The following is a 210826-nucleotide window of genomic DNA, read 5'->3' on the forward strand; positions in this document are numbered from 1 at the left end:
ACAGAAAAACCAGTTGTTACCTAGTAAGTCATAGGACAACATTTTTGAAAACCTGAATGCAAGATAACGTTCCAAATTTCTCTCCTCGGTTTCTCATTGAGCATTTGAAAGACCACTATCTCTCCATCCCTGTATGGAGACCCACTAGCCCTGAAAGCACTCTCTCAAATTCAGGTATTTAAATGTGGCATCATGTTTATCTAGCTCCAAGTCTTGTTTCCCCTTTACATCATACATGTACCTCTATCCTTAAGTTTAGTCTACTATCGAGAAAACCACTCACAATCAGACTTTCGCCTACAGGTCCACCTTGAGGTATGCTATAGGTTTACTCCATAAGGATAAGAAAATCCTTTCCTCTTATGCACGAGAAATTGACCTTGGGTTATGTATAGTCTATATCAAATCCTATGCTATTAAAAAAAAAAAAAAAAAAGCAGGCCAGGCATGGTGGCTCACGCCTGTAATCCCAGCACTTTGAGAGGCCGAGGCAGGCAGATCACCTGAGGTCAGGAGTTCGAGACCAGTCTGGCCAACATGGTGAAACCCCATCTCTACTAAAAATACATAAAAAAAAAAAAAAAAAACAAAAAACATTAGCAGGGCGCGGTGTAATCCCAGCTACCCAGAAGGCTGAGGCAGGAGAATTGCTGGAACCCAAGAGGCAGAGGCTGCAGTGAGCCGAGATCGCAGCACTCCAGCCTGAGCAACAGAGCAAGACTCCATCTCAAAAAAAAAAAAAAAAAAAAAAGGTAGAAGAAACAGAGGCAGCAAGAGCATGTCTCCCTTTCTGCCAACAATTAGGACTTCAAACAAATCTGGTTCTTGAGGCTTTTCCTGTCTCTCCCTTTGAAAGGCGTGGCATACCAGGCAGAGGACAGTCCATGCGAGCAAGTCAACCTTCTCCAAGCATGGGACACTTTACATGTTGAAAGACCCCTGTGGTAGATTAGGTCATCATCCTCTAGGTCGCCACAAGTCATGTGCTGAAGGAGATGTATTCTAAGTAAATATGAAAACAGATTTGGTTAGCTAACTGAATTTTCCTCTGAATAAATCATCACCTTTATTCAAAAACCAATTATCCATAGGTGTCTCCCAAATACTTCTGTCTTCCTGATTTTTAGTACAGTATATGTCCTTTGCCTTCTTGGCCAATTCAGGCTTTTCCCCTCTTTCCAAACTCAGTTCAAAACTTTATTTCTGGCCTGGCACAGTGGCTCACTCTTATAATCTCAGCACTTGGAGAGGCTGAGCTGAGAGGATCACTTGAGACCAGCAGTTCAAGACCAGCCTGGACAACAAAGCAAGACCCAGTCTCTACACAAAATAAAAAATAACTAGCCAGGCATGGAGGTGTACACCTGTAGTTCCAGCTACTCAGGAGGCTGAAGTTGGGGGATCATTTGAACCCAGGAGTTCCAACAATGCAGTGAGCCATGATCATGCTACTACACTCCAACCTGGGCAACAGAGCCAGACCTTGTCTCCAAAACAACAAAAAACCTTCTGAGAAATTTCTGATTTTAAACCCCTGCTTTTGTGGATCTCTCCTTTACTCTGCATTCTTACTCGAATGACAAGTCAACATTACACTCGTCGTACTCGAGTATGCTGTCATTTCACTTTTCACCGGATCCTAAGCTGTCCTCCACACCGCACACAGAAGGGTCCCCAGGGAGAAGGTGCGGCATGGCTGACGGAAAAAGCTGCGGAACTCACCCAGAGACACAGGAGACCCAGCTTTGTCATCCTCGCTTCTCAACCCTGCTCAAAGTCCCTCCTCATTCTCATCAAAAACGCCACTGTCTGGGCCCCTAAAAATCAGAAACCTCCCCCAAGTCCTGATGCCTCTGTAGGAGTCTCCACAGACACTGCCTAAAAGACCCATGAAAACGAAGGATGCCTCCAATTCTCAAAGGAGGGAATAAACATTTCCTGCTTCCTGAGGCCCTTAGCAGATGTAGCCGGGAACACGTCAATCTCTTATCTGCCCCTTCTGAAGACCATGGCCAACTGTGGCTTTTCTGCCATAAACACATTTCTGATCATTTCCGACATTCTATGTTACTTACTGTTTAGAAACAAAAGGTTTTATCAAGTTTGGGGATGGAGAGGACATTCTATGCTCTACCAAGTCAATAAAAGTAATGCTGCTTTTTCTCATTAGTGTGACCTACATAATTTCTTTAAAAAATAATCCTCCCACACATATCTGCATTGTACAACATACATGTCTTGTAAGTGTATAGTTTGTTCTGACATATTTACATGAGTGTGAAAGTTGTTAGAAAAAGTATCTTTCAGAATGTAAGGGACAGCTGCTTTGAGGTTTTTATAAACAGGTTTAATATTGCACTCTTCAGAGGTGTGGCATGCTATAATCCATACCACTTTCTTATGAGTTAAGAATAGAAACAATGCATTTGTTTCTAATTTTTTTTTTTTTTTTTTTTTTTTTTTTGAGACAGAGTCTCGCTCTGTCACCCAGGCTGGAGTGCAGTGGTGAGATCTCGGCTCACTGCAACCTCTGCCTCCCGGGTTCAAGCGATTCTCGTGCCTCAGTCTCTTGAGTAACTGGGACTACAGGTGCCCGCCACCATGCCCAGCTAATTTTTGTATTCTAAACTGTTTCTTGGTAAGTGCTAGACAGTTCTCCGAGTTACAGTTATACATTATGATACTTTCATGTAAGAAAACTAGCACAGCTGGATTCATGCGGTCTTTATTGATCTGACAAATACAGAAAATCTGCAATCAGCTATCAAAATTATATCTTACCAAGAATTTGAAAGGTATTTATAAAAAAGGTGTATTCACAGTCTGTCTGAATTAAGTGCAAAGCAGTGTCCAGAGAAGCAGAAGCCAGACAACATGTGAGAGCAAATGATCCCGCTGAAACCCTCATCCCAGCACCTCCAAGGGCACCATGAACAAGACAATCCTGTACGTGCTACTATATGCAGTTGATTTTGAAACTGCCTCGTTTCAACAATTACGTATTTCAAAAGGAAAACTGCTTTCTGGGAAATCGTCCCTGCTACGCAGACCAGCTGGAAATGCTGCCACCACATGTCGGGGCCCAGGGTGGATCCAGCATCCACTAAGAGGCACCCTGCTGCCCAAGGCTGTGGGAGACAGCTTTGATGTTCAAGAAAGGGGTTCATTTCAGCACCAGGGTGCTTTTTTATATGCAAATCTGAGGTGTTTCCCGTTAGAGGAGAGGACTGTGGAGATGATCACATGCAGATGACTCTGAGCTCTGAGCCCAATGACAGCCTTGTTGGTACACTCTGGCCAGCAATTTCAGAAAGCACTATGAAGAGCTGAAACCTCTGGTTTTAATCTGCTGTGTTGTGGGAATTTAAAGAGGTGAGAGGATCACAAGGATCACTTCTAGGCTCAAACTAATGATTATATGATAGTTTCCATCCCAAGGGCAAAACCAAATGTACAATTTGCAGGTCTCTTTCCAAATTCAATGTTCAGAATACCCTTGGAGGTGAGGAGAAGGGCAGGTCAAATCGTTCCTTATGTCTAACAGCAAATTTAGAGAAAAATGAGTACTTTACTGAATGGATTGGCTTCTGAATCAAGTCACTTTCATAACATCAATGTATAAGCCCTCAGTAAAGGTAACTGTTAAAAGTGGTTATTGACAAATATCCAATATTTTAGAGAAGTTAAAGAAAGATGGCACATACCAGAAAACAAGAGATTATTAACTACATTCTGAGAATTTATCTGATTCATCTTTACATTCTTAGACTCCAGAACCTGGTAATCACAGAAAACACTGAACAAATCTTTTCATAGTGGTTTCTGAGCTCTTTTTCTTTCAGGGTTAGATCACAAATGATCAAATATACAAAGCCTTGGGGGTTGGGATTAAAGGCTTCCTGCCGTACTCTAACCCTGGGAGACCTTATTTGGTAGTTAAACTTACATTTCACATTCTACAAATTATATCAAGAATACCTACACTGTTTGAGGCCAAAGAAGAAGTAATAAACATCATCTGGTTGGGCATCTATTGCAAAAGGAGGGTTTTTAAAAGTAGAGAGACTACAATATGGGAATCCTGGAGCCGAAAAGTAAAAACATTGCCTCTTCAGTTGTTGCTTCTGTAGTAAAATCAACAAATTGCTTACTTATGACTGTTTTCTTCCAAGTTGCTTAGAAAGCTTCTATTTTTTCTGATTGAGAAATTTAGTCATTTGGAGTCAGAGCTGTGATTCTAGGAACACACACTAACCTAGTGAGAATCAAAAACAGGAAAGTGAGCCTTTCCTCTCTGAAGAAAAATCTGCAAATCTTCCAAATATGACTGGTATTCCCATAGGCATGTAATGACATTCGGTACATAAATACCCTTTATTCGGTAGCCCAGTCAGACTCAGACTCTTAGTGGCTACCTTACTGTCTTCCTTCTTTTTATTAGGCAGATTGGCTTGGCTGGTCATACTCTATTGCTGGTTTTGCCCGACTCCATAACCACCGCCTGTCCCGTGTGAGTGAAGGCACATCCTTATGGAAATTGCTACTGTTCTTTCCAGTGACAATCTATTTTTCATGGTGGAAGACTAGCATTTGGATGTTTTAGGAACGATTGAACTAATTCTAAAAAGAATGTTTGACGGAAAAGTTCTCTGCCTAAGATGAATGATTTAAAGAAATAAGATGGGCTGTAGTCTCAGCTACTCAGAAGGCTGAGGTAGATTACTTGAGCCCAGGAGTTCAAGTCTAGCCTGGGCAACACAGCAAAATCCTGTCCTTAAAAAACAAAAAAAAAAGGAAAGATAGGTTCTCTGTACACTGGCTTATCATGTGGCTGAGAAGTGGCTCAAACTTGGAGAAAGAGACAGAATAACTGCCATCTTTCTACAAAGACAATCAGTAATACACACGAATGGATTTAAATACACACACCCCACGTACCCTCTTCAGAGAAGAAACTTATCATGAAAGGTGCAACACATTTGGGATCCTTACACAAGTAAACTACTCTAGATGAGGGATCCCTCAAGAATGCTTCCAATCACAAATTGCTATTCGGGTGGCTTTGCTGTAGCTGTGCTTTCTCAACGATAATACCCATGCTGGCACATGTCTGAGAGAAGGAATGAATCTTGGAAGAAGGGGGTTTCATGGAAAAAAATGAATTGAGATGACAGAACCTACTACTTTAAATCCCCTTTTCTTTGCATAGCTCTTATTTTTCCTGTCTTTGACTGCCTAATATAAGCCAATTTTAATTTAAACTCAGATCAGTACTCGCACACTACTCTTGAAGTTAGGTTCTTATAAGAAATATCCTGGGACAGAAAACAAATATTCTAAACGCCAAAGAGAACCCCAAACCAGGTCACATCAAATCATAGATTGGGAGGGAGAACAGCAGGCAAAAGAGGAAAAAGCTGGCCCCTCCTCAGCCACAGGAGGAAACTAAGTTTCTCATAAACGCTTATGGTCTGATCAGCATGGCTACGGGCCCTCTGTGGTGAAGAAGGTTTTGCCCCACAAAGCTTGGTCCAGAGGTGCCCTGGGCCCACAGGCTGATGGCTGTTTGTGTGTTTTGCCTGACTGAGCTGCCCAGAGCCTGAACTCCATGGTAAGTGCAGCAGGCACCTCCACTGCCCAGTTCACACAAAGGTACATTGAGAGGAAAGGTAACACGGGCAGAGATCACAAAGTACCCATTGTGGAGCTGATGAGAATAACCTGACACTCCCCCTTGACATCATTAGCTCACTGTATCCCCTTCACTGCTGGAGGCCCCTTCTCTTTCCCCTCGGCAGTTGGTTCTCCTTCTGCCACCAGGTTCTCCCACAGTTCACCAAATTAAATATGGCTTTCCCCAAACTCTTGCTTTCTGTTGATACAACTAGTTCATAATTCATCAACCACCAGCTTTTGGCTATTAGTTCGAATTCTGACCTACTGTGTAGCAAAAACAAAAACAAAAAACCAGGACAGAAAGTGCTTCAACAGCCATTTTACTCTTCTTTAATTCTACTGTCTTTGGGCATACATCTCATTTGCTGTGGAAGAAGGTCTGACAGCAGGGCTGACAGCACCAATTCATAACACATTCTTTTCATCATACAAAGAGTAAAACCCTAGAATAATGGGACCATCTGCTACCACGACAGAGCTGCCTTACTGACTGTAGAAAAGGACGGCTTGTGTGGGGGTGAGAGAAGAATGAGGACAGAGGAGGCATCTGGGGCAAGTGAGCCTACAAGTATGTCTACAAATTCAGAATTTGGTGGAAAATCCAAATTTGACTTCAAGATGATAGAGAATTGATGAGAAATAGTTGTATTATTTCCAAAATTTACTGAATTTGGAACCTGAGGTTAAAAGTTTTAGGATAAAGCAACCTCACGTTCAGACTGGCCTTGGGAAGAAATGACAATCACAGATGGTAATGAGTGTCAGTGCTTGAGAAGAACTGCCAAAGTCAATCTACACATTTGACCTGACTCAAAGACGGGGGAAAACAAGTCTCATTTAAAAAGGATGAGTCTGCAGCAAAAAATCAAAGGGAAGCTGGAGCCCCTGCCCACCTCTCCATTCTGCTGCTGGTGCCTGCTCTTCCTCACAGTACCTCCTGAAAAGTTCAGAATCAGTTAATACAGAATTATTGGGATGATTTTCAACGTGTAGTTTAAGATGAGGAGTTCCGTTTGGTTTAAACCACTTCACCTAACCTCTTGGTAACGGTAGTCCTGAGAGTCCGCAGTGTCGGCGAAATCATCCTGTGACCAAGCATCAAGCTGCTGACGGGGCACAGCAACTTCCGGGCCCATCATGTCTCCTTGACCTCGTCCCTCAAATCTGGTAGTTTCTGCACCGAGGGACATAGTCCACTGCGATGAAGTATGTTCAAAATCGTTTTCTATAGGCACCTCCTTCCAAAGTCCAATAGTGCAGGTGGTCAGGAAGACTTGGAAGGAAGCTGTAGAAGTCCAGCCAGGAATCTTGACTTTGTTAGATGTGGACACAGGAAAATCACCTTTGTCCTCCCCAGATTTTGTTATAGTCAAAGGAGAAACATCCATGGGATTCTAACGGCAAATATGCTAGATATAAAATTGATGGAATGCTAACTGGTCCATAAAAGGCTGTACAAGATAATCTGTGGCAAAGTAGAAAACAAGCCCAAAGGTGATGGAGATTGGAAGAGCTGGCAATGCTTTCTTGAAAATGGCGAGGAGTAATAATGTAAGGCACAAACCCTGTGGAGAAGATGGGAAAGACACACATTCACACATAATTATGAAACCATTTTCAGGCAAAACTCAATCACAAGTCTTGGTTTTTAACATAGTTAACTGAATATTTTCCTTTGGGGTTAAATTTTAGAACAGATGTTTCATTCAATCTGGAAGAAGAGCTATGAAAAAACCTAGCTTTTGTTTGTTTCATAGGGTTCACTATGCACACATTGTTATTTTATCCCCTAATTCTAGGAAAGAAATAGAATCTGAAAATAAGTAAAACTATTTTGAAAAAAAGTTAAGGCCGGGCGTGGTGGCTCAAGCCTGTAATCCCAGCACTTTGGGAGGCGAGACGGGCGGATCACGAGGTCAGGAGATCAAGACCATCCTGGCTAACAGAGTGAAACCCCGTCTCTACTAAAAAATACAAAAAAAACCAACAAAAAACTAGCCGGGCGAGGTGGCGGGGGCCTGTAGTCCCAGCTACTCGGGAGGCTGAGGCAGAAGAATGGCGTAAACCCGGGAGGCAGAGCTTGCAGTGAGCTGAGATCCGGCCACTGCACTTCAGCCTGGGCGACAGAGTGAGACTCTGTCTCAAAAAAAAAAAAAAAAAGTTAAAAGACACAGAAATTTCTATCTTAAATACTGTGTTGGCCTCTGTGATTTTAATTTGGCTAGTTAAAAACCCAGAGGTGAAGAGCATTCTTTATGCTGAGCGGGAGCATTCTTCCCACGCAGGCCCCTCCATGAAGCATGTCGAGGCTGCAGTGTTTAAAAAATAAAATAAACTAAAAGTTTATTTATGAAGAGTATACTGCTTTCGTGTAAACACAGAGCAGCCATGTAATAGAGTTCATTTTTTACCCTAGTTACAGAAACACTAGAAAGTCTTCACCCGGCCAAGATATCTTTAGTAAAAATCTTTAGTAAAAATAGCAGTAAGAAATATTTTATGGGTTGTTTACTTAAATCATAGTTTTTAGGTTGCACACAGTGGCTCATGCCTGCAATCCCAGCACTTTAGGCGGCTGAGGCAGGCAAATCACTTGAGGTCAGAAGTTTGAGACCAGTCTGGGCAACGTGGCAAAACCCCATCTCTACTTAAAAATACAAAAATTAGGCCAGGCGTGGTGGCTCACGCCTGTAATCCCAGCACTTTGGGAGGCCGAGACTGGTGGATCACGAGGTCGGGAGATCGAGACCACCCTGGCTAACACGGCGAAACCCCGTCTCTACTAAAAATACAAAAATTAGCCAGGCGCAGTGGCGGGCACCTGTAGTCCCAGCTACTCGGGAGGCTGAGGCAGGAGAATGGCGTGAACCCGGGAGGCAGAGCTTGCAGTGAGTAGAGATCGCGCCACTGCACTCCAGCCTGGGCAACAGAGCGAGACTCCGTCTCAAAAAATAAAAAAAAAAAATACAAAAGTTAGCCAGGCATAGTGGTGCATTTATGTTATTCCAGCTACTTGGGAGGCTGAGACAGGAGGATTGCTTGAACCTAGGAAGCAGAGGTTGCAGTGAGCTAATGTCACCGCACTGTAGTTTGGGCGACAGAGCAAGACTCTGTCTCAAAAAAAAAAAAAAAAAAAAAAAAAAAAAAAGGCCAGGTGCAGTGGTTCACGCCTGTAATCCCAGCGCTTTGGGAGGCCGAGGCAGGCACATCACTTGAGGTCAGGAGTTCAAGACCAGCCTGGCCAACACGGTAAAACACTGTCTCTACTAAAAATACAAAAATTAGCCAGGCATGGTGGTAGCCGCCTGTAATCCCAGCTACTCGGGAGGCTGAGGCAGAGAATTAAGGCTAGGAGGCGGAGGTTGCAGTGAGTCGAGATTGCACCACTCAACTCCAGCCTGAGCAACAGAGACTCCGTCTCAAAAAAAAAAAAAAAAAAAATCATAGTTTTGAAAGCTTCAGGGTTCATGCTGTAGCACTATCAGCAAGATCTATGTGGGATCATGCATGGCACTAGCTCCTCTCACTAGATGCTTGATGTCTTAAGTAACACTGTATGCTACAGGCTGTGTCATTAAATGCAAAACCACCACCAAACTCTCAGTGACTAAGTCTGGGGACTAAGGGACGATCTGTTTATCCCTGTAAGACCGACCTTACAGAGCTAATTTGCTACATATCTGTGCTGCTAGGCTTGAGGCAGCGGTTCCCAAACAGAAATACCAGAATTTCCTGGGAAACTTTTAAAAACTACACAATTAAATTAAATAAGAATATCTCAGGGCAGAGCTTACAGTTTTAAGAGCTCCCAAGTGATTCTAATATGACCAGGGTAGAGAACTACTAAGGTGAGGTCCAATGATCAAAAAGCTCCTCAGATAGCTGGAATATTTAACCCACCTGGGGTTAAAACAGAACTGCCTTAAAGGGACTGTGTAATCAAAGTTTTGACATTAAGAGTTCTGACACATTCTTATTAGTGTATACTTACAATTAATATGGCTACAAAACAGGCTATGGTTGTGTTCCAGTCTCCACTGGCTGTTGCTGAGGCTTTACCAACCAGAACACTGTAGAAAATGAAATCTCCCAATCCAAGTTTTACTCCCCCTAAAAAGGAAAGATTACAAGTATAAAAAAGTTGGTCACTCTTTGCTATGATTTCACAATTCAAAAATATCACTGCCCTACTCAACCCCACAATGAATGAGAGAAGTCAGTAAATGATATACAAAATTAGGCTTCAGCTGTGTCTTTCTTTTTTTGTTTTCTACAATAGGAGTTCCAGATTCTATGTGACTGACTCTGGAGTCTTAACTGTAGATGCTGCTGTTATTTATCAATAACAATAATAAGTAATAATCGTCATCTATTGAATATATAGTTTATACCCAGCACTTGTACTAAGAAGTCCTTATAAGAATTCTCAGATAGGCATCATTTTATCATCTTATTAATTAATTAGCATATATATATATTTTGAGATGGAGTCTTGCTCTCTGGCCCAGGCTGGAGTGCAGTGGCATGATCTCGGCTCACTGCAAACTCTGCCTCCCAGGTTCAAGTGACTTTCCTGTCTTAGCCTCCTGAGTAGCTGGGATTACAGGCGCATGCCACCATGCCTGGCTAATTTTTGTATTTTTGATAGAGACGGGGTTTCACCATGTTGGTCAGGCTGGTCTCAAACTCCTGACTTCGTGATCCACCCACCTTGGCCTCCCAAAGTGCTGGGATTGCAGACGTGAGCCACCGCGCCCAGCCTATCATCTTATTTTTAAAAACAGCTTCATTAGGCTATGATTTATCTCATACAATACACGCCTGGCCTATTTTACTTAATATAATGTTTCTGAGGTTTAACCATGATACTGCATGTGTCTACAGTTTCTTGGAAGTTATTGGAAGCTGAATGGTTTTCCATTATATGGTTTGCTTATCCATTTACCAGTTGATGGACATCTGCATTGTTTTCAATTTGGGGCTATTCTGAACAATGCTGCTATGAACATTTATGTCCATGTCTCTGTGGGGACAGATTGTTTTCATTTCCGTTGGGCAGACTCCTGGGAGTGCAATTGCTGGGCCATGTAAGTTTAGGTTTTTAGCTTTTTAATAAACTGCCAAATCACATTCCACACTGGCTGTTCCAGTCTGCATTTCCACCAACAACAATTGAGAGTTCCAGAATGGCGTGAACCCGGGAGGCGGAGCTTGCAGTGAGCCGAGATCGTGCCACTGCACTCCAGCCTGGGCGACAGAGCGAGACTCCATCTCAAAAAAAAAAAAAAAAAAAAAAAAAAGAGAGTTCCAGTTTCCTCACATCTTCACCAGCACTTGGTATTGTTAGCCTTTCTGATTCTAGTTACTCTGATTAATGATGCTGAGCATCTTTTCATGTGCTTATTAGCCATTATGTATCTCTTTTGGTAAAATGTCTAATCAAAGCATTTCCCGGCCGGGCGCGGTGGCTCAAGCCTGTAATCCCAGCACTTTGGGAGGCCGAGACGGGTGGATCACGAGGTCAGGAGATCGAGACCATCCTGGCTAACATGGTGAAACCCCGTCTCTACTAAAAAAAAAAATACAAAAAAACTAGCCGGGCGATGTGGCAGACGCCTGTAGTCCCAGCTACTCGGGAGGCTGAGGCAGGAGAATGGCGTGAACCCGGGAGGCGAAGCTTGCAGTGAGCTGAGATCCAGCCACTGCACTCCAGCCTGGGCGACAGAGTGAGACTCCGTCTCAAAAAAAAAAAAAAAAAAAAAAAAAGCATTTCCCTATCTTAAATTTGGGCTATCGTCTTATTAAGTTGTAAGCATCTTTTATTTATCCTAAAAACAAGTCCTTTAATGGGACTTCAATATGATTTGCATATATTTTCTCTCAGCTGGTAGCTTATTTTCCTTTTTTTTTTTTTTTTTTTTTTTTTAAGTGATCTCGGCTCACTGCAACCTCCACCTCCCGGTTTCAAGCAATTCTCCTGCCTCGGCCTCTTGAGTAGCTGGGATTACAGGCATGCACCATCACGCCCGGCTAATTTTGTATTTTTAGTAGATATGGGGTTTCACCATGTTGGCCAGGCTGGTCTCAAACTCCAAACCTCAGGTGATCCACCAACCTCGGCCTCCCAAAGTGCTGGGATTACAGGCGTGAGCCACCACACCTGGTCTTATTTTCCACTTCTTAATGGTATTTAAAAAAATTTTTTTTGGCCGGGCACAGTGGCTCACGCCTGTAATCCCAGCACTTTGGGAGGCCAAGGCGGGCAGATCACCATGTCAGGAGTTCAAGACCAGCCTGGCCAAGATGGTGAAACCCCATCTCTACTAAAAATACAAAAATTATCCGGGCATGGTGGCGCACGCCTATAGTCCCAGCTACTCGGGGAGGCTGAGGCAGGAGAATTGCTTGAACCCAGGAGGTGGAGCTTGCAGTGAGCCAAGATCGCACCACTGCACTCCAACCTGGCGACAGAGAGAGACTGTTTCAAAAAAAAAAAAAAAAAAAAAAAAAGCACTATTAATGATATTTCCAAATAAAAGTTACATGTGACACAGAATTAGACTGTAACACTCTGAATTCATTTTATTCTCAAAAAGGTTGATAATGTAGCCGCCTAAAGGAATCCATGACTTTGCAACATAGAGGAATGTACATACTTTCTTCTGGATCTTCACCAGCAAGGATGCTGCTGGAAAGTTCCTGGACAGCAGCTCGTGACTCAGGTGTAGAGCGATGAGGCCCTAGATGACTGTCCCTCTGGGCTTCCCATTCCTCACTGAAGCCACCATCATCATTCTCTGCAACCGTGTCTTGTGACTCCCTTTCTGTGCCTTCAAGAGAAAGTGAAAGTTACAGCTCTAATATTTAGAAAAATTTAATACCTTTACGAAAATTACATGGAACCAGTAACTAGCTAACTGTCATTGTAACTAGCTGGCCCTTAAACCACAAAGCATGGGCTGTAGCAGTGCCTGCTGGTAGTTTATCCAATAGCTATTTTCTCCCTTATTTCCTGAGGGCAGAATCCTGAATTGTTTGGGTTCCCATCCCTCTCCCACATGACTCTGGTGGTAAATCCTGATCAATCCAAGCCAAGCATGGTAATCCCACCAAGCCTCTTCCTAACAAAAGCTCTAAGGCTGTGGGGTTATAACTTGGTATGAACCTATGAGTGGTGAAGCAAAGTCCGCTGGGATTCCTGGGGAAATTTTTCTCACTCTTTAAGAGACTAAAGGAAAAAATAAACAGTCCCTTCTATGCCTGAATATTGCCTTATCTAGATATGATGCCTAGAACTACAGCTGTCATGACCACCAGGAGCAGTGGGCTGAAGACCAAGCTTATACACTAGTGATGGTAGAGTAGGAAGTTGGGCTACTTGAAAACATTCCTGAGCCACCAAATTAACCAACCTTACAAATTTCAAATGCCTACACCTCAGGCCTTCCTGTCATGTGAAGAATACATTTCTTCTTTGCTTAAGGCAACTGAGTTGGGCTTTTTATCTTTGCAACTGAAAGCTTCCTAACTGTTGGCACTAATCCCTGGATTTGGTGACAAAGTTATAAAAGTGGCTTCATTCTGGAGGGTGGATTGGGAAAGGAGGGGGAGTGAATGTCTTTATGGGCCAGTCATTTCATTATAATGACTATCAATCTCATTGAAAATGGTGAGCAGTCTTAAAAACAGTCTTAAAAAAAACAGTCTTAAAAACAGTCTTAAAAACAGTCTTAAAAAATACTTCCATACATTAAAAATAATTAAAATATTTAAGTGAAGTTCAAAGTACTTTTATTCTTCCTTCATTTTTTATAAAAGTAATACACGTTCAGAACAGAAGTAGATTTGCCATGAATAAGTACAGCTTGTGAGCTTCAGGGCCCTTCCTTGCATGGCTTCCTCTGGGAGAGCCCTCACAATTTTGTATTGGTAGTTTTGTATTCTTTTTATTATCCAGGTCTCCAAAACACCTGAGTCTTCTCTGGTTTGGAGTTGATGAAATAATGTAAGAATAAGATTTATAGGCCGGGCGCGGTGGCTCAAGCCTGTAATCCCAGCACTTTGGGAGGCCGAGACGGGCGGATCACAAGGTCAGGAGATCGAGACCATCCTCGCTAACACGGTGAAACCCCGTCTCTACTAAAAAATGCAAAAAAACTAGCCGGGCGGGTTGGCGGGCGCCTGTAGTCCCAGCTACTCGGGAGGCTGAGGTAGGAGAATGGCGTAAACCTGGGAGGCGGAGCTTGCAGTGAGCTGAGATCCGGCCACTGCACCCCAGCCTGGGCGACAGAGCAAGACTCCGTCTCAAAAAAAAAAAAAAAATAAGATTTATAAATGAAAACAGCAGTCCCTTTTCTGCCCCCTCCCTCCTCACTTCTGATCTCATTCCTACTTTAAACTCTTTTAGCCATTCCTTTTGGTATTTACCTCCATAATTAATTATAAGTAGTATGCTCATTGTGCCATAACTTGATGTTTTAATTTGGGGTACTTATTCGCCTCCTATAGAGAAGATAAAGCATTAGGTCTCATCCTCTTCTGCACGTAAATGTAACTCTTCCCGTCTTCCCAGTGCCATAACCTTATATTAAATTCAGTTTTATATTCTCACTATGCAAATAATATTCACAACTAAACTACTTTGCTACAGCCAGAATATACTATAATTACATTTGCTTTTTTGAACAAGTTTTTGTTTTCCTTGGAAAACTGCCTCATTTTTTTCCATTGATGAATTTTATATTATTATCTAATTTATCCTGAAATGCTCTGACAGAGTTCAACCACATCAGATAATCTCTCAGTTCGTTTTTTTGTTTGTTTTTTCCTTGCACAGATATCCCTCTCGGAGCCCTATGCCCTTTTGTTCCAATGTAACTTCTAGTTCCGTTAACACAGTGATTTAACTAGGGATAGCACCTGCCTTCTGGGGAGTGTTTGGAAATAACTAGGATGGAGGAGTTTTTGATTACCGCAAAGCCTCAAAGCCATTATTGGCATTTAGTGGGTGAGCGGCCAGGGATGTTAAATATCTTGCAATGTGAGGGGAAGTCCCACACAATGAAGAACTGTGCCCCCCAAAATATCAGCAGCACTCTCACTGAGGAAGCCTGCAGTTCATCCAGCCTTCCCATTTCAAAGCCCTTGCTCATGCTGTCCCTCTCTTGGAAAGCTCTTCCTCCATCCTTCAGCAAGCCATCACCTATTATCACTTCCTCAGGGAAGCACCCCTTGACTTTCCAGGATACGTAAAATTCCACTATTATAAACTTTCACAGCAACTTATACGTCTTCTTTGCAGTACCTATCACAACTGTATGAATTATTTATGTAATAATTTGTTGACCATCTATCCCCCCAAATAGACTATAAGCTCCACAAGGGCAGGGGAAATCTTGTTTAGTGCTATATCCCGAGGGCCTAGCACATAGTCAGGTGCTCAGTCAACATCTGTAAAAGGAATGAAATTCTGTTGTATCACTCACTCACTCATACATACATATATACCTACATGCTCACAACCATTAGATTTTCTTTAGCTTAACACAGGTTAACTCTGTAGATTTCCTGGCTTTATAAAACATAAACTCTCCCTTTCCCGACAAACAGCACCTCAATTAAGGCCTTTTTTCCCCTCACCAATATTTATTTTGCCTGTGGTTTTCAGATTCCTCATAAAAGTTAGCCCTTTTTTGTTTTTCTTTCAAAAAGTAAGCTTTTTTTTTTTAACTGTTTATATTGTGCTATTATTCCTCAATCCTTTTTTATCCTTTTTTTTTTTTTTTTTTTTTTTAGTGTGTGGGAAGGTAGCCTCCATTCCAGAAAATTGAATTAAAGCTCCCCCTCAACTCCATCTAATAACAACTTCTAACTTGTGTTCTCCTTAATATGTTCTGTAGTATCCTTAAAGGACTTTTCACTCTCATCCTAAGTCATTATTATTATTCATTATTATTATTTTTTTTGAGGCAACATCTCACTAAGTTGCCCAGGGTAATCTGGAACTCCTTGGCTCAAGTGATCCTCTTGCCTTGGCCATGTAGCTGGGACTACAGGCTTACATAACAGGACCCAGCTCATCCCAAGTCATTCTCATCCTCTTCTAAAAAGTCATATCCACCTAGAATATTTGATCTTCTCAGTATAAACATTAGCACATCTCAAATCGTATTTCAGTTACTCTGGCCATGTTAGACAAGAAGTTCCTATTGTTATGTTGTTTATATTTTGCTTTTTTTTGTTTACTTATATTTCCTTTATTGTCTGTATCTTTTAGGAGGTTCTTACTTTTACATGTTTGGAGAGAGTTTTTTTTCTTTTTAAAATCATGACTTCTAAAAAACAAACAAAAAACAAAAACAAAATCATAACCTCAACCTGAACCTTTCCATGCTGGTATTCTGTATTTAATGGGAGGTGTCTTAACCTAGGGGTGCCTTGACTGTATTGTTGGGTTATGAGTATATGAACTCCTTAAATATTTATCTGTGTATTTACTGGGCATTACTATAGTTTTCAAGAGATTCTCAAAGGAGTCTATGATCAAAGAAAGATAATGAAAACATTGCTATACTGTTAGCTTATAAGATAACAGTGACCCTGAAAAACCAAGATATTATCTAATAAAAGTTACCTACTTTCTGCATTATACTTGGAATTTTTGGATACTCTCCTTTGAGCTTCCGGGTCTCCTTCTGCCATATTCACCAACCACACCATTGTTGCTGTTGAGAAAGACAAAATTCCAGGTAAACACTGGATACACAAAGTATGCACAGACAACACACAGGCCATCATTTCTCCACACAAATCGCCAATCTTCCTAATGCTGCCTTAAGACTGTTCAACAATCAGAAGTAAAAATAATAAAAGGTTCTCTTTGGTTTTGGCAGATAAGAGAAAAAGTTCTGAAACTGAATGTTTACTGTAGTGCTCAAACTGCACCTGCTATCACAAAACTCTTCATCATCATTTTTAGTCCGTGAAAAGTAACCAGAAGGAAAACTGTTCAGGCCAGCAAGATTCCACTGAAACAATAGCTGGACTAGTTGAATGTTCTAAATTCCAGGACAAAAAGCCTCAGATGGTGATTATAATTCAAAAGATGCACAGAGTAAATTTCCTTCATAATATGTCTCACTTTTAGAACGTTCAATGATGCTAAACCATGTTTTAAACTTGAAGTGAGAAAAAACGTTAAAAGCAATAAACATAATAGGGATAGTCAAGTGGCCTCCTCTGTGACCCCTCTACAAAAACACATGTATATCAATATATCAATCTAGATCTAGATATACACATGTGCATCTCTACCACATATTAGCTCAGAGACAACGTGAAAACTTTAAAATGGTGCTTCTCTATTTCAGGCAGGAATGAAAAATAGTATAATCCCCATTGGTGGGAAATTTGGTAACATCTAATAAAACTACATGTCCATTAACCCTTTAACCCAGCAATATTACATTTTGGAACTTATCCTGAAGATACATCAACAATAACACTAAAGTACATATAAACAAACACACGACATATGGGGCTATGGCGGGAACCAAATGCCAGCAGCAAGCTGAGTCCAATCTGGTCACAGTAATTTTAAACAAGATACCTAGCATTTATGTCTCTCTGGCTTTTTATCACTATAATTTTATCCATGTTTCTAATACTTAGGCTTCTTGAAGAACTTATGAAAGAAATACACAAAGAAGCTGAACGACCGCCTTGTTATTTCTGAGGTCAACCGAGTTTCATTACAGGATAACACAACCAAATGATCAAAAGTTAACAGAAACCAGGCAGGCAATACACTGTTTAACTAAATCCAGATCTAAAGAAGAAAAACTGAAGGGCAACCACCAAGTATGAGGTTTATGGATTAGTTTTTATTTTCATTTTTTCTAAAAACAGGGTCTCACTGTGTTGCCCAGGCTGGACTCAAACTCCTGGGCTCAAGCAATCCTCCCGCCTCAGCCTCCCAAAGTGCTAGGATTACAGGCATGAGCCACTGCACCCAGCCTGTTTATGGATTTCTATAGCCTTTTGGAAATGAAGGCACCAGCAATTTATTAGGTTTTCATTCTTTATGTAAGTATGAAAAAATATAGCTACAAGCCCCTTTGTTTTAAGAGTTAATAGTATCATGAAAATCAATGGCCAGCTAACTTTTTCTGTAAATGGCCAGGGAGTAAACATTTCAGGTTTTGTGCATCACATATTCTTCCTTTTTCATTTTTTTTTAAATGTAAAAAGCATTTTTAGCTTATAAGCTGTACAGAAAACAGGCAATGGGCCACATTTGGCTTCAAGCAATAGTTTGCTAACCCCATGTTAATTATCATAAATAGTACATTTGTTAAATAGTCCTAAAATAATATTTTTTAAAAATCACTTTTCCTTTCACCTTAATACCAAACACCTTAGATCAATAGGAAAATAAGCAGATTTCTTGTTTAAATTAAAAAAAAAAAAAAAAAAAAAAAAAAAAAAAAGGCCTGGCACGGTGGCTCATACTTGTAATTCCAGCACTTTGGGAGTCTGAGGTGGGTGGATCACCTGAGGTCAGGAGTTCAAGACCAGCCTGACCAACATGGAGAAACCCTGTCTTTACTAAAAATACAAAATGAGCCCGGTGTGGTGGTGCATGTCTGTAATCCCAGCAATTTGGGAGGCTGAGACAGGAGAATTGCTTGAATCCGGGAGGCGGAGGCTGTGGTGAGCCGAGATCGCGCCATTGCACTCCAGCCTGGGCAATGAGAGCAAAACACTCTGTCTCAAAAAAAAAAAAAAAAAAAAAAAAAAAAAGAAAAAGAAAAGAAAAGAAAAGAAAAGAAAAGAAAAAAAAATTTTTTAATGTAGCCTAGGCTGGTCTTGAACTCCTGGGCTCAAGCAATCCTCCTGCCTCTACCTCCCAAAGTCCTGGGATTACAGTCACGCCCAGCTGGAAAATATGCAGATTTAAAAATTAACATAATATATCCTCCTCCAACTGATATGAAATCAAAAAGCTTTAGGTAAAATGATCTACCTCAAGGAATTGTTAAGTTTCCCTTCTAGTTAAGCTCTCAGAGTGAACCACTTCTACTAATGACCACTAGGTAAGAATAAATTAGCTCAAAAAGTAGGTGTATAATTTTTCTGTCAAAAGACAGAAGTAAAAAACAAAAATGCTCATACATTTCCTGTCAGTAAGAGCATTTTGCAAACTGAATACCCTAAACTGGGAGACAGTATTAAAATGCATAAAAGAATTATATTCATTGATTTTTAGAGAACAAATAGCCAGGATGACTGATTTAAAACTTTTTATATTCATGCTTATATTCACTTCAGGGAAAAAGTACTCATTGGCATTGCTGCTTTTTACAGTTAAAAAACAGAATGTAAGAAAAAAATGTAAGAAAAATGTAAGAAAAAATTCTTACATTCTGTTAAAAAAACAAAATTAAGGCCGGTGCGGTGGCTCATGCCTGTAATCCCAGCACTTTGGGAGGCTGAGGCAGGTGGATAACCTGAGGTCCTGAGTTTGAGACCAGCCTGGTCAACATGGTGAAACCCCATCTCTACTAAAAATACAAAAAATTAGCCGGGCTTGGTGGCAGGCGTCTGTAATCCCAGATACTCAGGAGGCTGAGGCAGGAGAATCTCTTGAACCCAGGAGGCGGAGGTTGCAGTGAGCCGAGATTGCGCCATTGCACTTCAGCCTGGGCAACAAGAGCGAAACTCCATCTCAAAAACAAAAAAAACAAAACCTCTCAAACTCAATGATTTATAAAATCCTCAAATCTTCACCAGACATTTATTATTGCAAAAGAACAGATGCAATCTTCAACCTACCTGATCTACACAGGAGGTAAGGGTTTATACTCCTATTTTCCCACGTATGTTGAACTGTTTCTAAAATATTTCAGAATGTCTTATGTTCTGTGGTCATTAAATAGACTTGAGAGCTTTTTAAGAAACACATGCTAATCATCTCTGTATCATTCCAATTTTAGTATTATGTGCTGCTAAAGCGAGCACAGATGTGAGTTTTAAAATTATATATGATAGATATTTTAAAACACAGTAAATACTTCTGAGTATTAAATTAACATACATGTTTAATGTTATGGCAGACTGAAAGTCTGGTAATAATTCCTCACCCATCCCTGTACTCATACTCTTGACATGGACTCACTTTTAGTAGAATGTATTTTCCCTTCTCCCAACCTGTGGCTCAACTAAAAATATGGAAAAAAAATTAGCCAGGCATAGTGGCACATGCTCGTAATCTCAACTACTCGGGAGGCTGAGGCAGGAGAATTGCCTGAACCCAGGAGACGGAGGTTACAGTGAGCCGAGACTGCGCCACTGCACTCCGGCCTGGGCGACAGAGCAAGACTCACCTCAAAAATAAAATAAAACAGGTTGGGTGCAGTGGCTCACGTCTGTAATCCCAGCACTTTGGGAGGCCGAGGCGGGTGGATCACTTGAGGTGGGGAGTTCCAGGCCAGCCCGGCCAATCTGGCGAAACCTCATCTCTACTAAAAATACAAACATTAGACGGATATGGAGGTGGGTGCTTATAACCCCAGCTACTCGGGAGGCTGAGACAGGACAATTGCTTGAACCCAGGAGGCGGGGGTTGCAGTGAGCCAAGATCACGCCACTGCACTCCAGCCCGAGCAACAGAGCAAAAGACTCTGTTTCCAAAAAACAAAAAAAAACAGGCCAGGTGCAGTGGCTCATGCCTGTAATCCCAGTACTTTGGAAGGCCGAGGAGGGTGGATCATGAGATCAGGAGATCGAGACCATCCTGACTAACACGGTGAAACCCCATCTCTACTAAAAGTACAAAAAATTAGCCGGGCACGGTGGCGGGCGCCTGTAGTCCCAGCTACATGGGAGGCTGAGGCAGGAGAATGGTGTGAACCGGGGAGGCAGAGCTTGCAGTGAGCCGAGACTGGGCCACTATACTCCAGCCTGGGCGACAGAGCGAGACTCCGTCTCAAAAAAAAAAAAAAAAAAAAAAAAAATAGAATCTTCCCTCTCCTTGAAACACCTTTCCTGAAACCTGTTCTCCTATCAGGTCACCACCTGCTCTGCCTACGAGACAGGAATCTTTGATGTAGTGCATGACATTTACTATACCTCTCCTTCTTCACCACCCATTCTCTGCCCTACACTATCACTTCCACTGCCAGCACTGGCAAACCCCTGATACATGCATGCACACATATGCACCTTCCCTTTGGAGTATTGCTTCTGGTTCTATCACTCTACTGAAACTGCTCTCTTCAATGTCACTAATGACATCTTAGGGAGCAAATACTGTATGGTTTACAGTCCTCATTACCTTTGACTTCTTTATAACATTTGATATTCTCTTTTTTTGGGGGGGGGTTGAAGCCTTGCTCTGTCACCCAGGCTGGAGTGCAGTGGCACAATCATGGCTCACTGTAACCTCCGCCTCCTGGGTTCAAGTGATCTTCCCACCTCAGCCTCCCAAGTAACTGGGATTACAAGCGTGCACCACTATACCCAGCTGATTTTTATATTTTTAGCAAAGACAGGGTTTCACCATGTTGGCCAGGCTGGTCTCGAATTCCTGATCTCAAGTGATCCGCCCACCTAGACCTCCCAAAGTGCTGGGATTACAGACGTGAGCCACCACGCCCAGCCTCTCTCCTTGAAATTGTTTTTCCAGTTACTCAACAGAAAAATTGGCAAAAAACATCTACAAGGATATACATCAAACTGATAACAGGGGTAAGTACTTGATAAGGCATTAAGATTAGAGATGACAGTTACTGTGAAATTTATTTTTATCTGTAATTTTTATCCTTTTTCAAGGATAATGTATTACTTGTATAATTAAGATTAATTTTACAGGGCTGGGAGCAGTGGCTCACGCCTGTAATCCTAATGCTTTGGGAGGCCGAGGCAGTTGGATCGCTTGAGACCAGGCTGGCCAACATCTCTACTAAAAATACAAAAATTTGCCAGGCATGGTGGCGTGTGCCTGTAATTCCAGCTACTTGAGAGGCTGAGGGAGGAGAACTGCTTGAACCTGGGAGACAGGCTGCAGTGAGTTGAGATGGCGCCACTGTACTCCAGCCTGGGTGACAGGGAGAGACTGTCTCACAGAAAAAAAAAAAAAAAAAAAAAAAGATTAATTTCACAAATATGAAAAAGATTATACCAAGCCCGTTACAAAATAAATTCAGATCTGTAGCTAAGAAACACATGAAAAAAAAGTTCAAATAATCACCCAAGCATTAGACAAACAATAAAAAATAAAACAAGATGTTATTTTTTTGCCTGTTAGATCTCTCTCTCAGACATACATATGTGCATGTATGCACAGACACAGGCAAGGATTAACAAAGGGGTGGCCAGGCATGGTGGCTCACACCTGTAATCCTAGCATTTTGGGAGGCCTAGACGGGCGGATCACCTCAAGTCAGGAGTTTGAGACCCAGCCTGGTCAACATGGTGAAACCGTGTTTCTACTAAAAATACAAAAAATTAGCTGGGCATGGTGGCACACGCCCGTAATCCCAGCCACTCCGGAGGCTGAGGCAGGACAACTGCTTGAACCCGAGAGGCGGAGGTTGCAATGAGCCGAGATCACGCCACTGCACTCCAGCCTGCGTGACATAGCGAGACTCAGTCTCCAAAACAAAACACCAAAGGTGTAAGGAAACTGGTACTTTCGTTTACTGAAGGGAATGTAAACTGGCATAGCTTTTTTATGAGGTAATATGGCAAACTATCAAAATTTAAATACACACATCCTTTGACTTAGCAACTCTAAGAATACATCTTATAATAATATTTGTAAGTTCATCGATGCCCTCTGTAAGTGCTGCCTGTGATAGAAAATAAATTGAAATGATCTAAACGTCCATCAATGAGGATACCCACCACTGAATATCTACATAAGAGAACACTATGCAGCCATTTCATGTGCTGACATCAAAAAACAGTCATGATACTGTAAAGTGAAAAATACTGGCTTGCCCAATTTTCCAATATTTTCTTCTACTTCCTGTAGTATCCTCTCGTTTCATTCTCTAAACATAGTAGTTGACAAAGTTTGACCCTTGTCTTCCTCTTCTCTTCTGCTTTTATTTGAATGGCTCGACAGTTCACAGAGCTTAACTACCACCTCTCTGCTAATGTTCTTCAAGTCTCTATCTCGAATATCAACTTTTTCCCAAGCTCTAGTACTTCATTTCTAAACTTCTGCTAGCAATGTCTACCTCAGTGACCCACAGGTACTGTCAACTAAATTAGATATGAGCCACAGAAAGATCTAAAACTAAACAGATTCCTCACACAAGAAAACATGGCCAGGCATGGTGGCTCATACTTGTAACCCAAGCACTTCGGGAGGTCAAGGCAGGAGGATCGCTTAAGCCCAGGAGTTCAAGACCAGCCTGGGCAACATGGCAAAACCCTGTCTCTACATAAAATACAAAAAAATTAGCCAGGCGTGGTAGTGTGTGCCTGTAGTCACAGCTACTTGGGAGCCTGAGGTGGGTGGATCACCTGAGCCTGGGAGGTCAAGGCTGCAGTGAGCCGTGATCACACCACTGTACTCCAGCCTGGGTGGGAGTGAGACCCTGTCTCAACAACAGCAACAAGAAAACACAGGAAAGCATTTTTTCTTCATCACCTTTCCTTCAAGCTTACAACTTCTCTCCTCAGTTGCTAGAACTATTGATTCTACCTCTGAATCCTCTCAACTCTTTCCCTTGATTGCTACTGCCACTACCATAATTCAAACCCCATTAATTTCCACCTAGATCATGGCAACATCATCTTAATTATGTCTAGTATGCTTCTCATGATCTCAGTGTCCACCCAACAATTCATCTCACACAGTGCTGCCAGCTTACGAAGGCACAGCTCTGCTCACATTACCCTTCCGCTCAACAATCTCCGTTCCCTGAATAGCAGACAGACATCTAAACCAGTCACTCAAAGGAAACCTTGAGCTTGCCCTAATCAATAACTCCTAACAGGTTTTAAAATGGGAATGCTGGTTCCCCAACATCTAAATATTTCCTTTCTTTCTATTCATATTGCAAACTCTCTTGAATCAACATCAGGTAGAAGACAATCATCTGCAAGGAAACAAAGAGATCTGCAGGAGTTTCAGGAATGCTGTGCATTTAAGATGAGAACAAGTACCATGAAAACAACCACAGTTACATGTGCTTCAGTTCCAATAAATTCTACGCTGATTACTACTTCAATATCATTCTCAAATACTTACAGGAGTAAATGAGAGCTGGAAAAAGTGTTTCATTTCTCTCCTGAGCTGTCTCAACCAGCATACGAAGTGGACCTTTCGGACACAAAACAGCCACTAAATCTAGAAAAAGAAAAACAGAAAAGACATCTGATAAAATGTATGGGCTAAACTTGTAAATCGGTGTTAGGGAGGAATTAACGAAGGGAAAAGGTTTAATGTTTTTTGTCTCTTTTTACACAAAAAGATGTTGAATGAATATGAAATAAATAGCAGGTGAACGGTGGGGATGGGGGGACAACCTAAACAATATAAAACCACGCAGAACATCTGTAAAAATTTCATTTGGGTTTGACTGCTATTTGCTTAGTGTACAGTGTATCGTTACTGGGGTATAGGAATAAGTCTTCCCAGTTTAAAGGAAAGCTGCAGAGATGATGATGAGATAGACTATTTTAAGCAGTTGTCAACCTACAGTGATCAGAATCAGGGAGAAGTCACTTCTAAACTAATCACAGATATGAACTATAAATAAAAAGATTACTCCGAGATGAATTTAATACAGGGGATTTGACTGAACTTTTCAAAATATGAAGAGCAGAGTAGAAGAAATTCATCTCTTCTCCTTTTTAAAAGCAGTATTATGTACTACTGAGAAATACCTGAAATAAGAGGGCAGTAAATTTAAAACAAAATGGTAACTCTCTGCAAGATAAAGTTTATTACTTCTTTACTCTTAGGTCACATTAAATATTCAGGTCTCAGAACATATGTGGTGCTGAAAAGTAGCTTATTTTACAAAAATAATAAATCAGAGGAAACAATATGCCTAAGTTATTCCTGTTTATACCACCATTTCTTTCCATCAACTGCAATTTTTCTTTCATTTTCTGTCATGAAAATTCAGAATATAGGCTGGGCACAGTGGCTCACGCCTGTAATCCCAACACTTTGGGAGGCCGAGGTGGGTGGATCATGAGGTCAGGAGATCGAGACCAACCTGGCTAACACAGTGAAACCCCGTCTCTACTAAAAATACAAAAAATTAGCCGGGCGTGGTGGCGGGCGCCTGTAGTCCCAGCTACTCGGGAGGCTGAGGCAGGAGAATAGTGTGAACCCAGGAGGCGGAGCTTGCAGTGAGCCAAGATCATGCCACTGCACTCCAGCCTGGGCAATACAGCAAGATTCCACCTCAAAAAAAAAAAAAAAAAAAATCTCAGAATATAAAAATATAGAAATAATTTTAAACACTTAAAAATATAAAACAGGTATAGCTAAACTTTGTAAAGGAAGAATTGACAGCTTGTGTTGACATTATTGTCACTTAGATGCATTTAAATTTAAAAATTTCATGTCTTGCCGGGCACAGTGGCTTATGCTTGTAATTCCAGCACTTTGGGGAGGCTGAGGCAGCAGATTACTTGTGCTCAGGAGTTTGAGATCAGCCTGGCCAAGATGGAAAAACCCCATCTCTACCAAAAATACAAAAAAATAGCAGCTCACGGTGGCAGGTGCCTACAGTCTCAGCTACTCAGGAAGCTGAGGTGGGAGGGTTGCCTGAGCCCTGGAGGTGGAGGTTGCAGTTAGCCAAGGTGGCGCCACTGCACTCCAGCCTAGGTGACAGAGTAAGACCCTGTCTCAAAAAAAAAAAAAAAAATTCATGCCTCGAAGTGGTCATGTCTCTTTGTATAATAATATATATATGTACAATATAATATAGTATACAGAGGACCATAAGATAGTACAGTAATAAAACACACACACAGAAATCTCTACTCTCACCACTTCTACTTCAATTTGTTTGCATGAGAAGTCTGCCCTGCTCTAAAGTAATGAGATTTTCAACTTGTTTGACTCTGCCACATTCCGCAACTATTTCAGTTTTATTCTTTACTCTCCCTTAAAGAATTGCTAAATGATAAATCTGTTTATTTTTGTTTTGTTTTGAGACAGAGTTTCACTCTTGTTCCCCAGGCTGGAGTGCAGTGGCATGCTCTCCGCTCACCGCAACCTCCACCTCCTGGGTTCAAGCGATTCTCCTGCCTCAGCCTCCCGAGTAGCTGGGATTACAGGCATGAGCCACCAAGCCCGGCTAATTTTGTATTTTTAGTAGAGACGGGGTTTCTCCATGTTGGTCAGGCTGGTCTCGAACTCCTAACCTCAGGTGATCTGCCCTCCTTGGCCTCCCAAAGTGCTGGGATTACAGGCCTGAGCCACCGCGCCCGGCCAAATCTGCTTATTTTTTAGAGTAATTAAATTAAAATTGCTTTTGCTTTGAAAATTTCAGAACTTTTGTGACAAATTAAATCTTGAAACATTGTAAAAATGGAGCCGAGAATCACTACTCTAAACATTGGGTACAAAAATCTCTTTTGTTTAAAAGGAATTCAAAGCTCTGTAGAGATACTCATTTGTATGATGTGCAGACAGAATGGAGGGCTGATGGTAAAAATATTGTAATACAGTGAAAAGAATATTGGACTTGGGATTCAGATTCGAGATCAGAGTTTAAGCTTGGGCAAATAATTTACCTCTGTAAACTCTAAGTTTCTTAGCAGTAAAACAGGGATAATAACTACCTTGATATTTCATAGGATTATATAAAAATGTAACACTGGGTTGGGTACAGTGGCTCACGCCTCAGCACTTTGGGAGGCTGCTTGAGGCCAGGAGGTCAACACCAACCTGTGCCTGTAGTCTTATCTACTCGGGAGGCTGAGACAGGAGGACTGCTTGAGCCCAGGCTTCTGAAGCTACAGTGAGCTATAATCGTGCCACTTCACTCCAGCCTGGGAGACACAGTGAGATCCTGTTTCTTAAAACAGAAAAAATTTACTGATAGACACTGTTCTAAGTGTATTATTGTATTAAATAGATCATTTAATTTAATCTTCATAACTGACTTAGGAGTTGAGTAACTTGTGTGGTCAAATAGCTAGCAAGTGATGAGTAGCCCAGGCGCAGTGGTTACATCTGTAATCCCAGCACTTTGGGAGGCTGAGGCGGGCAGATCATTTGAGGTCAGGAGTTTGAGACCAGCCTGGCCAACATGGCAAAACCCCGTCTCTACTAAAAATACAAAAATTAGCTGGGCGTGGTGGTGCACACTTGTAGTCCCAGCTACTCGGGAGGCCGCGGCAGGAGAATCACTTGACCCTGGGAGGCAGAGGTTGTAGTGAGCTGAGATCACACCACTGCACTCCAACCTGGGTGATAAGTGAGACTCCATCTCAAAAAAAAAGTGATGAACCAAGACATTCTGTCTCCAGACCCGGCATTCTTACTCACAGCTAAGCAAGAACAGATGGTTACTTTGCAAACCATCAAGTACTATACAACATTAGGTAATTATGAAAGTCAGAGAGAGTATACGACTTCTATAGTTCCACAACTGATTACTCAAATACAAGAACAGAACCAGTTCAATCCTATTTCCACAGACTTCTTCGTCAATCAAACGAGGATGATGTTTCCTATTACAGGCCACCAAACATTTTAGTAAGTATGTAAATAGTGATAAAAGTGTATGGCCAGGCCAGGCACGGTGGCTCACGCCTGTAATCCCAACACTTTGGGAGGCCGAGGCAGGTGAATCATGAGGTCAGGAAATCGAGACCCATTCTGGCTAACATAGTGAAACCCTGTCTCCACTAAAAATACAAAAAAGTTAGCCAAGCGTGGTTGCAGGCGCCTGTAGTCCCAGCTACTTGGAAGGCTGAGGCAGAAGAATGGCATGAACCTGGGAGGCGGAGCTTGCAGTGAGCCGAGTTTGCGCCACTGCACTCCAGCCTGGGCGCGACAGAGCCAGACTCCGTCTCCAAAAAAAAAAAAAATGTATGGCCAGGTATGGTGGCTCATGCTTGTAATCCCAAAACTTTGGAAGGCCGAGATGGGAGGATCCCTTGAGGCCAGGAGTTCCAGACAAGCCTGGGAAACACAGTAAGATCTCATCTTCGGAAAAAAAAAATTTTTTTTTTTTTTTAATTAGGCATGGTAGTGCATGCCTGTAGTTCTATCTACTTTGGAGGCTGAGGTGGGAGGATTGTTTGAGCCCAGGACAGGAGTTTGAGGCTGCAGTAAGCCATGATCATGCCACTGTACTCTAGCGTGGATAACAGAGAGGGATCCTATCTCTAGAAGAAAAAAACAAAAAGAAAAAAAAGAGTATGGCCATGGCCTTATAAGATAGAAGGGGTCACATATTAATCTCTGAAAATGCATCTCTTTTTGGCTTTCAAACAGGGCAATAGCCCCAGAGTACGTACCTGAAAGCTGCCTGGGTTAAAGGTTAAAGTATGTTCTAACTGTTCAGGACCCATGTCACACTGGCGGTAGAATGTGTATCTCACACTGTCCAAATTGGTTTTATTTTTAAAAGAATAATTCCATACATTACCTTATAAAAGTAGGTAACCTAATTTTGATTTTAAGTGAATTGAGGCCAGATGCAATGGCTCACTCCTATAATCCCAATACCTTGAGAAGCCAAAGCAGGAGGATTGCTTGAGCCCAAGAGTTCAAGACCAGCCTAGGCAATATAGTGAGACCTTCTCTCTACAAAAAATAAAAAAGTTAGTCAGGCATGGTCCTAGCTACTTGAGAGGCTGAAGTGGGAGGATTGCAAGAGCCCAGGAGTTCAAGGTTGCAGTGAGCTATGATTGCACCACTGCACCCCAGCCTAGGTGACACAGCAAGACTTTGTCTCAAAAAAAAAAAAAAAGAGAGAAAAAAGCTTATGCAGTATCATATAAAGGAAAAAAACATTTAAAAAATGAATTGAGCGTTTTGTGTGTCTACCACTCTGTGTTTTTTGGTTTGTTTTTTTTTTTTGCTTTTTTTTTTGAGACAGTCTTGCTCTGTCACCTAGGCTAGAGTGCAGTGGCACCATATCGGCTCACTGCAACCTCCTCCTCCTGGGTTCAAGCAATTTTCCTGCCTCCGCCTCTCAAGTTGCTGGGATTACAGGGGAACGCCACCACACCCAGCTAATTTTTGTATTTTTAGTAGAGACAGGGTTTCACCATATTGGCCAGCTTGTCAAAACCTCAAAATCTTTAAAAAAAACAAAAATTTTTTTGAGACAAGGTCTTGTTCTGTCACTCAGGCTGGAATGCAGCGATGCAATCATGGCTCACTGCAGCCTAGACCTCCTGGGCTCAATCGATCCTCCCACCTCAGCCTCCTAAGTAGCTGGGACTACAGGTGTGCACCACCAAGCATGGCTAATTTTTGTATTTTCTGTAGATACGAGGTTTTGCCATGTTGCCCAGGCTGGTCTTGAACTCTGGGCTTAGGTGATCTGCCCGCCTCGGCCTCCCAAAGTACTGAGATTACAGGCGTAAGCTACCATGCCCAGCTGAAATCTTCAAATGAAAAAGTTATTATAGCGAATTAATGATTTACTGAAGAGCTATGGGATGTACATTTTACCATTTTCTCTAAATCAAGATGAAGAGACGAGGAAAGAAAACACTCCAGTGGGGCATTCCTGTGACAAACAAATTATCAGTCTTGGGCTTTACCATATACTGAAATCACAGCCAAGATGAGCCACGCAGTCCATTCAGGGAGGTACTTGATAAACACCAGGGCCATGAGGGCACTAATCATAATGAGATATGCCTGCTGGAGTCGAAGTGGACCTTTCCAGTGAATGGAAATCATTCCCACCACACCAAAATTCCAGATCAGGAGTGCAACAGTAATGTAGTCCACAGCAACGTTATAGGTTTTAAACACTTCCCTGAAAAAAAATTAAACAGATTTTAAAAGATTTATGTACAATTATTTTCATCAAAACATTATTTAGGCCGGGCGCGGTGGCTCAAGCCTATAATCCCAGCACTTTGGGAGGCCGAGACCGGCAGATCACGAGGTCAGGAGATCGAGACCAACCTGGCTAACCCGGTGAAACCCCGTCTCTACTAAAAAGTACAAAAAACTAGCCGGGCGTGGTGGCGGGCGCCTCTAGTCCCAGCAACTCGGGAGGCTGAGGCAGGAGAATGGTGTGAACCCCAGAGGCGGAGCTTGCAGTGAGCTGCGATCCGGCCACTGCACTCCAGCCTGGGCGACAGAGCGAGACTCCGTCTCAAAAAAAAAAAAAAAAAACACATTATTTAGAATAATGTGATGGCTCCCAAACATTAGATATTCATATCCCACCTTTATAATTTTACCATAACCTATATCAACTGTGCTATTATTTATTTAATACTTTCCTTTAAATTAATTTACTCTTTTTTGGTTGGGTTTTTTTTTTTTTGAGCCAGGGTCTCATTTTGTTGCCCAGGCTGGAGTAAAGTGGTGCAATCACGGCTCACTGCAGTCTTGACCTCTGGAGATCAGGTGGTCCTCCCAGCTCAGCCTCCTAAGTAGCTGGGACAATAGGTGTGTGCCACCATGCCCAACTAATTTTTCTAATGTTTTTTGTAGAGATAGGGTTTCACCATGTTTGCCTAGGTTGATCTAAAACTCCTGGGTTCAAGCAATCCACCTGCCTCAGCTTCCCAAAGTGCTGGGATTACAAGCATGAGCCATGGTGCCTGGCCAATTAATTCACTTTTTTCCCTCAAGTTGAACAATTCACTTTTTTTCCCAAGCTGAACTTTTTCTTAACAGGAAGCTCTGTATCATTCATATAAATGGGAAATCAGCTGCACAGGCCATAACTATAAAAATAATTACAAAAAGGAAAAAAGATCATATAATACCTAAAATACCACACTATACTTTGGGAAATATTAGTTTAAAACATCTGAAATTAGAAAAAATTAAACATGTGCTAAAAAATTTTATAGCTAGGACATACATTTTCATACAATGAGATTTAGCAGTCATTAAAAATAGATATATGCAGGATAGGCAAAGTGGCTTACGCTCTAATCCCAGCACTTTGAGAGGCTAAGGTAGGAGGAACTTGAGGCCAAGAATTCCAGACCAGCCTGGGCAACACAGTGAGACCCTACCACTACAAAAACATTTTAAAATTAGCTAAAGGTGATGGCACATGCCTGCAGTTCCAGCTACTCAGGAGGCTGGGGCAGGAAGATAGCTTGAGCCTGGGAGTTGGAGGCCGCGTGAGCTATGATGACACTACTGCACTCCAGCCTGGGCAACAGAACAAGACTCTAACTCTAAAAAAGAAAAGAAAAAAAATATATATATATACACATATATATATATATATGTATGTATTTTGGAATTTCAAAGTAGGAGATAAATCATCTTTCCGGATAGTATCTGAAACCCAAAGTTTATGCTTAAAGGTGTGCTTTCTTTCTCCTTCAAAGCGGGAGAAGAATCATCATACACACACACAAACACACACACACTTTTATATATACACAATATAGGATCCCATTTATGATCCCATTTGTGCAAAATAGTGTGAGAGAAGAGTAGATGAGAAATTGATATATTAATTCCTGAAAGCATGACAGGACTTATCTTTAGGTGGTGGGAATCTGGTCATTTTTCTTCTTTATCATCTTACATAATGTCTTTTTTAAAAAAGTGACTATTCAGTATTTCTATAATGAACAAAACGCTATTTTAATTTTGGGGAGGAAAAATCCACCATCTAATAACAAAGAGATTGCAACTATAGAAGATGCCTGAGGTAACTGAGGAGAAAGCAAGCACACCTTTAGGCATAAACTTTGAGTTTCAGGTACTGTCCAGAAAGATGATTCCTCTCCCACTTTGAAATTCCAAAATAGAGTAAACATTGAAATTTCTGGACAATGTAGATATTTATATTAAGCATTTCCGGTATCCTCGAACTAAAACAAAAACAAACAAAAAAACCTATTTATTACTCTTTGCCTAGGTAATACATGAATAAGATATAAAATTCACAACAGACACTGAAAAGTAGGTTTTCTCCCCATTGTGTCCCACGGTTCCCCTCTCTAGAGGAAAGCACTATTTTTTCTTGAGATGGGGTCTTGCTATGTTGCCCAGGCTGGCTATGAACTCCTAGGCTCAAGCAATCCCCGTCTCCACCTCCAAAAATGTTGAGATTACAGGTGTGAGCCACCGTGCCTGGCTGGAAAGCACTATTACTAATTTCACGTACATCCTTCCAGAAAATCTATACATATCATACATATACTTTTCTACTTGACACAAATGATAGCATATTTTAATTTTTTTAATAGAGACAAAGTCTGTCACCCTGGATAGAGGGCACAATCATAGTTCACTGCAGCCCCAAAGTCCTTGGCTCAAGTCATCCTCCTGCCTCAGCCTCCCAAGCAGCTGGGACTATAGGCATGCACCACCACGCCTGGCTAAGTTTTGTATGTTTTGTAGAGATGGAGTTTCACCATGTTGCCCAGGCTGGTCTAGAACCCCTGGGCTCAAAGGATCCTCCCACCTCGGCCTCCCAAATAGGTGGGATTACAAGTGTGAGCCACCACACCCAGCCTTAAAATTTCTCAATAATAGATCTTGCATATTATCTTTTTTTTCACTCCTCTAAGCTGTCACTTTATTCACTTAAAATATCTATTTCTTCAGAAGCAGGAACAGGGACTGCTGGCCCTCAGTTTTATTCACTTAAAATATCTATTTCTTCAGAAGCAGGAACAGGGACTGCTGGCCCTCAGTGCCCCTGCCTTCCTCTGCACAGCCTGAGTACAATGTATGTAAGGAGGGGTAACCTGAGCTGGAGAGGGCCTGGAGCCACATCAGACCGATCCACCCAGTTGTTGGCCTACAACTGGCTGTGGATCCAAAGGAAGGTAGAGGTCAGCTCAGTCTACACATGCTACTGCTCAGTGCCTACCTGGTCACGGGAGACCAACACATGGTAAAGGTCAAGGGCTTCTTGGAAGGCAGTCAGCAGCCTGTGCAAGATGTTCTCCACACTGCTCAGCTTAAGGGGAGCTGGGGGCAGGACCTCAGCTGGCACCTCTGCTTCACCAGTGTCCAGGGCTTGCACAATTCTTGTTTACTTATAGGTATTTCATCTTTTTTGCTGCTATCATAAATGGGACCTGTCCTTTTATTATGTTTTCTAACTAGTTGTTTATGTGAAGGTTATTGATTTATGTTTTCATTTTATTTTACTTTTTTGAGACGGAGTTTCGCTCTCGTTGCCCAGGATGGAGTGCAATGGTGCAATCTCGGCTCACTGCAACCTCCACGCCATTCTCCTGCCTCAGCCTCCTAAGCAGCTGGGATTACAGGCACCCACCACCACGCCTGGCTAATTTTTTGTATTTTTAGTAGAGGTGGGGTTTCACTATGTTGGCCAGGCTGGTCTCCAACTCCTGACCTCAGGTAATCCACCCACCTCAGCCTCCCAAAGTGCTGGGATTACAGGCATGAGCCACGGCACACAGCCAGGGTATTTTTGTTTAATTTTGTAATCAATTGCCTTACCAAACTTACTGAATAATTTGAATTGGTTTTCGGTTAGTTCTAAAACAAAGTAAACAATCATTTTATCTCCAAATATTGGTAATTTAACCTTCTTTTCCAAATTACATAGTTCTTATTGCTTTCTCTTATTTGTGTTTGATAGTCCCTCCAGAGCAATGCTAGATAATTGGTGATAAAGAAAACTTTCATTTCAGCCAGGCACAGTGGCTCACACCTGTAATCCCAGCATTTTGGGAGGCACAGGAAGGCGGATCACCTGAGGTCAGGAGTTCAAGACAGGCCTGGCCAACATGGTGAAACCTCTGCTCCACTAAAAATACAAAAATTAGTCAGGCATGGTGGCAGGCGCCTGTAATCCCAGCTACTTGGGAGGCCTTGAGGCAGGAGAATTGCTTGAACCCGGGAGGCGGAGGTTCCTGTGAGCTGAGACCACACCATTGCACTCCAGCCTGGATGACAGAATAAGATTCTGTCTCAGAAAAAAACAAAAAAAGAAGAGAAGAGAAGAGGAGAAAAGAAAACCTCCATCTCATTCCTGACCTTAGTAGGCAAGCTTCTAGTTTCCCTATGAGGATGACATTGGCCTTTAGAATGAGATGCATACATTTTATAATGTTAGAGATTTATTTATTTACTTATTTTTAGAGACTGGAGTGCAGTGGTGCAATCATAGCTCACTACAGGCTTGAATTCCTGGGCTCAAGCCATCCTCCCACCTTAGTCTCCCGTGCAGCTAGAACTACAGGCACACACCACAATTAGCTAATTTATTTTTTGTAGAGGCAACGTCTTGTTACGTTGCACATGTTGGTATCCAACTCTCAACCTCAAGCTATCTTCCTACCTTAGCCTCCCAGAGTATTGAGATTATAAGCATGAGCCACCACACCTGACCCCATCTATTTGTTTTATTAAGGAATTTGATCAAGAACACGTGTGGAATCATCCAATGCCTTTTAGCAAGTACAGAGATGGTGATCTAGTGATACGGCAACTTATAATGAAGCAGTCTTCCATTCTGCAAACCAACTCCACTTGGTCAAATGTATTATTATGGCAGGGTGCGGTGGCTCACACCTGTAATTCCAGCACTTTGGGAGGCCAAGGTGGGCGGATCACGAGGTCAGCAGATCAAGACTATCCTTGCCAACATGGTGAAACCCTGTCCCTACTAAAAATACAAAAATTAGCTGGGTGTGGTGGTGCGCACCTGTAGTCCCAGCTACTTGGGGGATTGAGGCAGGAGAATCGCTTGAATCCAGGAGGTGGGGATGGCAGTGAGCTGAGATCATGCCACTACACTCCAACCTGGGCGACAGAGACTGACTCAAAAAAAAGTAGTATTCTTTTTATCTATTGCTGAATTCTCTTAATATTCTGTTATTCTTGGCCGGGCACGGTGGCTCAAGCCTGTAATCCCAGCACTTTGGGAGGCCGAGACGGGCGGATCACGAGGTCAGGAGATCGAGACCATCCTGGCTAACCCGGTGAAACCCCGTCTCTACTAAAAAGTACAAAAAACCAGCCGGGTGAGGTGGCGGACGCCTGTAGTCCCAGCTACTCGGGAGGCTGAGGCAGGAGAATGGCGTAAACCCGGGAGGCGGAGCTTGTAGTGAGCTGAGATCCGGCCACTGCACTCCAGCCTGGGCGACAGAGCGAGACTCCGTCTCAAAAAAAAAAAAAAAAAAAAAAAAATTCTGTTATTCTTTTGAGATCAATAAATATAACTGACCAATAGTTTTCTTTTACTTGGTAACTTGCAAGGCTTTAGTTATCAATGTTATGCTGGCTTCTTTAATTAATTAATTAATTAAAATTAATCTGGAACCTTTTTTCTTTTTATATGTTCTGGAACACCTAGTATTAGAGTTACCATTCCTTAAATAAATATTCAACAGAATTTCCCCATGAATCCACTGGGGCCCGGTACTATTGTCATTTGTGCAGGTGGGGTGGAAACTTCTTTGTAACTTTCTGTATTTCTTCTTTGCTCTGTTTAAATTTTCTCTCTCTTCAGGGGTCAGTTTTGATAATTTTTTTTCTAGAATATCATCCATTTCACATAGATTCTAATATTTGCTTCTTTTGTCTGTAGTTATTTCCTTTAACCCTCTACCAAAGAAATAACTCTCCAATTTATTTATTAGTTTTACTGCCTCTTTGAATTTAAGAGCTAGTGCAATTGTTTACAAACTGTATTCTGCCACTTGAGCTGAGAAAAAGGCCAGGCTGGCACATCTCTGAGCTTCACTATTCTCTTTGACAGACCAGATCCACTTTTTTCTGTATTATATATGAAAATTTCATATAAGATTTCGTTTGAAAGAAAAAAGAGTCACCGAAAAAAAATACAGAAGTATGAAAATCAATTACTCTGGTTTTTATACATTCTTAAAACCCTTTCTTAACATTTTGATTCAGACTTCTACTAGAAGAATATATAATCTTCAAAAAGGCTTAGAATTAACTGCAGTCTTCTTTCAGTTCTACTTATTATAAGCAAGGAGCAACAGAAGAATGTCTCAATTAGTAATACTGACTTGTCTTTTATATACCAAGTATGACCTAAATGTGGAAACAATTAAAACTTCAGAGTAATTCTTCAACAAAGTACATGGCTTTAAGTGATGGCTACAGAGCACAAAGGTAGTTAATTCTGAAAGAAAGACCAAAAATTGCACGACTTACCCCAAGTAAATGAATGAAAAAAAGAACAGCAACAATAGAGATGATATAATAAGCCAGGCATGGATGACCTAGAAAAGAAAGCATTTCAATATAATTAATAGGTCCCACAACCCTTAAAAAGTACAAATTTTTTTTTTCTGAGACGGGGTCTCACTTTGTCGCCCAGACTGGAGTGCAGTGGCATGATCTCAGCTCACTGCAACCTCTGCCTCCTGGGTTCAAACAATTCTTGTGCTTAAGCCTCCCGAGTAGGTGGAACCACACATGTGTGACACCACGCTAGGCTAATTTTTGTATTTTTAGTAGAGATGGGGTTTTGCCATATTGCCCAGGCTGGTCTCAAACGCCTGACCTCAAGTGATCCGCCCGCTTCAGGCTCCCAAAGTGCTGAGATTACAGATGTGCACCACCATGCCCGGCCCACATCTCTCTTTAAAACAACTTTATAAAATAGTACAACTTGGGAAAGGCCAACAGAATGGCTTTACCTAGATACTGGTACTTCGTGGACAGTTGAATATTCTTTTTTTTTTTTTTTTTTTTTTTTTGAGACGGAGTTTCACTCTTGTTGCCCAGGATGGAGTGCAATGGCGTGATCTTGGCTCACCACAACCTCTGCCTCCTGGATTCAAGCAATTCTCCCACCTCAGCCTCCCAAGTAGCTGGGATTACAGACATGCACCACCACGCCTGGCTAATTTTGTATTTTTAGTAGAGACAGGGTTTCTCCATGTTGGTCAGGCTGGTCTTGAACTCCCAACCTGAGGTGATCTGCTTGCCTTGGCCTCCCAAAGTGCTGGGATTACAGGCACGAGCCACCGTGCCTGGCCAACATTTGAATATTCTAAATTAAGTTGACTATCCAATACAACAAAGTTGTTTCTGGTGTTCTTCCACAAAACTTTTCCAACGTTTTGTTACAAAAATGTTCAAACACACAGCAAAATTTAACAAATTTTACAGTATATACTCATATATCACCCAGAGTCTACCATTCATATTTTGTAGTACTTGGTTTATAAAATTTCTTTCTAGCTCCTCATCCATTAGTCTTTGTTATTATTAATACATATCAAAGTAAACTGAGAAGTCAGGCATGGTGACACACGCCTGTAATTCCAGCACTTTGGGACGCCAAGGTGGGCAGATCATGAGGTCAGGAGTTCAAGACCAGCCTGGCCAATATGGTGAAACCCCGTATCTACTAAAAATACAAAAATTAGCCGGGCGTGGTGACACACGCCTGCAGTTCCAGCTATTCAGGAGGATGAGGCAGGAGAATCACTTCAACCTGGAGGCAGAGGTTGTAGAGAGCTGAGATCGCGCCACTGCACTCCAGCCTGAGAAATAGAGCGAGACTCCATCTCAAAAAAACAAAAAAAGTAAGCTGAGAACACTTGTATATTTCCCTCCAAATACTTCAACTTTAGCCTAAATTTTATCTCACTCTTTAAAACTTGTCTGTCTTGGCCAAGACAGACATTAACAGTGGGAGATGTACGCTGGGATTCCATATTAAGCTTTAAATTAAGGACCAGAATAAATATTAAATAATTGAAATTCTCATCTTTCTTGAGAGATGTTTTTCACCTTGGTTTTTGGCAAGGGAAGAAGGAGATGTTCCTATTTCTTTTTTTTATTTTATTTATTTATTTTTGGGAGATGAAGCCTCACTCTGTTGCCCAGGCTGGAGTGCAGTGGCATGGTCTCAGCTCACCACAACCTCCACCTCCCAGATTCAAGCAATTCTCCTGCCTTAGCCTCCCGAATAGCTGGGATTACAGGCACCCACCACCACGCCCAGCTAATTTTTGTATTTTTATTAGAGACGAGGTTTCACCATGTTGGCCAGGCTGGTCTTGAACTCTTGATCTCAAGTGATCCACCCTCCTTAGCCTCCCACAGTGCTGGGATTACAGGCGTGTGCCACCGTGCCCGGCCTAATTTTAATTTTTTTTAACTGTACCTTATATGAGCCCCCAAATTTTTATTTATTATTTTTTGAGATAGGGTCTCACTGTGTTCGCCCAGGCTGGGGTACAGTGGCATGATCATAGCTCACTGCAATCTCAAACCACTGGGCTCAAGCCATACTCTCACCTCAGACTCCCTAGTACCTAGGACTATAGGTGTGGGTACGCCACCATGCCTGGCTTTTTAAATTTTTTTTTTTTTGTAGAGGTGGGGGGTCTCACTGTGTTGCCCAAACTGGTTTTGAACTCCTGGCTTCAAGTGATCCTCTGGTCTCAGATAGATTGGTGAAAGTCACCATGCCCAGTCTTGTTTATTTTAAAAATAGCATTTTTCTGAATCAAAAGTAACATATGCTTATAACATTTAAGAAACACAGAAACACTAAAAGAAGAAAACTATTCTAATGGGCAGTGACAACCAAAATTAATACCAACATTTCCCTTTCAGGCCAGGCACAGTGGCTCACGCTTGTTATCCCAGCAGTGTGAGAGGCTGAAGCAGGTGGATTACTTGAGGTCAGGAGTTTGAGACCAGCCTGACCAACATGCCAAAACCCCATCTCTACTAAAAATACGAAAATTACCCAGGCGTGGTGGCGGGCTCCTGTAGCCCCAGCTACCAGGGAGGTTGAGGTGGGAGGATTGCTTGAACCCAGGAGGTGGAGGTTGCAGTGAGCCGAGATAGCACCACTACATTCCAGCCTCGGTGACAAAGTGAGACTCTGTCTCAGAAAAACAGTATGAAACAAAACAAAACCATTTCCCTTTCAGACATGTTTTCTATCTGCATGTATAGGCGTGTGTAAAGACCCTTTAACAGTGAGAATCAACTAGTGTACTGTTTACATTCTGCTTTCACAAACGTAATGTTTTATTACAAACATATTCTCATGCCACCAAATATTATTTGAAAATATGATTTTTTTTAAGAGACCGGGGTCTCACTATGTTTCCCAGGCTAGACTGGAAAACCTGGGCTCAAGCAATCATCTTGTCTCAGGGTCCCAAGTAACTGGGTCTACAGGTGCGTGCCACTGCACCTGGCTTGAAACTTTTATTTATTTATTTATTTATTTATTTATTTAGAGATGGAGTTTTGCTCTTGTTGCCCAGGCTGGAGTGCAACGGCACAATCTCACCGCAACCTCTGCCTCCCAGATTCAAGCGATTCTCCTGCCTCAGCCTCCCGAGTAGTTGGGATTACAGGCGCTTGCCACCATGCCCGGCTAATTTTTTTGTATTTTTAGTAGAGATGGGATTGCTCCATGTTGGTCAGGCTGGTCTCGAACTTCCGATCTCAGGTGATCTGCCCACCTCAGCCTCCCAAAGTGCTGGGATTACAGGCATGAGCCACTGCACCCAGCTTAAACTATGATTTTTAAATGACAAAATAATAGTCTACTCACATGGATAAACCCACAATTGAACTTTTGCCTTATGCATGGAATCTGTATTGTTTTCCCTTTCTTTCCCCAATTTTAATTTACGCTAAAATGAACATCCTACTTCACAAATATTTTTCTGCATTTCCAATTCCTTCTTTAGAATATATCATAAAAGCAAGATTACTAAATCAGTGTACAAACTTTTTGTAATTACTGATTTAATTTGGCTTAGTTACTTGATAAAAAAGACTAATCTTGACAAAGGCAATATGCCAAATATGTTAATTTGTTATTTTCACATGCATTTCTTTTATTACTATGTTATACACACACGTTAAAACAGGGCTTTCTCATCTTGCAAAAATCCCTAGTTCTGCTTTCCTGTGCTAAAGGATATGAAAGAAAACAGCCCTGCTTCAGTACACAACAGTGTCTTCTCTAAACCCTAAACCGTCAAGGCCAGAAATCATCTGGCTTTACTAAGTTATAGTTCCTTTTATAACAAATTATGTATAATAATTAACTGCCTTTTCTGTTTCTAACATTTTAAGGTTTGGTCTTTTAGCTTCTAGGGCTTGCCATAGACATTGCATAACCAACCACTGATAGGAGAAATCCTCAGGGTTTATTTCCAAACAGGCTCTGGCAAGTTACTGATCTCTGACTCAAAAGCTCCTTTTACTAATATTGGGAGTCAAAGTAAACAACTTGTTTCTATATAATTGTTTGTGCGTGCTAAGACTTGAACATTAAAAAACATCACAACACAAATGAACAAGTCAATGTGGAAATCTGGCTGAATACAAACCTCTTAAACTGTCTAAAATGAAGGATAGGGCTGGGCGTGGTGGCTCAGGCCTGTAGTCCCAGCAGTTTGGGAGGCTGAGGCCAGTGGATCACCGGAGGTCAGAAGTTCGAGACCAGCCTGGGCAACATGGCAAAACCTCGTCTCTACTAAAAAGGCAAAAATTAGCCAGGCATGGTGGCGGGTACTGGTAATCCCAACAACTTGGGAGCTGAGGCAGGAGAATTGCCTGAACCCAGAAGGCAGAGGTTGCAGTGAGCCAAGATCACACCACTACACTCCAGCCTGGGCAAGAGACTGAGACTCTTGTCTCAAAAAATAAAATAAAACAAAATGAAGGATGGATAAAAGATGCACAAATGTGACAAAAAATATATTAAGAAAGATTCCAGATAAGATGGAGTAAAGCACATTCCACTCTCTCTGTCCCACTGAACAGAGTTACAAAACCTGGGCAGAAAGCAGGCAGCAGCTGGTTGCAAAAGTAACTAGAGGTAGGTGGGCTGGGGAATTAGAAGCACTAGCAGTGAGCCTACCATTTTTTTTTTTCCTCCATCTGTACTCAATACAACCTGAGTGGGCATTAGCAAGACAATGGGAGCTCCACAAGACCTCTAGTTCTGGCTTGAGGATCAGGAAAGAGCTCTCCTAACACCCAGAGAGTGTAAAAATCCAGTTTTTCTTCCTTTTTTTTTAGAGACAGAGTCTCGCTCTGTCACTCAGGCTGAAGTGCAGTGGCACAATCTCAGCTCACTGCAACCTCCACCTCCCGGGTTCAAGCAATACTTCTGCCTCAGCCTCCTGAGTAGCTTGAACTACAGGTGCCCGCCACCGCGCCCGGCTAATTTTTTGCATTTTAGTGAGACAGGTTTTCACCGCGTTGCCCAGGCTGGTCATGAACTCCTGAGCTCAGGCAATCCGCCCACCTCAGCTTCCCAAAGTGCTAGGATTACAGGCATGAGCCACAGCGCTCGGCCTTCTTTTCCCCTTTTCTCCATTCTTGTATGCCCAGTCCTCACACAATCCTCAGAGGGAGGGAATCCTTTTTCTCTGACTGGAGGAATGGCAGTTCCAAGAGAGTGGGGCAAATAGCCCTTGCTTTATTTCTCTCTCTCCTCCCACATTTTGGCCCTGACTTCAGGAAGATAAAGCCCACTTTGAGCTGCAGGAATGGAAAAGGGAAGCCCAAGAAACCACAGGGAGATCACAGAAAGAGAGAAACTCATTAAAGCAATCTCTTAAAGCTGTTTATAAACTTGTGGGTCCATTCCCAAGGTGAGCGGGTATGGATGTGATCCTCAACAGCACACACCAACCCTGACGACCGAATTACAAATAGAACACCACTATACCAGTCCCAGACTGGTGACTGGGTGGCATATACATGGGGCAGATCTGAGCAACACTGCAAAGGCTTTGAAAAATGAACTGATAATGTAACCACAGTTCACACAAGGCTGGCTGGACCTAACCCAGTCAGATCAACTGGCCAATAAAACAAAAATATCAACATCCTCGGAGCATAAAAATGCTCCAAGAAGTAAGGGCAAACCCTCTTAAAATGAAAGGAAAGTTTTAAGTTTCAGAATAAAAAAATGTAAAGAAGGGCTAAATAGGAATTTTAGAACTAAAAATAAAATAACCAAAAACATTTCACTGAATAGGTTTAGTAACAAAATGCAAATGTCAGGAAACTTGAAGACAGATCAAGAGAAATTATCTAACCACAACAATAGTGAAAAAAATTGGAAAATAAACAGAGCCTCAGAGACCTGTGGAATAAAAAGTCATTTGTGTCGTCACCCCCAGAAGAGGGTAAAGAGCCAGGCGTGGTGGCTCACATCTGTAATCCCAGCACTTCAGGAGGCTGAGGGAGACGGATCACTTAAGGCCAGGGGTTTGAGACCAGCCTGGCTAACATGGTGAAACCCCACCTCTAATAAAAACACAAAAATTAGCTGGCCATGGTGGCACATCTTTGTAATCCCAGCTACTTGGGAGGCTGAGGCTGCAGTGAGCTGAGATCACATTATTGCACTCCAGCCTGGGTGACAAAGCAAGACTCAGCCTCAAAAAAAAAAAAAAAAAAGGGGGGGGGGGCCGGGTGTGGTGGCTCACACCTGTAACCCAGCACTTTGGGAGGCCCAGGCAGGCAGAATACTTAAGGTCAGGAGTTCAAGACCAGCCTGGTCAATGTGGTAAAACCCCGTCTCTACTAAAAATTAACAATATTAGCCAAGCATGGTAACAGGCACCCATAATCCCAGCACTCTGGGAGGCTGAGGCAGGAGAATAGCTTGAATCAGGGAGGCAGAGGTTGCAGTGAGCCAAGATTGCACCACCACACTCCAGCCTGGCTGACAAAGCAAGACTCAGTCTCAAAATCAAAAAAAAAAGAAGAAAAAAAAAAGGCGAGTGTGGTGGCTCACACCTGTAACCCAGCACTTTGGGAGGCCCAAGCAGGCAAAATACTTAAGGCCAGGAGTTCAAGACCAGCCTGGTCAATGTGGTAAAACCCTGTCTCTACTAAAAATTAACAAAATTAGCCAGGCATGGTAACAGGCACCCATAATCCCAGCACTTTGAGAGGCTGAGGCAGGAGAATCACTTGAACCAGGGAGGCAGAGGTTGCAATGAACCAAGATCGCAACACTGCACTCCGGCCTGGGTGACAGAGTGAGACTCCAACTCAAAAAAAAAAAAAAAAAGAAGAGAGTAAAGAATGTGGTACAGAAAAATTTTGAAGAAATAATGGTTGAAAATTTTCCAAATTTGGTAAAGACATAAACCTAGAGATTCAAAAAGCTCAGTGAACTCCGAACAGAATGAACAAAGAAATCCTCCCACAGTTCCATAACTGCTGAAAAGAAAAAGAAAATTTTGAAAGTGACCAGAACAAAACAATGTATTACTTATAGAAGAACAGTGATTCAAATGACTGATTTTTATCAGAAACCAGGGAAGCTAAGAGAAAGTAGAATAGCATTTTTTAAATGCTGAAAAAGGGAAACATCAAGACAATTTTCTGCCCAGTAACATATATCCTTCAGTAATAAAGGTAAAATTAAAACATCCTAAGGTGAAGAAAACTTGAAACAAATTGAGGTCAGCTGACTTGCTCTAAAAGAATTACTAAAGGAAGATGTTCAGACAGAGGGCAAATAATACTAGAAGAAAACAGCTGTCCTGGCATAGCGGCTCACGCCTGTAATCCTAACACTCTAGCTTAGGTGACAAAGCAAGACTTCACCACACACACACACACACACACACACACACACACACACACACACACACACACACACCCCAGCAAAGCAGTCCTACTGATGATAATGAAATGGTATAAAGGATAAGTCGTTCGATTTACATGCTACCAGGTATCTGAGTAGAAGAGATACGCAAAGCAGAAAACAAACCAACCACGGGCCCTTCTGGGCTAAAAATACTCCATTAAAAGTTATGTTTAAGGATGAAAATTTAAACCATGAGATTAAAATATAATTTCCCAAGCAGTAATGGGAGAGACGAAAAAGTCCATCATCTGAGAATCATGGCTGGTTAGCTTTAGGAAACTGCAAAGAGGACCAAAGTAGGAAGAAAAGCAAAAGCCAGAATCAATGTGAAGCGGGAGGCAATAAATAAGTCAAATGGCAATAAGGTCCAGAAAAATCAGGTTCAAAAACATCAGCAGATACGACCAAAGGAAAAACTGGTAACCACATGATACGCAGTTTCCATGGAGGCATGAAAAGAGAACCCACACTTCAGGGAGCTGAGGACTGAATGTGAGAGGAATCTTAAGTAATAGCTGTGTGTGTCAATCCAGGCCAAACTCTGTACTCAAATATCCATTCTGACCCATTAGGTTCTGACCCACACTAGCTGTGTGACCCCTGCCTCAGTGCCTCATCCATAAAACTGGGATAATAGTAGGGGTTACCTCAAAGAGTTCGTATTTAAATTAAACAAGGCGGATGTAAAGCGATACTTGTCCTGTACATGTCACTGCCCAAGACTGGGAAAACCCATACATGCTTAAAACAGAGAAAAGAAGAGGTAGTTTAGAGATGGTGCTTTCTCTTTTATGTGTGAAAATATGAAAATACAGAAAAACTAAATAATTTCCTAAGATTACTAGGAGAAAGAACTCTGAGTCCAGAGCTCCACCTATCCAATTACAAAGGTATTTTGTAAGGGAAAGGCAGGAAATCTGTATGTAAATTCTAAATTATAAGAAAGAAAAAGTAGAATTCCACCCTCCAATAAAATCTGAGAAATAAACAGAAGAACAAAAGTATAATGGGATCCTGGTAAAAGTCACAAGATCAGTCTACTAAAGCAAGGAAACCAAAGGCAAGTAAACACATGCAGACAAAATATATATGGTGAAAAAGGGATAAAGAAAGGAATTAAGAAACTAGCATTTTTAAAGTGGGGGAGGCAAATGCTTCCCAGCATGGGTTTATATCACTTGCTTTTTGGCCTTCTGAGTGTTGGTAACAACCTGTCATCATCACGCATACCTGTCATCTTTAATGGTATCCATACATTACTAACAGATTATACAGACGGCTATCACTTAACACTTCCACTCACTCAAATGTTCAACAAGCAAGGTTAAACTCTGTATAACTTTAAAGTTTACAAGCATTGAAAGGTATTGATATTACTAGTAACCAACTAAATGCAAATTAAGACATTTTCTTTACCCATAAAAACCAGCACATAGTTTTAAAAAAGAAATTCAGCACTGGTGAGGTATGAGAGATACTCTCATTCACTACCGGTGTTAAGTACAAACTGATATAAGCTTTTTGAAAATGGGATTTTGTATCCCAAGAGAGTTACAAATACGTAGATAATTTGCCCCAGAAATTCTACTTCTAGGATTTTACCCGAAGGAAATAATTTGAAAAACTGAAAAAGCTCTAGGCATAAAGACAGACATTACTGTTTTTTAAAATAGTGAAACACTAGAAACAAATGTGCAACATCAGGGACATTTGAGAAGTAAATTATAAGGTACTTGAGTCAAATATCTCATAGCCATAGAAATATTTTCTAAGAATTTATAATAGAAAAAATGCTCACACCAAAGTAAAAGGACACATACTGATTATACATTTTAACCATGTTAGAAAAGTATACAGAAATAAATACTAGAAAGAAACAGAGTAGATTCCAACATTTGGAAAGGTAATTTTTTTTTTTTTTTGGTAGAGACAGATCTCACTATGCTGCTCAGGCTGGTCTCAAACCCCTGACCTCGGCCGGGCACAGTGGCTCACACCTATAATCCAAGCACTTGCAAGGCCGAGGCGGGTGGATCACCTGAGATCAGCGGTTCTAGACCAACCATGGCCAACATGATAAAAACCAGTCTCTACCAAAAATACAAAAATTAGTCGGGCGTGGTGGCAGGTGCCTGTAATCCCAGCTACTCAGGGGGCTGAGGCAGCAGAATGGCTTGAACCCGGGAGGCAGAACTTGCAGTGAGCCAAGATCGAACCATCGCACTCCAGCCTGTGGGACAAGAGCGAGACTTTGTCTCGGGAGGAAAACAACAACAACAAAAAAACTCCTGACCTCAAGCAATCCTCCTGCCTTGGCCTCCCAAAGTGCTGGGATTACAGGCATGAGCCACCATGTCTGGCTGAACATTTATAATTTCTATTATTTGAAAATGATCTTAAAAGGTGCATGACTTGTGATAATGTGTAACTTTTTCTAAGGTATGAGTCTGAAACGTGCTAGTTGGCTGAAACTCAGCAGTAGGCCACTTGGCAAAAGAGCGAGCTAGGGGAGGAGAGGCTGAGAAGGGTGTGTCTGTGTCTTTCCTGTACAACCTCCCAGCGCCCCACTTTCCGAGGAATGAAGTAATACGGTAGAGATGGTGAGGGGGTGCATGATGGCTACCAGTTTAGGCAAGGTGTGACCAGTCACCAGTGAGTTTAATACCAGCATCTGAACATGGCTTTATTGTTCTGTACTCTAACATGAAAATCTGATTTTAGTTATACCGTATTTTATAGGGACCATTATATCCTATAGTGTTATTTGTGAATGAGGAGATTCACAAAGGTCTTAGAGTGTATTTCTTCAGTATACTGTCAATCAAAATATTAAAACCACTTAGGGCCAGGCGCAGTGGCTCATACCTGTAATCCCAGCACTTTGGGAGACCAAGGCGGGAAGTTCACTTGAGGCCAGGAGTTTGAGACCAGCCTGGCCAACATGGTGAAACCCCGTCTCTACTAAAAATACAAAAATTAGCTGAGTGTGGTGGTGGGCGCCTGTAATTCCAGCTAATGGGGAGGCAGAGGCAGGAGAATCGCTCGAAACTGGTGGGTTGAGGCTGCAGTGAGCCGAAATCGCGCCACTGCACTTCACTCCAGGCTGGGTGACAGGGCAAAGCCCTGTTTCAACAAACAAACAAAAACCCACTTAGATTGTGCTATTATATGAAAATGTTTATTTTTCAGTTATACCTTTTTTGTTTTCTGGTTTTATTGTTTGAGACAATGGCCTAAAAAGGCATTGAAATCCAAAATAATATGAATTATCACTAACTCTTGATAATTAATCATAATATATATATTTTACACTACTTTTTTCATGACATATAGATTCCATGCATATAAAATACTTCCAATATTTGTTTTTTGTTTTCTTTAATACAGACAGGATCTTGCTATGTTGCCCAAGCTGATTGTGAATTCCTGGGCCCAAGCGATCCTCCTGCCTCAGCCTCTGAGCCTGGCATTACACATGCACCTGACTTCCTTTTTGTATTTTTTGAATGTTCCACAGTGAAGAGGAACAAAACTAAAAACTAACTTAGCTCTAGAAGACAAAACATTTTTTCTTTCCTAGATCAGTTAAGTTACTGTGACAGGAATACCCAACCATAAGAACAGGGTGGAAAGCAAAGATCTGTGTCTCATGCTCACCTTATAGCACCTGTATTTATACAGAACCACCAGGAGGATAGTCATGACAACAATGACACTGATCATGATGGCCGCATTCAGAATTGAGTGCAGGGCTCTCTGGCCCACAGTCTCGGTATCTTCTGTGAATGGGGTATAGATTCTACAATAAAACAAACACAAAAGCCCTAGGTAAGTGTTAATGGAGATCCCCAACCACATTACCACCTCCAATACAGAATTTTCTTTTTCTCGATTCAATTCATATCTTATAAGTCACTCTTCCCCAACTCACCAATCTAGCTAAGAATTTTTCACCTGAGAAAAACAGCTACACTCTAAAATAATTGCTTCAAAGAAAATATCTAATATATGGAAAGGACTTACATATGAACCAGACACTGGCTCCATCTAGTGGGTGCTTTATATTGAAATAATTATAATACCTCATCAAATGTTTTTTGGCTACAGCTTATTAGGAACTTGTTATAGAACCAGATTCTGCCACAGAAACCATGTGGGCTGACAAGTGGTTGTCAGAAGAAAGGTAATATGGCTTATAATTAATGCCTCTCATCTGTAGAGTAATTGCAACTGGAGTTGTCTTAAGATAATGTCACATATCTATCTTCCCCTTGTTTCTCATTCACAGAAAAACATTTTTATTCCAGGTGCCAATATTCCCAGCCAAAAAGACTTTACTTCTGACTCCCTTGTATTTATGAATAGCTATGAGAACAAGTAATGGCAATGACTTTTAGGGAGATGTGTTGTGTATGGAACTTCTAAGAAAGGAGTGAATTCTGCTGACATGTCCTATGTTCTTTTCTCCCCTACTCCTTCCTACTGTCAGAATGAAGGCTAGCGCTCCAGCGTGGACCCTGAAGTAACCTAGAGGTTAGAAGCTAAAGAAGAAAGAAGGAGATTGAGTCCTTGATGAACGTGAAGCCACTGTACTAATCTGGACTGCCTACCTCTGCACTACTCTACGAGAGAGAAAGTATGTGCATTATTTAAACCAGTTGTTTTGATTTTCTATCAACAAAGTCAGAAACATTTCTATAAAAAGTCAGATAGTGAATATTTTAAGCTCTGTGGACCATATGGTCTCCAGGGCAACCACTCAGCTGTGCTACTGTAGTGTGAAAGCAGCCACAGACAATGTATAAACCAAGGAGCATGGTCACGTTCCAAAGAAAGTTTATTCACAAGTTTGTGAATAACTTTGTTATTACACCTTTGTGGAAAGCTAGCAGGCAGATCTGGCCTGTGGCTGTAGCTTGCCAATGTTTGTTCTATAATATGTTGCCAAACCTAACCCTAACCTATACGGATAATATTGTTCAATCCCTCTAGTTCTAACCCCTGCCCTTCATCTGCTGTTTCAGATGCTCTACCAAAAGGCTAAAAGTTTGGTTTTCAGAACACCATGTAGTTTTTCAGACACTTCACAACTTCAAATTCTAAAACTCAATTACAACTCTTCTTTGGGCCCCATGAGAGTCCTAGAGATGGAACTAGATGACATTTGAATCAAGCATTTTTCTTGGAGGCCAAGGGCTGACATCAGCAGCACTGGGGAATCCACATGACAGCTCCCCAAGAGTCTAGAGAGTGCTGGCTTGAATTAGTTATCCATCCTTCCAATTAACGATTTGTTTGGCCATTTATTATACACCTCACCCCGGAGACACAGTACCCTCACAGGCCTTGCAATAAAGAAGGAAATCAGGCATTAAATAAATAATGTAAATAAATATATATTTGCAAATTGTGACAAGTGAGAAAGAACAAGTTGCTATGAGAAAATATACCAAGAAGGACCTAATCGTGTTAGGAGAAACAGGAATGTTATCTTTGAGGATTTAACATTTAAGTCAATGTTAGATGTGAGTTCTAAATTTCAAACAATATGTATGTTCAATTATTTGCCTTCTACTTTTAAACTTAACTTCCTTGTAAAGCAACCTTTTTTGATTACCTCCTCCACCTTTATTCTGATCACCTGCTCCATCCTCATTCCAATTACCTGCTACCTGCCCTGCCCTGACTCCTGCCAAAGCACTCACCCCATCATTCTCTTTAAATTAGCCAATTGGAATTAGTTTAGCCTGTGCGGTCTAACCCTAGCCAATAGGGGAACGACATAGCAGCAGGGACCACGTGTGTCAGGGTAAGAACCCCTTCCCCTCCCTTGTCCAAATGTGCGCTTGCCATTGTTCCATCTGTAAGGGCGCACCCTTCTATAGAGAAGTAACTTGCCTTGCTGAGAATTAAAAGGAAAATTTTATATTCTAGTGCTATTTCTTTTGCGGCACCGAAACTTTATACATAACACCAAGAGGAGAGGGATGACAGGAATTTAACCCACCAAAGTCAGAAAAGGAAAGAATACTCTAGGCAGAAAAGTAATGGGCGCCCAATGGCCCTGAGGTGGAAAAAAATTTATGTGTTCAATTCAGCCTAACTTCAGTCCTATCCAGTAATACCATACAGGAAACATACTTCTGCGGTGTTCCTTTTCTCCACTTAAAACATCAAGTAATAACCCCTTGCTCTCAACTGCTCCTGACCATCACAGAGGATGGACTCTCTAGCTAAGTCCTGCCCCTCCAATGCAGAGGCCTTCAAGGTGATGATGATATGCTGTAAAGAAAAGCCACACTGGCTTTGAGAATAATAAAACAAAACTTATACGTACAGCTGCCCATCCTTCCGGGTATAAAAGCTGACTGACTTGATGGTAGCCACGACCACCACCATGCAGAGAGTCACGGGGACAAAGAGCATGATCACATGTTTGGCGCCATATTTCAATGTCAGCTCCTCATCTTCTTCTTCATCTTGCTCCACCACCTGCCGAGAGTTACCCTGGGGTCGTCCATTAGATAATGGCTCAGGGTGGCCAAGGCTCCGCCTGTCGTTGTGCTCCTGCCGTTCTCTATTGTCATTCTATAAGTACAAGAAAAACGTTTTCAGTAAATCAGATTCTCAGCAGAATCAAGGTAACGGTTAGACCTGGGATTAACAACAGACCCGTCACTACATGAGTTCTAAAAACCTGAAGCAAGAAAAAACAATTTACAGGAAGTATGCAGTTTAAAAGTCTAGATTATCTATCACTGTTCACTGAAGGCACTCAGGTCCTCTCTTTTACCTGGGTCTTGGCTTGCTCCATTCTCTCTTTTCATCCCAACAAAATACAATTGTACTTATCCTTTGAGATGTAGCTTAAAGACTGACACCTGCATTAAACCTTGTTTATTGGCTGCAGCTTCAAGCACCTTTTTCAAATTCAGCTTTCTGTGATTCAGACCACTTACGCAAGGAACTCTCTTACCCTAATTAATAAGACTTTAAAATCCTTGTGTCAGAGGCATTTGGACCAGAGCAACTCTATCTTGAATAGGGGCTGGGTAAAATAAGGCCGAGACCTACTGGACTGCATTCGCAGGAGGTTAGGTACTCTTAGTTACGGGACGAGATTGGAAGTCAGCACAAGATACAGCCCATAAAGACCTTGCTGATAAAACAGGTTGCAATAAAGAAGCTGACCCAAAACCCACCAAAACCAAGATGGTGAGCAGAGTGACCTCTGGTCATCCTCACTGCTCACTATACGCTAATTATAATACATTAGCATGCTAAAAGACACTCCCTGCCGGCACCATGACAGTTTACAGATGCCATGGCAAAGTCCAGAAGTTACCTTGTATGGTCTAAAAAGGGGAGGGATCCTTAGTTCCGGGAATTGTCCACCTCTTTCCCAGAAAACTCATGAGTAATCCATCCCTTGTTTAGCATATAATCAAGAAGTAACAGGCCGGGCGCCTGAAATCCCAGCACTTTGGGAGGCCAAGGTGGGCGCATCACTTGAGGTCAGGAGTTTGACACCAGCCTGGCCAACATGGTGAAACCCCGTCTCTACTAAAAATATAAAAATTAGTCGGGCATGGTGGCACATGCCTGTAATCTCAGCTACTCATGAGGCTAAGGTAGGAGAATCACCTGAACCTGGGAGGTGGAGGCTGCAGTTAGCAGAGATTGTGCCACTACATTCCAGCCTGGGTGACAAAGCAAGGCTCACACACACAAAAAAAGTGGTAAGGTTAAAGAAGTGACATAATCAGCTGTTTCATTTTTAGCAAACTTGACTGAGTGGCAATGAATGAGATTTCCAGCATAAGGAACTAGCATTGGTAGAGATATGGAACACAGTAAGATAAGCAGACTGGAAGACAGAAGTACTTTAGTTAGAGACATAACCAGGCAGTCAAGTCCAATGGCAGTTACCAATAGGACTTTCAAGCTCAGAAGGGTCAGAGGAAGTCAATGGTCTCTATAGCCTCAGAAATGGATGAAATAGCTGTGGAGAGAAAAATACAGTAAAAAGATGACCAAGGAGAGAAGTGTAAATAACCCCTAAGCTTAACCAGCAGGTGATGGGAGAAAACCAGAAAATGAGATTAAGAGAATAGAGGAGAGGGAAGAAAACTCAGGAATCAATATAACACAGAAGCCAAAAGTGGAGCACAAATCAAAGAGGTGTCATCAACAGTATGGCAGGATGAGAGCTAAAAAGACCCTGAACTGGCAATGGGAAGTTCATCAAGGGTTTTACAAAAGTAAAACAGTGAAGAGGGAAGTCGGGTTGAGATGAGACGGGATAACTCCCTTGACCCCCTCATGGCTCAGAGCGTGGCTCGTTTACTCGGCCACCACACACTCAAACCCCTTGCAAGAGGAAGTGTGCAAGCGAGTGAGTGAGTGTGGGAACCAGAGCAAACGAATGCAGGAACCAGCCGGTTGCTCCTCTCTGGCAGGAGCAGGCTCTGTGCAGGCCCGCAGCAGCATCCAAGTGTGTTACAATCAATGCTCCTTCAACTCTGCCATTCAGGGATGGCCAAGGGCCAGCCAGCTCAGTGGAGGGTCAGGGTGGCAGCCCCTGCTCTCTCCTCTTGGCACCCAGGTTCTCTTCCAGTGTCCAGGAATAATCAGGTCACATGAACAGATCGAAGGGTAGTGTATGCAGAAGATTTTACTGCGCGATGGAAGTGGTTCTCAGTAGGATAGAGAGTTGAAAAGGGGATGGCATGGGAAGAAGGTGATCTTTCCTGAAGCCAGGCCATCTCTGGCTGGGCCTATTCTCCAAAGCTGCACCACCTGAAGTTAGCCACATCCATCCATAGTCTCCAACGCTCAGCTGCTTTTCTGCTCACTGCTCAGCCGCTTATATCACCAACGCTCAGTTGCTTGTATTTCTGACAATCAGTCACTTGTATTTCCAACACTCAGCCATTTATATCCCTGACGTCAGCTGCTTGTATTGTTCTGCCAGCTGCTGAAATCTTTTGGTTTTTTGTTTGTTTTTTTTTTTTTTTTTTTTTTTGAGACAGAGTCTCGCTCTGTTGCCCAGGCTGGAGTGCATCGGCACAATCTGGGCTCACTATAAGCTCCGCTGCCTGGGTTCAAGCAATTCTCCTGCCTCATCCTCCCAAGTAGCTGGGATTATGGTGCCCAGCACCACGCCCAACTAATTTTTGTATTTTTAGTAGAGATAGGGTTTTGCCATGTTGGCCAGGCTGGTCTTCAACTCCTGACCTCAGCTGATCCACCTGCCTCAGTCTCCCAAAGTGCTGGGATTATAGGAGTGAGCCACTGTGCCCAGCCCAGCTGAAATATTTTTATGGGCACAGGATAGGGGCATGGCAGGCCAAAGAGGCAACATTTGGGTGGGGAAAAATGGGGTCAGCTGTTTTCACTTAGGGCTGCAGTTCCAGGTTCAAGGGTGGAATTTAGCCGGGAGCCCAGCCCTTCTGTATCAATGTCCTAAATCACAATGGGCTGGAAAATGATTGAGAATTGAGAAGGTAAAAGCAATCATTCTTCGAAGCAAAAAAAAAAAAAAAAAAAAAAAAAGGTGGAAGAGGCTTGCAATAGAGAGCGATGTAACTTGAAAAAGTTATTTTATCCAACCCCACTGGAAAGGAAGACAAAACCAGAAAAGGTTATTTTAGAGCTCTTAGAAACTTGAGCATACTTACCACGTCAAAGCGTAGACTGAAGACTAGAGGAAGAGACAAAGTGGGTATTAAAACTAATGGAATAGGATAAGGGATAAAGGAGGGTGCTATAGTTTGAATGTTCCCCTGGAAAGTTCATGTACTGGAAACTTGGTTGCCATTGTGGTGGTATCAAGAGGTGAGGCCTTTAGGAAGCGACTGGGTCATGAGGACTCTGCCTTCATGAATGGATTACAGGTTCAGTATCCTTTATCTGAAATGTTTGGGACCAGAAGTGTTTCAGATTTTGCATTTTTGAATATTTCCATTATACTTACAGGTTTAACATACCAAATCTAAAAATCCAAAATCTAAAACGCTCCAATAAGCATTGCCTTTGAGCATCACACTGGTACTCAGAAAGGTTCGGATTTGGGAGCACTTTGAATTTCAGACTTTCAAATCAGGGATACTGAACCTGTTATGTCGCTATCGCAGGAGTAGGTTAGTTATCGTGGGAGTGACTTTGTTACAAAAGCAAGCTCTCTCTTGCCCTTCTGCCTATCCACCAAGGGATAATCCTCCTCAGGTGCTGGTACCATATACTCTTGGACTTTCCAGCCTCAAGAACCATGAGTTGAATAAATTTCTTTTCTTTATAAATCACCCAGTCTCAAAAAGATAAAAAATAAATAAATAAAAGATACAAAAAAGAAGAAAACAAACAACAAATAAATAAATAAATAAATAAATAAATCACCCAGTCTGCGGTATTCTGTTATAGCAATACAAAATGAACTAAGACAGAGGGGAACAAAAAAAAGACAGAGGCTGGCGATATAAAGGCATGGTGCCCTCTCCTTCAGTCTGGAAGTCAGGATTTCTCTTCAAACAGTTATGAAGACCCAAACCCTACGAGAAATGGAAAGGAAACTATTCTAAAGCATAAAAGGTAGAAATATCTATACCACCCATCAAGAAAGATTATTTTTGCTGAACACAAGTCACCAGAGTGGCTAAAGCCCAGTAGAATGGAAATGGTTATACAGAAGGTGAGGCCAAAGGGACCAGAACATAGTGTGATAGACAGCAAGAAGCAGGAGAATTGAGAATTCATACTTTTATTCTTCCACAGAAGGAGGTGACTAAGTCATCTGCCAAGAAAGTTATATCTGCAATTGATGTTCAGCAGTACAAGTCTGAACAACTTGATTGGCTGATTAATGTTCACAATAAACATACAAGTAATAATAGCTATCTCTATATAGTATTTGATATTTACAAGGCACTGTCACATTATCTTACTTATTCTTTTTGTCTGGAGAAGTTCTGGTAAATGAACACAAAAGCAACTGATCCAAAATCTCACAACCAGAAAACAGCAGAGGTAGGAATCAAACTAAAGTCTCTTGCTCAAAACTTGTTTTCTTTCTATGGCACCACAGCCATCAGTTTAGGTCATATGAACAGTTTAATTAGCTAAGTCTAGCATGAAAGGGGCAATCATATGCTCATTCACGGTCCCCAACCGGATGATCTGGTTTATAATGAACATTAGCCAACTCAACCCTGCCCTGCCCTGCCCTGCCCTGCCCAAGGCTGATAATGAGATGGATACTAGAACACTGTTTAACTTAACAGTAATATACACATTCACAAACCCTTCCTCTTTGTAGTATGTTGGACACTACTTTTATTATTATTTATTATTATTATTATTTTGGAGACAGAGTCTCATTCAGTCGCCTAGTAGTGGCACAATCTTGGCTCACTGAAACCTCTGCCTCCCAGGTTCAAGCGATTCTCGTGCCTCAGCCTCCCGAGGAGCTGGGATTACAGGTGTGTGCCACAACACCCGGCTAATTTTTGTATTTTTAGTAGAGACAGAGTTTCACCATGTTGGTCAGGCTGGTCTCAAACTCCTGGCCTCAAGTGATTCACCCACCTCTACCTCCTGAAGTGCTAAGATTACATGCGTGAGCCACTGTGCCTAGCCATGGACACTTTTTTTTTTTTTCCTTCCGAGACAGAGTCTTGCTCTGTCACCCAGGCTAGAGTGCAGTGGCACAATCTCGGTTCACTGCAACCTCTGCCTCCCAGGTTCAAGCGATTCTCCTGCCTCAGCCTCCCGAGTAGCTGGGATTACAGGCATCCGCCACTGCGCCGGCTAATTTTTGTATTTTAGTAGAGACAGGGTTTCACCATGTTGGCCAGGCTGGTCTCGAACTCCTGACCTCATGATCCACCCACCTCGGCCTCACAAAATGCTGGGATTACAGGCATGAGCCAGTGCGCCTGGTCAGATACCACCTTTTTTTTTTTTTTTTTAATGGAGTTTTGCTCTTGTTGCCCAGACTGGAGTGCAATGGCGCGATCTCGGCTCACCACAACCTCTGCTTCCTGGGTTCAAGCAATTCTCCTGCCTCAGCCTCCTGAGTAGCTAGGATATACAGGCATGCACCACCACGCCTGGCTAATTTTTTGTATTTTTAGTAGAGACGGGGTCTTATCCATGTTGGTCAGGCTGGTCTTGAACTCCTGACCTCAGGTGATCTGCTCGCCTCAGCCTCCCAAAGTGCTGGGATTAAAGGTGTGAGCCACCATGCCCAGCCCAGATACTACTTTCAAAACTGATTTTGTTTTCAGGAATGGTGGCACACACCTATAGTCAAGTGCAGCCCAGGGAATGTAGTGAGACACCATCTTTAAGGAAAAAGATACTGTTTTAATTTCTTTATTTAAAAAAAGTACAATTTGGGCTGGGCGTGGTGGCTCATGCCTGTAACCCCAGCACTCTGGGAGGCTGAGGCAGGCGGATCACCTGAAGTCAGGAATTCAAGACCAGCCTGGCCAACATGGTGAAACCTTGTCTCTATTAAAAATATAAAAATTAGCCAGCGTGGTGGTGGGCACCTGTAATCCCAGCTACTTGGGAGGCTGAGGCAGGCGAATCGCTTGAACCCAGGAGGCAGAGGTTGCAGTAAGCCAAGATTGTGCCACTGCACTCCACCCTGGGTGACAGAATGAGATTCCGTCTCAAAAAAAAAAAAAAAAAAAAAAAAAGTACAATTTGGTGACAGAAGTGTTGGTTACAGACAAAAATGGCAGATTCATTGGCTGTCCAGATTTAATTTACGAATGAACATATATATATGCAAATAAAAGAAGCAAGTTCCTAAAGTATTTTATAGGGTACTCCAATTAATCAGAAGACTATGGCTGAATCACTATATTTTATGGGTGAAATCATAGTGTGTGAAATTTGGAATTTAAAAGTCTCTAACTTACGTTATCATATCTTGGGTTTACCCCAGTGACACTGTATTATATAGTGGTAATTAGCCCAAGTTCTGGGGTCAGACTACCAGGATTTGGATTTCTCTTCTATATAGTGTGATTTGGGACAAGTTATTTAACCTCTTTGAACTTCAATGTCTTCATCTGTAAAATGGTGAGAAAAAAGTATCTCCTGATAGAGTTGTAAATTCTACTGGGATAGTACTTGAAAGACATATCTCATGGTGTCTGGCACATATTAAGCATTCAGTAGTTTTACCATTTATTCTACATATAAACATTCCTATGGCTACTAGCAGGTGCCAAGGTATAACTGATCTCCTCTTAGGGTACAGTCCAGATGAAACTGCATATAAAATTCCAGACATTTTTAGTCTATCAACAGAAAATCATAGGCACTATGGAATTAGAAAAATCTGTTTCCCAAATGTTGATCTCCATCTCTGACCTCTCCCAGAACTCTATTCTAAGCTTCTCCTCTGTCTTCTCCATTTATCTCAGTAAACAGCAGTACCATTCTCCCAGTTTCTAGGAAGTCCCCAATCTACGAATTATTCTTTCTTTCTTTCTCTTCCTTAGTACCTCTGTCTAGTCAGCCCGCAAATTCTGCCAGAATACCTCCAAAACACCTCCTGGACCTATCTACTTCTTTCTATGTCCACAATCTTTGTGGTTCAAACCACTATTACCTGTCATTTGGATTACTGTTAATAGGCTTCTAATTTGGTCTTTCTGCTTTTATGCTCCCCTAGTCCATTCTCCACACTATAGCCAGGATGATTTTTTTTTTTTTTAAACAAAATGAGATCATGTCATTCCTTTAAAACTCGATTACATGGCTTCTTGTCATGCTCATAACAGAATCAAAACTTCTTAGGCTCGTGAAGTCTAAAACGGTTTGTTCCTTGCTCTGACCACAGACTGTTCCTCCTCTCTCCATTCCTTTTCTCAAACTGGCCTTCTAGTTCCCCACTCAGGGCTGGTTCATCTGGAATGTCCTTCTCCCACCTGACTGTTCCTTGTCACTCAGTTCCCTCCTGGTAGAGAGAGAATTTCCTGACTATCGAATGTAAGGAACCCTTTCTCTACATTGATCTGCTGGTTTTAATTCTCTGAATCGTACTTGTGATCATTTGATGTAGCTCCTGTTTGTTACTTGATTATTCATCTTTATCTCCTTCGAATATAAATTTTCTCCAAGGACAGCACAAGTTCTTGATCTTTGCTGGATCTCTAGTGTCTCCTGTACTCAATAAATATTTGTTGAGTTAATTAATGAATGATTCCTAAAAGACTGTTTGTGAAGCCTGGCTAATTTTTTGTAGAGACAAAGCTTCACCATGTTGCCCAAGCTGGTCTTGAACTTCTGGGCTCAAGAAATCCTCCCAAAGTGCTGGGATTACAGGCATGAGCCATCGAGTCCAGCCGTCTTGTACTTTTAGATTGGAGTTTTGGGTTTCAGAGATTTGTAGTTCACTGAAAATGAAGCACCATGTAGGTGTGCCTGGGAGGGAGTGTGCTAAGAATTCTTACTAAATAAAGTTCAATCAATCAAATGTTATTGTACTTCAAAAATTCTCCAGGGAAATAAATTGTCAGCTTCCATTTAAAGACTGTATTCTGTTTAAATGTGCTATTAAAGTAAAATGTGACATAAGAATCTACAGATAATAATCGAAAGGAAAAACAGGGCTCTTCAAAAAAAGTACAATTTACTTGTTAAAAGCAGGTAAAGCAAAAATTAAAAATAAAATAAATAAATACACAGGTGAAACATTTACGTGGTTTCAAAGAAAGTATTAAAAGGTATAGAGTATAAAATCTCCCTCTTAATATATACCTAGTTTCCTAATCCCCCTGCTTACTACTGTTATTGTTCTCCCGTGAATCCTTTCCAAGTTTCTTTCTACATATGCAAGCGAATACAAACACACACTCTTACTCCCCCTTTTCACACAAATGGTAGTACAGTAAATGTACCATGCAGCATTTTGTTTTCTCCACTTAACTATGTATCTTGAGATTTTTCTACACATCAGTACATAAAGAATATCCTCATTCTTCTTATTTTTGAGATAGATTCTCTGTCACTAGGCTGGAGTGCAGTGGCATAGTGACAGCTTACCACAGTCTTGACCTCCCAAGCTCAAGCAATCCTCCCACCTCAGCCTCCTGAGCAGCTGGGATTGCAGGTATGAGAAAGAGAAAGAGAGAGAGCAAGCGAGAGAGAGAGAGAGAGAGAGAGAGAAAGAGAGAGAGCACGAGAGAGAGAGAGCATGCCAAATTGCCCTCCCTATGGATTACACCAATTTAGAGACTCAGCAATGCAAGAGATTGCCTACTTCACCACACTGTTGCTAACACCTTATGTTAGCAAGTGCTTAGATTTTTACCAATCTGATGGGAGAAATATGGAATCTCGGCATAATTTTAATATCTATTTCTCTTATTATCAGGACAGTTGAGTGCTTTTTCATCTATGTCCTTTTTCTATTTGACTTTAACTTTTTTTTTTTTTGAGATGGAGTTTTGCTCTTGTTGCCCAGGCTGGAGTGCAGTGGTGCGATCTCGGCTCACTGCAACCTCGGCCTCCCAGGTTCAAGTGATTCTCCTGCCTCAGTCTCCCAAGTAGCTGGGATTACAGGCGCGTATCACCACACCTGGTTAATTTTTGTTTTTGTTTTTTTTTTGTTTTTTTTAAGTAGAAACGGGGTTTCACCATGTTAGCCAAACTCCTGACCTCAGGTAATCCGCCCACCTCTGACCTCCCAAAGTGCTGGGATTACAGGCGTGAACCACTCTGCCCGGTCTTAATTTCTAATCACTAATTATTAATTAATTTTAAAAATAAGTGTTACAGCTCTTTTAAAATTTGTCTAGCGATTTTTCTAGTTTTCACTGGGAACTGTCCCCCCTAAAAAAGGTAAGTGCCAGCTATGTGCCAGACACTGTGCTAGGTGCAGTGCCAGGGATACAACAGGGAGCAAACAGATAAGGTTCCTGGCTCTCATGAACTGCTTTCAAGCAGAGGGAGACAGACAATAAACAGGATAATTACACAGTGGGATAGTACTATAAAAGGAATAAACAGGCTGCTCTCAGTGTACTGCCTATGGGCTAGCCCAGCTCCACAAGGAAGTTAAAAAAAAAAAAAAAAAAAAAAAGGAATAAACAAGGTGATGTGATAAAAAAAACACCTGGTATGGGACTACTTTTAAATAATATGGCCAGAAAATACCTGGCTGAGGAAGTACCACAACATGACCTGAAACCTGAAGGATGAAAAGATGTACAAGGCCTGCTATACAGTAAAGGGAGTAACTCAGCACATCAAGGTTGTTCAAACTCTGCACAGGCCAAAAAAGGATTCTTTCCCTTCCCAGCTCCTGGAAGACAACCTCTAAACCCTTAGAATATCCGGCCTGTTAAGACTTCCTGGGTGGGTGCAGTGGCTCATCCCTGTAATTCCAGCACTTTGGGAGGCTGAGGCGAGTGGACCACTTGAGGTCAGGAGTTTAAGACCAGCCTGACCAACACGGTGAAACCCCAGCTCTACTAAAAATACAAAAATTAGCCGGGTGTGGTGGTGCATGCCTTAATTCCAGCAACTGGGGAGACTGAGGCATGAGAATCGCTTGAACCTGGGAGGCAAAGTTTGCTGTGAGCTCAGATCACACCACTCAGATCACACCACTGTGACAGAGTGAGATTCCATCTTAAAAAAAAAAAATTAAATTAATTAAAAAGAAAAACAGTTTCCCTTGTTTACATGAGGCACTGGGTCATGCCAACAAGTTTCTGCTAACAATGTGATCTATGGTGAGGGCCTTGAGTCACACGGTATCAGCTTGGCCTCTGAAGAAGCCAGAGAACTGAGGTCAGCCACGTGTGACCCGGACACCACGGCTCAGCGAGCTTCCCAGGTTGCCAATATTCCACGTGTGTTGTCATACACTGTTGCTGGAAAAATTAAGCACTGTGTGCACAACTCCACTGGGAGAGGACTATTGACTGCTTGTGCCTGGTGGTGTCTCCTGGACCCTGCCCTATGTGTCTTTTTCTGTTGCTAATCTGTATCATTTCAATGTATTAAACTACAATTTGAGTATAAAACCTTTCTGAGTTGAGTCTTTCTAGCAAATTACTGAACCTGGGGGTAGTCTTACAGATCCCCAAATATCCGGTACAATGAAATTTACAGGCCGGGCGCGGTGGCTCAAGCCTGTAATCCCAGCACTTTGGGAGGCCGAGACGGGCGGATCACGAGGTCAGGAGATCGAGACCATCCTGGCTAAAACGGTGAAACCCCGTCTCTACTAAAAAATACAAAAAACTAGCCGGGTGAGGCGGCGGGCGCCTGTAGTCCCAGCTAATCGGGAGGCTGAGGCAGGAGAATGGCCTGAACCCGAGAGGCGGAGCTTGCAGTGAGCTGAGATCTGGCCACTGCACTCCAGCCTGGGCAACAGAGCAAGACTCCGTCTCAAAAAAAAAAAAAAAAAAAAAAGAAATTTACAAAATATTGTACAAAATTTACAAAATATTGCTAAGAGAAATTAAAGAACAAAAACAAAAATAGACAAATGGGTCTACACCAAGTTTTAAAACTTCTACACACCACAGGAAGCAGTCATCAGAGTGAAAAGGCAACCTACAGAACTGGAGAAAATATCTGCAAATCAGGCTGGGTGTGGTGGCTCAGGTCTACAATCCCAGCACTTCGGGAGGCTAAGGCAGGTGGATTGCTTGAGCCCGGGAGTTCAAGGCCAGTCTGGGCAACATGGTGAAACTCCGTCTCTACAAAAAATACAAAAATTAGCTGTGTGTGGTGGTGTGTGCCTATAGTCCCAGCTACTCAGGAGGCTGAGGTGGGAGTATCACTTGAGCCTGGGAGGCGGAAGTTGCAGTGAGCCCAGATTGCATCACTTTACTCCAGCCTGGGTGACAGAGTAAAACCTTGTATCAAAACAAACAAACAAACAAAAAATTGCAAATCATGTATCTGGTAAGAGATTAATATCCAGAATACATTAAAAAGTCCTACAATAGCATAAACCTGGGAGGCAGAGCTTGCAGTAAGCCAAGATCGCGCCACTGCACTCCAGCATGGGTGACAGAGCAAGACTCCATCTCAAAAAAAAAAAAAAAAAAGTCCTACAATTAAACAACTCGAAAAAAACAAATAATCAGATTTTTTAAATGGGCAAAGGACTTGAACAGATATTTCTTCAAAGAAGATATACAAATAGTCAAGAAGCATATGAAAAGAAGCTCTACATCTGTGTAATATGGGGGGAAAAAAAGATGCTCAACATCACTAATCATTAGAAAAATGCAAAAAAATACTACAACTGTTAGGATGGCCACTACCAAAAAACAGAAAGTAACAAGTGGTGGTAAAGTTGTGAAGAAATTGGGACCACTATGCACTGCTGGTGGGAATGTAAAATGGTATAGCCACCATGGAAAACAATATGGAGGTTCCTCGAAAAATTAAAAACTACCATATGACCCAGCAATCCCATGTGTATATATATATACCAATGAGTATACATAAAAAAGAATTGAATTACAAACAAGACCTCAAACAGGTATGTGCATAGCCACTTTCACCACAGCATTATTCAGTATAGCCAAGAAGTGGAAGTAACCCAAATGTCTACTCATAGATATGTGGTATATACATAACACAGAATATTACTCACCCCTTAAAAAGGAAATCTTGTCACATGCCACAATATAGATGAACCTTGAGGACCTTACGCTAAGCAAAATAAGCAAGTCACAAAAAGAGAAATAATGTCTGATTCCACTTATATGAACTGTCTAGCCAGCTGGGCATGATGGCTCACACCCATAATCTCAGTATTTTGGGAGGCCGAAGTGGGAGGATTACTTGAGCCCAGGAGTTTGAGATCAGCCTGGCCAATATGGTGAGAACTCGTCTCTACAAAAAAATTTAAAAATTAGTGACGCATGATGGTGTGCGCCTGTAGTTCCAGTTACTCAGGAGACTGAGGTGGGAAGACCGCTTGAGCCCAGGAGGTGAAGGCTACCATGAGCCAAGATCATGCCACTGTACTCTAGCCTGGGTGACAAGAGCGAGATCTTGTCTTTAAAAACAAAAAAACAAACAAACAAAAAAACAAACAACAAAAAACAAAAAAACCCACAAAACTCAAGTAGTCAATGTTATAGAAAAAGAAAGTATACTGCCACGGGCTGAGAGAAATGGAAAATAGGGAGTTGTTCAATGGGTATAAAGTTGTTCAATGAGTATAGTTTCAGTTTTTCAAATCCAGAAGCCTCCCCATGAGACCCATGACTGATGGAACAGATTGACACACATATGGACAACTGATTTTCGCAAAGGTACAAAGGCACTTCGGTGGAGAAAATAGTTTTTTTAAAACAAACAGTGCTGAAACAACTGAATATCCATATGCAGAAAAATGAACTTTGATCCATACCTTGGACCATGTATATAATCAACTTGAAAAGGATCACAGACCTAATGTAAAACACGAAACTATAAAGCTTCCAGAAGAAAATGTAGGAAAAAACTCCTGAGAACTTGAGGTAGGCCAAAGTTTCTTAAGATGTGACACCAAAAACGCAATCAATGAAATACAAACTGAATTAGCTGGGTGCAGTGGCACACATCTGTAGTCCCAGCTATTTGGAAGAATGAGGCAGAAGAATTCTTTGAGCTCAGGAGTTTGAGGCTGCAGTGAGCTATAATCACACCACCAAACTCAAGCCTGGGTGACAGCGCAAGACCCTGTCTCTTTAAAAAAAAAAAAAAAAAATCTGCCCTTCAAAAACCACTGTTAATAAAAAGAAAAGCCGCAGTCTGGGAGAAAACATTTGCAAATTATATATATTACAGAGGACTTGTATCCAGACTATGTAAATAATTCTCAAAATCCAATGAGAAAGCAATTTTTAAATGGGCAAGAGATTTCAGCAGACAAGTCACCAAAGAAGGTATCAGGATGACAAGTACATGAAAACATACTCAACATCATTACTCAATAGAGAAATGTAAATTAAAACCAAAATGAGATATAACTATATATCTTTTATAAGAGCTAAAAAATTTAAAAGACTGACAGTATCAAGTACTGATAGGATGTGGAGGAACTGGAACTTGAACTGCTGGTAGAAACGTAAAATTATACAACCAGTTTGGAGAGTTGTTTGGTAGTACCTTAAAAAGGTTAAATATAAGGCTGGGCATAGAGGCTCATGCCTGTAATCCCAGCACTTTGGTAAGCCAAGGCAGGAGGATCACTTGAGGCCTAGAGTTCAAGACCAGCCTATGAAACATAGAGAGACTCCATCTTCTATAAAAAATATAAATAAAAACTGGCCAGGTGTGGTGGCTCACACCTGTAATTCCAGCACTTCGGGAGGCTGAGACAGGCAGATCACTTGAGATCAGAAGTTCAAGACCAGCCTGGCCAACATGGAGAAACCCAGTCTCTACTGAAAATACAAAAATTAGCTAGGCGTGGTGGCAGGCACCTGTAATCCCAGCTACTGAGGAGGCTGAGGCAGGAGAATCACCAGGAGGCAGAGGTTGCAGAGAGCCAAGACTTCGCCACTGCACTCCAGCCTGGGCGACAAGAGCGAAACTCCATCTCAAAAATAGATAAGACAGATAGACAGAAAAAAAAAAGCTAAATATACACCTAACCGTACTGGATCATATTTTACTCCTAGGTATTTGCCCAAGATAAATTAAAGCATATGCCCATACAAAGACCTGTACATAAGTATCCATAGCAGCCACTATCTGTAATGCTTCAGAACTGAAAATCCAAATATCTACCAAAAAATAAGTAGATGAAAAACTGTGGTATACGACTCAGCAATAAAAAGGAACCACATAACATTGACGAATTTCAAAATAATTATGCTGAAAGAAAGAAGCCAGACAAGAATCTGTAAGTTGTTTTGTTTTTTTGTTTTTTTTCAGACAGAGACTCACTCTGTTGCTTAGGTTGGAGTGCAGTGGCACGATCTCAGCTCACTGCAACCTCTGCCTCCTGGGTTCAAGCAATCCTGTCTCAGCCTCCGGAGGAGCTGAGATTACAGGTGTACGCTACCACCCCTGGCTAATTTTTGTAGTTTTAGTAGTGAAGGGGTTTCACATTGGCCAGGCTGGTCTTGAACTTGTGGCCTCAGGTGATCACCCACCTCGACCTCCCAAAGTGCTGGGATTACAGGCGTGAGCCACCGTGCCAGGCCTGTATGATACTATTTATATAAAATTACAGTAAATGGCTGGGCGCAGTGACAAAACATGGTTGCCTGGGGATGGGGAGGAATCGGAGGAGAAAGAGAGATTACAACAAAACATGAAGAAACTTCTGGAGGTAATGGACATGTTCATTATCTTAACTGTTGTGGTGGTTTCAAGAGTATACATATGGGGGGAGGGGGGAGGGATAGCATTAGGAGATATACCTAATGTAAATGAGGAGTTAATGGGTGCAGCACACCAACATGGCACATGTATACATATGTAACAAACATGCACTGTTGTGCACATGTACCCTAGAACTTAAAAGTACAATAAAAAAGAAAAAGAGTATACATATATATCAAAACTTACCACACTGTATATTTTAAACATGTACATTTTACATCAATTATACCACAATAAAACTGTTTTCAAAAATGTATCTTTCTTGGGCTGGGGGTGGTGGCTCATGCCTGTAATCCCAGCACCTTGGGAGGTTGAGGCGGGCGGATCATCTGAGGTCAGGAGTTTGAGACCAGCCTGGCCAACATGGTAAAACCCCACCTCTCCAAAAAAAAAAAAAAAAAAAAAAAAAAAAAAAAAAATTAGCCAGGTGTGGTGGCATGTGCCTGAATCCCAGCTACTCAGGAGGCTAAGGCAGGAGAATAGCTTGAATCCAGGAGGCAGAGGTTGCAGAGAGCCAAGATCGTGCTACTGCACTCCAGCCTGGGCAACAAGAGTGAAATTCTATCCAAAAAAAAAAAAAAAATACATCTTTCTCAAAGGAGTGCGTAGGTGCTTTGAAAAGTGTCAAATGAGAGGAAAGTGGTACTAGAATACCAAGGGATTTCCAAAAGGAAAAATCTTGGTAGCTAAATATGAGAATGATGACTTAAGCATGGTATTATCTGTAAAGCTATTTTAAAGAAAGGCCGGGCGCAGTGGCTCAGGCCTGTAATCCCAGCACTTTGGGAGGCTGAGGCGGGCAGACCACGAGGTCAGAAGATCGAGACCATCCTGGCTAACACGGTGAAACTCCATCTGTAGTAAAAATACAAAAAATGAGCCCGGCATGGTGGCGGGCGCCTAAGTAGTCCCAGCTACTCAGGAGGCTGAGGCAGGAGAATGGTGTGAACCCACGAGTCGCAGCATGCAGTGAGTTGAGATCGTGCCACTGTACTCCAGCCTGGGCGACAGAGGGAGACTCCATCTCAAAAAAATAAAAATAAAAACCTTTTTATCATGGAAAAAATTCAAACAAACATTGTTAGAAATGTACAATGAAGCCCATGTGCAATTTATTCAACTTCAATAATTATGAACTCATGCTAATCTTGTTTCATCTACTCTCCCCCTCACTTTGCCACTCCAGTATTATTTTGAGGCAAATCTTAGATACATAATTTCCTTCATAAATATTTTAGTATTTCTAAAAGATGGGAACTTGAAGCCTTTTGCATTTGTGGCTTGATAGCTCATTTCTTTCAAAATATTCTTATTTTTATTTATATTATTTATTTTATTATTATTATTTTTTGAGACGGAGTCTGGCTCTGTTGTCCAGGCTGGAGTGCAGTGGCATGATCAATGCTCGCTGCAACCCCCACTTCCCAGGCTCAAGTCATCCTCCCACCTCAGCCTTCCAAGTACCTGGGACTATAGGCACATGCCACCATGCCCAGCTAATTATTATGATTATTATTATTATTATTTTTTTTTTCGTAAAGATGGGGTTTCACCATGTTGCCCAGGCTGGTCCCAAACTCCTGAGCTCAAGTGATCCATCCGCCTCAGCCTTCCAAAGTGGTAGGATTATAAGTATGAGCCACCATGCCATAAAATATTTTTAAATGGAGTCTTAGATCCACAGCAAAATTGAGCAGAAAGTACAGAGAGTTCTCACATACCCTCTCCAACAGGCACAGCCTCTCTCTGTCAACATCCTGCACCACTGTGGTAAACTGTTACAACAGATGAACCTACACTGACAGTCCAGTTTACCTTAGGGTTCACTTTTGGTATTATACAGTCTATGGGTTTGTATAAACAGACAATGACAGGTTTCCATGATTACAATATCATACAGAATAGTTTCACTGCCCTAAAAAATCTGTATGCTTCAGGAGGCCAAGAAGGGAGAATTGCTTGGGCCCAGGAGTTCAAGACTGGCCTTGGCAACATAGCGAGACCCCAGCTCTACAAAAAAAGGAAAACTAACAACAAAAAATATTAGCCAGGCATGGTGGCACACACCTGTACTCCCAGCTATTCACAAGGCTGAGATGGAAGAATCACTTGAGCCCAGGACTTAGAGACTGCAGTGAGCTATGATCACACCACTATACTCTAGGCTGGGTGATAGAAGGAGACCCTGTCTCAAAAAAAAAAAATAATGATAAAATATATTTGATTCTATGCTGGACATATAAATATACCTCATTCTTAAATATGGCAATTTTGATAAGAAATGTTAATATTTATTGAACAAGTATGTGCTAAGTAGTGTACTAATTCAGGTTATCTCATTTAATTTAAATAAAACTCTAAGTTAATTGCTATAAACTTCATTTAACAGATAAAGAAACTGAAGTTTAGTGAGGCCAGATAATTTGCCAAATATCATAGTGCTAAGAAGTTCTAGAACAGAGATTCAAAGTCCAACTGTTTAGTCAAGAGACCCTACTGTTAACCACTACCTTTACACTACTAACTGGGTAAACCATAAGCAATTAATAAAGATTGAGATTATTGCCACATTCTCACTGTTATAAATAAAACTTCAATAAAAATTCTTGGCAATCCTCTGGTAATATTTTTATAGGATAAACCTCTAGAAGTAAAATGCTAGGTCAGATTAGATTAGGTTAGATTTAATTGCTAAATTATTTCCAAAAGGCATGTGTATCTGTAGATTCAATTAACAGCTTGCCTCCAAATAAATACTAACTCCAAAGAACACAGCATACAAGAAAGCCTATTTCCCTACAACCTCGGTAGCAGTGTATCAATTTTAACTCACTGATAGGTAAGAAGTGAAGTTTTAATTTTTATCTCTATTAGTAAGGCTGATCAACTAGGCTTTTCATATATTTATTGCCATTTCTATTTCTTACTCCATAAATATTGCTTGTAACCTTTGCTACTGAGTTAGTTGTTCATGTTCCTTTTTAATTTCATAAGAATTCTATGTATATTGGGATATATCCGTCATGTATTTCAAGCCGTTGTCCTAGTTTGTTTTGGACTTTGTTCACGGCAGTTTTTGCCACGCATTTTTTTCTTTTTTTGAGGCAGGGTCTCACTCTGTTGCCCAGGTTGAAGTGCAGTGGCATGATTACAGCTCACTGCAGCCTCGACCTCCTAGTCTCAAACAATCCTCCTGCCTCGGCTTCCCAAGTAGGTGGGACCATAGAAGCACATTACCACACCCCACTAATTTTCACATTTTTTTTTTGTAGAGACAAGATCGTGCTATGTTACCCAGTCTAGTCTCAAACTCCTGGTCTGAAGGGATCCTCCTGCCTCAGCCTCCCAAAGTACTAGGAATACAGACATGAGACACCACACCTTGCTCTACAATTAAGTTTATAATTGTGTGTTCTTGAATATGAACTTAGGTAATTTTATAAAGAAAACAGTAACTGATTTTTATAACACCCCAAATCCTAATGTTTTTCAATATATACACACATATACATAGTTATAAGTGTTTACAAATATTGTATTCTACCCTTTTCCCTTAATATTTTATGCACACATGTAAGCAGTTAACATGCCTACGTGGTTATAATGTATTCAATTATGTTGATATATTTATAGTGTGAATATTTACTTAAAATACATGTTTTCAATAATTAATATTTATAAGAAAATGTATTGGCAGGCATGGTGGCTCATGCCTGTAATCCCAACACTTTGAGAGGCCTAGGTGGGCAGATCACTTGAGGTCAGGAGTTTGAGACCAACCTGACCAACATGGTGAAACCCCATCTCTATCTAAAATGTTAAAATTAGCCAGGTGTGATGGCACACCCCTCTAATCCCAACTACTCAGGAGGCTAAGGCAGGAGAATCGCCTGAACCTAGGAGGCGGAGGCTGCAGTGAGCTGAGATTGTGCAACTGAACACCAGCCTGGGCGACAGAGGGAGCCTCAATTTCAAAAAAAAAAAAAAAAAAGAAAAGGAAAGAAAATGTATTAATCCTTTAAGACTTAATGGGGGAAAAAAAAAGACTTAATGGATATTGTTTGAATTTCTACAATGAGAAATGTGGGGCTCTAAGCCTGCTCTATAGGACAGAACTAGAAGAGTGGCTTAACCAAAGAACTGGCAAGTTAAGTGGAAAACTTGAAAACATTTATTAATCATAGGGAACATGTCTCCAACAACACACATAATTCCATTCAGCATCTGACCAAGCTTTGTGATTCCCTGGAGTCAGAGGTTTAACCATTCCTCTAATGCCAAGAAAGGCGTCATTTCCACAAACAGTTGACATAACCGGTTAGAAATAATACTGAACATTTATGGGGCTGTTATGTTAGGCTTAAGCCTAAAGTTTCTTAATATGTATTAAGATTTGTGCCTAAGAGATTTTACTCATGCAAAAGCCAGCATGTTTCTCTGGAGGTCACTGAGATTTTAAGTTCTTTTTTGCCTTACTCCACTTTAAGACAACTGAGAAAACAAATTCATAACTATAAACGATACAATAACACTGTCAAAGGCTAACTGGAGCTGCAGATTCTATATAAATTTAGATCACCCCTTTCATTTATTTTTTATCTCCTCAAGGTCCTTTAAAAAGCTTCTAGGTTTGCTTTTTGCTTATTTTTATGTATTTATTTGAGACAGGGTCTCACTTTGTCACCTAGGCTGGAGTGCAATGGTGTGATCTCGGCTAAATGCAGCTTTGACCTCCCCAGGTGAACCCTGAAAGCGATCCTCGTGCCTCAGTCTCCCAAGCAGCTGGGATGACAAGGGCACACCACCATGCCTGGCTAATTTTTGTATTTTTAATAGAGACGAGTTTCACCATGCTGGCCAGGCTGGTCTGGAACTCCTGGCCTCAAGTAATCTGCCCACCTTAGCCTCCCGAAGTGCTGGGATTATAGGTGTGAGCCACTAAGCCCAGTGAACATTTTTTTCAAATGGAGACTAAGAAACATAACTGAAGCTTTTATTGATGACAAGGGCACAATATAAACTGCAATGACCAATAAGAATATAAGAATGCTCTCAAAGATCTCATGCTAACCAGCTTTTTGGTTCTTTTTTTTTTTTTTCCAGTAGTACGATCTCAGCTCACTGCAACCTCTGAATCCTGGGTTCAAGCAATTCTCGTGCTTCAGCCTCCTGAGTAACTGGGACTACAGGTGCATGCCACCACATCCATTGACTTTTTTTTTTTTTTTTTTTAAGTAGAAATGCGGTTTCACCATGTTGGCCAGGCTGGTCTCAAACTCCTGACCTCAAGTGATCTGCCCGCCTCGGCCTCCCAAAGTGCTGGGATTACATGTGTGAGCCACCATGCCCAGCCCTTTCTTGGTTTCTTTTGTATCAGCTGTTCTAACTGCATGACTTTAGTCAGTCATCACAGAAAACCTTGAATGCTTGATCCCTTTCCACAGATATTCCACAGGTAGCATACTATTCTTTTGTGACCTTTCTTCACATTAAAAAATATAAAAAATATTTTAGGTTGGGCACAGTGGCTCACCCCTGTAATCCCATCACTTTGGGAAGCCAAGACAGGCGGACCACTTGAGCTCATAAGTTCGGGACCAGACTGCGCAACATGGTGAAACCTTGTTTCTGCCAAAAATACAAAAAAGTAGCCGGGTATAGTGTCATGAGCCTGTGGTCCCAGCTACCTGGGAGGCTGAGGTGGTAGGATCACTTAAGCCTGGGAGGTCAAGGTTGCGGTGAGTTGAGATAGCACCACTGCACTCCAGCTTGGGTGACAGAGTGAGATTACTTTTTCCAAAACAGCTTTTTAAATTATTAAAACATTTAATATTATATTTAGTATTATAGAACATTTAGTATTACATTTAGTATTATAGAATATTTAGAAAATGAAAGGGGGAAATCACCAAGATCACCCTTGCTTTTCTTCTCTTATTTTTCCAAGATAGGTAATACAGCCGTGAACCTGGCCTGCAATATACTCTTGATGCATAACCACTTTGGAAGAATCCTAGCAATCTCTAAAATAGTTCTAAGATCCAAATATCCAATCACAGCAACTATCTTTGAGAAACTCACACAAGTGCACACAGACTAATGAATTAGTATGTCACTGCAGTACTGTCAGTTATTGTGAAAAACTGGAACCCACCAAATGTCTGTAAACAGCACAATTTTTATATATTCACAAGAGAAAACGAATGCTAGAGCTACATGCATCTACGTATACATGAATGCCTAAAATTCTACATAGGAATGTCTCTTTTGCAACATATACTAACATATATGTGGAAATTCTCTTCAACTTTCAGACACAAACTATATAAAGTTTTTTGTGTTTTGTTTTTTGAGATGGAGTCTCACTCTGTCGCCAGGCTGGAGTGCAGTGGCGTGATCTCTGCTCATTGCAACCTCTGCCTCCCGGGTTCAAGTGATTCTCCTGCCTCAGCCTCCTGAGCAGCTGGAACTACGGGTGTGCATGCGCTACCACATCCAGCTAATTTTTGTATTTTTTAGTAGAGATGGGGTTTCACCATGTTGACCAGGATGGTCTCAGTCTCTTGACCCTGTGATCCGCCCTCCTCAGCCTCCCAAAGTGCTGGGATTACTTTGGAAGTGAGCCACTGCACCTGGCTGACAGAGTCTCACTCTGTCACCCAGGCTAGAGTGCAGTGGTGAGATCTTGGCTCACTACAACCTCCACCTCCCGAGTTCAAGCAATTCTCTGCCTCAGACTTTGGAGTAGCTGGGATTACAAGCGCCTGCCATCACGCCCGGCTACATTTTGTATTGTTTTTTTAGTAGAGACAGGATTTCACCATGTTGGCCAGGCTGGTCTTGAGCTCCTGACCTCGTGATCCACCAGCCTCGGCCTCCCAAAGTGCTGGGATTACAGGTGTGAGCCACTACACCCGGCCTAAAGTTTTAAAACATGCCAAGTGTATTCCATAATGTGACTGATTTATGTACATAAACATTACAGTAAGCCTAATACCCAATTTTATTAAACATGATAAACACCCAATTCAGGACAGTAACTATCCTGAGAAAAGAGGAAAAGGAATGGGGGAGGGGCACTTCAATTTTATCTGCAATTTTTTTGTCATATAACTAGTCTCTTTTCAAATTAAATGCAAAATCTTGTTTTGTTTAGTTAGGATTTCATTTAGCGTAGGATCAATAAGCAATAGAAGCAAAAAAAGCTTACCAAAAAACCAGCAAATAAGATGTTAAAGTTTAATAAAGTTGGGTGATAGGTACATGGGTGCCTGTTACACTATGTGCCATACTTTCTGTATGTCCTTGAAACATTTCACAACAAAAACTTGAGAAATAATATTTGGGCTAAAAAAAACAAACACAACTTCAGTTCTCTGACTATTCTGTCATCAAACTTCAAATCCCTTTACTATGAATGAGATTATGCACAGCAGCCCACAAAAAGAAAACTATTTTCTAGGCTATAGCAGCTCGTCACAGTATGTGCTTAGAGTTGAAGAAATGAAGCTAAAGGCAACATTTAACCTTTGGAACAAGAAATGCTTTAGAGGTTATATTCTATTTGAACTCTAACAATATAGAACTGTAATAGTACTCGAAGTTAAACAAGGAAGTCAACTAAGTGAATAAGACTTGGTTAGTCAGATCCAAAATTGTTTCAATTTGATTACACACTTCTGGTAGATAACTTGATCCTATTGCTTGATTTGATCCTATTGCTCAGGACTGTCCCAATTTTAAAACTGAAAGTCCTGTGTTCCAAAACCTCTAGTTTTAGACAAACTGGGACAACTGGCCATCCTAGCTTCTAGGCACATCAAAACTCTCCAGCTGGGAAAGAATTTTCAAATTATCTAGTAAATTATCTAATTTTACTGATGAGAAAAGTGAAGAATCCTAAATCTTCAGAGTGTAAAAGGAAGTTCCAGGCCATCCAGTGCTCTAGTTCAATTGCTGAATTCACAGACTAGTCCTCTACAGATTTTGCTAGAGTGGCCTTTCAGCCTTTTGTGATTGTTTGTAGTGAAAAGTACACACAAGCCTACAAGGCAGCCCAGATGTATAACTGTGGGAAAATTAAAAAAATAAAAAATACAGAGCCTCTCTCTGTTGCCCATGCTGGACTCAAACGCCTAGACTCAAGCAATCCTTGTACCTCAGCCTCCTGAGTAGCTGGGACTACAGGCATCCACCACCAAGCCAGGCTATGAGAAAGTTCTTTTTATTGATCCAGACCTTACTGCCTGGTAACTTCCACCACTGTTCCTAGCTCTGCTCTCTGGTCCTAACAGAGGAAAATCTGACCCCACACCTAGTGCAACTGGATAGGTTACAGTTGGCCTTGTGTTTTCCTCTATTCTGGTTCCGCCTCTAAAAATCCTACAGATACTCCAACTGCCTCACAGAACATCCATGAAGTCTGCGCTCCTTTTCTTTCTTTCCTTTTCTTTCTCTATTTATTTATTTATTTTGGTTTTTTTTTTTTTTTTTTTTTTTTTTTTGAGACAGAGTTTCGCTGTTGTCGCCCAGGCTGGAGTGCAATGGTGTGATCTCAGCTCACTGCAACCTCCACCTCCTGGGTTCCAGCGATTCTCCTGGCTCAGCCTCCCAAATAGCTGGGATTACAGGCACCCACCACCAAGCCCAGCTAATTTTTGTATTGTCAGTAGAGACAGGGTTTCTCCATGTTGACCAAGCTGGTCTTGAACTCCTGACCTTGGGTGATCTGCCCGCCTTGGCCTCCCAAAGTGCTGGGATTATAGGCATGAGCCACTGCGCCCCAGCCTCTGCTCTCACTTTATAATGATTAGCTAGCAGAGTTGTAGTCAGATTTGACGTCTGTGTATGTAGCTGGTGAGGAGTCTCTTTGTCCCACAGCACAGATTACATTCCTTTCCTGAATCCCTCTTTGAACTCTTAGAATTTCTACACTTATTCTTGCATTGTACAATCATAATGAATATTTACTGAGCACTAACAGGAACTGTTAGGTACTGAATACAGTAAATAAAATAAACTCAGCCACAGAAGAAGAAGAGCAAGATAGGTAAAATAATAAACAACATGAACTCTGAGGTGCTGCACACCTTGGGAAGCTGGAGAAGGCTTCACCTGAGGTGGTGATATGTAAGTTAGGTAGGAACTGTATCAACAACTGTGTGTTAAACAGCCCTGTGTCCCCCAACAATCAGCTGACGTTCAACAAATATATTGTAAATTTGGTAAAGTAGAGAAAGCCCGCTCAGCCCCCTAAGCATTTCTTAGAGGTAAGAGAAGATGATAAGTGAATCCAGCCTGGCAAAGGCAGTTTCAGAGACTGACACTGTACCTGGCTACGTACAGTATTGCTCAAGTGGTTGTCCTCGGACATCTGTGCATTCTGGAAGTAGGACAACGGTGCAGGTAACTCTGTCATTGGAGCAACTGTATAGAAATACTGTTTCACAGAAAACAAAGCCTCTTGAGGTTCTGAAAAGGGAAAGAAAAACAGAACTTTGTACATTACAATTATACTATTTTAAAAAACACTTTCATAGATTACATTAAGCAGAAACAAACCTTTCTTTCATGTGTTCTCCTCCAGGCCAAGCTGTCTAAGGACCTCAAAGGCTGTTGTCACTTGCAGGCTCCCAGATTAGGTCTGAAATAGGATTTCACCAGGTCATCCATTGTTAGTTAAATCCTAGTAAATTCATTTAAACCAATCAAATACTTATAAGACCAATTTGTAAACCAGGAATGTATTAATTTATCACCACCTTCAACTAACTGACAAATTTACTATGAGCTCAAGGTAGACCTCTTTAGCAATAAGTAGAACCACCTGAGACACCAAACATTTTTCAACCACAAAGATACTTAATGACTTCCAATTTCTAGCCAAGGAAGCTGAGTAATCTTAAGGAATGTTCTCCTCAACATTCCTTTTTCTATGAAGACCAATTCAACCTAATCTTTATATTTTCATAAAATCGTTTGTCTAGCACTTTTAATTTTGTAAAATTCTACAATCTCATCTTATCCTTATCACAATGCCCAAGGCAGGATGAAAAGATAACATGCTTATTTTACAAAAGGAGAAGGGAATCCAGAGAAGTTCAGTGACTTGCTTAAGATGACACAACTGGGTAGAGTTGGCAAGAATCGCAGACTTGGCCAGGTGCAGTGGCTCATGCCTGTAATCCCACCATTGTAGGAGGCCAAGGCGGGTGGATCATGAGGTCAGGAGTTCGAGACCAGCCTGACCAACATGGTGAAACCCCACCTCTACTAAAAATACAAGTATTAGCCAGGCGTGGTGGCATGCACCTGTAACCCCAGCTACTCAGGAGGCTGAGGCAGGAGAATCACTTGAACCCAGGAGGTGGAGGCTGCAGTGAGCTGAGATGGCGCCATCACACTCCAGTCTGGGCGACAGAGCGAGACTCCATCTCAAAAAAAAAAAAAAAAAAAAGAATGGCAGACTCCTGACTCCCAGTCTCAGGCCTCTCCTTTGATCTTGGGACAGCCTTATTTACAGGAATGACTGTGTCTCTCAGAGTTCACCCACCCTCCTGGGGGGCCACATTTCCATTTGCCTGTCTACCTTAATTTCCATCAGCCAATTCTTTATGATTTCAACTTCTCCTTTTCACAGGTCTTCAGAAATACAGGAAAAATCCATGTACATATCTAACGCTAATTAATACATTACCATATACATATTTACATTTAAAAAATTTTCTCAATGTCCTATTTTATTTTCACTTTTAACATCAGGATACTCTTTCCTCTAAATATTCCATTTTTTTTCTTCTAATGATTTTTCATAAAAAATGCATATAGTAACTTTTCCTCTAGCAAAGGTATCAAGTTCAAAATAACTCTTAACTACTTGTATTTGTATCATTCAAATCATTACACATTTTTAACCAAGGTGACGTTCTACTTTATCATACATGCTTTTATATACCATGTCCATCTTTCTCCTCCCTTCACCTTCAGCCCATTGTCAGCTAGCATGAGATCAGTGAAATGCAAATTCATATTAACTGAAAACATGGTGCAAATTTGCTTAAAAAATAAAGTGGTTAAGGCCAGGAGTTGCAGATCAGTCTCCAGCCTGGGCAACATAGCAAGACACTATCTCTAAAAAACACGAATTAGCTGGGTGCAGGCGGGATGCATACGTAGTAGTTCCAACTGCTCAGGAGGCTGAGGGGGGAGGATTGCTTGAGTCCAGGAATTAGAGGCTGCAGTGAGCCAAGATCTCGTCACTGTACTCAGCCTGGGCAACAGAGTGAGACTCTGTTTCAAAAAAAAAAAAATTTTTTTTAAATGAGATTTTTGTGGAAATTTAACCTATATTTAGAGTTACTGATACTTTTGTTCCTGTCTTTATTTTGAGACACAGTCTTGCTCTGTCACCCAGGCTGGTGTGTAGTGGCACGATCTTGCTCACTGGAACCGCTACCTCCTGGGTTCAAGCAATTCTCGTGTCTCAGCTCCCCGAATAGCTGGGATTACAGGTGTGCACCATCATGTTCAGCTAATTTTTGTACCTTTAGTAGAGACTGGGTTTCACCATGTTGGCCAGGCTGGTCTCAAACTCCTGACCACAAGTGATCCACCCACACCAGCCTCCCAAAGTGCTAGGATTACAGGTGTGAGCCACCACGACCAGCCCTGTTCCTGTCTTTTAATAAGGACAAAATTAAGATTTCACAATACAGACAGTCCCTGATGACAGTTCAATGTAAAACTGTTCAGCTTTAGTATGATGCAAAAACAGTATGTATTCAGTAGAAACTGCACTTTTTGAGTATCTATACAAGTTCACTTCAGTGAAGTAAGTAGTCAATAAATTGCATGAGGCCGGGTCGGTGGTTCATGCCTGTAAACCCAGCACTGTGGGAGGCTGAGACGGGTGGATTACTTGAGGCCAGGAGTTCATGACTAGCCTGGCCAACATGGTGAAACCCCGTTTCTACTAAAAATACAAAAAAAAAACCAAACTGGTTGGGTGTGGGTGGTGGGTGCCTGTGGTTCTAGCTACTTAGGAGGCTGAGGTGGAAGGATCGCTGGAGCCAAGAAAGTTGAGGCTGCAGTGAGCAGTGACTGCATCACTACACTCCAGCCTGAGTGACAGAGTGAGACCCTGTCTCAAAAAAAAAAAATAATAAAATAATAAAAGTACACTCCATGATGGAAAAACCCATAGAAATCTCATATAATCCCTCAGAAACAAAGCAAGTAAACAAGACAATCTTAGCCAAATGAAACAAGGCAAAGAAAGGGTAATGCAAGCAAAAACAAAAGGTAAGTAGGCTGGATGCGGTGGCTCACGCCTATAATCCCAGTACTATGGGAGGCCGAGGCAGACAGATCACTTGAGGCCAGGAGTTCAAGACCAGCCTGGCCAACATGGTGAAACCCTGTCTGTACTAAAAACACAAAAATTAGCTGGGTGTGGTGGCTCGTGCCTGTAATCCCAGCTACTAAGGAGGCTGAGGCAGGAGAATCGCTTGAACCTGGGAGGCATAGGTTGCAGTGAACCAAGATTGCGCCACTGCACCCCAGCCTGGGTGACAGAGCAAGACTCCGTCTCAAAAAATAAAATAAATAAATGGTATATAAATAAACTATATTACACTTACAGGTTAAATATGAGAAGTGATTACCATGCACTAAACAAGATTAGTATAATCTTATACCATAACTTTAGTAGAAATACTATTAACCAATAAGACTGATTATTCACTAAACAAGAAAGACACTGTCTACTTATATGTAAAACTTAAGAGACAGACACTATTAAACTAAGGCTTAATAAACTAATGTATTATATTCACTTTATCCTTTTACAGAGGAAAACAACGTGGCACACAGAAGTTAACTTGCTTAAGGTCACATCTGGCAAGCAAGGAGTTGGAATTCACAGAGTACACTATACAGCCTCTTTATAAAACTCCACGCCTGCCCCGTAGGAGTTTACAGCAATGAGGATTATGGTATTTTGAAGCGATTTTGATTACTAGTAAAACTATTACTTGGAAGTAAATGAGATCTTAAACTTCAAAAACTGCTCTAAGTATAAATTAAAAACTGAAGCACCAAAAGCATTTTTAATAATCTCAATATCCTAGTATTTATGTTTTTTTAAAAAAGGATAAGCTGGCCAAGCGCAGTGGCTCACACTTGTAATCCCAGCAATTTGGGAGGCCGAGGCGGGCAGATCACAAGGTCAGGAGTTCCAGACCAGTCTGGCCAATATGGTGAAACTCCGTCTCTACTAAAAAATACAAAAATTAGCCAGGTGTGGTGACGTGCACCTGTAGTCCCAGCTACTCAGGAGGCTGAGGCAGGAGAATCGCTTGAACCCAGGAGGCGGAGGTTGCAGTGAGCCAAGATTACGCCACTGCATTCCTGCCTGGGCGACGGAGTGAGACTTCATCTCAAAAAAAAAAAAGGATAAGCTATAATGCAATTTTTTTCTTTTTTTTCTTTAAGAGATAAGGTCTCACTCAGTTACCCAGGCTGGAGCACAGTGGCAATCATAGCTCACTGCAGCCTTGAACTCCTGGCCTCAGTCGATCCTCTCACCTCAGCCTCCCAAGCATGTGGGACTACATGGCTGGCTAGTTTTTTATTTAAAGAAAGGGTCTTGCTATATTGCCCAGGCTGGTCTTGAACTCCTGGCCTCAAGCAACCCTACCACCTCAGTCTCCCAAGTAGTTAGGATTATAGACCTGAGCCCCTGCAGCCACTGATCATTTTGAAAGAAGTAGTTTCCATTTTTACCCTATGCTAATAGGATCTGTTCAGTTATTACAAGAAACCATACAAGCTGGTACAAACTGGTCATACTGCAGCTTTCTCAGACAAATTCTGTAAAAATCATCAATAATAAAGTAGTCACTTTAGCATTTTCCAATACTATCCTCAAAGTTCTTTTCACATCTATTCTTCCATTTGAGTCTTAAAGAAACCTCATGAGGGGCCGGGTGCAGTGGCTCACGCCTGTAATCCCAGCACTCTGGGAGGCCAAGGCAGGCAGATCACAAGGTCAGGAGATAGAGACCATCCTGGCTAACATGGTGAAACCCCGTCTCTACTAAAAATACAAAAAAATTAGCCGGGCATGGTGGTGGGCGCTGGTAGTGCCAGCTACTTGGGAGGCTGAGGCAGGAGAATGGCATGAACCCGGGAGGTTGAGCTTGCTGTAAGCCAAGATCACGCCACTGCACTCCAGCCCAGGCAACAGAGCAAGACTCCGCCTCAAAAAAAAAAAAAAAAAGAAACCTCATGAGGAAAGGAATCTGAACTGACATGTAAAAAAAACTCAGAAAAGGTAAAAGATTTTGCCTGCACAGAGTTACAGAGCGAGTGTACACCAATGCTGGTTCTAGAACCCAAGTCTTCTGATGCCCAGTCCAGGTCTTTTCCAGTTCACCCAGAGAAATCTTGTGCCTCCCTTGATGCTTCCAAAGATCACAATGCTACAAGGTGAGCCTCCCTGGGAGAGCTGCTCTTTACAGGGGGCTCAGTAGGAAGCACAGGCAGGCAACAGGGCTAGGTCTTCAGTGAGGCCTGGTGAACAAACAAGCGCTACTGGGACAAAGAAAAGGGCAGGCAAAGCTAGATTTGATTTTGGTCCAGTAACAGCTGAAAACAATTGAGGACTGCAAGGAGGTCAATGACCCCACTGTTCAGGCTGCATGGCAAAAGACACCAGGAGACTTTTTAACATTCTTAGCTGTGAACATTCTTAGCCCTGTAAACAACAACAACAACAAACAGTTACTGGGATCTGAGGCTCTTTCATGGGACCTGAATTGAGGAGTAGGTGGGAGTAGGGACAGAATCTACTTGGGTGTTTTTGCTCTCTGGTCACCTGCTGCAAACTGACAGAGCACAACACTTGAATTCACTGACATCCATTTCCTTAATCTCAAGACACTTGCTAAATCAGACAAAAGGAAAACGAAATCCTTCTCTGACGGGAAACTAGAATTTATCTGTTATATACAAAGAGATTAAAAAAGCCCCAGGAGAACTACAAATAATCTCGAAGCTCAGATGTGCTGAACACAGAAGTCTGTCTAACCAGAAAACCTTCTATCCATTAGCACTGCAGAAATTATCACAGGAGCAATGTCCAGAATCTCAAAATAAGTTTATTAAAAATCTCATTCAAGAAAGTACCAACAGAAAAGTATTAATACGTCTTTTTCTCTCACTGTATCCCAATGTAACAACAAAACCTCCAACTCCTACAGAACATAGTTACTTATTGATACATTTTCTTTTTTCACCCTCAGACATAAATATAAACAAAATCTGTACTGTGGAAAAACATCCTCAGGAGACTTTTAACCATGATCTCTAGCACAAAGGGCTTGTGGCTTGTTTTAATGTCTCTAAGCTACTAGACTAGTTTCTCTTTCACTGAGAAAACTGCTACAAGTATTTTCTGCTGCATCTGCACTGCAATGCTAAGTTTTCAAGTGTCAATGAGCTTGTGATTTATTCTTTATTTTACAAAAGTATTTAATCACCCTTAGTGTTACTTTGAAAGCTTCTCCCTGGACAGGCAGCCCAAGTTCTGATGTTATGAATGGGCTGGAAAAGCCTCTACTTGAGTTTTTAAAGGTTCACATCCAATAGTAAATGTAACCGAACTCTAAATTCCAACCTATAATTGAAACTATTACTATTATGGAGACATAGTTTCGCTCTTGTCGCCCAGGCTGGAATGCAATGCCGAGATCATGGCTCACTGCAACCTCTACCTCCTGGGTTCAAGCGATTCTCCTGCCTCAGCCTCCTGAGTAGCTGGGATTACAGACGCCCACCACCACGCCCAGCTAATTTTTGTATTTTTAGTAGAGATGGAGGTGTCAACCATGTTGGCCTGGCTGGTCTTGAACTCCTGACCTCAGGTGATCCACCACCTTAGCTGGGATTACAGGCATGAGCCACTGTGCCCAAACTATACTTGAACAATTTTTTAAAACAATTTTTTAAAACTAATTTTAAAACTTTAGGAATACATCCTCAAAAGACTCCTCTGGTTTTCAAGAGACTAGGAGCAAATCATTTCTCCAGCCCTATAAAAGGCTTTGTGAAAGCAGTAGACGCTAAAAAGAGCAAGGGTAGTGATACATCCCATTTGGTGATTTTTTTTCCTCCTCCTCCCATCCCACGCCACCTGTTAACCATCTGTGGTAGATTAGATTATTATTCAGCCAATATTCACTCCCTCCCCCAGCCTGGCCAAGGGAGGAATACACCTCTCTCCAGTGATGTTCTAGACTCTGTAGTTTGCTTGGCTGCATGGTGATTGCAGTCTACTACCCACTCCTAAGTCTTTGGGCATGATCATATGACTTGCTTTGGTCAATGCAATCTTAGCAGATGTGGCATAAGTAGACACTTGAACTATGCTTGTGCAGTTGGGCTTGACTTCTGGTACTTCTGCTGGTACCTTGAGAAAAGCTTACCATGGATAGCCACTGCCCCTTCAGCCTGGGCCCCAGAATAAGGCATACAAATAAGAACTGCCCCCACTGATCCACAGACCTACCTACATTGAAGCAGAGCCTTGAGTGAGAATACATGCTCTGAACCACTGAGTTTGGGGGAGGTCTGTAATCCAGAGTTACTATAGCAACTTGTTTTTAAATAATGGTTATGTTGGCTCAGAAAATGCAATAAAAACGAACAAAGACTTAGAACTGCAAGTCCAGAATCCCTTATCTGTAACCCTTAGGACTAAATGTGTTTAGAATTCAGATTTTTTTGGATTTTGTAAAGGTACTATGCAAATATCAGATGTTATATAATGTCCCTACAGGGTCTTAGAAGCAGAAAAGCAAACACATTATTAAGCTATAGTGAAACAAATGAATAGTTTTGAATCACATTAAAAAAAGAAAATAGAGACTATAACTAAGCCAGATTTTGCTGTCAAATTAGTTATGAAAAACCTTGGCCAGGTGCGATGGCTCACACCTGTAATCCCAGCACTTTGGGAGGCTGAGGCAGGTGGATCACAAGGTCAGGAGTTCGAGACCAGCCTGGTCAATATGGTGACACCCCCCCCCCCCCCCCGTCTCTACTAAAAATACAAAAATTAGCCCAGTGTGGTGGCACACGCCTGTAGTTCCAGCTTCTTGGGAGGCTGAGACAGAAGAATTGCTTGAACCTGAGAGGCGGAGGTTGCAGTGAGCTGAGATTGTGCCACGGCACTCCAGCCTGGCTGACAGAGCGACACTCCGTCTCAAAAAAAAAAAAAAAAAAAAAAAGAAAGAAAAGAAAAGAAAAAAGAAAAACCTTTTAGTTTCTGGATTTCAGAACTGTGGATATGAGACTACTGTCCTACATACCTTTGTATAATTATAAAGAATCTTTCCCAATAAGTTATTTAATTTCAATAACTGTAAAGGAGGTATGATTATTCAAAATCATTGTCTAAAATTCTCTGTGGAAATGGACAGAATACAACTAATTTTTAATGAAAAACTGATTATGTCTAATTAATTTGTAAATCACTGGTTATATTTAGCATTGTCTGCAAACTTTCTTTTGTTTTGATCAACCTAAAACAAGAAAACATACAAGGCGTTGTGAAAAGCCAACACTAATACCTTTTTCCTCACTCTGTTACCCAAGCAGGAGTATTAATGCCTTTCAATCAACAAACACTGGGTTTCTTCTTTATAACTACACACTATGATGACGGTTGGGAATTCTAATGTATCAGGTATTACTTCTGTTTACTTAAGGAGCTTACTATCTAAAGAGCAAAACAAGTACTACTGGTTAGAAATAAAAGTATGTTAGGTATATTATGTTAAAATAAATTATTCACATTGGTTTCATCTGTTTCTTCTTACCTTTTTTTTTTCTGATGGAGTCTCCCTCTGTAGCTCAGTCTGGAGTGCAGTGGTGCGATCTCGGCTCACTGCAACCTCCCCCTCCTGGGTTCAAGCGATTCTCCTGCCTCACCTCCCGAGTAGCTGGGACTACAGGCACCCGCCACCACGTCCGGCTAATTTTTTGTATTTTTAGTAGAGACGTGGTTTCACCGTGTTAGCCAGGATGGTCTCGATCCCCTGACCTCGTGATCCGCCAGCCTCGGCCTCCCAAAGTGCTGGGATTACAGGCGTGAGTCACCGCGCGTGGCCACCCAGCCTTTTTATTTATTTACTTTTTTTGAGACGGAGTCTCGCTTTGTCGCCCAGGCTGGAGTGTAGTGACGAGATCTGGGCCTGTAGCTGGGACTACAGGCGCCCGCCACCACGCCCGGCCTTTTTTTTTTTTTTTTTTTTTTTTTTTTTTTTTGTATTTTTTAGTATAGACAGGGTTTCATCGTCTTAGCCAGGATGGTCTCGATCTCCTGACCTCGTGATCCGCCCGCCTTGGGCTCCCAAAGTGCTATGATTACATGCGTGAGCCACCGCGCCCAGCCTCTTTTTACCTTTAAAAATGTGTTTATGGGCCGGGCGCGGTGGCTCACGCTTGTAATCCCTGCACTTTGGGAGGCTGAGGCGGGCGGATAACGAGTTCAGGAGATCCAGACCATCCTGGCTAACACGGTGAAACCCCGACTCTACTAAAAATACAAAAAATAATTAGCCGGGCGAGGTGGCGGGCGCCTGTAGTCCCAGCTGCTGGGCAGGCTGACGCAGGAGAATGGCGTGAACCTGGGAGGCAGAGGTTGCAGTGAGCCAAGATTGCACCACTGCACTCCAGACTGGGCGACAGAGCGAGACTCCGTCTCAAAAAAGAAAATAAAATAAATAAATAAATAATAGTATGTTTATTAGAAAATTTAAAATAGGGATAATCACCATGTGGTTCTCCCAATGTGCATGCTAATAAATTTGTATGCCTTTTCTCCAAAAGAAAAACAAAAAAGGTTTTTTTTTTTTTTTGAGACAATCTCACTCTTTTGCCCAGGCTGCAGTGCAGTGGCATAATCTTGGCTCACTGCAACCTCCTCCTCCCGGGTTCCAGCGATTCTCCTGCCTCAGCCTCGCTCGGGAGCAGCTGGGACTACAGGCGCGCGCCACCACGCCCAGCTAATTTTTTGTAGAGACGGGTGTTTCGCCATGTTGTCCCAGCTGGTCTCGAACTCCTGAGCTCAAGTATCCGTCCCGCGGCCTCCCAAAGTGTTGGGATTACAGGCGTGAGCCACCGCGCAGGGCCTCACATTGTATTTCTATTGGCCAGTGCTGCTCTAAATCTTCTGTTCCTTCTGCTACACCAGGCCTAACAAATCCCTGCCAACCTTTTCCTTCCTGAAGCCTCTCTCCCTTTCTCAGCTCTGGCGATCCTGCACTGTGGTGGTTCCCCAACCACACTCATTCTCCTCAACTGGCTCCTTGCTCTTCTTCCAGCCCCTCGTTAGAAGTGTTTCTAAGAGTTTGCCTTGGCCTCCTCTTCCCCTTTCTTAGCTTAGACTTCTCCACTGCTCCAACATCAACTGGAAATCTATGGAATTGACTCCTGTTTTCAGCTCTAGTCCTGTTGATAGGACATTTTCACCTGCTGGCACTCGCAAAGTGACACTTCCAAACCACTTCCTCGCCCTCCTCTCTAAACCAGTTCTTTCTTCCTATTTCTGAGAATGTCTCTGCCATGTTCTAAACTGAAAACTTCCTAGTCAACTTCACACTTTATTCCCTGGTCCTCAATTGGTTACCATGTCCCGTTCGTGTTTCTTCTAAAGCCTCTGCCACCACCGCAAATCGAACTCTAATCACATCTCACCTGAATTATGGAAAAGTCACCTCAATTCTCTCACCCATTCCAGCCTCCACTATAGATTAATGTGCCTAAAGCAGAGCTGACCACAACGGTGAGAAGAATCTGAGAGGGAAGTAGCAGCAAACACAAGAGGCACTGGACCTGCATGCCTCGAGACAGCCCCAACCAAGGAGAAAGCATCAGACCCCGTTTTCCACCTCGAACGAGAGGCGTGCGGACTTCGCCCAGAGTGCCCGTCGCCCCTGGACAAGGACACACCCGGGGCGTGAGGCGCGGAGTTTCACCAGTTGCTCAAGCAGACCCAGCCCAAAACGCTTCCTCTTTCTCCTGCTCCACTCCAGTCCAGACGGCTACTAATCCCGGCCCAAAGCACCTGCGCCCTGAGATATCTTTGAGCAAACAGCATTTCCGGACCAAGGCTCCGCGGAATCTCTCTCCACCCGGCCGCGCCCGAAGCCCAAGAAACGGGCCGCCCCTCCCGGTTTCCCACACGGGGTTCCCTGGCCCCAACCCGGCCACGTCCCGCCCCTCATCTTTCAGGACACCGGCTCCGCGGCCCAGGCGGCGACAAAGGGCCGGGCCCTGCCCGCGGCCGCCCTTGTCCGCGGTGCCTTACTGTCTTCCCCGGACTCCCCATCATGCACATACGCTCAGCCGCCGCCGCCGTTGCTGCCGCCGCTCGCAGTTCAGGTTCCTTTCAGACCAGCCGCTGTTTTGTTTCCGATGTGAAACCGCGGACCCCGGAGCTGCCTGTCCCAGGCCCCGCCCGAGAACCCTCACCGGTGTCGTCATTTCCGGCTCTGGCGTCGTTGGCTGCCGGCCCACGGGGGAGGGGAGGAGCCAGGAGGAAGGGGGCGGGGCCTCCGGCCTGGAGCAACGATTGCGGGAAGAACCCAGAGCTCCACCTTGGCGGTCCCCACCTGACGGAATCCGCCCAGAGTGTTGGCGTGGGTTGTCGGGGTTCTGAGGCTGCTCTTGAGCTGAGGACGAAAGCCCCTATATAAATTGGGCCCAGCGTGTGCTTCTCCCGGCATACAAGCGATGGCCATCCTAAATTTAACACCTGCCATTTCTGTAGGGTACCTATTTGCGAATCAGCTGCATCACAATCAAGAGAATGCTGTTAAAATTGAAAATATCTCTGCCCTCTCCGACCACCCAATGAATCAAAACTTCTGGTGGGTGGTGAGACCTGAGAAACTGCATCTTAAACATCCTCCGCGACTCCTGCACTCCAACTTTGACAACCAGATTCTCTAGGTGGCAAGCTAACTGAGAGCAGAAAATATGTCTGGTTTGCTGGGTCACTTGATTTTTGCAGCTGCCAGTTCTTTGTCCAGTTTTGGTAAAGACAGTACCAACATCTAATTCATTAGGCAGCATACCACATTTACACATATATCCGAAAGCTAAAACTAAAAAAGGAATACTACCTTATTTAACCAAGGTGAATGGAGAAATGTCAAACACGGGTATTAAAAAAACCAAAAATGAAATTAAACGGTACATGGTATCTGGGCAAGTTACATTCTTTTGAAGTTTCTTTTAACATCCACCCCCAAGCGGCTGGGCGCAGTGGCTCACGCCTGCAATTCCAGCACTTTGAGAGGCCGAGGCGGGCGGATCATGAGGTCAAGAATTCGAGACCAGCCTGACAAACATGGTGAAACGCCGTCTCTACTAAAAAGACAAAAAAATTAGCTGGGCGTGGTGGTGCACTCCTGTAATCCCAGATACTCGGGAGGATGCAGCAGGAGAATCACTTGAACCCATGAGCTGAGGTCGCACCACTGCACTCCAGCCTGGGCGACAGAGCAAGACTCTGTCTCAAAAAATAAAAATAAAAATAAAAAATCCACCCTAAGCTATCCCTTCACATTCCTATCACATCAATCTCCAATCCCTCCCTCCCCACCCACTGCCAACCCTGCTTACAAACATCAGATTCTAATACTTTTTACACACAAAAGCTTCATATTTAAGAACAAAGGTAGTATTTTCCATTAGCAGAACGAAAGATAAGTTGTGGGAGAAGGTTGAACAAAAAAAGATATTTTAAAAATTCTTGGCCGGGCACGGTGGCTCACACCTGTAATACCTGCACTTTGGGAGGCCGAGGTGGGGGATCACTAGGTCAGCAGATCGAGACCATCCTGGCTAACACGGTAAAACCGGTCTCTACTAAAACTACAAAAAACAAATTAGCCAGATGTGGTGGCAGGCGCCTGTAGTCCCAGCTACTCGGGACGCTGAGGCAGGAGAATGGCGTGAACCTGGGAGGCAGAGCTTGCAGTGAGTCAAGATCGCGCCACTGCGCTCCAGCCTGGGCGACAGAGCGAGACTCCGTCTCAAAAATAACATAACATAACATAACATAACATAACATAACATAACAAAAAAATAAAATAAAATAAAATAAAATAAAATAAAATAAAATTCTCCACCTCCCCTACTTTAACAAGAGTAGGGATTTTAGTTTGTTCATTTACAAGTGCTCGTGCTTGTCGGCAGCACATACACATTTTACAAGTGCTGAGAACAGTGCCTGATACATAACAGTGCCTGATACATACAATAATTCAGTATCGAACAAATATAGGCTAAAACCCATCTATTTGTGAACTACTTCAATCAGATTGCAGTCTGCTAATATTAGTAGGATGTCTTAAAATGCTGATGAACTACTCTTAGAAACAATCTACAAAATTTTGTGCAAAGATATTCATGGAATATTATATAGCAAAAAATTGGGAAACTAAATATGGTACAATAGGCCGGGCGTGGTAGCTGATGCCTGTAATCCCAGCACTTTGGGAGGCCATGGTGGGCAGATCACCTGAGGTCAGGAGTTCGAGACCAGCCTGACCAACATGGAGAAACCCTGTCTCTACTAAAAATACAAAATAAATTAGCCAGGCGTGGTGGCGCATGCCTGTAATCCCAGCTACCCAGGAAGCTGAGGCAGGAGAATTGCTTGAGCCTGGGAGGCGGAGGTTGCAGTGAACCCAGATCACGCCATTGGACTCCAGCCTGGGCAACAAGAGTGAAACTCCGTCTCAAAAAATAAAAAAATAAAAATAAATAAATAAGGTACAATAAATTATGGTCCACCCACCTCACAGAATGTCATGAAAATTGTTCATGAATGGCTGGGCACGGTGGCTCATGCCTATAATCCCAGCACTTTGGGAGGCCAAGGCAGGAGGATCACTTAAGGTTGGGAGTACAAGACCAGCCTGGACAACATGGCGAAACCTCATCTCTATTAAAAACACAAAAATTACCCCAGCATGGTGGTGCAAGCCTGTAATCCCAGCTACTCGGGTGGCTGAGGCTTGAACCTGGGAAGCAAAGGTTGCAGTGAGATGAGTTGGCACCACTGCACTCCAGCCTGGGAGACACAGTGAGATTCTGTTTCAGCAAAAAAAAAATCCTGCAAGAAAAAGGCATGAAGATTTTTTAAAAGAGCAAACCCTAACTTTGAATAACCAGCCTTCGGATAATTTTCTTCTCATTTTCTTTATGTCCTACTGTTAGGCCTCTGAGCCCAAGCCTGCATGTATACATCCGGCAACTGAAGAACCACAAAAGAAGTGAAAGTGGCCGGTTCCTGCCTTAACTGATGACATTACCTTGTGACATTCCTTCTCCTGGATAATAAGTCTCTGGAGCTCCCGACCAAACACCTTGTGACCCCCGCCCCTGCCAGCAAGAGCACAACCCCCTTTAACTGTAATTTTCCACTACCTACCCAAACCCTATAAAACTGCCCCACCCCTATCTCCCTTTGCTGACTCTTTTCAGACTCAACCCATTTGCACCCAAATGAAATAAACAGCCTTGTTGCTCACACAAAGCCTGTTGGTGGACTCTCTTCACACGGACGTGCATGACATTTGGTGCTGAAGAGCCAGGACAGGAGGACTCCTTCGGGAAACTGGTCCCCTGTCCTCACCCTCACTCCATGAGGAGATCCATCTACGACCTCGTGTCCTCAGACCAACCAGCCCAAGGAACATCTCACCAATTTCAAATTGGGTAAGCAGTCTTTTCATTCTCTTCTCCAGCCTTCTCGCTACCCTTCAATCTCCCTGTCCTTCCAATTCCAGTTCTTTTTCTTTTCTAGTAGAGACAAAGGAGACACATTTTATCGGTGGACCCAAAACTCCGGCGCTGGTCACGGACTTGGGAAGAGTCTTCCCTTGGTGTCTAATCACAGCAGGGACGCGTGCCTGATTATTCCCTCACATTTCAGAGGTGTCTGATCACTGCAGGGATGCCTGCTTTGATCCCTTACCTTGGTGGCAAGTACCACCACCACCCCCACAACTCCAAGTCTCTACCCTCTCCTTTCTCTGGGCTTGCCTCCTTCACTATGGGCAATCTTCCACCCTCCATTCCCCCTTCTCCCTTAGCCTGTGTTCTCAAGAACTTAAAACCTCTTCAACTTACACTTGACCTAAAACCTAAACACCTTATTTTCTTCTACAACACCACTTGGCCCCAATACAAACTCGACAATTGTTCCAAATAGCCAGAAAACGGCACTTTCGATTTCTCCATCCTACAAGATCTAGATAATTTTTGTCAAAAAATGGGCAAATGGTCTGAGGTGCCTGATATCCAGGCATTCTTTTACACATTGGTCCCTCCCTAGTCTCTGCTCCCAGTGCAATTCATCCCAAATCTTTCTTCTTTCTCTCCTGTGTGTTCCTTCAGTCTCCACCCCAAGCTCTGAGTCCTTTAAATCCTCCTTTTCTACGGACTCATCTGACCTCTCCCCTTCTCCCCAGGCTGCTCCTCACCAGGCCAAGCCAGGTCCCAATTCTTCCTCAGCCTCCGCTCCCCCACCCTATAATCCTATCATCTCCCCTCCTCACACCCAGTCTGGCTTACAGTTTCATTCCACCACTAGCCCTGCCCCACCTGCCTAACAATTTCCTCTTAAAGAGGTGGCTGGAGCTGAAGGCACAGTCAAGGTTAATGCTCCTTTTTCTTTATCTGACCTCTCCCAAATCAGTGAGCACGTTTACGCTCTTTTTCATCAAATATAAAAACCTAGCCCAGTTCATGGCCCGTTTGGCAACAACCCTTAGACGCTTTACCACCCTAGACCCAGAAGGGCCAGAAGGCTGTCTTACTCTTTTTTATTTATTTATTTTTTTTGAGATGGAGTTTCACTCTTTTTGCCCAGACTGGAGTGCAATGGCCCAATCTCGGCTCACCGCAACCTCCACCTCCCGGGTTCAAGCGATTCTCCTGCCTCAGCCTCCTGAGTAGCTAGGATTACAGGCATGCGCCACCACGCCTGGCTAATTTTGTATTTTTAGTAGAGACAGGGTTTCTCCATGTTGGTTAGGCTGGTCTTGAACTCCCGACCTGAGGTGATCTGCCTGTCTTGGCCTCCCAAAGTGCTGGGATTACAGGTGTGAGCCACCGCGTCCAGCCCTAAGGCCGTCTTATTCTCAATATGCATTTTATCTGCTCCCAACATTAAAGAAAACCTCCAAAAATTAGATTCCAACCCTCAAACCCCACAACAGGACTTAATTAACCTCGCCTTCAAGTTGTACAATAATAGAGAGGAGGCAGCCAAGTGACAAAGCATCTCTGAGTTACAGCTACTTGCCTCTGCTGTAAGACAACCTACAACCGCGTCTCCAACATACAAAAACTTCAGAACATCCAAGCCACAGCTCCTCGTGGACCTTGCTTCAAATGCCAAAAGCCTGGCCACTGGGCCTCGTAATGCCTGCAGCCTGGGATTGCTCCTAAGCCGTGCCCTGTCTGTGCGGGCCCCCAATGGAGGTCAGACTGTCGGACTCACGTCGCCACTGCTCCTAAAGCTCCTGGAGCTCAAACCCAATGTTCCTTGGCCAACTCCTTCCCAGATCCCCTCAGCTTAGTGACTGAAGACTGATGCTGCCCCATCACCTCAGAAGCCTCCTGGACCATCACAGATGTTTTAGGTAACTCTTACAGTGGAGGTAAGTCCATCACCCTCTTAAACAATACGGAGGCTACCCACTCCACATTATTTTCTTTTCAAGGGCCTGTTTCCCTTGCCTCCATAACTGTTATGGGTATTGATGGCCTGGCTGCTAGACCCTTAAAGCTCCCCAACTCTGATGCCAACTTGGACATTCTTTTTCGCACTCCTTTTTAGTTATCCCCACCTGCCCAGCTCCCTTATTAGGTTGAGACATTTTAACTAAATTATCTGCTTCCCTGACTATTCCTGGGCTACAGCAACACCTCATTGCCGCCCTTTTCCCCAGTTCAAAGCCTCCTTCACATCCTCCCCTTGTGTCTCCCTACCTTAATCCACAAGTATGGGATACCTCTGCTCCCTCCTCAGTGACCGGTCATGCACCCCTTACCATCCCATTAAAACCTAATCACCCTTACCCTGCTCAATGCCAATATGCCATCCCACAGCACGCTTTAACAAAGTTAAAGCCTGTTATCACTTGCCTGTTACAACATGGCCTCTTAAAGCCTACAAACTCTCCTTACAACTCTATCTTACCTGTCCAAACACTGGACAAGTCTTACAGGCCAGTCCAAGATCTTCACCTTATCGACCAAATTGTCTTGCCTATCTACCCAATGGTGTCAAGCCCATATACTCTCCTATGCTCAATACCTCCCTCCACAACCCATTATTCTGTTCTGGATCTCAAACATGCTTCCTTTTCTATTCCTTTACACCCTTCATCCCAGCCTCTTCTCGCTTTCACTTGGGTTGACCTTACACCCATTAGCCTCAGCAACTTATCTAGGCTGTACTACCACAAGGCTTCAAGGACAGCCCCCATTACTTCAGTCAAGCCCTTTCTCATGATTTACTTTCTTTCCGTCCATCTGCTTCTCACCTTATTCGATCCTTTGGCGACCTTCTACTTTATAGCCCCTCCTACAAATCTTCCCCATAGGACATCCTCCTGCTCCTCCAACATCTATTCTCAAAGGGATATCGTGTGTCCCCCTCCAAAGCCCAAATTTCTTCTTCATCCATTACCTACCTCGGCTTAATTCTTCATAAAAACACACGTGCTCTCCCTGCGAATTGTGTCCGGCTAATCTCCCAAACCCCAATCCCTTCTACAAAGCAACAACTCCTTTCCTTCCTAGGCATGGTTAGGTACTTTCGCCTTTGGATACCTGGTTTTGCCATCCTGACTAAACCATTATATAAACTCACAAAAGGAAACCTAGCTGACCCCATAGATCCTAAATCCTTTCCCCACTCCTCTTTCCATTCTTTTAAAACAGCCCTAGAAGCTGCTCCCACACTATATCTCCCTAACTCATCTCAACCCTTTTCATTACACATAGCTGAAGTACAGGGCTGTGTGGTCGGAATTCTTACACGAGAGCCAGGACAGCGCCCTGTAGCCTTTTTTGTCCAAACAACTTGACCTCACAATTCTGGGGTGGCCCTCATGTTTGTGCACAGTGGCAGCCGCCACTTTAATACCTCTGGAAGCCCTCAAAATCACAAGCTATGCTCCACTTACCCTCAACAGTTCTCACAACCTTCAAGCATTAATATCCTCCTCACACCTTTCACACTTACTGTCTGCCCCTTGACTCCTCCAGCTCTATTCACTCTTTATTGAAACTCCAACAGTAACTATTGACCATGGGCCTGATTTCAACCCAGCTTCTCACTTAGCACCCAACACAAGTCCTGAACCACATCTTATACCCAGCCCGGTAAATAACAGTGAAAGATTGCTCATAGACACTCAGCGCTTTCTCATACACCATGAAAACCAAACCTCCCCCACTACGCATTTACACCATCAATCCCCATTACAACCTCTGATGGCTGCCACCCTAGCTGGATCCCTAGGACTCTGGGTACAAGACACCTCTTTTAGTACTCTTTCTCATCTTTTCACTTTGCATTTTCAGTTTTGCCTTGCACAAGGTCTCTTATTCCTCTGTGGCTCCTCTACCTCCATGTTAGTCTACCTGCTAATTGGACAGACACATGCACACTAGTTTTCCTTACTCCCAAAATTCAATTTGCAAACGGGACCAAACAGCTTCCTGTTCTCCTCATGACACCAACACTTCACTATTTTGTTTTTTCTTATTATTAATATAAAAAGACAGGAATAGGCCTCGACTTACTCATCGCTGAAAAAGGAAGACTGCATATTTCTAAATGAAGAATGTTGTTTTTACCTAAATCAATTTGGCCTGGTATGTGACAACATAAAAAACTCAAGGATAGAGCCCAAAAACTCGCCAACCAAGCAAGTAATTACACTGAACCCCCTTGGACATTCTCTAACTGAATGTCCTAGGTCCTCTCAATTCTTAGTCCTTTAATACCTTTTTTCTCCTGCTCTTATTTGGACCTTGTGTCTTTCGTTTAGTTTCTCAGTTCGTACAAAACCGCATCCAGGTCATCACCATTCTATACGACAAATGCTCCTTCTAACAACCCCACAGTATCACCCCTTACCCCAAAATCTTTCTTCAGTTTAATCTCTCCCACTCTAGGTTCCCACACCACCCCAATCCCTCTCGAACCAGCCCTGAGAAACATTGCCCATTATCTCTCCATACCACTCCCCAAAATTTTTGCTGCCCCAACACTTCACCACTATTTTGTTTTGATTTTCTTATTAATATAAGACAGGAATGTCAGGCCTCTGAGCCCAAGCCGAACCCAAGCCTGCGTGTATACATCCAGATGGCCTGAGGCAACTGAAGAACCACAAAAGAAGTGAAAATGGCTGGTTCCTGCCTTAACTGATGACATTACCTTGTAGCATTCCTTCTCCTGGATAGTAAGTCTCTGGGGCTCCCCACCAAGCACCTTGTGACCCCTGCCCCTGCCCGCAAAAGAACAACCCCCTTTAACTATAACTTTCCACTACCTACCCAAATCCTATAAAACTGCTCCACCCCCATCTCCCTTTGTTGACTCTTTTCCAACTCAGCCCACTTGCACCCAAGTGAAATAAACAGCCTTGTTGCTCACACAAAGCCTGTTGGTGGACTCTCTTCACATGGATGCGTGTGAAACCTACATCTTTAAAAATATTTTGTTACTCTTTTTAGAGACAAGATCTCACTGTCGCCCAGTCTGGAGGATGGTGGCACAATCAAAGCTCACTGCAGCAGCTTTGAGTTCCTTGCCTCCAGCGATCCTCCCACCTCAGCCTTCCAAGTAGCTAGGACTACAGGCACATGCCACCTTGCCTGGCTTTTTTTTTTTTTTTTTTTTTTTGTAGACACAAGGTCCTGCTATGTTGCCCTGTTTACCTTCATCTTTTTATAAATATGAACACCCAGGGAAAAGCCAGCAAGACACTGGGAAAAACAGACTACAGGAACAAGGAAAAGTAATATCCTAGACACCAAGTAAGAGTCCCAAGAAGACAGGAAATGTACATGGTGCTAAAAGACAAACTAAGGCATTGCCTCTATGAATCCTGAAAATTAGAGACAGGTCTCAGTTAATTTAGAAAGTTTATTTTGCCAAGGTTGAGGACACCTGCCCATGACACAGCCTCAGGAAGTCCTGATATGTGCCCAAGGTGGTCGGGGCACAGCTTAGTTTTATACATTCTAGGGAGACATGAGACATCAATCAACATATGTAAGAAGTACATTGGTTCAGTCTGGAAAAGTGGGACAACTTGAAGCGAAGGCAGGAAGACTCTAAGCTGGGAGGGGGCTTCCAGGTCACAGGTAGGTGAGAGATGAATGTTGCATTCTGTTGAGTTTCTGATTAGCCTTTTAAAGGGAGGCAATCAGATATGCATCCATGTCAGTGAGCAGAGGGGTGACTCTGAATAGAATGGGAGGCAGGTTGGCCATAAGCAGTTCCCACCTAGACTTTTCCCTTTAGCTTAGTGATTTGGGGTCCCCAAGATTCAGTTTCCTTTTACACCTCTTACATGCCCAGTTTCTCACACAGGCTCTCACCAGCCATCAGAGGAATGGTGAAGTACAAACTGGAATAGGTTGAGTGAAATTCAAGAAATTTGGAGGGCATATATAAAATACTATTTCTGAATCTTGATACTATAATGAAAGGAGATAGGATCTAAGATAAATTTTTTGTGTTGTTCCTCCATGTTACAGACCAGGGGAGAAATCAGATAAAAGAAATACCTGAGCAACACTCAAGAAATTGTAGAATGTAGTTAGAAAACAGTGCCATGGGGGAGAGGGTCTTCTAAATTGGGATGCATGGCGTAGTACATTCACTTACGAAAACAGGGGTAAGGTGGATTCTGTCATAAACTGGAGAGAAGGTGCCTAATAATTGTTAAAAAAAAAAAAAAAAAAAAAAAAAAAAGAAAGAGAAAAGAAAGGATTATTTGCCGGGTGCGGTGGCTCACACCTGTAATCCCAGCACTTTGGGTGGCTGAGGCGGGCAGATCACGAAGTCAGGAGTTCGAGACCAGCCTAACATGGTAAAACCCTGCCTCTACTAAAAATACAAAAATTAGCCGGGCATAGTGGCGTGTGCCTGTAATCCCAGCTACTCAGGAGGCTGAGACAGGAGAATCGTTTGAACCCAGGAAGCGGAGGGTGCAGTGAGCTGAGATCTCATCATTGCACTCCAGCCATGGTGACAGAACGAGACTGTCTCAAAAAATACATCTATATATATATAAAAAAAAAAATTAGCTGGGCATGGTGGCATGCACCTGTAATCGCAGATACTTGGGAGGCTGAGACAGAATAATCACTTGAACCCGGGAGGCGGAGGTTGCAGTGAGCTGAGATCACGCCACTGCACTCCAGCCTGGGCGACAAAAGCAAAATTCCATCTAAAAAATACATAAATAAATAAAAGAAAGAAAGAAAAGGATTATTTACCAGGTGAGGGGAAAATCAAATCACTTCTGATCATTCAGCATTTTTTCAATACCTACATAGGAATGAAGGTTGAAAAGAGCAAAAGCTGCAGTGTGTGAAAAGTAAATGATCAAATAACATTAAAGGTCCTAGACTCTGCAGTGATGCATTTCCATTTGCTTCAGAAGCGTTTGTAACTTAGGAAGAGGGACAGATAAGTGAATGATGAAATAAATGGTGGTAAAACCCAATAGTAAGTGGTAAAAGATGAAGCTGAAGGGCAGGGCATGAAAGAATTACTTGGGGAAGAGGGTTGTTAGACTAGAAAAGCTAGATCAGTCACTACTAAAGTCAGGACCTAGGCAATGGGAAAACAAAAACCAGCTCTTCACACTAATGATTCCAAAGGAATCTACCTCATTAACATTTTCACTTGAAAACAGTTTGCCTTAATTTATGCACAATGTCGCTGCCATGCTTCTTATACAGGAGGACAGAGGAATTGTTATGGGATTAAATATTGCCGTCAGGGCTTGGTGCATAGCCACATTTTATCTTATTAACTCTCACGTCATTTGAATTCTTTGCAAGTATGGGTTTCCTTAGATTGGAATCTGCTTAAAATCAGGGGCTGCCGTATCTTCCTCATCTTATTCTAGCCTTAAGTTCTGAATATGTGTTGGGATTCAATCAGGCTGGTGGGAAAAACATTAAAGATAGTTACAGACACAATTCTCGGAAGGCGGAGAAGTTTGCATAGCTTCCATAATAGATATGGTTGAAGGCAACCTGATCTTTCATTTGAAAACAAATTAAAGTAGTAATAAAGGAAGGCAGTTTACCTAGTTTGTTTACTCATATGATCCTAAAACTAATCTTAGATGTACCTCTGGTGCTTAAGTGCTTTTCACTTGGGAAGTCCTTCTAATGGTGTTGACTCAAGCCTTTGTTAATTAGTCTTATTGAATAAATACAAGTCTCACTAGCTGACTGAGGCCTAGTTGCAACTGTTTACCCAACTCTCCAGGGAGTCTGTAAGCGGTGGGACACCCTCAGCTGGACTGGCAAAACAGAGTATCTGTGTGTCAGTGTATTTTATTCATCTGTCGTTGCAGGGTCAGGGTCTGTGGGCAGACCCCTACAGCTGGTGCCCCCTCTGAGGCACACTGCCGGAAATGTTTGTCACTGTTTTGTTAATTCTAAGTTCCTTCTTAACGAAGAACCTGGGCCTTCTCATTTAGAAACTTGCCTCAACAGTATATTGAACAAAATAAAACTTTGTTTTGGTACTTTTCTATCTACAGTAACAGTCAGATAAGTCTCTTCACCTGGGTACATTTACAAAACGGTAAATTGACAGGAAAAAAATTAACTTTCATGGTTTTGGATTCTACAATGTGAAATGCTCACTAGTTTTTCCTTTATCAAAAAAGCTTATGCCTGTAATCTCAGCAGTTTAGGAGGCTAAGGCTGAAGGATCACTTGAGGTTTGAAGTTGAGACCAGCCTAGACAACACACTTCATCTCCACACACACACACACACACACACACAATAGGCATGGTGGCATGCACCTGTAGTCCTAGCTACTCAGGTGGCTGGGACAGGAAGACCACTGAGCCCAGGAATTTGAGGCTGCAGTGAGAGCCATGATTGTGCCCCTACACTCCAGTTTTACAGGGAATCCTTGTCTCTAAACAAAAAGTTTATTTAAAAAATGTAATTACAATGGGCAAAATAGACTACGTGACCTCTAAGGCCCCTTCCACATTACTACTTCTACTGAGAATCTTCCTATTTCCCATTTCCTCTCAGTTAGCTCATCACATTTGATAATTCATACAGTATTTTGTATTTATGTCAATTGATGTTCCTGAACTCCTTGTGTAATTTTTTTTGCCACCATGAGATGACCAGCTACCAGAAATATATATATATTTTGAGATGGAGTTTCGCTCTTGCTGCTCATGCTGGAGTGCAGTGGCACAATCTTGGCTCTCTGCAACCTCCACCTCCTGGGTTCAAGATGCTGTCTCAAAAAAAAAAAAAAAAAAAAAAAAAAAAAAGACAGACTCAGGAGTGTCACATTTAATTCAAACATGGCTTGAAAAGAATTTTTATTTTTGTTTCTAGAAATTATTTTTCCTGGGTATTTTAGACTGCCTTTCTTTAATTTGGCCTTCATGACTCAAGTAATGAAATGCAAAGATTCTGTCAATTAAAAATGTAAGCATTCAAATGCAAATAAATTAACATAAATATTTCAGTATTTTACTATAATCACATTATAAAAAATCTATCAGTTTCTCAAAAAGTGTGAGTTCACTTCGGTCTGTAGTATGATTGTTACATTAGTAGCTCCTGGGTTTGGTATTATCTCCCTGTTTTCTTCTTGACAGCTAGACTGTTTCTTTGCCTGCTTGGGATTCCTTCTCATACCCTTTAATCTCCAGTGACAGTCATAAATGAATTCACCATCTTTTGTTGAGCAAAACTATTTCTCAATTTCATACTTAACAGAAGACTGAAATACAACCCAGAGAAGTTTGTAATCAATTTGACATAAAACCTCTCTGCAGTCTTTTGGGTATAAATTGGGGCCATCATAAAACTTGTTAAAGAGTTGGGAAAATAAGCCTCATCTAAACATTGTATACCTGCTTATACTTATTTGCATTAAATTGATTCCATAAAAAAGGAGAAAAAAATGATAGTGTCTAGTTCAAATTGGCTCTCAAGCTAAATGTCTATCAGGTATTCATGCCAGATTAAAACCTGAAACAGCACTCTTCACAAAATAATCATTAGCTTACACTTACATAGTTCACAGGGAAGTGCTATAATAAGATTCAGAATAAATAACAACATAAAGTTATCTACAGGAAAAATTTTCAGGGCTGCCTAGAAAAAAAGCCTAGAATATTAGGGTTTTCTCAGGCATAATTATGGAAGATTATGTTCATGAATATAATTATGTATATTTGCCTCAAAAAATGTTTTCCTCTTTAAAATCTACCTAAAGGAAAATTCAGCTGCATTTATGTAGTGTGTTAGGATAAAATAATATTGAATAGACACCTTAAAGTGCTAATCAAAATGTGGTCCTTGGATCAGCAGGCAATGACATTAGCTGGGAGCTGTCCAGGAATGCAAAGCCTGCGGCGCCACCCCACCTCTGCTACTTCAGTGTCTCTATTTCTACAAGCACTCCTCAGATGATTTGGGGTCACATTAAAGTTTAAGAAAAACAACTTCAAACTTACCTTTCTTCCTTGTAAACAGATGTACATACTTTATTTTGCTTTTAGGGACAAAGAAAAGTAGTATTCTAACTGCCAGATCAAGACTGGTTCTTAACATGTTCATGCTTTGGCCAGGCAAGGTAGCTCATGCCTGTAATCCCAGCACTTTGGGAGGCTGAGGTGGGTGGATCACCTGAGGTCAGGAGTTCGAGACCAGCCTGGCCGACAAGGTGAAATCCTGTCTCTACTAAAAATACAAAAAATTAGCTGGGCGTGGTGTTGGGCGCCTGTAATCCCAGCTACTCAGAAAACTGAAGCAGAGAATCTCCAGAACCCAGGAGGCGGAGGCTGCAGTGGGCCGAGCTCGTGCCATTGTACTCCATCCTGGGCGACAAAAGCACAACTCCCATATCACCAAAACAAAAAAAAAACACACACAAAAAAAACAAAAAACAAAAAAAACACCCTCCCTCCAACCAAAAAGAAAAAAACACCAAAAAAAGATTTTCATGCTCTTTATATAACAATTTGAAAGGGCAAAACGAATTCATACTGTATAAGGTTTTCAAACTAAAATTAATTCATGGGTTTATGGTAAAATTAACCCACAAAGTTCAAGCAACTTAATAGAAATTTCTGATGTGTATTTCCAGACACTAGAATATGCCTGTTTAATGGCTAATTCTTTATATATACAATTCTAAAAAACAAGCAACTCTGACAATCTAAAGGCTTTTACTGAAGCTTGGTTACAAAACATGATTTAAACTGGCATTAAGCGATTAACAGTTTCTACCACATTTATTATAACAATTTTCACTCTGCTGCCGAAACTTTAATATACGAACTTGCACAAATTCATTTATTTAGTTGAGGTCCTGCCGCAAACCTCACTGGAGATGTTATGCAGTACACAGTACATCTCCCCAAAGGTTTCAGATTAAGAGATCTCCCTTGTTTTTAGAGTGGCCCTTTAAGATAAGTATAGTTGACAGAGCAGGAGAAGAAACCAAGCAAAGAAAATCAAATCTACCTGAATAAACCTTCATGTTAATAGTGGCTAAATAAAAACAACATAATATGATGCCTTAGAAACAGCAACTGTGCAGTACGTTAAGAAAAGACAGACATGGCCAGGTGTGGTGGCTCAAGCCTGTAATCCCAGCACTTTGGGAGGCCGAGACGGGCAGATCACGAGGTCAGGAGATCGAGACCATCCTGGCTAACACAGTGAAACCCCGTCTCTACTAAAAAAATACAAAAAACTAGCCGGGCAAGGTGGTGGGCGCCTGTAGTCCCAGCTACATGGGAGGCTGAGGCAGGAGAATGGCGTAAACCCGGGAGGCGGAGCTTGCAGTGAGCTGAGATCTAGCCACTGCACTCCAGCCTGGGCGACAGAGCGAGACTCCGTCTCAACAACAACAAAAAAGAAAAACAAAAAGAAAAGACAGACACAATAAACTGCTGGAACAAGGTCTTAGGCTGGGGGTGTGTCTGAGAAAAGACTGAAAAATAAACGAAAATGGCAAAGGGCATCTTTTCTGAAATTTTCCGTCGAGAAACCAGAATTTAAAATAAAAAAGAGGCATTTCCATAGATGTATAGCAGATTCATCCAAAATAATGTAAATGGCTTCCTTGACCTTTAGATACCAATAGTCATAAAAATCAAGTCCATAAAAAATTCAGCCCATATTTTTAAGTTTTCTAGTATGCACCACACAATTACAACATGATGCCATTTATTTACATGATTCTGAAAGAACATGAGTCCCCAGGATCAAATATATACATTTTTAATATTTGAAATATTTACATAATGGAACCACATCAGGGTTCGAGGGTAAGAACAGTGTTTTCAAATGTCCTCTCGAGGTGTGTTTAAAAAAAAAAAAAAAAAAAATCCAGTAATCCAAAGCTCACATTATGCTTTTCTAACAGGCCAATCTTTACCTTTCTTTTAAATAAGTATTCAGACATGGGAACAGCTGCATCTAATTTGTGTGAAAAGCTGTTTAAAACTTGTTACATTTTCAGGTAATTTTACTCCCTGGTGAAATTCTGATCTACAACAAAGAAAGCCCCAGGAATTTATCTCAGCACATCATCAGTATAGTTTTAAACACTAATGAGCCAAGGTAAAACAAGATACAAACCTTCTACAAGACAAAAATGAAAACAAAAAGTTAGTGGTTGGTAACTGCCTTGAATGATTTACCTTTATCCTTAAATAAGATGTAAACTTACAAATTGCCGAGCAGAATACCTATCATGTTTGTAAAACTCTCATTGTCTGTCAATTTGCCTAATTTTACTTCATTTTTTTGTTTTGTTTTAAAGGGGGTTTTCACTTATACTTTTGGTGTGATGAATTTTTTGTTAAATAAAGGGATATAATAGATTTCAACTAAGGACCAATTAGTGCAAAAATCCATTTAATACAACTCTCCAGTATTTTAGGATATGCCTCATTTCTGAGCAATAAAATTAAAGGGAAAAATCACTATGATCCACATTCCTTTAAAAGAGAAGCTGATGCAGCCAGCTTATTAAAAAGAAAACCCCATCCAGTTAGCAGACTATTGCTCACGATACGAGAATACCATGCTCTGGGAAACTAATAACCTAATTATAACAGACATTTTAGGCTGGAACAATATCATTTTTCCTTTACAATTCTATTCTTTAGTTAGGAAATGTTTTAAGGACCCCACCAAAGCAAATTAGGGAAAAGAAAGACTTTTACACATACATTCACAAACACATTCATACAGAAATACAGTAGGAATGGATTGTCTGCTAATTTTTGCATTCCAATTTTAAACTCCATGCCTTCACAAGGGCTTGCCATTTCTGATCAAAAGAGAGTGGGAGTGGTTAATAGTTTATGACTGGTGTTTTCAATTAAAATTGTTCATGTTGGTTCCTATACAGTACATTTCAATATTAAGTGCAATTCTGCAAAATAATTGGGGAGTCGTTTTAATATTTACAAGAAACAAATCAGCAGAACAAGATTATTATTAGATAGGCTGTGTACAGTAGCTGCGGCTTATAAAACATACCAGTAATTTGTACCTGGAGAGTATAAAGAGAACCAAGGATTCAGATGACTTTACAACCAAGGGAGTACACAGGGCAACAACAAATTAGAGGACCAAAAAATTCACATTTTCTACAATAAAAAAAAATTACAAATCTCACAATGTCTTCAAAGACAAAGAAAAATTCAAAGTCCTTAAAAGGGTGGCGAAGAAGAAACCTGAAATGGAACTCTTAATATAAAAAGTTTTACTTCACAAGACCAATTTTCTTGGCTTCTGTTTCATATATCAATAATCTCCACATTTTGACTATAAAAACTTCTGCTTCTTCATCAAGTACCTAAAGAGGAAACAAAACAGCAACACATGTAAGAGAAGCAATCATCAACATCTGCCAACAACAGTGACCAGTATAAAGTTTTTTATCCACTGACAATAAGCACTTATTACTTAAATGCTAGTTAAGATTGGTTTAGTGGTGGGGCACGGTGGCTCACACCTGTAATCCCAGCACTTTGGGACACTGAGGCGGGCAGATAACAAGGTCAGGAGATTGAGACCATCCTGGCTAACACAGTGAAACCCCATCTCTACTAAAAATATAAAAACTTAGCCAGGCGTGGCAGCCTGTGCCTGTATTCCCAGCTGCTGGGGAGGCTGAGTCAGGAGAATGGCGTGAACCCGGGAGGTGGAGCTTGCAGTGAGCCAAGATCACGCCACTGCACTCCAGCCTAGGCGACAGAGCAAGACTCCATCTCAAAAAAAAAAAAAAAAGTTTTAAGGTTGTTTTGAGGGGATAAATGAGATTCTGTATTGTTATTACATAGTTGTATATTTCGTTCTTCTTAAATTACTACGTTCTTTATAACACGTATTTGTTTTCCTTAGAAAGTAGTTTTACTTTCAGTAAAATGACTTAAAGAAAATTTGTCCAGTGTGAGAAATGTATTATTAATAAATAGTAAATGGGCCGGGCACAGTGGCTCACACCTGTAATCCCAGTACTTTGGGAGGCTGAGGCAGGCGGATCACCTGAGGTCAAGAGTTCAAGACCAGCCTGGCCAACATGGCAAAACCCCATCTCTCCTAAAAATACAAAAATTAGCTGGGTATGGTGGCAGGAACCTGTAATCCCAGCTACTTGGGAGGCTGAGGTAGGAGAATCGCTTGAACCTAGAAGGCGGAGGTTGCAGTGAGCCAAGATCATGTCATTGCACTCCAGCCTGGGCAACAAGAGCGAAACTCCTCGTCTCTAAATAAATAAATAGTAAATGTAAATTACCAACAACAAAAAAAATCATTCAAAATTCCATGGCTTACTAAACACAAACAGTACAATATTTTTGTGATCCCCCTTTTATTCTTTTATTTTACCTTTACAGATACTGCATTTATACACGTCTGACAAAACTACTTCCCAAGGAAACCACATGCTTTTCATAAAGAACATAGTAATTTAAAAAGAACTAAACAAATACACAATTACATAATAACAATACAGAATTTCATTTATCCCCCAAAACACAACCTCACAAACTTTTTTTTTTTCCCTGGAGACAGGATCTCTCTTGTCACCCAGCCTGGAGTACAGTGGCGTGATCATGGTGCACTGCAGCCTTGACCTCCCAGCCTAAAGTGATCCTCCCACCTCAGTCTCACCAGTAGCTGGGACTAGAGGTGTGCACCACTACTCCTGGCTACATTTTTGTGCTTTTTAAATAGAGACAGGGTCTCCCTGTGTTGCCCAGGCTGGTCTCAAACTCCTGGGCTCAAGCAATCTGCCCACCGTGGTCTTCCAAAGTGCTGGGATTACAGGTTTGAGCTGCTGTGCACAGCCCAACCGTGCCATCTTAACTAGCATTTATTGTGTACTCGACACTAAAGTGAACATTAAATGAGGATATAAGTAGTACAGTGTTCAGAATACAGTAAACAGAATAAGCAAACACAATCATCATCATGGGGCACACATGACTACTAAGTAACAAGTCTTCCAGTGGTGGACAAGGAAATTGTCTTCCTCTCTACTTGTGAATTAGGGTCCTTGTGTCCCCATCACTATTCCTGCCATCATCCCATACACACATCTGGCCCTCTACATTATGGCTGCTGTGAGGTGAAATGGACTACTCTGCTCCCTTCTAAAGGGGGCAGCTATGACTGTGCTCCAGAAGTGTGGCCTAGAGTTGCCAGGTCTTCATAGAGGAGGCTTGTGGTAGGAATTTAGAGTACTCAATCTCTAGTCAGACTACATAGGTTCAAATTCTCTAGTCAGACTACATAGGTTCAAACTGCAGTGCTGCCTCTTACTCAGCGATAGGTCCTTGGTTGGGTTACTTAACCTGAGCCTCAGTTTCCTCATCTCTAAAGCGGAGGGGATGTAGCTACATACCATAGCAGTAGGTACTAAGTGGGAATTAAAAGAGATGGTATGTAGTTAAGTGCTCTGAAAAGTGTCTGGTATGTAACAAGTACTTAATAAATACCTAGGAGAAGGCTGGGCACAGTGCCTCACGCCTCTAATCCCAGCACTTTGGGAGGCCTAGGTGGGCAGATCACCTGAGGTCAGGAGTTTGAGACCAGCCGGGCCAACATGGTGAAACCCATCTCTACAAAAATTACAAAATTTAGCCAGGCGTGGCTAAATTTTAGTCTCTACAAAAATACAAAAATTAGCCAGGCGTGGAGGTGGGCACCTGTAATCCCAACTACTTGGGAGGCTGAGGCAGGAGAACTGCTTGAACCCAAGAAGTGGAGGTTACAGTGAGCCAAGATCATGCCACTGCCACTCCATACAGCCTGAAAAACAGAGCAAGACTCTGTCTCAAACAAACAAAAGAAATTAAAAAAAAAAAAGAAATTTGTCGCTTTCTCAATGATGGCAATTAATTAAAGAACTTTTGATCAGATTTCTATGAGCCAGATTTGACCTTCGTTTAAGAACTCTGTTGTAACACTAATCCACATCTGAGTCACACTTCAGGGAGATGTAGGCACAAAATGCAACCAAACTTCATTTAATTTACATAAAATGAAAAAGATACAATAGAAAGAAGTCAGACTTTTGTTCAGAGTAAAACAGTACTCAGGCTAAAAATTCAGTCTCCTCATTTATTCAAGAAATATTTACAAGGCCCCTGAGCTTTTTAGCGGAGCTGTTTGACAACACTAGCTCAACTGGTTTCCTCTCATTCTAACCAACAATGAGCCACAAAATCATAAACAGTGGTCTAAATACACTCCAAATATCAATGTATTACAACAGATCAAAAAATCTAAAATTAACACTGACATGTAATCTTTACTGTGATAGGAACTCTGCTGAGGCCAAACACTGGAACACTGTTTCATTTAAAACATGTCTTCACTCAGGCCTAACTAGGACACCCTCTATTCCAAGAAAAACAGGGCTGGAAGCTTCAGGAAAGTTCAGAATCCAGCCCTAAGGACTGAAATCTATTCACATTTCTCCTTTCCTCTGAGGCAATGAAGTTTTCACAAATGTTTTATCAGGTGTTCTAAACGACAGCTGCATCAAGCTAGCTAGGCAGCAGAATAACATTCTAAAACCAGAATGTTATCTGGCTTTAGACACCATAAAATGCCTGGCCACAAAGCAGCTTGAACTCACAATTCTTCTTTTTGACTATAAACCCCACTATGTCCCTCCCTGACATCTTTGGTGGCAGTTCCAACTGCAAGTACTGCCAGTCATCTACCATTTCATATCATGTTTGATGATCCTTACTTACTCATCTTCCCATTGCTGCCTTCTCGCTCTGCCCTTTGGACTCCTGTTCTATTTTATACTACACACCAACAACTAAATTAGGGTTTTCCTCTTAACAGAAAACCTCCTCTGTCTCCTAAAGCCCTGGCACTTCTCGGGCAGTCTCTCACTCTCAATGTCAGTCTCCACAGGAATGACTGGTGGGTCTTCGCTGTTTCTTTCTTGGCAAAAAAAATAACAACTCCATGGACGTTCATGAGCTCTCACCACCTTATCCATTGCAAGAGCAGCTATCTGGCAAGTATCTTATCTTCCCCCCACTTAAATGAGTGCTCTGGCAACTATTTCCAGTATTTCTCTCCAATCTGACTCCCAATACCCAGGAATTTCCCACAGTCATACTGTGCACCTTGCCATCGTCTGGACTGACCTACCACAGACTTGAACTTTCTACACTCTTGACCATAACCTCTTCTTTCAGTTGTTTTATTACAATTCACCTTCAACAACTTCACTGGAATCACTAGTCCTTAATTCATTCAAACCACCAGCTCCATTCAGGTATTATTTTCTTCTCTTCCTAACTTGGAGATCATAGTTCATTCAATCTCTTGCTCAACCTTTACCATCAATTATCTTCTCCTTTCCTTGTTTCACAAAATCAGTGTTAACTACATGCTACCACTGACTGTAATCCCAAATTAAATGCAACGAGGATTTGACATTCACTGTCAGTACAACAAGTGTTTGGATACCTGTCCAAAAACCAGCATATATATACAACCTTGTGGCCAAAAAGAAGGAAATAGTGTCCTTTACAGGGTCATGGATGGAACTGGAGGCCACTATCCTTAGCAAACTAACACAGGAACAGAAAACCAAATACAGCATGTTCTCACTTATAAGTGGGAGCTAAATGATGAGAAAACATGAACCAAGAGAGGGGAACAACACACAAGGTGGCCTATCGTAGGGTGGAGGGTGGCAGGAGGGAGAGGATCAGGAAAAATAACTAATGACTACTAGGCTTAATACCTGGGCGATGAAATAATCTGTTCAACAAACCCCCAGGCACAAGTTTACCTACGTAACAAAACTGCACATGTATCCAACTTAAAAAACACACACACATACACACACACAACTACATGTCTCAGTTTCTGTGGTAATCCCTGTGATGCTTAACCTAACTGCTATCAATGCCATCAGATGTTCTATCTCCTCTACCTCCATTATCGTTTCTACATATCTAATTCAAACAAGTACATCAAGGTTTCAGTATCTGTATATCTGTCTCTCTGCTACTACAGGTCATTTGTTCTACATTATGCTTCTAGCACATTGTGCTGGGCATAGGGAAAACATGAATGGAACTGGTGGAAAAGAATAAAGCCCTATTTATTTATTTAGAGATGGGGTCTCACTCTGTCACCAGGCTGGAGTGCAGTGGTGCAATCTCGGCTCACTGCAACCTCCACCTCACAGGTACAAGTGATTCTCCTGCCTCAGCCTCCCCGAGTAGCTGGGAATACAGGCGCACGCCACCATGCACAGCTAATTTTTGTATTTTTCATAGAGACAGGGTTTCACCATGTTGGTCAGGATGGTCTCGATCTTTTGACCTTGTGATTCACCCACCTCAGTATCCCAAAGTACTGGGATCACAGGCATGAGCCACTGCACTCAGCCCCTCAAGTTTTAATTCAGGCCTAAAAAAGATTCTGGAACAAAGGCAGGAAGTGAATCAAATTCAAAAGTGAGTTTATATAGATGTTAATTAAAATATTAATAATAGTGCATTTCTGGCCAGGTGTAGTGGCTCATGTCTGTAATCTCAACACTCTGTGAGGCTGAGGCAGAAGGATCACTTGAGCCTAGGAATTCAAGACTACCCTGGGCAACATAGTGAGACCCCATCTATATTTTAAGACAAAAAAAAATTTTTTTTTTTTTTAATTAAAAGAAATAAAAATAGTGAATTTCTAACTTACCATAGCAACATCATCTAAAATGCTCTGGGGTGAACTATGAGCCATAACCTAAAAGAGAAAAATAATTGTCACATTAAAAATAAATAAAAATTAACAATATAGTCAAGAAATTTTAAGGTATGAATCCTCAAATTCAGACAGGAGTTTCTTGTGACTAAGGAACCATTCTATAAATGTTTTAATTTTCAGAATATCATTCTTCAATGAAAGAGGCACCAAAACCTGGAATCTTAATCTCTATAGCTGTCTGTAGTCTAATTTTAAGTCAAATCTGACACAAGTTTTTTTTTTTTTTTTTTTTGAGACGGAATCCTGCTCTGTCACCCAGGCGCAGTGATGCTATCTCAGCTCACTGCAAGCTCCGCCTTCTGGGTTTACGCCATTCTCCTGCCTCAGCCTCCCAAGTAGCTGGGACTACAAGTGCCTGCCACCAAGCCCGGCTAATTTTTTGTATTTTTAGTAGAGATGGGGTTTCACCGTGTTAGCCAAGATGTTAGCCAGGATGGTCTCAATCTCCTGACCTCGTGATCTGCCCGCCTCAGCCTCCCGAAGTACTGGGATTACAGGCATGAGCCACCGCGCCCGGCCTTGACACAAGTTTTAATGCCACAATAATTACAAGTTAGAGAAGGCAGAGTAAATTTACTGTTCATATCAAAAGAGCACTGCTAGCAGAAAAATACCTTAGCTATACCTTTATAGAAATACGGTGTTTCTACTATGTTAACTGTTCTATTAAAGTTAAGACTATGTTTTCAGGAGACAATGGGAAGATATACCTTAGTGGTTAAGAGCATGGGTTTCAGAGGCTAGACTCAGTATACAACATAGCCAAGACACAACTTCTCCTTAAACCTCAATTTCTTCATGTATAAAATGGGTATAACATTCATGACAGACACATTCTAACAGTGTTATGTTAAAAGAAGTTTTTTTTTTTTTTTTTTTGAGACAGAGCTTTACTCTTATCGCACAGGCTGGAGTGCAATGGCGTGATCACAGCTCACTTCAACCTCCACCTCCCGGGTTCAAGTGATTCTCCTGCCTCAGCCTCCAGAGTAGCTGGGAATACAGGGGCCCACCATCATGCTCACCCTATTTTTGACTTTTTAGTAAAGACGGGGTTTTACCATGTCGGCCAGGCTGGTCTCGAACTTGTGACCACAAGTGTTCTGCCCCGTTGGCCTCCCAAAGTGCAGGAATTACAAGGCTTGGGCCACCACTTTGCTAACATTTTATAGAACTTTATCTTCAGCTAGCGTGATGGCTCACGCCTTGTAATCCCTGCACTTTGGGAGGCCAACGCGGGCAGATCACTTGAGGTCAGGAGTTCGAGACCAGCCTGGCCAATGTGGTGAAACCCCGTCTCTACTAAAAATATAAAAAATTAGCCTGGTGTAAACCAAACACTGCATGTTCTCACTCACAAGTGGGAGCTGAACAATGAAAACACATGGACACAGGGAAGGGAACATCACACAGCTGGGCCTGTGGCGGAGTTGGGGGCTAAGGGAGGGAGAACATTAGGAGAAATACCTAATGTAAATGATGGGTTGATGGGTGTAGCAAACCACCATGTTACACCTATGTAACAAACCTGCACATTCTGCATATGTACCCCAGAATTTAAAGTATAATTTTAAAAAAAAGAAAGAAAGAAAGAAAAAAAAAAAAATTAGCAGGGTGTGGTGGCATGTGCCTATAGTTCCGGCTTCTCAGGATCCTAAGGCAGGAGGATCACTTTAGGCTGGGCATTCAAAGCTGCAGTGAGCCATGATTGCGCCACTGCACTCCAGCGTGGGGGACAAAGCAAAACTCCGACTCAAAACAAAAAACAGCAACAACAACAAAAAACAAACAAAACACAATATCTGCCGAGAACACAGCCTGTCAGTCAATAAACACTGATCGTTACTATGATACGAAACGAACTATTTTCATCCTATCCAAAGGATGGGTGACTGACAAAGGAGTTGATAGCAAAAGCTACTGGCTATGTACATAAAATCTCAACATAATTATTCTAACCAAGACAAGAAGAAGATGGCATAGCATTCTCAGGGGCAGAAAGAGAGCACACAATTGGCAGTAACCAGCAATTCCACCCTCCTTAACCCACAGAAAGAAGAACACGTGGTGTGCAGAGTCTGAAGTTAGATGGAAGGGTTCATTAAAACAGACATAAATCTGCATCCACTGCAGTGAATAATGAAACACACCAAAAATAAAAATAACTTCTAAAAAGCAGATATAAATCACTTAATTGAACCTAAACCATCATGCAACTTGACTCTGTAAAATTTCTGCTCTTTTAAAAAGTGTCTAATATTTTAATATATAAAATAAAAGCTGGCATGGAAGAGAATAGAAGACTAACCTTAGAACAAACAAAATCAACTAATGTAGCTTCCTCTTCACCTATATATTCTATGATTTTCTTATTAATCCATGGTCTAATTCGACGTTCCATCAGTATCTACAAAACAAAGCATGGTTACTGAATTAAAGAATTGTAACTTGCAATCACAGTTATTAAAGCTTCATGATTTTTCCTGAGACTAAAATATGTTAATTCACAAGTTGAACTAAGACAGATATGTATCAAGATACAATCATCTGCTTTTAATAAGTCTTCAAGTACCACCAAAAAATTTTCCATTATTACTAATTTCTTGACCATGGCATTGAGTTGGTGTCAAGATGATCATCCCTACTTATTTGACATTAATAGAATCAAACGAGGTTTTTTTTCCTTCAAATGAATTTTTATGGCATATTCCAACTGTTCCCAATAACATGATGAAATATAATTTCCTACTCACAGAATCCACAATAGACCAATCCAGGGGATAAGCGAAGAGTTCAGGTTTGGCTGTAGGGATTTTCTCAATGAGACTCTTAATGTGTTTACGCTTTTCTTCAGTGTTTACAGTGCCTTTGGCTGCATTTTTATCATCTTCACCATAATCCAAGGGAACCAGTTTCCTTTTTCGGGGTACGTCATCACTGTCTTCATCCTCAAATTTGTTAAAGACACTATCTACAGGCAGTTTCTTTCTCTTCACAGAATTAGGCTGACCAGGACTATTGGAAGCACCTACAGTAAAAACACTCTCTTAGCATGATGACTTAATTTCCAAATGTTTCATTTTACAACCCACCATCCCTCAAAAGCAATGCAAAATATACTTCCACAAATCTTAGAGAAAGATCCCAACTGTAAAAAATAACTCACTACTCACAAGTGCTAGAAAATTAAACTTTTCACTTCTTCTCAGAACTCGAGGCAGCTGCAGATATAGGAGCACTAGTAAAACTATGAAAACAATCGTGAGCTAGAAAGGCATTTTTTAGTAATCTTCTATCTACCTAACCAAGCAAAAATATATATTTTTTTCCTTAAAGCACAATACAGGTATTTGCAGGGGTGAAGGGAAGAAAATAAAGAAGGAAGGAAATGCTAACGTACCCAGTTTAAGACTTAGTCCTATTTTTGGCCTATGCTCCTCAGGTTGCTGTTGATCTGGTGAGTTTTCATGAGGAATAATAATACCACAGGGAGACTCATCTCCAGGAGTGTTAGGTGTTGCATTGCCACTGGCAGAGGAAACAGACGGAGCAGAGCTGATGGGCCTCAGAGTAGGTTTCAGACAAGGCTTTTGCTCTGGCTCCTCTTCCTCTTCCATGGGTTCTTCTCGTTTTTCTTCTTTTTCTTGCTTTTCTTCTTCCTCCTCTTCTGATTCTGGCTCTTGCTTTATTTGTGGCTGCCTGCGCCTCTCAGCCTCTTGTTCCATCTAAAACCAAAACAATAATCTGATTAACTACAACTCTACACCATTCAACTTGATTTTTGTTTTACATTATCTCTTGTAAAATGTCTTTATGAAAAGAGAAAAAGCCAGGCGTGGTGGCTCACGCCTGTAATCCCAGCACTTTGGGAGGCCGCGGCAGGCAGATCACCTGAGGTCAGGAGTTTGAGACCAGCTTGGCCAACATGGTGAAACCCTGTCTCTACTGAAAATACAAAAATTAGCCAAGTGTGGTGGTGTGAGACTGTAATCCTAGCTACTCAGGAAGCTGAGGCAGGAGAATCGCTTGAACCTGGGAGGTGGAGGTTGCAGTGAGCCTCGCAGAATTGCACTACAGCCTGGGCAACAGAGCAAGACTCCATCTCAAAAAAAAAGAAAAAGAAAAAGAAAAAAAAAAGGACATGGGCAGTGGCTCAAACCTGGGTAAAACAGGAAAACCCCATCTCTACAAAAAAGTATAAAGAAGTTAGGCACTCTGCTCATACTTGTAAGTGTCCCAGACACTCAGGAGGTAGAGGCCTGAGGACCACTTGAGCCCAGGAGGCAGAGGGTGCAGTGAACCAAGATTCCACCACTGCACTCTAGCCTAGGCAACAAAGCCAGACTCTGTCTCAGGAAAAAAAAAAGGCCGGGCACGGTGGTTCGCGCCTGTAATCCCAGGACTCTGGCAGGCCAAGATGGGCGGATCACTTGGGGTCAGGAGTTCAAGACTAGCCTGATCAACATGGTAAAACCCCGTTGCCACTAAAAATACAAAAATTAGTCAGGAGTGGTGGCGCATGCCTGTAATCCCAGCTACTCGGGAGGCTGAGGCAAGAGAATTCCTGGAGCCTGGGAAGCGGAGTTTGCAGTGAGCCAAGATGACACCACTGTACTCCAGCCTGGGCGACAGAACGAGACCCCGTCTCAAAAAAATAAATAAATAAAAATAAAAATACAGGCCGGGCGCGGTGGCTCAAGCCTGTAATCCCAGCACTTTGGGAGGCCGAGACGGGCAGATCACGAGGTTAGGAGATCGAGACCATCCTGGCTAACACGGTGAAACCCCGTCTCTACTAAAAGATACAAAAAATTAGCCGGGCAAGGTGGCGGGCGCCTGTAGTCCCAGCTACATGGGAGGCTGAGGCAGGAGAATGGCGTGAACCCAGGAGGCGGAGCTTGCAGTGAGCTGAGATCCGGCCACTGCACTCCAGCCTGAGCGACACAGCGAGACTCCGTCTCAAAAAAAATAAAAATAAAAATACAAATACAAATACAAAAATTAGCCAGGCAAGGTGGCATGCACCTGTAATCCCTAATACTAACCAGCTACTTGGGTACCTGAGGCAGAAGAATTCCTTGAACCCAGGAGTCAGGGGCTGCAGTGAGCAGAGATCACACTATTGCACTCCAGTGTGGGCAAGAGAGCGAGACTCCATCTCAAAAACAAAAAAAAAAAAAAACAAAAAACAAAAAAGGAAACAGCTTTATTTTAAAAACAAAATACTGGCCGGGTGCGGTGGCTCACGCCAGTAATGCCAGCAGCACTTTGGGAGGCCGAGGCGGGTGGATCACCTGAGGTCAGGAGTTCGAGACCAGCCTGGACAACATGGTGAACCCCTGTCTCTACTAAGAAAACATAAAAAATTAGACAATCCCAGCTACTCCAGAGGCTGAGGCAGGAGAATCGCTTGAACCCGGGAGGCAGAGATTGTAGTGAGCCGAGATCACACCCATTGCACTCCAGGCTGGGTAACAAGAGTGAAACTCCATCTCAAAATAAATAAATAAAAACAAAATACTTTGAATGGCAATAGAGAAGGAATTTAAATCACAGAAAGTAAGTGTCAGAGCAAATTATAGGAAGAACAGGTTCAACTATAGAAATAACAGATTCTAGCAAAGTGGCATTAGAAGACATACAATAGGCCGGGCGCAGTGGCTCAAGCCTGTAATCCCAGCACTTTGGGAGGCCGAGGCGGGCAGATCACGAGGTCAGGAGATCGAGACCATCCTGGCTAACATGGTGAAACCCCGTCTCTACTAAAAAAATACAAAAAAAATAGCCGAGCGAGGTGGCGGGCACCTGTAGTCCCAGCTACTCGGGAGGCTGAGGCAGGAGAATGGCGTAAACTGGGGAGGTGGAGCTTGCAGTGAGCTGAGATCCAGCCACTGCACTCCAGCCTGGGCGACAGAGTGAGACTCCGTCTCAAAAAAAAAAAAAAAAAAAAAAAGACATACAATAGAATGGCCAGGTGCAGTGGCTCATGCCTGTAATCCCAGTACTTTGGGAGGCCGAGGCCAGTGATCACTTGAGGTAGACCAGCCTGGCCAACATGGTGAAACCCTGTCTCCAACTAACAATACAAAAATTAGCTGGGCGTGGTGGCGGGCACCTGTAATCCCAACTATTTGGGTAGTTGAGCCAGGAGAATAACTTGAACCCAGGAGGCAGAGGTTGCAGTGAGCTGAGATCGCACCACTGCACTCCTGCCTGGGAAGACAGAGCCAGACTCCATTAAAAAAAAAAAAAGACATACATAGAAAACAAATGAATAAGACATCCGCAGGATGTTTAGAATGAAGTTGTAAATCAACTAATACTGACAACTTGTGTAATTAAAGTACTAATAACGTTCCACAAAATAGCACGTTACATGGAGCATAAAATGCATTTCCCTTAACTATAAATTAAACTGCATCATAGTTGGCTTTAAGATGACATGATAACCTTAAAACAAAATCATGTGGATGGTGTATAGTATCTTACCCTCTGGAGCTCTGCATCTGGATCTGGATGCCCTTCTGCCAGAAGGCGCTGCCTGATTTCCTCAAGCTCCTCCTTCTCTCTCTTCCTATCTCGTTCATCTGCTTCCATTTCCTTTTCTCTATCACGCAATCTTTTCTGAAGAGCACTTCCTCTGTAAAAGTGAATGATAAAAGGCTTCATTTAATACTCAGATCATTGAGCAGTACACATGACATCTCCAACAGCACCTCTTTTCAATACTACAACCTGCATGCTAAGAGGTTAAAGAATGTCTTAATGTTCCATATTTATAGAACACACCAGAGTGTGTTCTCTACCTGTAAATGTATAACAAATAAGCATTATCTTGTCATTTACCACTACGTTCCCTTCATCCTTAAAGTCATTCTAATAAATGTTTAAAGAAGTAAAATAGGCCGGGCGCGGTGGCTCAAGCCTGTAATCCCAGCACTTTGGGAGGCCGAGGCGGGTGGATCACGAGGTCAGGAGATCGAGACTATCCTGGCTAACATGGTGAAACCCTGTCTCTACTAAGAATACAAAAAACTAGCCGGGCGTGGTGGCGGGCGCCTGTAGTCCCAGCTACTCGGGAGGCTGAGGCGGGAGAATGGCGTGAACCCGGGAGGCGGAGCTTGCAGTGAGCCGAGATCACGCCACTGCACTCCAGCCTGGGAGACACAGCGAGACTCCGTCTCAAAAAAAAAAAAAAAAAAAAAAAAAAGAAGTAAAATAGTCGCTTTCAGAAAGGCAGCTCACATTTTGTGCCTATTTCACAAGGAATACCCAACAAATAATTTTCATTTTCCTAGATACCAACCTAAAAAAATATATAAAGTAGCATTAGTAGCACTGAGAGTTCTGTATCCTCAATTTATTCACTTGTAAAAAATATCTCAGAAAGTAGTGCAGAATCAACAGAAAGCAGAGGTTCTCTCCTATCTAGCAGTTCATTACTTCTCAGAATGTTGACGTTATACATTGCCACTTTATGCTTCTAGCCTTCAATAATTTTACTGATTTCATGGCATTTTCTACAAAGCCAAATCCCTGGCACTCTTTAAATTTAAGCAACTAATTACAATGTTTTAATTATTTTGGCTATATTGTATTAAACTATATTAAATATCTTCACTATGATTGTATCATGTCAGACAAATTAGATAAAATACTACAGATAAAACAGAACTATAGATAAAATAGTATCAAGACACTGTCTATATCCCCAGGGAACTTACAGTTTGGATGGAAGGAAGAGCAAAACAAGCAATTTTGCCATAATGTCATAAATACTAGAATGAGAGTAGTTTGAAAATGCCATGGGAACAAAGAATGAGAGAAGGCAGTTGTCACACTCTTACTTCACAATAATGTATCAATTTGGAGATGGGGTGACAGACAGAGGTTAAATTGCTAGGAGACCAAAATTTCTAGACAAATCCAGATAGTTACAGAGATTAGTTGTAACTCGCTATAAAAATTGGACCTAGGAGACAGGTGTGGTAGCTCACACCTATAGTCCAACCTACTCAAGAGACTGCGAAGGGAGGATTGCTTGAGCCAAAGAATTCAAGGTTACAATGAACTATGATCATGCCACTGCATTCCAGCCAAGGTAAGACCCTGTCTCTAAAAAACATCAAGAAAAATTTTTAAAAATCAGACCTATTTACAACACACAAAGATAAAAATAGTATTATTTGATATAATACTATCATGGGCTCCCCTACTGCACAAAAGATGTATAGAAACGTTGATACTTTTCTGATAGGTCTTTTCTCCCAAGAAAACAGTATATTCGCTATAGAAGTAATTATTACACGGAATGTGAAAGTTTCTTGTTTTCTTATTCCACTTAGTGAACCTGCATCATCAACTGTGCGTATGGGAAAATACAGCTAATAAAAAACCAAGTAGGAGTCCATAGAACAAGCCTTCTTTACCTGTAATATTTGGGGTCATCTCTATCATCATCATAGTCTTCTAAAAATTCTTTTAGTCGTTTAGCTTCTTTGGCCTTTGAGGAAATAAGGACAATGTATAAAAATAACATAAAAGCAATAAAGATTACCCTTCCCTTTTCCGTGTAAACAGAATTAAATTATCCATGAACAGAGAAGCGTGTGCATTTCAATTATTAAGTTACTTGTAGTCAGCAGTGAAGATATAATCTGACTTTATACCTGAAAAATCACTTACTTTGGCCTAGAATCTTACCATTTCTCTTCTTCTTTCTTCTTCTCTTTCAGCTTCTTTCTCATATTCCCGGGTTTTCTTTCGTTCTCTGATTTCCCAATTCTTAAGGCGCTAAAAAAATTAAAATTTTGAAAGCTTTAAAAGTTTAGACATAGCGTTCTATAAATTTTGGTTAACCTATTAAGGGATATCAAGATAAGAATAAAAGCATTTGTTCAACTTACCTCTTGATAAGCAGCTTCTTTCTCTCGGAGTTTTCTTTCAAGTTTTCTTCGTTCATATGCATCTTCTTCATCTTCTTCTCGGTCCCGTTTTTTGTCTTTTTCTCTTTCTCGCTCCCGTTCCCTCTCTCGCTCTCTCTCTCGCTCCCGTTCTCGTTCTCGCTCTCGTTCTCTCTCTCTCTCTCTTTCCCGCTCTCGTTCCCTTTCACGATCTCTGCTTTTTTCTCTAATGTAAACAAAATATTTTACAAACCTGTCAGTCTACTTTCTGTTTTCAAGACCAAAGTAAAGGAGGACAACATACATTATGAAATAATATAAAATCTCACAGGCCAGAATCTAGCACTTGATTTCCAGAGAACTATATAACCTCTTCTACACTCACGAGAAAGACATAAATTGCAGTCACAAATCCTAAAATGCATTCTAATATCAATGTTAATGCTTAATGGTATGTCAGAAAACAAATACAATCTAAATATAAAATAGTTACAAATCATTAAAATGAATGATTAGTTAATGCCCATCATATACTGGAGTAACAGTCAATCCCCTGATGGTGTAAAACAGAAAAAAGGAAAACTGTTAATTCCCAAAAGAAATATGAAGGACTAATGAATATGTTAAGAGATAGTAAAATAATCTTTTGTTTAAAAAAAAAAAAAAAGAGATAGTTTAGCTTACTAGTAATCAAGGAGTAAGTGCTGGCAAACGTGGAAAACAGAGAATTTTGACATGTTGCATGGATTAAGTTAGAACTTTCATAAGTATCAGCACTGAAAGTCCTCAAATATTTAATTAGAATGATAAAATCTAATTCCAGCATTTTAAGAAGCTGAGGCAGGAGGCTTGCTTGAGGCCAAGAGGCATGGTGGCACGTGCCTGTAGTCCTGGCTACTCCAGAGGCTGATGTGGGAAGATCCTATGAAACCAGGACTTCGAGTTTACGGTGACCTATGATTACATCACCGCACTCCAATCAAGGTGACGGAGCACGCCTGTCTCCAAAAAAAAAAAAAAAAAAAAAAAAAAGGTAGTAAAACCAAACTGCAGATTATATATAGTATGGTGCCAAGGATCTAATCAAATAACTGCATGTATGTGTATTTAATAGGTATATATGAAATATACTCTTCATGGATACACTTATGCCATAAATATGAGAGATGGATTTTATACATACCAACCTCTCAATGACTGTATCAGGGATGGACAGAATGAAATAATTTTAATGCCTACTAAAGGTTGAGTTTCCAGTTCTAGTTCTAGCAATTAGGTGAAATGACCTAAAGTGGAACTCCCTCCAGCCATAATCAAGAAAGAAACTGCAACACAGTAATGTATATTTTAAAACTAGCTTGAAGAAAAAGGAGCTTTTTCTCTCTTCCTTGCTGCTTTCTCCTCTTCCTTTGTTCATGTTTGCTATACCTCATTGCTCAACAATGAGATGACTCATCAAAATAATTCAATATAAGGCCGGCCGTGGTGGCTCACACCTGTAATCCCAGCACTTTGGGAGGCTGAGGCGGGCAGATTACCTGAGCTCAGGAGTTCGAGACCAGCTGGGCAACATAGTAAAACCTGGTCTCTAAAAAAAAAAAAAATTCAAAAATTAGTCCGGGACAGTGGTATGTGCCTGTAGTCCCAGCTACTCGGGAGGCTGAAGCAGGAGAATTGCTTAAGCCTGGGAGGCAAAGGTTGCAATGAGCCAAGACTGCACCACTGCACTCCAACTTGGGTGACAGAACAAGACCATGCCTCAAAAAAAAAAAAAAAAAAAAAAAAAACCAATATAATTTAAAAATTTTAAATAAAAAATAAAACCTTCCAAAGAGCAAAATTACTAGGAGCCAGAGGTAGAGGTAGATAGTAAATTTATAGACAGAAAGATTAAGCTGTGGCAGTGCAGTGGGCTAAAAAATCAAATAAAAATGCTAGGGGCTAAAAAGATGTGGTGCTAGAGTTGATGTCTCAGTATACAGAACTTCAACGAAAATAACAACTTAAAAAATACCCACGGACCCAGGGAGACAGCAGGGAGTCATGTCTGCCCAGAACACTGAGTGGCCACTGTGTTTCTATAAAAAGTGGCTTCAGACAGAAATTAACCAGAGTTGAAAATTATTACTTTCACCCACAGTGAGTGAGAGTGTGCGTGTGTGTGTGTGAGAGAGAGAGAGAGAGAGAGCGCGAGAGAGACAAAGAAAGAGAGAGAGAGACAAAGACCATGTTGTCTCTAAAAAAAATTCTCAGGCCGGGCGCAGTGACTCACGCCTCTAGTCCTAGCACTTTGGGAGGCTGAGGCAGGTGGATCACTTGGGGCCAGGAGTTCAAAAACCAGGCTGATTAACATGGCAAAACCCCATCTCTACCAAAAATACAAAAAATTAGCTGGGCATGGTGGTATGAACCTGTAATCCCAGCAACTTGGGAGGGTGAGGAACGAGAATCACTTGAACCCAGGAGGTGGAGATTGCAGTGAGCCATGCTCAGCCACTGCAGTCCAGCCTGAGTGACAGAGTGAGAATGTCTCACACACACACAAAAAATCCTCTCATTCCATGAATGCAAATGGTACTCTGAAGGACTACCTGGTAGTTCTATAAAAGCTATTAGGAAACAGTAACTTCTGTAAAGACTTACCTTGATCGACTCCGATCCTTATTACGATCTGAGCTCCTTTCTCTATCCCGGTCACGATCTCTCTCTCGATCCCGATCTCGGTCTCTCTCTTTCGTCCGGTCACGGTCCCTATCCCGTTCTCGTTCCCGCTCCCGTTCTTTCTCCTTTTCTCGTTCACGTTCTCTTTCCCTTTCTCGTTCCCGTTCTCGCCTTTCTCGTTCCCTTTCACGCTCCCTCTCTCTTTCTCTCCGTTCTTTCTCAATTTCCTGTCTTTCTTTTTCCTTTTTGCCTTTCTCTTCTTCCAGTTTCTAGAAACCAATAAAAGCACTTTTAGAGTTAACTCTGTAGCTCCAGTATTCAGATTTTTCCCGGCGCAATGCCCAATATTGGGAACAAAAACACCAAACCACTGATACACTAATATTAAATACTTGTGGTTTTATGTGACAAATTAAACTGAAGCAATCACAAGACTAGAAAGATTTCGTGCAAAACCATATACTCTACACAGACCAGGAATCTCCAATCTTGGATGCTGGGAGATTGTGTCAGGTGTGGCTGGCCACTCAATGACTATGTACTAACTAAAATGACCATGAAGAATGTGGTGGTTCGAAATATTTTCTATAAATACTATCATTGGTTAAAACTCAACTCTGTCCATTATGGATTTCCGTAAATCCACAAGATGATTAATACTAATTAAAACCCCAGACTGCGCATTACCTCAAGTTGAGGGTTTCAAAGGGCAAGTGGTACAGAAGAATACCTATAATGCAACTAAATAATCTCTGCCCTCTGATTTGCCCACCCTCCAAAAGAAACACAAGCTGAATTCAGCCAAGAACTGCTTTATTATCTATGGAAACATTTACTCCCACCATTACAAGATGGACAGCCCACCAAATACAAAAAGTTTGAAAATCACTCACTTCAAGCAAAATATATGTAACTGTAATAGTTTCATTTAAAATATTTAAAAGCAATACACTTATGCCCATTATGCCTGTAAGACAATGAAAATATATTTACAATGATAAATCCATCCTTGGAAGGAATGATTGTGCATTAACTTACAGATGCTGTGCTAGGACATGGATCGCCAACACTGGATTAACCTTGCCTACAAGCTATGTTTCTGGGAGGAAGAGCAAGTACATGGTTCACAAATAAACCAAATAACAAAGTCAGACCCAGTTTGTACCCTGAAAAGATTACCAGTGTACCACACGGTTTCTACACAAACTCAGAAAAAAATATCCCAAACAGGTAAAACAATACAAAACACATTTATCCCTTTTGTTTCACGTTTAGTTTCACCAAAATGAAATTTTAAACTGCAACAATAAAATGTGCATTTTTCTTTTCTCAGTCATGTAATGCATTTAAAACAACTTTAAAAAGCAATCTTACCTGTCAGATACTCTCTTTCTCTTCCTCATGGATCAGAGAACTGATAGCAGGTTATGAAAGAAAAGCTAATGTATGAGCAACATATTCAGTTGCTGTGCCAGTCTGTATCGAAGTAGAATGCAGGCAAAGCCAAAACTGAATACATTGAAATTACAAAGGGATGAAATGAGATGACAGAAAGAGGACAGAAACTGACAGCTATTAAACGGGGAAAAAATCTCATTTCTGAAACAGTTCTAATGAATATAAAAATTTATATTGTAAAATGAGGCTAGACTATATAAAACTTACCTCAGTGGCATACACTTATAAAGAAATTTGTTTATTTCTGAAATAGATACTTACAGAATATTTTAGCTGTTCCAATACTAATTTTCCTGTAGAATTCCTCAATTTTTAATTCTTGCTTATTTCACTGTGCTCTTTATATTCAGTAATAAAAATAACCATTTGTTTCAGAACTCATTTCAAAAGTTTGATTCTAAGTAAATGAAAAAGTGAGTGAATCTAGTCCATACTAAATGTTTCCTAAAGTTTATATATGAGAGAGAGAGATATATACACATGTATATAAGTATATGTATACATGTAAACATATACATGTATTTTTTTAAATAAAGACTGGAGAAGGGAAATGAGGCGAGTCTAAAATCACGTAAGAAAGTAATGAAGAGGAAAGGACAGATTTTTAAAAAATCATAAATCTTACCTCATTCTCTCTTCAGACTCATCCGTGCTGTAAATGGACGCCCCCTGCCACGCTGATACCCTGACAGTCTGTGGTTATTTAATAAACTCATACCAAAACATGCAAAGGTTCACTGAGCTCATTTTTTGTTACTGAAGTTTCAAACAACCCTTTTAGCCAAACCACCCAATAAAAAAAAACTGTTTTGGTTTTTCATTTTGATCTCTTTTTATTTTGAAAAGACATTCTGAAAATTCAAAACATTCCCTCCAGTGAAATAATACTAAGGCAGTAAAATGCCTGACAGATTCCCAAACTTTAAAGCAAATATATTTTCAAATTTTTCTTAAAACATGATTTCCTCATAATTTACCAATAACATGACAGGGTTTAACAAATAAATAAAAAGAAAAAGGGGGTAAACCACACACACAACCATATACCATTTTTAAGCTTACTCGGTCCTGAATTTGAGTATTATACCTAACCAAAATTATTCATCTAAAATGATTTCCCATAGACCACCTTTTCAACTCTCAAAATTAATTTTGGGAGAATTATGTTTGTGCTCTTAAGACACATTTAATTCTTGAAAAAGCACTGTGTATATGAGCAAGGGCTGGGCATCTGGATAGTAAGTGTTCAGCAGCACTGATTCATTGGCATTATTTGTGAACTACAGATTTTGAAAGCAATGGGAAAAAGTAAGAATAAAAGAGAAAATGAACATTTAACATTTCACTGAGTTAAAGATCTCTCAGTCTATCAGTAAGAACCAGCAACACCTTATTATCTCTACCATCAAAATACATGTCATGCAGTGTTTGCATTGTACCGTCCAAAAGCATCATTTTCAACACCAGCGAACATTCACAGATGCACTGTCATTGAGAGAAGCTTCAAATAGGCAAAACTCGTGAGTGGGATTTACTATGCATAAATACCCATTTCCAAGCCAGTTACCCCTTTGCATATTTTTCTGAGGGGGCATCCATAAATATAATAAAAAACAGAAGCTCATACTTACATCCTATTCCTTGTTACTTTCCAAGCTGAGAGTTTCATCTTGCATTAGTCACCATATGATCTCTATCATAATGGTGGGGGTCAATGAATAGATTAGCTTTATGGGAATTTACAGTTCTTCCATGCATCTAAAATTTGGTAAGTCTGGTAACCACTGACCTACTTTTTAAAATCTCCCCCACTCAACTTAAATCTATACAAATATAAAATGTAAATTTTAATCTCAGCTCTCTAAAGAAAGGTAATCCTAAGATCAAGTTAAATAACTGCCCCCAGAAATACACTACAGTGTATGTTATCCTGCTGCCCCCTGAATCTAAGTCTGACCTTGATGTTTATGTTGAAATCTAAAAATAAAATTAGCTTCTATTCATATTAAAGTGAGATGACTGCAGAATAGTCAGTAACTGAAAAAACTAAGCACAATATGTCAAGGACTACTTTAATATGGTATTGGTCTTCTGTTTCTTTTTTCTATCTAAATATCAATTAAACCTATAAAAAGCATTTAAAATTATATTCTAATTTAAGGTTGTTTTTTTGTCTCTTTGCTTTGGATTCTGTAAAAAGTCTAGATTGGTATCAAGTGAAAAGACAAGAATACTACCTTATGTGTGTCTCTGAATTTGCTGATCTCTCGAGATATCAGGTCTCTTTTGTCTTCTTCCATTTCTATAGCATTTATATCCTCCTAAAAGAAAACGAGCAGAGGAGCTAATGAATAAAGAACAACCTACTTCAATATAAACAGCTAAAGGTTAGATATTCTGTATAAGTCTCAAAGAGTAAATAAGTAAATAGAACATCCACAATAACAAATCTAACAATCTAAAGTTAAATAGTGAAAAATCACAAAGACAAGAATGACAAATCAACAATCAGCAGTAAACACAGGTATTGTCAAAGCCTACAATTTAAACGAACCTTAGTGATGAGCGGATAAGGGATCAGTGGGGCCACTGGAAATCTGCGGAAAATCTGCGAAAAAATCCACCAAGAATCTTTTTTAAAAAAGAAAAACAGAGCTCATACTACTCTGCAAGGCAATGGCCTATACATTTACGACATGAACAATACAGTACACTTTTGTGATAATTTCTTGATTTCAAATTACTTGCGAATAAAAGTGATTTCACTCTCTTCACAATAACTGATCACACACCACCTCCTCTCTGGATACTCGAACACCCCCAAAAAATGGAAATATAGAAGGTGATCTCATAGTAGCAGGGCTTTCTAATCATACCAACAATATTTATCCATAACTCCTGCCACAGAGGAAGATTTTATTATCTCCTCCCAATCCATATCAAACAAATGTTATTTTTCTCCTTTCCCACTAATGAAGAAAGAGAAAGAATGAACTCTACAGGCCTCAATTACCCTGTACCTTACTGACCCTACCAATTACCATTCCTAATAGAATACACCTCATTAGAAAAGTTATGGGTCGGGCACGGTGGCTCACGCGGATCACGAGATCAGATCGACAACATCCTGGCTAACACAGTGAAACCCCATCTCTATTAAAAATACAAAAAAGCAGCCAGGCATGGTGGCTGAGGCAGGAGAGTTGCTTGAACCCGGGAGACAGAGCTTGCAGTGAGCCAAGATCGCAGCCACTGCACTCCAACCTGGGCAACCGAGTGAGACTCCATCTCAGTGGGGGGGAGGTGGGGGGAAGAACAAAAAAAGAAAGTTCTATGGCCAAATAAGTAAATACATACCAAATAATAAAAATGTATCTGGCCACAAAGAAAACTGAAGATGGCCTAAAAAGGCATTCAAATTTAAAATAATGTAAAATGTAACCATCCATTCATAACTAATCATAATATATATACAAGGTAGTACTTTTTTATTATATAATGGATGCATATAAAACACTGGCTATGAGTGGGTCACGCTTGTAGTCCCAGCACTTTGGAAGGCTAAGGCAGGCAGGTCATTTAAGCTCAGGAGTTCAACACCAGCTTGGGCAACATGGTGAAACCCCGTCTCTACAAAAAACATAAAAATAGCTGGGTATGGTGGCACATGCCTATAGTCTCAGCTTCTCAGGAGGGTAACGCAGGAGAATCACTTTAGGATGGGTATTCAAGGCTGCAGTGAGCCGTAATTGCGCCACCATCCTCCAGTCTGGGTGACAGAGCAAGATACTGTCTCAAAAACATAAATAAATAAAACAAAAGACTTCCAATATTTGTGGGATTTTTTTTCTTACTTTACAGACAGGGTCTCGCTCTGTGGCCCAGGCTAGACTCAAGGCTCATGGGCTCAAGTAAACCTCCCCTCAGCCTCCCCAGCTGCTGGGACTACATGTATCAGCCACCACTCCTGGTTTCTTCCATTATTTTTAAAAGAACATTTCCTATAATTTATCTAAGTTTATCCAAAGGAAATAAGTAAACCTTTTCTTTCAACCTGGACTGCCCACTGTTCAATTAGCTTAGGGCGACAAAGAGGTAGCAATCAATTCACTGAGGAGGAATGTTTCAAGTTGTACTGTTCTTTCAGAATCCTCCAGTTTGATTATTCAATACCACTATTGTTCAGGGAGGGGAATGCGACATAGTTTCTAAAGAAAGGCAGCTAAAAATTAAGAGTGGGTGGAAATCTTCAGTGAATCAGATCTGGTTTCCTGCTTAGAACAGAGACAGAACCACCATAGGCAAACAAAGTAAAATAAGGGTCAGGTGCAGTGGCTCACGACTGTAATCCTGGCACTTTAGGAAGCTGAGACAGGAGGATAACCTGAACCCAGGAGTTGGAGACCAGTCTAGAAAACATAATGAAACCCTGTCTCTGTAAAAAAGTTTAAAATGTATTTTTAATCCATTTTTAAAAATAATTTTAAAAAAATTTTAAGGCTGGGAGTGGTGGCTCACGCCTGTATCCCAGCACTTTGGGAGAATGAGGCAAGTGGATCCCTTGAGGGATATATGGCATATAACCCATGTGCATTCTCCCATATACTTTAAAACTTCTCTAGATTACATACAATGCCCCACAGAACCCCAGAGGCGGAGGTTATAGTGAGCTGAGACTGCGCCACTGCATTCCAGTCTAGGAGACAAAGTGAGCCTCCATCTCAAAAAAAAAAGAAAGAAAAGAAAGAAAAAAGAAAACTGACATGTAATCAAAGCATAAGAGTGATATCATAAAAAACAAATGGTAGAAATTATATGTTGTTGTCAGAACACATACGTCCTCCTTCTTTTCCTTCTTCTTCTTCCTGGGGTGAGAATCAGATTCCTGTGAGGGGGCATTTAGCTCACTGGAGTATTCACGAATTAAAACTTCAATAGCCCCTTTAATCATCTGATCTCTCCTCTTTGTTTCTTCATCCAAGGCTTCTTCATCGTCATTAGTGACAGTTTCTGGCCTTGCATTCTTAAAGAAAACAGAAAATTCAGGGGAAAGAAAAATCAAGCAAGAAAATCAAAATCACTCTACAACAACAGTTAACAAACATACATGTTTTCTCAAAAACATCTCTGTAGTCCTATTAAACACAGAGTTGGTTTTGTTCTTAACATCATAAAAGCTTCATTTTTTTAAAATTTCACTATTCCTGAGATATTAGCTCGTTTTCATTTTCTTTTTTGTAATAGCTAAAAAATTCTGGCCCCTAAATTTCAGGACTAGCACACTCTATAACACATCTGCAAACCATTCACAAGTTTTCAGACTGTTTTGCTCAATAGGTGCACAAATAGTAACAACTGTATGTAATAGTTCATTCTTTTTTTTTGTTTGTTTGTTTTTTGTTTTTTGTTTTTTTTTGAGACGGAGTCTCGCTCTGTCGCCCAGGCTGGAGTGCAGTGGCCTGATCTCAGCTCACTGCAAGCTCCGCCTCCCGGGTTCACGCCATTCTCCTGCCTCAGCCTCCCGAGTAGCTGGGACCACAGGCGCCCGCCAGCTCGCCCGGCTAGTTTTTTGTATTTTTTAGTAGAGACGGGGTTTCACTGTGTTAGCCAGGATGGTCTCGATCTCCTGACCTTGTGATCCACCCGTCTCGGCCTCCCAAAGTGCTGGGATTACAGGCTTGAGCCACCGCGCCCGGCCCAGTTCATTCTTTTAAACAGATACTAAATGGCTGAAAATTCAGTTATGCAGTAAAGGCAAAATACAATTTTAAGTTAATTGTGAAAGCTACCGCACAGAATAAACAAAATTGTATGTAGATTAAACAAACAAAAACATCAGATTGCTAAATACACCAAAATGCCAGAATCAGGAGTTTAGGGGCTGAAATGATGGCTTATTTCCTATTTGGTTTCTACGAGTTCTTACAATGCAAGAATACCACTTATAGAAACCATACACTAAGAAGGAATCAAAGTAACTATTTGTAGGTCTTTATCAGTAATTTTCTGGCCAGGCGTGATGGGGCTCACTCCTGTAATCCAGCACTATGGGAGGCCGAGGGGGGCTGGATCATGAGGTCAGGAGTTCAATCAAGACCAGCCTGGCCAACATGCTGAAACCCCATCTCTACTAAAAATACAAAAATTAGCTGAGTGCGGTGGTGCATGCCTATAATCCCAGCTACTCGAGAGGCTGAGGCAGGAGAATCGCTTAAAATCGGAAGGCAGTGGTTGCAGTGAGCAGAGATTACGCCACTGCAATCCAGCCTGGGCAAAAGAGTGAAACTCCATCTCAATAATAATAATAATTATTTTCTAAGAAGTCTAGATTATTCCCTCTATGTGGGGGAAATTGTTGGCTTCTAATGTGCTACAATAGTGGTACATGCCCCAAAGTTTTTAAAGACTTACTTGGTAAACATATACTGTGCACATTTTCAGATACATACAAGAACCATGCTCATGTGCATACATGCCTGGCTCTTGGTCATAATTCCTGCAACTCTATTCAAGGTGAGTTTCATGCCTTGTGGCTCCTTAACAACGTAACTTAGCACTAACTTTATAAGTTGACCACCAGCATTCTGAAAGCTGTCTCCAATGGATATATATTCAACAAACATTTTCTTTCTTCTTTTTTTTTTTTTTTTTTTTTGAGACGGAGTCTCGCTCTGTCGTTCAAGCTGGAGTGCAGTGGCTGGATCTCAGCTCACTGCAAGCTCCGCCTACTGGGTTTCCGCCATTCTCCTGCCTCAGCCTCCAGTGTAGCTGGGCTGACTACAGGCGTCCGCCACCTCGCCTGGCTAGTTTTTTGTATTTTTTAGTAGAGACGGGGTTTCACTGGGTTAGCCAGGATGGTCTGGATCTCCTGACCTCATGATCCGCCCGTCTCGGCCTCCCAAAGTGCTGGGATTACAGGCTTGAGCCACCGCGCTCGGCCAACATTTTATTTCTTACTCAATTTTTTTTTTTTTTTTTTTTTTTTTTTTTTTTTTTGAGACGGAGTCTTGCTCTGTAGCCCGGGCTGGAGTGCAGTGGCCGGATCTCAGCTCACTGCAAGCTCCGCCTCCCAGGTTTAGGCCATTCTCCTGCCTCAGCCTCCGGAGTAGCTGGGACTACAGGCGCCCCCCTCGCCCCCGGCTAGTTTTTTGTATTTTTAGTAGAGACGGGGTTTCACGGTGTTAGCCAGGATGGTCTCGATCTCCTGACCTCGTGATCCGCCCGTCTCGGCCTCCTAAAGTGCTGGGATTACAGGCTTGAGCCACCGCGCCCGGCCTTTTTTTTTTTTTTTTTTCTTGCTCTGTTGCCCAGGCTGGAGTGCAGTGGCACCATATCACCTCACTGCAAGCTCCGCCTCCCGGTTTCACGCCATTCTCCTGCCTCAGCCTCCGGAGTAGCTGGGACTACAGGTGCCCGCTACCACGCCCAGCTAATTTTTTTGTGTTTTTAGTAGAGACGGGGTTTTACTGTGTTAGGATGGTCTCGATCTCCTGACATCATGTTCCGCCCACCTCGGCCTCTGAAAGTGCTGGGATTACAGGCGTGAGCCACCGCACCCAGCAACGAATTCTTAAGATCGTACGGTGAGAAAAATGCTGCACTTAGACGGAGTAAAATTCAAATTGAAAAACGCGCTCTTTTCCTCAAGCTATACCAATACACAGTAACAGATGGGTTATGACACAGATAACTTAAATATAAGGCATTACGTGTTATTATAAAACTAACCACTTGGCAGGGCACGGTGGCTCACGCCTGCAATCCCAGCACTTTGGGAGGCCAAGGCGGGCGGATCACGAGGTTAAGAGTTCCAGACCCGCCTGGCCAGCATGGTGAAACCCCATCTCTACCAAAGTTACAAAAAATTAGCTGGGCATGGTGACACGTGCCTGTAATCTCAGCTATTCGGGAGGCTGAGGCAGGAGAACTGCTTGAACCCAGGAGGTGGAGACTGCAGTGAGCCGAGATCACTCCGCTCCCTTCCAGGCTGGGAGACACAGCAAGACTGTCTCCCGGCCGCACACAAAAAAAAAAACTCGCTCCTGTAATCCCAGCATTTTGGGAGGCTGAGGTGGGCAGATCACAAGGTCAGGAGTTTGAGACCAGCCTGACCAACGTTGTGAAACTCCGTCTCTACTAAAAAAACACAAAAATTCCCCAGCCGGGTGCAGTGGCTCACAAGGTCAGGAGATGGAGACCATCCTGGCTAACACAGTGAAACCCCGTCTCTACTAAAAACACAAAAAAATAGCCAGGCATGGTCCCAGCTACTTGGGAGGCTGAGGCAGGAGAATCACTTGAACCCGGGAGGCAGAGACTACAGTGAGCCAAGATCGCACCACTGCACTCCAGCCTGGGCAACACAGCGAGACTCCTTTAAAAAAAAAAAAAAATCCGTATAAACCCTAAATTGAGTTTATATTGTTTCCACTGTAAACCAAAATTTAAATATCAATATGGCTATTTTACCTGAATTAGAGATAAAAGCATTTGGAATTAACTAACTCACATTTTTAGAAGAAAAGTTTATTAACCCAAAAATCTTAACTGATTGCTAATATTTAAAAAAAAAAAACTGATTATGGTAGATGATCAGGTTAGAAAGACACTCCACAGACTGGCAAGTTTCATCTAAAGCTCTATCTCTGGAATATCAACCATACACAATTTTCTGATTTTCCGTTTTTTTCTTATACTTCAGAAACCAGATGGCCGGGCGCGGTGGCTCACACCTGTAATCCCAACACTTTGGGAGGCCTAGGTGGGTGGACCACCTGAGGTCAGGAGTTCAAGACTAGCCTAGCCAACATGGAGAAACCCATCTCTACTAAAAATACAAAAAATTAGCCAGGAGTGGTGGCGGGTGCCTGTACTCCCAGTTCCTCAAGAGGTTGAGGCAGGAGAATTGCCTGAATCCAGGAGGTGGAGGTTGCACTCCAGCCTGGGAGACAAGAGTGAGACTTTGGAGGGTGAAGCGGGAGAAACCAGAAAGCATATTCAGTAATACTGGGAAACAAAAGGTCAAGGATTCAGCCATATAGGAAGCTGATAGATTGTCTGTAATGTTTACATGGCCCACCTAGTTGGTTCTTTTCAGAGAAATTAAAATTTCAATAGTAAAGCTAGTGGCTGTGAAGTTAAACAGCTCTGCTGGGCTCATTCTTTGACAATGAGTTCTAGAATGCAAAGTACGAACCTTTTAAAAAACTTAAGGAAATGCAGAGTTCTTTCTTTTGAGAAAATGTAGACTCAACTAGGCTAATTTCCAGACAAAGATGTTCACCTGCAGCAGCTGTCCTCTATTAACAGGTTCTTTCCAGAGAATAACTGTGTTTCCAGCACTTGTCAGTGTTCATTCTTGAATATATGGTTAATTAACTGTGACTTGTGACATACAAGCAGATATACTGTCTCCTATGCTATTTTTGCTGGACAGCCAGAAAGCAATAGGACATGAACTAAATTAGCATGGCCACTTCACACAGAATACTTTTACTACTAAAGGTCAGTAAGAAATGAAAGAAAAAAATTTACTCCTGTAAATTCTGCAAAATCTACATTAAACTGTTCAGTCAAGTTGTTTGACAAGATATCTTATACATGCCCAAAATTCTTCTTAAAATTCTGAATATGGCTGGGCACAGTGGCTCATGCCTGTAAACCCAGCACCTTGGAAGGCCGAGGCAGGAGAACTGCTTGAGCCCAGGAGGTAGACACCAGCCTGGGCAACACAGCGAGACTCCATCTCATTAAAAAAAGAAAGAAAATTCTGGATCATAGGCCGGGCGCAGTGGCTCAAGCCTGTAATCCCAGCACTTTGGGAGGCCGAGACGGGCGGATCACGAGGTCAGGAGATCGAGACCATCCTGGCTAACATGGTGAAACGCCGTCTCTACTAAAACATACAAAAAACTAGCCGGGTGAGGTGGCGGGCGCCTGTAGTCCCAGCTACACGGGAGGCTGAGCCAGGAGAATGGCGTGAACCTGGGAGGCGGAGCTTGCAGTGAGCTGAGATCCGGCCACCGCACTCTAGCCTGGGTGACAAAGCAAGACTCCGTCTCAAAAAAAAAAAAAAAAGAAAATTCTGGATCATGAAAAATATATTGCTCTCCTAGACAAACTCATGTTTCCTTTTTAATCAATGAGAAATACGGAATTGTTTTCTCTTCCGCCTCAGAGGAAAATGCCTAATAAAGCAACACAAAGGGTTCTCAATGTCTTGTTCTCCTATCCTCTACTTAACTAACAGCCTTCTAAATTTCTCCAACTAATCAACGATCAAGAATAAAAAACAATCACCATGTCATATTTTTATGCTGAAAAATCATGGCGGCAGTGGCCATCTATCTCGCACCCACCATCTTCCCCCCTCCCCCTGCTCCCTCCCTCCAATCTTTCCTCTCCGGCTTTCCTACCTCCCTCCACCCAAAACCACCCTTAAAAAAAAAAATCATGGCAAATCTCTAATCTACTCCACTATATAGTAATATTTGCTTACATTATTGAAAAAAATTTTTTACATCAGATAGAATGCTTTTTTAACCTATATTGTTGAGTAAAATTAACACTAGGAAAATATGCCATGTTTATCCTATGACTTCAAGTACCACTGGGCAAGAAGCCAAAGGGCATTCAGAAATACACATATACAGTTGGAACAATAAATCATATAACTGATGTCTGTCAACTGTTTTAATTTCATTTTATTAAAAATAATTTTTCTGTGTGATTTTATTGCATGTAACTTCGCTTTTTCATGAGACAGAGTCTCACTCTATCACCCAAGCTGGACTGCAGTGGCGCAATCACAGCTAACTGCAACCTCTGCCTCCCAGGTTTAAGTGATTTTCCTGCCTCACCCTCCCAAGTAGCTAGGATTACAGGTGTGCGCCACCACATCCGGCTAATTTTTGTATTTCTTTCTCAGTAAAGACAGGGTTTCACCATGTTGGCCAGGCTGGTTTCAAACTCCTGACCTCAGGTGATCCTCCAACCTCGGACTCCCAAAGTGCTGGGATTACAGGTGTGAGCCACCACATCCAGACACATATTGCTTTTCCTGAAGACCAACAAACAGATCTGAAGTGTGGTTACTCTGGCTAATGTTGATTATACAAGAAATCAACGTTTCTTGGGCACAGTGGCTCCTGCCTGTAATCCTAGCACTTTGGAAGGCTGAGGTAGGTGGATCACTTAAGTCCAGGAGTTCAAGGCCAGCCTGGACAACACAGTGAAACCCCATCTCAACAAAAAATATAAAACTTAGGCAGGTATGGTAGTACATACCTGTAGTCCCAGCTGAGGCAGAAGGATCACTGGAGCCTGGGAATAGGAGGTTGCAGTGAGCAGAGATCACACCACCCCACACTCGAGCCTGGGTGACAGAGCAACACTCTGTCCTCACGCCAAAAAAAGCAAGCAAGCAAGCAAGAAATGCCAAGTCACCTTTCCTAATTTATAAAAATACGTAGTATAGTGATTTATTTCATTTTCAGAGTTTTTCAGTATAACATTTACAAATGCTACAAATTAAATGACCTCACAAACCGAAGATTAAACACAAGAAAACAGTGAGTCCTAGGCAAATCAGAACACTTTGAAGGTACTGAATCCATACCTTTAACTAGTTAGTATACAGTCATCACAACAAGGCAAACCTGAAAATTCTTATTTCAAACATTTCTGTTTTTTTGAGGTTTTAGTGATGTGACAGGCAGTATTACTGATTTGAAATAAAATATAAATATAATTTCCTTATGAAGCAGGGTAAGGATAGTAAGACTGACAGATAAGCAACTGTTAACAAATGTTAATTCCATCCTTGCTTTAGGCAAGACACTGTCCTAGGTGCTGCTGAGGTACAAGATTAAAGAGACACAGCCCACAAACTTATCACCCTTTCTATTTGTAATCAGAGATGGGGGTTGAAAGAGGATATGGGAATGAGATGGGTAACAAAGGGCTGTGAAAGAGAGAGACATATAAACAATATTTACTAAAACAGCTACAAAGATCTGCTTTATACGGGAACAGAGGACTTAATTCTGTCTGAGAGAAACTGAGGGTAGACTGATAAAGTCTATATTAATCAAGGGACATGTTAATTATAAGTATGGATAGAATTTCAACAGGGAGCTTGGATAGGGAACAAAGACATGAGATGCCAGCAAAGCAAAAAGGAAGATTGTGGAGGTACATGCAGTAGTATATGCAGAGGAGGAAAGAAGGAAGTTAGAAAGGTGGGCTGGAGCGAGCCTTGAATGTCATCCTAAAAATATGGGCTTTATGCCGGGCACCATGGCTCACGCCTGTAATCCCAGCACTTTGGGAGGCCAAGGCAGGTGGATCACCTGAGGTCAGGAGTTCAAGACCAGCCTGGAAAACATGGAGAAATCCCACCTCTACTAAAAATATAAAAATGAGCCAGGGGTGGTGGCGGGTGCCTATAAACTCAGCTACTCGGTAGGCCAAAGCAGGAGAATCACCTGAACCCAGGAGGTGGAGGTTGCAGTGAGCCAAGATTTTGCCACTGCACTCCAGCCTGGGCGACAGGGCAAGACGGAGTCAGAAAAAAAAAAAAAAAGGCGGGGGGGGGGGTCTTTTTTCTGTAAGAAATCTAAAATCATTAAGGATGGGTCTCATATAATAAGCAAGAGTGTGATAAAATTATACTTGTTTTAGAAATACAGGCAATGCTGGCCGGGCAGAGTGGCTTGCACGTAATCCCAGCACTTTAGAGAGGCCGAGGCAGGCGGATCGCCTAAGGTTCAAGACCAGCCTCACCTACATAGTGAAAACAGAAAAAGTAGCTGAGCCGAGCCTGGTGGCAGGCACCTGTAATCCCAGCTATTTGGGAGGCTGTGGAGGGAGAATCACTTGAATCTGGGAGGTGGAGGTTGCAGTGAGCTGAGGTCACGCCACTGCACTCCAGCCTGGGCAAGAGAGTGAGACTCCATCTCAAAAAAAAACCACCAAAAAACAACCAAAAATCTACATTTGGCCAGGCATGGTGGCTCACACCTGTAATCCCAGCACTTTGGGAGGCCAAGGAGAGCAGATTACTTGAAGTCAGGAGTTCCAGACCAGCCTGGCCAACATGGTGAAACCCCATCTCTACTAAAAATACAAAAATTTGCTGAATGTGGTGGTGGATGCCTGTAACCCCAGCTACTCAGGAGGCTGAGGCAGGAGAATCATCTGAACACGGGAGGCAGAGGTTGCAGTAAGCCAAGATTACACCACTGCACTCTAGCCTGAACGACAGAGACACTCTGTGTCAAAAAAGAAAAAAACTACATTCATACACAGAAAAATGTCCAGAAGAACATACATCCAAACTATCTAGTGTTACTTATGATGATGGGATTATAGGTGGCATTTAATTGCTTATTTATACTTTGCTTCATTTTGTGGGCTTTTTGGGTTTGGTGTTTTGTTTTGTTTTGTTTTTTTTAAACAAAGGACTTGGAGGGGACATGAAAGGTATTTCTTTTTTCTTTTTTGGCAGCAGGGAGACAGAGTTTCGCTCTAGTTGCCCAGGCTGGAATACAATGGCTCGATCTCAACTCACTGCACCTCCACCTCTCCAGTTCAAGCGATTCTCCTGCCTCAGCCTCCGGGTTGCTGTGATTACAGGCAACCGCCACAATGCTAGGCTAATTTTTTGTATTTTTAGTAGAGACAGGGTTTTGCCACGTTCGCCAGGCTGGTCTCGAACTCCTGACCTCAGGTGATCCGCCTGCCTCTGCCTCCCAAAGTGCTGGGATTACAGGCATGAGCCACCACGTCCAGCAGAAAGTGACTTCTTTCTCTTTTTTTTTTTTTTTTGAGACAGTCTCGCTCTGTCACCCAGGCTGGAGTGCAGTGACCCAGGCTGGAGCGCAGTGGCGTGATCTTGGCTCACTGCGAGCTCCGCCTCCCGGGTACACGCCATTCTCTTGCCTCAGCCTCCCAAGTAGCTGGGACTACAGGCGCCCGCCACCATGCCCGGCTCATTTTTTCTATTTTTAGTAGAGACCGGCTTTCACTATGTTAGCCAGGATGGTCTTGATCTCCTGATCTCGTGATCCGCCGGTGTCGGCCTCCCAAAATGCTGGGACTACAGGCATGAGCCACCGCGCCAGGCCCAGAAAGCAATTTCTATTTTGAAAGATAATAAAAATTTGATGACAGCGAAAGACACTTCTGGTTTTGTGTTGGGAGAAGGCAATAATAAATCTATTTTGCATTTGTTCAGCATGAGATGCCAAAAAGGAACTAAGAAGAGAAATGAAGGAAATATATACTCAAGTTTTAGCTATGTTTCACTTTGTTGAGGGAGTAATAATATATACATTACAATACAATATACAACCATGTCCTTTATTTTAGCTTCACTTAGCATAGCTTGAATAAATCCCCCAAGCTAAGGCAAGTAATCAGAGTTTCATTCATTTTAGAGTTGGTGTACTTCTAAAAGAGAGGGAAACTAAGAAAAATTGTGTAGGTTGAAATATATTTTGTACTTACTTACAAAGCTGCCTTAATGAATTAGCTCTGTTTGGAATAGTCTGTACCAGTGTTTTCTCTGGCAAGTTAACCTTGTCCAGCCTCCCTTACTACTTTCATCCCAACCTGGAACAAGCAAACCAACAGTCATCCACCCACTATGGGTAGATAAGACTTAAAATAACTACAAACTATCAAATACCCTCCGACATTTAAGCCACAAGCACATACATGATGATCTTTTGAAGCCCCATATTAGATTCATTTATAATGAGAAGCATTACACTGAAATAGCACAGCCTGGCCTAGAAAAGATACCCCGACAGAAAACATACCCCATTAGAAGCTTTCTTCTTCGCTTTCCATTCATCCAGCTGCGCCTTTGTCTTTGCATCAACTTTAACGAGTAGCTTTTTCTCTCCAATTTGCAGGTCATGTAATAATCTGAGTGCACGGAGAGTAGATTCTGGCTCCTTGTACTCACAGAATCCAAAGGCTAGCAATGGATGAAAACAATTAGTCAAATATCAATCCACTTACAAAAGAAAAAAAAATTATGGAAAAGTAGAATTACTAGAGTCCAAATGTTTTAATACAAAGACCACTCAATTCATAATTCCACCCCTGTCCACAAATTCCTTTTGATAACCATTTCACTTTTAGTACCCTCAAACAACCAAAGGGGGAAAAAAGGGAAAAACAGAGGAGAGGAAGAAAAATTCAAATCAGACAAACTGATACTCATTAGAAGCTCTGATAAAATACTTAGCAGAGTCAATGAAATTCATGATTAAAGGAAGTCGATTATTTCATAAATTCACCCTATCTAGACTTCCAAACAGCCACAAATAAGAACAGACTACAGGAACATAAACAATGCACTTTTCAATTCTGAGATGTTAAATTACAGAATTAGTGATCTTGTATCCTAGTTACCAGTCTATTTTGCTTATATCTATTTCCTTTTATAACTAGTCAATCTCACTATTAAGATGACTTTAACAGAGATATTAAAACAAAATTAAATCTAAGGGCAACCAACAAATTGAAAATAAAATCAAATAAATCTAAACATGTATATAATGACATGAAACAGAAAAAAACTACTGATATTAAAATAGTAAATTTGACTATAACATTTTCAGCATGCTATACCATAAAGACAAACAGATATGCCCCTCAAAAAAGTACCTTCAGGCCGGGCACAGTGGCTCACACCTGTAATCCCAGCACTCTGGGAGACAGAGGCAGGCGGATTACCTCAGATCAGGAGTTCCAGACCAGCCTGGCCAACATGGTGAAACCCTGTCTCTACTAAAAATACAAAAACTAGCTGGGTGTGGTGGCGCATGCCTGTAGTCCCAGCTACTAGGGAGGTTGAGGCAGGAGAACTGCTTGAACCCAGGAGGCAGAAGTTGCAGTAAGCTGAGATTGCCCCCACTGCACTCCAGCCTGGGCAATAGAGAGAGATCCTGTCTCAAAAAAAGGAAAAGTAATTTAAAATGATCATATTGCTGGTGATAGTGCCAATGGTTAAGTCTTAAACTGTTCTATGTGCAATGTGAGATAAAGCAACTCAATAATTAATATTCTATCATCCCCAATGGCCTTGAAACTCAGGGAACTCAGTGTGGGGAAAAAGGAGATACAGATATATGACAGAACAGGTTAAATAAAAACCTTTTAGTCCTTAATCTGAATTAGTAAACACTGGAAAAATCTAAAAGCAAACACCAAATCACTGCTTTTTAATTTTTTTTAGACGGAGTCTCATTCTGTCGCCAGGCTGGAGTGTAGTGGTGCGATCTCAGCTCACTGCAAACTCTGCCTCCTGGGTTGAAGCAATTCTCCTGCGTCAGCTTCCTGAGTAGCTCAGACTACAGGCGCGCGCCACCACATCCAGCTAATTTCTGTATTTTTAGTAGAGATGTTGGCCAGGATGGTCTTGATCTCTTGACCCGCCTGCCTCAGTCTCCCAAAGTGCTGGGATTACAAGCATGAGCCACCATGCCCATCCCAAACCACTGTTAATACGAGTGCACCTCGTGCCCAGATTGTGATCTTCAAAACAATTTCCCCTGGAGAAATGGCTGATTCTAAGTCTGGGGCCAAAACACTATTATACTAGATGACCTTGGAACAAATTGTCATACCAGATAACAAAGCAGCTGTCAAAGGCGTTCAGGGTCATGTCAAAACCACTGGAGATGTATAAAGTGCAGAGACAATTTAAGTTAAGTTTTTTTTTTTTTTTTTTTTTGAGACGGAGTCTGGCTCTGTCGCCCGGGCTGGAGTGCAGTGGCCGGATCTCAGCTCACTGCAAGCTCCGCCTCCCGGGTTTACGCCATTCTCCTGCCTCAGCCTCCCGAGTAGCTGGGACTACAGGCGCCGCCACCTCGCCCAGCTAGTTTTTTGTATTTTTAGTAGAGACAGGGTTTCACCGTGTTAGCCAGGATGGTCTCGATCTCCTGACCTCGTGATCCGCCCATCTCGGCCTCCCAAAGTGCTGGGATTACAGGCTTGAGCCACCGCGCCCGGCCGCAATTTAAGTTAAGTTTTAATGGTGATAATAACTACAAAGAATCCACATTAAATACAGTAACACTAAATATGCTTCAATTCGTAAGTTCACAATAATTTAAAAGAAAAAAGAAAATCAGTTACTGCTAGAGAATGCTGAGGATACCAACTCATTGTTTTAAGAAAGAAAGCTAGGGCATTTATCCTGCCTTTTCTGTATTAAATATGCCTCTATGCCAGGCATGGTGGCTCAAGCTTGTAATCCCAGCACTTTGGGAGACTGAGGTGGATGGATCACCTGAAGTCACGTGTTCAAGACTTCCCTGGCAAACATGGCAAAATCCCGCCTCTACCAAAAAAACCAAAAAATTAACCAGGCGTGGTGGTGGGCGCCTGTAACCCCGGCTACTCAGGAGGCTGAGGCAAGAGAATCGCTTGAACCCAGGAGGCGGAGGTTGCAGTGAGCTGAGATGGTGCCATTGCACTCCAGCCTGGGCAACAAGAGCAAAAAACTCCATCTCAAGAACAACAAAAATGCCTCTAAGTTACCAAATAGTAGATGCAGGGGCAACTTTCTCCATAGAGAAGCATTCTACTAATACATGAAAAAGATTTGTTCCTCAATGAAAGAATGACAGAATTCTTCAAAACATACTACTGATGAGGCCAGGAGCAGTGGCTCACACCTGTAATTCCAGCACTTTGGGAGGCCAAGGCGGGCAGATCATGAGGTCAGATCAAGACCATCCTAGCCAACATGGTAAAACCCCGTCTCTATTAAAAATACAAAAATTAGCTGGGTGTGGTGGCACGTGCTTGTAATCCTAGCTTCTCAGGAGGCTGAGGCAGGAGAATTGTTTGAACCAGGGAGTCTGAGGTTGCAGTGAGCCAAGATCGCGCCACTGCACTCCAGCCTGGCAACAGAAGACGCTGTCTCAAAAACAAAAAAAAAAGACTACTGATGAATTACTTCCTAATGAATTAATCAATCTAGGCACTGGCAACACTGATGCTATTACATACACAAAAAAGACAATCTCATATGTGTTCCCTGATGGAAGAATACTACCTTTATAGTATTCTGGCTATAAGGTGCTAGAATAAAAGCACAAAAAAATAAATAAAAATAGCGGCCGGGAGCAGTGGCTCATGCCTGTAATCTCAGTACTTTGGGAGGCTGAGATGGGTGGATCATGAGGTCAGCAGCTCAAGACCAGCCTGACCAATATGGTGAAACCCCGTCTCTACTAAAAATACAAAAATTAGCCGGGCACGGTGGCGGGTGCCTGTAATCCCAGCTACGCAGGAGGCTGAGGCAGGAGAATCGCTTAAACCCGGGAGGCGGAGGTTGTAGTGAGCCAAGATCGCGCCACTGCACTCCAGCCTGGGCAACAGAGCAAGACTGCGTTTCAAATAACATAGTAGCAGGGAGCGGTGGCTCGTGCCTCTAATCTCAGCACTTTGGGAGGCCGAGGCAGGCAGATGACCTGAGGTTGGGAGTTCGAGACCAGCCTGACCAATAAGGAGACACCCCATCTCTACTAAAAATAAAAAATTAGCCGAACATGGTGGCACATGCCTATAATCCCAGCTTCTCGGGAGGCTGAGGCAGGAGAACTGCTTAAAACCAGGAGGTGGAAGTTGCAGTGAGCCGAGATTGTACCATTGCACTCTAGCCTGGGCAAGAAGAACAAAACTCTGTCTCCCAAAAAAAAAAAAAAAAAAAAAAAAAAAAAAAAAAAAAAACACCAAAACACCACACAACACACATCAAGTACAACTAGTGACCACTTTACAGAAAATACAGAGGATAGATTAATGGCAAATTATAGTACTGGAGCTGCACTCAGCAAAACTCGACTTAAAAAATACTATTGCACAAATGACCCAGTTTCTTCAACAAATAAACTGCAAGGAAATTAGAAATAGAATAATTTAAAATATTAAGAGTATGGTCAGTTAGCTCAGTTGGTTAGAGGATGGTGCTAATAATAAAATATTAGGAGACTTAAAACAAATTGCCAACTAGTTGCAATGTGTGGACTTCATATAGATCCTGAATCAAATGAACTATTTAAAAAATTGACATTTGAGGCCAGGTGTGGTGGCTCCTGCCTGTAATCCCAGCATTTTAGAAGGTCAAGTTGGGTGGATCATCTGAGGTCAGGAGTTTGAGACCAGCCTGGCCAACATGGTGAAACTCCGTCTCTACTAAAAATACAAAAATTAGCCAGGCATGGTGGCGCACACCTGTATTCCCAGCTACTCAGGAGGCTGAAGCAGGTGAACTGCTCCAACCCAGAAGGCAGAGGATGCAGTGAGCCAAGATCACACCACTGTACTCCAGCCTGGGTGCAGAGTGAGAGTAGGTCTCAAAAGAAAAAAAAAAAAAAGTTAACAAACCATGATTGTCTCTTCTTCTTCTCCCTTACTAACACTAACTTCTAATTGTTCCATCTTGATCATGCAGTCATTTCTTGAGACAAGAAACTTTGGAAAGCACAAGAAACCAGTTAAATTGAGCAATTTTAATTTTTTCCTTTCCTGTTACCTTTTTCCTCCTTCAGATCTCAATTCTCAGCCAATATTTTCCCAAACTGCCTTTTAACCCTATTTAAATAAAAAAGAGCACAAAGAGTGCTAATAAAATAAGTCTCACCAATAAAGACAATGAGAGTAAGTCATTCAAAGTGATGTAAGCACACAGTTTGTTAAAGTGATTTCAGCAAATAAGGAAAAAAATGACATACCTTGAAGCTTTCCGGAAGCACCTTGTACTCTCTTCCAGCTCAAAACCAAACCACATTTCTTAAAAAGAAAACAAAACAAAAAGGTTGCTACCATTTAACAAAATAATTTTTAATGTAGCTAAAAGCAAAATTATATTTCTACTAGGGGTAAAAAGCATAAAATAAAAAACCAGCAACTACATTTGTGAAAATGTTTGCAATTCCCACAAACCTATCACATGAAAGAAATCAACAACAAATCATTTAAAGAAAAATGTAAATTCTTACTGATGCTTCATTTGCAGAACATTGTTTACCTTTTATTAAATTAAAAGTTTCGCATCACTATTTATCCTAACAAAATAAACACGTAAACCTAAATGCCTAAAAGTAGAATGGTTAAAACAAACTCTAATAAATTTAAGTAAATATTATGAACCTAGAAAGAAACGTTTTGAAACAAAATGTATGCATTTATAAAGGATTTTTTTTTTCTTTTGAGATGGAGTCTCACTCTGTTACCCAGGCTGGAGTGCAGTGGCACGATCTCGGCTCACTGCAACCTCCACCTCCCAGGTTCAAGCGATTCTTCTGCCTCAGCCTCCTGAGTAGCTGGGACTACAGGCATGCACCACCACACTTGGCTATTTTTTTTTTAAGTAGAGATGGGGTTTCACCATATTAGCCAGGCTGGTCTCGAACTCCTGACCTCGTGATCCACCCGCCTAAGCCTCCCAAAGTGCTGGCATTACAGGCGTAAGCCACTGCGCCCAGTCATCAAAGATTTTTAACATGGGAAAACGCTTGATACAGTATGCAAAAATAACTTGGGAAAAGAAAATGCAAATACACAAGACTTTATAAACAGAAACAACTTTCTGTAAAATAGAAATATTCCAAAATGTGAAGGAGGGCAGGTTATCTGAAGGTGGGACACTATTATACTTTAAAAATAAAAGCAGGCCGGGCGCGGTGGCTCACGCCTGTAATCCCAGCACTTTGGGAGGCCGAGACGGGCGGATCACGAGGTCAGGAGATCAAGACCAGCCTGGCTAACACGGTGAAACCCCGTCTCTACTAAAAAATACAAAAAACTAGCCGGGCGAGGTGGCGGGCGCCTATAGTCCCAGCTACTCGGGAGGCTGAGGCAGGAGAATGGCGTGAACCCGGGAGGCGGAGCTTGCAGTGAGCTGAGATCCGGCCACCGCACTCCAGCCTGGGTGACAGAGCGAGACTCCGTCTCAAAAAAAATAAAATAAAATAAAAAAATAAAAGCAGCCAGGTGTGGCTCATGTCTATAATGCCAACACTCTGGGAGGCTGATGTGGAAGGATTGCTTGAGCACAGGAGTTCAAGACCAGCCTGGGCAACCGTCTCTACAAAAATAAAAAAATTAGGAAAGCGTGGTGGCACACACCAGTGGTCCCAGCTACTCAGGAGGATGAGGCAGATAGATGGCTTGAGCCCAGGAAATCAAGGCTGCAGTGAGCTGTAATCATGCCAATTGCACTCCAGCCTGAGCAACAGAACCAGACTGTCTTAAAAAAGAAAAATAAAATAAGGTTCTACCCGGTTAAAAAAAGACAGAGGGAGGGTGTAGGTGAGAAATCTTCAGAGAACAAGAGAAGACCAATGGAAACTTGAAACACAGCATTAAAAATAAATACTTCAATGGAAATCTGGAAGGTAAAGTTAAGGACAAATCCCAAGAACCCGTACAAAAGAGTAGGAGATGGAAAACAGGAAATCAAAAACACATAGGTCAAACCTGGAAGTTCAACATCCAGAGTTCCTGAAGAAAGACAGTAAAAACAATTCTCAAATAGCCCAAAAATTTCTCCTGAAAAAAATCTCCAGAACGAAATGGCCCACCAAGTAAGTGACCAACACAATGATATAAGAAAAGTAAGAAAATCAAATAAACATTCGAAGAATTTCACACAATTAGGAAAACCTGCAATCAGTCAAATTCACACTAGTAGAGGCATTCCAGGGAAAAACAGGTCACATACAAAGAACATTCAGAATGATACGGGACTTCTGAAAACCATCATTAGATGCTATAACACCTTAAGGCAACACCTTCAATGTGAGGAAAATAAGCTTCAACATAGAATTCTATATCCAGGTAAACTACTGACCACATATGAATAATCAAAATAAAAAGCACTTCAGATTTAGATTCAGAGAAGTTACCAACCACACACCTATAAATACCATGTACATCGTATATAAAGGATGTATCATCCCAGTATAACAGGAGCTACTATGTGTCGGCACAAGCAAGATATAGGATCCAAACCATCCAACTCAGGAGAGCAATAAGGGGAATACTAGAAAAGACAGAAAAACTCCAAGGATAAAAGTAGACTTAGAGGAACCAGAACACATGAGACAAACAAAGGGACCTGACAGGAGGGGCTCTAGAAAAGAAGGGAAAAGGGCCGGGCGCGGTGGCTCAAGCCTGTAATCCCAGCACTTTGGGAGGCCGAGATGGGCGGATCACGAGGTCGGGAGATCGAGACCATCCTGGCTAACACGGTGAAACCCCGTCTCTACTAAAAAAAATACAAAAAACTAGCCGGGCGAGGTGGTGGGCGCCTGTAGTCCCAGCTACTCGGGAGGCTGAGGCAGGAGAATGGCGTGAACCCGGGAGGCGGAGTTTGCAGTGAGCTGAGATCCGGCCACTGCACTCCAGCCTGGGCGACAGAGCGAGACTCCGTCTCAAAAAAAAAAAAAGAAATGAAGGGAAAAGAATCCCAACACTTTGGGAAGCCCAGGTGGGTAGATCACTTGAGGTCAAAAGCTCGAGACCAGTCTGGCCAACATGGTGAAACCCCGTCTCTACTAAAAATACAAAAATTAGCCGGACGTGGTAGCAGGTGCCTGTAATCCCAGCTACTCAGGAGGCTGAGGCAGAAGAATCACTGACCCAGGAGGTGGAGGTTGCAGTGAGCAGAGATTGCACCACTGCACTCCAGTCTGGGCAACAGACCTAGACTCTGTTTCAAAAATAAAATATGAAAATAAACAAAAAATGGACTAGGCACAGTGGCTCATGCATGTAATCCCAGCACTTTGGGAGGCTGAGGCAGGCAGATCACTGGAGGTCAACAGTTCCAGACCAGCCTGGCAAATATGGTGAAACCCCGTCTCTACCGAAAATACAAAAATTAGCTAGGTATGGTAGCAGGGGTCCATAATCCCAGCTACTTGGGAGGCTGAGGCAGGAGAATTGCTTGAACCCTGGATGGCAAGGTTGCAGTGAGCTGAGATCATGCCACTGCACTCCAGCCTGGATAACAGAGTGAGACTCCATCTCAAAAAAAAGAAAAGAAAAGAAAGAAAATGCAATGAGAGCACATGACCTAGTTCTGCTAAAACTATTTACATAATAACACTTATTAACATAACAAGTTCACCATCTTGTAACACCTGTAAGGAAGCTGGGGAAGGGAGATTGAGGCCTTTAACAGTTTAGGCCTCAAGCTACTATGTCAACAGATAATACCAAAATTATGTAGAAAGAACAATAAAAAAGGCATATTTAAATAGGAATAAGGTACTTCACAACACAATGTAAAAGTCTAAATAAACCCCCACTGTTAAAAAAGATGTATAAGAATAGAAACTTGGACATAACACTGCTGCAGTAAGTATAAATAAATTGGTGTGGAATTATCTTGTAAAGCTGCAGATAAGCATGCCCTAAGACTCAGAAACTGCACTTCTATGAGAATATGTGATGAGAATCTTTACACATACACCTAGGGAGAAAACATTAGCGGTAATAACATTGCAAAACAGAGACTTCCAGAAGCAGACAGGAGCAAACACATTTCTATACTCCAGTACCTTCTGACTTTCCTGAATTCCATCAGAGCAGAGTTAGTGCTAGTTCTCTGCAGACCCCAGATTAGGCCTTATGGCTGCAGTGAAAAGAACCCCAGGAGAAAACTCAGGAATGAAAACAGAGTCGGGCTTCAGACTGAAATTACCAAAATCCCATGGAAGTAGAGGAAGAAATGAAACTGAGAAACCCGAAACATCCTCAGACCAGTTAATTAAAACTGAGAGAGTGCCCAGGAGATCTAGTTTCCTAAAAGAACAGGAATTTCTTAAATATGAAGAGCTGAAGCAAGAATCATGAATGGTATAAAATAATTGCCCAGCATCTCAGAGGGGCATAAGGAGAGAAGGCAACAATATTTCCAGAGGATGACAAGACTGCAGGACTCATACTGAACTACTCAAGAGCTGAACCACAGGTTGATAACCCTGGTCCTGTCCTTACAGAGAACCTACACAGGACTCTGGGATATAGATGAAGAATGACGTATTTGCAAGTCCTCTCAGTGCAGAATATAGTCATTCTTCCAAACTCCTTTTTTTGTGCGTAAGACAAAGTCTAACTTTGTCGCCCAGGCTGGAGTGCAGTGGCGCCATCTCAGCTCACTGCAACCTCCGCCTCCCAGGTTCAAATGATTCCCCTGCCTCAGCCTCCCTAGTAGTTGGGATTGCAGGCACCCACAACACGCCCAGCTAATTTTTGTATTTTTAGTAGAGATGGTGTTTCACCATGTTGGTCAGGCTGGTCTCAAACTCCTGACCTCAAGTGATCCGCTCGCCTTGGTCCCCCCAAATCAAAGTGCTGAGATTACAGGTGTAAGCCACCACACCCTGGCCTTATTTTATTATACAATCATTCAGCATTATTTCACTTAACAATGTACATTTATCATCAAGATAAAATCTTTTTTTTGAGACAGAGTCTCGCTCTGTCGCCCAGGCTGGAGTGCAGTGGTGTGATTCGCTCGCTGCAAGCTCTGCCGCCTCCCGGGTTCACGCCATTCTCCTGCCTCAGCCTCCCGAGAAGCTGGGACTACAGGCACCCGCCACCACATCGGGCTAATTTTTTTTTTTTTTTTTTTGTATTTTTAGTAGAGACAGGGTTTCACCGTGTTTGCCAGGATGGTCTCGATCTCCTGACCTCGTAATCTGCCCGCCTCGGCCTTCCAAAGTGCTGGGATTACAGGCATGAGCCACTGTGCCCGGCCATCAAGATAAAATCTTAAAAACTAAGGTTAAAAAAGTGAATCAACAAGTTTATCAAATTTAAACAACTTTATTAGTATTCAAGCTCAGAATAAAACTTTAAAAGGAATCAGTCAATCATCATTGGATGCTAAAATCATTGTTTAAGGTCGCTGGGGAAAACGACTCACACAGTCTCAAAATATTAACCCACGCCAGGTGTGGTGGCCCACGCATGTAATCTCAACACTTTGGGAAGTCAAAGCAGGCGATTTGATTGAGGCCAGGAGTTCAAGACAAGTCTGGGCAACATGGCAAAACCTTGTCTATACAAAAAACACAAAAATGAGCCAGGTGTCATGGCACATGACTGTAATCTCAGCTACTCGGGAGGCCGAGGCATGAGAATCGCTTAAATACAGGAGGCAGAGTTTGCAGTGAGCCGAGATCTCACTGCATTCAGCCTGTGTGATAGAACAAATCTGTCTCAAAAGTACATAAAAATCTTTCATTGGATCATGGATGAAAAATAAAACAACTATTAATATTATGGTCATTACTGGGAAAATTAAATATGAACTACATGTGTATTAGTTAATAATACTATATCAATTTTGTATTTTTTTTTTTGTTTTAGAGACTCTCTTGCTCAGACTGGAGTGCAATTACAAGATCATAGCTTACTGCAGCCTTGAACTCCTAGACTCAAGCAATCCTCCCACCTCAGATTCTGAACAGCTAGGACTACAGGCGTGCATCACTACACCTGGCTTTTTATTTTTATTTTTTAATTATTATCATTATTTTTTTGAGATGGAGTCTCACTCTGTTGCCCAAGGTGGAGTGCAGTGGCACGACCTCAGCTCACTGCAGCCTCCATCTCACGGGTTCAAGGGATTCTCCTGCTTCAGCCACCCAAGTAGCTGGGATTACAGGCACACGCCACCACACCTGGCTAATTTTTGTATTTTTTGTAAAGATGAGGTCTCACCATGTTGGTCAGGCTGGTCTCGAACTCCTGACCACAAATGATCCACCCACTTCAGCCTCCTGAAGTGCTGGGATTACAGGCATGAGCCACTGCATTTGGCGCTATTATATTTTAATTTTTTGTAAAGATGTGTCTCGGTATGTTGCCCAGGCTGGTCTCGAACTCCTAGCTTCAAGAGATCCTCCTGCCTCAGCCTCGCAAAGGACTGGGATTACAACTACAGGCAAAAGCCACTGCACCAGGCCAAATTTCATATGTGATAGTGGCATTGTGATTATGTCACAGAATGTCCTTGCTCTTAGGAGATAAATGAAGGATTCACAGGTAAAATGTCATGTCACAATTTACTTCCAAATTATCCAAGAAAAAAGTGTGTGTGGTACACATGTGTACATAAAGTATCTAAACATGTTCACTGATGAATCTAGGAAAAGAATACAAATGTGTTCACTGTACTACTTTCACCTTTGCCGCAGGACTGAATTTTTTATAATAAAAAGCAATCACTGAAAGTCCTCTTTCTGCTTAAGTTTGAAATGTAGAATAATAAAAAAATTTTTAATGAAAAATAAACAGTTTAACTTACAGCTAAGAGTTGTCTTATAAGCATGTCTGAGGCTTTCTCGGAAATGTTGCCAACAAAAACAGTAGTAGTAGGACCACAATTTTCATCATTTTCTTTAGCCTTTAAGCCTGGATGATCCTTTCTTGCGCCCAAATGCTTTCCAACCATAGACACAGTGGGTACTAAAACCTAAGGTGAAGAAACGAAATAAAAATTGATTCAGCAATTAAATTTCCTACCCCAATTAACATTAGGCTAAAAACATCAGGATTAAATAAATATATATAGCACATTATTTAAGCTCTGCATGCTTGTATACTTCTAAAACTCCTACAGTACATAGCACATTTCATTAATGCAAACTTATTTGTGACAAATAAACCTCTACTACTAGATTACCTTTCTTCTTAAAAAAGAAACAAAAATAACCAAGAAAACTTTGTTATGTTTAAGACATAATTTTTATTTTTATTTTCTGAAACGGAATCTCGCTCTGTCGCCCAGGTTGGAGTGCAGTGGCGTAATAGCTCATTGCAACCTCTGCCTCCTGGGTTCAAGGGACTCTCCTGCCTCGGCCTCCCAAGTAGCTGGGATTACAGGTGTGCGCCACCACGCCTAGATAATTTTTTGTATTTTTAGTAGAGACAGGGTTTCACCATGTTGGCCAGGATGGTCTTGAACTCCTGGTCTCAGGCGATCCTGGCCTATGTCTTAAACATTTAAAATTTATGCCTTAGGCCAAGTGTGGTGGCTCATGTGTGTAATCCCAGAACTTTGGGAGGTCAAGGCAGACGGATCACCTGAGGCCAGTCTGACCAACAAAGTGAAACCTCGTCTCTACTAAAAATATAAAAAATTGGCCGGGCGTGGTGGCGCACACCTGTAAGCTCAGCTACTCGGGAGGCTGAGGCAGGAGAATCGCTGAACCCAGGAGGCAGAGGATGTAGTGAGCCATGCCACCATTGCACTCCAGCCTAGGCAACAAGAGAGAAACTCCGCCCCACTGCCCCACCGCCCCCCAACCCAACAAAAAAATACATAAAACATTTAAAATTATCAAATATATCCAGAAGTTTTTTTCATAATTTTACTCTCAGTACTAATATAAAAGCAACTTTCAATTATCCATGCTAATCCTCTAGCAGAATATTCAAATACTCCACAGCACTCTCCCCCATATTTTGCCTTTTATCAGTTATTTATGCTATCTTATTTTCCCTTCATGACGTTCAACTTTCCCGGGGAAGAAACACATCTTTGTACTTGACACTGAATTCAGCAAGCACCCTCAGGAGGCACCGAATAAACAGTGGTGAAATGGGAGAGCTGCTCCGCTCCTAAATTCTAGCTTTCTCTAGCCTGAAATACAAGGAGGAAGAGTACATGCCTGAGGCTTTCAAACATGGCCCAACTCTTGGTGTCCAAGGCAAGAAAAGCTGAACTCCCCTTTGGCTGCAGAACCACATCTTCTTAGTGGTCGGCCTCACAGCAGGTTCTCATTTGCCCACGTAATTCCTCTCTCCCTTTTACCAAGAATAACAGTCCTCATCCCTTTTCAAAACCCAGATATTAAAAGACACTGAAAATAAAGAGACCTATCCTCCCTCGTAGAATTCCAAATAAAAGTTAAGAGAGTTATTATCTATTCATGTGCTACAGTACAGCAGCATTCTTAACAAAGGTGCTTGTAATGCTCAGAAGATTTGATGAATGTGGAGAATTAAGGTTCTCCACATTCAATTAAGGTTCAAAAAGAAAATAATGGGCCGGGCACGGTGGCTCAAGCCTGTAATCCCAGCACTTTGGGAGGCCGAGACGGGTGGATCACAAGGTCAGGAGATCGAGACCATCCTGGCTAACACGGCGAAACCCCGTCTCCACTAAAAACACAAAAAATTAGCCGGGCGAGGTGGCGGCGCCTGTGGTCCCAGCTACTCGGGAGGCTGAGGCAGGAGAATGGCGGGAACCCGGGAGGCGGAGCTTGCAGTGAGCTGAGATCTGGCCACTGCACTCCAGCCTGGGCGACAGAGCGAGACTCCGTTTCAAAAAAAAAAAAGAAAATAATGAATGAGAGCATTTCAGCAGAAGAAAGGTTTTAGTAAAGTCTTACAAAGCTTGAACATACCACACTAGAAGACAGAGAAAACTAAGATAAAAATCGCTTGGAAAGGGTGAAAAATTAGGAAGCTAGGAGGAAACGTGTAAAAGGTACTCCACACAAATTTCATTTCAAAATTTTAATTTTTACAAGGATCATTCCTATGTTCTTTTAAGAGATCAGACATGTCACATCCTTCTCCCATCTCCCAGGACCAAGATGAGAAAGCAATGAAGAGCCAAAGCCCTAAATCTGTAATAACAAGTATATGAAGAGTCTAGAGAATAACAGGAAAATCACAGAATTATCTACTTAGGGAGCACATTGCAGGTGCAACTGCATATATGCACACCTAAGTGAAAATGATACTTATTCAAATAAATGATATGCTAGGGGTGCTCTCATTCTGTCCTTGTTATTCTTTTAAATACTCATAATGTATTTAAGTTTATCACACTGTTTAGCTTAAAAGCACTAGCACTACCATAACTCATGACTCTTCCTTTAAGTTATACTTACAGTTGGAGCAGGAGCCATAATGCTCATTGGTACAGGAATCATTGGGGTCCCTAAGAAAAGAAAAACCACACTGATTTTATATGACTGCATTCTCTATCAACAACATGCCACACAATTAAGTATCCTTACTCATAATTAACATAAGTGGAAATATAGGACAAATGAAAATGAAATCCTGATAAATACTACCTTATTTTCAAAAGGAATGTGCTATCAGGTTGGTCCATATAAACTTACAAAAAAAGACTATTCTGAAAACAAACTGGCCACCTCAATATGCTTTTGACTTAAAGAGCATAAAATTCTGGACAGTTATCCATTCGGGTTCATATGGTTCAGTGATCCTCAAAACCAACGCCTTTCACCAATACAGACTGACTTATAGGTGAACAATGATATTAAAGAATCCTTTAAAAGTAAAAACAGCCAGCGCGGTGGCTCACGCCTGTAATTCCAACTCTTAGGAAGGCACAGGTGGGGGGATAGATTAAGCTCAGGAGATCGAGACCTGCCTGGGCAATATAGTGAGACCTCATTTTCCACAAAAAAAGGAAAAAAAAAAAAGACCAAAAAAAAAAGTAAGACACATGGTACAACATGGTGATACCGTCAGTAATGGTGTACTATATTCTTGAAAATGACCAAAAGAAAATCTACATTTAAAATCTAGAGTGTTCTCACAACAGCAAAAAAATAAGTATGTAAAGTAATACACCACGTGTTAATTGGCTCAATTTAGTCATTCTACAACATATACGTTATTTCAAGACGCTGTGCACGATAAACATAAATTTTTCTCAAATAAATAAAGTAAAAACAAATCCTTTGAAAGTTATTTTAAGCATCAAATGAAAAATTTATGTGGAAATCTAAGGAGAATCCTGGTTCTTTCACAGAAAACAAAAATCATGGGCTGGGCGCAGTGGCTCACGCCTGTAACCCCAGCACTTTGGGAGGCAAAGATGAGTAAATTACCTGAGGTCAGGCGTTTAAGACCAGCCTGACCAACATAGTAAAGCCCCATTTCTACTAAAAATACAAAAATTAGCCAGGCATACTGGTGCGTGCCTGTAATCCCAGCTACTTGCGAGGCTGAGGCAGGAGAATTGCTTGAACCTGGGAGGCAGAGGTTGCAGTGAGCCAAGATCATGCCATTGCACTCCAGCCTGGGGAACAAGTGCAAGACTCTGTCCCAAAAATAATAATAATAAATAAAATCTTGCTTGTAGTTATAGCTACTCTGGAAATTGAGGGACAAGGATCCCTGAGCCCAGGAGTTCAAGGCTGCAGTGTGCTATCATCGTGCCTGTGTAAAACCACTGCACTCCAGCCTAGGAAACATAGCAAAACTCTAATTCTTTTTTTTTTTTTTTTTGAGACGGAGTCTCGCTGTGTCGCCCAGGGTGGAGTGCAGTGGCCGGATCTCAGCTCACTGCAAGCTCTGCCTCCCAGGTTTTTACCCCATTCTCCTGCCTCAGCCTCCCGAGTAGCCGGGACTACAGGCGCCCACCACCTCGCCCGGCTAGTTTTTTGTATTTTTTAGTAGAGACGGGGTTTCACCGTGTTAGCCAGGATGGTCTCGAACTCCTGACCTCGTGATCCGCCCGTCTCGGCCTCCCAAAGTGCTGGGATTACAGGCTTGAGCCACCGCGCCCGGCCAACTCTAATTCTTTATTAAAAAAAAAAAAAAAAAGGCGGAGAGTAGGGCGACACGGTAGCTCACACCCATAATCCAAACACTTTGGGAGGCCAAGACAGGCAGATCACTTGAGCCAACATGGCAAAACCCCATCTCTACAGAAAATACAAACATTAGCCGAGCATGGTGGCACACACTCATAACCCCAGTTACTAGGGAGATTGAGTCAGGAGAATCACTTGAACCCAGGAGGTGGAGGCTGCAGTGAGCTGTAATGGCGCCACTGTACTCCAGCGACAGAGTAAGACTCTCTCAAAAAAAGCCAAAAAAAAAAAATTCAAAAATTTAAAATCTTTTCTATAAACCCAATCTACTGGTAAGGAAATTAAAGCACAAATTCTCCATAACCATCCTTTTTGATTCTAAACAAGTGATTAAGCTTCCTGCCACCCCCCCACCCCCAACCTCCCCACAAGACAGGGTCTTTCTTCCCTATGTTGTCCAGGTTGATCTTGAACTTCTGGGTTCAAGAGATCCTCCTGCCTCAGCCTCCCAAAGTGATGGGATTACAGGTATGAGCCACCATGCCCAGCCTGTAACTTCTAGAACACCTGGGCTTTGCATCATGGTTATAGTAAGGCCCATTGAAAAACGGATCTGAGTCAGGCATGGTGGCACACATCTATAGTCTCAGCTACTCAGGAAGCTGAGGCAGGAGGATCAGCTGAGCCCAGGAGATAGAGGCCGCATTAAGTTATGGTTGTGCCACTGTACTCCCAGCCTGGGAGACAAAGAGAGATCCTGTCTCAAAAAAATTAATAAACTAAAAATTAAAATCCAGATCTGCACTATGAGCCTATAAATGTATGAAGAAAATCAGGATATATGGACCAAAGAGAAAACTGATGCCCAAATGAAAGTTGTTCAAAACACTTTCCTTCTATAACTATTAATCTGTTTGATGGCTGATAACTAACTTTATTCAGTTTTCTGCAACATTCTCTCAATTTTCTCAACAGAATTTCCTTTCAGCAAAATTTATTTCTTTTAAGGAAAAAATTTTGTCCAAAGGGCCAGCCACAGCCTTCCAGTAGAATTTCATCTATTTATGGTCCATTATGAAACAACTAAGTTACTGCTTAAAATAAGTAATTGTTACACGGAGTAAAGTAGTAGTGTAAACTTTCACATTACTCCTCTGGCAGCAGATGATAATAAATACATATCCATGATTATCTAGAAGCACAGCTTAAAGCAGCTCCACTACAAGCATGTCTAAAATAACTTATGAAAGTACTGCATTCTGTTCCATAATACACATGCATAAACAGTTGTTCTGATTTTTTCCCCTTTGAGACAAAGTGTCACTCTTGTTGCCCAGGATGGAGTGCAGTGGCATGATCTCGGCTCACTGCAACCTCGGCTTCCCAGGTTCAAGCGATTCTCCTGCCTCAGCCTCCTGAGTAGCTGGGATTACAGGCCTGAGCCACTGCGCCTGGCTAATTTTTTGTATTTTTAGCATTTCCCCAAGTTGGCCAGACTGGTCTCGAACTCCTGACCTCAGGTGATCCATCCACCTTGGCCTCCTAAAGTGCTGAGGTTACAGGCATGAGCCACTGTGCCAGGCCTGATTTTTTTTTTAATTATGATTTTCCCCCGATTCTTGAAGTGCTAAATAATATTCCACAGAAATTCTCATATTTATCTTGTGGCTTTTCAGACCCAAGGGTAGAAGGCTACCAAAGCTGAGCCTATGGTAGTAAATTCAAAATTTTACAATGAGTAGTTAAATCCAAAATAAAGACAAGGTCAGGTGCAGTGGCTCACATCTGTAATCCCAGAACTTTGGAAGGCTGAGGTGGGAGTATACCTTGAGCCCAGAAGTTCAAGACCAGCCCGGAGAAGATGGTGAGACCCCCATCTTTATAAAAAAATTTTTTTTTAATTTTTAATTAACAGTATATAGTGACACAAGCCTGTGGTCCCAGCTACTCAGGAGGGCTGAGATGGGAGCCCAGGAGGTCAAGGCTGCAGCGAGCCATGATCACGCCACTGTACTCCAGTCTGGCAACAAAGTAAGTACCCAAAACACACATACACACACGTGCACACACACAAAATAAAGACAAATGTGCTGTTTATTACAACCCCCGTAACATACATGCTATGAATTAACAACCCATTATGAGCCAGCCAACTGCAATGTTCTTAAGTCAAAAGAAAAATTTCTTATAAGCAAAGATAATCATTTTTTCAAAGATGAGGTCTCACTCTTTGGACCTGAACTCCTGGGCTCAGGCCATCCTCCCACCTCAGTCTCCTGAGTAGCCAGGACAACAGACACACACAATCACACCCAGCATAAGCAATGTTAACTATGTACTTCAGGATAATAGTTCTCAAATGTGGATTCTCCATGCTTAAATGAGTGCCAAAAATTACCTGTGAACATGTTAAATATTAAGATTCCTGAGCCCCAATTTCTGAGGATCTGATTCAGGGGGTTGGAGCAGGGTCTGAACATTTTTTTTTTTAACTCCATAAATCTTTACTTATATTGACTTATAATATACACTTTAAAGTATCTGGAAAAATAAAGAAAAAACTAATAACCTTATTGCTTCCCTTTTTAGTAAGGGGATAGCAACAGCAGTTATGGGGGTATATGAGGAAAATTTTTCACTGTATTACTTTCTGTATTTTTTGTTTGTTTTTGAACAATGTGTATGTATTACCCATTTTTTTAAATATAGAATTTTTAGGCCGGACATAGTAGCTCACACCTGTAATTCCAACACTTTGGGAGGCAGAGGCAGGCGGATCATTTGAGGCCAGGAGTTCGAGACCAGCCTGGCCAACATAGCGAAACCCTGTCTCTACCAAAAATACAAAACTTAGCCAGGCATGATGGCAGGCATGTGTAACCCCAGCTACTCAGGAGGCTGAGGCAGAGAATTGCTTGAGCCTAGGAGGTGGAGGTTGCAGTGAGCTGAGATCATGCCACTGCACTCCAGCCAGGGTGACAGAGCAAGACTCTATCTCAAAAAATAAAAAAAAAAAGAATTTTAAAAAAACTTTCCAGATGAGGAAAAAAAAAAACTTTGTAGATGAGTTTGATCCTCAGTCAGATATAAAAGCTACTGCTATAGGAAAAAGAGACATCCACATTTTCCAAACGATGCTGAGAGGCATCTTCACTAACAGTCACATATCTAACATTTTCCTGAAGTTAATATCACAAAGACAAAAGTAAAAGTTTAACGACAAAAAACAGTATCAACAAACTTACCTGGAGGTACAGGTGGAGGAAATCCTGGAAACTGCGGGGGTGGGATCCCTGGTGGGAGTGCTGGGATTCCCATGGGAGGGCGATTCAAATGAGGGGGAAAAGACATTCTTACTGCAGCAGTCTAAAGAAAAAAGGACATGACAAATCATTTTATTTGAAAACTTCACAATTTTATTATGCCTTCTTTGCTGACTTTCATTTTTAGAGTATCTGCAAAATTCTGAACTTTTCTTACCCAAAGAAGTTGGCAAAGACCCTGTTTTCTGTCTGTTCATTGAGAATTCTTACAACTTAAATTTTTTCTAAAATAAGTTTCCAAAATGTACATGATCCAAGTTCAGGATAGACTCCTACAATCATGTAGGAATACATACAAAGGAAGAAAAAAAATTTCAGGTTCAGTTAATATCCAAAAATTAAATACCAAACGAACGAATCTTTTTAGACCAAACTGAGAATCCAGATGGGTATCTAATAGTTTTTTAAGTGTTCTGATACATTCTTTTTTTGTTTTGTTTTGTTTTTTTGAGACGGACTCTCACTCTGTGGACAGGTTAGAGTGCAGTGGCGCCATTTCCGCTCATTGCAACCTCTGCCTCCCAGGTTCAAGCAATTTTCCTGCCTGAGCCTCCCGAGTAGCTGGGACTACAGGACTGTACCACCACGCCCAGCTAATTTTTGTATTTTCAGTAGAGACGGGGTTTCACCATGTTTGCCAGGATGGTCTCCATCTCTTGACCTCAAGGGATCCGCCCTCCTCGGCCTCCCAAAGTGCTGGGATTACAGGCGTGAGCCACCATGCCTGGCCTTTTTTTTTTTCTTTGAGACGGAGTCTTGCTCTGTCGCCAGGCTGGAGTGCAATGGCGCAATCTGCGCTCACTGCAACCTCCGCCTCCCGGGTTCAAGCAATTCTCCTGCCTCACCTTCCTGAGTAGCTGGGATTACAAGCGTGCACCGCCACGCCCGGCTAATTTTTGTATTTTTAGTAGAGACGGGGTTTCACCATGTTGGCCAAGATGGTCTCGATCTCCTGACCTCGTGATCCGCCTGCCTCAGCCTCCCAAAATGCTGGGATTACAGGCCTGAGCCACCGCACGCAGCCCATTTTTCTTGTATCTATCAGAATCCTAAAAACTAAAGGTACCAAGTTACATGGTATTTGTTGCTTCAATGCTGGCCACTTCCTAAGAGGCAAATGTGCTCATAAACTATACATCTCAGTAGGGGGAAATAAACTTCTGACTTCCAGTCATATAGTAACCATTCAAATACAAAGAGAACATACAACTTTTGACAAGAGGAAAAAAAAGGTCAATAGTTTTTTTAAAAAACTTAAAAGTAAACCTTGTAACCATTCTTGAATCAAAACTGAAGAATCAGAAGCTGGCATTTTATTTTTTAAAGTTTAAGAACAGCCTGGTTGCAGTGGCTCACGCCTGTAATCCCAGCACTTGGTGAGGTCAAAGCGCATGCATCATCTGAGGTCAGGAGTTCAAGACCAGCCTCGCCAACATGGTGAAACCCTATCTCTACTAAAAATACAAAAAATAAACAAATAAATAAGCAGGGCATGGTGGTGTGCGCCTATAATCCCAGCTACTCGGGAGACTGAGGCAAGAGAATCACTTGTAATCCACTGCACTCCAGCCTGGGTGACAGAGCAAGACTCTGTCTCGGGGTGGGAAGAAAAAGAAAAAGAAAAAAGAAGAACATATTTAACTGTTTCACTTAGTTTGTCCTGTTAAAGAAAACTGTCATTTTGTTAAATATTGGCATTTAATGTTAATATTTAAATATTAGCATTTTTAGTATTAAAAAAAATTTCCAAATCAGCCAAGCATCGTAGTGCGTACCTATGGTCCCAACTACTTGGGAGGCTGATGCAGGAGGATGGCTTGAGAGACAGAGCAAGACCCTGTCTCAAAAAAAAAAAATTTTTTTTTTCATCTCCAACTTTATTTTCAGCAACACACTTTTTTTTTTTTTTTTTTTTTTAAGAAACAGGGTTGGGGAGGCGCGGTGGCTCACACCTGTAATCCCAACACTTTGGGAGGCCGACACAGACAGATCACCTGAGGTTGGGAGTTTAGAACCAGTCTACCCAACGTGGAGAAACCCCATCTCCACTAAAAATACAAAATTAGCCGGGCATGGTGGCGCATGCCTGTAATCCCAGCTACACATGAGGCTTAGGCAGGAAAATCGCTGGAACCAGGGAGGTGGACGTTGCAGCGAGCCAAGATCACGCCATTGCACTCCAGCCTGGGCAACAAGAGCGAACCTCCATCTCAAAAAAACAAAAAAACAAATACTTCTCTCTACTATTTTGTCTTTTATGTTTTACAGAAACATAAAAAGAGAAAACACAAAAAGTGTAAGTCTCCCACTTCCTTGTCCCCAATCCCAACAGTTTGGTATCTACTGCTGTGCTCTTCTTAATACCTTTCTACAAACTAATAATTTTTATTTTTCTACAACCAATCACATTACGAGAATTTCTTCCTCATTATAAATGCCATCTCTTCATGTCAGTTCACAAAAGTTTTATTCCAAGCTGGGGACAGTGGCTCACATCTGCAATCCCAACACTTCAGGAGGCCAAAGCAGGTGGATCACTTGAGGTCAGGAGTTCTACACCAGCCTGGCCAACATGGTGAAACCCCATCTCTACTAAAAATACAAAAATTAGCCAAGTGTGGTGGCACATGCCTGTAATCCCAGCTACTCAGGAGGCTGAGGCAAGAGAATCACTTGAACCCGGGGTGCGGAGTTTGCAGTGAGCTGAGATCGTGTCACTACACTCCAGCCTGGGCGACAGAGACTCTGTCTAAAAAATAAAAAAATAAAAATAAAGTCTTATTCCACTCTTTATAATGCAGTAAATTGGCCGGGCGCGGTGGCTCACGCCTATAATCCCAGCACTCTGGGAGGCCGAGGTAGGGGGATCACAAGGTCAAGAGATTGAGACTATCCTGGCCAACATGGCGAAACCCCGTCTCTACTAAAAATACAAAAATTAGGAGAGAGGGTGGCTGCAGTAGTGAGAGGCTGGTGCTGCAGCTCTTTCCCTGCAGTCCAGCCGAGTAAGCGTGCAAGCCTGGCGCTTCCTTCTCTTCAGGCAGAGAGCTTGGGATGTGGTAATGCCAGCCAGACTTTTCAGAGCTATGGTCAGATCTACTGTACATTGTCAAAACCACATCAGTGCCAAAGAACTGGTCATCTAATGTTGAAACCACTTAAGGAATTTGAAAATACAACATGCAGCACACTGACAATATGTCAAAACTTGGATTTGTTCCTTCCTGATAATACAGCTGGTGGTTTGAATAAGTCTCAGATTCTGTAAATGAACCAAAAAAAAAAAAAAAAAAATCAAATACAAGCATGGTCTCTCCATTAAATGCTGCTCATTGCCAAGACGAAAAGGCGCACCTTCCAACCATGAAATCCTTTGGTACTCAGAAGAGTGTGACTCACAAACCAAATCTATTGGGTTCTAAATGGTTTATAAAAATATTAAAGAGGCATTTCTCATCTGTATCAATGGAAACATTTGTTCCAAAACAAGGCTTTCCACAATCAAGAGACCACTAAAGCATCCAGGACCAAGCAGCCATCCAGGACCAACCTTCCAGTTCTGCCTGTGAATGAGGTAAAGCTGGGGTGGCTGTGGCTCATATGCTTAGTGATCACTGCTCACACTAAACCAGTGTGCGCTGCACCCCAGCCTTACACCCAGCTTAAGAAACTGGCAGTCAACTAAGACTTCTCCATCAAGATCTTTGAAGCCTAATAAATAGCCAATGACATTCAAAAGCTTAATTTTTAAGAATTAATGATACATAGAAAAACAAAATATAGGCAATAAAAGATGAAAAAAATACAAAAATTAGCCAGGCGTAGTGGCGCATGCCTGTAGTCCCAGCTACTTGGGAGGCTAAGGCAGGAGAATCAACTGCACTCCAGGCTGGCAACAGAGGAAGACTGTCTCAAAAATAATAACATAATAACAATGCAGTAAATTATTATAATACGGACATATTTATTCAACCAACATTAACAGCTGGCTTGGTTCCACTTTCAGTTCTCACAAATAATGCTGAACGTTCCTGGAGATAACAGACATATAACTGTATGCATCTGTACAGGTAATTCTCTAATACAGGTCAGAACTATATGTATCTGATTAGCTGGGTGTGGTGGCAGGTGCCTGTAGTCCCAGCTACTTGGGAGGCTGAGGCAGGAGAATCACTTGAATCTGGGAGGCGGAGGCTGCAGTGAGCCGAGATGGCACCATTGCACTCCAACCTGCGAAACAGAGCAAGACTCCATCTCAAAAAAAAAAAAAACTATTATGTATTCAAATTTTACCTCCAAAAGCATCCCTGAAAACTAGCATACAAATGTATACTCCCACACCAGAATATGTGTATGCCCTTTCCTCAAATCCTCATCAATGTTAGAAGAGATCAGTGTCAAAATTATCATAATTTTATAAGTAAAATACACTTATTGCAATTTACATTTCCTTCATGACTAATGAAGTTCAGTATCTGTTTACCTATTTACTAGACATTTCTTTAAAAATAGAAAAGCATGACCTACATGCTCACCGCTCTACTTCCTCAGAATTCCTTTCACTTAAATTGGGATATCATATTCAATAAAACTAAACTTCAACTTCAGAAAACACAACATACTTAAAATATTTAGAAAACTTTATAGGTAAAAGAATCCCTAGGATGAATTTTTTTCTTAGATGGAGTCTTGCTCTGTCGCCCAGGCTGGAGTGCAGACGCACCATCTGGGCTCACTGAAACCTCCGCCTGTCGGGTTCAAGCGATTCTCCTGCCTCAGCCTAGCTGGGATTACATGTGCACACCACCAGGTGCATGCTACCAAGCTCAGTTAATTTTTGTATTTTTAGTAGAGATGGGGTTTCACCATGTTTGGCCAGGCTGGTCTCAAACTCCTGGCCTCAAGTGATTGGCCTCGGCCTTCCAAAGTGCTCGGATTACAGGCATAAGCCACCACGCCCAGCCCCTAGGAGGATTTAATATACTTGGCAAATGAGGTACTAGAAACTTTTTAAACAGTAGGTAGGTTATAAGTACATATTAACAAAGGAAAAACACAAGATTGCAAGACTATAAATGTGTTGAGTTTTAAAATAAACTTTCTATAAAACTTTTTGACCAAAACCAAACTGGGGGTTGCACCTCTTTTTAAAACAGAAAGGACTACTGTCCTACTTACAGAAGCTCTTCTATGAACATTATAATAGCCTATCTCAGCGCTTTCTTAGGGTAGTTGGTTTTCATACCTGTTGAATAAACTGATTAATGAATAAAGCAGTAAACAAAACTCTGAGGACTTCAATAAACAAATTTATTATACTATCTCATGCCGCATACTATATCCTAGCAATGGCCCAGTGCCTAGCCTCACAATGGTTACAAGACTGGGCCATGAATTCATCTTTAGAACCGCTTTCCCTCCACTAGTATTAGATATAAATAATGCTTAATAAGCAAAACTCTCGGCCAGGGGCAGTGGCTCACGCCTGGAATCCCAGCACTTTGGGAGGCCGAGGTGGGCAAATCACTGGAGGTCAGGAGTTGGAGACCAGCCTGGCCAACATGGTGAAACCCCATCTCCACGGAAAATACAAAAATTGGGCTGGGTGAGGTGGCTCACGCCTGTAATCCCAGCACTTTGGGAGGCCGAGGCGAGCAGATCACAAGGTCAGGAGTTCGAGGCCAGCCTGGCCAACACGGTGAAACCCTGTCTCTGTTAAAAATACAAAAATCAGGCCGGGCGCGGTGGCTCAAGCCTGTAATCCCAGCACTTTGGGAGGCAGAGGCGGGCAGATCATGAGGTCAGGAGATCGAGACCATCCTGGCTAACAGGGTGAAACCCCGTCTCTACTAAAAAATACAAAAAGCTAGCCGGGCGAGGTGGCGGGCGCCTGTAGTCTCAGCTACTCGGGAGGCTGAGGCAGGAGAATGGCGTGAACCCAGGAGGTGGAGCTTGCAGTGAGCTGAGATCCGGCCACTGCACTCCAGCCTGGGCGACAGAGCGAGACTCCGTCTCAAAAAAAAAAAAAAAAAAAAAAAAAAAAAAAAAACAAAAATCAGCCAGGCGTGGTGGCAGCTGCCTGTAGTCCTAGCTACTCAGGAGGCTGAGGCAGGAGAATTGCTTAAACCTGGGAGGCGGAGGTTGCGGTGAGCTGAGACCACACCACTGCACTCCAGCCTGGGCGACAAAGCGAGACTCCATTCCAAAAAAAAAAAAATGGTCTCATGGAAATTCAGAAAACATTTCTCATCTTTGGTAAATACTAATCTCCACTTTAAGCAGCCTAAAAGGAGATTACCAACTACTTATTTCAACACAGGTTTATATGTTTTGCCATGTGAAACTGATTGAGAACTAATTTTTATAATCATAAGCAAAGCTTATCTGTTGTTACCTATACATGTTAAACAAAATAAATCATAATACATTGAAAGTTGGTATGTACTTTGCAGAAAAATAAATTAGGGAAGAGAGCTACAGAGTAGTTTATTTTAAATACAGTGATTAGGCTTCACCAAGAAGGTGAAGATTAGAACAAAGATTTAAAAGAGGCAGAGGCAGGAAGCCCTATTCATATCTGGGGGAAAGAGACTTCCAAGCAAAGGAAAAGACAAATACAAAGAGGCTGAAGCAGGAATGGTGTGTTTGAGGGAGGAACAGCAAGGCCAACAGTATGACTGGAGCAGAATAAATGAAGAAAATCAGAAATAAATACTGAGTGTTACGTGTAGTGTGTAGGGCACACTGTAAACATTTTAGTTTTAACTCTGAATGAGATGAAAATCATTTGAAGAGGTTTTTTTTTTTTTGAGATGGAGTCTTGCTCTGTCGCTCAGGCTGGAGTGCAGTGGCCGGATCTCGGCTCACTGCAAGCTCCGCCTCCCGGGTTTCCGCCATTCTCCTGCCTCAGCCTTCTGAGCCCGCCACCTCGCCCGGCTATTTTTTTGTATTTTTTAGTAGAGACGGGGTTTCACTGTGTTAGCCAGGATGGTCTGGATCTCCTGACCTCATGATCCACCCGTCTCGGCCTCCCAAAATGCTGGGATTACAGGCTTGAGTCACCGCGACCAGCCTTGAAGAGTTTTTGACTTGTCACATTTTAACATTATCACTGGCCACTGTGTTAAGCCTGGAAGGGAACAGGATAGAAGAAAGAGACTGGCACAATAATCCATATAAGAGACAGTAGCCTGGAGAGATGGTGGCCTGGAACAGGTGGTAGTGGTAAAAGCGTTATCAAGTTGTTGGATCCTGGATATATTTTGAAGGCAGCCAATACGATTTGCTGAGGGATTATATAATATGTGGGATTTAAGAGAGAGAAATGCAGTTATCTTATGGCACTGAAATCATTTCTATAGTATTTTTTAAAATATTGAAAGTATCTCACTTTTAGAAGGTTCAAAGCACTTTTTCCTGCTAAGTATGAAACTTTATAGCTCATGATAATAACAACAGGAACCTGGGCCAGGTGCAGTGGCTCATGCCTGTAATCCCGGCACTTTGGGAAGCCAAGGCAGGCGGATCACTTGAGCTCAGGAGTTCAAGACCAGCCTGGGCAACATGGTGAAACCCCATCTCTACCAAAAATACAAAAAATTAGCCAGGTGTGGTAGCACGCACTATGGTCCCAGATACTCAGGAGGCTGAGATGGGAGAATCGCTTGAGCCCAGGAGGTGGAGGTTGCAATGAGCCGAGATCACACCACTGCACTCCAGCCTGGGCGACAGAGCAAGGCCTCCCAAAAATTAAATAAAATAACAGAAACCTATGATGGAAGTGTTTCCTATCTCTAGTGTGGCGGTGGTCACACAGGTATATGCATCTGTTGAAACTCACTGAAATTAAAACAGATGCATTTTATTGTGTGCAAATTTTATCTCAAGAAATTTGGTCCAAAAAGAAACCCTGAAGACTTATCTCTATTACTCAACATATGCATGCACTCAGTTTTTCTTTTTTTCACTTTTTTCTCTTTAAATCTTTCAGACTATTCTTTTTTCTGCACTCTTAAGAATACTGCAAGTATCCAAAATATAGTAAAATACTGCTAATAAGCATTCCCCTATTGTAGACTTACCCAGATAGAAACAAAATTATTTCTCCCAGGATAGATTATTTTAGACTAGCTCCATCAGTACACTATGTGCCAAATTTCTGAAATGCTAAGAATGAACTGAGATTCCTCTCAGCGAATATTCACATACAACTCACTCATTCATTCAATATCTACTTCCAATTATGTGTCAGGTCTGCAGGAATTATTCCTAGGGGAAAAAAAAGTGTTTTATGCCCAAAGAAGAATGGGAAATGCTTAACAGAAAAACTACTTTTACAGCAAAGCTGCTAAGAATGAACTGAGATTCCTCTCAGCGAATATTCACATACAACTCACTCATTCATTCAATATCTACTTCCAGTTATGTGTCATGTCTGCAGGAATTATTCCTAGGGAAAAAAAAAAAAGTGTTTTATGCCCAAAGAAGAATGGGAAATGCTTAACAGAAAAACTACTTTTACAGCAAAGCTTTTCAGAAGTATGAAAATACTCAATTGTTTTGAAATCTCCAAAAGAGTTGATCTTTTTCTGACATTGCCACTTTGTTGTTTTACAATTTCAATGATTAAAGAGCAACACTCCTGTGCATGCTTATAGTTACAGCTACGCAGGAGGACCGCCTGAGCCCTGGAGTTCTGGGCTGCAGCACACTACCGATGAGGTGTTCATGCTAAGTTCATTCAGCAATAACATGGTGGCCTCCTGGGATGAGAGAGAACCACCAGGTTGCCAACAGAGAAGGGCAAAACTCCCAAACTGATCAGTAGTGGGATTACGCCTGTGAATAGCCACTGCACTCCAGCCTAAGCAATACATGAAGAATCCATCTTTTTAAAAACAAAAGCAAGGCTGGGTGCAGTGGCTCATACCTGTAATCCTAGCACTTTGGGAGGACAAGGCAGGTGGATCCTTTGAGCCTGAGTTCCAGACCAGCCTGGGCAACGTGGTGAAATCCCATCTCTGCCAAAAATACAAAACACTAGCCAGGCATGGTGGCATGCACCTGTGGTCCCAGCTACTCAGGAGGCTAGGGTGGAAGGATTGCTTAAGCCTGAAATGCAGAAGTTGCAGTGAGCCGAGATCGTAGCACTGCACTCCAACCTGGGTGAGAGAGACCCCATCTCAAAAACCAAACCAAACAAAAAAGTAGCACTATCTACTACTATCTACAGAGAAAAATGAGTGCTTGTCTGAAACTGGGGTGGAACAGGGTGACTTGAAAACAGAAGGAGGAATCCTTTTGGGGTAATGGATGCATAACTTTGTATATTTACCAAAAATCACTGAATTGTGCATTTACAGGTGAATTTTCTGTCAATATAGGTCACATAGTTGCCTTTTTTTTTTGGAGACGGAGTCTCGCTCTGCTACCCAGGCTGGAGTGCAGTGGCCGGATCTCAGCTCACTGCAAGCTCCGCCTCCCGGGTTTACGCCATTCTCCTGCCTCAGCCTCCTGAGTAGCTGGGACTACAGGCGCCCGCCACGTCGCCCAGCTAGTTTTTTTTGTATTTTTTTTAGTAGAGACGGGGGTTTCACCGTGTTAGCCAGGATGGTCTCGATTTCCTGACCTCGTGATCCGCCCGTCTCGGCCTCCCAAAGTGCTGGGATTACAGGCTTGAGCCACCGCGCCCGGCCCATAGTTGCCATTTTAAAAAAAGTATATTGGCCGAGTGCGATGCGCTCACACTTGTAATCCCAAAAATTTGGGAGGCCAAGGCACACAGATCACATGAGGTCAGAAGTTCCAAGACCAGCCTGGACAACATGGTCAAACTCCGTCGCTACTAAATATACAAAAATTAGCCAGGCATGGTGGCGGGTGCCTATAATTCCAGCTTCTATGGAGGATGAGGCAAAAGAATTGCTTGAACCCGGGAGGCAGAGGTTACAGTGAGGTGAGATCGCGCCACTACACTCCAGCCTGGGCGACAGAGCGAGACTCTCCACCTCCAAAAAAAAAAAAGTGGCCAGGCGCGGTGGCTCACGCCTGTAATCCCAGCACTTTGGGAGGCCGAGACGGGCAGATCACGAGGTCAAGAGATCGAGACCATCCTGGCTAACACGGTGAAACCCCGTCTCTACTAAAAATACACAAATTAGCCGGGCACGGTGGCGGGCGCCTGTAGTCCCAGCTACACGGGAGGCTGAGGCAGGAGAATGGCGTGAACCTGGGAGGCGGAGCTTGCAGTGAGTGGAGATGGCGCCACTGCGCTCCAGCCTGGGCAACAGAGCAAGACTTTGTCTCAAGAAAAAAAAAAAAAAAAGTATACCAACTCAGAAAAATCGGCAAAATCTAAGAACTGTAGATTAGGTATTTTATCAATGTTAGTTTCCTTATTTTGATTGTTGTACTGTTGTTACATAAGACTAGTCCTAATTTTTAGGAAATACACTTAAGTATTTATGGGTTAGGGGGCATCACATCTGCAACTTACTAGCAAAACATTTCAGAAGAAACCTATGAAGAGAAGGATAAAGCAAATTGGCAAAATGTTAACATTTGAGGAATCTGGTGAAAGATATCTGAGATTTCTTTTGTACTATTCTTGCAACTTTTTTTGTAAATCTGAAATTATGTCTATATAAAAAGTTAAAACCCAATACCAATAATTCTGGGTAGTGGAATTTTGTTCTTCCTTTAGTTTCAACAACTTTCAAATTTCAAAAAAAGGTAGAAAAGCTATTTAAGAAGAATCAAAAATCCCTTTTGTGAACGGCAGTGGTAGTGTTTGAAAAGTCAGGCCCGGCGCGGTGGCTCAAGCCTGTAATCCCAGCACTTTGGGAGGCCGAGATGGGCGGATCACGAGGTCAGGAGATCGAGACCATCCTGGCTAACACGGTGAAACCCCGTCTCTACTAAGAAATACAAAAATTAGCCGGGCGAGGTGGCTCAAGCCTGTAATCCCAACACTTTGGGAGGCCGAGACGGGCGGATCACGAGGTCAGGAGATCTAGACCATCCTGGCTAACACAGTGAAACCCCGTCTCTACTAAAAATACAAAAAACTAGCCGGGCGAGGTGGCGGGCGCCTGTAGTCCCAGCTACTCAGGAGGCTGAGGCAGGAGAATGGCGTGAACCCGGGAGGCGGAGCTTGCAGTGAGCTGAGATCCGGCCACCGCACTCCAGCCTGGGTGACAGAGCGAGACTCCGTCTCAAAAAAAAAAAAAAAAAAAAAAAAAAAAAATACAAAAATTAGCCAGGCGTCGGGGCGCGCGCCTGTAGTCCCAGTTACTCAGGAGGCTGAGGCAGGAGAATCGCTTGAACCCGCGAGGCGGAGGTTGCAGTGAGCCGAGATCGCGCCACTGCACTCCAGCCTGGGCAACATAGCAAGACTCTGTCTCAAAAAACAAACAAACAAACAAACAAAAATTCAAGAATCAGGGTTGGACTCTTACATTTTATTGAAAATTCTTAAATAAAAAATTATGTCAATATAGATTTAAATGCTTACTATGTGTTACCTGGATATCGCACGAAGGATTTTACATAACGTTTTTCTCAATCTCCAACCCCAATAACGTATAGATATTACTATCAATTCATTTTACAGAGGAACAAAAACCAAAGCTTAAAAAGAAAAAACAAAAAGAAAAACCAAGGCTTTAAGTTAAATGAATGAGAATAGTGTAAGATTCACGTGAATCATGAATAACTTACGACCAATTTAATCCCTTTAAAGTCCTCTGAACGTTTTTGGAAACGGCCTTTAAAAAAATTAAAAGCTCCAAAGACAATACAAAAATTGTTTATACATTACTGCCCACGGCCTAATACACAATACTTCACACTAATACAGCAGTAGGGTGCAACAGAGGTCCAATCTCTTCCCTTCTCTTGGCTCCACTCTGCCCAGTATCAAAATGGCATTTCCATGGCAATACAAATCCATATTACATAACTTCCGAAAAATCTTCACAGTCCTACGTCTATTCCGGAAAACTGTATTTAAAAGCATGATTGACGACCAAAGAAAAATGAGAAAGTAACATTTTAACGTGGAGCTTAGTAATCGCCTAGAACGAATGGCGATATACAGTTTACTGCACCCTCCAATGCTCAAAGGAGGCAGGATGGCAAAATTCATGACCATCTTAAGCAAGCCAGGAGTGCTAAAAAGGTAGGTATTAGCTCAATTCCAAGGGGGTGGGGCCCAGTTCGCTTGGTGGCGGGCTCTAGATGGCCAAAGAGGAAGGGAAAGATATCCGTTGGTGGCCAGCACCTCGCTAAAAAGGGTGGGTGGAGGCTAACATCAAGGCAACTGCTGGGGCCAGTGCCCAGGCCCGAAAACCTACTGTGGGGCTCCCGTAAGCAAGGGGGCTCAGGGAAGGGCTCCCCAGGGGCAGACCGATCGTTTTGGGTCTAACGTGGAACCCAGGAGGGGCAGAGACGATTCACTGCGCGGCGGAACGTGGAAGGGAAAGGGAAAGCTCAAGTCATAGGTCTGGCCTCCACGGGCTCCAGCTGGGCCCACAGGTCTTCCAGGCCTTAGAGAAGAGGAGAAACCAAGCCTCGTGCCGACCCCTCCCCCACCCCCGCCTCCGCGCCCCCCCCTTATCTCTACCCCACCCTGGCGCTTTCGCAGCCACCCCGGCTTTTCCTCCTCCACCAGCTGAGGCACCCGGTCTCCCGGTTTCCACACGCGTTCACGGACACAAACTCACCCGCCGCTGAAGAAACGGTACTGCCTTCGCGGCCTTCTAGGATCCAGGTGACGAGTGCGCTCCACTTGTTCAAGATTTCTGCCCGCCGCTCGCCAGGGAGACACAGGTCCGAAGCGCCTACTCTCACAGGCCGCAAATACAGCCGCGCTGCGCGGGGAGCTGCTGGAGGTCTTCCTCTTGCCCGGCGTGCACTGCGCCGGGGGCGTGGAGCGCGGAACCATAGAGAAGAACGTATATAGATCGTCTCCCCTGTTGACTCTGACTCACCAAGCCGAGACGAATAACCATAGAGAAGCAGCGTCTAGCAGCTACTAGAAAGGCCCGAACTGTAAATTATGACCCACACTGCCATGTTTGATTGGAGCCGACTGAATCTTACGACTACGGGACGCCATCTTGAGGTCATGATTCCGGCTGGGCACGGCGCGAGGAGTGTTAGAGGATTTCTCACTTTTCGTAGTTTTTCGGGATGTAGAACCTTGCTTTGTGATTACTGGAGGTTCGAGGAACTGATAACTGGGCCCTATACGCAACCTCAGTGTTAAACCCCAAGTGTTGTTATAACAACTACTCGAGATCAAGAAATAATTGGCAAAGGCTGTGGAGGTTTTTTGAAAAGCAAAAGCTTATGGGTAGTTGTAGGGCCGGAGGTGGCTAGAAGATGTTTGGAAAAACGTGAAAAGTCCTGTAATACTAGTTAACACAGCTTTCGTTCTGTAATCTAAACGTGCTGAAAGAACTTAGCTTAAGTTAATGAAAATGAATAAAATCAATCATAAATGATTACGTTATTCCAATTGTGGACCTTATAGGCAATATCTAGTTATACGCCTTTCTCAGCTGCTTGCTTCTAGGAAGGCATAAAACGTATTCAGTATAAAGTTATTGCCTCCCTGAGTTCCTGGTGCTGTGCTAAGTGCTGGAAGTATGAAGGCAAATGGAAGTGACATTTGTTCCTGTCCTGCAGGAACTGTGAACCAGGTGAAATAGATGACAAACTCTGCCCACCCTAATATAAAATTGAAACATACCTACACACTTCCTGCCTGCCTCTCCTACTTAATTTTACTCTAAAGTACTCATAACCATCTATCATAACATACATTTTTCTAACTGATTTTATGGTCCGTCACTACCCCCACTAGAATGTGAATGTAAGCAATGCGTGGATTGCCGGTTTTGTGCAGTAACAGGTCCCGGTACATAGCAAGCGCTCAATAAATATTTGTAGAGTGAAGGAAATGATTACCGGCCAGGCGCGGTGGCTCACGCCTGTAATCCCAGCACTTTGGGAGGCTGAGGCGGGTGGATCACCTGAGGTTAGGAGTTCGAGGCCAGCCTGGCCAACATGGCGAAACCCTGTCTCTACTGAAAATACAAATATAAGCAGGTGGTGGCAGGCCCCTGTAATCCCAGCTACTTGGGAAGCTGAGGCAGGTGAATCGCTTGAACCCGGGAGGCGGAAGTTGCAGTTAGCCGAGATGGCATCCTGCACTCCAGCCTGGGCAACAGCAAGACTCTGCCTCAAAAAAAAAAAGAGAAAAGAAAAGAAAAGAAAAGAAATGATTAACGGCCTGGCGCAGTGGCTCACGCCTGTAATCCCAGCACTTTGGGAGGCCGAGGCAGGCAGATCATGAGATCAGGAGTTCGAGACCAGACTGACCAACGTGGTGAAACCCGTCTCTACTAGGCCGAGACAGGTGGATCACGAGGTCAGGAGATCGAGACCATCCTGACTAACACGGTGAAACCCCGTCTCTACTACAAAATACAAAAAACTAGCCGGGCGTGGTGGCGGGCGCCTGTAGTCCCAGCTACTCGGGAGGCTGAGGCAGGAGAATGGCATAAACCCAGGAGGCGGAGCTTGCAGTGAGCTGAGATCCGGCCACTGCACTCCAGCCTGGGCGGCAGAGCGAGACTCCGTCTCAAAAAAAAAAAAAAAAAAAAAAAAAGAAACCCGTCTCTACTAAAAATAGAAAAATTAGCTCGGCCTGGTGGCACGCTCCTGTAATCCCAGATACTCAGGAGGCTGAGGCAGGAGAATCCTTGAACCTGGGAGGCGGAGGTTGCAGTGAGCTGAGATCGTGCACTCCAGCCTGGGCAAGACAGCAAGACTCCGTCTCAAAATAAAAGAAATTATTAACATATGATGAGTACCAATAGAACACAAAATTTAGTGGGAATACAAATGAGAAAGTAGCACTCATCACTACCATCTGCAAAATTTACATCCGTCTATATTTCTGCTTGCTGGGTTTCCTTTCCATTAACTAAGGTTAATAATACCTTTGGCCGGGCATGGTGACGAATAACTATAGTCCCAGTTACTTGGGAGACGAAATTAACATATGTGTGTTTGTACTTTGTTCAGTAAAGTGCTATTCAAATGTATAGTTTTTATAGTGCTACTCTATAATGCTATTTATAGTTTGTAAATAAAAGGAGTTTGTGTCATTTATTTTTTTTTCTTTATTTTTCTTTTTCTTCTTTTTTTTTTTTTTTTTTTTTTTTTTTGAGAAGGTGTCTGTTTCCCATGCTGGAGTGCAGTGACGTGATCTTGGCTCACTGCAATCTCTGATTCCCGGGTTCAAGTGATTCTTGTGCCTCAGCCTCCCCAGTAGCTGGGATTACAGGCATGTGTCACCGCACCTGGCTAACTTTTGTATTTTTAGTAGAGACGGGGTTTCACTATGTTGGCCAGGTTGATCTCCAACTCCTGACCTCAGGTGATCTGCCTACCTGGACCTCCCAAAGTGCTGGGATCAAAGGTGTGAGCCACCATGCCCACCCAAGAGTTTGTGCCTATTTACAACAAAAGGCATAGACAGAAATCTTCTCAGATTACTCTGTGTCCCTTTTTATTATTAGAAACATTGTACATGAATTTGTGTTTACTGTGTAATAAAGGGAGCTCTCAGGCAACAATTTGCTAACTTTCCTATCTTAGACAATTTGTTGCTTATGTTCATGCAGCATCCATTCCCCTTGCCTTTAGTCATGACCCTCCACGTTTTTTAAAAGAAACCATCTTGGCCAGGGGTGGTGGCTCACGCCTGTAATCCCAGCACTTTGGGAGGCCGAGGCAGACGGATCATGAGGTCAAGAGATCAAGACCAGCCTGACCTGACCAACATGGTGAAATGCTGTCTCTACTAAAAATACAAAAATTAGCTGGGCGTGGTGATGTGCGCCTGTAGTCCCAGCTACTTGGGAGGCTGAGAATCGCTTCAACCTGGGAGGCAGAGGGTGCAGTGAGTGGAGATTGTGCCACTGCACTCCAGCCTGGGCAACAGAGCAAGACTCCGTCTGAAAAAAAAAGAGGCCAGGCACGGTGGCTCACACCTGTAATCCCAACACTTCAAGAGGCTGAAGCAGGTGGATCACCTGAGGTCAGAAGTTCAAGACCAGCCTGGCCAACGTGGCGAAACCCTGTCTCTACTAAAAATAATAAAAATTAGCTGGGCATGGTGGCAGGCACCTGTAATCCCAGCAGCTCAGGAGGCTGAGGCAGGAAAATCTCTTGAACCCAGCAGGCAGAGGTTGCAGTGAGTGGAGATTGCGCCATTGCACTCCACCTGGACAACGAGCAAAACTCGATCTAAAAAAAAAAAAAAAAAAAAAAAGAAAAGAAACCATCCTTCCACTACTCCATCCAGATCCATGTAGTTTGGATAGGAAGTCCCAACTCTAACCAGACCCTCTTAGGACACTGGAGTAAACTTATAGCCTAATCAAAACCTGATAATTTAGTCCCCCCTCCTTTTTTTTTTGTTTTTTTTTGTACTAGCCGCTATTTAAAGCATCTTGCAAATATCAACTCCTTTAATCCTCATAACAACCCCCTGAAGTAAGAACTGTTGTGATACAAATGAAGAAACCAAGGCTTGCAAAAGTTAACCTATCAAAGGCTACAAAAATAGTAAGCAAGCCAGTCTGGTTCCTGAGTTCATGCTCTTGAACATTACACTGCTTCATCCTTTCAGGAATAATCCTAAAAAGAAGGGGAGGGGTCTCTGTATTTTTCATTTAAGTTGAATTTTTTTTTTTTTTTCAATTTAAGCTTAGGAGGATTTAAGCTTGGAATAGAAGGGATGAAAATGAAGTCACAGAAGAAAGCAGAAGTAAGACAGAGTGAGAGATTTTTGACAATATCAGTTGAGAAAATGGTTCATTCATTCATTTTGTTTGTTTTTTGGTTTGTTGTTGCTGTTATTATTTGAGATAGGGTCTCCCTTTGTTGTCCTGCCTGGAGTGCAGTGGCATAATCACGGCTCCCTGCAACCTCGACTTCCCAGGCTCCAGCAATTCTCCCACCTCAGCCTCCCAAAAGCCAGGATTACAGGCATGAGCCACTGTGCACGACTGCTTCAGCTACTCCTAAAGCCAGCTGTTCTAGGCTTCTCAGTATGTAACCCAACACATTACTTTTCCTAAATCAGTCTGAGTTGAGTTTTCTATTCCTTACACAGAAAGAACTCTAAATGATACACTTATATACCACTTGTAGAGAACAAGCCAAGCCATTCATTTGCAATGCCAATTATCCCCCTTCTATTTTTTTCTTACAAATCCTTGCTGAGGAAACTGTAGATAATTAATTTGGGTATTACATTCTGTGTGCATTTGGACCCTATTCTTTTTCTTTTTCTTTTTTTTTTGAGACAGTTTTGTTCTCATTGCCTAGGCTGGAATGCAATGGCATGATCTCAGCTCACTGCAAGCTCCGCCTCCTGGGTTCAAGCAGTTCTCCTGCCTCAGCCTCCCAAGTAGCGGGGATTACAAGCACACGCCACCATGCCCAGCTAATTTTGTATTTTTAGTAGAGGTGGGGTTTCTCCATGTTAGCCAGGCTGGTCTCCAACTCCCAGCCTCAGGTGATCCACCCGCCTCAGCCTCCCAAAATGCTGGGATTACAAGCATGAGTCACCACACCCGGCCTGGACCCTATTCTCATTGGCCACATCTGACCCAACTAAACAGCAGCATACCAGGAAAAAATGTTGTTTAGCTGGAGCTGAGCAGATCTTCTCAAAGATTGAAACTGGAGCCCAGCACAGTAGCACGCACCTGTAGCCTCAATCATGAGGAGGGAGGATTGCTTGTGTGTGTGTGTGTGTGTGTGTGTGTGTGTGTATGCATGCCCATCATTTATATATATATGTGTGTATATATATAATGCCATTATGTAGTATATAAATAATGGCATAAAACATATAAATATAATACATATAATACTATTATATATATAAGATATGTGAACATATATAATATGTATGTGTATATAGAGAGAAGAAGATTGAGAGAGAGAGGAAGCACATTAACACAGAATCTAGAGATCAAGGCTGGACTCCCCAGCAAGGTGGAGTAACTGAAGTTTACCAAGTTAAGTCAGGACTCTGAAAGGATGTTAAAGTGCTCCCTTGTTAATAGTCCTAGGCTCTTGACAGAAGCAAACATAGTCCCTATGGAGAAAGGAACCCCTAATTTAGGCTTCAGGATTCTGATATCAAATGTGAGCTTAAAATTTAAAAATGCAGGCCAGGCATGATGGCTTATGCCTGTAATCCCAGCGCTCTGGGAGGCTGAGGCAGGTGGACCACCTGAGGTCAGGAGTTTGAAACCAGCCTGACCAACATGGAGAAACCCCATCTCTACTAAAAATACAAAAATTAGCCAGGCGTGGTGGCACTCACCTGTAGTCCCAGCTATTTGGGAGGCTGAGGCAGAAGAATTGCCTGAACCCAGGAGGCAGAGGTTGTAGTGAGCCAAGATCACACCACTGCACTCCACCCTGGGTGACAGAGTGAGACTTAGTCAAAACAAACAAACAAACAAAAAAATTGACTGGGTGATGTGGCTCACACCTGTAATCCCAGCACTTTGGGAGGCTGAGGCGGACAGATCACCAGACGTCAGAGTTTGAGACCAGGCTGACCAACATGGAGAAACCCCGATTCTACTAAAAATACAAAAAAATTAGCCGAGCATGGTGGTGCAACCGTAATCCCAGCTACTCAGGAGGCTGAGGCAGGAGAATTGCTTGAACCTGGAAGGTGGAGGTTGCAGTGAGCCAAGATCACAGCATTGCACTTCAGCCTAGGTAAAAAGAGCGAAACTCCGTCCAAAAAAAAAAAAGCCAAGGGCTAGGCATGGCAATGGCAGCTCACACCTCTAATCCCAGCACTTTGGGAGGCCGAGGAGGTGGATTGCTTTGAGATCAGGAGTTCGAGACCAGCCTGGCCCACATGGTGAAACCCCATCTCCATTAAAAATACAAAATTTAGCTGTGCGTGGTGGCACACACCTGTAATCCCACCTACTCGGGAGGCTGAGGCAGGAGAATCACGTGAACTTGGGAGGTGGAGATTGCAGTGAGCTGAGATTCCTCCACTACACTCCAGCCTAGGCAACAGAGTGAGACTGTCTAAAAAAAATTAAAGTGCCAAGAATATTAGGAACAAACTACCATAAATGCAGCATCACACACACATGTGCACACACAAAACCAACAGACTTAAATTCCCAATTCAGATATTGAAATATTAGATACGGAATATAAAATTACTACATATGAAATCTTTAAAGGGATTTTTCTTAGACTCAGGACAGTGGCTAATGCCTGCAATCCCAGTGCATTGCCAGGCCAAGACAGGATGATCACCTGAGTCCCGGAGTTTGAGACCAGCCTGGGCAACATAGGGAGACCCTGTCTCTAAAAAATTTTTTTTTGTAATTAGCCAGGCATGGTGGGGCACAGATCAAGGCTGCATGAACCATGATCACACCATTGTACTTCAGCCTGGGTGACAGAGTGAGACCCTGTCCCACTCTGTAAGATAAACAAGTAAATAAATAAAATAAATTAGTCATCAATAGATGTTGAATTGTATGGAATTCTTTTTTAGCAATTATTGAAATGATCATATTAATAATCAATGATAAAACAAAATTTTATTTGAGAACATCTTATGAATTCATGATAGGGAAAGAATTATTTTTATTTTTATTTTTTTTGAGATGGAGTTTTACTTTGTCACCCAGGCTGGAGTGCAGTGGCGTGATCTTGGCTCACTATAACCTCCACCTCCCAGGTTCAAGGAATTCTCCTGCCTCAGCCTCCCGAGTAGCTGGGATTACAGGTGCCCACCACTACACTCAACTAATTTTTGTATTTTTAGTAGAGATGGGGCTTCACCTTGGTGGCCACGCTGGTCTCGAACTCCTGACCTCAAGTGATCCACCCACCTCGGCCTCCCAAAGTGCTGGGATTACAGGCATGAGCCACTGTGCCCTGACAGGAAGGATTTCTTAAGGAAGATACTATAAGTGTAATCTAAACAGAAAAGATTGATGGCCGGGCGCGGTGGCTCACGCCTGTAATCCCAGCACTTTGGGAGGCCGAGACGGGCGGATCACGAGGTCAGGAGATCGAGACCATCCTGGCTAACACGGTGAAACCCCGTCTCTACTAAAAAATACAAAAAACTAGCCGGGCGAGGTGGCGGGCGCCTGTAGTCCCAGCTACTCAGGAGGCTGAGGCAGGAGAATGGCGTGAACCCGGGAGGCGGAGCTTGCAGTGAGCTGAGATCCGGCCACCGCACTCCAGCCTGTGTGACAGAGCGAGACTCCGTCTCAAAAAAAAAAAAAAAAAAAAAAAGATTGATAAATCCGACTATATTAAGAACTTTTTTTTCTTTTTTTTTGAGACAGAGTCTCGCTCTGTCGCCCAGGCTGGAGTACAGTGGCCCAGTCTCGGCTCACTGCAAGCTCTGACTCCCGGGTTCACACCATTCTCCTGCCTCAGCCTCTCAACTAGCTGAGACTACAGGCATCTGCCACCACGCCCAGCTAATATTTTGTATTTTTAGTAGAGATGGGGTTTCACTGTGTTAGCCAGGATGGTCTCGATCTCCTGACCTCATGATCTGCCCGCCTCAGCCTCCCAAAGTGCTGGGACTACAGGCATGAGCCACTGTGCCCGGCCAAGAACTTTTGATGTATTGAAAGTCACCATTTAAAAAAAAAAAAAAAAAAAAGTGGGCCAGGCGCGGTGGCTCATGCCTGTAATCCCAGCACTTTGGGAGGCCGAGGCGGGCAGATCACGAGGTCAGGAAATCAAGACCATCCTGGCTAACACGGTGAAACCCCGTCTCTACTAAACAAAATACAAAACATTAGCCGGGCATGGTGGCAGGCGCCACTAGTCCCAGCTACTGGGGAGGCTGAGGCAGGAGAATGGCTTGAACCCAGGAGGCGGAGGTTGCAGTGAGCCAAGATCACACCACTGCACTCCAGCCTGGGTGACAGAGTGAGACTCTGTCTCAAAAAATAATAATAATAATAATTTAAATAGATAATAAAAAGATAATCCAATGGAAAACTGGAGAAAGGCAGTTCTAGCTTTTTCTTCTTCTTCTTCTTTTTTGAGACAGAGTCTTGCTCTGTTGTCCAGGCTGGAGCGCAGTGGCATGATCTTGGCTCACTGCAACCTCCACTTTCTGGGTACAAGATTCTCATGCCTCATCCTCTCGAGCATCTGGGATTACAGGCATGCACCACCATACTCAGCTAATTTTTGTATCTTTAGTAGAGATGAGGTTTCACTGTGTTGACCAGGCTGGTCTGAAACTCCTGTCCTTGAGTGATCTGCCCGCCTCGGCCTCCCAAAGTGCTGGGATTATAGGCGTGAGCCACCATGCCCAGCCAGTTCTAGCATTTTGAAAAAGAAACACAATTGATGAATCAAACACGAAAATCTTAGTAATCAAAGAAATGTGAATACCATAGGGAGATGTCAGAGTTTCTGTTTTGTTTTGTTTTGAGATAGGGGTCTTGCTTTGTTGCCCAGGCTGGTCTTGAATTCCTGGGCTCAAATAATCCTCCTGGCTGGGTGCAGTGGCTCACGCCTGTAATCCCAGCACTTTGGGAGGCCGAGGCGGGTGGATCATGAGGTCAGGAGATCGAGACCATCCTGGCTAACATGGTGAAACCCCGTCTCTACTAAAAATACAAAAACTTAGCCAGGCGTGGTGGTGGGCGCCTGTACTCTCAGCTACTCAGGAGGCTGAGGCAGGAGAATGGCGTGAACCCAGGAGGTGGAGCTTGCAGTGAGCCGAGATCTCACCACTGCACTCCAGCCTGGGTGACAGAGCGAGACTCAGTCTCAAAAAAAAAAAAAAAAATTTCCTCCCACCATGGCCTCCCGAAGTGGTAGGATTACAGCCATGAGCCACCATGCCCAGCCAAGATATCACTTTAAAGCCATTGCTTGGTAGAAACTAAAAAGTCTGGCTGGGCACTGTGGTTCATGCCTGTAATCTCAGCACTTTGGGAGACTGAGGAGGGCGGATCACTTGAGGTCAGGAGTTCGAGACCAGCCTGACCAACATGGGGAAATCCCGTCTCTACTAAATATACAAAAATTATAGCCAGGCATGATGGTGCATGCCTGCAATCCCAGCTACTCGGGAGGCTGAGGCAGGAGAATCACTTGAACCTGGGAGGCAGAGGTTGCGGTGAGCCGAGATCACGCGATTGCACTCCAGCCTGGGCAGCAAGAGGGAAACTCTCTCTCTCAGAAAAAAACAAAAAACAAAAACAAAAAAAACTAAGAAGTCTGATGATATGAGGATGTAGAATAAGAGGAACACTTAGACATTGCTGGTGGAAGTATACACTGGTACAACTATTTTGATAACTTAAAAAAAATAAGGATGGCTGGGCATGGTGGCTCACACCTGTAATCCCAGCACTTTGGGAGGCCACGGTGGGCAGATCACTTGAGGTCAGGAGTTCAAGACCACCCTGGCCAGCACGGTTCAACCCCGCCACTACTAAAAATACAAAAATTAGCAGAGCATGGTGGTGTGCACCTGTAGTCCTAGCTATTTGGGAGGCTGAGGCAGGAGAATTGCTTGAACCTGGGAGGTGCAGGTTGCAGTGAACCGAGATCATGCCACTGTACTCAAGCCTGGGGTATAGAACAAGACTCTGTCTTGGGAAAAAAAAAAAAAAGCATGTGCTTTGCCTATGACTCTCTTGTTTATGTAGAGAAACCTTTGTGTGTATACCCCAGGACACATGTTCAAGGACATTCATAGCAACATGATTCATAAAGGAAACAAAAATACCAAAAATTACTCAAACATCTGACAAAAGAATAGAGAACAGGTCAAGGTATTTCCCAAAATTTACATAACATAATAAGCATTTTATATGCATTTAAGGTTGCCTAGAAAACGAAAAGTGGTTTTTTTTTTTTTTTTTTTTTTTTTGAGACAGAGTCTCACTCTGTAGCACCAGCTGGAGTGCAGGGGCATGATCTCGGCTCACTGCAACCTCCACCTCCTTGGTTCAAGCAATTACCCTGCCTCAGCCTCCCAGGTAGCTAGGATTACAGGCACACACCACCACGCCCGCCTAATTTATTTCTATTTTTAATAGAGACAGGGTTTCACCATGTTGGTCGGACTGGTCTCGAACTCCAGACTTCAGGCAATCTGCCCGCTTCAACCTCCCAAAGTGCTGGGATTATAGGCGTGAGCCACCACAACTGGCCAACAAAATTTTTAAAAAGCATTATACAGAAATAGGATGAATAAACTCCAGTGTCATGTATATGACATTCAGTGAAAAAAGCAAATCAGGCTGGGCGCAGTGGCTCATGCCTGTAATCCCTGCACTTTGGGAGGCTGAGGCGGGTGGATCACCTGAGGTCAGGTGTTCAAGACCAGCCTGGTGAACATGATGAAACCGCATCTCTACTAAAATACAAAAAATTAGCTGAGTGTGGTGGCGCGTGCCTGTAATCCCAGCTACTCAGAAGGCTGAGACGGGAGAATCGCTTGAACCTGGGAGGCAGAGGTTGCAGTGAGCTGAGATCACACCACTGCACTCCGGCCTGGGCATCAAGAGCAAAACTCTGTGTCAAAAAAATATATTTAAAAAAATAATAAATTAATAAAAGAAAAGAAAAGAGCAAATCAGAGATTTGTATATTGAATGTGTCTGCAGCACTTGGGGTTCCTGTGTCTTTCTTCAAAGTTGGAGCCAGGCCTACACTCCAGCAACCATGTGTAAGGGACCTACACATTAGTACTGATCTTGGCACCACCTACTGTTGTGTTGGTGTTTTCCACCATGGAAAAGTAGAGATAATTGCCATTGATCAGGAAAACCAAACCACTGCAAGCGATGTCACTTTTATGGACACTGAATGATTCATTGGCGACGCTACAAAGAGTCAAGTTGAAGTGGCTGGGCGCGGTGGTTCACACCTGTAATCCCAGCACTTTAGGAGGCCAAGACGGGCAGATCACGAGGTCAGGAGTTCAAGACCAGCCTGGCCAACATAGTGAAACCCCATCTCTACTAAAAATACAAAAAATTAGCTAGGTGTAGTGGTGGGAGCCTGTAAGCCCAGCTACTCGGGAGGCTGAGGCAGGAGAATCACTTGGACCCAGGAGGCGGAGGTTGAAGTGAGTGGAGATGTCACCACTGCACTCCAGCCTGGGCAACAGTGCAAGACTCCATCTCAAAAAAAAAAAAAAAAGAATCAAGTTGAAGTGAACCCCATTAGCACAGTTTTTTATGCCAAATTTCTGACTGGACACAGATTTGATGATGCTGTTGTCCAGTCTGATATGAAGCATTGGCCCTACATGGTGGTGAATGGTACTGGCCGGCCCAAGACTCAAGTGAAATACAACGGAGAGACAGAAAACTTCTATCCAGAGGAAGTGTCCTCTATGTTCTGACAAAGATGAAGGAAATTGCAGAAGCCTACTTTGGGAAGACTGTTACCAATGCTGTTGTCACAGTATCAACTTATTTTAACGACTCTGAGAGCATCAAGCTACCAAAGATTTTGGAACTATTGCTGGTCTCAATATACTTAGAATTATCAATGAGCCAGCTGCTGCTGCTATTGCTTATGGCTTAGACAAAAAGGTTGGAGCTGAAAGAAATATGCTCATCTTTGACCTGGGAGGTACCATCTCTTGTTTTTGTTGAGACAAGGGTCTCACTCTTTGGCCCAGGCTGGAGTGCAGTAGCGCTATCTTGGCTCACTGCAACTTCCATCTCCCAGGCTCAGGTGATTCTTCTATCTCAGCCTCCTGGGACTACAGGCGCATGCCACCATGCCTGGCTAATTTTTGTATTTTTAGTAGAGACAGGGTTTTGCCATGTTGCCCAGGCTGGTCTAGAACTCCTAGACTCCAGCAGTCCACCTGCCTCAGCCTCCAAAGTGCTGGGATTACAAGCATGAGCCACCACACCCGGCCAAGGTATCACTTTTGATGTGTCAATCTTCACTATTGAAAATTGAATCTTAGGCGGGGAGCAGTGGCTCATGCCTGTAATCCCAGCACTTTGGGAGGCCGAGGTGGGTGAATCACTTAAGGCCAGAAGTTCGAGACCAGCCTGGCGAACATGGTGAAACTCCATCTCTACTGAAAATACAAAAATTAGCCTGGCATGCTGGTGAGCACCTGTAATGCCAGTTATTCGGGAAGCTGAGGCAGGAGAATTGCTTGAACCCTGGAGGCAGAGATTGCAGTGAGCCGAGATCGATCATGTCACTGCACTTCAGGCTGGGCGACAGAGCAAGACTCTGTCTCAAAAAAGGAAGAAAATTGAATCTTTGAAGTCAATTCTACAGCCAGAAACACCAACACCAACTTAGTTGGAGAAAACCTTGACAACTGAATGGCCAACCACTTTATTACTGAATTCAGTCTTAAGCATATGAAGGACATCAGTGAGAACAAGCGAGCTGTCCAACACCTCTGTACTGCTTGTGAACGTGCTAAGTATACTCTCTTCCAGCACCCAGGCCAGTATTGAGATCGATTTTCTCTATGAAGAAATTGACTTCTGGCTGGGCGCAGTGGCTCAAGCCTGTAATCCCAGCACTTTGGGAGGCCAAGACGGGCAGATCACGAGGTCAGGAGATCGAGACCATCCTGGCTAACCTGGTGAAACGCCGTCTCTACTAAAAAAATACAAAAAACTAGCTGAGCGAGGTGGCGGGCGCCTGTAGTCCCAGCTACTTGGGAGGCTGAGGCAGGAGAATGGCCTAAACCCGGGAGGTGGAGCTTGCAGTGAGCTGAGATCTGGCCACTGCACTCCAGCCTGAGCAACAGAATGAGACTCCGTCTCAAAAAAAAAAAGAAAAGAAATTGACTTTTTTTTTTTTTTTTTTTTTTTTTTTTTTTTGAGATGGAGTCTCGCTCTGTCACCCAGGCTGGAGTGCAGTGGCCGGATCTCAGCTCACTGCAAGCTCCGCCTCCCGGGGGTACGCCATTCTCCTGCCTCAGCCTCCCGAGTAGCTGGGACTACAGGCGCCTGCCACCTCGCCCGGCTAAGTTTTTTTTGTATTTTTAGTAGAGACGGGGTTTCACTGTGTTAGCCAGGATGGTCTCGATCTCCTGACCTCGTGATCCGCCCGTCTCGGCCTCCCAAAGTGCTGGGATTACAGGCTTGAGCCACCGCGCCCGGCCAAGAAATTGACTTCTATACCTCCATTACCCATGCCTAAGTTGAAGAATTGAATGCTTACCTATTCTGTGACTCCCTGACCCCAATAGAGAAAGCCCTTCAAGACACAAAATTAGACAAGCCACAGATTCATAATATTGTCCTGGTTCGTGGTTCTGCTCATATCCCCAAGATTCAGAAGCTTCTCCAAGGTTTCTTCAATGGAAAAGGACTGAATAAGAGTATCAACCATGAAGAAGCTGTTGCTTATGGTGCAGCTGTCCAGGAAGCCCTCCTGTTTGGAGACAAATCTGAAAATGTTCAAGATTTGCTGCTCTTGGATGTCACTTCTCTTTCACTTGGTATTGAAACTACTGGCAGATTCATGACTGTCTTCATTAAGTGCAATACTACCATTCCTACCAAGCAGACACAGACCTTCACTCCTGACTCTGACAACCAGCCTGGTGTGCTTATTCAAGTTTATGAAGGGAAGCGTGCCATGACCAACAATAACAACCTGCTTGCCAAGTTTGAACTCCCAGGCATACCTTCTGCACTCCTGCTGTTCCTAAGATTGCAGTCACTTTTGACATTGATGCCAATGGTATCCTCAGTGTTCCTGCTGTGATGAAGAGTAACAGGAGAGTACTGTCACTAATGACAGGGGGCATTTGTGCAAGGAAAACATTGAGCATATGCTCTGTGAAGCTGGGAATTACAAAGCTGAAGATGAGAAGGAGAGCATCAAGGTGTCATCCAAGAATTCACTTGAATCCTATGCATTCGACATGGAAACAACTGTTGAAGACTGGAAACTTCAAGACAAGATTAACAATGAGGACAAACGGAAGATTTTTGACAAGTGTAATGGAATTTTTTTATTTTATTTTTTGAGACAGAGTCTTGCTCTGTTGCCCAAGATGGAGTGCAGTGGGTGCGATCTCTGCTCACTGCAACCTCCACCTTGTGGTTTCAAGCAATTCTCCAGCCTCAACCTCCCGAGTAGCTGGGACTACAGGAGTGTACCACCAAGTCTGGCTAATTTTTTTTTTTTTTTTTTTTTAAGAGATGGGATTTCACCATGTTGGCCAGGCTGGTCTCAAACTCCTGGCCTCAAGTAATCCACCCACCCAGGCCCCCTAAAGTGCTGGGATTACAGGTGTGAACCACCGAGCCCAGCCAACAAGTGCAATGAAATTAACTAGCTGCTGGGTGTGGTGGCTTATGTCTGTAATCCCAGCACTTTGGGAGGCTGAGGCAGGTGGATCACCTGAGGTCAGGAGTTCCAGACCAGCCTGGCCAACGTAGTGAAACCCTGCCTCTACTAAAAATACAAAAATTAGCTGGGCGTTGAGGTGGACGCTTGTAATCCCAGCTTCTATGGAGGCTGAGGTAGGGGAATCGCTTGAACCCAGGAGGCAGAGGTTACAGTGAGCTGAGAATGCGCCACTGCACTCCAACCTGGGCAATAGAGCAAGACTCTGTCTCAAAACAAAACATTGAAGGACCCAAATTTGCAACAAATTCTGTAGCAGTTCTTTTTTTTTTTTTTTTTTAGATAGAGTCTCGCTTTGTTGCCCAGGCTGGAATGAAATGACCTGATCTTAGCTCACTGCAACTTCTGCCTCCTGAGTTCAAGTGATTCTCCTGCCTCAGCCTCCTGAGTAGCTGGGATTACAGATATCCTGATTAATTTTTGTATCTTTAGTGTGGACAGGGTTTCACCATGTTTGTCAGAATGATCTCGAACTCCTGACCTCATGATCACCCACCCCAGCCTCCCAAAGTGCTGGGATTACAGGCATGAGCCACTGCACCCAGCCTTCTTCAGCATTTTTTTTTTTTTTTTTTGAGACAGAGTTTCACTCTTTCACCTAGGCTGGAGTGCAGTGGCTTGATCTCAGCTCACTGCAAACTCTGCCTTCCAGTTTCAAACGATTCTCCTTCCTCAGCCTCCCAAGTAGCTGGGATTCAGGCGCCTGCCACCACGTCCGGCTAATTTTTGTATTTTTAGTAGAGACGGGGTTTCACCATGTTGGCCAGGCTGGTCTGAAATTCCTGACCTTGTGATCCTCCCGCCTCAGCCTCCCAAACTGCTGGGATTACAGGCGCGAGTCACTGCCCAGCCTCTTCTTCAGCAGTTTTGAAGTTCAGCTGCTATAGTACATTATTGGGCATTCTCATACTTGAACATGGAACATGAGCACAGGGGAAGGAAATAACATTGCACTTAGAAGCACTGCATTGTAAGTGGAAAATACAATGTCTTAAATAAAACTGTATTTAATATTGGCAAAAGAGACCAGGCACAGTGGCTGATGCCTGTAATTCCAGCACTTTGGGAGGCCAAGGCAGGTGGATTACTTGAGATCAGGAGTTTGAGACCAGCCTGGTCAACATCGTGAAATTCTGTCTCTTCAGAAATACAAAAATCAGTCGGGCATGGTAGCATGTGCCTGTAATTCCAGCTGCTTGGGAGGCTGAGACAGAAGAATCGCTTGAACCTGAGAGGCGAAGGTTGCAGTGAGCGAGATCGCGCCCCTGTACTCCAGCCTGGGCAACAGAGCGAGACTCCATCAAGATGAAATGAAATGAAATGAAGTAACATGACATGAAATGAAATGCAAAAAAAGAAATCTGTATATAACATGCCATTAGTACAAAGCTCAAACCTTGGCATAACTAATAATCTATTGTGTAGAAAAACATATACATGCGATAAAACTATGTATTTTTTAAAAACCAAAGAAATAGCTAATAGAAAATTCAACATAGGCCAGGCACAGTGGCTCACGCCTGTAATCCCAGCACTTCGGGAGGCCGAGGCAGGTGGATCATGAGGTCAGGAGTTCGAGACTAGCCTGACTAACATGGTGAAACCCTGTCTCTACTAAAAATACAAAAAGTAGCTGTATATGGTGGCGGGCGCCTGTAATCCCAGCTACTCAGGAGGCTGAGGCAGGAGAATTGCTTGAACCCGGGAGGCGGAGGTTGCAGTGAGCCGGCATCGTGCCACTGCACTCCAACTTGGGCAAGAGAGCCAGATTCCATCTCAAAAAAAAAAAAAAAAAAATGCAAGATAGTGTTTCCTTCTTGGAGGGAGAAAAAGTACGTAATGAGACTGAAAAAGCACTCATGGGTAGCCAATATGATTTCTGTAATGTTCTAGTTCGTAAGTTTAGTGATGGATTGACTGATTTTATTGTTATCTTCATAATTTACATTAAATTTTTTAATGTACCAAATATTACACAGTTTTTCTTTTCTTTATTTCTTTCTGCTTTTTTTGTTATTTTTGTTTGTTTTTGTTTTTTTTTTGAGACAGGGTCTTGCTCTGTCACCCAGGCTGGAGTGCAATGGCACAAACTCAGCTCACTGCAACCTCCACCTCCTGGGTTCAAGCAATACTCCTGACTCAGCCTCCCGAGTAGCTGGGATTACAGGCTCCTGTAACCATGCTTGGCTAATTTTTGTATTTTAGGTAGAGACAGGGTTTCATCTTGTTGGCTAGGCTGGTCGCTGGTCTCGAACTCCTGACCCCAAGTGATCCACCCACCATCTCAGCCTCCCAAAATGCTGGATGCCAGGCATAAGCCACCGTGCCTGGCCCTTTTTTTAAAAAAAATTTTAGGCCGGGCGCGGTGGCTCAAGCCTGTAATCCCAGCACTTTGGGAGGCCGAGACGGGCGGATCACGAGGTCAGGAGATCGAGACCATCCTGGCTAACACGGTGAAACCCCGTCTCTACTAAAAAAAATACAAAAAACTAGCCGGGCGAGGTGGCGGGCGCCTGTAGTCCCAGCTACTCAGGAGGCTGAGGCAGGAGAATGGTGCGAACCCGGGAGGCGGAGCTTGCAGTGAGCTGAGATCCGGCCACTGCACTCCAGCCCGGGCTACAGAGCAAGACTCCGTCTCAAAAAAAAAAAAAAAAAAAAAAAAAAAAAAAAAAATTTAAATCTTTAATTTCCGTTTTCACGTATTTTATTGCTCCCAAAAGGAACGGAGTGTGTAGCTCTGTCTCCGGTACATCATCCATGGCTCCTGGGTTGGGGCAGGGTATTTTTATTTTTATTTGTTTTGAAACAGGGTCTCGCTTTGTCATCCATGCTGGAATGCAGTGTTGTAATCACAGCTCACTGCAACCTCGACCTCCTGAGCTCCAGAGATCCTCCTTCCTCAGGTTCCAAAACAGCTGGGACTACAGGCACGTGTCACCACACCCAGCTAGTTTTTTGCAGTTTTTATAGAGACAGTGTCTCCTTATGCTGTCCAGGCTGGTCTCAAACTCTTGGGCTCAAGTGATCCACCCACCTCAGTCCCTCAAAGTCCTAGGATTACTGAGGATTACTGGTGTGAGCCACTGCACCCAGCCTTTGCTTTTTATTTTTATTTTTTTTGAGAGGGAGTCTTGCTGTATCCCCCAGGCTGGAACGCAGTGAGTCACTCGGCTCACTGCACCCTCTGCCTCCCAGGTTCAAGTTATTCTCCTAACTCAGCCTCCCAAGTTCCTGGGATTACAGGCACGCATCACTATGCCCAGCTAATTTTTGTATTATTTATTTATTTTGTAGTAGAGATCCGGTTTTCACTACGTTGGCCAGGCTGGTCTTGAACCCCTGACCTCAAGTGATCTGCCTGCTCCAACCTCCCAAAGTGCTGGGATTACAGGCATGAGCCACCATGCCTGGCCTGCTTTTTTAAAATTTTGCCAGTATATAGAACTCTACTTCATTTTAAAAACTGATATTATTTTTAAAACTCCTACATTGAATTCCTAATATAGTTGTGTCATAGTGTATCATCTAGGCGGCTTTCAGAAGCAAGTACCAGACAATCCAACTCAAACTGGCTTAAACAATAAAGAAATGGGCTGGGCATGGTGGGTCACACCTGTAATCCCAGCACTTTGGGAGGCCAAGGTGGGCAGATAACCTGAGGTCAGGAGTTCAAGACTAGCCTGGCCAACATGGAGAAACCCCATCTCTACTAAAAATACAAAAATTAGCCTGGCGTGGTGGCTGGTGCCTGTAATCCTAGCTACTTGGGAGGCTGAGACAGGAGAATGGCTTGAACCCAGGCGGCAGAGGTTGCAGTGAGTGGAGACTGTGTCATTGCACTCCAGCCTAGGCAAGAAGAGCGAAACTCCATCTCAAGAAAAAAACAAACAAACAAACAAACAAAACCAATAAGGAAATGTATTGGCTTGTCCAGCAGAAAGACTAGATAGGCTGCTCTTCAGGGTTGGGTCATCCATAGGCTGAATCATTTCAAGAATGAGGTTCTTCCTGTCTCTCTGTTTTCCTATCTCTGCTCTACCATCTACAGTGTGGGCCTCGTTCTGAGTCTGGCTTCTCTAATGCTCAGAAGATGGCTATGTTGAGCACACAAACATTTGAATTCAGAAACCAGATTGAGTTGATTTCAGAAGCTCTCCCAGAAGATCAAGGAAGAACTTTCCACAATCCCCAGGAACCTGAATTGAGTCACACGCTAAAGTGAGTTTCATGCTCTTTTGCAAAACATCATTGGCAAGATAGATGTAAGTACACTTAGACAATTAGACCTATCCTTTGAGCCGCTGGTGAGGTCAGCTTTCTCTGGAATTTTGGACCTCAGAGGAAAGGTGGATATTTGCATAAAATTATAATTTTTTTAGAAAAGAGGAAGAAGGAAATGGATACTAGGAAGGCAACTATCATCCACTATACAATTTAATCATTCCCTTAATTATGGACATTTGTTTCCAATTTGTACACATGTAAACAATCCTGCAATTACCATCTTTGTACATGCTTTCTTCTAAATTTGTGCCTGTAATTCTCTACCGCTGATGCCTACAAGTGGAAACCCAAGGTGGAAGGCTACGCTAATTTTGAAATTTAAATATATATTACCAAATAGCTCTGCCAAAGAGGTATACCAATTATATTTCTTTTTTTTTCTTTCTTTTTCTTTTATTTTTCTGAGACAGGGTCTTGATCTGTCACTTAGGCTGGAGTGCAATGGCATAATCACAGCTCACTGCAGCCTCAACCTCCCTGGCTCAAGTGATCCTCCCAAGTAGCTGGGACCTTAACATTTTTTTTGTAGAGACAAGGCCTCACTATGTCGACCTGGCTGGTCTCAAACTCCAGTGCTCAAGGGATCTTTCCTGCTTGGCCTCTCAAAGTTCTGGGATTACAAGTGTAAGCCACCACATTTGGTCCCCAGTCATATTTATTTTTATTTATTTATTTGAGATAGGGTCTTGCACTGCCACTCAGGACATTTTCTCTCCCCTAAATAGAAACCTCACAAATATGAAGCAGTCAATCCTTATTACCTACTCCCACAGTCCTGAGCAACCACAAACCCACTTTCCATCTCAATGAATCTGCCTATTCTGGGTATCATAGAATATGTGGCCTTTTGTATCTGGCTTCTTTTACTTAGCATAATACTGTTAAGATTCATCCACGGTGTAGCATCTATCACTACCTCATTCCTTTTTTTTTGAGACAGAGTTTTGCTATCATTGTCCAGGTTGGAGTGCAATGGCACAATCTAGGTTCACCTCAACCTCTGCCTCCCGGGTTCAAGCAATTCTCCTGCTTCAGCCTCCCAGGTAGCTGGGATTACAAGCATGAGTCACTACGGCCGGCTAACTTTGTATTTTTAGTAGAGACAGGGTTTCTCCATGTTGGTCAGGCTGGTCTCTAACTCCGTACCTCAGGTGATTCACCTACCTCTGGCCACCGTGCCCGGACGACTTCATCTTAAAACAAACAAACAAACAAATGGCCAGGTGCAGTGGCTCACACCTGTAATCCCAGCACTTTGGGAAGCTGAGGTGGATGGATCACAAGGTCAGGAGTTCGAGACCATCCTGGCCAACATGGTGAAACCCCATCTCTACTAAAAACGCAAAAATTAGCCGAGTGTGGTGACAGGTGCCTGTAATCCCAGCTACCCTGGAGGCTGAGACAGGAGAATCTCTTGAACCCAGGAGGCGGAGGTTGCAGTCAGCTGAGATTGCACCACTGCACTCCAGCCTGGGTGACAAGAGTGAAACTGCATCTCAAAAAAAAAAAAAAAAAAGGAGAAGAAGAGAAAGAAAGAAAGAAAAGCAGAAGAGAAAAATAAATAAATAAATGCTGGTGGGGGGAGTCTTGCTAGATTACCCAAGCTGGTCTCAACTTCTGGGCTCCAGTGATCCCTCCTCAGCCTCCTAAATACATGGAATTACAGGCACAAGCCACCATGCCCAGCTCCAAAGCTTTTGGCTTTTGATGTTGGAGGTTGATAAAATCCAATTTATCTTTTTTTTTTTTTTTTTTTTTTTTTGAGACGAAGTCTGACTCTTGCCCCTAGGCTGGAGTGCAATGGTGCGATCTTGGCTCATTGTAACCTCCACCTCCCGGGTTCAAGTGATTCTCCTGCCTCAGCCTTCCAAGTAGCTGGGATTACAGGCACATGCCACCATGCCCAGCTAATTTTTGTATTTTTAGTAGAGATGGGGTTTCACCATGTTGGCCAGGCTGGTCTCGAACTCCTGACCTCAGGTGATCTGCCCACCTCGGCCTCCCAAAGTGCTGGAATTATAGACATGAGCCACCATGCCCAGCCCAATTTATCTATTTTTTAAATTGCTTGTACTTTTGGTATCATATTTAAGAAACTGTTGTCTAATCCAAAGTCACAAGGATTTGAATGTTTTATAACAGTATTATACTTTTAGCTCTTACATTAGGTAACGGGTACATTTGAATTAATTTTTGTGTATGTGTAAACAGGGGTCCAAATTCATTCTGTGCATGTAAATATCAAATTATCCCAGCATCATTTGTTGAAAAGACTGTTCTTTCCTCATTGAAAGGCTGTGGCACCTTTATAAAAAATCAATTATCCAGGTGCAGTGGCTCACGCCTATAATCCCAGCACTTTGGGAGGCCAAGGTGGGCAGATCACCTGAGGTCAGGAGTTTGAGACTAGTCTGGCCAACATGGCGAAACCCTGTCTCTACTGAAAATATAAACCTTAGCTGGCTGTGGTGGCACACATCTGTAATCCTAGCTACTCAGGAGGCTGAGGCAGGAAAATTGCTTGAACCCAGGAGGTAGAGGTTGCAGTGAGCCGAGACGGCGCTGCTGCACTCCAGACTGGGTGACAGAGTGGGACTCCATCTCAAAAAAAAAAAAAAAAAAAAAAAAAAAATCACTAACTCTATAATCCCAGCACTGTGGGAAGCCAAGACCGGAGGATTTTTTGAGCCCAGGAGTTTGAGACCAGTCTGGGCAAGATGGCAAGACTGCATCAAGAGGGCAATACCTCATCTTTACAAAAAAAAAATTAGCTGGGAATGATGGCACGTGCCTGTGATCCCAACTAATTGGGTGCCTCCTTCCCTCAGGAGGCTGAGGTGGAGGGTCCTTTAAGCCCAGGCATTTGAGGCCGCAGTGAGCTGTGATCAAATCACTGCACTGCAGCCTGGGCAACAGAGAAAGATCTTGGGTTTTTGTTGCTGTTGTTGTTGTTTGTTTTTTTAGACAGAGTCTTGCTCTGTCGCCCAGGCTGGAGTGCAGTGGCACGATCTCGGCTCACTGCAACCTCTGCCTTCTGGGTTCAAGTGATTCTCCTGCCTCAGCCTGCTGAGTAGCTGGGATTACAGGCATGTACCATCATGCCTGGCTAATTTTTGTATTGTTAGTGGAGACGGGGGGTTCACCATGTTGGCCAGGCTGGTCTTCAACTCCTGACCTCAAGTGATGCATCGGCTGCAGCCTCCCAAAGTGCTGGGATTACAGTTGTAAGCCATCACACTGGGCATAATTTTTTTGTTTGTTTTTTGAGTGTTTTCCTCTGTTGCCCAGGCTGGAGTGCAATGACTCAATCTTGGCTCATTGCAACCACTGCCTTCTGGGCTAAAGCGATCCTCGTACCTCAGCCTACTGAGTAGCTGGGGTTACAGGAATGCACCACCATGCCCAGTTAATTTTTGTATTTTTAGTAGAGGCAGGATTTTACCATGTTGGCCAGGCTGGTCTTGAACTCCTGGCTTCAAGTGATCTGTCCACTTTGGGCTCCCAAGGTGCTGGGATTACAGACGTGAGCCACTGTGCCTGGCCTGTACCCAGTTAATTTTAAAATTTTTTGTAGAGATGGGGTCTCACACTGTTGCCCAGGCTGACCTTGAACTCCTGGGCTCATGCAATCCTTCTCCCTAGATCTCCTACATTGCTGTGCTTACAGGTGTGAGCCGCTAGGCCTGGCTTTTTTTTTTTTTTTTAAGATGGAGTTTCGCTCTTGTTGCCCAGACTGGAATGCAGTGGCATGATCTCAGCTCACTTCAACCTCTGCCTCCTGGGTTCAAGTGATTCTCCTGTCTCAGCTTCCTGAGTAACTAGGATTACAGGCGCCCGCCACCAGGCCTGGCTATTTTTTTGTATTTTTAGTAGAGATGGGGTTTCACCATGTTGGCCAGGCTGGTCTCGAACTCCTGACCTCAGGTGATCCACCCGCCTCGGCCTCCCAAAGTGCTAGGATTACAGGCCAAGACTGTGCCACTGCACTCCAGCCTGGGCAACAGAGTGAGACTCCATCTTAAAAAAAAAAAAAAATTAGGTGCCTTTCTCCAAGCTGAGAAATGGAGAAGGAAGCAAAGTGTTGAGAGTATCATTTGAGTTCCAGATTGAGCTTTCGCTAAAACTCATCTCCCAGATTGTTCAGTTATGTAAGCCAATACATTTCTTTTATTGATTAAGGCAGTTTGATTTGTAATTTGTCTTAATTAATGGAAGAAAGATGTTGCTCATAGTTCAGCAGGACTTAAATGTAATTTGATGAAATATGTTATCATATTTATTTATTTATTGAAATGGGGTCTTGCTCTGTTGCCCAGGCTGGAGTGCAGGGCACGATCTCAACTTACTGCAACCTCTGCCTTCTGGGTTGAAGCGATTCTCCTACCTCAGCCTCCCAAGTAGCTGGGACAATAGGCATACGCCACTACCCCAGGCTAATTTTTTGTATTTTTAGTAGAGACGGGGGATTCACCATATTGGCCAGGCTGGTCTCGAACTCCTGACATCAAGTGATCCTCCTGCCTCACCCTCCCAAAGTGCAAGGATTACAGGTGTGAGCCACCTTGCAGCCTATATTATCACATTGAAAGAGAAACAAGTCAACCAGAAGTAGAGTCGGTCAGCCATTTAAGTCTAGAAAAAGGAAAGTTATTTTAGCAGCATATAGGATTGCTCCCGGCTTCAAGTGATCCTACCACCCCAGCTCCCAAATTGCTGGGATTACAGGTGTGAGCCACCATGACTGTAAACTGTGTGAACAAATGTGAATCTGAAAGAGCCAATCATTAAAGATGGATCCTGGGTGGCTAATTGTGCCTAAATTTAAAATAGAGCCAAACAGCCATTTGTTGACGACTAGACGTCACACACACACACTGGGTTCTCTCTCTCTTTTTTTTTTTTTGAGACAGAGTTTCGCTCTTGTTGCCTAGGCTGGAGTGCAATGGCGCGATCTCACAGCAACCTTCGCCTCCCAGGTTCAAGCGATTCTCCTGCCTCAGCCTCCCCAGTAGCTGGGATTACAGACATGTGCCACTACACCCGGCTAATTTTGTATTTTAGTAGAGACGGGGTTTTTCATGTTGGTCAGGCTGGTCTTGAACTCCTGACCTCAGGTGATCTGCCCACCATGGCCTCCCAAAGTGCTGGGATTACAGGCGTGAGTCACCACACCCAGCCCACACTCTGAGTCATCTAAAAACCAATGTCTGTTTGTTTGTTTGTTTATTTATTTATTTATATTTTTGAGATGGAGTTTCGCTCTGTCACCCAGGCTGGAGTGCAGTGGCGTGATCTCTGCTCACTGCAGTCTCCACCTCCCAGGTTCAAGTGATTCTCCTATCTCAGCCACTGGAGTAGCTGGGATTACGGGTACCTGCCACCAAGTCTGGCTAATTTTTGTATTTTCAGTAGAGACCGGGTTTCACCCTGTTGGCCAGGCTGGTCTTGAACTCCTGAGCTTCAATAATCTGCCCATCGCGGCCTCCCTAAGTGCTGGGATTACAGTTGTGAGCCACCACACCCAGCCCAAAACCAGCATTTTTAAAACTTTGGTACTTTCAGAACTCACTTGAACTGGCCACTGGGTGTGGTGGGGCACGTGTGTAAACCCGGCATGTTGGAAGGCCTAGGTGGGCAGATCACTTAAGGTCAGGAGTTCAAGACTGGCCTGGCCAACAGGGTGAAACCCTGCCTCTACTGAAAGTACAAAAATGAGCTGGGCATGGTGGCACATGTCCGTAATTTCAGCTACTTGGGAGGCTGAGGGAGAAGAATCACTTGAATCTGGGAGGTGGAGGTTGCTGTGAGGGGAGATTGCACCACTGAACTCCAGCCTGTGCTACAGAATGAGAGATATCTTGTCAAAAACAAAAACAAAAAACAAAAAACAAAAACAAAACAAACAAACAAAAAACCCCACTCACCTGAACCAACCAATCAGAGCTCAATCTGGGCTGAAGAGACCAATCAGAACTGAGCTATACTGACCAATCAGAACTAAGCTAGTTTGACACCTTCATTTGCATAAATGGACCTGATTGGAACTTGGGCAGGAACTTGTGCTATAAAACCCGAACTGTCCAGCCGGGGGCAATGGCTCATGTCTGTAATCCCAGCACTTTGGGAGGCTGAGGCGGGCAGATCATCTGAGGTCAGGAGTTTGAGACCAGCCTGACCAACATCGTGAAACCCGTCTCTACTAAAAATACAAAAATTAGCCGGGTGTGGTGATGTGCACCTGAATTCCCAGCTACTGGGGAGGCTGAGGCAAGACAACTGCTTGAACTGGGAGGTGGAGGTTGCAGTGGGCCAAGATCCCGCCACTGCACTCCAGCCTTGCTGACAGAGCAACACTCCATCTCAAAAAATAAAATAAAATAATAAAACACTGAACTGTCTCTTTAGTTTCTGGAGCTCAACTTCGTTTTACATGGAAGGCTGCGTTTCTAAAAGTAGCTAGGATTACAGGCGTGTGCCGCCACACCCAGCTAATTTTTGTATTTTTTAGTAGAGACAGGATTTCACCATGTTGGCCAGGCTGGTCTCGAACTCCTGACCTCAGGTGATCCGTCTGCCTCGGCCTCCCAAAGTGGTAGGATTACAGGCGTGGGCCACTGTGCCCAGCTTTTTTTGTTTGTTTTTTTAGTAGAGATGGGGTTTTACCTTGTTGGCCAGGCTGGTCTTGAACTCCTGACCCCAAGTGATCTGCCTGCCTTGGCCTCTCAAAGTGCTGGGATTACAGGTGTGAGCCACCACACCTGGACTGTTTTCTTTTTCTTTTAAGGGACAGGGTCTTACTATATTGCCCAGTCTGGTCTTGAACTCCTGGCTTCAAGAAATCCTCCTACCTTGGCCTCCTAAAGTGCTGGGATTACAGACGTGAGCCACTGCACCCAGCCCTTTGGTTTCTTTTTTCTTTCTTTCTTTCTTTCTTTCTTTCTTTCTTTCTTTCTTTCTTTCTTTCTTTCTTTCTTTCTTTTCTTTCTTTCTTTCTTTTTTTTTTTTTTTTTTTTGAGATGGAGTCTTGCTCTGTCGCCCAGGCTGAAGTGCAGTGATGCAATTTCAGCTCACTGCAACCTCTGCCTCCTGAGTTCAAGTGATTCTCCTGCCTTAGCCTCCCCAGTAGCTTGGACTACAGGTGTGTGCCACCACGCCTGGCTAATTTTTGTATTTATTTTTTTTGTTGTTGAGATGGAGTCTCGCTCTGTTGATTACAGGCATGAACCACCATGCCTGGCCTACTTTTATTCTTTTACCAGATCATTGGAATTAGCAGATCTGTTTCTCAAGTCAGTTTTCTTTACTCATTCTCATTCTTTGCATGCTAAGTTATTTTTTTACCATGAGCCACATTTTCCTTGGAAAATATTTGTGGGAATTCTTCAAGGCCTAGGATAAAGGTTTATTCCTCCAGAGAGGATTTGCTTTTGCTTCTGCAAAGAAGGGCACTTGAAACAATTCACCATTTGAGGTTTGTATTTTTGACCACCAGGAGATGTCTATTTGGGCTACATATCCCTGGGAGGGCTGGCTTATGGGTCTAGTGCCACCCCCACACACCTCCACAAACTCGATCTCTTCCAAGACATATTTCTTTTCACTCCGTTAGGGAAAGATATAATTACTTCCCAATTACCCTCACTGAAACTGTAGACTGAGTTCCCAGATTTAGATTTCCCACTTTCCCCAGGTCCTGGGCTTTGTCTTCTGTCCCACTTGCCTCAGGATGTCTAGAAAAATCAAGCTTTGGTCAGGGGCAGTGGCTCATGCCGGTAATCCCACCACTTTGGGAGGCCAAGGCAGGTGGAGCAATTGAGGGCAGGAGTTCGAGACCAGCTGGGCCAACATAGTGAAACCCTGTTTCTACTAAAAATACAAAAATTAGCCAGGCTTTGTGGCTAATTACACACACCTGTAATCCCAGCTACTCCGGAGGCTGAGGCAAGAGAATCGCTTGAATCCGGCAGGCAGAGGTTGCAGTCAGCCGAGATCACACACTCCAGCCTGGGCAACAGAACAAGAGTCTGTCTCTGGAAAAAAAAAAAAAAAAAAAAAAAAAATCTGAAAAGGAATTTGGAGGAAAAAGGCTTTTTCTCCAAAAGGAGGCTGAGGCAGGAGAATCACTTGAACCTGGAAGACAAAGGTTGCAGTGAGCCAAGATCGCACCAATGCACTCCAGCCTGGGTGACAGAGCAAGACTCCGTCTCAACAACAACAAAAAATTAGCCAGGCATGGTGGCATACGCCTACAATCCCAGCTACTTGGGAAGCTGAGGCAGGAGAATCGCTTGAACCTGAGAGTAGGTTGCAGTAAATTGAGATCGCACCATTGCATTCCAGCCTGGCCGACAGAGGGAGACTCCATCTCAAAAATAAAGATAAAAATAACAATCAGGTCGGGCTCAGTGGCTCACACCTGTATCCCCAGCACTTTGGGAGGCTGAGGCGGGTGGATCACGAGGTCAAGAGAACCAGACCATCCTGGCCAACATGGTGAAACCCCGTCTCTACTAAAAATACAAAACTTAGCTGGGCATGGTAGTGCGCACCTGTAGTCCCAGCTACTCGGGACACAGGCAGGAGAGTCGCTTGAACCGGGGAGGTGGAGGTTGCAGGGAGCTGAGATCGTGCCAGTGCACTCCAGCCTGGCAACTGAGAGAGACTCCGTCTCAAAAAAGAAAAAAAAAAAAAAAAAACTCAATCAATCAATAAAAATCAGCTGGCTGGGTGTGGTGTCTCACACCTATAATCCCAGCACTTTCAGAGCTCGAGGTAAGTGGAACACTTGAGGTCAGGAGCTCGAGACCAGCCTGGCCAACATGGCGAAATCTCGTCTCTACTCAAAATACAAAAATTAGCCGGGCATGGTGGCACACGCCTGTAGTCCAAGTTACTAGGGAGGCTCAGGCAGGATAATAGCTTGAACCTAGGAGGCAGAGGTTGCAGTTAGCCGAGATTTCACCCTGACTCTAGTCTGGGTGACAGAGCAAGACTCTGTCTCAAAAAAAAAAGAAAAAAGAAAAAAAAAATCAGCCGGTCATGGTGGTCTGTGACTGTAGTACCAGCTACTCAGGAGGCTGAGACAGGAGAATCACTTGAACTTGGGAAGCAGAGGTTGCAGTCAGCTGAGATGGAGGCACTGCATTCCAGCCCAGGTGACAGAGGGAGACTCTGTCTCTAAACAAATAAGTTAATTAATAGAAAAAAAAGAAAATAATTTCATTTACGGTAGCATCGAATATGTATATATACTTAGGAATAAGTTTTTTTTTTTTTTGAGACGTTGTCTCGCTCTGTTGCCAGGCTGGAATGCAATGGTATGATCTCTGCTCACTGCAACTTCCGCCTCCTGGTTCAAGTGATACTCCTGCCTCAGTCTCCTGAGTAGCTGGGATTACAGACATGCACAACCACGCCCAGCTAATTTTTTATATTTTTATTAGAGATGGGGTTTCACCATTTTGGTCAAGCTGGTCTTGAACTCCTGACCTTGTGATCTGCCCACCTTGGCCTCCCAAAGTGCTGTGATTACAGGCGTGACCACCGTGCCTGGCCTAGGAATAAATTTATACAAGGAAATGTAAGACTTATGCACTGAAAACTACAAAACATTATTGAAAAAAAAATAAAGAAGATCTACATAAATAGGAAAACATTGTCTCAACGTCTTTCAGGCTGGAGTGCAGTGGAAAGATCTTGGCTCACCGCAACCTCTGCCTCCTGAGTTCAAACGATTTTCATGCCTCAGCCTCCCAAGTAGCTGGGATTACAGGTGCGTGCCCCCACACCTAGCAAATTTTTTCTATTTTTAGTAGAGATAGGGCTTCACTGTGTTAGCCAGGCTGGTCTCAAACTCCTGGCCTCCAGTGATCCACCCAGCTGGGCCTTCCAAAGTGCTGGTATTACAGGTGTGAGCCACCTTTCCAGGCCAGCAGTTAGAATGTGGGTAAGAATTTCACTGAATGTGAAGATCAATCTGAGAAGTACTGCCATCATAACAATATTAAGTCTTTCAATCAATGAACAAATGTCTCAAAAAAAAAAAGAAAGAAAGAAAGAAAAATTAACTAGGTGCACTGGCATGCGCCTGTAGTCCCAGCTACTCAGGAAGCAGAGATGGGAGGATCATTTGAGTTTACGAATCAAGACTACAGTAAGCCAAGATTGGGCCACCGCACTCCAGCCTGGGCATCAGATTGAGACCTTATCTCTAAAAATAAATAAATACATAAATAAGTTTTTAAAATTTAAACAGTAAAACTTCTTTTTTTTATTTTTTTTGAGACGGAGTCTCACTGTGTCTCCCAGGCTGGAGTGCAGTGGCGTGATCTCAGCTCACTGCAAGCTCCGCCCCCCGGGTTCACGCCATTCTCCCGCCTCAGCCTCCCAAGTAGCTGAGACTACAGGCGCCTGCCACCACGCCCGGCTAGTTTTTTGTATTTTTAGTAGAGACGGGGTTTCACCATGTTAGCCAGGATAGTCTCGATCTCCTGACCTCGTGATCCACCCGCCTCGGCCTCCCAAAGTGCTGGGATTACAGGCTTGAGCCACCGCGCCCGGCCTAAACAGTAAAACTTCTAAAAGAAAACATGAGAAAATGTTCTGGACCTACCATAGAAAAAGTGTTCTTAAACATGACATCAAAAGCACAATTAATAAAAGGTAAAAGGTTAAGATGAAATTGGACCTCATCAAATTAATTTTTCGTTGGCTCACGCCTGTAATCCCAACACTTTGGGAGGCTGAGGCAGGCAGATCACCTGAGGTTGGGAGTTCGAGATCAGCCTGACCAACATGGAGAAACCCCGTCTCTACTAAAAATTCAAAAGACATTAGCCGGGCATGGTGTCACATGCCTGTAATCCCAGCTACTCAGGAGGCTGAGGCAGAAGAATCGGTTGAACGTGGGAGGCGGAGGTTACGGTGAGCTGTGATTGCACCATTGCTCTCCAGCCTGGGCAGCAAGAGCGAAACTCTGTCTCACAAAAAAAAAAAAAAAAAAAAAAAGAAGGGAAGGGAAGGGGAGGGGAGGGGGAGAAGGAAGGCTTCACTAGGTAGAAAAGGTAAAATGGATTTCTTCTCAGTGAATAATTATTTTCTCTTTCTCTGGAAACTTTCACAGCAGTCCTAAAGGTAAGCCCTGATCAATTACTTTGTTTTTTTTCCAAGACGGAGTCTCACTCTGTCACCCAGGCTGGAGTGCAGTGGCATGATCTTAGCTCACTGCAACTTCTGCCTCCCAGGTTCAAGCAATTCTCATGCCTCAGCCTCCCGAGTAGCTGAGATTACAGATGCCCACCACCACACCCAGCTAATTTTGGTATTTTTAGTAGAGACAGGGTTTCACCATGTTGGTCATGGCTGGTTTCAAGTCCTGACCTCAGGTGATCCACCCATCTTAACATCTGAAAATGATTACAGGCGTGAGCCACTGCACCTGGCCCTAATCAATCACATTTATATTACAGCAGCCTGATCTCTAGCTGTTCCAGTCATATTCTCTACCCAAGGAATTTGGAATTCACATCCAAAACCAGTAATCAGAGTGGACATTTGCTACTGTGAGTGTCTAATCTTCTTCCTATATTTTGAGAAATGTCCACTGTGTGAGTGTCGATGGGACATTTGCCCAATCAATGGGCTGACCAAGGACCATGAGTCCAGAGTAACGCCAAAACAGGATGAGTTTGGATTTTAGAATGGGACCTCCATTTCCAAGAACATGCATGACTTAATATTCTAAAAAGTCTTATGCAGCAGAATATTCAGATATTGGATAAACCCCAACAAATATACATTTAAATGTGTCACTAAACAAACAAGAAAATAAGAGGAATTCCCAAGTGTTAAAAAAAAAAGTTAAGGCCGGGCGCGGTGGCTCAAGCCTGTAATCCCAGCACTTTGGGAGGCCGAGGCGGGTGGATCACGAGGTCAGGAGATCGAGACTATCCTGGCTAACATGGTGAAACCCCGTCTCTACTAAAAATACAAAAAACTAGCCGGGCGTGGTGGCGGGCGCCTGTAGTCTCAGCTACTTGGGAGGCTGAGGCGGGAGAATGGCGTGAACCCGGGAGGCGGAGCTTGCAGTGAGCCGAGATCACGCCACTGCACTCCAGCCTGGGAGACACAGCGAGACTCCGTCTCAAAAAAAAAAAAAAAAAAAAAAAAAAAAAAAAAAAAAAAAAAAAAGTTAAAAGGGAGTAAGGAGTTAATCTCAGAATGCTAAATTCCTGGGGAACCCCTGGAGGCTTATCCTAGAGTCTGGATGATGAATAACTATGTATGAGAGTTGGAGACTAAGCTTTGGGTAATAAAAGGCAGCCCTTAATAAAGACACCTTGTATTCTCAACAGGCTGAGTCAAAGGTAGGCTAGAAAAAAATGTTTCTGGCCGGGCGCTGTGGCTCACGCCTATAATCTCAGCACTTTGGGAGGCTGAGGTGAGCCTATCACCTGAGGTCAGGAGTTCAAGACCAGCCTGGCCAACATGGTGAGACCCCTGCCTCTACAAAAATACAAAAACTAGTGGGGCATGATCGAGGATGCCTGTAATCCCAGCTACTCAATAGGCTGAGGTGGGAGAATCACTTGGACCCAGGAGGCAGAGGTTGTGGTAAGCTGAGATCATGCCACTGCACTTCAGCCTGGGTGACAGAGTGAGACTCTGTCTCAAAAAAAAAAAAAAAGAAAGAAAAAGAAAAAGAAAGAAAAAAAAAATTGTCCTATCAGCAAAGAGGATAAAATTGAACCTGTCTTTGTGCATGTGACTCCAGGTTGACTATGCTGTAAAATTATAATAATACGAGTATCCTTCAGTACTGAGCTTGTTCTAAAGAAAAAAAAAGGCTGGGTGCAGTGGCTCATGTCTGTAATCCCAGCACTTTGGGAGGCCGAGGCGGGTGGATGACCTGAAGTGGGGAGTTCGAGACCAGCCTGACCAACATGGAGAAACCCCATGTCTACTAAAATACAAAATTAGCCAGGTGTGGTGGCGCATGCCTGTAATCCCAGCTACATGGGAGGCTGAGGCAGAAGAATCACTTGAACCTGGGAGGTGGAGGTTGAAGTGAGCCAAGATTGTACCACTGCACTCCAGCCTAGGTGACAAGAGTGAGACTCCATCTCAAAAAAAAAGCATTATTTAAGCAGAAAGAAAGTGATATCAGAGGGCAATTAGATTCACACAAAAGAATGAAGAATGTCAGAAAATACATGCTATAGTTTGAATGTTTGTGTCCCCTCGAAAATTCATGTTGAAACTTAGTAGACTGTAGTAATGCAATCATGGCTCACAGCAGCCTTGACCTCCTGGACCCAAGCAATCCACCTGCCTCAGCCTCTCAAGTAGCTGAGACTACAGGCGTGTGCCACTATACCCAGCTAACTTTTACAATTTTTTGTGGAGATGGGGGTCTTGCTAGGTTGCCCAAACTCCTGGGCTCAAGCAATCCAAAATAAGCAAAGAGAAGAAAATAAAGATGGCTGGGCACGATGGCTCATGCCTGTAATCCCAGCACTTTGGGAGGCCAAGGCAGGCAAATCACTTCAGGTCAGGAGATCCAGACCAACTTGGTCAATATGGCAAAAATCCATCTCTACTAAAAATACAAAAATTAGCTGGGTGTAGTGCGCATGCCTGTAATCCCAGCTACTCGGGAGGCTGAGGCAGGAGAATTGCTTGAACCCTGGATTCTTGAACCTATCTCAGCCTCCTGACTAGCTGGGATTACAGGCACCTGCCACCATGCCCAGCTAATTTTTGTATTTTTAGTAGAGACAGGGTTTTACCATGTTGGCCAGGTTGGTCTCGAACTCCTGACCAGCAGATGATCCACCTGCCTTGGCCTCCCAAAGTGCTGGGATTACAGGCATGAGCCACCTCACCCGGCCTACTATTTTCACTTCTATTGGCATAGATTAATTTGTGTAGAACATTAATCATGTTTAACAGATCACCATAAGAATCAAACAATGAGGCCGGGCATGGGGGCTCACGTCTGTAATCCCAGCACTTTGGGAGGCCTAGGCGGGCGGATCACCTGACGTCGGGAGTTCACGACCAGCTTGACCAACATGGAGAAATCCCATCTCTACTAAAAATACAAAATTAGGCAGGTGTGGTGGCACATGCCTGTAATCTTAGCTACTCTTGGGAGGCAGAGGCAGGAGAATCACTTGAACCTGGGAGGCAGAGGTTATGGTGAGCCGAGATGGTGCCATTGCACTCCAGCCTGGACAACAAGAGTGAAACTCTGTCTCAAAAAAAAAAAAAAAAAAAATTAAACAATGAGAAAACACAGGACCACCGATCTCCAACTCACTTATATATTCATAATGCCTATGATAGTATCTCTTACAGTAATGGCTTCATAGCATCCAAATGAGAATTATCTGGGGCCACTTAAAAATATGGATTCTTAAACCCCACTCAGATCTACTGAATTATAATCTCTAGGGGTGGAGTGAGGAAAATCTCCCTGTTTAACAAGTACCACAGTGACTATTATGCACACCAAAATTTGTAAATACAACTGGAGCCTCTAAGTAATTGAAAAACACATTGGTATTCAACCCTGATTCCACTTTAAAATCATCTGAAGGTTTTTTGTTTTTTTTTTGTTTTTTTTTTTTTTTTTTTTTTTTTTTTTGAGACGGAGTCTCACTCTGTCGCCCAGGCTGGAGTGCAGTGGCCGGATCTCAGCTCACTGCAAGCTCCGCCTCCCGGGTTCACGCCATTCTTCTGCCTCAGCCTCCCGAGTAGCTGGGACTACAGGCGCCCGCCACCTCGCCCGGCTATTTTTTGTATTTCTTAGTAGAGACGGGGTTTCACCGTGTTAGCCAGGATGGTCTCGATCTCCTGACCTCGTGATCCGCCCATCTCGGCCTCCCAAAGTGCTGGGATTACAGGCTTGAGCCACCGTGCCCGGCCGGTTTTTGGGTTTTTAAAACAATATTGATGTCCAGTCTCTGCTCCTAGAGAATCTGATTTATTAGGCCTGGCATAAGTATTCTGTTTTGCTTTTGTTTTTCCCCAAAAGTTCCCAGATGATTCTAATGTGCAGCCAACAGTGGAAAAGCCTAGAACCAGAGACATGACAGATGAGCTGAAGAGCCTCAACGAGTCTTTCCCTTGGCATGAAAAAACTGACCTCAAAATGAATCCCTTAAAGGGATATCAGGGACAAATTCTCCAGGATCTCTGCTAAAATGCATGCAAAAAGGATTAATTTATTATATTACTATATTTACCTCTTACCTGGAAAAAACAGAAAACAGCCCCTAGGGAAAGGCTGTAGGATAAATATGTTTGGGTAGATTTCGGGGAGAGGCTGATTTACATATAGTAATTATGGCATTTTGGAACAGGAAGGAGCTGCAGAGATTATTTTATCTACGTGAGGGATGGCCAAACTACACGCCACCTGTTTTTGTATGGCCCACAAGGTAATAATGATTTTAGGCCAGGCACGGTGGCTCACGCCTGTAATCCCAGCACTTTGGGAGGCCGAGGCAGGCGGATCACTTGAGGCCAGGAGTTCAAGACCAGCCTGGCTAACACAGTGAAACCTCGTCTCTACTAAAAATACAAAAATGCGTCAGGTGTGGTGGCGCATGCCTGTAGTCCCAGCAACTCAGGAGGCTGAGGCACGAGAATCATTTGAATTCGGGAGATGGAGGTTGCAGTGAACCAAGATTGTACCACTGCACTCCAGCCAGGGCCACAGAGCAGACTCTATTTCAAAAAGGAAAAAAAAATGGTTTTTACATTATTTACTAATTTTAAGAGACAGGTCTCACTATGTTGCCCAGGCTGTAGTGCAGTGGCTATTCACAGGTGCGATCCCACTACTGAGCAACACTGGAGTTTTCACCTGCTCTGTTTCTGACGGGCTGGTTCACCCCTGCTTAGGCAACCTGGTGGCTCCCTGCTCCTGGGAGGTTGCCATATTGATGCCGAACTTAGGGCAGACACACAATTGGCATCATGTGCTGCAGCCCAGAACTCCTGGACTCAAGCACTCCTCCTGCCTCAGCCTCCCAAGTAGCTGGGACTACAGGTACATGCCACCGTGCCCAGTGGTTTTTACATTTTTAAATGGTTGGGGCCAGGCGTGGTGGCTCACGCTTGTAATCCCAGAACTTTGGGAGGCTGGGGTGGGCAGATTACATGAGGCCAAGAGTTCGAGACTAGCCTGGAACATGGCAAAACCCCGTCTCTACTAAAAATACAAAAATTAGCCAGGTGCAGTAGCACATGCCTGTTATCCCGGCTACTCAGGAGGCTGAGTCAGGAGAATTGCTTGAACCCAGGAGGCGAAGGTTGCAGTGAACTGAGGCTGTGTTCCAGCCTGGGCAACAGAGTGAAATTCTGTCTCCAAAAAAAAAGTTGGGCGATGGCTCACTCCTGTAATCCCAGCACTTTGAGAGGCTGGGGTAGGTGGATCACTTGAGGTCAGGAGTTCAAGACCAGCCTGGGAAACATGGTGAAACCCCATCTCTACTAAAAATATAAAAAGTTAGCCATGTGTGGTTACAAAAAATTAGCCGAGGCTCTGTCTTGGAAAAAAAAAAAAAAAGGTTTGTCAACCCCTAAATCTATACCAGAGTAGTGAAAGAAAGCTTCCAGAGGAACATGATTCTAAGCTATGACTTAGAGGATAAATTAGGTTATCCACAGCAGGTAGAATAGAGGAGAATGTTCCAAGCAGGTGGGAATAACATAACTGAAAGCCTGAGGTAAAAGAGCAAGGACATTCTGGGAATGGAAAATAGTTCCCTATGGGGTATAGAGTATGTGGCAGAGGTTGGTTGGGAAATTGGGCAGGAGTGGATGTCAGGATATAAGTCTGAGAGGCAAGTAGTGAACAGATTATGATGGACCTTCTTCTTTATTTATTTTTTATTTTTTGAGACAGGGTCTTGCTCTGTCACCTAGGCTGGAGTGGCAAGATCACAGCCTCTATGTCCTGGGCTGAAGGAATCCTGTTACCTCCCGAGTAGTTGGGTCCACAGGTTTGTACCACTACAGCCAGGTAGTTTGTTTCTTTTTTGAGACGGAGTCTCACTCTGTCGCCCAGGCTGGAGTGCAGGGGCGCGATCTCCGTTCACTGCAAGCTCCGCCTCCCAGGTTGACGCCATTCTCCTACTTCAGCCTCTGGAGTAGCTGGGACTACAGGCGCCTGCCACCACGCCTGGCTAATTTTTTGTGTTTTTTAGTAGAGACAGGATTTCATTGTGTTAGCCAGGATGGTCTCGATCTCCTGACCTCATGATCCGCCTGCCTCAGCCTCCCAAAGTGCTGGGATTGCAGGCTTGAGCCACCGCGCCCAGCCCAGTCAGGTAGTTTTTACATTGTTTGGGAAAGAAAGGGTTTCCCGGCCAGGCATGGTGGCTCATGCCTGTAATCCCAGCACTTTGGGAGGCCAAGGCGGGTGGATCACCAGGTCAGGAGTTCGAGACCAGCCTGGCCAATATGGTGAAACCCTGTCTCTACCAAAAATACAAAAAGTACCTGGGCACTGTGGTGGGCGTCTGTAGTCCCAGCTACCCAGGAGGCTGAGGCAGGAGAATTGCTTGAATCAGGGAGGAAGAGGTTGCAGTGGGCCGAGATCACACCACTGCACTCCAGCCTGGGCGACAGGGAAATACTCTGTCAAGAAAGAGAGAGAGAGAGGAAGGGAGGGAGGGAGGGAGGGAGGGAGGGAGGAAAGAAGGAAGGAAAGAAAGAAAGGGTCTCCTTATGTTGCCCAGGCTGGTCTTGAACTCCTGGGCTCCAGTGATCCTCCTGCCTTGGCATCCCAAAGATTGAGATTACAAATTTGAGCCCCTGCACCTGGCCTGTGATGGACCTTATAAATTAGATTGTGAAGTTTGCATTTTTTTTTTTTTTTTTTTTGAGATGGAGTCTTGCTCTGTGCCCCAGGCTGGAGTGCAGTGGCGCGATCTCGGCTCACTGCAAGCTCCGCCCCCCGGGGTTCACGCCATTCTCCTGCCTCAGCCTCCCGAGTAGCTGGGACTACAGGCGCCTGCCACCTCGCCCGGCTAATTTTCTTGTATTTTTAGTAGAGACGGGGTTTCACCGTGTTAGCCAGGATGGTCTCGATCTCCTGACCTCGTGATCCGCCCGTCTCGGCCTCCCAAAGTGCTAGGATTACAGGCTTGAGCCACCGCGCCCGGCCTTGAAGTTTGCATTTTATACTGAGGACAATAGGCAGGCATGTAAGGGTTTGTAGAAGAGAGAGAAAATAAGGAATAATGCCCAGGATAATGCCTCAGGAATTGGATAGGATAAAGACCTTATTGGGATGGGAAACACAGGCGAAGTTAGTGAAAATGGTGGCGTAAGGAACACCTGGTCTGTCCCTCTACAAGGACCATGAATAAATTGGCAGAAACTCACAGAATGATCATTCTCAGAACTCTAGCTACTCATCGAAAGCTTGCCACAACCGAGGAAATGCTTACTTAAAAAAAAAAAAACAACTGAATCTTCATGGAAGAGCTTTGTGACATTGTAACTTATGCTGGACATTCCCCTGTTCCTCAGCACAAAAGAGACCTTGAAGATGGACTGTGTTCATAGTAAGAGTGCCCAGTACCAGAGGGAGCAGAACAGACATTATACTCAAAGAATTTCAGTGTTTGTTTTGATCTGTCTGGTGGGATCACTTGAGCCTAGGAGTTCTAGACCAGCCTTGGCAACATAGACAGACCCTGTCTCAAAACAAAACAAAACAAAACAAAACAAAAAAGGAGACCAGGTGTGGTGGCTCGCGCCTGTAATCCCAGCACTTTGGGAGGCCAGGCGGTGGATCACTTGAGGTCAGGAGTTCCAGATCAGCCTGGCTAACATGGTGAAACCCTGTCCCCACTAAAAATACAAAAAATTAGGCAGGTGTGGTGGCATGCGCCTGAAGTCCCAGCTACTCCAGAGGCTGAGGCAAGAGAACCACATGAACCTGGAAGGTGGAGGTCACAGCGAACTGAGATCCCATCAGTGCATTGCAGCCTGGGCACTGAGTGAGACTCTGTCTAAAAAAAAAAAGAAAAAAAAAAAATAAGGCTGGGCACAGTGGCTCACTACTGTAATCCCAGCACTTTGGGAGGCCAAGGCAGGTGAATCACTAGGTCAGGAGTTCGAGAGCAGCTTGGCCAACATGCTGAAATCCTGTCTCTACAAAAAATACAAAAATTAGCTGAGTATGGTGGCACATGCCTGTAATCCCAGCTACTCGGGAGGCTGAGGCAGGAGAATCGCTTGAACCCGGGAGGCAGAAGTTGTAGTGAGCTGAGATCGTGCAACTACACTCCAGCCTGTGCAACAGAGCGAGACTCTGTCTCAAAAAAGTAAATAAAAAATAAATAAAGGCCGGGCATAGTGGCTTACAACTATAATCCCAGCACTTTGGGAGACCAAGGTGGGAGGACCATGAAGTCAAGAGATCGAGACCATCCTGGCCAACATGGTGAAACCCCATCTCTACTAAAAATATAAAAATTAGCTGGATGTGGTGGCATGTGACTCTAGTCCCAGCTACTCAGGAGGCTGAGGCAGGAGAATTGCTTGAACCCTAGAGGCAGAGGTTGCAGTGAGCCAAGATCCCACCACTGCACTCCAGCCTGGCAACAGAGTGAGTCTCTGTCTCAAAAAATAAAATAAAATAAAAATAAAATAAATAAAAAGTTTATTAAACGCCAGTTTGTTTCCAGGAGATATATATATATATATATACTTTTTTTTTGAGACAGAGTTTCACTCTTGTTGCCCAGGCTGGAGTGCAATGGCACAATATCGGCTCACTGCAATCTCCGTGTCCCAGGTTCAAGCGATTCTCCTGCCTCAGCCTCCCAAGTAGCTGAGATTACTGGTGGCTGCCGCCACGCCTGGCTAATTTTTTTGTATTTTTAGTAGAGATGGGGTTTCACCATGTTGGTCAGGCTGGTCTCGAACTCCTGACCTCAGGCGATCCACCCACCTTGGCCTCCCAAAGTGCTGGGATTACAGGCATGAGCCACTGTACCTGGCTGCAAGTGAGGTTTTTATTTTTATTTTTTTTAGATAGGGGTCTACCTTGCCCAGGTTGGTCTTGAACTCCTGGGCTCAAGTGATCCTCCCACATCAGCCTCCCCAGTAGCTGGGGTTATAGGCACCTGCCACCACACCAGACCCAAAGGTTCTACACAAACACCACATGTCCCCATGGTCATGTGTTGCACATTCCAAACAGATTTACATCCCAGATGTAGTGGCGCATGCCTGTAGTCCCAGTTACTCACGAGGCTGAGGCAGGAGCATCGCTTGAACCTGGGAGGCAGAGGTTGCAGTGAGCCAAGATCGTGCCACTGCACTCCAGCCTGAGTGACAGAGTGAGACTCTGTCTCAAAAAAAAAAAAGTTTACATCCAGAAAACAGGGTTGTGTTTGCTGTTTTTCCCATCATTTTATTTTCTTTATTTTTGGGAAGAGGGAAAAGAGTTATGGGGGAGGGTTCTCACTATGTTCCCATGCTCTTCTGGAACTCCTGGGCTCAAAGGATCCTGAGGTCTCAGTCTCTTGAGTGGCTGGGATTACAGATATGCACTATCACCGTACCTGGCTAAAGGGAACTTTTTTTTTTTTTAGACAGAGTTTCCCTCTGTCACCCAGGCTGGAGTGCAATGGCGCAATCTTGGCTTGCTGCAACTTCCGCCTCCCGGACTTAAATGATTCTTGTATCTCACCCTCCCGAATAGCTGGCATTATAACCAAGTGCCACCACGCCCGGCCAATTTTTGTATTTTTAGTAGAGACTGGATTTTGCCATGTTGGCCATGCTGGTCTCGAACTCCTGACCTCAAGTTATTTGACCACCTTGGCCTCCCAAATTGCTGGGATTACTGGTGTGAGCCACCATGCCTGGCCAAGGAAACTATTATGGCTCCAAGTTATTATAGGGGTAGTCCTAGCTGAAGTCCAATGGCACCATCTCAGCTCACTGCAACCTCTGCCTCCTGGGTTCAAGCAACTTTCCTGCCTCACCCTCCTGAGTAGCTGGGATTACAGGCGTATGCCAACACACCAGGCTAATTTTTTGTATTTTTAGTAGAGATGTGGTTTCACCATATTGACCAGGCTGGTTTTAAACTCCTGACCTCGTGATCTGCCCGCCTCGGCCTCCCAAAGTTCTGGGATTACAGGCATAAGCCACTGTGCCTGGCCCAGAAATTTTTAAATTTTTTTTCTTTTTTTTTGAGATGGAGTCTCACTCTGTCACCCAGGCTGTAGGGCAGTGGCACGATCTTGGCTCACTGCAACCTCTGCCTCCCGGGTTTAAGCAATTCCCTGCCTCAGCCTCCTGATTAGCTGGGATTACAAGCGCCCACCACCAGGCCCGGCTAATTTTTGTATTTTTAGTACAGCCTGGGTTTCACCATGTTGGCCAGGCTGGTCTTGAACTCCTGAACTCGTGATCCACCCACCTCAGCCTGCCAAAGTGCTTGGATTACAGGCATGAGCCACTGTGCCCGGCCCTAGAAGTAGTTTTTAGAAAACAATTTCTCAGCCATGTTTCATAATCCAACCATTGGCTCTCTGCCTAGTATTGAAAATATAATTTTCAGCAATTTAATCCTCATATATGGGTCATTATTATGCAGATTTGATTTTACTGGTGGTTTACTTATGTCCCTGGAATCATAAGGTAAAAAAGTATTGGACTTCAAGTCAGCAGATACAGTCTTGTCCCAGATTTGTCAATAATTTGTTGTGTAACCCTGGCAAGTCACTTAATCTTAGTTTTCTCTCCTGGGTTAACAATTATCGAGATAGAATCATAGTACGTTGGAATTGGCAGGGACTTCATTAATTACAATTTCTATTTTGTGGAAAGGTTGAGTGACTTACCCAACCACCTGTAGAGTCAGGAGGTTTTCTCTCCTCCCTCCCTCCCTCCCTCCCTCCCTTCCTTCCTTCCTTGTTTCTTTCTTCCTTTATTTTGATGGAGTCTATCACTCTGTCACCCAGGCTGGAGAGCAATGGTGCGATCTCGGCTCACTGCAACCTCCACCCCCGGGGTTCAAGCGATTCTCCTGTCTCAGTCTCTCTAGTAGCTGGGATTACAGGTGCGGCTAATTTTTTTTTTTTGTATTTTTTTTGTATTTTTTTTTTTTTTTTGAGACGGCGTCTGGCTCTGTCGCCCAGGCTGGAGTGCAGTGGCCAGATCTCCGCTCACTGCAAGCTCCGCCTCCCGGGTTCGCGCAATTCTCCTGCCTCAGCCTCCCGAGCAGCTGGGACTACAGGTGCCCGCCACCTCGCCCGGCTTATTTTTTTTTGTATTTTTAGTAGAGATGGGGTTTCACCGTGTTAGCCAGGATGGTCTCGATTTCCTGACCTCGTGATCCGCCCGTCTCGGCCTCCCAAAGTGCTGGGATTACAGGCTTGAGCCACCGCGCCCGGCCTTTTTTTTGTATTTTAGTAGAGATGGATTTTTACCGTGTTGCCCAGGCTGGTCTCGAACTCCTGAGCTCAGGTAATCCACCCACCTCAGCCTCCCAAAGTGCTAGGATTACAGGTGTGAACCGCCGCCACGCCCAGCCTCTGTTTTTTTTTTTTTTTTTGAGATGGAGTTTTGCTCCATTGCCCAGGCTGGAGTGCAATGGCACAATCTAGGCTCAGTATAACCTCTGCCTCTGGAGTTCAAGCGATTTTCCTGCCTCAGCCTCCAGAGTAGCTGGGATTACAGGCACGTGCCACCATTTCCAGCTAATTTTTTGTATTTTTAGTATAGTCATGGTTTCACTATGTTGGCCAGGACCTCAAGTGCTCTGCTCACCTTGGCCTCCCAAAGTGCTGAGATTACAGACATGAACCACCACGCCAGGCCTTCAGGAGCTTTTCTAGAGCAAGCAGTCAATCTTTGGCAACACAGACCCAGGCTTTCTTTCAATGTTGTTTCAAGAAACAAACAAAAAGTGAAAGCACTAAACAAATATAAGGCCATGAAAAAAGAAAAAAAAAAAAGCCTGATAAATGTTAACCATTAGCCTGCACTGTAGACTAAAAGCTTATCTGAAAATTTAGCCCACCTAATGCAAAAATAATTTCTTTTTTTTTTTTCTTTTTTGAGATGGAGTCTCGCGCTGTTGCCCAGGCTAGAGTGCAATGGTGCAATCTCGGCTGACTGCAACCTCTGCCTCCCAGGTTCACGTGATTCTCCTGTCTCAGCCTCCCAAATAGCTGGGATTACAGGTGCCCGCCACCACACCCAGCTAATGTTTTGTATTTTTAGTAGAGATGAGGTTTCACTATGTTGGCCATGCTGGTCTCAAACTCCTGACCTTGTGATCCGCCCACCTTGGCCTCCCAAAGTGCTGGGATTACAGGCGTGAGCCACTGTGCCTGGCCCTCAAAGATAATTTCAAATTGAGAAGTTCTGAAACTATAATAGCTTTTTTTTTTTTTTTTTTTTTTTTGACAGAGTTTCCCTCTTGTTGCCCAGGTTAGAGTGCAATGGCGCGATCTCGGCTCACCATAACCTCCACCTCCAGGGTTCAAGCAATTCTCCTACCTCAGCCTCCCGAGTAGCTGGGATTACAGGTACCCACCACCATGCCCAGCTAATTTTTGTATATTTAGTGTAGATGGGGTTTTGCCATGTTGGTCAGGCTGGTCTCGAACTCCCAACCTTAGGTTATCAGCCCACTTCGACCTCCCAAAGTGCTGGGATTACAGGCGTGAGCCACCGCGCCCAGCCTGAGATGTTCTGAAACTATAGAAGGAAAGATCAGAAAACTACTAGGTAGGAAAAAAAATTCATGGTTGATTTGGAGAATACCCTTGAAGGGTGTTAAGTAAAAATGATAGGAGGCCTTTGTTTTGGACTAAACTCCTGCACCAGGCCCCAAGAGACCTGGCTAAAATAAAAATGGAATCACCCATGCTAAAGTTTCACCTCACCAAATCCAAACTAAACTGTTACCAAACTCAAACTAAGTTGTTATCTGACCTTCAGAGAAATCAGGAAAGAGGGATAAGGACAGCCAATTTCCCAAACAGGCTTGTGTTAATGTTGCATGATAATGAAGCTCCCTTTGTTGTAATCCTTACACAAAAGAAGTAGCCTGAAGTAAACTGATGTCAACTAATCAGTTATTTTTCTATTGTTCTGTCTCTCTGTCCCCACCTTCCAAGGAAAGTAGCTTAGAAATGACCAATATGTCAGGGTCCCATGAGAAGACTGAAAAAAGAGAGAAGAAAGAGGAAAGAAAAGGATGACAAGAAAGAGAAAGAAAGACAGAAACCAATATGCTCTTTGTTCTTTGCTTTTGCTTCTTCAAGCTTTTCTCTGTCTACAAAGCCAACCTCTCCTGCTCATCAGAACATTCACTCCACTTTCTGGAATGAAGTGTTGCCTGATCCTAGAGTCGCAATAAAGCCAATTGAGATCTTAAAACTAAATTCGTTGTAATTTTGTCCTTTGCCAAGGGGGGAAAAACCAACAAAAACTTCCCAAGAGTACCTATATCCTCTTATCACTTCTTTCTGGTCTTTTCCTTAGTTTTTGAGAAGCGAAATTGGGAAAGTGGAGACTGCCTGTGCTCACACGTTTCTGAGGGAATGGTGTGCAATAGGATTACTTGAA

At 42.9% G+C, this 210826-nt stretch overlaps 2 protein-coding genes, 1 non-coding gene and 2 pseudogenes across 4 annotated transcripts; 3 read left to right on the forward strand and 2 right to left on the reverse strand.

Annotated features, from left to right (window-relative positions):
* Positions 1-2709: 2709 nt before the first annotated feature.
* On the reverse strand, positions 2710-85355 carry PSEN1 (presenilin 1). 2 transcript variants are annotated; one of them, XM_050798830.1, is made up of 12 exons: positions 85215-85355; positions 74373-74454; positions 74155-74282; positions 49783-50033; positions 47103-47244; positions 35990-36057; positions 29437-29657; positions 23939-24037; positions 16314-16400; positions 12333-12506; positions 9668-9786; positions 2710-7241 (listed from the first exon to the last, which is right to left on the reverse strand). In XM_050798830.1, the coding sequence occupies exons 3-12, from the start codon at positions 74227-74229 to the stop codon at positions 7086-7088; spliced, it is 1392 nt and encodes a 463-aa protein (XP_050654787.1). In that variant the 5' UTR covers positions 74230-74282; positions 74373-74454; positions 85215-85355; the 3' UTR covers positions 2710-7085. The 2 variants fall into 2 exon arrangements, with proteins under 2 accessions (XP_050654787.1, XP_050654785.1); XM_050798828.1 differs by having other exon boundaries at positions 74143-74282.
* On the forward strand, positions 59230-59293 carry LOC126960236 (U7 small nuclear RNA). The gene has a single exon (XR_007727805.1). It is a non-coding gene; the product is annotated as a U7 small nuclear RNA (small nuclear RNA).
* Positions 85356-100364: 15009 nt separating the features above from the next.
* Positions 100365-167430, reverse strand: RBM25 (RNA binding motif protein 25). Its single transcript, XM_050798690.1, has 19 exons — positions 167167-167430; positions 154367-154487; positions 149439-149488; positions 146843-147010; positions 140253-140310; positions 135318-135478; positions 125333-125518; positions 123050-123103; positions 122733-122816; positions 119020-119306; positions 116380-116602; positions 116177-116266; positions 115903-115976; positions 113963-114113; positions 110874-111198; positions 110227-110501; positions 109782-109880; positions 107405-107452; positions 100365-102023 (listed from the first exon to the last, which is right to left on the reverse strand). The coding sequence occupies exons 2-19, from the start codon at positions 154470-154472 to the stop codon at positions 101931-101933; spliced, it is 2532 nt and encodes an 843-aa protein (XP_050654647.1). The 5' UTR covers positions 154473-154487; positions 167167-167430; the 3' UTR covers positions 100365-101930.
* LOC126959128 (required for meiotic nuclear division protein 1 homolog) lies at positions 157507-158129 on the forward strand (annotated as a pseudogene).
* Positions 167431-179804: 12374 nt separating the features above from the next.
* LOC126959542 (heat shock cognate 71 kDa protein-like) lies at positions 179805-181673 on the forward strand (annotated as a pseudogene).
* The last annotated feature ends 29153 nt before the right edge of the window (positions 181674-210826 follow it).

The sequence above is a fragment of the Macaca thibetana genome, chromosome 7, assembly GCF_024542745.1.
Source record: "Macaca thibetana thibetana isolate TM-01 chromosome 7, ASM2454274v1, whole genome shotgun sequence".
Classification (NCBI taxonomy): domain Eukaryota; kingdom Metazoa; phylum Chordata; class Mammalia; order Primates; family Cercopithecidae; genus Macaca; species Macaca thibetana.

Excerpts from the sequence above, each read along its gene's own strand:
- PSEN1 (XM_050798828.1), bottom strand. The coding sequence starts at position 74,229 with ATGACAGAGTTACCTGCACCGTTGTCCTACTTCCAGAATGCACAGATG. Across the intron at positions 36,058-47,102 it reads ATAAATACAGGTGCTATAAG|GTCATCCATGCCTGGCTTAT; the intron begins GTGAGCATGAGA and ends TTTCTTTTCTAG. Across the intron at positions 7,242-9,667 it reads GTTTTGTAGCCATATTAATT|GGTTTGTGCCTTACATTATT; the intron begins GTAAGTATACAC and ends TCTTCTCCACAG.
- RBM25 (XM_050798690.1), bottom strand. The coding sequence starts at position 154,472 with ATGTCTTTTCCCCCTCATTTGAATCGCCCTCCCATGGGAATCCCAGCA. Across the intron at positions 147,011-149,438 it reads TTATGGCTCCTGCTCCAACT|GTTTTAGTACCCACTGTGTC; the intron begins GTAAGTATAACT and ends TCTTCACCTTAG. Across the intron at positions 114,114-115,902 it reads GATGACCCCAAATATTACAG|AGGAAGTGCTCTTCAGAAAA; the intron begins GTAAAGAAGGCT and ends TCACTTTTACAG.